The following is a 287171-nucleotide window of genomic DNA, read 5'->3' as shown; positions in this document are numbered from 1 at the left end:
TGGGTGGTTGTTTCCTGTTTTGTGCATGTTGCACCTGACAGGACTGTTTACGGTCGTTTTGTTGTTTTGGAGTTAAATAAAAGTGAATATGAGCACTTCACATGCCGCGTCTTGGTCCCCATTAGACGACAGTCGTTACAGAACCACCCACCATGACTGGATCAAGTGGCGTGCCCGGGCAGAGATGGACACCTGGTCGGTATTGGAGTGGATGGAGAAAAAAAAACTGGACTTGGGGGCAAGTCATTGAACGTTATCGGAGCCTACCAGGGAAGAATGAGAGGCAGCCCCCAGACATTTTTTTGGGGGGGGCACACGGGTAGTTTGGCTGGGCCAGGGGTGAGCCCTGAGAAAACTCCCCATGGTTATTGTGATGAGTATGTGCCTGCTTCTCGCACTCTCTCTTCGGTAAGCCTCCAAAATCCAGTACTTCCTGTTCCTGCTCCTCGCACTAGCCCTGAGGTGTGTGTTACTAGGCTGGCGCCTCGTAAGCCAGCCCCACACACCAGGCCTTTTTGTGCGCCTGCCCAGTCCAGAAGTCCTGTTGCTGCTCCTCACACTAGCCTTGAGGTGCGTGTCACCAGTCTGGCGCCTCCAAAGCCAGCCCCACGCACCAGGCCTTTAGTGCACCTGCCCAGTCCAGTACGTCCTGTTGCTGCTCCTCGCACTAGCATTGAGGTGCGTGTCACCAGTCTGGTACCTCCAGTGCCAGCCCCACGCACCAGGCCTCCAGTGCGTCAGCCCAGTCCAGTACATCCTGTTCCTGCTCCCCGCACTCATCCTCCAGTGCGCCAGCCCAGTCCAGTACGTCCTGTTCCTGCTCCCTGCACTCACCCTCCAGTGCGCCTTCATAACCCGGTACAGCCAGTGCCTGCTGTGAGCACTTGGCCTCCAGCGACACCCTCCAGTCCGAAGCTGCCAGAGTCGCCCTCCAGTCCGGAGCTGCCAGAGTCGCCCTCCAGTCCGGAGCTGCCAGAGTCGCCCGCCAGTCCGGCGCAGCCAGAGTCGCCCGCCAGTCCGGCGCAGCCAGAGTCGCCCGCCAGTCCGGCGCAGCCAGAGTCGCCTTGCAGCCTAGAGCCTACAGAGACGGCCAGCAATCCAGAATCTATTGCGGGGGTGGGCAGGTTAGGTTGGGGACTAGGCCCGGAACCAGAGCCACCTCCATAGTTGGAGGATTGGGGGGGGGGGGTGTAGCACATGCCGCATCTTGGTCCCCATTAGACGACAGTCGTTACATAAAGGTACAATAATTACTTATAGACAGCATTCTTGGGATTTCTATGGGTTTTCTATATGATACCAATTTGAAAATAATTATGTCTTAAATGTCTTATATTTTTATACTAAGAATTGTTCAGAGATAGATTTGGTTTAACACAGAATAAAACACATTTTAAAAAGATATGAGTCAATTATTGGCATCTCTCATTTCACTACTCCAGCACTACCTTTATGAGGATAACGACATTTAACCTTTTTCGAAAATGGTTTATAACAGTGGAGAACACATTTGGAGGGATCTTAGACCATTCTCCATACAGAATCCTTCCAGATCCTTGATATCCTTGTCTGCACATGAACTGCCCTCCTCAATTCAAACAACAGGTTTTCAATGGGGCTCAAGTCCGGAGACTGAGATGGCAATTGCAAAATGATGATTTTGTGGTAAATTAACCATTTCTTTGTGGATTTTGAGATGTGCTTTGGGTTATGGTCCTTCTGGAAGATCCACGTGCTGCCAAGTGTAATACACCTGGCAGCGGGAAACCAGGCTTGTGTGTAAAATGTCCTGGTGAAGTTCATGATGCCGTTGACCTTAACAAGGGCCCCAAGACCAGTGATTTACTTTTCTGCATATGCTTCACTAGTGCTGGATTTGGCGTAGAAAAACAGAAGCATATGTAAAAAGGTACTATCAGCCCACAGGATAAGACCCAGATGCAGACATTGCGAGATAACAAAAGTTTATTTACAAAACTAGGGACAGGCAAACGACAGGTCAAGGGCAGGCAGAGGTCAGTAATCCAGGACAGAGTCCGTAAGGTACAAAATGGCAGGCAGGCTCAGGGTCAGGGCAGGCAGAATGGTCAAAACCGGGAGAACTAGAAAACAGGAACTAACGAGAAACAGGAGTACGGGAAAACCGCTGGTAGGCTTGATGAGACGAACTGGCAACAGTGAAACAGAAAACACAGGTATAAATGCACAGGGGATAATGGGGAAGATGGGCGACACCTGGAGGGGGGTGAAGACAAGCACAAGACAGATGAAACAGATCAGGGTGTGACAGGTACCTCATACCAGTAGTGGATCTTTAATGTCAGGAGGCTATTTTGCTTCCACTGGCCCTGGGTCCCTTGTTTTTCATTAAGTAATAAACAAAACGTGAGCAACTGAATTAGCGTAAAAGAATATAATTTTGCAATTTTGTTGAGCATACAACATAGGCTATGCAATATTTTTATATATAATATATACAGTCTTGAGAATGACACAAATATTAATTTCCACAAAGTTTGCTGCTTCAGTGTCTTTAGATATTTTTGTCAGATGTTACTATGTGTCACGACACCTACGGAAGGTGGCGCCCCTCCTCGCCCGGGCGGCGCTCGGCAGTCGTCGTCGCCGGCCTATTAGCTGCCACCGATTTATGTTTCACGTTCTGTTAGTTAGGCCTAGGTTAGTTACGCACCTGTTTTGTGTTAATTGTTAGTGGGGAAGGGTATTTAGGCTAGCTAGTTAGGTTTGTGGTTTGTGCGGGATTGTTCGTCGTCAGGGTTGTTTGTTTGTTATGAAGTTTTGTGTTTTTCTCTCTCTGAGTTACGATGTATTATTTTTGGGCTGCGTCCCTGGTGAACGTTCTTTTAAGGGTGGTGCCTTTATTTTTGTACACCCTGCACTCCGTTCTTTGCATATTTTTCCGTGTGAATATTTCATTAACCTTTTAGGGCTAGGGGGCAGTATTGTCACTTTCGGATGAGATATGTGCCCATATTAAACTGCCTTCTACTCAAACTCAGAAGCTAGGATATGCATATTATTAGTAGATTTGGATAGAAAACACTCTAAAGTTTCCAAAACTGTTTGAATGATGTCTGTGAGTATAACAGAACTCATATGGCAGGCAAAACCCTGAGAGAAATCCAACGAGGAAATGAAAATCTGGTTCCTGTAGTTTTCTCAAGTCCTTGCCTTTCTGACACACAGTGAGTTAGGACTCAAATAGCACTTCCTAGATGTCAACAGTCTTATAAAGTAGTTTGAGCCTTTTGCGGTAAACACAGACCGGCATAAAAATTGTCTTTAAAATGCTGTAAAATAGTCATATGTTTGAGAAATTGAAGTAATAGCATTTCTAAGGTATTTGAATAACGCGCCACAGGATTCCACTGGCTGTTACGTAGGTGGGACGTTTTGGTGCCACCTACCCTAGAGAGGTTAATCTAACCACTCTGGGGTTTCCTCTGTTGACAGCATTGATTCAAGTGCCTGACGTTCTTCATCTGTATAAAACTCTGGCACCTGTCATCCTCTCCAGTAATTTCTTCATTGTGACATGTTGTGGTTTAGGGTGCCAGTGCACGTTGTCAAAGACATGAACCCGATTTCCAAACTCAAGTTTTGTCAATGAATCCACATCCTTGACAAATTCATTGATTGGTTTGTTGGCAATAAGGTCCTCACCATTTGTGAAAATAATTTGTTCTTAATTGACTCGCCTAGTTAAATAAAGGTTAAATGAAATAAAATAAATACAGGTAGGTTTCTAGTGACACCCAGGCTACAAGCAGGTGCCATTCTAAACAGTAATCTAATTTTATTATATTTTCTCTCTTTTCTGTAGGCTCTGATGAGTTGAAGATTGTGCTGCTGTGAAAAACTGAATTTGTAAAGAGCAGTACTGGAAATACCAATGCTTTGATGAGAGTTGTTTTGCAAAATCTCAAACGAATAAGTGTAATAAGAAGGAAAAAATTATTAATGAACAGGAAGTAACCATTATTGATACCTAATAGGTCTGAATAGGTCTGAAAAAGAGCTGAAAGAGAAGATAGTATGTCTCAAAGTATGAAATCCTGGACCTCATGCCTTTGTATTTATGCTGCAATAGTTTGGGTCGGGGGGCTAGGGTCAGTCTGGAGTATTTCTTCTGTCTTATCCAGTGTCCTGTGTGAATTTAAGTATGCTCTCTCTAATTCTCGCTCTTTTTCTTTCTTTCTTTCTTTCTTTCTTTCTTTCTTTCTTTCTTTCTTTCTTTCTTTCTTTCTTTCTCGGAGGACCTGAGCCCTAGGACCATGCCTCAGGACTACCTGGCCTGATGTCTCCTTGCTGTCCCCAGTCCACCTGGTCGTGCTGCTGCTCCAGTTTCAACTGTTCTGCCTGCGGCTATGGAACCCTGACCTGTTCACCGGACGTGCTACCTGTCCCAGACCTGCTGTTTTCAACTCTCTAGAGAGCAGGAGCGGTAGAGATACTCTGAATGATCGGCTATGAAAAGCCAACTGACATTTACTCCTGAGGTGCTGACCTGTTGCACCCTCTACAACCACTGTGATTATTATTATTTGACCCTGCTGGTCATCTATGAACATTTGAACATCTTGGCCATGTTCTGTTATAATCTCCACCCGGCACAGCCAGAAGAGGACTGGCCACCCCTCATAGCCTGGTTCCTCTCTAGGTTTCTTTCTAGGTTCTGGCTTTTCTAGGGTGTTTTTCCTAGCCACTGTGCTTCTACATCTGCATTGTTTGCTGTTTGGGGTTTTAGGCTGGGTTTCTGTACAGCACTTTGTGACATCAGCTGATGTAAGAAGGGCTTATAAATGCATTTGATTGATTGATTGATTGTCTTAGTGCTGAAGCTTTTGACATAACTACACAAACGACTAGGCAAAGATGCCCTGAAGCATACTGCGGTCGTTTTCACTGAAAAACCTATTTGAAGAATGTGGAAATCGTGTTCATGTCATTGATATCATGACCTGGCACCCAAAACCACAACATGCCAATAAGAAGTAATGACTGGATAAGATGAGACAGATGCCAGAGTTTTAAACAGATGAAGACCAATAGGCACTGGAATCAATGCTGTCAACAGAGGAAACCCCGGAGAAAACACTTTTGGAAAAGAAGGTGCAATATAGAACCATAGGATAACCCTTTGAATTACTATTTTTGCTTCAAGGTAGAACCCTATTTGGTTCCATGTAGAACCCTTTCCCAGAGGGTTCTACATGGAACCCAAAATAGTTCTACCTGGAACCAAAAAGGGTTCTCTGATGGGGACAGCCAAATAACTTTTCTAAGTGTGCAGAAGCAACAGCTTTCAGGTTGCAGAGCTCATAAAAACCCTAAACAACATCATGAGAGAGAAAGGAGGAGCCTACACAGATGAATCACTTATGGCAGTCGGAAATGCCATAGAAACAGAGGTGGAGAACAGGGAACAGTGTATCTCCCCACCTTCAGCACTAAGACAAAGGCATGAGGTCCAGGTGCACACTTTACGAGGCATGATACCATCTCCTCTTTCAGCTCTTTTTCAGATCTATTAGGGTCAAAGATTAAGATTCCCAGGGTATCAATAATGGTTGCTTCCTTTTCATTATTGATTTTTTTCCTTCCTATTGCACACATCGTTTGAGATTTTGCAGAACAACTCTCATCAAAGCATTTTTCTCCCAGTATGTCATTTCCAGCACTGCTCTTTCCAGATCCAGTTTTTCCCAGCAGCACAATCCTCACAATCCTGTTTGCTGTTTAGAATGGCACCTGCTTGTAGCCTGGGTGCCAGTCTGCACCCTTGCCAATCTCGTATGGGTCTCGCCCAAACTGATCTGGGACCAGGCTAATTAGCTTCTGCTTGTTAACCAAATTCACAACATCAAGATACTATTTAGAAATGATACTTATTTAGAAAGGATGATTTGCCTTATCCAAACAAAACACAGTCCTCCATGCTTTATTACTTTTGGTAGAACTAAATAAGTATTTGAAACATCCTCAGTATAACCCAGCTTTAAAATTCAGTTAAATTATCTGTCTTCCTAAGTAAATTATGCATCACATTTTTTTTATAACATTGAAAGCATTTAGGCATATGTCTGTTAGCGTCGAGACCTAAAATGAAGAATCATATTTTCCTGATTGTTTCTCTTAACAGATTTCATCTGACATTCCTCCAATAGAGGGGCACTTGGTCCGGCTATAAAATAGCTGGTCAAATCAAATCAAATCAAATTTATTTATATAGCCCTTCGTATATCAGCTGAAATCTCAAAGTGCTGTACAGAAACCCAGCCTAAAACCCCAAACAGCAAGCAAAGCATGTGAAAGAAGCATGGTGGCTAGGAAAAACTCCCTAGGAAAAACTCCCTAGAAAGGCCAAAAACCTAGGAAGAAACCTAGAGAGGAACCAGGCTATGAGGGGTGGCCAGTCCTCTTCTGGCTGTGCCGGGTGGATATTATAACAGAACATGGTCAAGATGTTAAAATGTTCATAAATGACCAGCATAGTCAAATAATAATAATCATAGTAGTTGTCGAGGGTGCAACAAGCACGTCCGGTGAACAGGTCAGGGTTCCGTAGCCGCAGGCAGAACAGTTGAAACTGGAGCAGCAGCATGGCCAGGTGGACTGGGGACAGCAAGGAGTCATCATGCCAGGTAGTCCCGAGGCATGGTCCTAGGGCTCAGGTCCTCCGAGAGAAAGAAAGAAAGAGAGAAAGAGAGAATTAGAGAGAGCATATTTAAATTCACACAGGACACCGGATAAGACAAGAGAATACTCCAGATGTAACAGACTGACCCTAGCCCCCCGACACATAAACTACTGCAGCATAAATACTGGAGGCTGAGACAGGAGGGATCAGAAGACACTGTGGCCCCATCCGATGATACCCCCGGACAGGGCCAAACAGGCAGGATATAACCCCACCCACTTTGCCAAAGCACAGCCCCCACACCACTGGAGGGATGTCTACAACCACCAACTTACCGTCCGAAGACAAGGCCGAGTATAGCCCACAAAATCTCCACCATGGCACAACCCAAGGGGGGGGCGCCAACCCAGACAGGAAGACCACGTCAGTGACTCAACCCACTCAAGTGACGCACCCCTCCCATGGACGGCATGGAAGAACACCAGTAAGTCAGTGACTCAGCCCCTGTAATAGGGTTAGAGGCAGAGAATCCCAGTGGAAAGAGGGGAACCGGCAAGGCAGAGACAGCAAGGGCGGTTCGTTGCTCCAGCCTTTCCGTTCACCTTCACACTCCTGGGCCAGACTATACTTAATCATAGGACCTACTGAAGAGATAAGTCTTCAGTAAAGACTTAAAGGTTGACACTGAGTCTGCGTCTCTCACATGGGTAGGCAGACCATTCCATAAAAATGGAGCTCTATAGGAGAAAGCCCTACCTCCAGCCGTTTGCTTAGAAATTCTAGGGACAATTAGGAGGCCTGCGTCTTGTGACCGTAGCGTACGTGCAGGTATGTACGGAAGGACCAAATCGGAAAGATAGGTAGGAGCAAGCCCATGTAATGCTTTGTAGGTTAGCAGTAAAACCTTGAAATCAGCCCTTGCCTTAACAGGAAGCCAGTGTAGGGAGGCTAGCACTGGAGTAATATGATCAAATTTTTTGGTTCTCGTCAGGATTCTAGCAGCCGTATTTAGCAAAAACTGAAGTTTGTTTAGTGCTTTATCCGGGTAGCCGGAAAGTAGAGCATTGCAGTAGTCCAGCCTAGAAGTAACAAAAGCATGGATTAATTTTTCTGCGTCATTTTTGGACAGAAAGTTTCTGATTTTTGCAATGTTACGTAGATGGAAAAAAGCTGTCCTTGAAACAGTCTTGATATGTTCTTCAAAAGAGAGATCAGGGTCCAGAGTAACGCCGAGGTCCTTCACAGTTTTATTTGAGACGACTGTACAACCATCCAGATTAATTGTCAGATTCAACAGAAGATCTCTTTGTTTCTTGGGACCTAGAACAAGCATCTCTGTTTTGTCCGAGTTTAAAAGCAGAAAGTTTGCAGCCATCCACTTCCTCATGTCTGAAACACAGGCTTCCAGCGAGGGCAATTTTGGGGCTTCACCATGTTTCATTGAAATGTACAGCTGTGTGTCATCCGCATAGCAGTGAAATTTAACATTATGTTTTCGAATGACATCCCCAAGAGGTAAAATATATAGTGAAAACAATAGTGGTCCTAAAACGGAACCTTGAGGAACACCGAAATTTACAATTGATTTGTCAGAGGACAAACCATTCACAGAGACAAACTGAAATCTTTCCGACAGATAAGATCTAAACCAGGCCAGAACTTGTCCATGTAGACCAATTTGGGTTTCCAATCTCTCCAAAAGAATGTGGTCCAATAAAGGTCCTCTCAGAAACTATAGGGTTGCTTGGTTTGATGATGAAACAAGAAGTGCCCAATCGCTTACAAATTAGTTTTGTACATTCCTCATTACATATGTGAGAATATTGATTAATTAAGAGACGGGAATACCCATGTGAAAAAAAGTATACTTAAAGCTACAGTCTGCGATTGGTATATACACTCTTAGAAAAAAATGTGCTATCTAGAACCTAAAAGGGTTTTTTGGCTGTCCCCATAGGATAACCCTTTGAAGAACCCCTTTTGGTTCCAGGTAGAACTATTTTTGGATCCATGTAGAACCCATTCCACAGAGGGTTCTACATGGAACCCAATATGGTTCTACCTGAAACAAAAAAGTGTTCTACCTGGAACCGTATGACATTATACTACATGAGGGTAGACTTTAGTCCTTGTCTGTGTTACGGCTTGGTAATCGTGGAGGAGGAATGAGGCGCAGGAAGCAGCGAACACAGGGTAGTGGTGTTTTTAATATACACTCACACAAAAAACAAATGTTCCCACACACAGGGAAGAAAATACATACGGCGTCAAACAACGTCGACACGAACATAAGCAGTCTGTCAAGAAACAATCATTAATCCCGCACGAACAGGAGCGGGCCAGCTAAACTAAATAGCCCCTCTAATGGCTAATTGACCACAGGTGTCACAAAATAAAAAAAGGGAAAAGCAAAAGGGAATCGGTGGCAGCTAATAGGCCAGTGACGACGACCGCCGAGCGCCACCCGAGCAGGAGGGGGCGCCACCGTCGGTGGGAATCGTGACAGTCTGTATTCACCTGTCACACAATCCTTTGTCTTGTAACGTCATTCCTTCTCATACAAAATCATTACGATGTTCATAATATCATCCTATGTTATATAGAGACATGTTTGATGATGAAGCTGCAATGTGTTCAGTAAATAATGCTTCATCAAGCGTTATAACAAAGATGTCAAGGTTAGGTAACATAAGACAGGTGGAGTCATAAGAGATCATTCAAGTTGGCAGGTAGCCTAGTGGTTAGAGCATTGGACTAGTTACCGAAAGGTTGCAAGATTGAGTCCCTGAGCTGACAAGGTGAAAATCTGTCGTTCTGCCCCTGAACAAGGCAGTTAACCCACTGTTACTAGGCTGTCATTGAAAATAAGAGTTTGTTCTTAAACTGACTTGCCTAGTTAAATAAAGGTAAAAAGGAATCTATATATCCATCACTACTGGCCCTGATTTTCACCTGGGTGTTTATATGTAAACTACTATGGGTGGAGGGGGTTCAGCCTAGGATCTCTTTACCCAGGACCTATTAGTTGTACAATACTTAGATTTTCTATATGATACCACTGTGCACCGTTATGTGGAAGTTTTATTCTGGATCACATGAGTTTCGGAAACAGGCTAGAGAGACAGTGAAAACAAAGATTTGTGGAGTATAGTGACAGGAGTGTTATTGTGGACACTGTTTGGAGTGCTAGTGGAACCTTTCATATTTATTGGTGGATTATTGGTTGACCTTTTACCAAAGAAGTAACAAAAGTAGAATTCATGTATTTCTTTTTTAATTTGGGGTAGCTGCTAGTGAAGTTGGGGCAGGAGTGAGTTTAACAGCAGTTGGGTTACTAACAGGGTAGTAGATAGTAGCAGAGGCTGCACTAGGAGCTGCTGGTCTAATAGGAGTAGCATTAGGAGTAGCTGGAGGAGTTCTTGCTGCTGGTGGAATAGTTGCAGGTGGAGTGACAGGAACCAAAGCTGCACGATCAGATAATCCAAATGAAGCAAATGAAATCAAATTGTTTTGGTCACATACACATATTAGCAGATGTTATTGTGGGTGTACAGTCTCTATACCCTAGGACACTGGCATGAGGATGAGCGACCTGGGGATGATGTATCCAAGCGGTCGGTCCTCACCGGAGCTGGGGAACTGGCGAGACAGTGCATCCGGCATCACGTTCTTAGACCCCGGACGGTAAGATAATGTGAATCTGAACCGAGTGAAGAAAATGTACAGCTTACATGCCCAGCTAAGCCGTTGGTGAGTGCTGTCAATGGCGCAGCCACCGAGCTAAACTCTCTCACAAATCCCCGGACTTGCTTGATAGTGCTGGGCCATGGCCAGTTGACCACCGCTTCTACTTTTTGGGAGTCCATCCATACACAGCCTTGAGACACAATGTACACCAGGAAGGAGATCTGAGGGACGTGAAACTCACTTTTCGGGCTTCACGAACAAGTGGTGAGAGAGGAGTCTTTGAAGGACCTGGCAAACATGTTGGACGTGTTCACCCATGGACCTGGAGAAGATGAGGAAGTCACCCAGGTATACAAACACAAACTGGCGAAGGAAGTCGTGCAGCACATCATTAACCAGGGTCTGGAAAACGGCTGGAGCATTAGTAAGTCCAAATGGCATGACCCAGTACTCATAATGTCCATTAGGGGTGTTGAATGCTGTCTTCCACTCGTCTCCCTGTCTGATGCGCACCAGATTGTACACGTTCTGTAAATCCAATTTTGATAAAACCGTAGCTCCCTGGAGTCTCACAAAAGCTGGTGACATAAGAGCCAGAGGGTAACGGTTCTTGATGGTAATGTTATTCAAACCCCGGTAATTGATACAGGGACGTAATCCCCCATCCCTCTTCCCAACAAAGAAAAACCCGCTCCTGCAGGTGACTTGGACGGCCGAATAAAATCAATCACCAGCACCTCCTTAGAGAATACAGGCCTCCTCTTGGAGGAGCAGGAGGTTGATGACACAATCGTAGGACCTGTGACGTGGCAGTTCGCTGGCCCTTTGTTTGCTGAAGACCTGACCCAGATCCCAGTAATCCCGAGGTATGCGGGAAAGATCAGGCTTGTCATCCACAGCTGGGGGAAAAGGAGCATCAGAAGCCTCCAGACGAGCAGGACCAGAACGATGAGGAGAGAGTTGCTGGCAGGTGAGCTGGCATGAAGGATTCCATCCCAGAACCCTTCCCGAGGGCTACTCAATTTGAGGATTATGGATAGAAAGCCATGGATGTCCAAGAACCAGGGGAAGCTGAATAAGCTCCGTATGGGAATCCAGAACTCTCGTAGCTTTGTAGGCATGGTGAGTTGCTTCAACTTCCCAGACCCTAGGAGTAGACCATCCAGCACAGTGACCGACAACGGAATGTCCAGCTTTGTGAGAGGCAGCCCCTGTTGGCGAGCTAATGTGTGATCCAGAAAACAGCCGGTAGCCCCAGAGTCTATGAAAGCAGGAATGTCCAACGGCCCATTGTCCCACCGCAGGTTGGCCGGAAGCAAGGTGCGTACCGTGTCGGCAGCTGAAGACTGTATATGACTCGCCAGTATTCTCCCGAGTTGGCGAGTCATCACGTTTCCCGTCCACTCAGGACATGAGGCACGGAAGTGTCCAGACTGTCCACAGTAAAGACAACGTTGCTCATTAATCCTGCGCCTTCTCTCCAGAGCGGAAAGTCTTGTGCGTCCCAACTGCATCGGCTCCACTGAAGGATATGAACGAGGTCCAGAACCGAATTGAGAACTCCAACGGGGTACAGAACCAGCAGACGCAGCATAAGGCAGTGGAACCAACAAAGAATCGATGCCTGCAGCCGCGCCTTATGGTGGCCAATCACAGTTCCTAGGTGGGTGAGGGCTGACCGTAAATGGTGGAGTTCGGCCTGTTCCTCGGACGACTGAGAAATCTCTGCTGGGTTCATTGTTGGCTTAGGTCTCCTGTTACAATGATGCTTGTAATAACTCAAACCCAGTCACAGAGAAACACAGCAAGCAGACGTAAGGGTAAATCCAGAACTTTACTTAACCTGTCTGGGCTAGGGGGCAGTATTTTCACAGCCGGATAAAAAACGTACCCGATTTAAACTGGTTACTACTCTTGCCCAGAAATGAGAATATGCATATAATTAGTATATTTGGATAGAAAACACTCTAAAGTTTCTAAAACTGTTTGAATGGTGTCTGTGAGTATAACAGAACTCATATGGCAGCCAAAAACCTGAGAAGATTACAAGAAGGAAGTGTCCTGTCTGACCATTTGTGGTCCTTCTGTTGCATCTCTATCAAAATTACAGTATCTCTGCTCTTACGTGACACTTTCTAAGGCTTCCATTGGCTCTCTGAAGGCGCCAGAAAGTGGATTGGGGCGTCTGCTGTCTCTGGGCAAGGTACAGGAACTCTGTTTGAGAGTGGTCTGCCTGGTGGCTCAGAGCCTGGAAATGCGCGGTCACGAGACTTGGCCATTTTTTTCTTCACCTGTTTGAATGAATACAAGGTTGTCCGGTTGGAATATTATCGCTATTTTACGAGGAAAATCGCATAAAAATTGATTTTAAACAGCGTTTGACATGCTTCTAAGTACGGTAAAGGAACATTTTGATTTTTTTTTGTCACGAAATACGCCCGCGCGTTACCCTTTGGATAGGGCGCGTTACCCCTATCCAAAGGGTAACGCGCAGGCGTATTTCGTGACAAAAAAAATCAAAATGTCTCCTGATGTACTGGCCTGTCTCCTGGTAGCGCCTCCATGCTCTGGACACTACGCTGACAGACACAGCAAACCTTCTTGCCACAGCTCGCATTGATGTGCCATCCTGGATGAGCTGCACTACCTGAGCCACTTGTGTGGGTTGTAGACTCCGTCTCATGCTACCACTAGAGTGAAAGCACCGCCAGTATTCAAAAGTGACCAAAACATCAGCCAGGAAGCATAGGAACTGAGAAGTGGTCTGTGGTCACCACCTGCAGAACCACTCCTTTATTGGGGGTGTCTTGCTAATTGCCTATAATTTCCACCTGTTGTCTATTCCATTTGCACAACAGCATGTGAAATGTATTGTCAATCAGTGTTGCTTCCTAAGTGGACAGTTTGATTTCACAGAAGTGTGATTGACTTGGAGTTACATTGTGTTGTTTAAGTTTTCCCTTTATTTTTTTGAGCAGTATATTTTACTTAGTTGATGATGGAAGTTATAGGCCTACTGCTGCATTGGCCTAAAGGCTATCTCTGAGTTCTATGCTCACATTTTTAAGCTGCCAATGAATCACAGTGTATCAATGTGTCCATATGGCAGAGGCTAATTTTTACTTGTATATGTTTTATCAATTTACTTCAGATTTTTATGATTAACCAAGTGACAATGATTTTGAGAAACGAAAACGTTATTATTGAAATGAATCAGTTCCATGAAAATGTGCAAATAAAAATAATCAGAACTGGCATGCAGATTAGTAGAAATGGTAACATAAATTGTAAGCTTCCCAAACTTGAAACTCACGAGCTGCCTATGGTCTTTACTATTACACCCATAAAAAAATGTGCTGGAAATGAAAGGCCCGTCCAACTGATTCTCTCTTTCTCTCTGCATTGAGTGGAGCTGGAGGGCAGGTCTGACCGAGCATCAGTCCAGTTGTTCAATGTGTGAGCAAGGGCTGAGAGACCCCGTCTCTTTTAACTGTGGACACAGAGTGTGCAGACATCGGCAGCTACAGGGACCAGCCTGGTCCATCAGGAGACCCTGGCTGCCCCCAGTGTGGAAAGAGATCCAGAACACATTCTGAACCAAACCTACTACAACAACATGCTATTAGACACCAAGAAAGTAAGACACCTTTTTGAAAATTAGGATTATTTTTCCAATTTATTTGTAGGAAAAAGAATCCTTGAAAAAGTGTAATAGATCAAAATGATTGACCAAGTACATTTGGATCTACATTATATCGTGCAATTAGAATGTTTGCCACCAATTTTCAAATCACTGTGCCAATGTTGTTCTGTTTGATTGTCAAATAACAGAAGACCAGCATGTTGAGGAGCATAGAGTAGCTTCTACCCCAACCTCCATTAGAGCTCAGGATGGAAGCACTATCATCGCCCCATTCATCTACAACTCTACTGTAAGAGACATCATCATCACTGTGCCAAAAACAGGTGAACACTTTATCATTCTCACACAGTTGATGTCTGTATGAACAGATACTGGTTTTAGTGAAACATCTCAGATCAGATGTTGTGTTGTGCAGACCTGGGATAACTATAATTTTAACTATGCATTGTGGAAAGTAACTATTTTCCCTGGGGAACAAACAGTTACTGTGGAGGTGACTACAACTATTTGAATATAGTATTTGGCAGCCATCAAAAAATTGTATATTGCATATATTCAAATACTTTGATATTTAATGATGATAATGATATTCTCAAGACATACAATGCAAGTCTGAGAAAGAAGTTTGCATTGGTGTTAGAAGGCACTGCAGTAGATCAAACTCCCCTTTTAATAGAATTTACACACAGCTCTACATCACACAGGGAGAGTGTGAAGGGGTTTCAATAAACAACATGAGGTTCGGCAGATTGAACATACATCCAGGAGAAAACCATCACCAGACACCCCTATTAATGTAATAACATTTTTAAACAATCACATGGAGAAGAGGAACACATAAGAACTGTGCTGACGAAGGGCATCGCTGAAATCGGAAAAACGGTCTCAGTGAAGAAATTCATCGTCGACTGGGCAGAAGGACAAGCCAATCAGGATGTGGATTTCATCTTTGTGCTTCCTTTCAGAGAGCTGAATCTGATGAAAAAACAATGCAGTCTTCATGGACTTTTAAATGGCTTTCACCCTGAACTTTCTGAGATAGGAGATGTAAAGAAGTACACTGACTGTGAAGTTCTGTTCATCTTTGATGGTCTGGATGAAAGCAGACTTCCCTTGGATTTCCAAAACAACGAGACACTGTTTGATATGACACAGATGTCATCAGTAGACGAGTTGCTGACTAACCTCATCAAGGGGACTCGGTCAGTCGGATTTCAGAAGGGGACTCGGTCAGTCGGATTTCAGAAGTACGAGGGTTCACTGACACGCAGAGAGAAGAATACTTCAAGAAGAGATTCGGTGAAGGGAAACTAGCCAACTAAATCATCTCACATGTAAAGACATCAAGGAGCCTCCACATCATGTGCCACATACCAGTCTTCTGTTGGATCACTGCAAAGGTTCTAGAGGACGTGTTTCGTAGACAGAGAAATGAGAGAGGAGAGATCCTTACAACTCTGACTGAGATGTACGCTCACCTCATGGTCATTCAGATAAATCTGGCAAATGAAAAGTATCAGGGGCAGAATGAGAGGGATAGACAGAAGATTTTGGCATAAAATAAAGTCTTAATTTTGAACCTGGCACAATTAGCATTTGAACAGCTGCAAGAGGGCAATATCATATTGGACGAGGAAGACCTGAGAAACTGTGGGATTGATGATAGTGAAGCCTCAACATACTCTGAGTTTTGCACAGAATTCCTGAAAGAAGAGTGTGGGTTGTATACAAAGGTGTACTGCTTTGTGCACCTGACCTTTCAGGAGTTCCTTGCTTAGGAAATACCTCAAGAATCCTGGTGCACATCATGTGTCACCTGAAAGGTATATGAACCTTTTCCTCTCTTTGACTGAGATGAAGGACAATTCAGTTCAGGAGAACATTTAGAAGTTCCTTGAGTCCAGAGAAGAACTGTCACCTGCTGACTGCTCAGCACTGGCCTACGTGCTTCTGATATCAGAGGAGGTGCAGGATGATTTTGACCTGGTGAAATACAACACATCAGAGGAGGGGCATGACAGACTGGTCCCAGCTGTAAGAAACTGCAAAAAGGCAATGTAAAAAAGGCAATGACTAAACTCACACATACCAGAAAACGATGAAATCTGAAAAATTCTAGTCCTCATTTTTCATAGTATGTATGTATGTATGTATGTATGCTGAGAGACCTAATACCCCTAACCATTTGTGTGTTTGCGTTCATTTCACTTATATATGTTTTTATCAGAACAACAGGTTGCATGAGATCAAGTTATTATGGACAGATCCTACTCAGCAGACACCGAATACAATAGGATTCAACAGTTTGCCATGGCCTGCACAACATCAGACTGAAATGATATGTTCTCTGTTTCTGCAGACTGTCTGGCTATACTCTTTCAAATCAGGTCTGTGACACACTGGCCTCTGTTCTCCAATCAGCATACTCACCTCTGAGAGAGTTGGACCTGAGGAACAGTGAGCTGTTTGATGATGGAGAGTTTATACTTTTTGCTGGACTGGAGGATCCACACTGTAAACTGGAGACACTGAGGTCCGTACATTTGGAGACATCTTTACATCACCAAATCAAATTGTATTTGGCACATGCGCCGAATACAACATGTGTAGACCTTACAGTGAAATGCTTACTTACAAGCCCTTAACCAACAATGCTTTAAGAAGTTTTAAGAAAACCAAAAACTGTAACATTGTTGGATAGTTTGTTAAAGACATAGTTTGGGACTTTATCTACTTCCCCAGAGTCAGATAAACTTGTGAATACCATTTGTATGACTGTGTACAGTATGAAGGAAGTTCGAGGCCAATGCTAACTAAAATAGCTAGAAAGCTAGTTAGCAAGCTAGTTAGTTAGCAAAGCTAGTTAGCAATTGCGCTAACGCAAATTGGCAACGTCCATCACACTGAACACAGAGACATAACAATGGGTTACACAAGTTCAACTGACTCTTGGGAAGTAGATAAAGGGCATCGTTGCCAAAATCCCAAACTATCTCTTTGAGGTTAATTTTCAGTCTAAGAGCAAGCTCTAATGCATTCTGTTTTCATTTATCATAATTAGCATTAAGATCCTCTTAAGTACACTGGTAGAAAATGGACGAACAATGATCTAATGTTAAAGATGATCTTTATGTTTTTGGGAAGTTCATCCCAGCCTGTTTCAATGGTATGTTCTCACATCTTTATAGACTTACTGGCTGTGGCATCACAGGGGAGTCTTGTGAAATATTGGTCTCTCTTAACGTATCTCTTATTGAGTTGGACCTGAGTTACAACAGACTGAAGGATTATGGAGTGAAGCTGTTTGCTGCTGGATTGTTGAGCCTACACTGTAAACTGGAGAAACTGAGGTCAGTCATTACTTTGTGATTTTCCTCTCTTTATGGCTACTTGTTGCCTAGTGTGTTATAATATTATTATTTCTCTCATTTAGGCTGAATCGATGTTGTCTGACAGAAGACTGTTGTGAAGAGTTGGCCTCAGCTCTCAGCTCAACCTCCTCTTACCTGAGAGAGCTAGACCCGAGTAACAATGACCAAAAGGATTCAGGAGTGAAGTTGCTCTCTGCTGGACTAGGGCATCAAAACTGTAGACTAGAGATACTGAGGTCAGTATTTATGAACATACTGTACATTTCTATGGCCTGGATTCAATCAGATCGAGCGTTAACCAGCGTTAGAGGTGTAACTGCGGTATGAGGTAACACATCGGTGAGCAGCTGCTCTTGTGTGTCACAAACCAGTCCCTTTCTTATTATTCCTACTGTGTTAGAAGTTCAAAATGGCGCTAGAAAGTGTAGGCTCTATCGATGTTAGAATTAATGACTCTCCAATGTCAAACCATTGATGTGAGGCTAATGCATGTTTTCATGTTCATTTGGATGGGGGGGATTTATGCATATCAGTCTAATTTGAGTGTTTGAACTTGTAACGCGGCTGCATGGGATTTGTCAGATTATAGTCGGGTGTGGTTTCGTTGTATCCAATGGCAGTGTCTGTGATCAGGTAACGCAACGAGCCGCTTGTGAATTTGACAGCTCTAACGCAGTTCCACCTGTGACACCGCCAAAACAATGCTATGCGGATGTCAATCTGATGGCATATAGCCCTAGATCATAAAAACACCTTACTGTCTTTCTTGCTCTAACACTTGTCTTCCCTCACTTGCTCTGATTTCTCTGATAGATGTTTTATTGAAGAAAGTTTGTACTTACAATGACTGTGATATGTGGTTCTCTTACCTACCCTATTGGAATGCACTGGCTGGATACCATGTAGATATAAATGCTTTAACAATAGTGTATCTCTGAAAAGATAGGTTCATATTTCAGCTCTCACCAGCCTCAGTCAAGCTATAAAACCCAGAATTGTTTTTCTCTGCAGGCTGTTATTCTGTAAAGTCACAGAGGAAGGCTGTGCTGTTCTGGCTTCAGCTCTGTGATCAAACCCCTCCCACCTGAGAGAGTTGGACCTGAGCTTCAATCACCCAGGAGACACAGGTGTGAAGCTGCTCTCTGCTAAACTGGATGAGGCCCATTGTAATCTCAAGTTAGTGCAGTAAATCTGTGCCAATCTTTTCATTTGCATCTTTTCGTATGCATATTTCTCTCCTATTTGAACCACGACATTGAATTCTGACCTTCAGTAATTCCAATGGCAACACTTTACTTGTTTCCTTGTCACTCACTCACTCACTCACTCACTCACTCACTCACTCACTCACTCACTCACTCACTCACTCACTCACTCACTCACTCTCTGTTCCTCTGCCACAGTGTGGACCATACTGAAGAGATCTGGATAGAACCACAGCTGCTTAAGAAGTGCATGTATGTTTGTTTTAACATCTCATCTATTTTGGTCAATGTACTAAAATAACCCATTTATTATTCCTGTAAATGTAGTGGAGGTAAGACACTTTAGTGATGAGATAGTTCAGATCCCACCCGTGACTTAAACACACGGACACGTTGGTTTGATCCATCTTATTTCCCCTCTGACCTCTCTTTTCATCCACAGATGCCTGTGAGCCCACTCTAGACCTAAACACAGTAAGCAGACTCCTATCTCTGTCTCAAGGAAACAGACAGGTGACAGGGGTTTGACAGCAGCAGCTGTATCCTGACCACCCCGAGAGATTTGACTGTCAACAGGTGCTGTGTACAGATGGTCTGAACGGGCACCATTACTGGCGGGCAGAGGGGAGTGGGCACTTGACTGTCATAGGAGTGGCATATAAAGGAATCAGCAGAAAAGGAAATGGTCGTGTCTGTAAGCTTGGATCCAATGACAATTCCTGGTGTCTTGCTCTAAGTACCATGACTCTGCCGACTACAATAATGAAACCACTAAAATAACCTCCCCCCAAAGCTATCTGAGCAAAACAAGAGAGTAGGAGTTTTTCTGGACCATCCTGCTAGAACTGTCTCCTTCTATGAGGTCTCCTCTGACACAATGACCCACCTTTACACTTTTCAGACCACATTCACTGAGCCCCTCTATCCAGCATTTGGAATCCAGAGTACAAACTTCTCAGTGTATTTTGGGGTTGCCAGTAATCCTGTAGAGGCTAAGAGGCCATCAGTGGAATAATTTCAAGAATTGGGTGGTATTTCCTTAATTGGAGGATTTCTTCATAAAGATCTTTTCCATTACAGAAACTGAAGAAGCACAAATGTTTCACTATTGCTAATTTGACACAATGATTGTGGTAGATGTTTCAATCGTAAGGTGACCCTGAAGAAATCACAACAGCATTCAAGAGAGGGAAAAATGTTTGCATTGTGAATTTGAATTTTAGTTTTCTTGCAAGTGCAAAAACAACAGCACTACAGCACAGAGAAAGAGGATAAAAACATGAAAGTCAACATGTGAAAATGTGTCGATTACAACAAGATTTAAGAGTACGTTAAACCTTACAGCTTTAGGAAAATACCACCTACGGCACATAGTAGCTATTGTAGGGCACAGCTGGATTGAATAGGCATAAGTTTCAGGTATAAATGACTTAATGCTAGAAGTAGAGGAATATTGTTGAGACCTAATTTCCAAGGGTATGTACAGTATTTACCTTCACCCACTGTTACTGGACGGAGCCACTATCCTCTGTTCTCTTCTGTTAAAGAATAAGGTTCCTTGTTTGGATATTAAAATATGTCCCATCTAGGCTACTTTAGCTGCATTTACACAGGCAGCCCAATTCTGATATTTTGACCAATCAGATCACTGCCAATAATTGGACAAAAGATTAGAATTGGACTGCCTTTGTAAACTTAGCCTAAGGCTCTGTGTTTTAAACTAGCTTAAATGTTGTTAGAAATTATGCTCTAATGATTTTCATGATTTATTAAAGCTCTTTATAAACATATCATTTTGTAAAACTTTATTTGCTTAGTATTCCTATTATTTCCCCAGATATCCTGCATAGGTAGAGATACAGGTAAATGCTGAAATAAAGGGAACACCAATGGCTTCAATGCACCTTGGCATAGATTCTACTGGAACTCTATTGGAGGGATGCAACACCATTCTTCCACAAGAAATTCCATCATTTGATGTTTTTTTTAATGATATATATTTTTTAGCCCTTTTCTCTCCCCAATTTCGTGGTAGTAGTTACAGTCTTGTCTCATCTCTGCAACTCCCGTACGGACTCGGGAGAGGCGAAGGTCGAGAGCCATGCGTCCTCCGAAACCAACCAAGCCAAGCCGCACTGCTTCTTGACACAATGCACATCCACCCTGGAAACCAGCCACACCAATGTGTCGAAGGAAACACCGTACACCTGGCGACCGTGTCAGTGTGCACTGCGCCCGGCCCGCCACAGGAGTCGATAGTGCGCGATGAAACAAGGACATCCCTGCCGGCCAAACCCGCCCTAACCAGGACGACGCTGGGCCAATTGTGCGCCGCCCCATGGGCCTCCCGGCTGCGACAGAGCCTGGGCTCGAACCCAGATTCTCTTCTGACACAGCTAGCACTGCGATGCAGTGCCTTAGACCACTGCGCCACCCGAGAGGCCCCTCATTTGATGTTTTGTTGATGGTGGTGGAAAACGCAGTCTCAATCTCCCATAACTGTTCAATTGGGTTGAGATCTGGTGACTAAAAAAGCCATGGCATATGGTTTAAATAATTTTCATGCTCATCAAACCATTCAGTGACCACTCATGCCCTGTGGATGGGAGCATTGTCATTCTATGGGGGCATAGCCATGGTAGCCAAAATAATGGCCTGCCCAGCATTTTTATACATGACCCTAAGCATGATGGGATGTTAATTGCTTAATTAACTCAGGAACCATACCTGTATGGAAGCACCTGCTTTCAATATACTTTGTATACCACATTTTCTCAATTATTTTCATTATTTTGGCAGTTACCGCTCTGCTGGCCCCTGGAAAATAAAGCATCGGCAAAATATTTATGTGTCACTTTTTATCTACAAATGCGCTTTTCACAATGAATGAATTAATGAGAAGGTTTCCTGTCCATTGGTCACATCCTCCATATCCCTGTTCACACTCAGGTCTGCACAACTGATATACAATGTCTTTGACACACACAATGGCTGTCATACAACTGATATTTTCTGCACACAAATGTTTACACAATCATTGTGCAGTGTTTCCACAATGCTTGTGTAATTAATGTTGTTCAGAAAGACATTGTGCCAAATGAGTTGTTCAACTTGAGTGTGCATAGGGTCAATGGCTTCAGAAGTGTTTGGTGTCAGAAAGATAGGTCTATCATTCCAGCCAGCCAGGGAGGGACGAAGAGTCCGAGGGTCCCCAGGATACACACCAAGATGAACAACCACAGAAAGATCCGGTCTAGGACCATAGCCACGTACTTCCACTCCTGCTTCACCTGAATAAAGACAGAAATCAGTTTTTAGTTACTTCGTACACAAAATGAATCACTGTTGAAATATTGAAATTGATAGAATTTGTGTTCCTACGGTTCAGGTTGTTCACCATTGAAGTACAGAATACAGCATTGCGCTCTGAAATATATGGCATTGTGCGGCAAATGCCAAGTCCCCTATCCACTGGCATTCCTAACTGTAAAGCCCGATTGAGTTTTGTGTCATGTATCTTTTTTGATATCTTTGAAATAATTATGGGTAGAAATAAACAATATGTATCTTCAGCATACAAATTGCTAAAACTGAGGGTGCCCTGACGCACAATATTCTCTATTTTCAGAGAGCAAATACTGTAGATAAACTGAAGGGGCCTGGGTCTGTGCTCATAGACCTGCCTCCTCAGTTTACATGTTAATGATGAGACCCTTGCTTACAGAGAAGTCGATATCCTCCGAACGGAGGTGGTCTGCGATGTACTGCACACCTTCCATGGCCATCTTCATGGACGGGGATAAGACGAGGAGCCGCTGGTCCTTGGTCATTGCTTTGGCTTCCTTGGCCAGGCCTGAGTGATACTTGCAGACAGCTGAGCAGCTCTGCTTCCTCTCCTCCATCAGGGACGGGTGCTGAGAGAGAGGCCGCTGCATGCCGTTACGCATGGAGGAGACCTCCTCATGCAGGCAGCAGTGCTGGATGCTGCGTGAGCGACAGCGGACACTGGTCTGGGGCTGCTCCCTCTCACCCAGGCCGTACTGTAAGCTGAGGGAGCGCATCTTGGGCCTGGCCATGTGGTGCTTGTCCCTGGGCGGGAAGAGAGGGTGGAGGAACAGAGGAGAGCAGCCTGGCTGGGACAAGGTGGTCGGCTCCTCCGGGAGGATAGAGTACTGGCTGGGGGATCTGTCCAGGGGCTGCTGCTGTTGCTGGGGAAACTTGGGGGGCAGGGAACCCTCCATGGGTCGGCCCATGGAGAGAGAAGGGGAGCGGGCCAGGATCTCCTGGACCTCCAGTGGGGTGGGTGGGAAGCTGGCCTCCAGCTCAGCCTCCATCTCACCCCATAGCGTGGCCCTCTTTTGCATGGCCTCCGCCAGCCTCTTGCTGTTGTCCTTGACCACGGCAGGCCGCCGGATGAACAGGAAGCCGGGGACGACGTCCAGGAAGACGTGGCGCACCCAGCGGGGCATGGTGTCTGTGCGCGGCGAGCGGTGGTGCACATTGAGCACGAATATAGTGATGCTGATGGAAAGGGTGACGAAGATCATGGTGAAGAGGAGGTACTCCCCGATGAGCGAGATGACCAGCGAGGTGGATGGGATGATCTCAGTAATAAGCAAGAGGAAGACGGTGAGAGACAGCAACACAGAGATACACAGGGTGATCTTCTCTCCACAGTCAGAGGGCAGATAGAACACCAGGACAGTCAGACAGGAGATCAGCAGACAGGGTACTATCAGATTAATGGTGTAGAACAGCGGTAGCCTTCGGATGATGAAGGAATAGGTGATGTCAGAGTAGACCTCGTGGCAGCACTCGTACTTCTTGATGTTGTAGTTGCCCACGGCGTCCACCAGCACCCACTCGCCACTTTCCCAGTAGTCCATCTGGTCCACATTGCCCGCCATGCTGATTAGGTCGATCTTGGTGCGGTCGTAGGTCCACGAGCCAAACTTCATGGTGCAGTTCTGCTGGTCGAAAGGGAAGAAGGTGACGTCGATGCTGCAGGAGGACTTGTAGATGGCCGGGGGAACCCACTTGATGCGCCCGTCGTGGAACAGGTGGGCCTTGGTCAGGTGGGTCACGGAGAAATCACCATCTGCACTAGAGATAAGAAGGGATGATAGAGATAGATTGTATGTTAAGGAAAGGCCTGACAGATTAGACAATAAAGATAAATTACCCGTCCACTCTCATTGTTTTTTGGTCATCAATGGTAGAAAAGAGTGGCTGTGGCTATATATACAAACATAAAGTGTGTATTGCAGCATGTCCTAGTGAAGTCGAATTGCAGTGGGGTCGCCACATACATTTTTTACAATTTTACTTAGATATACCAGGGGTACGACACTTAGACTCACAGTGGCGTGTATTCATGGATGCCAAGTGAAGCCAGGCTTCACCCAAAAATTGACATTGAAGTAAAGAAAAAAAGATACATAATAATATCTTTCATAATATCTCAGTATCTTTCGTCTCTCTGTGTTTCATACATTTCCTTCAATTCACAAGAGGCTGAATATATCTCACAGGAGAAAGCATCCAAGCGAATGAAACAGCGCTCCTCTGTCTCTGTATGAGTAGCCCATCTATGTCTGGTCAAAAAGAGTATGACATTGTTGCCGCCAGTAGCATAGATTGCAAGGGAAGCCAACGAGCATTTGGCCTCCCTTGAATTTGTTTTGTTATAAAATAATAGCCAATCAGCGTTGAGCTAAACTGAGCGAGTTCAGGTGTGAATGGTCCTTCTATCTTTTAGTCACTGAAGTAGACTAAGCATAGGTGATTAGATGATGTTGAAATGGTGCTGGAATAGTGGAGGCAGGGCTTGATTTCTTTGCAAGTTGTGGTTATCTAATCCAAGATGGCATAGCAGTCAGACGTCCTTTGTCCTCGTCTTGTCGTGTCCCGTGTATATATATATTTACATATTTTCTTTGCATATCTTTTTATATATTTTTTTCTTCTAAAAACTCAACTTCAAAACACTCTCCTGCAACCCGCCTCACCAATTTAAAAAAAGTATTATTTACCTAAAATCTGAAATCCACAACAGAAGCTAGCCAGAAGTTAGCCAGAAGTTAGCCAGCCATTTCTACCGCAAGCTCTGGATATTTACACCTGGATCTTGCAGCTAGCTAGCTGCTATCCGAGTGACTATTGGCTAACGTCGGTCCCGGAGCTAACATCAATTATTCCGGAGCTAGCCAGCTGAGGAGTTCCATCAGCCACTCCTGAGCTACAATCACCTATCTGGACCTGTTTTACTGCCGATGCGGAGCCCCATCGGGCCTTCATGACTGGACTACTGACGTTATCTGCCCGAGGGAGTTATCCAACTGGCCCCTCCGTCGCGACGTAACCTGAACGCCCATCGGAGGCCAGCTAATCGTTAACTGTCTTATCAGCTGCTATCTAAATAGGCCAATTATCTTGGGCCACTATAACTATTTTTGCCAATTGGATTGGTCCCCTCTACCACACGGAACCCCACTAATCTACCGACGGAAATGCACGAGGTAGCTAAAAACAGACCATCTTCTGCCAACTTGCTACCCATGGACCGGCTAGCTGTCTGAATCGCCGTAACCGTAACCGACCTCACTACTCACTGGACCCTTTTGATCACTTGGCTAAGCATGCCTCTCCTTAATGTCAATATGCCTTGTCCATTGCTGTTCTGGTTAGTGTTTATTGGCTTATTTCACTGTAGAGCCTCTAGCCCTGCTCATTATACCTTATCCAACCTCTCAGTTCCACCACCCACACATGCGATGACATCACCTGGTTTCAATAATGTTTCTAGAGACAATATCTCTCTCATCATCACTAAATGCCTAGGTTTACCTCCACTGTATTCACATCCTACCATACCTTTGTCTGTACATTATACCTTGAAACTATTTTATCGCCCCCAGAAACCTGCTCCATTTACTCTCTATTCCGGACGTCATAGACGACAAATTCTCATAGCTTTTAGCCGTACCCTTATCCTACTCCTCCTCTGTTCCTCTGGCGATGTAAAGGTGAATCCAGGCCCTGCAGTGCCTAGCTCCACTCCTATTCCCCAGGCGCTCTCTTTTGATGACTTCTGTAACCGTAATAGCCTTGGTTTCATGCATGTTAACATTAGAAGCCTCCTCCCTAAGTTTGTTTTATTCACTGCTTTACCACACTCTGCCAACCCGGATGTCCTAACCGTGTCTGAATCCTGGCTTAGGAAGACCACCAAAAACTCTGAAATCTCCATCCCTAACTACAACATTTTCAGACAAGATAGAACGGCCAAAGGGGGCGGTGTTGCAATCTACTACAGAGATAGCCTGCAGAGTTCTGTCCTACTATCCAGGTCTGTAACCAAACAATTTGAACTTCTACTTTTTAATCTTAACCAACTTGCCCTCTAAATACACCTCTGCTGTTTTCAACCAAGATCTCAGCGATCACTGCCTCATTGCCTGCACCCGTAATGGGTCAGCGGCTCTCCTTCCGTGGCCTCCAACTGCTTTTAAATACAAGTAAAACTAAATGCATGCTCATCAACCGATCGCTGCCTGCACCTGCCCGCCCGTCCAGCATCACTACTCTGGATGGTTCTGACTTAGAATATGTGGACAACTACAAATATCTAGGTGTCTGGTTAGACTGTAAACTCTCCTTCCAGACTCACATCAAACATCTCCAATCCAAAGTTAAATCTAGAATTGGCTTCCTATTTCGCAACAAAGCATCTTTCACTCATGCTGCCAAACATACCCTCGTAAAACTGACCATCCCACCAATCCTCGACTTCGGAGACGTCATTTACAAAATAGCCTCCAATACCCTTCTCAATAAATTGGATGCAGTCTATCACAGTGCCATCCGTTTTGTCACCAAAGCCCCATATACTACCCACCATTGCGACCTGTACGCTCTCGTTGGCTGGCCCTCACTTCATACTCGTCGCCAAACCCACTGGCTCCAGGTCATCTACAAGACCCTGCTAGGTAAAGTTCCCCCTTATCTCAGCTCGCTGGTCACCATAGCAGCACCCACCTGTAGCACGCGCTCCAGCAGGTATATCTCTCTGGTCACCCCCAAAGCCAATTCCTCCTTCGGCTGCCTCTCCTTCCAGTTCTCTGCTGCAAATGACTGGAACGAACTACAAAAATCTCTAAAACTGGAAACACTTATCTCCCTCACTAGCTTTAAGCACCAGCTGTCAGAGCAGCTCACAGATTACTGCACCTGTACATAGCCCATCTATAATTTAGCCCAAACAACTACCTCTTCCCCTACTGTATTTTTTATTTTTATTTTGCTCCTTTGCACCCAATTATTTCCATTTCTACTTTGCACTTTCTTCCACTGCAAATCTACAATTCCAGTGTTTTACTTGCTATATTGTATTTACTTCGCCACCATGGCCTTTTTTGCCTTTATCTCCCTTATCTCACCTCATTTGCTCACTTTGTATATAGACTTATTTTTCTACTATATTATTGACTGTAGGTTTGTTTTACTCCATGTGTAACTCTGTGTTGTTGTATGTGTCAAACTGCTTTGCTTTATCTTGGCCAGGTCGCAATTGTAAATGAGAACTTGTTCTCAACTTGCCTACCTGGTTAAATAAAGGTGAAATAAAATAAAAACTCTCCATGGTTCTAATCAATAGTTGTTTAGTAGTTTGAAAATGTCGGAAACATTAACTTACTTGAACATGCTGTTGTCATGTAACTGTTTGTTTTGGGGACTTCACCAGACAGATGTTTCTCTCTGGTTTTGTGATGAAACAAAGGTGTGGTTGAATTTATTCTGCCACTGTGTCTTGTTATTGTCTCGGCCTTAGGTCTTACATCATGGTTGCAAGGCATATGAATTAACAGGTTATAGAGCAAACAACAATTATCACGACACAGGTTGTAATCTGGAATGTTTCTTGCATGGCTTCTCCAGTGCTTTTACCCATGCAACGCTACTGTTGACTGGCACCGTTGATTGGGCAGGATGATCTTAGAGTGGACTGGGTCAATCAGGTCACTTTAGGGATTATTCTATTTCAGAAATAATGATCTACTGTGGTATTGCCGTATTATGTTTCCATGACTATGTTGGTGTAATAGTAAAATCTATCTGTATCTGTCACATCCTGACCATAGTACGATGTTATTTTCTATGGTAGAGTAGGTCAGGGCGTGACAGGGGGTGTTTTTCTATGTTTATATTTCTATGTTCATGTTCTAGTTTTGTATTTCTATGTTGGTTTTGTTTGGGATGATCTCCAATTAGAGGCAGCTGGTCCTCGTTGTCTGTAATTGGAGATCATACTTAAGTAGGGTATTTTTTCCACCTGGGTGTCATACGCGTCATAAAGGACAGACCAAGGCGCAGCGGGTATAGTGCTCATCTTCCTTTGTTTAGATTAAAGTGAACACTTAAACCAAAACTAACAAACAACAAAACAACAGTTCCGTGAGGTACAAAGACTATAACGGAAAACAACCACCCACAAACCCAAAGGAAAAAACAGGCTGCCTAAGTATGGCTTCCAACCAGAGACAACGAAAGACACCTGCCTCTGATTGGACCCCTTTACTGGTCAGGGCGTGACAGTACCCCCCCCCCTCAAAACAAAAAAAAAACACAAAACCAACCCCAAGCCTAAAGGGAGGGAAGGGTGGGTGGCCACCGTCAACGACGGTTCCTGTGCTACACCCCCCTTCGCCAATCCTCCCACTATGGAGGTGGCTCTGGCTCTGGGCGTAGCTCCCGTTCAGCAGACTCTGGGCTGAGAGAAGTCGCTGGAGGCCCCGGGCTGAGAGGCGTCGCTGGAGGCCCCGGGCTGAGAGGCGTCGCTGGAGGCCCCGGGCTGAGAGGCGTCGCTGGAGGCCCCGGGCTGAGAGGCGTCGCTGGAGGCCCCGCGCTGAGAGGCGTCGCTGGAGGCTCCTGACTGGGAAGCGTCGCTGGAGGCTCAAGGCTGAGGAGCGTCGCTGGAGGCTCCTGACTGGGGAGCGTCGCTGGAGGCTCCTGACTGGGGAGCGTCGCTGGAAGCTCCTGACTGGGGAGCATCGCTGGAGGCTCCGGGCTGAGGAGCGTCGCTGGAGGCTCCGGGCTGAGGAGCGTCGCTGGAGGCACCTGACTGAGGAGCGTCGCTGGAAGCTCCTGACTGGGGAGCGTCGCTGGAGGCTCCTGACTGGGGAGCGTCGCTGGAAGCTCCTGACTGGGGAGCGTCGCTGGAGGCTCCGGGCTGAGGAGGGTTGCTGGAGGCTCCGGGCTGAGGAGCGTCCCTGGAGGCACCTGACTGAGGAGCGTCGCTGGAGGCTCCGGGCAGAGGAGCGTCGCTGGAGGCTCCGTGCTGAGGAGCATCACTGGAGGCGCCACGCTGAAGAGCGTCTCCGTAGGTTCCAGACTGGGGACCTTCGCTGCAGGCTCCGTGCCATGGGTCATCACTACTGGTTCTGCGTCATGGATAATCACTGGAGGCTTTGTTCCAAGGATCATCACTGGAGGCTCCGGGCCCTGGGTTATCACTGGAGGCTTTGTGCCATGGATCATCCCTACAAGCTCCGGGCCATGGATCATCACTGGAGGCTTCATGCCATAGATTATCGCTGGAGACGTCGGACCATTGCCCATCATTAGAGGCTTCCTTCGGGGCGCTGGAACTGGTCTCACCGGACTGGGGAGACGTACTTCGGACCACGTGCTCACAGCAGGCACCGGCCTTACCGGGCTATGGTGGCGGACTGGAGGTCTGCTTCGTGGGGCTGGCATAGGAGGCGCCAGGCTAGTCACACACACCTTCAGGCTAGTGCGGGGAGCAGGAACAGGACGTACTGGGCTCTGGTGACGCACTGGAGGTCTGCTACGTGGGACTGGCATAGGAGGCGCCAGGCTAGTACCACATACCTTCGGGCTAGTGCGGGAAGCAGGAACAGGGTGTACTGGGCTATGGTGGCGCACTGAAGGTAGAGTGAGCGGAGCAAGAACAGGGTCCACTGGGTCTTGGAGGCACACTGGAGGTCTGGAGCGCACGGCCTGCACAACCCGCCCTGGCTGGATACTCAACTCCACTCGATCACTGCGGGGTGCGGGCACAGTTCGCACCGGCTTTTGTATGCGCCCTGACAACACAGTGCGAGTCACCGCAAAATATGGTGTCTGCTCCATCACTTGCTCCTCATAGTAAGCCCGGGAAGTTGTCTCAGGAATCCATCCTGACCCTGCCCAACTCCCCTTGTGCCCCCCCCCTAAAAAATGTTGGGTGCTGCCTCTCCGTCTTGCCTTTAGGTGCATTTAGAGCCTCCTCTCGTCACCGCTCTACTCTTGCTGCCTCAACTTCTTCCCATGGATCCCTTCTGGATCTCCTCCCATGTCCAGGATCCCTTGCCGTCCAATTTCTGCTCCCATGTCCATTCCTCCTGCTGCTCCTTCTTCCGCTGCTTGGTCCTTCTTCCTTCTTTGGTGGGTGGTTCTGTCATACGCGTCGTATAGGACAGACCAAAGCGCAGCGGGTATAGTGCTCCTCTTCCTTTATTTAGATTAAAGTGAACACTTAAACCAAAACTAACAAATGACAAAACGACAGTTCCGTAAGGTACAAAGAATATAACGGAAAACAACCACCCACAAACCCAAAGGAAAAAACAGGCTGCCTAAGTATGGCTTCCAATCAGAGACAACGAAAGACACCTGCCTCTGATGGGAAACCATACTCGGCCACACATAGAAAATGAACATAGAAAAAGAAAACTAGAACATATCCTCTGGAAACAAACAAACCCCAAAACACACAGAAACAACACCCCCCTGCCACGCCCTGACCATACTACAATGACAAATTACCCCTTTACTGGTCAGGACGTGACACTGGGTTTGTGGGAGATTGTAATTTTGAGTAGTGTATGTTTCACCTCTGCGTCACAGTTTGTTGTTTTTTTGTCATTCAGTTTATTTATATATTGCGTAGTTTCACAGTATAAATAAAATGTGGAACGACACACACTGCACTTTGGTCCGCTCATTCCTACGACAACCGTGACAGTATCTATCATCTAAGATCATAAGAGTTGGTATAAGAAAATATGAACTTTGAACTGTAAAATGGTTTGGTCCATTTCCTGTGAACTTGTTGCATTGCCCATTTTACTTCCTCTTTCCTTCTGCTCCTGTGAGAGGTTTACACTAGTTACCACAGTCACAAAGTCAAATCGTAATAAATCACAAAAACAAAAATGTGTTTTTTGGTCTTAATTAAAGTTAGGTTTAGGCATAAGGTTAGCAGTGTGGTAAAGGTTATGGTTAAGGTAAAAAATCGGATTTGGGGGAAATAGGTGGGATTTATGACTTGGTGTGGTAACTAGTGATGACCTTGTGAAAAGGTAACGTAAACTCACTCACTTTTGTACATCGCCTTGGTCCGTACAATTTACCTTATTTTAGCGCCCCAAGAACGTAATACTTCCAGATCAACTGTAATGTCAATACCATTGTAAAGCACAATTTCTCCCCTTTCCAACAAAAGTAATGACATGACCTCCAAGCTGCCCGTTTCTGCATAATTCAAGAAGGCAACGAGCTCCGTCGGGTCTTTTTAAAAATGGCGGGTGGGGAAGTGACACTAATGCGTGGTAGTGAGAAGAGGAGATGTGGGAAAACGGCTTTTTTTCACTCGATCTGTCCAACTTATCACCTTACCGCCTCTAAAATGTAAATAAAACACTATAAAGAGTTTACGTAATGTGTCATTACATACCTATTTGAAGGTTTGTGTCGAATTTGAATCGGGTTTTTAGGTCGGCGCTAAAGTTAGAAGACTAAGAAGACTCAGAAGTAAACAGCGGCTTTGAGAGTCATGATCGCTTACAGTGATGACGCAAAAAATGACTAAGTAAGTGCATTTCTTGTTTTTAAACGATGAGAGAAGTGCTACACCTGGTGGAGAGAGATTGTAAGAAAGAAATAGTTGCTTTATGCGTGCTGTACTTTACGGCATGACACTTCACGATGTAACGGAGGGTCAGTTTTTTAAACTTTTCTCCAATACTATAGAGCCATTACCATGTCGATCAACGCTTGAATAGAAACGTAGTTCACACCCCAGATTTTGAAGTCAACACAGTCGCTACAGACCCATTAGTTTTCTTTGCAGCCTCCTTTGAATGTCGCAGTTGCACACATTTTTACGGAATGGGGTGAGTTTACGTTATATGTTGTTTCTGCTCTGCTAATTCTGTCATTATATCTGCTAATTATGTCATTAAAAGAGTGACAATATCATTACATGTCCAGTAAAAGAAGTGAAATGTGTTGCCTGTAAACGTTATTCTTATATTTAGTCTGAATTTAGTTTGTTTCGAATTTTCTCTTTGTATGCAGTCATAACGGAATGTACACCGAGCACGAGCTGCTAGCTCTCTGTGTTGTTTTTAGCATTCTATGCTAGCTATACAGCCCAGCATGTTAGCATTGTGGCTATGCTGTTATTGCTTTTGGTCAAATGAAATGAGTATTCACATTCTCTATGGGCACTGAGTTATATTGTTTTAGGGGAGAGCCGGGGAAAAAGTAACGCGCCCATTTTCTCAGATAACACAGAAACTAGAATGACGTAGTGAAGTCAGCACATTCCTAATCTGGTGGAGGACCTCCCTGAAAAAAAACAGCCTAATCTGACCATGTTTCGCCGAGTTATAAACAAAACGTTTTGAGCGATGTAAGTAAAAAAACGGACCCAGAAGTGTTTTTGGTTGTAGAGTTGTGTTTAGTTGTTTAAGGTTCCAAACATATGTAAGTTTCTTAACCAATCTAGTGACTAAATGATACCATAGGTTTCAAAAATCATTCTAGCTAGTCTCTAGCCTCTCCTGTGTTGTCTTGGCTGTGTGCTTAGGGTCGTAGTCCTGTTGGAAAGTCACCCTTTGCCCCAGTCTGAGGTCCTTAACGCTCTGGAGCAGGTTTTCATCAAGGATCTCTCTGTACTTTGCTCCATTCATCTTTGCCTCGATCCTGACTATTCTCCCAGTCCCTGCCGCTGAAAAACATTCCCACAGCATGATACTGCCACCACCATGCTTCACGGTAGGGATGGTGCCAGGTTTTCTCCAGACGTGGCGCTTGGAATTCAGGCCAAAGAGTTCAATCTTGGTTTCATCAGACCAGAGAATCTTGTTTCTCATGGTCTGAAAGTCCTTTAGGTGCCTTTTGTCAAACTCCAAGCGGGATGTCATGTGCCTTTTACTGAGGAGTCGTTTCCATCTGTTGCAGAAATGGTTGTCCTTCTGTAAGGTTCTCCCATCTTCACAGAGGAACTCTAGAGCTCTGTCAGACTGACAATCAGGTTATTGGTCACCTCCCTGACCAAGGCCCTTCTCCCCCGATTGCTCAGTTTGGCACAGGTGGACTCCAATCAAGTTGTAGAAACATCTCAAGGATGATCAATGGAAACAGGATGCACCTGAGCTCAATTTTGAGTCTCATAGCAAAGGGTCTGAATACTTCTGTAAATAAGGTTTTCCTGTTTTTTATTTCAATACATTTTCCAAAAAATAAATAAACCTGTTTTCGCTTTGTCATTATGGGGTATTGTGTGTAGATTTCTGAATCATTTGTTTTATTTAATCAATTTTAGATTAAGTCTGTAACGTAACAAAATGTCGAAAAAGTCAGGGGGCCTGAATACTTTCCAAAGGCACTGTATATAAGCTGTTTGACATAACATATGGTGTCTGTAGCTCTATTGATCTGAGTAATTAGGGGGGGGGGTGTTACTTTCGTCCCGGTTCTCCCTTACTATTCATCAGGCGTGGATGCAGTTTAGACACATGAAACTAATGCCTGTTATTTCTATAAATAAAAACTAAAATCCTATAATAATAATCGACCCCTCTGGTACCGTAACAAAAACAGTCTGGTTGGGGAGGTTTAATTGGGTGATGGAGTCATGGCGTTCGTAAGTCATAGTGGCGGACGCGAACGGTGTGTTGACCAACCATCGGTTCCCTACCACCTCCACTTGTGTGGTGGTGGCCCCATCCCTGGCTGTTAGTTTGGCTCTACAGCGTTCTTCGCTGGTGATAGCTTTAATACCACAAAGACGCTCAGTGTTATCCCTGACAAATGGTTTGCTAGGACAAAGGTAGTGGACATCTTTGGTTAGAGTACACATTAGCAGGTTAGGGGTGAGATAGAAATCTGGGTTGTTTTCCTGGTAAGCTACAACTGGGGGCGTGGCAATCTTTACGTGGGTACTGTCGCGCCAAAATCCTACATTGAGAACCGTTTTCAATCTATAGATATTCTCCAGTTCAACAACCGGCAGCGTCAGTAGAAAACCCACTTCATTACGATCAACATCAACGTGTATTGGGATGGCCGACCCCAGACTATAGGCCAAATGTGATTGTAACGGCCTTAGTGTGGTTGAAGTAGCTGAGGTCAATATGTCGTGCACCATTGAGAGGGGCACTAGATATGAGGGGATTCTATTCATGGCCAAGTGGTCCATAGAAGAGCTAACTTCACGGAGAAAATCCTCCAGTAACAATCGAACCAATTGGACATGGGCATAGTCATGGTTCATGACCTCTGCTAGCTTTCCTACAGACAGGATAGTTTTGTTCAGGAGAGTAGCGTGTGTGTTGACCACCAGAATAGTGTCCTGGAGAGACTTTCCCACATGTTGCAACCTAAGGGCCTGTGCCTTCATCTGCTGCTGGATAAGTGGCATCTCTTCAGTAATCTCCCTAACATTCCTCTTGACTGTGGCTAGACTGACTGCGTTGACGGCAGTGGTACCTAGGGCAAATAGTGACCCTACGGCTGCCCCTATCGATAGTAGCGCCCCGGCGAATCGTTTTTCTCGCCTGGGCTCAGCTAGTTCTGACTGGGTTACTGTGAACTTTTGGAGTTGGGCCAACATATGGGCAGTGTCTAGCTGGGCGTGCTTAATTGCCTGGCTGGTCCAGTCAGCCCCGGCCCAACTCAAATGCGCCGCAGGTGGAATGTGTTGGCGGTACACATTCTCTGCATCTAGGCGGACATATACCCTCTGCGTGTGTACTCTGCAGTTAGTTATGAGGAGTCCTGGATCGTCGCGGAGAACGATTCCCGTAGGGGGTCCGTTCGTGATTACGTCTGCTGGGTTGGTTTTGACCAGGGCGCAGAGTGTCAGGATCATCCAAAGGAACTCCATCCTACAGAAACGCATAATCAGAGATTGTTGGAGTATTTCAGTTATTTGTATTCGTAAACAAAAATTGTTTTGACAACTATTTTTCTGTTTTTCTTATTTTTAATCAGTACGGCGCAGGACGATATCACTAGTGACAACAGATGTATATCTGGTAGCTGGGAAGAGAATAAAAGATATTAGGTGCAACGTACTGGTCTCCTGGAAGGGATCAGCTGAGGGTACTTAAGAATTTTCTTAGTACCTCTGGTTTTTTTGCTAGGGTTTTTATCTATTCGGTGCTGGCTAGCACCCCTTCTATTCCCATGGGGGGAGTGTACAACTTGATTTGGTTCCGGTGGACCCACTTTAATGTGGCGGTTTGTCGACCTTTGCTGATTTTGATCTGGTAAGCTACAGGTGATAGCTTCACCACAATCTCGTGTGGCCCCGTCCAGTGGGGCAGGAACTTTGTTGCGACGCCCGCGGGTTTGGTGTATATGTAGTACCACACCTTATCTCCGACCTCGAACACCTGGTGTGAGGCTTTTTTGTCGTAATAGGTCTTGTCACCTTCTGCACTTCTTTCCAATTGTCCTTGAGCGTACGCAAAGGTAGTCTGGAGATGGTTCCGCAAGTCGGTCACGTATTGGTGAGCCGTGTAGGCGGTGGCTGCGGCGACATCTCCCGGTTGGTACAGGAGATGCAGTGGAAGGGTCATTTGCCGGCCCGTCATCATCTCAAAGGGTGTCATTCCCGTAGACCTGTTGCGTGTGGCTCTGATTGCCATCAGTACCAATGGGAGTTTGAGGTCCCAATCTTTGTGGTTGGCTGCCACATATTTCCTCAAGATTCTGACAATTGATTGTTTGCTCTGGTCTACCCCCCCCGAGCTCCTAGGGTGGCACGCGATGTGGAGTTTAGCTTTGACTCCCAGGAGCTTCCACAGTTCGGTCATTACAGCTGCCGAAAAGTGGGTTCTTCTGTCGCTGTCCACGGTTTCTCCTGGCAGGCCGAAACAACTGAAAACGTGGTTTAGCCAAAGAACGGCAGTGGTTTCCGCTGTGTCATTGGTCGCCGGCAGGCACTCCACCCACTTTGTGAATGCGCAAGTCACTGTGAGGAGGTACTTGTTGCCTCTGGCAGACCTGGCAACTGGGCCGACCCAGTCGATCTGGATCGAGCTCCAGGGGTAAGACACACCCGTGCGTTGCAGGGGTGCTCTGTGAAGTGGCTTGGTGGGTTGAAACTGGCAGCAAACTAGACACCCCCTCACGTATCGTGCCACGTCTTGTTCCATGTGAGGCCAGTGGGCCACCTGTCGCAATGTTTCACATGTAGCCTTGACCCCCCTATGGCCTCCACATGGCTCGTCGTGGGCATGAGCTATCATTATCCCCCTCTGTGTTTTAGGAACCACCCACCTTCGAGCGGTGTCGGTTTCTGAAACATACACCAATAGGTCATCTACAAGTGTGAGGTGCTGTTTAGTTGCGTACAGCGAACGCAAGTCGTGTGAACCTGCCAAAGCCAGTTCGGACACTGGGTGGTTGACAGGATCCGACAGGAATGCCATCAAAGTGGCGAGGGACTCATCTTGGTGTTGCATTGCTACCAGGTCGCCATTTATGAATGAATGCGTTAGCGACACATTATGTTTGTGCGACGACGTTTTCCGTGGTGCTACATGGCTACGCGTTACCGCAGACACCATAGCTTCCTCAGTGGGTTTTTCGTCTCGAGCAGCAAACACCCAAGGGGTGCCGTGAATTGCACCAGATTTCGCCATGCTGTTAGCATGGTCGTTGCCAAGTTTGTCACGACCAGGTGATTTGGAGTGTCCCTTGACTTTCTTCCAATACACCTGTATGTCGTGTTTGGTGATGAGGTCATCACAAGCTAGAATGAGCTCTTTGTTTTTCACCTCTTTACCACTTGAAGTAGTCATGTGCTTTTGTTTCCAAAACGGCAAGTGGCATAAGAAGGTGAGTCTCGCGTAGTTTGAGTCGGTGCAGATCGCCAGTTCTGCCAATCCGTGTTTCACCGCTGTTTGCAGGGTGATCAGCACGCCAGCCACTTCTGCAAACTGGCTGGTCTTGTTGCCAAGCTGAAATTGAAGTGGTTTGCACGGAATGTCGTTGTGCCATACCAATCCCACCCCAGCTTGCAAGTGGTCTAGATGGCGGTAAGAACAGCCATCTACAAATGCCATCGGCATGTCGAGACACACGTTCTCTTCGAAATAGTGATGGTTTCGAAGGCAATGGCGGAGCGATGTCACGCGGGGGTGGTCCGGAGTCGGTTTCATCGTCACCACAGTGTTGACACACCGCCAAAGCACTGCCCAAAGGCAGGTTCTTTGCTTTTGCGTAGTTGATTACTACATCATGGCTCTGCAGCGTCATGAGCCAAGCCGCTATCCTGCTGTTGTGTACAGCACCCTCACGGATTCGTTGGCTTTTCAGAAAAGTCACAGGCTGGTGACATGTTTCTATGATCACCTTTTGTCCGCCGACATAACTGGTGAAGTGTTTGATCGCCCAGACTGTCGACAGCAGCGCTTTTTCGCAGTCTGAGTATTTGTGTTCGGCGGGGTTGAGTGTTTTGCTCGCGTAAGCAACCACACGTTTGTCTTGGTCGTATTTTTGGTACAACCCAGCGCTAAGGCAGTGCTCTGAGAAACCGACTTCCAAAAATAATGTCTTGTCTTTGTTGGGGTATACCAGGCAGGGTGCCTCGCAAAGCAGGTTTTTCAAGGAAGCCACCGCTTCGTTGTGAGTGACATCCCAAACGAATGGGGTGTCTTTCTGAAGAAGGTGAGTCAACGGTTTTGACAAGTCGGCGTAGTTTTCGATGAATTGACGGGAGTAATTACATACTCCCAAGAAGCTGCGCACCTCGTGAAGGTTTGTAGGTGTTTTGATGTTGCGGACTGCTTGGATTCGGTTAGACTGTGGCAGGATGCCCTCGGCACCCACCAGAAGCCCAACGTAGTTTACCTTGGTCCTGCACCATTGCCCTTTCATGATGGCCAACTTAGCCCCTGCAGTCCCGAGTTCGGTGAGAACGTGGTCCATTTCATTGAGGTGATGTGACCAAGTCTCACTTCTCATGAGAACGTCGTCCACGTAAATTATCGTCCCCCTAGAGGCTGCGTCTGGCATCGCCTTGTGCAGGAAGATGTTGAACTCTGAGGGGGAGTTCGCATACCCGAATGGGCAACGATTGAACGTGAAGAGCTTGTTCGAGAAAGAGAAAGCCAACTTGTGTTGGTCACGCGGGTCGACTGTCATGGTCCAGAAACCATTTGCCACGTCGACGGTGGAGAAGTACTTGGCGTTTGCCACCTTTGGCAACTCTTGGTCGAGCTGTGTCATTGGCCAACGAGACAACGGAACCAGTTTGTTGAGTTGTCTATAGTCAATGGTAAGACGCCATTTACCCGTTGTTTCAGAACGGGCCACACGGGAGCACTGTACGTACTGTTACATTCCCTGATTATCTGTTTAGCTAATAAGGAATCGATAATCTCTTGTACTGCTGCGTATGCTGCGAGCGGGATTTTGTATTGTCTAACGAACGTAGGAGTTGCTCCGGGTGGCGTAGGAATACGCACCACATGGATACCCGTAACCCCGCAATCCAGCGAGTCTGTCGACCAGATCTCACTGTGTTTGTTAAACAATTCTCTCAACTGATGGCGTTCAGTGTCATTGACAAGAGCATCAGCCTCCGACAGTAGTTGTATTACCTGTGCATGGAAACCAGGATATGGTTCGGCGACATTGTACAGGTCTTCATCGGGTGGTGACGGCATGTCACCTTTGGAAGAGTCATCGGTTGTTTTCTCACAAGAGTGTACTTCGCATGCAGGAGGAGACGCAAGATCATCCTCCGTGACGATGGAGTATATTAACAGGTTGCTGTCAGGATCGGCATCCAGCCGGAATGCCGATGTGTCGTCCAGTGGCAATACGGGAGTTAGTGCTATTGCTTTTGACTGACAAGTAAACAGCGTACCTCCCTCGCCATCTAGGTCTAGGGAGGACGGAAGAGGCCCAATCACAGGAACAACTAGTTCAAAATCATGGAAGGCGTAATCGATCAATGTTCCTAGCTGAGTGTGCCGAGGAATGGAAATATCCGCTTGAGTCAGATTTTGTACCAGGAGGTAAGTGGATCTAGCGGTTAGTTCCAACAGTGGGTTGCCATTGATAGTTAGCCCCAAGTCGAATAGTTTTGGAGAGGGTTGGAAGAAAGCAGTGGTGCCTTCCATCCGGTATCCGGGCGCCAGGTTCAGTCTTACAGAAACCTCTGTGGTTCTTGCCGGTATCAACATGGCGGACTCAGTTATCGTCTTGCAAGCTTCAGGAATAGTCTGCCCGGAAGCCATTCGCACCGGGTCGAAAGACAAGGCATGTTGGTTTGGCTGCGCCAAAGACCAAAGAACTTGGTGTATGGTATCAAGTTTAACACCCAATCTTACCAAAATGTCCGCTCCCACATAGACTGTATGTGGGAGGTCCGCGACAACCAGTAGGTAGTGGGATAATTCCTTGGTTCCAATGCGGATCGATAGCGCACACACCCCTATTGCGGTGAGTGTTGTCTGGGGAGTCGTTCCCAGTGGAAATCTAAACGTTTTCGGCACAAGGGGATGGCAGTTAGCCGTTTTCGAAATTTCGTTGAACATTTCCAAACTGATTGCTGATTTTTCTGACCAGGTGGCCAGCCTGGTATCCTCAGCCATAGTGCCGTTTAGGCACACGCCCCCTATCAGAGGAGGGCGGTAAGTGTCGGCTGGTGAATCACCCAAGCCGCACAAGAAAACCACATGTTCGGTTAAGTTCCGAGTCGAACTCACATTGTCCTTTGCCACAAATGGCGGGCTCATGGCCAAGTTCACAGGGTTTGCGTCAGATGCTGACGTCGGACCCACGTCGTTGCACAATGTAAGGCAGGTAGCCTTGGAAGAATGCGGCGAAGTCAACGGAGTAGGCATAGGTATTTGTGACCAGATTTGATTGGTTTTCCAATCCATTAGTGGTACCAAACGGTCAATTAAATCACTCCCAATCAGCATTCGTTCGATTTCGATGCTAGTCACATACACGGGGTGTATCAGTGACACGCTTTCGAAGTTGAGTTTAAGTAGGAGACGTTTGGTTAGGGGCGAGGTAGCTTGAGTGAAACCTCGAAGATTCGTATCGCAATGTTCCGTTTTCAACCAACGTTTTGTTGGGTCCACTGCCCTTTTTAGTTCATCCAGCAAGGTTTCGGATATGAGGGAAATTGTTGAACCCGAATCTATCAGAGCGTGACAGGTCACACAGTCCTCCAGGACTGTTCTAAGGTATGGCCTGTTCGAGTTGGTTTTTCTCGTCATATCCCCAACAAAATGGAGTGGGTTGGGAGAACGGAGCGGTTTGTAATCTGCGTCGATTTCCAAGACAGATAAGTTACCTACGTAACCCAGTGGGTCCTCTATCGGAATGGAGGAATCATCTGTTACAAAGCTGCTTATCTCGTGCATCTCCACCTCCGTGTCCAAGTCTGTAGACAAAACCTGCGGGCTTGTGTCTAGAACGGGCGGTACCTGGACAGGGATTCGAGTGGGGGCGGGGGTAATGGAAATGTTTGCGTCCTCTTGAATTGCATGAATTTTGGCGGACTCGGTTTCCAACGATTTTACGCCTAGTCATGAGGATTTATCCTTGTCCTCTTTCTCAAATTTCTTACGATGCAGTACATCTTTTATCAGAGCTTCTATATCATTTCGGTTAGCGTTTAAATCATTGTTGAACAATTTGTTGCCCTTGTTACGCTTATTACCCTTGTGTCCTGACCCTTTGTGAGAGGGGCATGTCGGCTAGGTTGATCTCTACGGGACCTGTTAGATTGGGGACGTTCATCGTAGCTATTGTTACGGCGGTGGTTGTCGGGGTGGTGGTTACTTGGTAGCCACCCCCTTTGATCGTCCTCTTTTACAGCATATGTCCCTGATGCAGCCCCTTCTAATTCGAGTGATGGTTCCCGCCTAAGCTCGAAAGTCGAGGTGTCCGGGCTCTTAGCCCGGCTTGCTTTTGATGCTTCAAAAGCGGTGCTTGCCAGCTCTCGGAGCGTCGAGATTGGCAACCCGACGTGGGCAGTAGGGCCCAAGTAGTTAATGAAGTTGGGAGACATGTTTGACAGAAAAAGTTGTTTGAACGGCAATAGGTCTTCCATTCCTGTTTCAGTGAGCATGCCAAAGTAAGCTGAACGAAGCCGGTGATAGTAGGCTTGTGGGTGTTCATTTCGAGCTTGTCTGATATTGTTAGCCAACGAACTATCGTGTTTGCGAGTCGCAGAACCACTGAATTCTATTTTCAAAACCGTGGCAAGTTTAGCATAGTCGTTTTGCACGTGTTGCTCTTGTAGACGGATGAACCTTGTCACGTGTCTGTTGGACGTTCGCTTCAAAAGATAGAGCCTGTCTGCATTCGTAGCGTTTGGGTAGCCATCCAAGGCGTCCTCTATGTCTGCTAAGAATGTCTCAGTGTCGTTTGGCTTTCCCGGAACGGGGTCGAAGAGGCGGAAGTTTTTGACGATTTTGTCAAGGCGATCCCCGCCAAGTGCGCGGGGAGCATCTGCACTCTCCCGTGGAGAATTGTCGGCCGAGAGGCCAAGAGGAAAAGTCAAGCTGTGGTTGTGTTGGCGAGGAGGCCCCAATTCACTGTGGGCCGAATGGCCAAGAGAAAGAGGCTGAAATCTCCTGTCATCTACATTCCCTCGTTCTCTTAGCTCCGGATGTGAGCTAGGTTGCTTGGTTTGGTTGTCCCGCGATAGCGCGTGACTGTTCTGGAGTTCCTCCAGATGATACCTAAGGGTGGTGTTATGCTGCATCGCAGAGTCCACCTGGGAGTTGAGGGTGTTTATTTTCGACACGTAGGTGTCGCCCTTTTTTCGCTCGGCCTCATACTTGTCTGTCATGGTTTGCAGGGAGAGGTCGCGAGTGTGGAGTGAGAGATCCAGTGATGCGATGTCCTCCTTTTGTTTAGAGGTCACATTTTCCAACTTTCTCACCTGGTCTTTCTCATCCTTCATTAAATCAGCGACTTCAATGAGTTCTGCTGTTTTGTCCTCCAACTTGGTCATTGTGTTCATTAACTGATCGTCTTTGGTCTGCAACTTTTGGAATAGAGCATTATTGCTTTGAGTGGTTTCATTCACAACTGTTTGTAGGGCATCAATTTGCTCGCCCCGTTTTCTAGCTAGCTCGTCCGATTCATCTAGTTTCGCGTGGACTTCATCGTATTTACTTTTGGCTAAGCCGAGTTGTTCTTTTAGAATACGGACTTGGTCAAGAGTTTGTTCGCGTTCTTTGTTATAAGTGTTAGACAGATCTTCCAATTTATCTGTTCTCACACACAGTTCCTCAGCTGGCAGTAGCTTATCTTTTTCGGCTTTCGATGCCAGCTCCCTGGTTCTCTCCACCTGTACCTTGAACTCCCCAGCTTCCTGCTCGTGCCTCTGCTGGGCACTGAGGTACTGGTGCACTGTCCATCTCTGCTGGTGGGCATAGTTGAGGGCTAAACTGGAGAGAACCTTCACAAGGCCTCCGCCTGATGGTCTATTTTGAAGAGCGTCTGTCGCAATGTCTGCATTTTTCTCGCTTATGGCATTGAAATCTAACATTTTCAGCCCCTCGGCATAGTTAGGATTTGCATCGTTGCTGAGGTCCGCGATCAATCTTTCCGTGGGTGAAGGTCCACTGATTAGAGGGGAAATGGGTGGAAACCCATCTGATGGATTGCTCATTATTATGATTGTCAGTTATTTCAATTTACGTAATGTTTGGGGTTTTTAGTTGGAGGCTGCAAACACGATTTAACTCAGTTTGTAAACGTCAATGAATCATCAAGACTGGGTCAGTAATGTGAGTTGGTTATTACTGAACTTGCCAAAACAGGTTTAATTGATTAAATCGATTTTAATGATAAATCTAACCTGTATCGGCTATTTGGGAATTTTAATTTTAATTCACCTGAAAGAGTTGCTATCTCTAAGTTAACGTTGAAAAGTTTAACTATGTCTCATTGGTTAGTACACATTAGTTTGCGTATTATTCCAATAACCAACCTGGACGGTAGTGTAGCAATTTAATGTATATTAAATTGAACGAGACAATGTTATCCAATCAGTTGCGACTGGTTAGATATCGTACAGCATAACCTGAATTATTTAAAAAATAATAATTACTGGTGATTCTTCACCACCGGAGGTCACTGTTAACACAAGCTAAAATCGACAGGGTACCAGTGAAAATAGAATTTTACAATACTGTTAAAAAGTCTACCTAAACACCATTAAGCTGGTAAAACAGCTTTAATCTATTAATCAATTTGAATGATTAGTCAACCCCGTATAGCTAAAGGAATTAGCTTTAATTAACCTGAAGTAATTGCTATATCTAAGTTAACATTGAAAAGTTTAACTATGTCTCATTGGTTAGAACACATTAGTTTGCGTATTATTCAAATAACCAACCTGGACGGTAGTGTAGCAATTTAATGTATATTAAATTGAGCGAGACAATGATATCCAATCAGTTGAGACCGGTTAGATATCGTACAGCATAACCTGAATTATTTAAAAATAATTACTGGTGATTCTTCACCACCGGAGGTCACTGTTAACACAAGCTAAAATCGACAGGGTATCAGTGAAAATAGAATTTTACAAAACTGTTAAAAAGTCTACCTAAACACCATTAAGCTGGTAAAACAGCTTTAATCTATTAATCAATTTGAATGATTAGTCAACCCCGTATAGGCTAAAGGAATTAGCTTTAATTAACCTGAAATAGTTGCTATATCTAAGTTAACGTGGAACAGTTTAACCATGTCTCATTGGTTATGGCACATTCGTGTGTGTATTATTCCCATAACCAACCTGGAGAGGTAGTGTATCAATTTAATGTATGTATAAAATTGAACAAGACAATGATATCTAATCAGTTAAGACTGGTTTGATATCCTACAGCGTAACCTGACTTATTTCACGAAAAATGACTGGCGATTCTTCGCCAGAGGTTACGGATAGCCCAAGCTGAGGTCACACAGGATTCCCGTCTAACGCGGGAATTCACTATGAACAAAGAGGAAAACAAAAATGGCGGCTCCCCTTTGTTAGCTTAGCATCTGGCGCAAGGCTCAGCTTTCCTTGCGCGGGGTTTCCCCCTCGCCGCACAAGGGATGTTCCCTCCAACAAGGGAACGGGTTTACTTGGTGACGTCTCACGTTCAACCCTTAACCTCTCCCCGTTACACAACGCGAGAGGTAGAGAGATAATAACTTCGCTTCGGTCAAACGAATATATCTACTCTAATTTCCGTAATGGCTGGCTCATATGTCCTCTGCTCTAGGAATTACTTATGACCGAGTCAGATCACTCCTGAAAGCGATCGACAGAAATAACACTACGTTAGGCCCAACTAGTATTATTTCTCAGAATGCCTGCATCGGCTGGTACATATGCCCTAGCTCGTAGCATTCAGTAGACCCCCTTCACACTGGCTTTGGTCAGATATACAACAGGGGTCGTTCTCTCCCGACCAGTATCTGGGTCAAATGGAACGACACACACACACTTCTCTCCCGCACTAGTCCTGCCTATAGCTATTAATGGAATGTATATATATTGCTACACAATTGATATGGAATAACACAACAGTGCGGCCTAGTCCTATCTTAGATTCCTCACAGGGGGCGCCATATGTCGTGACGTTGTATTGGTTAATGTGACGACTGTTGCTCATCGAATGATTAACGGTTTATAATTACGTGATTAAATGAATTAAGCAATGAATCAAGCAATTATTAACTCATTAACCTGGGGCACCATGGGAACATTGTTTTGATTGAGTTTCTATTTCCCAAATTAACTCAAAGGATATCAGAATATCGATTACAACAGTCGCTAAATTAATCAGTTTCCTCTACAGTCTCATAATCTGAAAATCGTATAATCCGGGAATCTGCACGGACCCGGGCTTTACCACTGAATTTACCACACCAATCTTAGTTGATTATTTATTTACTAGCAAGCTAAAATGATGATAAAAATGCACATACACAAAACACAGTCTAGCTATCGATTAGGACTTAGTATAACGGGCCAACACACTATGGCGCTTGTTACCCAAAATGGGGATTTTAAAGAGAGAGAAATAAAGGAAGTACACGAGAGAAATATACATTTGGGTTCATTTGTCAGCCATGCTTATTTAAAATTAGCCTTGCCCCGAACTGCCGCTCTTATGGGTCAGAATATAATGGTGTAATTACGTGTTGGAGTTCTCAGGTGGGAAGCTCCGCGTGGGTCGTTTAGGCTTCTAAATGACGAAGTTCTCCGGCGCAACTCTCTGGTTGTCCTCACGATGTCAGTGTCCTTCTTGGCTAAGTGGTCTGATCCTCACCCTTGATCGGAAAGGGGTCTTCTGAGGACAGACAGCTCTGTAGCTCAGAGCTCACAGCTTCGGCTCGAATGGTGTCGATACCACGATTCAATGGAGAGTGGAGGCTGGGTAGTTCGGCTTGAATTCACCCGCTTAGACACAGCTACTCGTCCGTAGCTCGTGTAGAAAAATATTTCTTTGTCTTCAACCTTGTGTTTCCTTTTGGGGTTCGTCGACTTTGTTAGACCTTGGCTGCAGCTTGGGGTCAATAGTCTACTATGTTAATTCTTCACTCTCCTGTCTTATACCCTCGGGTCAGAAGTGGGTGTGACAGCCTTTAGGGCGATTCTCTGGGCGGACCAAGTCAAAGGGGGCAAGGCTTAGATTTGGCTAAAAATCCGATTTTAGACACTAACTTCACATTTCATCTTTATCAAAACATTCTGTTTGATTTGGATATTTTCCAAACAGCGTACAATGTATAAACATCAGGCATATACTGGGAAAACTCTTAAAGGTACAATGTTTTCATAATAACGTCATCTCTTAACCTTTAAAAACCAATACAAAAGTTACATACATTTTAATATTCCACTTTTCGTCATAACCACCATTGTGGCTGACGGAAACCATTGTTCCAAAGTCCCTTTATTGCATGTTTAAGGTTCTGAGGCCAGTTCTCCATTGTTAGGACAAAGGAATTTCTCTGTATTATGGGCATGAGGTGTCATAAAACCCCCACATCTTCAGACCCCTAGATCTCTCCTCCTCTGTTGGGGGTTTGGGAGATAATCTGTAGGGTGGTGGTCTCCTGTACCCTGACCTGATCAGGACAGTCATGACAACACTTAGCATGCATACTTAGCATTAAAACGTTACATACTTGTTGTAAAGAACTATATCTGGTCTCCAGATTAGATGTGATGGGATGTGCATGGAGGTGACATTCTCATATTCCTTAGGATTCCAGGAGAGCTTGTAGTCATTCCACTCCTGGAGGAAACAGACCAATAGAAACTCAGTGTGACCAAATAACACCACAAATACAATAGATCATTCAGACACAGAAACGTGGTGTCATTTTGATTGGACTCACTTGTTTCACCCAGACATTGGTGATCATCATTTGATTTTTCTCATCCTGATTTTGAGAAAAGACAAACAGTATAAATATGGTTGATGATGGTATGCACCTACTCATTGTAGTATCTGCGTAGACAGGCTGGGATTCAGTGAACCCTGTCATAGCAATGTTTTCAAAGTGTGTTAGTCCTGACCATGCACTCAAACAGTACAGTCCAGAACCACTGGTAGATTTGATTTCATCTTAAGAAAAAGAGCTACTGTGTAAATGCAGATTTGACTGAATCGGACCATTAGAATTCTCCAAACACTAATTTGTAAATTAAAATCAACATTTTTGGCACTCAGGTGTATGCATTGCTTTGAAGGTATTTAAGTTTTATTTCCTCCTCACCACATCAATGAGCTGGGCAATGGACAACCCAAAGTGCACATACACCACATCAGAGACATTGGCCACAGGGCGTGCCAGTTTGTTGTAATGGCTGAACAGTGTCCTCAGTAGCCTGTCCTCTGCCTGAGCCCGCACCCTGGGGTGGCTACACACTGGAGGAGGAGGAAGAGGAGGAGGAGGAAGAGGAGGAGGAGGAGGAGGAGGAGGAAGAGGAGGAGGAGGTAGAGGAGGAGGAGGAGGAAGAGGAGGAGGAGGAAGTGGAGGAAGAGGAGGAGGAGGAAGAGGAGGAGGAGGAAGAGGAGGAGGAGGTAGAGGAGGAGGAGGAAGAGGAGGAGGAGGCAGAGGAGGAGGAGGAAGAGGAGGAGGAAGAGGAGGAGGAGGTAGAGGAGGAGGAGGAAGAGGAGGAGGAGGAAGAGGGGAAGGAGGAGGAGGAGGTAGAGGAGGAAGAGGGGAAGGAGGAGGAGGAAGAGGAGGAGGAGGAAGAGGAGGAGGAGGTAGAGGAGGAGGAGGAAGAGGAGGAGGAGGTAGAGGAGGAGGAGGAAGAGGAGGAGGAGGTAGAGGAGGAGGAGGAAGAGGAGGAGGAGGTAGAGGAGGAGGAGGTAGAGGAGGAGGAGGAAGAGGAGGAGGAGGTAGAGGAGGAGGAGGAAGAGGAGGAGGAGGAAGAGGAGGAGGAGGAAGAGGAGGAGGAGGTAGAGGAGGAGGAGGAAGAGGAGGAGGATGAAGAGGAGGAGGAGGAGGAGGAGGTAGAGGAGGAGGAGGAAGAAGAGGAGGAGGAGGAGGTAGAGGAGGAGGAGGAGGAGGAGGAAGAGGAGGAGGAGGAAGAGGAGGAGGAAGAGGAGGAGGAGGTAGAGGAGGAGGAGGAAGAGGAGGAGGAGGAAGAGGAGGAGGAGGAAGAGGGGAAGGAGGAAGAGGAGGAGGAAGAGGAGGAGGAGGAAGAGGAGGAGGAGGAAGAGGGGAAGGAAGGGGAGGAGGAAGTGTGGGGGGGAGAAAGTGGAGGACAGAATCATAGTTAACCTCAAATGTTCCCAAAGTATTACTGTTGTTTTCCACATTGGGCTATTTCCTATAAATATACCCATGTGCAGTACATATACCTTTTAAACAGGACACTAAAATGCTGATTCCATGTATGAGGAACCCAAAGTGTGACCAATCATTTTTTTTAAAATACTTAACTACAGATACTGTTATCATCAAATAAAATAACATTATTATTTTACTGAATTTAGATTATTAAATGTACTCTAAACTTCAAAATGTCATTAGCAGTGCTTACGATGTTCACTCTCCATTGTTCACAAAAGTAGATGCAGCCAACTATGTGGCAGCATCATTTCTTAAATTGTTATACAGTAAATCACCTGTATACTAAACACAAGACTGAAAGTTGAATCCACATGAATTAAAACTTTAAGTACTTTGTACAATATATTTGTGTGCATCACAATTATCATAAAGATATCAACAACACATTAGTTTAAAAGGGACTGACCTTGAAAGGGAAGAAGAGACATTAATATTCCTACAAGAGGATAACACTTGACCGAAGACATTTTCTTGACTATGTGAAATTCTTCTTCTACCCAGATTTGAAAACTCTTTCATCAGCTTGCGTCCACTGTTGTCATAAAACATTTACATGTTCACCTTCTGTGCTCTTTCTTCATTTTCATGATGCATTTAAATTATTCAATTGATATCTCTTTTCTCTCTCCACTCTTCGTAAAAAAAAGAGCAAAAAGTTGTTATGTCCCTTTTGTATGTTGATTTGTTTCTGACGACGTTCCTCTGGAATCCAACCTCCTCTTTAGCACAAAATCCTTGGCTGCAGGTTGCACAAAAAATGGACTTCCATCCTCTGTTTCCCTTTGTGTCACCACGCTGTCAGATGGTCCTGTCTCTCTCTGTCCTCTTTAGAAGCTACTGCCTTTCACTCAAACACAAGACAAATGCTGCCAGTCCCTGTCCTCTTTCAACCCAGGACACTTAACCCTAAGGCACTTACACTCTCACTTCAAATGGGTTGGTACATTGTACTGTATTGTATGCGTGCCATTATCTATTGAAAACGCATCCCTTAGAATGTGTTTTATCTCTCCATACAATACATATTCATATTTGAAAACATAGATTTTTTAAGTAGATGGAAAATTGTATATAAAAAAATAATAATATTAGATCATGTATTCAGCAAATGTATTTCCCAGGTCAAAATTGAACTTCAATATATTGTTTGGTCCATCTTTGCCATCGTGTACAAGATCATCGAGACTGAAAAATGTGCTACTGTACATCAACAATCAGTTATGGCACTAAGTTAAGGCATGTGATTTATTATCATGATAGGAGTCATGCATATACATTATTATAGTATACCAAGCCTTTCCCTCAGCAAAACAGTGGCATACTAAAGTATTTAATTCAGAGCTCTAGGTGAAAACATCACAGATGAATAAGGAAACCAGTTTTGTTTCTCTCAGAGAAGAGGAAGAATGACTAACACCTCCATTTTGTGACACTAGCTGCAGCCTGAGAGTGTGAAATGTCCTCTGGTTTCCCTGGTGATTCTTCACCTCTTGGGTTTGGACTAGAAAACAACACATCTGCACGCACCTACCAGTACGCTGCTCTGAAAGTGTGGGCGTTTTTTGTTTAAAAAAAGGAATTGTGTAAATCAGGCATGTATTATGAAAATGTTGATAATATTCAACATGTATTATTCTTAAATGTATTGAGAATACTTGGGATATTGCAAAACATATATACATAGAGTTGAAGTCGGAAGTTTACATACACCTTAGCCAAATACATTTAAACTCAGTTTTTCACAATTCCTGACATTTAATCCTAGTAAATATTCCCTGTCTTAGGTCAGTTAGGATCACCACTTTATTTTAAGAATTTGAAATGTCAGAGTAATAGTAGAGAGAATTACTTTTTTCAGCTTTTATTTCTTTTATCACATTCCCAGTGGGTCAGAAGTTTACATACACTCAATTAGTATTTGGTAGCATTGCCTTTAAATTGTTTAACTTGGGTCAAACATTTCGGGTAGCTTTCCACAAGCTTCCCACAATAAGTTGGATGAATTTTGGCCCATTGCTCCTGACAGAGCTGGTGTAACTGAGTCAGGTGTGTAGGCCTCCTTGCTCGCACACGCTTTTTCAGTTCTGCGCACAAATTTTCTATAGGATTGAAGTCTGGGCTTTGTGATGGCCACTCCAATACCTTGACTTTGTTGTCCTTAAACAATTTTGCAACAACTTTGGAAGTATGCTTGGGGTCATTGTCCATTTGGAAGACCCATTTACGACCAAGCTTCAACTTCCTGACTGACGTCTTGAGATGTTGCTTCAACGTATCCACATAATTTTCCTCCCTCATGATGCCATCTATTTTGTGAAGTGCACCAGTCCCTCCTGCAGAAAAGCACCCCCACAACATGATGCGGCCACCCCCGTTCTTCACAGTTGGGATGGTGTTCTTCGTCTTGCAAGCGTCCCTCTTTTTCCTCCAAACATAACGATGGTCATTATGGCCAACCAGTTCTATTTTTGTTTCATCAGACCAGAGGACATTTCTCCATAAAGTATGATCTTTGTCCCCATGTGCAGTTGCAAACCGTAGTCAGGCTTTTTATGGCGGTTTTGGAGCAGTGGCTTCATCCTTGCTAAGCGAACTTTCAGGTTATGTCGATATAGGACTCGTTTTACTGTGGATATAGATACTTTTGTACCTGTTTCCTCCAGCATCTTCACAATAACCTTTGCTGTATTTATGGGTTTGATTTGCATTTTTCGCACCAAAGTACGTTCATCTCTAGGAGACAGAACGCGTCTCCTTCCTGAGCGGTATGACGGCTGCGTGGTCCCATGGTGTTTTTACTTGCATACTATTATTTGTACAGATGAACGTGGCACCTTCAGGCATTTTGAAATTGCTCCCAAGGATGAACCAGACTTGTGGAGGTCTACAATTTTTTTCTGAGGTCTTGGATGATTTCTTTCGATTTTCCCATGATGTCAAGCAAAGAGGCACTGAGTTTGAAGGTAGGCCTTGAAATACATCCACATGTACACCTCCAATTGACTCAAATGATGTCAAATAGCCTATCAGAAGCTTCTAAAGCCATGACATCATTTTCTGGAATTTTCCAAGCTGTTTAAAGGCACAGTCAACTTAGTGTTTGTAAACTTCTGACCCACTGGAATTGTGATACAGTGAATTATAAATGAAATAATCTGTCTGTAAACAATAGTTTGAAAAATTACTTGTGTCATGCACAAAGTAGATGTCTTAACCGACTTGCCAAAACTATAGTTTGTTAACAAGAAATGTGTGGAGTGGTTAAAAAAACGAGTTTCAATGACTCCAACAAAACTGTATGGTAACTTCAGACTTCAACTGTATATCAATTGAACATGTAGTGTTTTTTAAGTTAACCAAACTGTCAATGCTAGCACTTGTACACTGTGGGTAGTCAAGCAGAACAATACCTGAGAGGGGGGGAAATACTTATTCTTAGAAGACTAGAACGCATTCCACCCATGGGATGTCAGAATTAGCAGAGCAGAAACAAAAATATCGATGAGTCCACTCTACCAAGGCATCTGGGGAGCAGCGGCGGTTTGACTTCCAAGGACACGCTAGAGTGCTTTTCGTCTAAGCTGTTCCACTCATAACAACTCCCACCCCACACCTACCCACACATATCGAGAAAAATTGAGCATTTGCTTTGCTGTATGTTGCAAGTGTGTCAAAGTGCACCATTTTCAGTTCAAAACAGACCATTAAGTTTAAGATGTGGGTTACTTTTGTGTCATATATATACTGCAAATGTGGCTTCCTACTGCATGTGACTGAAAGTCCTATTGTGGGATGGTATTTTTCAGAGTGGTCACAAGTGTTAAAAAAATAAAATTAAAGTGCATATACGTGTATACAGATGATTCATGTTGGTATGTCTTTGTTTTCCTACATCTTATTTACTCTCTGCCTCCTAATGGTCATTGGCTTAAGATGCTACATGGATGGCCACGTAGTTTTAGTCTATTCTGCATCACTGCACCACCGTGGATGTGTGTGGTGTGTGTGTGTGTGTGTGTGGGGGGGGGTTAACAAATCTAAAAAACAAGCTACTTGTGGTTGATGCAGAATGGTAATTTCTGCATAAAGTAATTCTGAGAATTGTTAATCATGTGACACAACACAGAATGCAATGTATTTGACAGAAAACAAATATTTGAAAGCAAGCCTGGTGACAGTGAAAGAATAGGCCTAGTTTTTTGTGTTATTGGGTGTTATTAATTTAGCAGAGTGAAAGTGAAAAGGTTTACAATTTTTTGCTAAATTTTGCTAATTAAATATAGAAATATCTAATTTACATACAGTACCAGTCAAACGTTTGGACACACCTACTCCTTCAAGGGGTTTTCTTTATTTTTACTATTTTCTAAATGGTAGAATAATAGTGAAGACATTAAAACTATAAAATAACACATACGGAATCACACAGTAACCAAAAAAGTGTTAAACAAGTCAAAATATATTTTATATCTGAGATTCTTCAAAGTAGCCACCCTTTGCCTTGATGACAGCTTTGCACACTCTTGGCATTATCTCAACCAGCTTCATGAGGTAGTCACCTGGAATGCATTTCGACAACCACTTTGAAGATGCAAATTCTTTTTTATTGTGAAACAAACAAGAAATAAGACAAAAAAACTGAAAACTTGAGTGTGTTTAACTATTCATCCACCCCCCAAAGTCAATACTTTGTAGAGCCATCTTTTGTAGAAATTACAGCTGCAAGTCTCTTGGGGTATGTCTCTATAAGCTTGGCTCATCTAGCCACTGGGATTTTTGCCCATTCTTCAAGGCAAAACTGCTCCAGCTCCTTCAAATTGGATGGGTTCTGCTGGTGTTCTGTACAGCAATTTTTAAGTCATACCACAGATTCTCAATTGGATTGAGGTCTGGGATTTGACTAGGTCATTCCAAGACATTTAAATGTTTCCCCTTCAACCACTTGAGTGTTGTTTAGCAGTATGCCTTGGGTCATTGTCCTGCGGGAAGGTGAACCTCCGTCCCAGTCTCAAATCTCAGGTTTCCTTCAAGAAGTTCCCTGTATTTAGCGACATCCATCATTCCTTCAATTCTGACCAGTTTCCCAGTCCCTGCCGATGAAAAACATCCCCACAGCATGATGCTGCCACCACCATGCTTCACTTTGGGGATGATATTCTCAGGGTGATGAGAGGTGTTGGGTTTGTGCCAGACATGGCGTTTTCCTTGACGGCCAAAAAGCAACATTTTAGTCTCATATGACCAGAGTACCTTCTTTCTTTAAGCAATGGCTTTTTCTGGACACTCTTCTGTAAAGCCCAGCTTTGTGGAGTGTACGGCTTAAAGTGGTCTTACGGACAGATACTCCAATCTCTGCTGTGGAGCTTTGCAGCTCCTTCAGGGTTATCTTTGGTCTCTTTGTTGCCTCTCTGATTAATGCCCTCCTTGCCTGGTCGTTGAGTTTTGGTGGGCGGCCCTCTCTTGGCAGGTTTGTTGTGGTGCCATATTTTTTCCATTTTTTAATAATGGATTTAATGGTGCCCCGTGGGATGTTCAAAGTTTCTGATATTTTTTTAGAACCCAACCCTGATCTGTACTTCTCCACAACTTTGTCCCTGACCTGTTTGGAGAGCTCCTTGGTATTCATGGTGCCGCTGGCTTGGTGGTGCCCCTTGCTTAGTGGTGTTGCAGACTCTGGGGCCTTTCAGAACAGGTGTATATATGAGATCTGAGATCATGTGACACTTAAATAAAATCCACCTGTGTGCAATCTAACTAATTATGTGACTTCTGAAGGTAATTGGTTGCACCAGATCTTATTTAGGGGCTTCATAGCAAAGGGGGTGAATACATACGCACGCACCCCTTTTTCATTTTTTATTCTTTAGAATTTTTTGAAATAAGTAATTTTTTACATTTCAATTCACCAATTTGGACTATTTTGTGTATGTCCATTACATGAAATCCAAATAAAAATCCATTTAAATGACAGGTTGTAATGCAACAAAATAGGAAAAACGCCAGGGGGATGAATACTTTTGCAAGGCACTGCATGGGTTACATTCAGATGACTCACGTGATACTTCCGGGGGTCGTAGAGCAAAACTAAGAACAGAGAGAGAGAGAGTTGTGAGAGTCTTTCCTTTCCATAGTGGGGTCATATTATACTGAACAAAATATAAACACAGCATGTAAAGTGTTGGTCCCCTGTTTCATGATCTGAAATAAAAGATCCCACACAAATTGCTTATTTCTCTCAAATTCTGTGCACAAATTTATTTACATCCCTGTAAGTGAGCATTTCTCTTTTGCCAAGATAATCCATCCACCTGACAGATGTGGCATATCAAGATTAAACAGCATGATATGTGTGTTATGCATTTTATGTGTTTTGTTTGGAGTTTTGTTTCCTGTTTGAATCCCAGTAAGAGTAGGTGTTGCTGATGCAGAGACTAATTGGGGATCCCAATAAATACAATAAATATATCCACTCCTCCCTCCTCAGCACAAGTCAGGTGATGTTAGACAGGTTATTTGCCGAACCTGGCGTAAATGCTGGAAAATGCCAGGGTGCCAGTTTTTACAAGACAAAATTTCAAACTAACGTCGTTTGACACTTTCGCCTTCTTAGCACCAGCTGAAAATAGAGCCCTAGGTTGAGGATAATAAAAATATGTGCCATCCAAACAGCTGAGATTCAGCAATGTAAGCATTTTTACACTCCCGTTGCTTATTAATGTGCTTCTCTGCCCTTTTGTGGTCTACTTGTTGTGTGTATGTACTGACATGTATGTCTAACTGATAGATGCACACACACACACACACAATACATGTTAATGTGTTTAAATGTATGTCAATTGTAAAGTATTTTGTCTCTAATATATTTTTCGTTAAGTGTCACAACCCAGTACGACTAGCTGTCGCCATTGGATTCGGCTAATGGTGATCCTAATAAATCAAATCAAAATGCATTTCCCGAAAGCTTTACAGCTAACGTCAAATAGTAGAGCTTAGCTAAGAATGAAGGAGAGGAAGAGAAGAGCTAGTGGTTGATGGTCTGATATCAATTAAGTCAACTCTGTTCCCTTTCGCAATAGTAAGGGAGGGTCAGACGTTGTGTAAGAGCTGTGATAGAGTACATAAGAACCCTTACAGGAACATAGCCAAAGACAGAGGGGCACTGAAGGATGAGAGATGGATGTGTACATGGTGTTTATAGGGCTCCTGGGAGTTCAGCAAGCTCAGGACTTCATTGAACCTTACATCCACTTTGGTTGCGAGGGAGGACAAGATACATTCAACATTTTGTGTATTGGGTGTGATAAATCTTCCTTTATTTTGAACAAGTCTCAACCAGAAGGCAACTACCTCCTAGTGAACTTTAAAGCTTATGGAACCTCTGTCTGAGGACCTGCAGGATCGATTTCAAATGAATTCTGTTGCTATTTTAAGAATCATCCATTAAGGCGGTCTGATGCAGGAATTCTACTGAGGAGCAAATGGATGATTAATTGATTGTGTCCCAATCCCAAAACATTTCTGCAAACTTTTTTGTAACAGCTGACAGTACAAACAAATGTGTCCATGGACCATCTCCCAGAAAGTGAGAAATGCATCAGTTATCCATATCTCAGATGTGTCCATGGAACATCTCCCAGAGAGTGAGAAATGCATCAGTTATCCATATCTCAGACATTCAAGCAGATGATGGAGGTCACTATTTTTGATTGCAAGCAATGCCTTGCTTTTAAAAGATCAGAGCTAAGAGTTTGTGTGACATGTCAGAACATCTTTTCAAGTTCGGGTGAGAAGTTAATTTTACCTTACTACACAAGACAACTGAATGGACAGTTTGCATGGCAGCTATTATGGGTTTATCAAATATTTTATAAAATATACCAAAATAATTTCACTTTCACCAACCTCCGCTCAGTCCAGAGGGAATAGCAGTGATATCCTGAACAGCACATATACTGTACTTGCTCAATGCCAGCTCCTCTTGGAATTACTCCCTGTTACGCACACCTCTTGGAGGAAGGAACGCAACACCCTGCCACTCTCAACTCCCCATGGAGTGAAAGAGGTATGGGATTGCAGGTGCGGGTAAGGATGACAAAGGCAGAGAATTTTACCGTTAATAGGGAATTTATTCCTTCACACAGTAATACGGGGAAAAGAGGCTGGACGGAACCAAAGCAAAGAAAGTAAAAGTTAAAGAATCCCCTCTCCTACCCACAACTTACCTAACGAGCACACTAACCAAAATACAGGGAATGGTCCATCCAGGTCTTACCTAGTGTGCATAGACAGAGTGCATACTACGGGTACATGTATGCACGCAGGCCTTTTGCCTAAGCACTCCCAAGGTGCCTTCCCACCGGGAACAAATGAAACAGAATAATACAAACAATTTCAATAATCAAAAACACTGCGTCCTATTGACACACACATACCTCAGAAGTATCGACTACAAAATACTTAACAAAACCTGTCTCTGAGCAACAACCAACACAGGCCATCCAAGACACTCTCCCTGAGCACCAACCAATACTGGGGCATACCCAGAAGCTCTCTCCCTGACCAAAGGAACACTGGCTTATATACAGCCGTAGAAGGAGTCTCTGACGAGAGGGCGGGGTCAACCCCAATTATCAAAGGGGCAGACCAATCAGCTGCTTGGGGGAATCCAGGAAGCCATTTCCTGAAATACATACACATACATACAAACACACAACAACACAGAAACTGGGGAACATAACAATCCCTAATTAACAACAAATCACTTGGGAAAACAAATGCATTTCAAGGATGTTAATAAGACAATATAACCTATTTGCCTGTGTTCAGCTGGACCCCATGCATCTGACATTCTCATGAGGTGACCGTGCTCTCTTGAAGTGTGATCCCAACAGAACAAATAACTACAGAGTGCAGTGGTATCAGAGAGGTCTGGAGGAGGAGGATAATGGTGACGGAGGGGATGGCTGCGGTTTTACGGACTCCTAACAAACTGTGTTATTTTGTGGTTTTTTTCACATTGTTTGTATCTTATTTTGTACATAATGTTGCTCCTACCGTCTCTTATGACCGAAAAGAGCTTCTGGATATCAGAACAGCGATTACTCACCTCAAACTGGACAACATTTTTTTCTGTAATGAGTCCGATGCGAAGGATATACTGCTTCTCCGAGACCAGGCCCAAATCCGCGAGTTACGTGGATTCACAACCTCACCTTGGAGGACAATTGTGCGTTCTGTTGCAGAGTTTGGGCCGATAGGAAAAACATGTATAGGAGAATACCTTCATAGTGCTGCGTCTCAAGAACAAACAGGCTTACTCCTGGTCTTACCTAAACACCGATCTCACCTAAAGACTGATCTCACCTAAAGACCGATCTCACCTAAACACCGATCTCACCTAAAGACTGATCTCACTTAAAGACCGATCTCACCTAAACACCGATCTCACCTAAACACCGATCTCACCTAAAGACCGATCTCACCTAAAGACCGATCTCACCTAAAGACCGATCTCACCTAAACACCGATCTCACCTAAACACCGATCTCACCTAAACACCGATCTCACCTAAACACCGATCTCACCTAAAGACTGATCTCACCTAAAGACTGATCTCACCTAAAGACTGATCTCACCTAAACACCGATCTCACCTAAAGACCGATCTCACCTAAAGACTTTTCCCATATTTACCTTTCCTATTCATTAGGAACACCTGCTCTTTCTATGACATAGACTGACCAAGTGAATCCAGTGTAGATGAAGGGGAGGAGACAGGTTAAATAAGGATTTTTAAGCCTTGAGACAATAGAGACATTAATTGTGTATGTGTACCATTCAGAGGGTGAATGGGCAAGACAAAATATTTAAGTGCCTTTGAACGGGGTATGGCAGTAGGTGCCACCCAAAAGATTGGATTACATTGGATTCAAAGCATTGGATTCAACATGGGCCAGCATCCCTGTGGAATGCTTTCGACAACTTGTAGAGTCAATATTAGGTATGTGTTCCTAAATGTTTTGTACACTCAGTATATATCAGTCTTTAAATGCATTGATAAACATTTTCAGGTTTTATTTTGCCAAATGTCAAATAATTGACTGTGTAAATTACTATTTAGGGAATAATGTGAAAAATATTACCAGCCTGCCACTATATCTCTTCCTTCAGCTCTAGATCTTAATGAGTTTTACATGATAAGTATGCAGTGATATAGAGAACAATATGGAAAGTAGTTGTAAGAGAAACCACTGGTATGGTAAATCTGGTAATATAAGATGAGTTTGTCCCAATATTAGTTTATGTCCTATATATCTAATTGGGTGCGCGTGGGTGTGTGTGTGTGTGTGTGTTTGTTTCTAGGAGAAAGGGGGGGTGAGACCACAAACACTTTTCAGCAATGTGTGTGTGTGTGTGTTTATGCAGTGCCTCTAGCATATGTGAGGACCTGGTGTCCTTCAGATCCTGTTAGAGAGATCAGAGAACACAGGCTCTTATATCAAACCCCCGAGGACACAGCACCAGCCACACCCCCGAGGACACAGCACCAGCCACACCCCCGAGGACACAGCACCAGCCACACCCCCGAGGACACAGCACTAGCCATACCCCCAAGGACACAGCACCAGCCATACCCCCAAGGACACAGCACCAGCCATACCCCCGAGGACACAGCACCAGCCATACCCCCAAGGACACAGCACCAGCCATACCCCCGAGGACACAGCACCAGCCATACCCCCGAGGACACAGCACCAGCCATACCCCCAAGGACACAGCACCAGCCATACCCCCGAGGACACAGCACCAGCCATACCCCCAAGGACACAGCACCAGCCATACCCCCGAGGACACAGCACCAGCTTAACCCCCGAGGACACAGCACCAGTTTAACCCCTGAGGACACAGCACCAGCTTAACCCCCGAGGACACAGCACCAGCTTAACCCCTGAGGACACAGCACCAGCTTAACCCCTGAGGACACAGCACCAGCTTAACCCCCGAAGACACAGCACCAGTGTTATAGGAATTTTATATCTTGATGATAATAATCAATAATCAATTCGCCTTGACTAATGCCCAAGGTTTGTAAGACAACGGGTTAAAATAATTAGGCAAGGACTCAGCTTTCTGCAAAAGGTTTCTGTAGCTTTATTCAGAGAACGTTCTGGCGTCAGGATAACAAAACAGTCATTATATAGTTCTTGCTTACTTACGCACATGCATTTACACACAATCCGTTGGTGACCTGCAACCCCCATAAACTTCTCACACTGTTTATCACCTTCTGGCTCAGCCTGTTCCTTTCCTTCAAGGTTAGGAACTCTCTGAGGTTTTACTCCCTTGACCATCTGGTTCTCTATCTCTCTATACTAATTGCATACACACATTTCTTTCCCTCTCCAGTGGTTCCTGGACTTTCCGGAACTAATCAGACTAATCGATCCCTACATTGATCATTACATTGATTATTCATTAAACCTGCTGTATGACTAATAATTCATCATGGTTTATTGATTCATTTACCTTTATTAGATCATTCTCTTATCAACCAGCCATACCCCCAAGGACACAGCACCAGCCATACCCCCGTTGACACAGCACCAGCTTAACCCCCGAGGACACAGCACCAGCTTAACACCCGAGGATACAGCACCAGCTTAACCCCTGAGGACACAGCACCAGCTTAACCCCCGAGGACACAGCACCAGCTTAACCCCCGAGGACAGAGCACCAGCTTAACCCCTGAGGACACAGCACCAGCTTAACCCCCGAAGACACAGCACCAGCTTAACCCCCGAGGACACAGCACCAGCTTAATGTAGCTCTCTCTCATTTAACCTATCCTACTCCTGACATCCCACCACAGCAGTCCCTCGAGCCAAAAACTGCTGTTTTACACAACTGTAGAGGCTGATAAAATGTGATTCTCCACAGCTTTTCAGTGAGAAAAGATATCTGATATGTAAAATCCTATAATGTATCAGAGCGCACCACACTGAACATCAGAAAATGTGCTCAATTACATATTTTATGAAATCCCTATTAGTGTACAGTGAGTTCAATGACCAGATACAATGCTATTTTACAGTAAACAAATTGACAACAGACTTTCAGCGCTCTTATAGGGAAGGACATTCAACAAGCACTTTAACAAATGACTGATGATTGGCTAAGAGAAATTGATAATAAAAGACTGTGGGGCTGTTGTTAGACTTCAGTGCGGCTTTTGACATTATCGATCATAGTCTGCTGCTGGAACGTATGTGTTATGGCTTTAGACCCCTGCTATATTGTGGATAAAGAGTTACCTGTCAGAACACAGAGGGTGTTCTTTAATGGAAGCCTCTCCGACATAATCCAGGTAGAATCAGGAATTCCCCAGGGCAGCTGTTTATGCCCCTTACTTTTTTCAATCTTTACTAACGAAATGCCACTCACTGAAGTTGAGTTAAGCCAGTCGGTCTATGTATGCGGGTGACGGAACATTATACACGTCAGCTACTACAGCGACTGAAATGACTGCAACACTTAACAAAGAGCTGCAGTTAGTTTCAGAGTGGGTGGCAAGGAATAAGATAGTCCTAAATAGTTCCAAAACTAAAAGCATTGTATTTGGGACAAATCATTCACTAAACCCTAAACCTCAACTAAATCTTGTAATGAATAATGTGGAAATTGAGCAATTTGAGGTGACTAAACTGATTGGAGTAACCATGGATTGTAAACTGTCATGGTCAAAACATATTGATACAACAGTAGCTAAGATGGGGAGAAGTCTGTCCATAACAAAGTGCTGCTCTGCCTTAACAACACCTTCAACAAGGCAGGTCCTACAGGCCCTAGTTTTGTCGCACCTGGACTACTGTTCAGTAGTGTGGTCAGGTGCCACAAAGAGGGACTTATGAAAATTTGAATTGTCTCAGAACAGGGCAGCACGGCTGACCCTTAAAAGTACACAGGATGCTAACATTAATGATATGCATGTCAATCTCTCATGTCTCAAACTGGAGGAGAGATTGACTTCATCACTACTTGTTTTTGTAAGAGGTGTTGACAAGCTCAATGTACCGAGCTGTCTGTTTAAACGACTAGCACACAGCTCGGACACCCATGCATACCCCACAAGACATGCCACCAAAAATCTCTTCACAATCCCCAAGTCCACAACAGACTATGGGAGGTGCACAGGACTACATAGAGCCATGACTACATGGAACTCTATTCCACATCAGGTAACTGATGCAAACAGTAAAATCTGATTTAAAAAACTGTAAAAATACACAGCGGAGACTGTGACAACACACACACACACACACACATTGTACTGTTTTATATGTAATGGAAGTGCCTTAATGTGTTTGGAACCCAGGAAGAGTAGCTTGGCAGCAGCTAATGGGGATCCCTAATAAATTCAAATGAGTGTTCAGTGCCCTCTTGTGGTTCAGCTCCACAAGTACATGGTTACATTCTATTCCAGTCAGTAGGACATCTTCAGGTCTTTTTTATTTAACTAGGCAAGTCAGTTAAGAAGAACAACAGATTTGTACCTTGTCAGCTCAGGGATTTGATCTTGCAACCTTTCGGTTACTAGTCCAACGCTCTAACCACTAGGCTACCCTGCCGCCCCATCTTACTCATGTATCTTACCTAATTCTGGGTTGTGGTGAAACTCACCTTCATGAGATGAATTTGGAACAACTTGTGTTCTGTGAAAAAACATTTATTTCCTTCTCTGCAACATGAAAATGAAGTCTGATTAGTTATATACTGAGCCATTCACTATATTCAGCCATTCTACACTCCCAACCACATTGATTGAATCAATGAAAACATAGTCTGAAACGCGTCTAAATCTTATGATAAAGTTTATTATACAGTTTCCGTATGTTCATGGATTTGAGTGTTACTACACGGTAATGCTACATAATAAATAAAATGTATATTCATGGCATACTGCGGTTCAAAACATGCCGGCAAGCAGTTTCCAAAAGATGGAGTTCTTCAGTAAACAAAACACACAAAAAACAATCATGGCTGAAACCATAGCGATGTAAACATAGTCAACATTTTCAGAACAGCTTTGGAAGGCTTACAGCATGTCACAAACTCCATGTGACTGTGAAATGAATACAATATGCTAAACAAAGCCAAGCGTATAGTGAGTAGGCTGAAATTGATATGCTGTAAACAAGAAGTACGATAAGTGCCACAAGGGGGGAAAAAAGTAAGGAGTGCAGGGATTGCAACATGCAAGTGCCATGAAATATTGTTCTGTCTGTAGTTCTCTGTACTCCTCCACAAACGTTGTCTTTCTAATTTACAAACGTTGTCTTTATAATACATTTCTGTTTTGCTCCAAATAGCTTACCTTTACGCATGCTGTGAGCTAACAGTGATGAGTATAGCTTGAGTGAGACATTCAAAAATACATTCACAAGCACATTTTGTGAGATCTGCACCGTTCAAATGTGGCCTGTAACAAAGGCTGGAACACCCCTCCCCCATAAAAGACATCCAAGGCATGTGAGAAGTATGTAACAAGCATTTAGGATATTTTAGCTGAGATGATAGTTGTTGAAAATTCGTATTCTTCTCCGCAGTAAATTGCGTTTTCAGTTGAACCTCAGAAATATAATTGTTTTGGGTCTTCTGAGTCTTTTCATTCAGTATGACAGGAGTACAGAAAATGTCACTAGGACATTAACAAGGCAATTCCTGAAAAGCTAATTTCACTCATTCATACGCCTTGTTAATGTTAATTTGACCTCATGCATCACTGCATTTAAAAGTGTTTGAAGGTTGCTATCTATTTGAGGATTCATTTAATAATTTTGTGGGGGAATAATTTCACAATATATATATATATTTTATCTCTGGATGAACCTATTTAAATCCAGTTGCAGACTATCTTTCAATCATTGTGCATGCACAACACCAAGTGTGAATGAAAAACATGTATTCCGTTAGTAGTTCATATGTGTGTACTTTTGCCCTCAATATTTGTCTAGATATCCTGATTGGCACTAGATGAAAATGGAGGGAAAACACCAGCAAGAATATTGGCAGCGCGAAGGGATGTTTTTGACAGAATGAATGTACAACGTTACACATACACTACCGGTCAAAAGTTTTAGAGCACCTACTCATTCAAGGGTTTTTCTTTATTTTTACTATTTTCTACATTGTAGAATACTAGTGAAGACATCAAAACAATGAAATAACACATATGGAATCATGTAGTAACCAAAAAAGTGTTAAACAAATCAAAATATATTTTGATTTGAAATTCTTCAAAGTAGCCACCCTTTGCCTTGATGACAGCTTTGCACACTCTTGGCATTCTCTCAACCAGCTTCATGAGGTAGTCACCTGGAATGCATTTCAATTAACAGGTGTGCCTTTTTAAAAGTTAGTTTGTGGAATTTCTTTCATTCTTAATGTGTTTGAGCCAATCAGTTGTGTTGTGACAAGGTAGGGGTGGTATACAGAAGATGGTCTTTTACCAAATAGGGCTAAGTCGATATTTTGGGAAGAACATCTCAAATAAGCAAAGACAAACAACAGTCCATCATTACTTTAAGACATGAAGGTCAGTCAATATGGAACATTTCAAGAACTTTGAACGTTTCTTTAAGTGCAGTCGCAAAAACCATCAAGCGCTATGATGAAACAGGCTCTCATGAGGACTGCCACAGGAATGGAAGACCCAGAGTTACCTCTGCTGCAGAGGATAAGTTCATTCAAGTTACCAGCCTCAGAAATTGCAAGCCAATTGCAGGCCAAATAAAGAGTTCAAGTAACAGACACATCTCAACATCAACTGTTCAGAGGAGACTGTGTGAATCAGGTCTTCATGGTTGAATTGTTGCAAAGAAACCACTACTAAAGAACACCAATAAGAAGAAGAGACTTGCTTGGGCCAAGAAACACAAGCAATGGACATTAGACCGATGGAAATGTGTCCTTTGGTCTGGAGTCCAAATTGTAGATTTTTGATTCCAACCGCCATGTCTTTGTGAGACGCGGTGGAGGTGAACGGATGTGGTTCCCACCGTGAAGCATGGAGGAGGAGGAGTGATCGTGTGGGGGTGCTTTGCTGGTGACACTGTCTGTGATTTATTTAGAATTCAAGGCACACTTAACCAGCATGGCTACCACAGCATTTTACAGCGATACGCCATCCCATCTGGTTTGGGCTTAGTGGGACTGTCATGACTTCCGCCAAAGTCGGTCCCTCTCCTTGTTCGGGCGGCGTTTGGCGGTCGACGTTACCAGGCTTCTAGCCATCGCTGATCCACCTTTCATTTTCCATTGGTTTTGTCTGTTTTCTACACACCTGGTTTTCATTCCCCGATTACATATTCATGTATTTAACCCTCTGTTTACCCCATGTTTTTTGTGCGTGATTGTTTTTATTATTCATGACAGTTCATGATGGCTGGTTTTTCACCCGTGTGTAATATTTTCCGTTTGTATTTGGCCAAGTGTATTTGTTACCTTGTGCCTTGATTTATGAGTAAAGTACGTTGCTCACTCATTTTTTCTCTCCTGCGCCTGACCTCATGCACCAGCTACACTCACCTTCTGACAGGGACTATCATTTGTTTTTCAACAGGACAACAACCCAACACACCTCCAGGCTGTGTAAGGGCTATTTTACCAAGAAGGAGAGTGATGGAGTGCTGCATCAGATGACCTGGCCTCCACAATCACCCGACCTCAAACCAATTGAGATGGTTTGGGATGAGTTGGACCGCAGAGTGAAGGAAAAGCTGGCAACAAGTGCTCAGCATATGTGGGAACTCCTTCAAGACTGTTGGAAAAGCATTCCAGGTGAAAATGGTTGAGAGAATGCCAAGAGTGTGCAAAGCTGTCATCAAGGCAAAGGGTGGCTATTTGAAGAATCTCAAATATTAAATATATTTTGATTTGTTTAACACTTTTTTGGATACTACATGATTCCATATGTGTTATTTCATAGTTGTTATGTCTTCACTATTATTTTACAATGTAGAAAATAGTAAAAATAGAGAAAAACCCTTGAATGAGTAGGTGTTCTAAAACTTTTGACCGGTAGTGTACGATCGTACATGATTTTTTCTTCGAAAATACAACAATGAAACATTACACAATGAATCCATTTTATACATAATTACCCAAATTATTGCAGCATTAATGGACCAAAGGCCTTTTCAAAGGCTGACACAGTTTGTTGAATGTCCCCATGTTGGCTCACATGAAATATCATGTCAAAGTGTGTTCAGCAGTGAGAAGCCTGTCCAGTGCAGCATTGGGAAGGAAGCCTGTCCTGTGTTCAGCAGTGGGAAGCCTGTCTTGTGTTCAACAGTGTGAATGAAGCCTGTCCTGTGTCCAGCAGTGAGAAGCCTGTCCTGTGTCCAGCAGTGAGAAGCCTGTCCTGTGTTCAGCAGTGTGATGTCTGTCCTGTGTGAAGCAGTGTGATGTCTGTCCTGTGTGAAGCAGTGTGAAGTCTGTCCTGTGTGAAGCAGTGTGAAGCCTATCCTGTGTTCAGCAGTGTGAAGTCTGTCCTGTGTTCAGCAGTGGGAAGTGAGGTAGGCCTGCCTGAATATTTCGTTACAATTTTTATCATCTTGAAATTATATTTTATACCAACAAAATATCAAACCTTCCATCTAACTGTAGCTGTTGTAATTGTATATTAGTGAACTATGTTAATGTTTCCAGTTGAGTGTTATGTCATTGATCTAGCTGTTAAGTGTTAGCGCATTTGAATAATTGATTCTTAGAAACACTTTTTTAGCAAAAATTAATAAAAAAAAAAAAATCAAGACAGCTGCAAGGCATTTGTGCCCAAGTTGCTTATATAATTCTTACAGGAAATGAATAAATAAATACACACATCTAAATGATTTGATATATACAAATCAATAAAATACATCTTTACAGATCATATAAAGACTAAACCAAATGTACCTCTACCCATAGAAAGCATCTTTGTGGATATCACAAATGCAATATTGTGGGTAGTGGGTATTGAATAGAATATGTACAATATCTTTAGTAAGTAGTGTGATGTAAATACCATCAGTGTTTTTGTACAACAACCACAACAGAATAGTGCACATAGAACTGGTTATAACGTCCCTTTATCCCATAGGGCTTATGGACACGAGTCATAATGTTGATAATATGACATTCTTTTGAAATATATGCATTTAGCTGATCAACCATAATGCAAAACATGTCCTCTGTTGTTCACTGTAAATAATAAGTCCTTTGGGATAGAAATACAATACATTACATTTTAGATGCAATTGGGAATCTCTTATGCCACGTATCAAAAACAAAGAGTATCAGCAAAAGAACATGAATGTCATAGTTTAGATCAAATTCTAGTATATTTTATAGAATTATTATTTAGGAGACACTCTTATCTAGAGCAACTTACAATAGTGAGTGCATACACTTCCATGTTCGTTCGTATTGATGCCCTGTGGGAATCGAACCCACAACCCTGGCATTGCAAGTGCTGCGCTCTACCAGCTGAGCCACACAGGACCTGTATCTCCTGTGTGATAACTCTTTAACCATCTCAATCATAATATAGAAGGTTGGCAATTAATCTGCATTCCAGGGTCAGATATTTTTTTTAAATCACTGGCAAACTTCACCTTGATGAGTGTGTGAATACATGAGAACAAATGTGTTTGCTCTTAGTCAAGTTGCTGCAAACCTTCCGAGTATGAAAAACTACAGGCGCTTTCTCAGTAAAAACTGCTGGAGTGTGGTCTGATAAACCCTTTTACTCACTCTACGTTGCAGTCATTTAAGAGGAGCTGGGTGACTCTGTTCTCACATGTACCATTGGTTGTAGCAGCAGCCTCACACCCAGCATATCGGACTCTCAGCTCTGAACTCCAAGGCAGAGTCACCATGGCCCCATTTATATGAGGTTCCAATTTTGGCCTACTTGGATCCTGACCACCCTCGGTCCCCGTAAGCGCCTTCCCCGGTGGCCGAGTTGGGTGAGGGGGCGCAGAGGTCGGAATCAGTGTCGGACTCACCTTCTGCGATGTAGGGCCTTACCTTGGCGCAGCGGGCTACGCCACTGAAATAGCTGTTGTTCAGGAAGTCCAGGTTCTCCTTGGACTGGGAGATGCTGAAGCCACTGAAGGAGCGCTCCAGCTCCTCGTGGTTCACTGAGGGGATAGAGATGGACGTGTCGCTGTCTGGCTTGCCCTCTCTATCCCCTTCGCCACTGCCTCCACCTCCTCCTCCACCACCTCCACTACCTCCTCCTCCACCACCGCTGTTGCGGTGGGATCCCCGATTGCTCCCGTTGTGGCCTCCAGAGGAGCGCTCGTGGGCCGGCGGAGGAGGGATACGGACCAAGGAGTGATCACCTACAGGAGAGGGTAAGTTGCCTTGGCTAGGCTGGTGGAACTCGCTGACGTTGTGCTGCTGCCAGGAGGTGGAGGGTGGGCAGTGGACCCCCGGGCCGGAGCAGGATGGCGGTGGGTCAAAGTTCTTCTGTCCGATAGAGCTGTTGGATCGGATGATCTTGGTGATGGAGCCACTCTTCTCCATGTGGTCCACAGGGCTGTGGTAGGGCGGTGCTGGTTCGGGCTCCTTGGACCCAAAGTAGGCGTCCGTCTCCGACTGTGAGATGCCCATGCGCTGGATGTAGATGTTCACCAAGAAGTCCAGCTTCCTTTCCATTGACATGACCTGCTCAGAAGGGAAGACACCATGGTGTGATGGACAGTTGGAAAGCCCAAGTGAAACAAAGGTATACAATGAATACTGCCATCACCAGATAACAGTATACCTTACCTGTTTCTCCATTTTCCCTAGGCGCCCCATCATGCTTGTGTCCTCTTCAACCCCACTGTCAGTGGTTCCTTTGGGACGGTCTTTATCTGTGATTGGAGTACCTCGACCAACAATCTGGTCAACTCTACCGATTCAAAACACAAACAGGTGACGTCCATCTAGTGTCAAGCCAATAGAGTTGAAGAAAACCTACTTGAAATTGACACCTTATATCACCTTAAAATGTATACCACAACAAAACAAAACACTTACAGTACTATATTATACTCTAAAATAATCGCTGACCTTCAACTCAGGTCCATGGTATAACAAGTGGAAGTGTATAACCTGACAATATCTGATCCTACTGCAAGAGGTAGAGGAGTGCAGGTGTTGAGAGGAGAGTGCCACACACTCGGGTACAGCTCTCACCTTTCTAGCGCTGAGCACAGTGGGAGTCAGACAGGCTCATGCATGGGATGGCATGGCATAACATGTATTACAGTGTGTTCAGACAACGGAGAGATGGAGGAGGAGGAGGAGGAGGAGGACCTAGGTAGGGCCTTGGAGGATGTTTTTTTTTTATTTCAACTACTCATCAGTGCCATTCATGGGCTCTTGAACCCCAGCAAGACAATATAGAAACACGTTACTTCAAGTTGAGAGGTTATAACAAAGGTCTTAAAAACTCTATGAAGCTTCTAGAGATGGTAGGTTGCCATACATGGTCTGCTTCATAACATTGTTAAGCCAGTTGTCAAAGTGTAAGGCAAGTTGTCATGACATGGGTTCTATGACTGCTATGACAAAGGTTCTGTAGATATATTGAAAGGTTCTGTAGGTATATTGAAAGGTTCTGTAGGCATTATGAGAGGTTTTGTAGGCATTATGAGAGGTTCTGTAGGCATTATGAGAGGTTCTGCAGGCATTATGAGAGGTTCTGCAGGCATTATGAGAGGTTCTGTAGGTATATTGAAAGGTTCTGTAGGCATTTTGAGAGGTTCTGTAGGCATTATGAGAGGTTCTGTAGGCATTATGAGAGGTTCTGCAGGCATTATGAGAGGTTCTGTAGGCATTATGAGAGGTTCTGCAGGCATTATGAAAGGTTCTGTTGGCATTATGAAAGGTTCTGTTGGCATTATGAAAGGTTCTGTAGGCATTATGAAAGGTTCTGTAGGCATTATGAAAGGTTCTGTAGTCATTATGAAAGGTTCTGTAGGCATTATTAAAAGTTCTGTAGGCATTATTAAAAGTTCTGTAGGCATTATGAAAGGTTCTGTAGGCATTATGAAAGGTTCTGTAGGCATTATGAAAGGTTCTGTTGGCATTATGAAAGGTTCTGTTGGCATTATGAAAGGTTCTGTAGTCATTATGAAAGGTTCTGTAGGCATTATTAAAAGTTCTGTAGGCATTATGAAAGGTTCTGTAGGCATTATGAAAGGTTCTGTAGACATTATGAAAGGTTCTGTAGGCATTATGAAAGGTTCTGTTGGCATTATGAAAGGTTCTGTTGGCATTATGAAAGGTTCTGTAGTCATTATGAAAGGTTCTGTAGGCATTATTAAAAGTTCTGTAGGCATTATGAAAGGTTCTGTAGACATTATGAAAGGTTCTGTAGACATTATGAAAGGTTCTGTAGGCATTATGAAAGGTTCTGTAGGCATTATGAAAGGTTCTGTAGGCATTATGAAAGGTTCTGTAGACATTATGAAAGGTTCTGTAGGCATTATGAAAGGTTCTGTAGGCATTATGAAAGGTTCTGTAGGCATTATGAGAGGTTCTATAGGCATTATGAAAGGTTCTGTAGGCATTATGAAAGGTTCTGTTGGCATTATGAAAGGTTCTGTAGGCATTATGAAAGGTTCTGTAGGCATTATGAAAGGTTCTGTAGACATTATGAAAGGTTCTGTAGGCATTATGAAAGGTTCTGTAGGCATTATGAAAGGTTCTGTAGGCATTATGAGAGGTTCTATAGGCATTATGAAAGGTTCTGTAGGCATTATGAAAGCTTCTGTAGGCATTATTAAAGGTTCTGTAGGCATTATGAAAGGTTCTGTAGGCATTATGAAAGGTTCTGTAGACATTATGAAAGGTTCTGTAGACATTATGAAAGGTTCTGTAGGCATTATGAAAGGTTCTGTAGGCATTATGAAAGGTTCTGTAGGCATTATGAGAGGTTCTATAGGCATTATGAAAGGTTCTATAGGCATTATGAAAGGTTCTGTAGGCATTATGAGAGGTTCTATAGGCATTATGAAAGGTTCTGTAGGCATTATGAGAGGTTCTATAGGCATTATGAAAGGTTCTATAGGCATTATGAAAGGTTCTGTAGGCATTATGAAAGGTTCTGTAGGCATTATGAAAGGTTCTGTAGGCATTATGAGAGGTTCTATAGGCATTATGAAAGGTTCTATAGGCATTATGAAAGGTTCTGCAGGCATTATGAGAGGTTCTGTAGGCATTATGAGAGGTTCTGTAGGCATTATGAAAGGTTCTGTAGGCATTATGAAAGGTTCTGTAGGCATTATGAAAGGTTCTGTAGGCATTATGAGAGGTTCTATAGGCATTATGAAAGGTTCTATAGGCATTATGAAAGGTTCTGTAGGCATTATGAGAGGTTCTATAGGCATTATGAAAGGTTCTATAGGCATTATGAAAGGTTCTGTAGGCATTATGAGAGGTTCTATAGGCATTATGAAAGGTTCTGTAGGCATTATGAAAGGTTCTGTAGGCATTATGAAAGGTTCTGTAGGCATTATGAAAGGTTCTGTAGACATTATGAAAGCTTTGAGTAAAGTGTTAATCAAATGTGGACACTAAAAGGGGAGGTTGATTCAAGAAGTGTCACTGAAAAAATAGCTTGGACACATTGGATCAGCTGAACTTATTGCCCTGAAGCACCATGAACCTTCTAACCACCATCCACAACATCTACACTAGATTTAACACTGACTGAGGCCTACTTATACAGATATAGGATCTTCATTTGATCACCTTGTTGCAGGATAACTTTTCTGCAATGCAGGATATTTAAAACTTGTATTGTTTTGAGGTTTAAAAAAGGTTCTGAGGTTTGTAATTTCCACTTGAAATGTCAGACTTGATTTTCCCTTAGGAAAAATGTATCAACCCCTACAAAAATGTCTAACTATAATCCACATAATAATTCACATTTGCTGTTGCTGTAGAATTATTTTCCTGCTGTAGCAAAGTCTCAAATTAAGATCTTACATCTGTAAGAGGGTTAGCAATGAACTACCATTTTAAACATCTGAATAAGAGAGAAAAATCCTCAGTATAAAAATATTATTCACAGAACTGCTTCATAGTCAGGTAAAACATGCTCACCAATTTCCCAACCATCCCAGGCAGCCAAGACTAGAAAACTATGCAAACTTCTGAAATGGACATTGTGCATCGTGTGGCATGCTTCAATACGCCTCATGCCAACATGCACCCAAAATCAGAGAACATACTATCCTGTTCATAGTCGCCTCATAGGTCATAGCCAGTAGCTGTATCTTATTATTTTGATGTATAAGCTCTTCATTGTCAACGTATTGCAGGCGATTCAGCTCAACACTTTTTTTGTTCGGCTACTTGACTTGACTACTTACCTACAGTATATGAGCTTCTCCTATGTCCTACGGGAGCATTTACCATATTCTTAACTATTGTATAAAACAAGTTATTCTTCTTTAACTTTTATTCTACTTTTATTCATTCTCTGGTAAAATCATTGCAGTATAGTGCAAGAAAAATGAGAAGAAACAAAATTGCACGTGTTATACTGTATGTGTATACAATGTATACACTATGTATTCAGCCGATTAGCACTCAGAGAGACAATATGAGTCAATGAGTTTCAGTAGTTATTTACTGAGAATAACTCATTAATTGCTGCTTGCAGTAAGATATTTGCCACTTTGATAAAGTCACAACTCTTTATAGACACAGCTAGTCACATGCTGTCACATACAGTAGGCCGAGCCAAAAAAAGGTTTCCGCTGCTTGTCAACAAAATGGATAAGGAACTCAGGAGAATCTCTTGATGAGAGAGAGGCAGTCTGGTGAGGGCTAACCTAGGAGAGTATTTTGGTGACACTTTGGGTCCGTCAGATGAATACTTCTTATGGCGTGGAGTTGAGGGTCCATGGGGACCAACAATCATATCTATCCTGGCAAAGTGAATAGAGAAGACAAATCCACAACGCAGGATGAAGACGCAACACGGAGCAGTCCGACAAGCGCACATGAAATGAACGAAACCAAAACAACAGAACCAGGAGACAAAAGACAAGGAAAAATATGTATTTTCCAAAACAAATTTTCCAAAGGGATGTTTTTTCATTTGGGAAAATAATCACAGACTATAGCTTTATGATATGACAGTGAAGCCATCATTTCAAAAAATAGTGAGGAGATTTTGATATGAAATGTTTTTCTGTTATAAGTAGGAATATATTTACATACATGTGGAACCCTAACTACTAGCACTACCTTTGCTACTTAATTGAGGAAGAATGTACGCACTATGACTGAGATATGTGGTTGTCTCACCTAGCCATCTGTAAGTCACTCTGGATAAGAGCCTCTGCTAAATGACTACAATGTAAACAATGTAAATGTTGTGTGATGCGTATAGACTCGGAAATCAGATTCAATGAACTCTGACCTTTAGGGGGAACAAACCTCACCATAACTCTATATTTGCAATGGCTGGTTGCACTTGGTAAGAACAACCTCACAGAAAATTCCCTTGTTCATGGATACCAGAGTTGTGTCTCTAGAAGTTGGACCCTTTATGAAGAACCTCTTAACATCATACCATGATTTCAGAATATGCCCCTTTGCTAGGAGCAGGTCAGGCCAAATGTTGATTGGCTTGATAAGAGTTGTATTAACATTCATACAGACTCACACTGCTGCTGCGCCCTTGCTGTCTCTGCCTTGTCGGTTCCCCTCTTCCCACTGGGATTCTCTGCCTCTAACCCTTTTACAGGGGCTGAGTCACTGACTTACTGGTGTTCTTCCATGCCGTCCATGGGAGGGGTGCGTCACTTGAGTAGGTTGAGCCACTGACGTGGTCTTCCTGTCTGGGTTGGCGCCCCCCCCTTGGGTTGTGCCGTGGCGGAGATCTTTGTGGGCTATACTCGGCCTTGTCTTCGGACGGTAAGTTGGTGGTTGTAGATATCCCTCCAGTGGTGTGGGGGCTGTGCTTTGGCAAAGTGGGTGGGGTTATATCCTGCCTGTTTGGCCCTGTCCGGGGGTATCATCGGATGGGGCCACAGTGTCTTCTGATCCCTCCTGTCTCAGCCTCCAGTATTTATGCTGCAGTAGTTTATGTGTCGGGGGGCTAGGGTCAGTCTGTTACATCTGGAGTATTCTCTTGTCTTATCCGGTGTCCTGTGTGAATGTAAATATGCTCTCTCTAATTCTCTCTTTCTCTCTTTCTTTCTTTCTCTCGGAGGACCTGAGCCCTAGGACCATGCCTCAGGACTACCTGGCATGATGACTCCTTGCTGTCCCCAGTCCACCTGGCCATGCTGCTGCTCCAGTTTCAACTGTTCTGCCTGCGGCTACGGAACCCTGACCTGTTCACCGGACGTGCTTGTTGCACCCTCGACAACTACTATGATTATTATTATTTGACCATGCTGGTCATTTACGAACATTTTAACATCTTGACCATGTTCTGTTATAATATCCACCCGGCACAGCCAGAAGAGGACTGGCCACCCCTCATAGCCTGGTTCCTCTCTAGGTTTCTTCCTAGGTTTTTGGCCTTTCTCAGGAGTTTTTCCTAGGGAGTTTTTCCCAGCCACCGTGCTTCTTTCACATGCATTGCTTGCTGTTTGGGGTTTTAGGCTGGGTTTCTGTACAGCACTTTGAGATTTCAGCTGATGTACGAAGGGCTATATAAATAAATTTGATTTGATTTGATTTGATTTAAAGAAGCAAACTACATTAATGTTTCATAAAAAGTCACTGATTGTCACTGATTCACTGAATTCGCTATCTTCTTTTGTTATTATTGGGGTACAGTAGCCTATACCGTGATGTTGGTGGGACTCGGGAATATCATGAATTGCCAAATCATCCTCTGATTCCAGAAATGTTCTCTTTAACCTACTTGGTTAAAAAAAAGGTAACAATATATATTCGCAAACACTACCAAACAAGATGGCCTCTAACACAGAAGGCAACATTATTTGACAGCGTACTGTAATCCCTTACATTGTGGAGTGACACACAGGTGAATGGTGTGTGAACACATCACCACAGAGAACAGACATCACTTGAGAGAACAGACATCACTACATATAACAGACATCACCACAGAGAACAGACATCACTTGAGAGAACAGACATCACTACATATAACAGACATCACTACAGAAAACAGACATCACTACATATAACAGACAACACTACATATAACAGACATCACTAGAGAGAATAGACATCACTACATATAACTGACATCACTACAGAAAACAGACATCACTACCTATAACAGACATCACTACATATAACAGACATCACTACAGAGAACAGACATCACTACATATAACTGACATCACTACAGAAAACAGACATCACTACAAAGAACAGACATCACTACAAAGAACAGACATCACTACAAAGAACAGACATCACTACAGAGAACAGACATCACTAGAGAACAGACATCACTAGAGAACAGACATCACTAGAGAGAATAGACATCACTACAGAGAACAGACATCACTACAGAGAACAGACATCACTACAGAACAGACATGACTATAGAGAACAGACATCACTATAGAGAACAGACATCACTACATATAACAGACATCACTACAGAGAACAGACATCACTACATATAACAGACATCACTACAGAACAGACATGACTATAGAGAACAGACATCACTAAAGAGAACAGACATCACTATAGAGAACAGACATCACTAGAGAGAACAGACATCACTACAGAACAGACATGACTATAGAGAACAGACATCACTAAAGAGAACAGACATCACTATAGAGAACAGACATCACTAAAGAGAACAGACATAGCTACAGAGAACAGACATCACTGCAGAACAGACATGACTATAGAGAACAGACATCACTAGAGAGAACAGACATCACTACAGAGAACAGACATCACTACAGAGAACAGACATCACTAGAGAGAACAGACATCACTACAGAACAGACATGACTATAGAGAACAGACATCACCACAGAGAACAGACATCACCACAGAGATCAGACATCACCGCAGAGAACAGACATCACTACAGAGAACAGACATCACTACAGAGATCAGACATCACCGCAGAGATCAGACATCACTAGAGAGAACAGACATCACTAGAGAGAACAGACATCACTACATATAACAGACATCACTACAGAGATAAGACATCACTACAGAGAACAGACATCACTACAGAGAACAGACATCACTACAGAGAACAGACATCACTACATATAACTGACATCACTACATATAACAGATATCACTACATATAACAGACATCACTACATATAACAGACATCACTAGAGAACAGACATCACTACATATAACAGACATCACTACAGAGAACAGACATCACTACAGAGAACAGACATCACTACATATAACAGACATCCCTACAGAGAACCGACATCACTAGAGAGAACAGGCATCACTAGAGAGAACAGGCATCACTACATATAACTGACATCACTACATATAACAGACATCACTACATATAACAGACATCCCTACAGAGAACCGACATCACTAGAGAGAACAGACATCACTAGAGAGAACAGACATTACTACATATAACAGACATCACTAGAGAACAGACATCCCTACATATAACAGACATCACTACATATAACAGACATCACTACATATAACAGACATTACTACAGAGAACAGACATCACTACATATAACAGACATCACTACATATAACAGACATCACTACATATAACAGACATCACTACAGAGAACAGACATCACTACATATAACAGACATCACTACATATAACAGACATCACTACATATAACAGACATCACTACATATAACAGACATCACTACAGAGAACAGACATCACTACATATAACAGACATCACTACATATAACAGACATCACTACATATAACAGACATCACTACAGAGAACAGACATCACTACATATAACAGACATCACTACATATAACAGACATCACTACAGAGAACAGACATCACCAGAGAGAACAGACATCACTACAGAGAACAGACATCACTAGAGAGAACAGACATCACTACATATAACAGACATCACTACATATAACAGACATCACTACATATAACAGACATCACTACATATAACAGACATCACTACATATAACAGACATCACTACATATAACAGACATCACTACATATAACAGACATCACTAGAGAGAACAGACATCACTACATATAACAGACATCACTACATATAACAGACATCACTACAGAGAACAGACATCACTACATATAACAGACATCACTACATATAACAGACATCACTACATATAACAGACATCACTACATATAACAGACATCACTAGAGAACAAACATCACTACAGAGAACAGACATCACTACAGAGAACAGGCATCACTACAGAGAACAGACATCACTACAGAGAACAGGCATCACTACATATAACAGACATCACTATAGAGAACAGACATCACTACATATAACAGACATCACTACAGAGAACAGACATCACTAGAGAACAGTATCACTAGAGAGAACAGGCATCACTACAGAGAACAGACATCACTACAGAGAACAGACATCACTAGAGAGAACAGACATCACTACAGAACAGACATGACTATAGAGAACAGACATCACTACAGAGAACAGACATCACTACAGAGATCAGACATCACCTCAGAGATCAGACATCAGTAGAGAGAACAGACATGACAACAGAGAACAGACATTACTAGAGAGAACAGGCATCACTATAGAGAACAGACATGACAACAGAGAACAGACATCACTAGAGAGAACAGACATCACTAGAGAGAACAGACATCACTACATATAACAGACATCACTACATATAACAGACATCACTACATATATCAGACATCACTAGAGAGAACAGACATCACTAGAGAGAACAGACATCACTACATATAACAGACATCACTAAAGAGAACAGACATCACTAAAGAGAACAGATATCACTAGAGAACAGATATCACCAGAGAACAGATATCACTAGAGAACAGACATCACTAGAGAACAGACATCACTAGAGAACAGACATCACTACAGAGAACAGACATCACTACTGAGAACAGACATCACTACTGAGAACAGATATCACGAGAGAGATCAGACATCACTACAGAGAACAGACATCACTACAGAGAACAGACATCACTACAGAGAACAGACATCACTAGAGAGATCAGGCATCACGAGAGAGATCAGACATCACTACAGAAAACAGACATCACTACAGAGAACAGACATCACTACAGAGAACAGACATCACTAGAGAGATCAGGCATCACGAGAGAGAACAGACATCACGAGAGAGAACAGACATCACTACAGAAAACAGACATTATGGACATCAAACACAGGAAGACACAACGAGGCATGCAATGTAATTGTAACCTCACGCTCTATTTGAGTGCTGTACCCAGGCATCTAAAAGTGTGGCAAAATGCCTGTTTCTTAGAGAGAGACTAAGAGCGAGAGAGAAGGAGAGAGGGAGGGTATCTTGCCTGGACTGGAGGTTTTTGATGCGGGCCAGCATGTCCAAGTGGCCGGCTGAATACTGCTCTATGACGTCCATCACGTCGTACGGCCGCAGGCTCTCTTTGAACTTCCTCTTGGAGACCATGAACCTCATAATGCTGAGGAAGAGAGAGATGTTTCCGATATGAACACAACCTCAAGGGGACATTTCGTAGATGTATGATCATTCTACTATGGTTGGGGGAATTTTGTGGGGCATGAGACATCTTATTTAACTTTATACATGTCTGTATAACAGCGTAAACCAATTTTCCCAAATTGAGTATTCTAGCGCTGGTCTGAATAATAATACAGATAAAATGAGAGATTGAGATTGTGACCTGACTAGGATTGTAAAATTACAGTAATGTCTGTAACTTTCCCCAAACTCCCAGAAATCCCAGTTGAAAGATTCCCAGAAATCCCAGTTGAAAGATTCCCAGAAATCCCAGTTGAAAGATTCCCAGAAATCCCAGTTGAAATATTACCAGAAATCCCAGTTGAAAGATTCCCAGAATCAGGAGTGAATAAGCTGGAAATATGGACCTGGGAATTTTGGAAAAGTTACAGACATTTTGCAGCACTAGATCTGAGCCAGACCCACTCTGAAAGACAACACTTGTCTTGGCTTACCAAATGGCCCTGATGGAGACCTTGAGTCCGGGAGTTAAGTCCTGAGGGACAAACTCACAGTGGCAGCTCTTATTGTCGTCCGCTATTTCCTCACCAGGGAGGCTGGCTTCTATGAAACACAACAAGCACATGACAGCTCCGGTGTTAGCGTGTTCCTGTGGGATGAAAACGCTGAGCTGTCATCTGCACTCTCATTCCATCTTTTAGGATGTCAGTCTGCATGGAACCAAGCGAAGGCAAGGCACGGCCATTAACTTGCACAGCCCAGGGTTACAGTGTGGGATTGGGAGCCGGGTCGAATCGAGGGCAGGTTAATGGCAGTGTCGGTTCATCTCATTGGCCAATGCAGGATAAGGTAAAGGAAAGGGGGGGACATAATGGTACCAGTTAGAGGTTAAGGGGTTAATCTTACTACTGTGGCCCAAAAATATAAATGTGTGGCGTGCCGTGCCGAAGCCAGTGTGCTCTTGTCTGAAGCTACGCTAGGAGCTAGCATCCTCAGCAGGACAGCCCTCTGTTGTGGACCACAGCCTAGTCAATCAGCAGTTTGAGACAGTCAAGTTCTAGGTGTACAGATGTAGGATCTCAATTTGATCACTTTTGTTGCTGAGAATTTTCCTGCACAGCAGGAAATGCACACTTGTAGTGTATTTGAGGTTTAAAAAGGCTTTGAAAGTTTGTAATTTCCACTTTAAAATATCTCTAATAAAAAATGTATCAACCCCTACAAAAAATGTCCATGAATTATAATTCCATTTCCTGTTGCTGCAGGATTATTTTCCTACCGTTGCAATCTGCCTCAAATGAAGATCCTACATCTGTAGGTCTATACAGAGAAAGTATTTAAGGTGTTTCAATCTGCAGAATGCGATATGACAGAAGGGTGGGATTATGTATCTACAGTACAAAACATGGATGCTCAATAAGCAGCTATATACAAGCTGTAGCAGGACAGCTAACTCTGTGATCAAATGATCTTGCTATATCTTGAAATAAACTAATAGTGAAAACAGTGCGACACTATAACATTGTAAACCGTCCGTACTGTATATCATTCATTATATTTAGCATAGAATATTTCTGATACTCCTTTCTGTATCAAACTTTTTATGTGCGGCCGAGTCACTACACTTACTGGTCTTTTGACTTGAAGTCGGAGGCAGAGGAGTGTGGATCTTTGCTTGTGCAGTCACACATTTCACTTTCAATTATTGTAATGGATTGGTTGTCTATTTTGGGGCTCTAAAAGGTCAGACTCAAGTTGGCAATTTGCCAAGGTTCAGACTGCACTTGTGAAAGGGCTGAGAAAATCTCTCCCTCTATAATTCATTGTTGGTGCTGTATTTGAGAGAGTATACAGTAGAATTCTCTCTTTTTAAGACCATAATGGTTTTATGATGTGTCAGTGGCTTTGTTATTCTTCGGAAAGTATTCAGACCCCTTGACTTTTTTCACATTTTGTTAAATTACATCCTTTATTCTAAAATGTATTAAATCCTCAGCAATCTACATTTCAATACCCCATAATGACAAAACGAAAACTGGTTTTTAGAAATTTTAGCAAATGTATAAAAATTTCAAAACAGAAATACCTTTTTCCACATAAGCATCCAGACCCTTTACTATGAGTCTCAAAATTCAGCTCAGGTGCATCCTGTTTCCATTGATCATCCCTGAGATGTTTCTACAACTTGATTGGAGTCCATTTGTGGTAAATGCAATTGATTGGACATGATTTGGAACAACACACATCTGTCTATATAAGGTCCCACAGTTGACAGTGCATGTCAGAGCAAAAACAAAGCCATGAGGTCGAAGGAATTGTCCATAGTTCTCTGAGACAGGATTGTGTCGAGGCACAGATCTGGGGAAGGGTACAAAAAAATTTATGCAGCATTGAAGGTCCCCAAGAACACAGTGGCCTCCATCATTCTTAAATGTAAGAAGTTTGAACCACCAAGACTGATCCTAGAGCTGACCGCCCAGCCAAACTGAGCAATCGGGGGAGAAGGGCCTTGGTCAGGGAGGTGAACAAGATCCCATTGGTCACTCTGACAAAGCTCTAGAGTTCCTCTGTGGAGATGTGAGAACCTTCCAGAAGGACAACCATCTCTGCAGCACTCCACCAATCAGGCCTTTATGGTAGTGGCTAGACGAAAGCCACTCAGTAAAAGGCACATGACAGCCGCTTGGGGTTTGCCAAAAGGTATCTAAAGACTCTGACTATGAGTAACAAGATTCTCTGGTCTGATGAAACCAAGATTGAACTCTTTGGCCTGAATGCCAAGTGTCACGTCTAGAGGAAACCTGGCACCATCCCTATGGTGAAGCATTATGGTGGCAGCATCATGCTGTGGGGATGTTTTCAGTGGCAGGGACTGGGAGACTAGTCAGGATCGAGGGAGAGATGAACTGGGCAAAGTACATAGAGATCCTTGATGAACACCCCAGTCAGAGGTCCTGAGCAGGTTAAGGTTCAACTTGCAACAGGACAACATCCCTAAGCACACACCCAAGACAATGCAGGAGTGGCTTCAGGACAAGTCTCTGAATGTCTTTGAGTGGCCCAGCCAGAGCCCGGACTTGAGCCCGATGGAACATCTCTGGAGAGACCTGAAAATAGCTGTGCAGCAACGCTCCCCATCCAACCTGATAGAGCTTGAGAGAATCTGCAGAAAAGAATGGGAGAAACTCCCAAAATTCAGGTGTGCGCAGTTTGCAGCATCATACCCAAGAAGATTCAATTCTGTAATCGCTGCTAAAGGTGCTTCAACAAAGTACTGAGTAAAGGGTCTGAATACTTATGTAAATGTAATATTTCAGTTTTTTATTTTAATAAATTAGCAAAATTGTCTAAAAACCTGTTTTCGCTTTGTCATTATGGGGTATTGTGTGTAATTTGATGATGAAAAAAATAAATGTAATCAATTTCAGAATAAGGCTGTAACCTAACAAATTGTGGAAAAAGTCAATGGGTCTGAGTACTTTCCAAAGGCACTGTATCTAGTATAATCAAGTACTATAAGTCTGTGTGAACTCAGAACTCAATAAATATAAAGCAGATATCTGTATTGACAAAAAAAGTGAGCTTGAACTTGCCTTTTGAAAGTGTGAATATTTTTTGGTCACAGCATTGACCTATCCCAGTTTCACTCCAACAGCCAAAAACATTGTGCTCGTAACGCCAACCAAACAGATCCATGAAAATGCAACACATCTTCCCCAACATGGCTTCCATTTTAAGGGGAGGGAGGGGAACAAGTGTCACTGTTCTGTAGTGCTGTGTTTAAGGGCGCTTAGTCCTTCATGCAGGTTGGAATGCAACAGCGCCAGCCATTTTGAGTTGAGTGCATGGCTTTGGGGCTGCTTGCTTCGAGTTGGAGTGGTCTATTATGGAAATGACGGGACCCGCCCATTACTGTGCTCATGGAATGGATCTAAGAGTTGGGCATGCATTCTATTGCTTATATCATATAAACAGTAGGTTCTATTGGTTTTGATCAGGTGGACATCCCCCCTAGCAGACACGGGGGGGTTCTTACTGATTAACCCCTCAATTGCTGCAAAGGAGGGGGAGAGGAGGAGGAAAAGACAATTCATTAAAGCTGGTTAAATAGTGTGTGTGGGGGGGATGAACAAAAACAGGCTTATTCGGAAATGAAATAGAATTTGATGATGTAAAAGAACCAGAGGGCAGTGGTGATATTCAGTTGTGTCAGTGGGGTATCTTGTCATGTATTACACAACCTCTCTGAAGGTACAATGCAGGACTGTTGGGGTATTTCCAGATCTGCATTGTGAAGAGGAGGCGTGATAAAGTAAACATGATGTGAATCCCTTAAATGTAGTTAAGTACAGTAGTTAGTGGAATTGACTGAAGAAGAAAGGACTGCAGCAACAAGAAGCTTGATTCCGCACTAGGACAGGGAGATTAGGAGATTTGGAAATAATTGAAATTGCAAATGCATGCTAGAAATATGTTTGGTAAAATACCTCCAAGCATGTGGATAATAAGAAGTTTTTACTCATAGTAACGTCTTAATTATTGTACATTGTTGCTGTATTGTACCTTCAGGACAAGAAAATACAATTTCCACTCAAATCCAGTATCTAGCTTCCCTGTGGCTCAGTTGGTAGAGCATGGTGTTTGCAATGCCAGCATGGTGTGTGCAACGCCAGGGTTGTGGGTTCAATTCCCACGGGGGGCCAGTACAAAAAAAAAAAAAAAATGCATAAAATGAAATGTATGCAGTCACTCTGGATAAGATTGTCTGCTAAATGACTAGAATGTAAAATGTCTAAATAGGGAGGCAAATTCCTGTCACCAAGTAAACGTACCATTCTGGTTAGTGCATTCAAATACCTTTACATATGTTTTAACTGTTCAACATTTACATTATTTATGCTTTAACATCAAGAAAAAAATACTATTTCAGGATCATGAGATCGGCCTGATTAAATGATCAATTTACAGTTCCCATATTGTGATGTCTTAATTAAGCAGTGGGCATAGACATTTACATAATTAGAATAGAGAGGAGCACTGCTTATCTACATAATATGTGGATATCAACCATTCAAAAAATGTATCAATTATTTGAGGGGGTTTATCTCTGATCTCTGAAAATGATAATTTGGCATCCATTGAACATTCAACATTATCCAACAACCAATCCCTTAAAAAGAGGATTCATAGAAAACATGCTTTTATGAATACTGAATATCTAAATTAAAATAATACAACTATTTTGGTACCAATTCCTACAAATAACCTCTTCATAACGCATTATAAGCACATCTATAGTGCCTATACGTCATAAGGGTTTAGAAATGCATTATGATGAATAGGGTATTCATAGAAAGTGTTACCAAGATTGTCATATTAGTTGCATTCACTTATTGTACTGCAAAGTTGTAAAAGGGCATGTTATGATAAAATGGTAATTTGACAGTAAAAAACTCTACACTGTCAAGCAGCAAACAGTGATACTGCTGTGGAAATCTGCATTGTATGTACAATAAGCTAGCTAGCAAACTCAATCAAAATGTCACTCTCTGAAAATCAGTTTAAGCTATGACTACACATGAGCATGGCCCAACTGATACAGTAGCAGAATGAAGCTAAAGCAGCAATTCTGGAAATCTGCTATCTTTTTCAGGACTATACGAATTGGTATATATCTGTTTGATTTTTAGCTCCTTCCATTGCTCACATGTGACAAGATGTGAGATATTGTACAATAGTCGAACTGTGCCAAAAAAGTAGATGAATGTCTTCCACCAAAGGATGGATCATTCTAATGTCACATACTTGAACATTTTATGTGCGTAGTGTTACAACCCTTCATATGAAAAATATTTTTGGTGATACATTTTGGTAGATAAGATCAAAAATAAATACTTTATCTCAAAACTGCACTATTTAACATGTAAGAATGTAGGATCTCTGGTTTAAAAAAAAGGATGCAAAATTAAAAACTGGGCAGTGGAAATCAGTAAATGCAGCATCATAGTGCCTTCATAAGGCTGCCATAGGAATGGCATAAGGCTGCCATAGGAACGGCATAAGGCTGCCATAGGAATGGCATAAGGCTGCCATAGGAACGGCATAAGGCTGCCATAGGAACGGCATAAGGCTGCCATAGGAACGGCATAGGGCTGCCATAGGAACGGCATAGGGCTGCCATAGGAACGGCATAGGGCTGCCATAGGAACGGCATATGGCTGCCATAGGAACGGCATAGGGCTGCCATAGGAACGGCATAGAGCTGCCATAGGAACGGCATATGGCTGCCATAGGAACGGCATAGGGCTGCCATAGGAACGGCATAGGGCTGCCATAGGAACGGCATAGGGCTGCCATAGGAACGGCATAGGGCTGCCATAGGAACGGCATATGGCTGCCATAGGAACGGCATATGGCTGCCATAGGAACGGCATAGGGCTGCCATAGGAACGGCATAGGGCTGCCATAGGAACGGCATATGGCTGCCATAGGAACGGCATATGGCTGCCATAGGAACGGCATAGGGCTGCCATAGGAACGGCATATGGCTGCCATATGAATGGCATAAGGCCTGCTACACTATACTGTGACATGCAAGCCACGTGGGCATTATGAAGTGGTGAAACTTACAATCAGATTTAAATGTCGTACAGTTCTTGCTTTGTAACAGTGTTATGTCACTTTGCGTAACCATAGTGACATATCATGACAGGTTTTATGTCATCATTTTATATCACTATGATTTATGTCATGATCATGCTATAGAGGCATTATGTCAAGTATTCTTTTTTGTTAGCCTGGGAATCCAAACTGAAGCTTGGGAATCCAAACTGAAGCTTGGGAATCCAAACTGAAGAGCTCTGTTTTCCCAGGCTAATAATTTGCATGACATAACAGACATATCAACAGACGTCGGTAACAGTCATCATCATAAACTGACGTAGATTGTTATAGCTTGTTACTGGGTTTAATATGATCTCTTAAGCATGCTATTAATTGATTGCTGCAATTGAGACCAATAATTTGGCCACAGTTATCATCTAATGGCATGAAACTGAAATCAATGAGAGACTGATATGCACACTAATTTTACTCCATTGAATTACTTTAGTAAATATTTTTAACCAAAATGTATATCAAATGTATTTTAAATATTGTCTGATTTTGACAGATTTACTAGAACTGATGTGTGAAATCAGATTTGGACCGGTTTCATCTCCAAATTATCTTAAAGTTACTTTTTTAAGCTACACAATCAATTTGACACCTTGGGATGATTTGAACAAGAAACTCGAGCAGGCATCTCATTAGTATTCAAAGTATATGTTTTTATGATGTTTAATGGTGAAAACAAAAGTCAATCAAACAGAAAACATGAAGGTGATGCCATTGCCAGCAAAAAATAAATCCATGTTATCTAACACTATACAGCATGTTTACCTCTTTACAGCTATTTACAAAATGGAACAATTCAAAATAATTTTTTTACAAAGATGAAGGGCTGGTTTCTCAGACACAGATTAAGCCTTGTTCTGGATTTTAAAACACTTTCAATTGATATTTTCCATTGAGCATGCTTTTTGGTCCAGGACTAGGCTTCTGTGTCTGGGGAATCAGCCCAAAAAGCATACCAAACCAAAAACTAAACATGATTGCATATCTGTACATTAGGCAATGAGTCCCTCTATATTTGCTTATCGGTGTGTTGACCATGGGTGGTGCAACAACCCTCTCCATTTGCCTGACCTGGGGAGCTCTTCTGTCTGAATTCTTCATCCTGCATCTCAATCAGCACTTTAGCACAGCGTCAAACAGAGAAACGAAAAGGAATCGATGAGGATTGCGTATTGCCAATCACGCATCAAATGCATATTTTCTGTCAAGGTACAGAGAAAACACCATCAAGAGCAACAACTGCATCAGTACAGACACACTACACAGACAGGATATGTTTAACATAAATACCTCATGTAGCTCAAACATATGCTGTCATGCTGTTAAGTTCATGGTAAATATCTACGATTAATTAGGAGTATCACTTCAACACCTAAATACTATTTAGAGGTGGTCACTATACCAATACTATATATTGAGTGTACAAAACATTAAGAACACCTGCTCTTTCCATGACATAGGCTGACCAGGTGAATCCAGGTGAAAGCTATGATCCTTTATTGATGTCACTTGTTAAATCCACTTCAATCAGTGTAGATGAAGGGGAGGAGACGTGTTAAAGAACAATTTTTATGCCTTGAGACAATTGAGACATGGATTGTGTATGTGTGCCATTTAGAGGGTGAATGGGCAAGACAAAATATTTAAGTGCCTTTGAACGGGGTATGGGTTGTATGAGCCAGGTGCACCGGTTTGAGTGTGTCAAGAACTGCAACGCTGCTGGGTCTTTCATCAATCCAACTTGTCACAACTGTGGAAAGCATTGGAGTCAAAATGGGCCTGCATCCTTGTGGATGCTTTCGACACCATGTAGATTCCATGCCCCGACGAATTGAGGCTGTTCTGAGGACAAAAAGGGGTGCAACTCAATATTAGGAAGGTGTTTCTAATGTTTTGTACACTCAGTGTATATACTGCAAATAGGATCGTTATAAGATATGTTATGAGCTCATGAGTTCGACATGAAACTGTTTTATAGAGCTATATCGAGGAAAGTGGTTATAGCGCTGTCATTGTTAGTTCAGATGTTTGTTACAACTTGCCATAGAGTCATGGTGCTAACGAAACCCTTATGTTAGCATTAAGTAGCATTATCACAATTGCTGTAACTGTGATGTCCCCTAAATTTATATAAATCAACTACATCAGCAGACAATAATCACCACACTGTGCCTTTCTCTAATTGTACTGTCCGAAGTTGGTTTCAAATGAACCAAACAGCAAGGAAACATAGATTCTACAGACAATAGAGAGCAAAGAATCACACCTGGGAAAAAAGAGGCACAATAGATACAGTACATAATACAACAGTAATACTCGTACCATCTGAACGCTCACATCACAACAAACCCATTTCCAGGATGGCCGGCTCGGATGACAATGCAACACTAAAGCAATGAAGAATAACACCTCATTCAAAAGCCAGACTGAACTCAACATATCAAGTACCTCAGAAACACATTGTGTAAAGACGGTAAGATACTCCTACCTTCTGAATTTTGGCGTGAGGCGGCTCCCTTGATGCGGAAGGCCTGACGCGCCCGGCTGCGTTCTCCGAAGCTCCAGCTCTTGGGCACTTTGCTAGGGCTGTCTTCGTTGCTGTTGTCCCCACTAGGGGACCGGCGGATGGGTTGGCCCTGACCCTGGCCCCCCTGACTCTGGCCCTGGCTGCCTTGTCCACTGGGGCCCTGGGGGGAACCTTTCCCTTTGTTCCCCGAACTCCGGGGACTGGAGAACACACGCTCCTTCAGGCTGACCTTCTGACTGGAAGGGGTCAGAGGGTCAAGAGATGTTGAAAGGAGTTATGTCCTATGATTACAACTTGAGCAGTACGAGTCTGTGTTTTTCTGTGTAATCATTCAAATCCTCATTTATCTAATTTACCTATATGCAGTTATGGTAAGCAGATACTATTGATGTCACAGTTGTAAGTGGTTAACTACCTGTTTACGATGTTTTGGTATTGCATCCAAGTGAATATTGTCAGTGGAGTATCATCACTACGCAGTAAATAATCAGTCAAACAACATTTTTCAATAACACTCCTCATTTTATTGAGCTTGCCTAAAACACTAACACAAACACATAATTCTGTGTGTTTCTCATACACGAGCTTAACATATCTGTGGCCATATGACTGAATCACCTAAGTAAGCACGTGCACAACCTATGAACACAGTCACGTGCACTACCTATGAGCACGTGCACTATCTATGAGAATGAACACATGCACGACCTATGAGAACGTGCACTACCTATGAACATGGCCAGGAGTCCATCAGAGGACAGGGTCAGGGCACATAAATGATGTTCTCATTGATGTCACGCCATCATGGATCATTAGTTAGTAATTAGACGGGTAAACATGAGTGTCAGTAGGTTGGCCTCTGCGTTGTTGTCTGTGACCTTGGTTGCATCCCAAATGGCACCCTATTCCCTATGTAGTACACTTTTAAGTAGTGCACTCTATAGGGAATAGGGTGCGTTTTGGGATGCATTCCATGTAGAGAAAGCAGTTGGTCACCTTGGTGGTAATAAGACATGGGCTGGTACTATCAACGTTGGTGACTGTTTTGAAACTGACCTTGGGGAGGGCTCCGGTTGGGATTCCTTTCTGTTTGGTCAGGAAACACAAAGTCACACACACACACACACACACACACACACACACACACACACACACACACACACACACACACACACACACACACACACACACACACAATTGTCAATAGTCTGTCAATCTCAAGCAAAACTCTGATAGCATTGATGCTATAATTTCCATAATGTTTCATATTATTATAAAGACACACTGCATCTTAGGAGGTGACGAATTCATATTGTTATAAAGACATATTGCATCTTAGGAGGTGATTAATTCATATTGTTTCTGACCTGAATGACAGTCCCGACTTGCTCTTCAGGTTTCTCAGGAGATCCAGTTGATTCAGCGGCGGGATCAGTCTACTTAGAAAAACAAGACTTGTCGTGTTACAGGGAAGAGAAAAAAAAGCGTACCACAGCTTCACTTCATAGATTGCAGTCAACATGGGCCAGGATCCATGTGGAACACTTTCCACACCTTGTAGAGTCCCATGCCCTGACGAATTTAGGCTAATCTGAGGGCAAAATAGGGGTGCAATTCAATATTAGGAAGGTGTTCCTAATATTGTATACACTCAGTATATATGATTCAGGGTGCAATCAGTGCCATCTATGGGTAGTAGGCTATATATTTCCTTCTTTATTTTGTGTGTCTCCCTCTCCTTACCAAAACCTTGAATTCTGGGAGGATGTTTTCAATTGCCTTGTAACCAAAACTAAGATGGCATTTTAATTTCATAGCTCGAATGCAGATAAGAGAATATGTGACACAATATAAAAAACTGCAATAACAATAACTATCCAATTCAGTAATCTTCAAACGTTTAATAATAGATGCTTGTCTTCCGTAATGTTCTGTTCAATTATAATTCACTGTTGACCTACAGCCTTTGCATCCAATTTGACCCCTCAACTTTCAAAGTAGCCTGTTGTTCCATATGAGGCATCACACAGCACACTTTAATTCATCTAAGACTTGCTGTATCCAATGGAAACCTTTTCTGCAGATGAAAAATAAAAGAAAAAAATGTCTCTTGGCCCTGAGCCCACCATGCGACAACCAGATATGGCCCGCCCCGTTTGCATTTATCCCTTCCTCTATCAATCAATACTCAATCTCAAGTCAGACATCTAAGTGTCACATCTGTCGGAAGGATTGGACCAAGGCGCAGCGTGTGGAGTGCTCATCTTCTTTTTTATTTATGTAAAGTGAACACTTAAACAAAAAATAAACAATACGACACACGACAGTTCCGTAAGGTACACGGACTATACGGAAAACAACCACCCACAAACCCACAGGAAAAAACAGGCTGCCAAAGTATGGCTTCCAATCAGAGACAACGAAAGACACCTGCCTCTGATTGGAAACCATACTCGGCCACACATAGAAAATGAACATAGAAAATGAAAACTAGAACAAATCCCCATGAAACAAACCAACCCCAAAACACACAGAAACAACATCCTCTGCCACGCCCTGACCAACTATAATGACAAATGACCCCTTTTACTGGTCAGGACGTGACACTAAGAGGTATACTACAAATCAGGATCAATGAGTTAGCCAGCTAACTTTGATAAACAACAAAAAATAGCTTCAGATTATCAGGTTCATTAAGAAAACTAAACTAACGTGTTTTGATTGTTGACTCAATTAGACCATGCCCATTTCAAGCTTATTTTTCAACAAAAAAAAAGTAATGTTATTTGAGAAGTTAGCTGGCTAACTCATTGATCCTGCTTTGTAGTATACCCGTCTGGCATAGTAAATTTACATAAATAATAACTCAACACAAACAGTATGCTTAGGCACGCATGTCAATGTCGCCAAATTGTTACAAACCAACAGAAATTGTGAACCATATCTCATCCAAATTGAACTTGTCACCCGATGTGTGTGTGTGTGTGTGTGTGTGTGTGTGTGTGTGTGTGTGTGTGTGTGTGTGTGTGTGTGTGTGTGTGTGTGTGTGTGTGTGTGTAGGTGTTATCGGACATTGAGTAGGGGTGAGAAGAAATGGAATATAATTTCACTGGCATGGTGTGGTGCGCTCCATAAAGTAAAGCTCTAGGTGTCATTTTTCCTCTCCGACATCAAAGCAGGAAAGGCCAGGCATCAATCAAACATTTTAGGTGGACATCAAACAGCTTGCATTGCCAGACCCTGACGACAGGAGAGAAATAATGACGGTAAAACCTGCTATAGCACCCAGCTAATACTGAGCAATGTGTTGGAGTCCAAGAGGGAACTGATACCCGTTTTACCCCGACATGGGTTTGGAGCTGTGGTTTCACATATTCCAAAGATGTCCGTCCAAATCTGCTAAAGTAGGTAAAATTTGCATCTCATAAATTAAACATTTTCACAATTTGCATTAAGACTAGAACGAAAAGCAAGTATGCAACAGTAAAATGTAGTAATATTTTTGATTATTGAGGATAAAACAGATTTATAATTAGTCTCAGATGGTCGGTGTTGATGTTTTCTGGGTCGTATTTTTGCAATAAAAACAAGAGTTTCAGGTAGTTCAGATAAACCGAAACTGGGAGAGACTGTATGAATCTTTTTGGTTCCTAGTGAGTACCCTAGTATTACAGCCAAGCAGGACTTTGGAAAACCACACCGTATAGGGGCTTACATAAAAATCCATATCTATAGCCATGAAGTGCTTTGAAAGGCTGGTCAGGCTCACATCAACACAATCATCCCAGAAACTCTAGACCCACTCCAATTTGCATGCCGCCCCAACATATCCACAGATGATGCAGTCTCTATTGCACTCCACACTGCCCTTTCCCACCTGGACAGAAAGAGCACCTATGTGAGAGTGCTATTCATTGACTACAGCTCAGCGTTCAGCACCATGGTGCCCTCAAAGCTAATCAATGAGCTAGGGACCCTGGGACTGAACACCTCCCTCTGCAACTGGATCCTGGACATCCTGACGGGCCGCCCCCAGGTGGTAAGGGTAGGTAACAACACATCCGCCACGCTGATCCTCAACACAGGGGCCCCTCAAGGGTGTGTGCTCGGCCGCCTCCTGTACTCCCTGTTCACTCATGACTGCACGGCCAATCACGACTCCAACACCATCATTAAATTTGCCGATGACACAACAGCCTGATGACCGACAACAACGGGACAGCCTATAGGGAGGAGGTCCGAGACCTGGCCATGTGGTGCCAGAATAACAACCTATCCTTCAATGTGATCAAGACAAAGGAGATGATTGTGGAATACAGGAAAAAGAGGACCGAGCACGCCCCCATTCTAATCGACGCGGCTACAGTGGAGCAGGTTGAGAGCTTCAAGTTCCTTGGTGTCCACATCATCAACAAACTAACATGGTCCAAGCACACCATGTCAGTCGTGAAGTGGGCACGACAAAACCTATTCATTCTCAGGAAACTGTAAAGATTTGTCATGGGTCCTCAGATCCTCAAAAGGTTTTACAGTTGCACCATCGAGAGCATCCTGACTGGTTGCATCACTGCCTGGTATGGCAATTGCTCGGCCTCCGACCGCAAGGCACTACAGAGGGTAGTGCGAAAGGCCCAGTACATCACTGGGGCCAAGCTTCCTGCCATCCAGGACCTCTATAAGAGGCGGTGTCAAAGGAAGGCCCTGAAAATTGTCAAAGACTCCAGCCACCCTAGTCATAGACTGTTCTCTCTGCTACCACACGGCAAGTGGTAGCGGAGCGCCAAGTTTTAGGTCCAAGAGGCTTCTAAACAGCTTCTACTCTCAACCCATAAGACTCCTGAACATCTAGTCAAATGGCTACCCAGACTATTCACATTGCCCCTCCCCTCTCCACACCACTGCCACTCTCTGTTGTCATCTATGCATAGTCACTTTAATTAACTCTACCTACATGTACATACTACCTCAACTAACCGGTGCCCCCGCACACTGACTCTGTACCAGTACCCCCCTGTATAAATGTTTTACTGCTCCTCTTTAATTACTTCTTACTTTTATCTCTTATTCTTAACTGTATTTTTTGAAACTGCACTGTCGGCTCGTAAGTAAGCATTTCACGGTAAGGTCTATTACACCTGTTGTATTAGGCGCATGTGACTAATCAAATTTGATGTTTGCTAATGACATCAGCATTATGCAATCCAACTCTGTCTGTCAACACATGATCTCGTGGGGTGAAGTGAGCTTGTGCAGTTTTTCCTCCCGAAGCAAATACAAAGACTAGACTACATTAAACCTTCACAGATCTCCTTCAGACCTACATCATATATTTCTATAATAACTATACCATCCTTTTAAACGAATCCACGTGGTAAAATGTAATGTCCTCTGTGCTTCCGTTGTTAGAGCACAGCGCCACGACACAAACAGCACTCGCTGTTGTTAGCCACTTAGGATAGAAAAGTATATGGCTTTTAATATTATAATGAAGTAAATGTCTATTGCTTAGACTAAGAATCCATCGGGCCTTTAGCCTCTATCAGGTTACTGCCAAAGTAAAGGAAACACTTGAGTAAACGAAGGATAGAAAGTATATTGAAACCAGGTGCTTCCACACAGGTGTGGCTCCTGAGTTAATTAAGCAATTAAAAAATATTATTTTGGTTACCATGGCTGAGAGAAGAGATCTCAGTGACTTTAAAAAAACAAAAACAATTTCACCTTTATTTAACCAGATAGGCCAGTTGAGAACAAGTTCTCATTTACAACTGCGACCTGGCCAAGAGAAAGCAAAGCAGTGTGATACAAAATATATATATATACAGTGTGTGCAAATGTAGTAAGATAAGGAAGGTAAGGCAATGAATAGGCCATAGTGGTGAAATAATTACAATTTAATAAAAAAAACATTAAAACGTAGGCCTAATGATAAAACAGATGCATTTGCCATTGGAAAGGAGATTGCTTAGGAGCATGACGTATAATATATTTATGTAACTTTTATTATAAGAGTCTAAATCTGAATCATATTGCAGGACATGTTTCTCCTTTTCTGATATGAAGGCAACATTTTATCCATCGCTCATTCAATAGCCACGCATGCTACCATTTATCCACCGCTCATTCAATAGCCACGCATGCTACAAGCATGCTACCATTTATCCATCGCTCATTCAATAGCCACATATGCTACCATTTATCCATCGCTCATTCATCCAAGATGGCGTAGCAGTCAGACGTCTTTGTCTTGTCTCGTCCCATATATATATCTTTTTATATTTTTTTTCTTTGCATTCTTTTTCATATTTTTCCTAAACCTCAACTTCAAAATACTCTCCTGCAACCCACCTCACCCAATGTTGTGTGGATCTGGGTTTTTTTCTAAAGTATTTCTATTTACCTCCGAACTGAAATCCCTAAAATGAAGCTAGCTAGCTAACTAGCTACCAGCTATCAGTCAGCTAACCACTGCTAGCAGTCATCAGCTAACCTTTAGCTTGGAAAGCTCTCGCCAGTTCGTACAACGCGTTTCAAACCAGAGCATACCGGACCTATTTTTCTCTCCATATCCCCAGATTCCTACCGCAAACTCTGAACCTTTTCATCTGGATCATCGCAGCTAGCTAACCGCAACCTGGGTTGACTACTCCTGGCTAACGTTTCCGTCCCGGAGCAAGCACCAACTAGCCTGGAGCTAGCCCATGCTAGACCCATCTCCCAGCTAGGGCTCCTGGGCTACTCCTGAAGCCCACTCCTCGGCTACAATATCCGGACCCCTTCTACTGCCGGTACGGGGCACGGAACCCCGCCGATCCTTCACGACTGGAATACCGACATAATCGGCCCGAGGATCCCAACAGGCCCCTCAGGCGCGACGTCCACTGAAGGCCCATTCTGCTAACCATGGCCTGCTAGCTATCTAGAGCATATTGGACTGTTAGCTGATCCATCGGCCAGTTTCTTGGACCACTATACCCATTTTGCCAATTGGACTTGGACCCCTCTGCTACTTGGAACCCTACTAATTCCACGACTGGTCTATCGACGTCACCGCACGAGGATGCAAAAACAGACTTTCCCCCATCGCGACCTCCCTCTAAGGCCCTTATGCTAGCTTGCTAGCCCCGGCCTGCTAACTGCTAGCCCCGGCCTGCTAACTGTCTAAATCGCCGTGTCCCCAGCCAGTCCAACTACTCACTGGACCCATACGATCACTTGGCTAAGCATGCCTCTCTCTAATATCAATATGCCTTGTCCATTACTGTCCTGGTTAGTGATTGCTGTTTTATTTCACTGTAGAGCCTCTAGTCCTGCTCAATATGCCTTAACCAACCATGTTGTTCCACCTCCCACATATGCGTTGACATCACCTGGTTTAAACGTCTCTAGAGACTATATCTCTCTCATCATTACTCAATGCCTGGGTTTGCCTCCAATGTACTCTCTTCCTACCATACCTTTGTCTGTACATTATGCCTTGAATCTATGCTATCGTGCCCAGAAATCTGCTCCCTTTACTCTCTGTTCCGAACGTGCTCGACGGCCAGTTCTTATAGCCTTTAGCCGTACCCTTATCCTACTTCTCCTCTGTTCCTCTGGTGATGTGGAGGTTAATCCAGGACCTGCAGTGCCTAGCTCCACTCCTACACCCCAGGTGCTCTCATTTGTTGACTTCTGTAACCATAAAAGCCTTGGTTTCATGCATGTTAACATTAGAAGCGTACTCCCTAAGTTTGCTTTATTCACTGCTTTAGCACATTCTGCCAACCTAGTTGTCTTAGCCGTGTCTGAATCCTGACTTAGGAAAACCACAAAAAACCTGAAATTTCCATCCCTAACTAAAACATTTTCCGCCAAGATAGAACTGCAAAAGGGGGCAGTGTTGCAATCTACTGCAGAGACTATCCAGGTCTGTACCAAAACAATTCAAGCTTCTACTTCTAAAAATTCACCTTTCCAGAAACAAGTCTCTCACCGTTGCCGCTTGCTGTAGACCACCCTCTGCCCCCAGCTGTGCCCTGGAGACCATATGTGAATTGATTGCCCCCCATCTATCTTCTGAGCTAATGGTGCTAAGTGACCTAAACTGGGACATGCTTAACACCCCGGCCATCCTACAATCTAAGCATTATGCCCTCAATCTCACACAAATGATCAATGAACCTACCAGGTACAACCCCAAATCCGTAAACACGGGCACCCTCATAGATATCATCCTAACTAACTCGCCCCCAAATACACCTCTGCTGTTTTCAACCAAGATCTCAGTGATCACTGCCTCATTGCCTGAATCCGTAAAGGGTCTGCGGTCAAACGACCACACCTCATCACTGTCAAACGCTCCCTAAAACACTTCAGCAAATAGGCCTTTCTAATCGACCTGGCCGGGGTATCCTGGAATGACATTGACCTCATCCTGTCAGTAGAGGATGCCTGGTTATTCTTTAAAAGTGCCTTCCTCACCGTCTTAAATAAGCATGCTCCATTCAAAAAATGTAGAACCAGGAATAGATATAGCCCTTGGTTCACTCCAGACCTGTCTGCCCTTGACCAGCACAAAAACATCCTGTGGCGTTCTGCATTAGCATCAAATAGCCCCCGTGATATGCAACTTTTCAGGGAAATTAGGAACCAATATACACAGGCAGTTAGGAAAGCTAAGGCTAGCTTTTTGAAACAGAAATTTGCATCCTGTAGTACAAACTCAAAAAAGTTCTGGGACACTAAAGTCCATGGAGAATAAGAGCACTTCCTCCCAGCTGCCCACTGCACTGAGGATAGGAAACACTGTCACTACCGATAAATCCACAATAATTGAGAATTTCAATAAGCATTTTTCTACAGCTGGCCATGCTTTCCACCTGGCTACCCCTACCCCGGACAATAGCCCTGCACCCCCCACAGCATTGCCTCGCCTGGTTCACCAACTACTTCTCCGATAGAGTTCAGTGTGTCAAATCAGAGGGCCTGTTGTCCGGACCTCTGGCAGTCTCTATGGGGGTGCCACAGGGTTCAATTCTCAGGCCGACTCTCTTGTCTGTTTACATCAATGACGTCGCTCTCACTGCTGATGATTCTCTGATCCACCTCTACGCAGACGACACCATTCTGTATACCTCTGGCCCTTCATTGGCCACTGTGTTAACTAACCTCCAGATGAGCTTCAATGCCATACAACTCTCCTTCCGTGGCCTCCAACTGCTCTTAAATGCAAGTAAATCTAAATGCATGCTCTTCAACCGATCGCTGCCCACACCTGCACGCCCGTCCAGCATCACTACTCTGGACGGTTGTGACTTAGAATATGTGGACAACTACAAATACCTAGGTGTCTGGTTAGACTGTAAACTCTCCTTCAAGACTCACATTAAACATCTCCAATACAAAATTAAATCTAGAATCGGCTTCCTACTTCGCAACAAAGCATCCTTCACTCATGCTGCCAAACATATCCTCGTAAAACTGACCATCCTACCGATCCTTGACTTCGGCGATGTCATTTACAAAATAGCCTCCAACACTCAACTCAGCAAATTGGATGCAGTCTATCACAGTGCCATCCATTTTGTCAGCAAAGCCCCATATACTACCCACCACTGCAACCTGTATGCTCTCGTTGGCTGGCCTTCACTTCATACTCGTCGCCAAACCCACTGGCTCCAGGTCATCTTCAAGTCTCTGCTAGGTAAAGCCCCGCCTTATCTCAGCTCACTGGTCACCATAGCAGCACCCACCTGTAGCACGTGCTCCAGCAGGTATATCTCTCTGGTCACCCCTAAAACCAATTCTTCCTTTGTCCGCCTCTCCTTCCAGCTCTCTTCTGCCAATAACTAGAACGAAATGTAAAAATCTCTGAAGCTGGAGACTCTTACCTCCCTCACTAGCTTTAAGCACCAGCTGTCAGAGCAGCTTACAGATCACTGCACCTGTACATAGCTCATCTGTAAATTGCCCATCAAATCTACCTCATCCCCATACTGTATTTATTTATCTTGCTCCTTTGCACCCCAGTATCTCTACTTGCACATTCATCTACTGCACATCCTACCATTCCAGTGTTTAATTGCTATATTGTAATTACTTCGCAACCATGGCCTATAATTTTTGCCTTACCTCTCTTATCCTACCTCATTTGCACATGCTGTATATAGATTTTTTTCTACTGTATTTTTGATTGTATGTTTGTTTATTCCATGTGTAACTCTGTGTTGTTGTATGTGTCGAACTGCTTTGCTTTATCTTGGCCAGGTCGCAGTTGCAAATGAGAACTTGTTCTCAACTAGCCTACCTGGTTCAATACAGGTGAAATAAAAAATAAATCAAATTCAATAGCTGAGCATGCTACCATTTATCCATTGCTCATTCAATAGCCACTCATGCTACTATTTATCCATCGCTCATTCAATAGCCACACATGCTACCATTTATCCATCGCTCATTCAATAGCCACTCATGCTACCATTTATCCATCGCTCATTCAATAGCCACGCATGCTACAAGCATGCTACCATTTATCCATCGCTCATTCAATAGCCACGCATGCTACAATCATGCTACCATTTATCCATCGCTCATTCAATAGCCACGCATGCTACAAGCATGCTACCATTTATCCATCGCTCATTCAATAGCCACGCATGCTACCATTTATCCATCGCTCATTCAATAGCCACACATGCTACCATTTATCCATCGCTCATTCAATAGCCACTCATGCTACCATTTATCCATCGCTCATTCAATAGCCACACATGCTACCATTTATCCATCGCTCATTCAATAGCCACTCATGCTACCATTTATCCATCGCTCATTCAATAGCCACGCATGCTACCATTTATCCATCGCTCATTCAATAGCCACGCATGCTACCATTTATCCATCGCTCATTCAATAGCCAACCATGCTACCATTTATCCATCGCTCATTCAATAGCCAACCATGCTACCATTTATCCATCGCTCATTCAATAGCCACGCATGCTACCATTTATCCATCGCTCATTCAATAGCCACGCATCCTACCATTTATCCATCGCTCATTCAATAGCCACGCATGCTACCATTTATCCATCGCTCATTCAATAGCCAACCATGCTACCATTTATCCATCGCTCATTCAATAGCCACGCATGCTACCATTTATCCATCGCTCATTCAATAGCCACGCATGCTACCATTTATCCATCGCTCATTCAATAGCCACGCATGCTACCATTTATCCATCGCTCATTCAATAGCCACGCATGCTACCATTTATCCATCGCTCATTCAATAGCCACGCATGCTACCATTTATCCATCACTCATTCAATAGCCACGCATGCTACCATTTATCCATCGCTCATTCAATAGCCACGCATGCTACCATTTATCCATCGCTCATTCAATAGCCACGCATGCTTGAAAGTAAATAGACTGGTAGCCTTGATAGTCTGTGACAGTCTGGATAGGCTACAGTATTGCTGTGCGATTGAAGCGAGACATCATGCCCTAGCCTATTTCATCTCAGAGCCTATACCGATGCATGAGATAGAAACATAATCATCTATTGCATAGAAGTGTGGGCTGTAGCATTTACTTTTAAATTGTTTGAAAAGACAATCTTTCAGAATGTGCAGCCAGTGTTTGGCACTCGCTAGGCGGCACACATTTTTCATTTGAAGAAGGCACTGTAACATTCTCCTACACCTCTACAAATGTTCCAACATCTCCAAATCATACAGCAAATGATAGCGTTTTTGTTACCATAAAAGGTGAATGGAGGATGTTTTTCCAGGTGGGTTTGTAGTCACAAATATAGTATGTATCTGATTTATCAATGAAAACATGCGTAGATGTTGCGTGCGACAGTTTGATAAATGCCAATAATTTGTGGCACACGCAAATCCTAGAATCTCTATGTATGCCAGAATTTAGTAAGAAATGTACACTTGTAGAATTTATACCAAGGTGCATTGAAGATGTTCGTGGTGGCCCAACGTTGTATTAAGACAATTCATGTTGGCGTTTATTTTATTTTGGCAGCTAATCGTGATTAGACATCTTCATTAACCTTCAGATTATTATTACTATAACTAAACATGTATTGGCTTGGACCAATAACAATCAATCAGGCCCGTAGCCTCTACATAGATACTGAATGGACATCTCCATTAACCTTCAGACTGAGGGGAAAGGAATGTGTAAAGGTCAGAGTGGTGGATCGATGGAGGCAGCGATGGCTAGATCTGTCTCAGCTGACACCGGAGAGGAACAGACGGGGCCAATTTAAATCTAGGCGCTGATTTACTATATAATCAATACCTGTACATCGGTGAGGATACGGTGCGTTCGTAATAATCCCACGTCGACTCCAGGTCTGGCCGGGTGAGATTAGTGGCGTAGAAGCGCCATGCGGCCTAAATATATATATATATATATATATAGAGAGAGAGAGAGAGTGAGAGAGTGAGATTAAATAAAGGAGAGAGCAGGATGAATAATAAATGGTCAGAGAGAAATAGAGAGAGTGAAAAAATAGAAATAGAGAGAGAAAGGGAGGTGCATGGTTTTAAAAGGAAGGTAATGAACACAACGTTTCCTTTATGTTTTCATACAAATCTTCGTGTGTACACTATATGTATTTCAAACAGTCAAGCAGGTATGACCAGCAAGCAGGGGATTACTAAGTGAGCCCTATTACTCATGTCTTGGCAGAGGCAACTCACACTCCAATATCTATCACTGTGTGTGTACCGTCTAAGCCGTCTAAGCTGACCAGGGAAACCAAACGAATACTGGCCAAAATTCATTCTAGTAGTTGACTGAGAAGTGGGTTCAGGATCCAGAACTAGAGTACCAGGTATTGTGACATGGAACGTTTTGCCTCATATAAACACGCTAGCATGGTGGCGTCATGTCGAATATTTGTCTTGGAAAGAGTACCCTGAAACTGTTCATTTCCATTCTTGTGGAAGCAAAAACTATTTTGTGAAATTCCCAGAAATGGTCTTTGGAACCCCACCAGGACACCATATCACCATGATACCATATCACCAGGATTTGAGTGAAAACGCTCCAAATGTTGTTTTTTAGAGTGGGTAAGCTCCTGCTTTATTTACCTGAATAAGTCCTGCCGCAGGATTCCGCCTCTTCTCGAAGTGTTTTTGTCGATGTTGCTCCTGGACCTTCAAGGCGAAGCCGGAGCCCAAGATACCCTTAGAGATACAGACAAGCTGTTAGTCACAACAACAAGCCTCTGGAAAATATGATCAATTCACAGTTACATAATGAACTCTTACTTCAGAGTAACACTTGACTATCAAATTGCAGATGCTTCGGGGCACTCATTTTCTGAGTTTCTTCAGTAGCCCTCCATTTCCTTGCATTAAGTGCACATTAATAAGTTACTTCAGTCATTTCTTTGGATAAAAGCATCTTACTGCTGGAAGTGCAAAAAAAGATACTCCAATCAAGGTGAAGGTTGCGGCAAGAAGACGTCCATTCCACGTTATGGGAAACTTGTCTCCGTACCCAATGGTAGTCAGGGTGATCTGAGAAGGCATTTGGCAGACATCTTGAATTACACCTTTGTTATCAATATTCAGGGTGCTTTTTCCATCTCACACGAAGCTGTTACAGGTAACAAGACAATCACTCTCCAAGGCTGTTATTCAGATGGTCTCTCATGAAGGGTGACATAAGAAGATACTACCGGTCATGCTAAGTCCCAAGGTTGAATTACATTCATCTCCTCTTTCTTTAGGGTGTTTTATAAGGACCTATAGAAATGATCCTGTTAACAAATGCTGAGTGTTTTGTGGGGACATACATTCTCCTATCAGTAACCGCTTAGTGTTTTGTGGGGACATACATTCTCCTATCAGTAACCGCTTAGTGTTTTGTGGGGACATACATTCTCCTATCAGTAACCGCTGAGTGTTTTGTGGGGACATACATTCTCCTATCAGTAACCGCTGAGTGTTTTGTGGGGACATACATTCTCCTATCAGTAACCGCTGAGTGTTTCGTGGGGACAGACATTCTCCTATTGGCAATCGCTGGGTAGGGTTTGGAAGGACATGTGGAATCAGACTGAGAGTGACTTACCAGGCCCCACCACAGTGCGTCTGCGTAGGTCTCAAACTGGTCGTTGTCCTCTTTTTCTGCCAGGTAGACCAGGAAAGACGCCAGGATGAGGCAGAGGAAGCCGATGTACCACGCCGTGATCAGCTCCTGCAAAAGTCAAAGATCAAAGTGTCAGAAAGAAATGAAAACTATACAGCCACTGCATATTCATTTCAAGATCAGAGTACCGAAGCAATATTACCTTTGAGAGAAAACTTGCTTTATTAAATGAATAGATGCCAGCTATTTATTTTATGACCAGAGTACAAAATCCACGCATGCTACCATTTATCCATCGCTCATTCAATAGCCAACCATGCTACCATTTATCCATCGCTCATTCAATAGCCACGCATGCTACCATTTATCCATCGCTCATTCAAAAGCCAACCATGCTACCATTTATCCATCACTCATTCAATAGCCACGCATGCTACCATTTATCCATCGCTCATTCAATAGCCACGCATGCTACCATTTATCCATCGCTCATTCAATAGCCACGCATGCTACCATTTATCCATCGCTCATTCAATAGCCAACCATGCTACCATTTATCCATCGCTCATTCAATAGCCAACCATGCTACCATTTATCCATCACTCATTCAATAGCCACACATGCTACCATTTATCCATCGCTCATTCAATAGCCACGCATGCTACCATTTATCCATCGCTCATTCAATAGCCACGCATGCTTGAAAGTAAATAGACTGGTAGCCTTGATAGTCTGTGACAGTCTGGATAGGCTACAGTATTGCTGTGCGATTAAAGCGAGACATCATGCCCTAGCCTATTTCATCTCAGAGCCTATACCGATGCATGAGATAGAAACATAATCATCTATTGCATAGAAGTGTGGGCTGTAGCATTTACTTTTAAATTGTTTGAAAAGACAATCTTTCAGAATGTGCAGCCAGTGTTTGGCACTCGCTAGGCGGCACACATTTTTCATTTGAAGAAGGCACTGTAACATTCTCCTACACCTCTACAAATGTTCCAACATCTCCAAATCATACAGCAAATGATAGCGTTTTTGTTACCATAAAAGGTGAATGGAGGATGTTTTTCCAGGTGGGTTTGTAGTCACAAATATAGTATGTATCTGATTTATCAATGAAAACATGCGTAGATGTTGCGTGCGACAGTTTGATAAATGCCAATAATTTGTGGCACACGCAAATCCTAGAATCTCTATGTATGCCAGAATTTAGTAAGAAATGTACACTTGTAGAATTTATACCAAGGTGCATTGAAGATGTTCGTGGTGGCCCAACGTTGTATTAAGACAATTCATGTTGGCGTTTATTTTATTTTGGCAGTTAAATCGTGATTAGACATCTTCATTAACCTTCAGATTATTATTACTATAACTAAAACTATAACTAAACAGCAATATTACCTTTGAGAGAAAACTTGCTTTATTAAATGAATAGATGCCAGCTATTTATTTTATGACCAGAGTACAAATAAAAAAGTATTGCATTTTTTTTTTACCTTTATTTAACTAGGCAAGTCTGTTAAGAACAAATTCTTATTTAGAATGGTGGCCTACTGCCTCCTCAACCCTCCTCTCCTCCCTTTCTGCATCCTTTGACTCTCTATGTCCCCTATCCTCCCGACCGTCTCGGTTCTTCCCTCCTGCTCCGTGGCTTGACGACTCATTGCAAGCTCACAGAACAGGGCTCCGGGCAGCCGAGTGGAAATGGAGGAAAACTACCCTCCCTGCGGACCTGGCATCTTTTCACTCCCTCCTCTCTACATTTTCCTCCTCTGTTTCTGCTGCTAAAGCCACTTTCTACCACTCTAACTTCCAAGCATCTGCCTCTAACCCTAGGAAGCTCTTTGCCACCTTCTCCTCCCTCCTGAATCCCCCCCCCCCCCCCCCCCCCCCGCGGATGACTTCGTCAACCATTTTGAAAAGAAGGTCGCCGACATCCGATCCTCGTTTGTTAAGTCAAACGACACCGCTGGTCCTGCTCACACTGCCCTACCCTATGCTTTGACCTCTTTCTCCCCTCTCTCTCCAGATGAAATCTCGCATCTTGTGACGGCCGGCCGCCCAACAACCTGCCCGCTTGACCCTATCCCCTCCTCTCTTCTCCAGACCATTTCCAGAGACCTTCTCCCTTACCTCACCTCGCTCATCAACTCATCCTTGACCGCTGGCTACGTCCCTTCCGTCTTCAAGAGAGTGAGAGTTGCACCCCTTCTGAAAAAACCTACACTCGATCCCTCCGATGTCAACAACTACAGACCAGTATCCCTTCTTTCTTTTCTCTCCAAAACTCTTGAACGTGCCGTCCTTGGCCAGCTCTCCTTCTATCTCTCTCAGAATGACCTTCTCGATCCAAATCAGTCAGGTTTCAAGATTGGTCATTCAACTGAGATTGCTCTTCTCTGTGTCACGGAGGCTCTCCGCACTGCTAAAGCTAACTCTCTCTCCTCTACTCTCAACCTTCTAGACCTATCTGCTGCCTTTGATACTGTGAACCATCAGATCCTCCTCTCCACCCTCTCCGAGTTGGGTATCTCCGGCGCGGCTCACTCTTGGATTGCGTCCTACCTGACAGGTCGCTCCTACCAGGGGGCGTGGCAAGAATCCATCTCCGCACCACGTGCTCTCACCACTGGTGTCCCCCAGGGCTCAGTTCTAGGCCCTCTCCTATTCTCGCAATACACCAAGTCACTTGGCTCTGTCATATCCTCACATGGTCTCTCCTATCATTGCAACGCAGACGACACACAATTCATCTTCTCCTTTCCCCCTTCTGATAACCAGGTGGTGAATCGCATATCTGCATGTCTGGCAGACATATCAGTGTGGATGACGGATCACCACCTCAAGCTGAACCTCGGCAAGACGGAGCTGCTCTTCCTCCTGGGGAAGGACTGCCCTTTCCATGATCTCGCCATCACGGTGGACAATTCCATTGTGTCCTCCTCCCAGAGTGCTAAGAGCCTCGGCATGACCCTGGACAACACCCTGTCGTTCTCCGCTAACATCAAGGCGGTGACCCGATCCTGTAGGTTCATGCTATACAACATTCGTAGAGTACGACCCTGCCTTACATAGGAAGCGGTGCAAGTCCTAATCCAGGCACTTGTCATCTCCCGTCTGGATTACTGCAACTCCCTGTTGGCGGGGCTCCCTGCCTGTGCCATTAAACCCCTACAACTCATCCAGAACGCCGCAGCCCGTCTGGTGTTCAACCTTCCCAAGTTCTCTCACGTCACCCCGCTCCTCCTCTCTCTCCACTGGCTTCCAGTTGAAGCTTGCATCTGCTACAAGACCATGGTGCTTGCCTACGGAGCTGTGAGGGGAACGGCACCTCCGTACCTTCAGGCTCTGATCAGGCCCTACACCCAAACAAGGGCACTGCATTCATCCACCTCTGGCCTGCTGGCCCCCCTACCTCTGCGGAAGCACAGTTCCCGCTCAGCCCAGTCAAAACTGTTCGCTGCTCTGGCACCCCAATGGTGGAACAAGCTCCCTCACGACACCAGGACAGCAGAGTCAATCACCACCTTCCGGAGACACCTGAAACCCCACCTCTTTAAGGAATACCTGGGATAGGATATAGTAATCCTTCTAACCCCCCCCCCAAAAAAAATATATAGATGTACTATTGTAAAGTGGTTGTTCCACTGGATATCATAAGGTGAATGCACCAATTTGTAACTCGCTCTGGATAAGAGCGTCTGCTAAATGACGTAAATGTAAATGTAAATGTACTGGGGAACAGTGGGTTAATTGCCTTGTTCAGGAGCAAAACGACAGATTTTTACCTTGTCAGCTCGAGGATTCAATCCAGCAACCTTTCGGTTACTGGCTCAATGCTCTAACCACTAGGCTACCTGCCACCCCAAAATTGGGCTCTCTAATGGGCAGATGCAAAAAGTATGAAACTAGAGGAGGTGAGTATGGTTACCAGTGTTAGAGAGTAGTGATATACATGTAATTCAACTAGTAATTTCAATACATTTTGCAGTAGCTTGGTGGTAGTTTAACTAAATTCAAATCTTGGTAGTGTTTTCAGTAGTTAATTACTTTACTATGAAGTGGTGTAGCTAACTACTGGAACTACACACTACTTTTTTTGCAAAAATAAAATATGTTTAGGCAATACTTGCCTTTCTTTTTCAGCATTAGACCTGCCCAATTCTCACTTGAATCGTAGTTTTTGTGTTTAATAGGTTAAATTACACATTCTGTTAACATCTGACTCCAGATCTGTTCTTGTAATTTGTAGTCTCTGACATTTCAGATTTAGATATGATAATTCTTCACCAAGTAGTTTGGATGAAGTGAACTACTTTTTCAAAGTAACTTTAGGTAACTCAACTATTACTGAACAAAAATATAAAAGCAACATGTCAATGATTTTACAGAGTTACAGTTCATTTAAGGAAATCAGTCAATTTAAATAAATAAATGAAGCCCTAATCTATTGATTTCACATGATTGGGCAGCGACGCAGCCATGGGTGGGCCTGGGAGGGCATAGTCCCATCTATGGGGGAGACAGTTTTTCTCCACAAAAGGGCTTTATTACAGACAGAAATATTCTGGATGGCTGGTCTCAGATGATCCCGCAGGTGAAGAAGCTGAATGTGAAGGTCCTGGGCTGGCGTGGTTACACGTGGTCTGCAGTTGTGAGGCCGATTGGACATACTGCCAAATTCATATTATCTACCATACAGTGCCTTCTGAAAGTATTCAGACCCCTTGACTTGTTCCACATGTTGTTAGGTTACAGCCTTATTCTAAAATTGATTAAATCGTTTTTTTTCTTCATCAATCTACACACAATACCACATAATGACTAAGTGAAAACAGGTTTTTAGAAATGTTTGCTAATTTATAAAAAATAAAAAAATAAAATATCACATTTACATAAGTATTCAGACCCTTTACTCAGTACTTTGTTGAAGCACCTTTGGCAGCGATTACAGCCTTGAGTCTTCTTGGGTATGACGCTACAAGCTTGGCACACCTGTATTTGGGGAGTTTCTCCCATTCTCTGCAGATCATCTCAAGCTCTGTCAGGTTGGATGGGGAGAGTCGCTGCACAGATATTTTCAGGTCTCTCCAGAGATGTTAGATTGGGTTCAAATCTGGGCTGGGCCACACGAGGACATTCAGAGACTTGTCCCGAAGCCACGTTGTCTTGGCTGTGTGCTTAGGGTCGTTGTCCTGTTGGAAGGTGAACCTTCATCCCAGTCAGAGGTCCTGTGCGCTCTGGTGCAGGTTTTCATCAAGGATCTCTCAGTTCTTTGCTCGGTTCATCTTTGCCTCGATCCTGATTAGTCTCACAGTCCCTGCCGCTGAAAAACATCCCCACAGCATGATGCTGCCACCACCATGCTTCACCATAGGGATGGTGCTATTTTTCTTCCAGATGTGACGCTTGGCATTCCAGCCAAAGGGTTCAATCTTGGTTTCATCGTAAGAGGGAATCTTGTTTCTCATGGTCTGAGAGTCTTTAGGTGCCTTTTGGCAAACTCCAAGCAGACTGTCGTGTGCCTTTTACTGAGGAGTGGCTTCCGTCTGGTCACTCTACCATAAAGGCCTGAATGGTGGAGTGCTGCAGAGATGGTTGTCCTTCTGGAAGGTTCTCCCATCTCCACAGAGGAACTCTAGAGCTTTGTCAGAGTGACCATTGGGTTCTTGGTCACCTCCCTGACCAAGGCCCTTCTCCCCCGATTGCTCAGTTTGGACAGGCAGCCAGTTCTAGGAAGTCTTGGTGTTTCCAAACTTCTTCCATTTAAGAATGATGGAGGCCACTGTGTTCTTGGGGACCAATGCTGCAGAAATTTTTTGGTACCCTTCCCCAGATCTGTGCCTCGCCACAATCCTGTCTCGGAGCTCTTCGGATAATTCCTTTGACCTCATGGCTTGGTTTTTGCTCTGACATGCACTGTCAACTGTGGGACCCTATGTAGACAGGTGTGTGTCTTTCCAAATCATGTCCAATCAATTGAATTTACGACAGGTGGATTCCAATCAAGTTGTAGAAACATCAAAGATGATCAATAGAAACAGGATGCATCTGAGTTCAATTTCGAGTCTCATAGCAAAGGGTCTGAATACTTATGTAAATAAGGTATTTCTGTTTTGAATTTTTTCAACATTTGCTAAAATGTAAAATCTGTTTTCACTTTGTCATTATGGGGTATTGTGTGTAGATTTTGATTTATTTAATCCATTTTAGAAGAAGGCTGTAACATAACTAAATGTGGAAAAAGTCAAGGGGTCTGAATACTTTCCGAAAGCACTGTATGCATTTAGTGTAAACAGAGCACCAGCACATTTTTACATTTACATTTGACATTTTAGTCATTTAGCAGACACTCTTATCTAGAGCAACTTACTATGACTAAGATTTTATTTGTATTTTTTATTTAACCTTTATTTAACTAGGCAAGTCAGTTAAGAACAAATTCTTATTTACAATAACGACCTACCAAAAGGCAAAAGGCCTCCTGCGGGGACGGGGGCCTGGGCTAATTTTTTTTTTAAAAGACAATATAAATATAGGACAAGAAGATGGTGGTTGTCCCACCTAGATATCTTATGATGAATGCACTGACTGCAAGTCAAATGTACCTAAATAAAGTCGCTTTCAGCAAAGTCAGTCAAGTAGAGTTAGAACCTCTTGCCTCAAAGAATTCTGTTCCATCCCAAGGCTCTGTTAAATATCAACATGCAGGAGAAAAACACTGCCTTTATCAGTGTTAATATATTGCAACACGACAAGGCTGCACATCTATCTAGCTGTTCCATCTCACAGGCAGGCAGAAGACAGGTAACGGTGTGTGCTAGCCAAATCCAATAAGAGTCGATAGTCCATGGCCGCTTTGGCCTCTGCACTGTCAGACTCAGGACCTGATCCATTTTGCCCTGACATACTTCTCTACCAGGAGATCTCATTAGACACTCCACCGCCCTCTGCTCTTCCTCTCCCCGGCTCTCTATGGGGACTGTGTTGCTATGCATCACTGGGAGACACTTAAGGAGCCACTCTGGGAACCACTGGGAGACACTCTTTTTCCCCATTGAGAGTGCTCCATTTATCAGACCATTGTGTGTTCCAAATGGAACCCTATTTCCTATATAGTGCACTACTTTTGACCAGAGCTCTATGGGCCCTGGTCAAAAGTAGTGCACTACATAGAGCATAGGGTGCCATTTGGGACGCAAGCCAAGCTTCGGGAGCCTTTGATAAATTGGAGGGTACATCTAGTTAGTTAAAGTGGATATGAGATTGGTCACAGCATGCCCTGTGGAGAGCTTGATGATGAGTTGTTTTCTGTACTGTGGGTGTATTAGATCAATCTGAGAGCTGTAATGTAATGTACCAAGAAGTTGTTATTCGGCAGATGGTTGTTTAAGTCGCCTGTCAATCAATCTGGTTAGAGGGTGGGGACAGTGTTAATTTCATACGGCTGGCTGTGTGATCAATGAACTTAGATCGATACATTTGACTTGTGGTATCAGTTGACTTAACTTGTCTGTGGAAGCTCAAATCTAGATATTGGATTTATAGAAACATGCTGCAATGCTGGCAAGGAGCCAGATTGGAGTGGCGAGGTACAAGCATCAGATCAATCAATCATACACAGTCCATCCAGCCCTGGTCTTTGATTACCTTGCTGTGAGCGTAGACGACAGATCCCAGGAGTTTCCAGGTGCCTCCACGGCGGTCCATCCGGATCATGCGCAGGATCTGCAGGAATCTCAAACTCCGGATGGCCGACGTAGCAAAGACATTCCCCTGGGTTCCCGCCGCCAGCACAGAGATGGACGCAATCAGCACCATGACGTCTTGGAAAGAAGGATATTTATCACAAATTTTCAAAATCGTTCAAAAAGTATATATTTAATTCCACACATTTATTTTATTTTTGTGCATGTACTGGACGTATATTTGTATGCGATATGTTTAAAAAAATACATATCACAGGACACGGTTGAATCTAGTTGATGATCCCTGGTTTATTGGATTCAAGTCACAGGAGGTTGGTGGCACCTTAATTGAGGAGAACGGGCTTGTGGTAATGGCTGGAGTGGAATCAGTGGAATGGTATTTCATTCCATGAGCTCCGTTCCAGACATTATTATGAGCCGTCCTCCCCTCAGCAGCCTGAGTTGAAGTACTGTAGGTTGCTGATGGATAAAAATGTTAGAGAGGTGCTAGCCATAGGTACTGTTGGGAAGGATTTGATGAAGCACCACCAACTACAGCCAGCAGCCACCTCGATAATACATGGTGGCCATTTTGTGCCAGCACAATCACTACAAATCTGTTTTGGGGGCGGAGAGGAAGGAAGAAGTGTGGGTATATTTGGCCTAAATTGAGCAGAAGATAAAACAGTCCATGGAACGAATGACCAAATGCAGGCCACTTAGGTGACTGCTGCCGGACAGTTTTATCTCACTGATGACAGTGACACAGAAAAGACCACAGGGGCAGTTGCAGTCGAACTCACCGATCACGCAGAAGGGCTTGCGGGCGAATTTCAGACGGCCTCTCCATCCTCTGTATCTGCAGCAGCATCCGGCGGCCCATATCCTCACTATGTACTCCACGCCGAACACCACGATGGTGACTATTTCCTGTTAAGGGACAAAGGCTTCCTGTTACATCACAGCGTTGCCAGTGGCATTCATAACACACATAATGCTGATATTATCATAATGGTTTTGCAAAGATAATATGGTTATATTGTGAAAGTTTGGTACTCCAATACTAAGGAAATTAGAATAAAATTATTAATATAGTATGTGTATATAGTCAGAACTGAGAGAGACAATTAGCAACTACTTTCTTACAGTATGAATTGGTTATATTATGAACAGCCAGCACATGCCGTGTTTCTACAGACCTAAAGCGTTATTCCACCACTTTTCAACCTCATATTCATTATCTCCAGCACAAAACCATTGTCTACATATGTGCAAATGGCATGCTACTGATATGCGTCGTGTAAGTGTGAACCAAAGTGCCTACCAGTATATACAAGGCATCTTCGGAACTCTTCTCATACTCCTTAATGGTGGAAAACACAGAGAGGACCAGACAGGAGAAGACCAGCACAAAACTGTGGATAACAGGATAAGAGATAACATGTTCAATTATAAACAGTTTCCTTCTCCACCGATAATCACTATAAGTACCCCCATATACCGCAGGCAAGACAATCGATCTGCAAGTAATTCCAATTTCACACACAGAGGTCTGCTGGGGTTTCAGTGGCTCCTTCACAAATTCAATTGATTAATCTGGAATTGCTGAGGTCCACTGACTATATCCCTCCCAAGCCATAAAGAGACATATGATATTTTGCAGGCCATGCAGGAAATTAGTCTGACTGTAGCTGCTTAGGAACCCAAGAGGGTTTCAGTCCAATATACTGTATCAGAGCTGGGGAGAAGGGGAAAAGGAAACTTATTAACAGATCTGTCCGATTTTTCACTCTTTGGTCAAATCAAAATTTATTGGTCACATACTGTACACATGGTTAGCAGATGTTAATGTGAGTGTAGCGAAACGCTTGGTTACACAGGTTGAAATGGTGCGTATTAGGCTTGACGTTATAGTAGACAGCGATGTTATAGTAGACAGATATGTTATAGTTGACAGAGATGTTATAGTAGACAGAGATGTTATAGTAGACAGAGATGTTATAGTAGACAGAGATGATATAGTAGACAGAGATGATATAGTAGACAGAGATGTTATAGTAGACAGAGATGTTATAGTAGACAGAGATGATATAGTAGACAGAGATGATATAGTAGACAGAGATGTTACAGTAGACAGATATGTTACAGTAGACAGAGATGTTATAGTTGACAGAGATGTTATAGTTGACAGATATGTTACAGTAGACAGCGATGATATAGTAGACAGAGATGTTATAGTAGACAGAGATGTTATAGTAGACAGAGATGTTATAGTAGACAGATATGTTATAGTAGACAGATATGTTATAGTAGACAGAGATGTTATAGTAGACAGAGATGTTATAGTAGACAGCGATGTTATAGTAGACAGAGATGTTATAGTAGCCAGAGATGATATAGTAGACAGAGATGTTACAGTAGACAGAGATGTTACAGTAGACAGATATGTTACAGTAGACAGAGATGTTATAGTAGACAGAGATTATATAGTAGACAGATATGTTATAGTAGACAGATATGATATAGCAGACAGAGATGTTATAGTAGACAGAGATGTTATAGTAGACAGAGATGTTATAGTAGACAGCGATGTCTTAGTAGACAGATATGTTATAGTAGACAGAGATGTTATAGTAGACAGAGATGTTATAGTAGACAGAGATGTTATAGTAGACAGATATGTTATAGTAGACAGCGATGTCTTAGTAGACAGATATGTTATAGTAGACAGAGATGTTATAGTAGACAGATATGATATAGTAGACAGCGATGTTATAGTAGACAGAGATGTTATAGTAGACAGAGATGTTATAGTAGACAGAGATGTTATAGCAGACAGATATGATATAGTAGACAGATATGATATAGTAGACAGCGATGTTATAGTAGACAGAGATGTTATAGTAGACAGATATGTTATAGTAGACAGAGATGTTATAGTAGACAGAGATGATATAGTAGACAGAGATGTTATAGTAGACAGAGATGTTATAGTAGACAGATATGTTATAGTAGACAGATATGTTATAGTAGACAGATATGTTATAGTAGACAGATATGTTATAGTAGACAGAGATGTTATAGTAGACAGATATTTTATAGTAGACAGAGATGTTATAGTAGACAGATATGATATAGTAGACAGATATGTTATAGTAGACATAGATGTTATAGTAGACAGAGATGTTACAGTAGACAGAGATGTTACAGCAGACATCTCCCTGTGGCTCAGTTGGTAGAGCATGGTGTTTGCAACGCCAGGGTTGTGGATTCGATTCCCACGGGGGGCCAGTACGGAAAAAAAAGGGGAAAAAAATGTATTAATTGAAATGTATGCATCCACTACTGTAAGTCACTCTGGACAAGAGCGTCTGCTAAATGACAAAAACAATTTTTAAAAAGTAAAAAAAAGTACAATATTATAGTAGACAGAGATGATATAGTAGACAGAGATGTTACATTAGACAGATGTTATAGTAGACAGAAGTGTTATCGCAGACAGATGTGCGAAGGTTGGAGTTGCGGAGAGGGGGAGATGAGGAAATTCTAGAACAGGAAGTGAGATAACAGGAAAAGGCGAAAGAAAATGAGAAAAAATGTATTGAAGACAGTATTGCTATTTCCAAAGTACTACACCACAGCATTGTGGTGTCTCCCGAAGGAAAGAGGTCTTCTGACTTCAAATCAAATAACATTTTATTGGTCACATGTTTAGCAGATGTTATTGCGGGTGTAGCAAAATGCTTGCGTTTCTAGCTCCAACAGTGCAGTAATATCTAACAAGTAATATCTAACAATTTCACAACAATACACACAAATTAAAAGAATGGAATTAAGAATGTATAAATATTTGGACCAGCAATGTGGGAGCGGCATAGACTAAAATACAGTAGAATAGAATAGAATACAGTATATACACATATGAGATGAGTAATGCAAAATATGTAAACATTATTTAAGTGACTAGTGTTCCATTATTAAAGTGGCCAGTGATTTCAAGTATATGTATATAGAGCAGCAGTCTTGGCTATTTAACAGTCTGATGGCCTTGAGATCGAAGCTGTTTTTCAGTCTCTCGGTCCCAGCTTTGATGCCCTTTTACTGACCTCACCTTCTGGATGATAGTGGAGTGAACAGGCAGTGGCTCGGGTGGTTGTTGTCCTTCAGGATCTTTTTGGCCTTCTTGTGACATTGGGTGCTGTAGGTGTCCTGGAAGGCAGGTAGTTTGCCCCCGGTGATGCGTTGGGCAGACCGCACCACCCTCTGGAGAGCCCTGCGGTGCGGGCGGTACAGTTGTCTTACTAGGCGGTGATACAGCCCGACAGGATGCTCTCAATTGTGCATCTGGAAAAGTTTGTGAGGGTTTTAGGTGTCAAGCCACATTTCTTCAGCCTCCTGACGTTGAAGAGGCGCTGTTGCGCCTTCTTCACCACACTGTCTGTGTGGGTGGACCATTTCAGTTCGTCAGTGATGTGTACGCCGAGGAACTCCACTGCGGTCCCATCGATATGGATAGGGGGGTGCTCCCTCTGCTGTTTTCTGAAGTCAATGAGACTTCGTGGTTAAACAAAGGTACCAAAAAGATACTTAAAGTGATAGTTCACAAAATCAAAGTTGGTCAGATGTTTTCAAACCTCAAAATTTGAAAAATGTCAAGACGCCTCCATGCTCAGACCATCTGTTGTGTAGATCCAAGTAAATTCCAAATTAATGACAAAGATATGCAGCAACTAATTTAAGAATTTTAAATTGCCTATCCAATTAATGGAGTGAAACTGTGAACAGATGGTGTGGGATGTGGACTCATCTCAAGATTAGAGCACTTTGCTGTTTCTCGCCTAAGAATGTCTCACGGCTTGATTTTGTCTGACAGTCTAGGGACTTATTTAAAGTGATAGTCTAAACATAAACGTTTCTCACTTTGAACATACCACATGCTTATTAAACCAAAATGGATCCAAAACCGAGGCCACCACCCCATTTTCCTTGACTGCATTCGCACTGCAGTTGCAATGATTGTGATATGCGGGTGTTTTATCCTCTTACAGGTTTCGGGCAATGAACTGATTGTAAATGGCCATGGTAGAGAGCGTCCACTAAATGACTCCATTATACACTACCGGTCAAAAGTTTTATAACACCTACTCATTCAATGTTTTTTTTTTTTTTTACTATTTTCTACATTGTAACTATGAAATAACACATATGGAATCATGTAGTAACCAAAAAAGTGTTAAACAAATCAAAATATATTTAATATTTGAGATTCTTCAAATAGCCACCCTTTGCCTTGATAACAGCTTTGCACACTCTTGGTATTCTCTCAACCAGCTTCACCTGGAATGCTTTTACAGCAGTCTTGAAGGAGTTCCCACATATGCTGAGCACTTGTTGCCAGCTTTTCCTTCACTCTGCGGTCCAACTCATCCCAAACCATCTCAATTGGGTTGAGGACGGGGATTGCGGAGGCCAGGTCATCTGATGCAGCACTCCATCACTCTCCTTCTTGGTAAAATAGCCCTTACACAGCCTGGAGGTGTGTTAGGTCATTGTCCTGTTGAAAAACAAATGATAGCCCACTAAGCCCAAACCAGATGGGATGGCATATCACTGTAGAATGCTGTGGCAGATATGCTGGTTAAGTGTACCTTGAATTCTAAATAAATCACAGACAGTGTCACCAGCAAAGCACCCCCACACCATAATACCTCCTCCTCCATGCTTCACGGTGGGAACCACACATGCGGAGATCATCCGTTCACCCACACCACGTCTCACAAAGACACAGCGGTTGGAATCAAAAATCTCCAATTTGGACTCCAGACCAAAGGACACATTTCCACCGGTCTAATGTCCATTGCTTGTGTTTCTTGGCCCAAGCAAGTCTCTTCTTCTTATTGGTGTTCTTTAGTAGTGATTTCTTTGCAGCAATTCGACCATGAAGACCTGATTCACACAGTCTCCTCTGAACAGTTGATGTTGGGATGTGTCTGTTACTTGAACTCTTTATTTGGCCTGCAATTGGCCTGCAATTTCTGAGGCTGGTAACTTGAATGAACTTATCCTCTGCAGCAGAGGTAACTCTGGGTCTTCCATTCTTGTGGCAGTCCTCATGAGAGCCTGTTTCATCGTAGCACTTGACGGTTTTTGCATCTGCACTGAAAGAAACGTTCAAAGTTCTTGAAATGTTCCATATTGACTGACCTTCATGTCTTAAAGTAATGATGGACTATTTGTTGTTTCTCTTTGCTTATTTGAGATGTTCTTTCCATAAAATGGACTTGGTCTTTTACCAAATAGGGCTATCTTCTGTATACCACCCCTACCTTGTCACAACACAACTGATTGGCACAAACGCATTAAGAATTAAATAAATTCCACAAATTAACTTTTAAGAAGGCACACCTGTTAATTGAAATGCATTCCAGGTGACTACCTCATGAAGCTGGTTGAGAGAATGCCAAGAGTGTGCAAAGTTGTTATCAAGGCAAAGGGTGGCTTTTGGCTTTGGCTTTGCCAAACACTTTTTTGGTTATTACATGATTCCATATGTGTTATTTCATCATGTAGATGTCTTCACTGTTATTCTACAATGTAGAAAATAGTCAAAATGAAGAAAAACCCTTGAAAGAATAGGTGCTCTAAAACTTTTGACCAGTAGTGTACATGTAAAATGTTGTATCGTTTCAAGGACAACTGAGGAAGACATCTGCTGTCTATTATGACTGACAATGCTTCCCCTGGCACATCAATGTGTGACGCATAACATTTCCAACAAGGGAAAATGGGTAGCGGCTCGTCACCAGGACAGCGGCTGAGTCACAAATGGCATGCTATTTCCGTTTAAAGTACATTGTTCACACTGTGGGTCTCGGTCAAAGGTAGTGCACTATGTAGGGGATAGGGTGCCATTTGTGGATGTAGACAGATAGTACAACCAGTGCTCTAGCACAGAGTCGCTGCAGACTCATTAGACTTCCCTACAGTTCCCTTCGACTACGTGGAAACAGTCCTAGTACGTAGATGAAACATCCCACGTCAGTGCGCTTAGAGCCATTTGAAGATATAAACTGATGAATCATTGGATGAACAGGGCTGTATCAAGGATGACTGGGGAGGATGTCCTACTACTTAAAACCTAGGTTATAAACCTTTTAACTTTTTAGAAGCATGTATGAACCTTAACAATGGATTGTAATAGGTATTATTATATGGTATTATGTTTCTGTATACCAACATTTAAACTGACTCAAAATTGATGTTTTTTAGTCATGACATTGCTTTTGGCTAATAAACTTGGGTCAATGGAACCTGCCTAACTATAAACAGATAATGTTGTAATAACAGATAATGCAAGCATGGCTGCAGGGAGTTTCCACCATATTCCTCACACCAGTCCATTCTTTTTTAAATCTATGAGGGATAGTGTATGAGTGCACACTTCAGGACAGGGTACAGAAGAGGAATATAGCCAAAAGCTCCATAGGTTGAGCTGGAGACATACAGGATGTAAACCAAACCATGCTCCATTTCATGTCTGGGCCTGCTCCTCTGTCTGGGCCTGCTCCTCTGTCTGGGCCTGCTCCTCTGTCTGGGCCTGCTCCTCTGTCTGGGCCTGCTCCTCTGTAGAGGATGAGCAGCAGGGTTGAAGGATTCCTTTTCCTTTTGTTTGCTTATCTCCCTCTTAAGGTATTAGTCAGGGTCCTAGAGAATGGTCTCTCTCCTCTCTCCATCGCTCTCTCTCTCAGATATCACCAGGCTCTGGTCATTGATAAACCCATTCCTCTGGCCATTTTTGCAATAGAAGGCTGCTCTTCTTCCCTCACAGTGTCAGTGGGGTGGGCTACAGTAAGCCGTCACTCCATATCGCCTCGAGCTCAGACAGATGCTGCCAGACAGGCTGGAAGAAATACAGCCCACTCAGCAGCAGCAATAGCAGCACAGGGAGTACAGAGAGCCAGAGGACAAGTCTGGCCTGTCTCAGACCTGCAGCACAGCATCTCTGCCAGCGCCGTGGAGGATAAGGGGGGAGAGAGGCAAGAGAAGGGGGAGAGCGCAAGAGAGGGAGAGAGAGAAAAAGGAGACGGTAGAAAGACAGAGAAGGTGAAAATGAAAGAGATAATGAGAGAGGGAATACAAAGAGAAAAGGACTGCATTCCAGACAAGCCCCCACAGTCAGCGGATCAAAAAAAATATTCAACTCAACGCACAAATAAAATAACAGACAGCAGAAAACCCATCACACCCTCAGTGGGAAGCCCTGCAGTAATGTCTCACTTGGGTGTGTATGTGTTTGTCTGTCTGTATATAGGCATGTTTGTTTTTAATTTCTCCCAGTGACACTGTCTGGAGTTAAGCAGCAATCAGCTAATGCAGCTACTATGTACTTTTATTTTGATTTATAACAACAACATAAAAATGTTACCCCGTTTTCTCCCCAATTTCGTGGTATCCAATTGGTAGTTACAGTCTTGTCTCATCTCTGCAACTCCCTTACAGATTCTGGAGTAGAGGTCGACCGATTAATCGGAATGGCCGATTAATTAGGGCCGATTTCAAGTTTTCATAACAATCGGTCATCTGTATTTTTGGCCACCGATTTGCCGATTAAAAAAATTATAATAATTTTTACCTTTATTTAACTAGGCAAGTCAGTTAAGAACACATTCTTATTTTCAATGACGGCCTAGGAACGGTGGGTTAACTGCCTTGTTCAGGGGCAGAACGACAGATTTTTACCTTGTCAGCTTGGGGATGCAACCTTACGTTAACTAGCCCAACGCTCTAACCACCTGCTTTACGTTGCCAAGGTAAGTTGCTAGCTAGAATTAAACTTATCTTATAAAAAAACAATCAATCATAAACACTAGTTAACTACACATGGTTGATGATATTACTAGTTTATCTAGCCTGTCCTGCTTTGCATATAATCGATTGTCTTTGCTCCGACGTGTACCTAACCGTAAACATCAATGTCTTTCTTAAAATCAATACACAAGTATATATTTTTAAACCTGCATATTTAGTTAATATTGCCTGCTAACATGAATTTCTTTTAACTAGGGAAAATGTGTCACTTCTCTTGCAAAACAGAGTCAGGGTATATGCAGCAGTTTGGGCCGCCTGGCTTGTTGTGAACTGTGAAGACTATTTCTTCCTAACAAAGACAGCAGACTTCGCCAAACGGGGGATGATTTAACAAAAGCGCATTTGCGAAAAAAAGCACAATCGTTGCACGACTGTACCTAACCATAAACATCAATGCCTTTCTTAAAATCAATACACAGAAGTGAATATTTTTAAACCTGCATATTTAGCTAAAAGAAATCCAGGTTAGCAGGCAATATTAACCAGGTGAAATTGTGTCAGTTCTCTTGCGTTCGTTGCACGCAGAATCAGGGTATACAGAATCTGGCTCGTTGCGAACTAATTTGCCAGAATTTTACGGAACTATGAAATAACATTGTAGGTTGTGCGATGTAACAGGAATATTTAGACTTATGGATGCCACCCGTTAGATAAAATACGGAACGGTTCCATATGTCACTGAAAGAATAATGTTTTCGAGATGATAGTTTCCGGATTTGACCATATTAATGACCTAAGGTTTATTATATTATAGTTAAGTCTATGATTTGATATTTGATAGAGCAGTCTGACTGAGCGGTGGTAGGCAGCAGCAGGCTCGTAATAGTCAAAGGTATATGGTTTAGAGAGAAATAGTCGACGCGTCATAATTCCTGTAATAACTTGCGGCTGAACTTGAAAGGGGTTCCTTTGTTATTTTACCGTTCATGTCTTCCATAGAGAATGTCTTGATCTACTTCAAATAAGGTCTGTGTTTTGTGCTTAAACCGCCTCGGCGTTTTGATACCCGTGTAAATCTCACTAGGTAACGTTTGTCAACATATTTTCATAAATCCACTCTACAAAAAAAATTATCTTCGCTTATATTGATCAGTTATATCCTATGGATATCTACACAGTTATAAAATTGGGAAGGTGTTGTAAGCCTAAACCAAACACAGACCTTATTTTAAGTTAATCTAAAAATATCCTATGGAATAAATGAAGGAACCGCTTTTCAGATTTTGCTAGAAGGTGTCATGGGAATTATGACTCGCACTTTGGTAGTCAATTCTTACCATGCCAATTATTAAAATAGGATTTCCTGCATATAGAAATTACAGTTTTTGTTTTCAGCATTCATTGCAGGTAATTTAAACTCTATTTTTATTATTCAAACAGTTGAGAGTATTTGTCTCCTAAGCAGACTCTTCAGTATCGTTGTCACTTCAGAGCTGTGTGTGTGTGTGTGTGTGTTTATATATATATACTGCTCAAAAAAATAAAGGGAACACTTAAACAACACATCCTAGATCTGAATGAAAGAAATAATCTTATTAAATACTTTTTTCTTTACATAGTTGAATGTGCTGACAACAAAATCACACAAAAATAATCAATGGAAATCCAATTTATCAACCCATGGAGGTCTGGATTTGGAGTCACACTCAAAATTAAAGTGGAAAACCACACTACAGGCTGATCCAACTTTGATGTAATGTCCTTAAAACAAGTCAAAATGAGGCTCAGTAGTGTATGTGGCCTCCACGTGCCTGTATGACCTCCCTACAACGCCTGGGCATGCTCCTGATGAGGTGGCGGATGGTCTCCTGAGGGATCTCCTCCCAGACCTGGACTAAAGCATCCGCCAACTTCTGGACAGTCTGTGGTGCAACGTGGCGTTGGTGGATGGAGCGAGGCATGATGTCCCAGATGTGCTCAATTGGATTCAGGTCTAGGGAACGGGCGGGCCAGTCCATAGCATCAATGCCTTCCTCTTGCAGGAACTGCTGACACACTCCAGCCACATGAGGTCTAGCATTGTCTTGCATTAGGAGGAACCCAGGGCCAACCGCACCAGCATATGGTCTCACAAGGGGTCTGAGGATCTCATCTCGGTACCTAATGGCAGTCAGGCTACCTCTGGCGAGCACATGGAGGGCTGTGCGGCCCCCCAAAGAAATGCCACCCCACACCATGACTGACCCACCGCCAAACCGGTCATGCTGGAGGATGTTGCAGGCAGCAGAACGTTCTCCATGGCGTCTCCAGACTCTGTCACGTCTGTCACGTGCTCAGTGTGAACCTGCTTTCATCTGTGAAGAGCACAGGGCGCCAGTGGCGAATTTGCCAATCTTGGTGTTCTCTGGCAAATGCCAAACGTCCTGCACGGTGTTGGGCTGTAAGCACAACCCCCACCTGTGGACGTCGGGCCCTCATACCACCCTCATGGAGTCTGTTTCTGACCGTTTGAGCAGACACATGCACATTTGTCATTTTGCAGGGCTCTGGCAGTGCTCCTCCTGCTCCTCCTTGCACAAAGGCGGAGGTAGCGGTCCTGCTGCTGGGTTGTTGCCCTGCTACGGCCTCCTCCACGTCTCCTGATGTACTGGCCTGTCTCCTGGTAGCGCCTCCATGCTCTGGACACTACGCTGACAGACACAGCAAACCTTCTTGCCACAGCTCGCATTGATGTGCCATCCTGGATGAGCTACACTACCTGAGCCACTTGTGTGGGTTGTAGACTCCGTCTCATGCTACCACTAGAGTGAAAGCACCGCCAGCATTCAAAAGTGACCAAAACATCAGCCAGGAAGCATAGGAACTGAGAAGTGGTCTGTGGTCCCCACCTGCAGAACCACTCCTTTATTGGGGGTGTCTTGCTAATTGCCTATAATTTCCACCTGTTGTCTATTCCATTTGCACAACAGCATGTGAAATTTATTGTCAATCAGTGTTGCTTCCTAAGTGGACAGTTTGATTTCACAGAAGTGTGATTGACTTGGAGTTACATTGTGTTGTTTAAGTGTTCCCTTTATTTTTTTGAGCAGTGTATATATATACACATATATATATACACACACATATATATATACACACACACACACATATACACACACACACACACACACACACACACACACACACACACACACACACACACACACACACACACACACACACACACACATATATATATACACACATATAAAAAAAAATCACAATAATAAATCGTCCGATTAATCGGTATCGCCTTTTTCGGCCCTCCAATAATCGGTATTGGTATCGGCGTTGAAAAATCATAATCGGTCGACCTCTATTCTGGAGAAGTGATGGTCGAGAGCCGTGTGTCCTCCGAAACTCAACTCAACCCAACCAAGCCGCACTGCTTCTTGACACAATGCCCACTTAACCCGGAAGCCAGCTGCACCAATGTATCAGAGGAAACACCGTACAACTGGCGACTGTGTCAGTGTGCATTGCGCCCGGCCCGCCACAGGAGTCGCTAGTGCGCGATGGGACAAGGACCTCACTGCTGGCCAAACCCTCCCCTAACCCGGACAATGCTGGGCCAATTGTACGCTGTCCCATGTGTCTCCCGGTCGAGGCCGGCTGCGGCAGAGCCTGGACTCGAATCCAGAATCTCTAGTGGCACAGCTGGCACTGCGACGCAGTGCCTTAGACCACCGCGCCACTCAGGAGGCAGCTACTATGTACTTTTAATGTAATCTCAACAGCACTCCACATCTTTTGGTTCTGCTGAAACACAGTGATAACATTAACTTAAGCTACATTCCCCTCAGCATACCCTGTATATCTCCGCCATGCAAATGAGTTCACGGAATACGAGGTTGAAGGTCAGCGCTCTCATCTGGGCCCAGTGACTTCGCTGAAACCTCCGGTTGGATTTGAGGAGACCGAGCTAATTGGTGCCACCACCACCAACTTTTCTGTCCGAAGTGTTTCTGTACATGTCAAACACAGCCCAGTTAAAAATGGAGGCCTGCTTTGAACTCAGAGAGTGATGCTCGCTGGAACGATCGATCGGTCAGTTTTCGGCCTGAGGTTGGAGTAGCATAAGCCTGAAGGAGCAAATTGAGAATATGATAGTGAACCATGTATTCTGATGGTCAATGACGAACATGGGAAGGATTCATGAAGCATGACAATTAAAAAAACAATCTACTTCGAATCGAAGGCTACTTGTACGATGGGATTGTTTTAGAAAGTGAAGCAGTATCAAGATGGTTTTGGTATACGGCACGGGAGGCTGGTAAGGGGAGGACAGGTCATAACAATGGCTGGAATGGTGTGAATGGAAAGATATCAAACAGATGGAAACCATGGAAACCATGTGTTTGATGTGTTTGATACCAATCCATTCATTCTGGTCCAGGCATTACTGTGAGCCAGCCCGTCCTTCCCAATTAAGGTGCCACCAGCCACCTGTGCTATACAGGTATGTAAGTTGAAACATGGGTTGATGCTGTCTGGCAGTCCCTAAGCTATGACCTTGATGAGGTGCTGCATATTTCAGGTGTGTGTGTGTGTGTACAGTATGTGTGTTTGCTCTCTCCTTGACACGACCACCTCTGAGGACAGAGGCATCGATTATGGCTCATAACAAGGCTGTGGTCAATATACTGTACAGGCCTTCAACAGATGACTTGACCCCTCAGACCATATTATATTCAAATCAACAACAAATATAGATTTACAGGCACCTGCCTGTAAAGGGAAACCAGTATGGCCAAGGTTCCAAATGGCACCCTACTCCCTATGTAGTGCACTACTCACCTTATTCCCTATGTAGTGCCCTACTCACCTTATTCCCTATGTAGTGCACTACTCACCTTATTCCCTATGTAGTGCACTACTCACCGTATTCACCTATGTAGTACACTACTCACCTTATTCCCTATGTAGTACACTACTCACCTTATTCCCTATGTAGTGCCCTACTCACCTTATTCCCTATGTAGTGCACTACTCACCTTATTCCCTATGTAGTACACTACTCACCGTATTCCCTATGTAGTACACTACTCACCTTATTCCCTATGTAGTACACTACTCACCTTATTCCCTATGTAGTGCACTACTCACCCTATTCCCTATGTAGTGCACTACTCACCCTATTCCCTATGTAGTACACTACTCACCTTATTCCCTATGTAGTACACTACTCACCTTATTCCCTATGTAGTGCACTACTCACCTTATTCCCTATGTAGTGCACTACTCACCTTATTCCCTATATAGTGCCCTACTCACCTTATTCCCTATGTAGTGCCCTACTCACCCTATTCCCTATGTAGTGCACTACTCACCTTATTCCCTATATAGTGCCCTACTCACCTTATTCCCTATGTAGTGCCCTACTCTCCCTATTCCCTATGTAGTGCATTACTCACCATATTCCCTATATAGTGCATTACTCACCATATTCCCTATATAGTGCATTACTCACCATATTCCCTATATAGTGCACTACTCGCCTTATTCCCTATATAGCGCCCTATTCCCTATATAGTGCCCTACTCACCCTATTCCCTATATAGTGCCCTACTCACCCTATTCCCTATGTCGGGCACTACTCACCCTACTACCTATATAGTGCATTACTCAACATATTTCTTATATAGTGCATTACTCATCCTATTCCCTATATAGTGCACTACTCACTCTATATAGTGCACCACTTTTGACCAGGGCCCATACGACTAAGACAATGGAGGAAAAAAGAGGAAAAGTTCTGAAAAGACCTCCATGAAAACGGAACCCGCTGTTAGAAACAGCTGTTTCGTGAAACCCAAATGGTTATGCAAAAAATAACAGCAGTGAAATTAATAATTTACTTAAATCAAATGATCGGGGGAAAAAGTTTGAATAATATCTGAAATCCCTGCTGTATCCATTTAATTTCCTAAGCATATAGCCTTCTTTAAATGGGCAATCTGCGGTTCAAACAACAAAGCGGTAACCGCTGTTTTGGTAAACAGCTGAGGGAAGGGGCTGGAGAAATCTAACCCCTCAAATTCATACAGAACCTTGGATGCAAGGACTGACCATCCATGAGATTAAATGTATTGTTTTAACAATGTTTTTTTTCTTAATTCCTCTCTGTGATAAACATGCCCATATTCAAAACTCATGCAAATACTAATTATTCAACAGTCCCTGAGCTTTCACACCTCCTTTCATCTGGAAGTGGTGGACTGGGGATTTTAAAGATGGCTTAAAGATGTGGCTCATTCTGAAGGTAAGAGAAGCCGGCTGTTTGCATATTTCGAGCATGCTGCAATATTTCTTGGGCACGTATCCACAAACACCTCAGATGTGCCTGGCCATGGAGTGTGATAGGTGCTGGGTCGACGCTGAGGTGTGTGTGTGTGCCATGCAGGGTGACATTTCTGGAGGTTTTCTGGTTTTGACAGAGCCGTCTCTAACCTTTGAACTAACCTTTGATGTAATGTACAGGAGGCAGGCTGACACCTGTCAGCTGCTGCAGCAAGTTGCAACATTGGGTCTGTTTGTCTCCATGTACTGTGTGTTAGCACATTGCAACGTAGACACAGACACAATTATGCAAACCCAAGCAGACACTGGTACAAATACTCAAATGTACGCACACACACTTAAAAATTGTGCCTGTCAAGCACTTTCAGCCAAAGGCTGTCACCTAAGTAATAACTGTCAACTCCGTAATGGCTTCTGTTTTGACACACTCGTCAAACACTTGAGCACACCTTTCTCCATACAAGTGGCTAATTGGTCACGTCTAATGCAGTGGTTTTCAACCAGTGTGCGCTGCACACTGGTGTGCCTTGAGGAACTCTCAGGTGTGTCACAAAACTTTTCCTAATCTTGATTAAAAAATTTTTGAAATGTGACCTGTGGAATGAATGTGGGATTTTGACTGGGGAACATCAGTGCCACTAGAAAGAATAGCAATCAGATAATACATTGAGTGGCACACATGGTTACATCTGGATTGTTGTTTCATGTCCGGTGCGCTGGAGCTGTTACATTTGTATAATTTGAGGGGCGCGCATCACAAGCAAAGTAATGTGTATAATTGGACTTTGCCTGTGAGAACCAATATCATAGGCAAGTCTGATGATGCTTAGCAGTACCGGTTGGATCTTTACAATGCAGACAACTGTCTCTAGATCTTTCCGTTCAAAAGTAGGGAAAGTGGAGTAAGTTGAGCCAAAGGGTTAAGTTTAGCCACCGTTGTTTCTAGGAAACCATACACAAAATGTAAAATTTGACCAAATATTTAGGAAGAGATCATAATTTATTGGAGTCTGTGAAGGAAGAAACCACATGGAAAAAGTGGGAAGCAAGTTAGGTAAAAAAAAAAAAAATTGGAGACGGAAGAGAGTTTCATGCGATCATGGCTCTGTATAAAACTGTGCATTGCTGTGAATTCATTTTTTTGGACTTGGGGACTGTGAAGAGACCCCTGGTGGCATGTCTTGTGGGGTATGTATGGGTGTCTGAGCTGAATGTTATTTGATTATGCAGACAATCTGGAATTTTCATCAAAGTAATATTTTGAATAAAAACTAGGAGAGAAGCAGTTCATCTCTCATCAACCCTCAACCAGGAAAGACTGGCATGCATGTTGTTGACGTTAGTTCTGTATGTGCAGTTAAGGGCAAGGCGTGCTGCTCTGTTTTGAGCCAGCTGCAGCTTTGCTAGGTCTTTCTTTGCTGCACTTGACCATATTACCAGATAGTAATAAAAATGGGACCAGACGAGAGCCTGAACAACGAGCACAGTTGATTGCTGTGTCACAAACACAAACTTTTAAATATATATTTTTATAAACAGACATACCCCTCCCCATCTTCACAACAACTTGCCATGATAATTGACCATGAAATGTTATACCTAGGAGTTTCGCTTCCTCAACTTGCTCATTGGTCACACTCTTTACATAGAACTTCAGTGGAGGTCTAGGTCTTAAAGAATGTTTTGAAACAAATACAATGCTTTTAGTTTTAGATGTATTTAAGACCAGTTCATTATTAATCACCCATTCTGATACTGACTGTAACTCCTTATTTAGAATTTCAGTGAGCTCACTGGCTTTGGGTGCTGACATGTAGTGTGGAATAATCCGCATACACAGTCATTCTAGATTCTCTTGTGTAAGACCAGTGGCAAATCATTTTTAAAAAATTAAGAAGAGTTACAGCCCAAGGCAACTGCCCTGAGGGATACCATACTGTACATATCTGATGTTAGAGAAGCTTCCATTGAAGAACACTCTCTGGGTTCTATTGGATAAATACCTCTCCAAACAAGCAATAGCAAGTGTATTTTTCTTTAAATAACAATTTATGAAAAAAAATCGCACACCTCTTCAAGGAACCCCCACTGGTGGTCTATAAGCGTGGTCGCAATATTGGAGATAGTTTGGTGAGATCTGACATTCCCCATGAACCCACTCAGACACTCTTGACACCTATCCCAAATGGGAACTACAAATGTGGCTCATGCGCACAGTGAAATAGCACTATAAAAACGTCTTTCTTCAGACACCTACATACAGGTCGAACGATCCCTGTTAGGGGTATCATCTCATGCAAGACCAAGGGGGAAATCTATCTCATCACCTGTTCATGTGGAAAAGCATACGTAGGACAAACAAAAAGACAATTAAAACAATGCATAGCTGAACACCGCAGCTTAATCAGGTGTAAGAACATTGATTATCCAGTAGCAGCTCACTTTGGTGAAGCTAACCATCCCATCTCCTCCCTCAAATACAAAGGCATTGAGCATGTTGTCCTACCAAGGAGAGGAGGTAACATTGAGATCCTACTATTACAAAGGGAGGCTTACTGGATATCCTATCTGAAAACATTGACACCTAGTGGTCTGAATATTGACTTTGATCTCAGGCCCTTCTTATGAACAAATTCTTCCTTTATGAACAAGTCTTATAAATTGACAAATTATTTTTACAGCATATTAGCGTACACCTAATATGTTCCCCCTGTTGATGACGTTCATTATATATTAAGGTTGAACCAAAAGATTATATGTAACAAAATGTAAATGAAATCATTTCATATTATGTGAATTAAATGAAACAATAATGTATGTTGATGCTAATATGATGTACAATATTCCATTATGTTTCTATATAACAATAGCGTAATATATTTAATATGCCATATACAATTTTTTAACCGTTTCACTAATTCATTTTAATTAACTTAATCATTATGACACACCCCTCGCTGCTGTCATTGGTTACACTAATTGCATTGTGTGTCTACATAACCTGGTTCAAGTATTCATGACATCACCCTGAAGAAAGCAGTGATGCTGAAACGTTGGTAAATACCCATTAAATTGCTGGGAGATTATACATGGAGTGTGCGACTTTCTTTATTTTGATAGTTTATAGTTTATTGGCCGTTAGTCAGCACCTCCACACAAACTATTATTCTGGGTGTGCACCAGCTCATGTTTTTTTATTTTATGAACAATAACATCAAATCTAACAATACAGCTCCAACTATCATTTTATTATCCATTTATTTTAACCAATCATCAGCCATCTCAGTTAGTGCAGTACAAGTTGAGTGCCCTTCTCTATATATGCATGCTGAAAGTCAGTAGTTAACTTATTCTCTGAAAAATAACATTGTATTTGGACAAACACAATCCTTTCCATCAGTTTACTAAGAACAGGCAGCGAACTGATTGGGCGGGTGTTACAGCCGGCAAAGGGTGCTTTACAATTTTTAGGCAGTGGGATTACTTTAGCTTCCTTCCACGCCATGGACACACACTCCTTAAAGCTTTGGTTAAAGATCTAGCAAATAGGGGTGGCAATACAGTCTGCTACCATTCTCAATAGTTTCCCATTAAAGTTGTCTTTACCTAGTGGCTTATCATTATTGATGGATAGCAATAGTTTTTCCACCTCTCCCATACTAATAAAATATAAATCCTTCTCTTTCATTATTTGATCTCTTATACAAAAATATAATGGTTCATTGTTCAATGTCATTTCACTTCTAAGTTTTTCCACTTTACTAGTAATTGAAATGACTGGCAATATCAAAAAGTTTTGTTATGCATTATCCTTCAACTTCAAAGAACGATGGAGATTAATTGGGTTTTCTGCCCATGATATCACTTAAGCTACTTTTTCCATTGCATTTTACAGTCATGTGAAAAAGTAAGTACACCCCCTGGAAAGTTCTCTTTTTTTAACATATTTGGACAGATGGATATGTAATCTTCACTTCAACACTATTGACAGATAAAGGTAATATAATTTAACAAATGACACTGGAAGATTATACTTTGCAATCATTTATTCATCCAAAATCAACAGAAATGGAATACCATAGTGCAGAAAATATAGGTACACCCCTAGCTTCAACAGCTGTGTTGCCCCCTTTGGGTTAAATGACTTGTAACTGTCTATCAGTCTCTTACATCGACTGGTGTAACGGGTGTCGTCGTAATGAGACCAAGGTGCAGCGGAGGATGTGTGTTCATCTTAGATATTTAATGAAAAAAGGGAACACTACAAAAAATAAACAAAAGACGACAGCAAAACAGTCCTGTTAGGAAAAACTCTCAACAGAAAACAATCACCCCAAAACCCAAAGGAAAAACAGGCTACTTATGTGTGACTCCCAATCAGCAACAACGAACTACAGCTGTGCCTGATTGGGAGCCACACATGGCCAAACCAAAGAAACCAGCCAACATAGAAAAATGAACATAGAATGCCCACCCAATGTAACACCCTGGCCTAACCAAAATAAAGAACAAAAAAACCCTCACTATGGCCAGGGCGTTACAACTGGGAGGAATTTTATAGTACCGCTTTAACTGTATCATGTTTGAGGGCTTTGTTGCATGCACGGCCCACTTCAAGTCCCCCCACAGCATTTCGATAGGCTTGAGATCTGGGCCATTCCATAACCCTCCATTTCTTATTTTTGAGCCATTCTGTCCTAGCTTTGCTTTTGTGTTTTGGATCAGTGTCCTGTTGCAAGATCCATGTTCGGTTCATCTTTAGCTTTTTGACAGATGGCCTCACATTCTCAAGAATTCTCTGGTACAATAGAAGTCATAGTTGACTCAATGATGGCAAGTTGGCCAGACCCTGAGGCAGCAAAGCAGTCCCAAACTATAATGCCACCGCCTCCATGCTTTACGGTTGGTATGAGGTTCTTCTGTTCAAAGGTAGTGTTCAATTTTTGCCAAACATGGGGTCTGGCATTGCGGCCAAACAACTCCACCTTTGACTCATCTGTCCAGAGCACATTGTTCCAGTAGTTTTGGTCTTCACTCAGGTGTCTTGACATTATTTTTTGAGAGCAGAGGCTTCTTCCTTCCAGACCTCCCATGTAGGCCACGTTTGTGCAGTCTCTTTCTGACATTTGACTCATACACTTTGATATTGATTGTGGTAAGAGAAGCCGGTAGATCCCTTGATGTTACCCTGGGGTTCTTAGAGACTTCTATGATCATCTTTCGGTCAGCTCTTGGGCTGAATTTGGTGGGATGACCTGTCCTAGGAAGATTGCCAGTGGTCTGCAATTTTCTCCATTTGTAGATGATCTGTTGGACAGTGGAATGATGTACTTCAAATTGCTTGGAAATGGATTTATAACCCCTCCCAGACTCATGGGCATCAATAATCTTTCTTCTGAGGGCCTCGGGTAGGTAATTTGATCTTGGCATGATGTGTACCACACACCCATATAGTTAAGACCAAACCAGACCAAGTTTATAATCTTTATGGAAGTTTATCTCTAATGATTTTCTAATAATTTGCACCTTTTTTTGGTGTACCTGATTCTAATTTTAGCCATTTTATGTAATGTTAGAGGTAGGTTTGTACTAACTTTTTTCACAAAAGGAAAATGCATTTTGGTTTATTTTAATTGCATAACATTTTCAAAGTAAAACATTTGTTGTGTGATTTGTTAAATTGGGTTACCTTTATCAATGAATGTTGTGTTCAAATGTATAAAAAAAAATACAAATAAAAACTTTCCAGGGATGTACTTTTCACGACTGTAGGTCATTAATCTTTGTTTGGTAATATAATTTATTGTTATTTTTGTTAAGATTAGTCATAATATTTCTCAATTTACATTATGTCAACCAATCAGCTGAGCAACCTGACTTGTTCGACAGTTTTTTTGCGTAATTTCTTAGAAGCATACCATGTTTCAATTCATCATCAACAGGTTCATGCTTGTCAAAACTTTGAAATAATAATTTTACAAATACTGCCAATGGTGCATCTGGATTCACTTTCCTCAAACACATCAGACCAACATACATGTTTTACATCTTCAACAAACTAATCCTGAGAAAACATTTTGTATGATCTCTTATAAATTACTTTAAGCCCAACCTTTGGCACTTTGGCTTTCCTTGTTATTGCCACAATGTTATGGTCACTACAGCCAATTGCAACTGATATTGCTTTGGAGCAAAGCTCTGCAGCATTAGTGAAGATATGATCAATACAAGTGGATGTCACAGATCTAACACTATTGGTATGCACTCTAGTTGGCTGAGTGATAACCTGGGTCATATTACAGGCATTAGTCACAGTTAGAAGCTTCCTCTTGAGAGGACAGCTAGTTGCTAACCAGTCAATGTTCAGGTCACCCAGAAAATAGACCTCTCAGTTCACATCACACACATTATCGAGCATTGCACACAAATTATCCAAATACTGACTGTTAGCCATTGGTGGACTATAGCAGCACAACCAAAATAATAGGCTTTAGATGAACTTGCAACCACAACACTTCAACAACATTTGACATAAGATCCTCTATAATTTACAGGATATTAGCTCTGAACATATTGTCACGCCCTGGCCATAGAGAGGGTTTTATTCTCTATTTTGGTTAGGCCAGGGTGTGACAAGGGTGGGCATTCTATGTCCTTTTTTCTATGCTTTGTATTTCTTTGTTTTGGCTGGGTATGGTTCTCAATCAGGGACAGCTGTATATCGTTGTCTCTGATAGGGAGCCATACTTAGGCAGCCTGTTTTCCTTTGGGTTTTGTGTGTGGTTAATTTCTGTTTAGTGTTGCTAACCTGACAGAACAGTTTGGCTGTCGTTTTCTTGTTTTGTTTAAAGTGTTCTATAATAAATACATGATGAGCACTCAACACACTGCGCCTTGGTCTACTCCCTGCAACAGCCGTTACAGAACCACCCACCAAAAGAAGACCAAGCAGCGTGGTATGGAGGAACAGAGGGTTATGGACTCCTGGACTTGGGAGATGATTTTGGATGGAAAGGGACCCTGGACAACGCCTGGGGAGTATCGCCGCCCGCAGTGGGAGATCGAGGCAGCGAAGGCGGAACGGCGATACTGGGAGGAACAGGCAAGTCAACTACAGGAGCCTGAGAGGCAGCCCCCAAAAAAATATTTTGGGGGGGGCACACAGCGAGATTGGCGGAGTCAAGCAATAGACCTGAGCCAACTCCCTGTGCTTACCGTGGGGAGCGGTTGATATGGAGAGCACCGTGCTATGCGGAAGTGCGCACGGTCTCGCCCATCCGCACGCACAGTCTGGTGCGGTCGATACCAACCCCCCTCAAGTGCTGTGCTAGAGTGGGCATCCAGCCAGGGAGAAGTGCGCCGGCGCAGCACATCTGGCCACCAGTGCGTCTCCTAGGTCCAGCCTACCCTGCGCCTGCTCTACGCACGGCAGCCCTCAATCTCCAGCACAGCCCAGTTCGCCCTGTGCCAGCGCTTCGCCCGTGCTGGGCTACAAAGACAACTCAGCCAGGACAGGTTGTGTAGGCCGTGCGCTCCAGACCTCCAGTGCGTCTCCAGGACCCGGTCTATCCGGTGCTTGCTCCCAGAGCTAGGCCTCCTGCAAGTCTCCCCAGCCTGGTGAGTCCTGTGCCTGCGTCCAGAGCCAGGCCTCCTGCATGTCTCCCCAGCCTGGTGAGTCCTGTGCCTGACGCCAGTCCGGAGCCGCCAGAGTCGCCCGCCAGTCCGGAGCCGCCAGAGTCGCCCGCCAGTCCGGAGCCGCCAGAGTCGCCCGCCAGTCCGGAGCCGCCAGAGTCGCCCGCCAGTCCAGAGCCGCCAGAGTCGCCCGCCAGTCCGGAGCCGCCAGAGTCGCCCGCCTGTCCGGGGCCCGCTGCGAGGGTCCCCACTCCAGAGGCGCCACCTAAGTGGGCCAAGCCGAAGGTGGAGCGGGGTCCATGTCCCGTACCAGAGTCGCCGCCATAAGGAAGCCCCACCCGGACCCTCCCCTTTAGAGTCAGGTTTTGCGGCCGGAGTCCGCACCTTTGGGGGGGGGGGGGGGTACTGTCACGCCCTGGCCATAGAGAGGGTTTTATTCTCTATTTTGGTTAGGCCAGGGTGTGACTAGGGTGGGCATTCTATGTCCTTTTTCTATGCTTTGTATTTCTTTGTTTTGGCCGGGTATGGTTCTCAATCAGGGACAGCTGTATACCGTTGTCTCTGATTGGGAGCCATACTTAGGCAGCCTGTGTTCTATAATAAATACATGATGAGCACTCAACACACTGCGCCTTGGTCTACTCCCTGCAACAGCCGTTACACATATACAGTAACAACACCTCCCCCATAGGCATTCCTGTCTCTTCCGTGATCGTATATCCCTATATTGCTACTGCTGTATCATCAAAGGAATAATCTAAGTAAGTTTCAGAGATGGACAGTATATGAATGTTATCCAATGTTAGCAAATTATTGATTTCATGACGCTTATAAGTTGAGAAAATGTAAATGTTTTCTTCCCAGGCGTAATGCAAGGCATTATCACTGGGATATGAGGTAACAACAGGGCCTGGCCTATGTTAAAAGTGTTTTAAAAAGTACAAAAGTTTTTTTTAGGTGTTACACATGTGTTAAAAGATTATTAAAATGATTAAGACAAAAAAGTGATTTTGATCGTGTTGAATTGCGTTAAGGAAATAAAGATAGTCATGGTTTTAATACCCAGGGTCAGTTGTGCCAAGGGAACACTTTCTTTTGGACAAGCTATGTTTCTAAAACTAACATTTACATGAATTCTGATTATTTCCAGGAATACACAACATCCTGAAATATATGTAAATATCTTTGTTAAAGGAAGAATACTATACTGAACAAAAATATAAACGCAACAAGGAAAGTGCTGGTCATGAGCTGAAATAAAAGATTCCAGAAATGTTCCATAGGTACAAAATGTGTTTACATCCCTTTTAGTGAATTATTTGCCAAGATAATCCATCCACCTGACAGGTGTGGCATATCAAGAAGCTGATTAAACAGCATAATCATTACACAGGTGCACCTTGTGCTGAGGGACAATAAAAGGCCACTCTAAAATGTGCAGGTTAGTCACACAACATAATGCCACAGATGTCTCAAGTTTTGAGATAGCGTGCAATTGGCATGCTGATTGCAGGAATGTCCACCAGAGCTGTTGCCAGAGAATGGACCATAAGCCATTTTAGAGAATTTGGCAGTATGTCCAACCGGCCTCACAACCGCAGACCACGTGTAACCACGCCAGCCCAACTGAGGAGTATTTCTGTCTGTAATAAAGCCCTTTTGTGAGGAAAAACTCATTCTGATTGGCTGGGCCTGACTCCCCAGTGGGTGGGCCTATGCTCTCCCAGGCCCACCCATGGCTGTGCCCCTGCCCAGTCATGTGAAATCCATAGATTAGAGCCTAATATATGTATTTCAATTGACTGATTTACTTATATGAACTGTAATTTAGCAAAATCATTGAAATTGTTGCATGTTGCGTTTACATTTTTGTTCAATATATAATTCCCTTGATGGAGTGATGCTGAATGTAAAAAATGTCTCAACTTAGCACACTGTCCTCTAAGACCTATTTTACCAGAACTATATATTTTTATTTCTATCAGAGATTTGCTGGACACTCTTTCACAGATAACATAATTTGTAAAATAATTTTCAGTATAGATCAGATGAAGGTCATTGCCACTAAATACATAAGGAAAGGTTTAGGTGTGCCACAGACTTTTTTAGCCCATCAAAGTGTACCACGGTTCAAAAAAGGTTAGGAACCACTGGTCTAGAGAATGAGTTGCAAGGCCAGACGTATTCTCGGAGGAAACAAGTCATGACGATTGAGCACTATCGTCACTATCATCACTTAATCAGAGTTATTTTTAGCCTGTTTTACATCAAGATGAGAGAACCACAAGTTTTGCCTGAATGCATCATGTAGTATTAGTCTCCAAATTGGCTGTAATTACACAGCCTATTTTAGCACAATCTGGCCTAGAATACATCCGCAGAAGACTTAAGGAAACAGCGGCATCTTGGACTAGCAAGGGACGACAAGGGTAGAAATCAAGGACTCCAAGGCCTGTAATCATAAAGTGTCTCAGAGTAGGACTGCTGATCTAGGATCTGTTATGCCTTTTAAAATCAGAATGAATAAGAAGGGGGACCTGACCCTAGTGACCCTAGATCAGTATAATGGCTTGACACTGGGAGTGGTAGCGTAGGCCTATTTTCAACTAATAACACATATTGGCGTACTCAATAATTTGCTATCAATTTTAAGACTTTCCTTCAAGCCTTCAATTTGAACACTCCATGTAAATGCAGTCAGGGTTACCATGGCACCTAACTACCACATTCCCAACCAGTGTAACACAAAACCCACCAAGTCAGCATAGGCTTATTCCACCTTTAGGGATTCTGAACTCTCTGAATGGTCTTATGAAACCGAACAGTAATGGGGGAAACTACTCAGAAGCCGGCCAACCTTTTCTCCATCACAGTCTCGCCTCGTCTAGCGTCTCGCCCTCGTCTAGCGTCTCGCCCTCGTCTAGCGTCTCGCCCTCGTCTAGCGTCTCGCCCTCGTCTAGCGTCTCGCCCTCGTCTAGCGTCTCGCCCTCGTCTAGCGTCTCGCCCTCGTCTAGCGGCGTCTCGCCCTCGTCTAGCGGCGTCTCGCCCTCGTCTAGCGTCTCGCCCTCGTCTAGCGTCTCGCCCTCGTCTAGCGTCGTCTCGCCCTCGTCTAGCGTCTCGCCCTCGTCTAGCGTCTCGCCCTCGTCTAGCGTCTTCTCGCCCTCGTCTAGCGTCTTCTCGCCCTCGTCTAGCGTCTTCTCGCCCTCGTCTAGCGTCTTCTCGCCCTCGTCTAGCGTCTCGCCCGTCTAGCGTCTTCTCGCCCGTCTAGCGTCTTCTCGCCCGTCTAGCGTCTCGCCCGCGTCTAGCGTCTCGCCCTCGTCTAGCGTCTCGCCCTCGTCTAGCGTCTCGCCCGTCTAGCGTCTCGCCCGTCTAGCGTCTCGCCCGTCTAGCGTCTCGCCCTCGTCTAGCGTCTCGCCCTCGTCTAGCGTCTCGCCCTCGTCTAGCGTCTCGCCCTCGTCTAGCGGCGTCTCGCCCTCGTCTAGCGGCGTCTCGCCCTCGTCTAGCGGCGTCTCGCCCTCGTCTAGCGTCGTCTCGCCCTCGTCTAGCGTCGTCTCGCCCTCGTCTAGCGTCTCGCCCTCGTCTAGCGTCGTCTCGCCCTCGTCTAGCGTCTCGCCCTCGTCTAGCGTCTCGCCCTCGTCTAGCGTCTCGCCCTCGTCTAGCGGCGTCTCGCCCTCGTCTAGCGTCGTCTAGCGTCTCGCCCTCGTCTAGCGTCTCGCCCTCGTCTAGCGTCTCGCCCTCGTCTAGCGTCTCGCCCTCGTCTAGCGTCGTCTCGCCCCCGTCTAGCGTCTCACCTCGTCTAGCGTCGTCTCGCCCTCGTCTAGCGTCGTCTCGCCCTCGTCTAGCGTCGTCTCGCCCTCGTCTAGCGTCGTCTCGCCCTCGTCTAGCGTCGTCTCGCCCTCGTCTAGCGTCGTCTCGCCCTCGTCTAGCGTCTCGCCCTCGTCTAGCGTCTCGCCCTCGTCTAGCGTCGTCTCGCCCTCGTCTAGTGTCGTCTCGCCCTCGTCTAGCGTCTCACCTCGTCTAGCGTCGTCTCGCCCTCGTCTAGCGTCTCGCCCTCGTCTAGCGTCTCGCCTCGTCTAGCGTCTCGCCTCGTCTAGCGTCTCGCCTCGTCTAGCGTCTCGCCTCGTCTAGCATCTCACCTCGTTAGCGGTGCATTTATCACACAACACTGGATAGGTTCCTCAATGGAACAATTGATGGCCTATCTGTGAGGAGTGACCGGCGGCTCTGAGGGGCGGACATGACGATGTCATTCGAGCAGGGCAGCGTGTCTTGGTTACACACAGCGTAGCCATAAACCTCCACCAAATTGACCAGTCCAAGCCACCGAACACACCTATGCAGTGCCAGGCACACAGACACATGTACTGTATGTCAGTACAGGTGCACACCGATAGATGTACAACTTCGTACATAGTTCAAACACACACAACTATAGAATAAAATATACTGTAAAACTACCAGTAGGACTTACTTAAGGCCTTTCAGCTATAATCCTTTATAACTTGTTATAAGCCGGCATGAGCCTTTATAATGTATTATAATTAGGCTTATAATATGTTGTGTCTCGCTATGTAGGACATTTTCAACTGACTCAAAATGGCCAATATATAGTCACGATCATTATCAGATCATAATAAGACATTATATTCTGGGTGGTTTGAGTCCTGAATGCTGATTGGCTGAAAGCCGTAGTATATCAGACCGTATACCATGGGTATGACAAAACATTAATTTTCACTGCTCTAATTACGTTGATAACCAGTTTAAACTAGCAATAAGGCACCTCAGGAGTTTGTGGTATATGGCCAATATACCACGACTAAGGGCTGTATCCAGGCACACAGTGTTGCTTCGTGCCTCAGAACAGCCCTTAGCCATGGTATATTGGCCATATACCACACCCCCTTGTGACTTGTCGCTTAATTAGAAAAGTGTCAATCATGTAAATGACAAGTCTGAAATACATTATACCGGTTGGCTTTCTGTAAAGTGTTGCTACACTACAACCCTCATTTGCCAAGTCAACAAACACATTACCGACCATTTTGAATCCCACCGCACCTTCTCCGCTATGCAATCTGGTTTCAGAGCTGGTCATGGGTGCACCTCAGCCACGCTCAAGGTCCTAAACAATATCGTAACCGCCATCGATAAGAAACAATACCGTGCTGTCGTATTCATTGACCTAATACGAATATGAAGTGAGGGCCAGCCAACGAGAGCATACAGTTTGCAGTGGTGGGTAGTATATGGGGCTTTGGTGACAAAACGGATGGCACCTTGATAGACTGCATCCAATTTGCTGAGTAGAGTGTTGGAGGCTATTTTGTAAATGACATCGTCGAAGTCAAGGATCGGTAGGATAGTCAGTTTTACGAGGGTATGTTTGGCAGCATGAGTGAAGGATGCTTTGTTGCAAAATAGGAAGCCGATTCTAGATTTCATTTTGGATTGGAGATGTTTGATGTGAGTCTGGAAGGAGAGTTTACAGTCTAACCAGACACCTTGGTATTTGTAGTTGTCCACATATTCTAGGTCAGAACTGTCCAGAGTAGTGATGCTAGTCGGGCGGGCAGGTGCGGGCAGTGATCGGTTGAAGAGCATGAATTTAGTTTTACTTGCATTTAAGAGCAGTTGGAGGCCACGAAAGGAGTGTTGTATGGCATTGAAGCTCGACTGGAGGTTAGTTAACACAGTGTCCAAAGAAGGGCCAGAAGTATACAAAATGGTGTTGTCTGGGTAGAGGTGGATCAGAGAATCATCAGCAGCAAGAGCAACATCATTGATGTATACAGAGAAAAGAGTCAGCCCGAGAATTGAACCCTGTGGCACCCCCATAGAGACTGCCAGAGGTCCGGACAACAGGCCCTCTGATTTGACACACTGAACTCTCTCTGAGAAGTAGTTGGTGAACCAGGCAAGGCAGTCATTTGAAAAACCAAGGCTGTTGAGTCTGCCGATAAGAATGCGGTGATTGACAGAGTCAAAAGCCTTGGCCAGGTCGATGAATATGGCTGCACAATATTGCCTTTTATCAATGGCGGTTAGGATATCGTTTAGGACCTTGAGCGTGGCTGAGGTGCACCCATGACCAGCTCAGAAACCAGAATGCATAGCGGAGAAGGTACGGTGGGATTCGAAGTTGTCGGTGATCTGTTTGTTAACTTGGCTTTCGAAGACCTTAGAAAGGCAGGGTAGGATATATATAGGTCTGTAACAGTTTGGGTCTAGGGTGTCTCCCCTTTTGAAGAGGGGGATGACCGCGGCAGCTGTTCAATCTTTGGGGATCTCAGATAATACGAAAGAGAGGTTGAACAGGCTAGTAATAGTGGTTGCAACAATTGCGGTGGATAATTTTAGAAGGAGAGGGTCCAGATTGTCTAGCCCAGCTGATTTGTAGGGGTCCAGATTTTGCAGCTCTTTCAGAACATCAGCTATCTGGATTTGGGTGAAGGAGAAATGGGGAGGTTTGGGCAAGTTGCTGTGGGGGGTGCAGGGCAGTTGACCGGGGTAGGGGTAGCCAGGTGGAAAGCATGGCCAGCCGTAGAAAAATGCTTATTGAAATTCTCAATTATCGTGGTTTTATCAGTGGTGACAGTGTTTCCTAGCCTCAGTGCAGCAGGCAGCTGGGAGGAAGTGCTCTTATTCTCCATGGACTTTACAGTGTCCCAGAACTTTTGGGAGTTTGTGCTACAGGATGCAAATTTCTGTTTGAAAAAGCAAGCCTTTGCTTTCCTAACTGCCTGTGTAAATTGGTTCTTAACTTCCCTGAAAAGTTGCATATCGCAAGGGCTATTTGATGCTAATGCAGAATGCCACAGGATGTTTTTGTGCTGGTCAAGGGCAGTCAGGTCTGGAGTGAATCTGTTCCTGGTTCTAAATTAAGGTATCTTTACTTTTACTCAAGTATGACAATTGGTTACTTTTTCCACCACTGTTCCCTTGTTAGCAGTGAGAGTGCCTGGAGGCTGTGCTCATCAGGCACTCCGGTCCAGGTGGTTGACTGGTTCTGATAGTACCTTAGCCAATGGGAGTCACTGTTTTTCAGCCTCATTAGGCAGACACTTGGCCCTCAGCCTTTTGCCAGACGGATGATGTTGACATCCTGTCTACACACTGCTAAAGCTGCGATTAGGCCTTCTCAATGTTACCTTCAGGTTCCAAAGAATATATATAATTTTTTACATTTTGGTCATTTTAGCAGATGCTCCTATCCAGAGCGGCTTACAGTCAGTGAGGGAAAAGGAGGTAAATGATCTGAAATGAATCAGACTTTCGTTACATTATAATGAGGTTTCCCAGTGACACTAAATCAGCCCTGGTCTCAGCCATGGAAACACAAAAGGCAGGATCTTTAGGCCAAGCACCGGTGTAAAGATTACATTGTTGGGTTGAGTGAGTCTCCATTAAAGATTTTAGAATCCTTATCGCTTTTGTGTGTTTTAAAAATAATAATACAAAAACATATAATGTATGAGTGCCTGGGCACAGATCTTTATATCACTCAAGGCTTTTATTGTGGATACCATTCTCCCTCTCAATACAATCTGGCATACTGAGACTGCAGTGAAACCTCCCATACCATCTTCCATAATGCTGCCAGACAATCCCTTCTCTCTTCCTCCTCTCTTTTTATCACTGTTCTTATGTTGAAGGAGGAATCCATTTGTCCCATTGTTACACCCAGGCGGGTGTTAATGTTCCAGGCAGTCAGATGTAATAGTCAGCCTGGCAGGCAGTGCCTGGGTCTTATCAGACCTACTCAGGTGAGGTCATCATCTTCCTCCCTAATGACTCAGGTTAATCAGTAGAGTGTGGAGGCACCACTAGCTCACACACAGCACAGCCCAGCCCAGGACAGCCTAGCGCAGCCCAGCATAGCCCAGTCCAACAAAGCCCAGCAAAGCGCAGCACAGCCCAGGACAGCCTAGCGCAGCACATCATAGCCCAGTCCAACAAAGCCCAGCAAAGCGCAGCACAGCCCAGGACAGCCTAGCACAGCCTAGTGCAGCCCAGCATAGCCCAGTCCAGCACAGCCCAGGACAGCCTAGCACAGTCTAGCACAGCCCAGGAAAGCCTAGCACAGCCTTGGACAGACTTCCAGGCCCCTTAGGACCATAGCAGTTTCCCGGCCAGCACTGTAAACTAAACCACACCTCGACATTGGGTTGGTTACACCCAGTACTCATACACCCACCCACCCACACCCACCCACAACCACACAGTACATAGGTGTTTATTTGGGCAACACAAAGGGGTAGGTCAGAGAAACAGGTGTTCGGTCTGTGTAACACCAGTTCAAGCTGCAACACAAAGTTCAAGGAAACAAAAAAACAGTTACGACTATTGTACATTCACAGTTATTGTTTTTGGAATAGATAGCGGTTTTATGCTAGATAAAGGCCTGTTGTTTGAAGTGTCTTGTCATGAGCTTGTCTGTTTAATAAAACTTCCATATTGACCATTTTACGCCTAGACAGGTCAGCCGGGTTCAAAATCTCGCCACTGGACAAAAATGCCAATGTATCTGAACCCACTAGCCTGTTTCCCACAGGATGCCTGTTTGCCAACTCTGCCAGTGTGAAAACGCCCATAGCAGTGACAAAACGTTTCATTTGTCTCTAATCAATGTTTTATGCATTCTCTGAATGATTCTGATGTGTTGGAAGTACTGCCCATTCATTTGCTAGGCCCAAGATAGTCGTCCATTTGCGGAAAATAATATGTTGATGAGCCTATTTCTGTGTTGGTTTATGAGGAGGAGAAAGAGAAACTGTACATTTCTTGATGAAAGTATAGTGTGTTGCTCTATGTGAAGAAGAAAGCGAGAGAAAAACAGCATTATTGGATACAAGTAGGCCTACTTGATAAAAGCATACCGTGTTCGTCTATGTGAAAGAGAGATTGAAACTGCTTGTGGATGTGAATTTCATGTTTCTGACTGAGTCCACAACGACATTTATAGAGAAAACAGGACGTACTGTAAGTGATGGGGAGAAGGAGAGACAGAGTGTATAAATTATATATTAGACGAACCAACATGAATACAATCTAGGTCTGCGAGGATCCGCTGCTTTCTCTTCCTTTAATGCTCAATGTTCAGAATTCTCCTTTGGTACAAAAATGATCCATACTCCATTGAAAAACAAATGAAAACAGTCAGAAATATTTTTTTTAAATAACACCGTGATGCAATCATTTGGTTCGTATGGTACCATAGGTCTAATGTAGGCTAGCTACATTGTATGTTTGCCTCAGAACAAATGCGGTAGTTATCGAGATAAATGCAGCAGCTATCGGAGCTGTCCAGCTGCTTTTGGTGCTGAATTGAGAAAAGCCATGAAAGGATTGCAGCAATACGCTCAATTAGCTCAGTCAGAATCACATTAAATCGACTGAGAGTAGCCTAATAAGTATGGTTAAAGGGGAAATCCTGTCGTGACCGTAAAGCGTTGAAAATTATACATCAGACATATCTGTGTAAATTAAGGAATTCACACCAACACATCATAGGCTTATGTTTTGATGTAAAAATGCACAGTCCACGTTGCTAAAAGCATGATCGCCTAGGTAGCCTATTGATTGCATTTTACATTGATAAAGTAAGCTATGTCAACAACATAAACGAACCTTCACTTGGAAAGAAGCAACTCGTGTTGATGTAATATTCGCTGTCAGACTCCAGGCAGGCAAGATGTTTTGAAATATCTGGAGTTTTGCATAATTTGAATAACATTCGTAAACCACACTATAATTTCGTGTAGGCTAGCCCTAGATTATATGCAGTGGCAGATTTCAATATGAAACTTCCGATATATTTATTTGACCTGATATGAAGCAGTTCTTGAGAATGATCTATTGAAATATTTTCAATTTATGAAGTCTGCGGTAACTTCTCGATGCCAAGTAGTGGAGAGTAGATTGTTATCGCATAATCTAATGAGAAAATAGCCTATACCACATCCCATATAAAGTATGTGTATGTCGTAGGCTACATACATGGTAAATTAACAGAAGATGACGATATCAACATGATTTATGTGCGCGTCAAAGCTAGATATTAATGCTGACTGATTGCACGCCCCACCAACATACCGCTACACCTCTGAATGAATCAGTCGTCTTGACATGTCTTCCCTGCCTATTTATAAAGAACAAAACAATACACAATGATTCAGACGCTTTTACGCTTCCCGAGACATGAGTGTTGGAGGCTTGCTTTCAACCCATTTAAACAAATAGCCTAAAACAAAAACTTACACGTATGCGTGGTAAATAAATGCCCATCCTCTTGGTCTCTCCAAAACATTATAAAGAAAATTCTGCACTCTTCTGTAGAATGCATTTCTCTTTGGAGGCTTCGGTTTGCCAGAGAGGCTGGATCTCTGTTTGCTAAGGATGCTGCCTCGCTTTGTTGCCTCGGCGTCGGCACCTGCTATGAGCAGCGCCCCATCTCTGTTTAAATCCGTACTAGCCCCAGCTTCTAGCCCGACAAAGCCGACTTTTAGCTTTTTCTCCACGGCTGGACCAGGGTAAACCCCGGCTGTGCAGGATTTCTTGACCATTCTGGCGAAATACTGTCATGGGGAGCTTGGAGTTGGAGATTTTTTTCGCCCTTTACCAGGTAGCAGCATTGCAGTGCTGGGCGTGTAGGATATGATCCTCAGAGCGCTCGCCCCTGCATGTGCGCGTGGCTGAGGCTACCCTGCTTCTGAGAAGCCAATTGAAATGCAGAGAAGAATCTGCAATGAACACAATTTTCCTACTTTAGCGTTTTCCGTCCACCTGACAACAGAAAAAAGGAAAATGTCCTACACATGTATTAGGGCATAAACTTGTGGAAAACAACACAATATATAAGCAATGTAAACACTGGCACTCCATTGTTTGATTTGCAGTGAGGCCATGGGCTACAAACAAAGAATGAACACTGACTGTGGATAACCTATGCTCATTTGCCACTTGCAGAGATCATTTTGATGGGATCATTTTGTACATCTTTAGTGGCTTTTCAATGTGCACATATTATTTCCTTATGTTTCCCTCACCATCTAAAAAAACCCAGAACAGAATGAAACCGGCTATATTCAAGCAATAAGGGCCAGGAGGTGTTGTATACAGTATGGCCAATATACCACGGTTAAGGACTGTTCTTTGCATGACAGGAGGCGGGATACAGCACTTAGCCATGGTATATTGGCCATATACCACAAATCCCCAAGGTGCCTAATTGCTACCAGTTGCTAATTGGTTACTGACGTAATTAGACCAGTAAAACGTTTTTTTTACATACCCATGTATACTGTCTGATATACCATGTCTTTCAGCCAATCAGCATTCAGAGATCGAACCACCCTGTTTATAATCAAGGACAAAACCTCTCATCACAACAAAATATGTTGTCTAATTTGCCCGAATCTCCAAACTAATGATATAAGCAAATACAACTTTTACATCATAGTGTTTAAATTACAGTCCTAGCCCCATATTCATAAAGTGTCTGTCTCAGAGTAGTGCTGATCTAGGATCAGGTCCCATGTTCATGTAATCTTATTCATCGTGATCGAAAAGGCAAATAATTATCCTGGACCAGCATTCTGGATTGCACAACCGTGTGTATTTGGAAAGTGAAGGTAAAATGTTAATGTGGCTATATAACCCAGTATTTTGGAATTAAAATCAAATGTTTCATATGAAGTAACAGTTCAGAATGTCACTTTTTGTTTGAGGGTATTTTCACACATACATGTTTAACCGTTTAAGTCCAAAATGATTGGCTCCCTTGATAAAGATGCGCAAAAAAAACTGTATACAGTTTATATACATAAAGTAAATACCACACTGAGCTATATTGTATGCTCAAAAACATTAGAAAACATTATTTTATACTAATACAATTGCTCAAAGAAATAGATTTTGTTTAACAAGTAATACTTTTTTCTATAGAAGATAGGGGTCAAAATTATTGGCACCTCTGTTTTCAATACCTTTCAATACCTCATCTTGCAAGGATAATGGCACTAAGCCTTTTTCTAAATGTTTTCTGAGGTTGGAGAACACATTGGGAGGGATCTTAGGCCATTCCTCCATACAGAATCTTTCCAGATCCTTGATATCATTTGTCTGTGGTTATAGACTACCCTGTTCAATTGAAACCACATGTTTTCCATGGGGTTCAAGTCCGGAGACTGAGATGACAATTCAAAATGTTGATTTATTGAATTATTTTCAGAAATTTGGGCCAAAAACCTAGTTGCCTTTGGCAGGAAGCTGAAACATAGCTGCAAGTGGATGTTCCAGCAAGACAATAACCCCAAGCACAAATCAAAAACCACAAAGTAATGGTTAATTGACAACAAATCAACATTTTTCAATGGCTATTTCAGTCTCTGGACTTGAACCCCATTGAAAACATGTGGTTTGAATTGAAGAGGCAGTCCATAAGCGCAGACAAAGGATATCAAGGATCTGGAAAGATTCTGTATGGAGGAATGGTCTATAATCCCTTCCAATGTGTTCTCCAACATCAGACAAATATTTTATAAAAAGACTCAGTGCCATTATCCTTGCCAGGTGAAGTATTGAAATGCATTGCAAACAGGGGTGCCAATAATTTTGACCCCTATCTTTTTAAGACCATTTTTTGAATTTACTTGTTGAACAATATATCCTTCTCTGAGCATTTGTATAAAATAATATAATTTTCAAATTTTTAGCATACAATATAGCTCAGTGATTGTATTATTTATTTTAGAGTCATTTTGCTCATCTTTATCAAGGATGCCAGTCATTTTGGATCCGACTACATCTAGTCCCCCCATTTGAAGAAGCCATACTTATTTGGTCAAATTCACCTACAGTTTATCAATGTAGTCAAAAGTTTAGTATTTGGTCACATATTCCTAGCACGCAATGATTACATCAAACTTGAGTCTAGTGACGAGCTGTCATGTTTACCCACTTGTTGGGAAAAGAAACAGTAAGCACTGTAGATGGTAGAGAAACACTGAGTAATGGTAGAGAAACGTTAAGTAATGGTAGAGAAACACTGAGTAATGGTAGAGAAACGTTAAGTAATGGTAGAGAAACACTGAGTAATGGTAAAGAACCATTGAGTAATGGTAGAGAAACGTTGAGTAATGGTAGAGAAACACTGAGTAATGGTAGAGAAACGTTCAGTAATGGTAGGGAAGCGTTAAGAATGGTAGAGAAATGTTAAGTAATGGTAGAGAAACATTAAGTAATGGTAGAGAAACGCTAAGTAATGGTAGAGAAACGCTAAGTAATGGTAGAGAAAAGTTAAGTAATGGTTGAGAAACGTTAAGTAATGGTAGAGAAATGAGTAATGGTAGAGAAATGTTGAGTAATGGTAGAGAAATGAGTAATGGTAGAGAAATGTTGAGTAATGGTAGAGAAATGAGTAATGGTAGAGAAATGTTGAGTAATGGTAGAGAAATGTTGAGTAATGTTAGGGAAGCATTAAGTAATGGTAGAGAAATGTTGAGTAATGGTAGAGAAATGAGTAATGGTAGAGAAGGGTTGAGTAATGGTAGATAAGGGTTGAGTAATGGTAGATAAGTCCAATAAGGGGCAAGTGGAAGAGGAGCTAGAGCTTGTCTGAGTACTAAATGACACCTTATTCCCTAAATAGTGCACTAGAATCAGAATAACTTTTGACCAGGACCCATAGGGTGCCATTTGGGACACAAACCCTTGCCTCCTCAGGGGGTTGACTGCTTTGAAATGAAGCACAAGGCACTAGAGATGCTGAGAACCGTGTACCTCTAGGAACAATATTAGTCTCCTTCACACACTCACTCCAAGTCCGTTAGCACTAATACACTGTAGACTGGTGGTTATTGAGGCTAAGAGTAAGCTAGTAGAAGCTATTTATTTATTTCATTTCTTATACATTTCTAATACTATTTGTTTTGGGTGGGGGATAGATCCCCAATAGGCAAAATAGTCCTCTATTATGATACAGTATCATAGGCTACACAATAAAAGACAAAGAAAGAAAGAAAGAAAGAAAGAAAGAAAGAAAGAAAGAAAGAAAGAAAGAAAGAAAGAAAGAGAGAAAGAAAGAAAGAGAGTCAACTCACCCTGGCTTTAAAGTTGAAGGTGCTGAGTTTGCTGGTTTTCCTCTGGTAAGGCAGCATTTCCATGACAACCAACCCTGCGGAACAATAAGGCCTCTTCCTCTCTTGTCCCTGGCGGCCAGAGTGGCGAGGTGAAGTGAAGCAGCGGTATCCATCTTATGACAAGAGCGAGACACTTCACCCACACTGTGGTGTCCATCTTGTCAATATAGATTCTATAGACTCACTATCTGCTTTCCGCAGATCGCCTTTCTAATACGACTGACAATACCAGCCAGACGTGTTAGTAAATCACACACTGAGCCCAGAAAATACAAAGAAATAAACAACTGAAGTAGGCCTAAACACACAGCCTGGTGAAAAGAGGTGTCTGCTCGTACAGATGTACAGTAGGATCTTAATTTGATCACCCTGTTGTTGCTGGAGAACTTTGCTGCAATGTAGGAACTTTAAAACTTAAAGGAAAGGAGGATACCTAGTCAGTTGTGCAACTGAATGCATTCAACTGAAATGTGTCTGAATCAGAGAGGTGTGGGGGGCTGCCTTAATCGACATACACATCATCAACGCCAGGGGAACAGTGCATTAACTGCCTTGCTTAGGGGCAGAACAACATATTTTTACCTTGTCAGCTCAGGAATTCAATACAGAAACCTTTTTGTTACCGGCCCAACGCTCCTACCAGCCATTTGCAGCTTTAAAAGGCTTTGAAGTTTGTAATTTCCACTTCGAAATTTCAGACTTGATTTTCACTCACGAAAAATGTATAAACCCCTACAAAAATGTCCATCAATTATAATCCACATAATTCAACAATTCGAATTTCCTGTTGCTGCAGTATTATTTTCCTGTTGTAGATAACTGGCTCAAATAAGATCCTACATCTGTATACTGTAGTCTTTTTTGTAAGAGAACGGTTGTGCTGATTCACTATCCAGTTGACCTGATCACAGGTATGTAGCCTACTCAGCCATCAGAGAATGAATGTCAAGATGATTTTATAGATTTTTACAATTTTTAGATTGGATACAAAAGCTGGTTGGGGATGGTAACCATGGAAACTGTCTTCAGGTAATGATAGTAAACTAGATTTGACCTTGGAGCTCGGACAGGTCTCGGAAAAATTGCTCAATCATGTATATGTGGACGTATAAGGACATTTCTGAATTAGACGTCTCTATGCCAAACATTCAGAACAGTTCAAGTAAACAAATATAAACACATCATTTATCTGTGATTAACATTATATAGAGTGAAAAAGTTAGTCTCATATTATTATAAAGATAACTAGGTTTCAGGGTTCATTCTACGATTGTCTATGATATTGTGCAGTAGGAAGACGGGTTTTAATTCATGAAGCTTAATTTCACACAATTAGCATTCTATTGATAAGTTGGCAAAATGGATCCAAACAATTTTTGCAGCTCAAGAGGAATATTGTTTTTGACTTCTCTCTGAAACCCAGTTACAGTACTGTAAATGATTTACTGTAGCTGGGTTTCAAATTGTTTCATTAAACAGAAACTCTTCATAAAAAACAAGGTTAATACCACCGTTTAGTTTGTATACTCTGGTTTCAGTGGCAGGTCGGCTTTGACTGGTGCCTCTGGCCTTCCTGCCTGACCAGAATCCTTTTGCCAGGACACCAGTCTGCTCCGCCGGATCAAAGCCTCGGTGCACCTGCTCAGAAAGGAGTGAAATAGACATGCTGTTCACACAGTAAAAAAACAAAGGCATTCTCACACTGGAACGGAATGCATGTGATCTGTGTGTGTCATGTGTCAAGCTATAATACATTCATGAGAAATGGTTGAACATAAACATTCAATGGCTTTGTTTTGAACAGGAGCTGAGTATTAAAGTCTTATGTCCAGCAAAAACAAAGACTCACACTTCAATTTTTATAGAACATTGTTAGATAGTAATATTCTAGCAATGGTACAATAATTGTTATAATGAACATAACAGGGAGAATATTATTACAGTAATTCATTCAGATAACTAAAACATCAGTGGATCTTCTTCACAGGGTCTGAGAGATTATTGGGCAGGCATGAAATCCATTGAACTTCTGTTTTTCTAACCGAATTAAACAGAGATGTAAAGGAAAAAATAGAGTTAGAAGCATACAAGCTCTGCCTTAATGAACCATACTGGCACAAAAAGACATACAGTAGGCCCCTTTAATGTACAGTGTGCAGGTAATATTGCGGTCGAATGCATTGTGAAACTTGTCATAAACACCTATGCCATTTTATTATCATCTCATTATAATCCCATCAATTAAGAAAGAGCTGCATAAAATGTTTTATCATACTAACATTATAATTTGATATTACAAAGGTTAATATTGATTATAACGTGTAATAATGCATTATAACCTATGACAGGAACGACATACAGCGCCATCTCCCTCTGTCCTGTTTTGATCAACCCTGAGGTCCCAGGAACCCTAGCATACCTCCACTTGTCGACCGTGCCCATGAAACTGCAAAGAGGGCATTTTCTCACCTCTCGCCCCCTTCCTAATGAAAAAATATGCCAAAACACCCTGTAAATCGTTGATATTGAGAAGAAAAGGTGTGATTTGGGGGTAGAGAAGTGCAGCATAAGGGGTTACAGCAGTGCTTCAGAGGGCTAAGATGGTGTGGCATGGAACTGACCCAGGCCTATGCAGACCTTGCCAAGATGCTTAACCCTCCCCCCACCAGCACTGCTGATGTTGCCAGGTTTGTGGGGCTGCATCGAGCCACCAAGGCCGACTGGATCGGGAGGAATGGGGATGTCATGGAGGGGTGAGGGGGGTACACATTCAGCAGGAGCATACAGTGGGGGGTAGGAGGGTGGAGGAGGAACGTAAATTACGATAACCTACTCCCCAGGAGAAAGACCATATCTTAGCAGTTTGACCTGCATGTCCTTTTGGCAAGATGGGTGTGCAGATTCAGAAAACTTTAATGTCCTTCAAAGAAGCAATTAATTAAGCAGCAGTCATAAAACATACAAATGAAATTATATATTAAAAGACAACAAATAGCAAAGGATATTTACAAGCAAGTAGGCTCGGTAAGTGCAATTTTGAAATAAAAATGTCAAAATGCCTAGTATAAAGGTTAAATAAATGTTTTTATAAAATGTTTAAAATGCAAGTACTAAGGTGGAATAAGTCCAACATTTGGCGAGGGGCTTTAGGTTGTCTGTACCTGCATCCAGAGGGGAGGGGCTTTAGGTTGTCTGTACCTGCAGCCAGAGGGGAGGGGCTTTAGGTTGTCTGTACCTGCAGCCAGAGGGGAGGGGCTTTAGTTTGTCTGTACCTGCATCCAGAGGGGAGGGGCTTTAGGTTGTCTGTACCTGCAGCCAGAGGGGAGGGGCTTTAGGTTGTCTGTACCTGCAGCCAGAGGGGAGGGGCTTTAGGTTGTCTGTACCTGCATCCAGAGGGGAGGGGCTTTAGGTTGTCTGTACCTACAGCCAGAGGGGAAGGGCTTTAGTTTGTCTGTACCTGCAGCCAGAGGGGAGGGGCTCTAGGTTGTCTGTACCTGCATCCAGAGGGGAGGGGCTCTAGGTTGTCTGTACCTGCAGCCAGAGGGGAGGGGCTCTAGGTTGTCTGTACCTGCAGCCAGAGGGGAGGGGGAGCTTTAGGTTGTCTGTACCTGCAGCCAGAGGGGAGGGGCTTTAGGTTTCTTGTACCTGCAGCCAGAGGGGAGGGGCTGGAAAGAGTCAAATGAAATGTTGTTGGCCTTCTGGGGCTCTGCCCAGGTGGAGAGAGGACAGCTCTTGCTGTTGCTCTCCCATGTTCCTAACTATCTTGCCCAATCTAAACTCAGCAAAAAAAGAAAGGTCCCTTTTTCAGGACCCTGTCTTTCAAAGATAATTGGTAAAAATCCAAATAACCACAGATCTTCATTGTAAAGGTTTTAAACACTGTTTCCCATGCTTGTTCAATGAACCACAAACAATTAATGAACATGCACCTGTGGAACGGTCGTTAAGACACAAACAGCTTACAGACGGCATGCAATTAAGGTCACAGTTATGAAAACCTAGGACAATAAAGAGGCCTTTCTACTGACTCTGGAAAACACCAAAATAAAGATTTCCAGGTTCCCTGCTCATCTAGGTGAACGTACCTTAGGCATGCTGCAAGGAGGCATGAGGACTGCAGATGTGGCCAGGGCAATAAATTGCAATGTCCGTACTGTGAGACGCCTAAGACAGTGCTACACGGAAACAGGACGGACAGCTGATCGTCCTCGCAGTGGCAGACCACGTGTAACAACACCTGCACAGGATTGGTACATGCGAATATCACACCTGCGGGACAGGTACAGGATGCCAACAACTGCCCGAGTTACACCAGGAATGCACAATCCTTCCATCAGTGCTCAGACTGTCCACAATATGCTGAGAGAGGCTGGACTGAGGGCTTGTAGGCCTGTTGTAAGGCAGGTCCTCACCAGACATCACCGGCAACAACGTCGCCTATGGGCACAAACCCACTGTTGCTGGACCAGACAGGACTGGCAAAAAGTGCTCTTCACTGACGAGTTGCGGTTTTGTCTCACCAGGGGTGATGTTCGGATTTGCGTTTATCGTCGAAGGAATGAGCGTTACACCGAGGCCTGTACTCTGGAGTGGGATCAATTTGGAGGTAGAGGGTCCGTCATGGTCTGGGGTGGTGTGTCACAGCATCATCGGACTGAGCTTGTTGTCATTGCAGGCGTTACAGGGAAGACATCCTCCTCCCTCATGTGGTACCCTTCCTGCAGGCTCATCCTGACATGATCCTCCAGCATGACAATGCCACCAGCCATACTACTCGTTCTGTGCGTGATTTCCTGCAATACAGGAATGTCAGTGTTCTGCCATGGCCAGCGAAGAGCCCGGATCTCAATCCCATTGAGCACATCTGGGACATGTTGGATCGCAGGGTGAGGGCTAGGGCCATTCCCCCCAGAAATGTCCGAGAACTTGCAGGTGCCTTGGTGGAAGAGTGGGGTAACATCTCACAGCAAGAACTGGCAAATCTGGTGCAGTCCATGAGGATGAGATGCACTGCAGTACTTAATGCAGCTGGTGGCCACACCAGATACTGACCCCCCTTTGTTCAGGGACACATTATTCAATTTCTGTTAGTCACACGTATGTGGAACTTGTTCAGTTTATGTCTCAGTTGTTGAATTTTATGTTCATACAAATATTTACACATGATAAGTTTGCTGAAAATAAACGCAGTTGACAGTGAGAGGACATTTTTTTTTTGCTGAGTTTATTTTTCTGTGAGACCTTGCCATTCCTAATCCAGCAGTTTCAAAGGTAGCCTAATAAGACACACACAAACATTTGTACGCATGCTGCACACCTGCCCCACACACCCAGTGACCCTAGTTGATAGTGCTTAACCTACATTGATCGTGTATTTGGATTTCAATCTGGATTTGGAGGTAAAGACTTGAATAGTCAAGTCTTCAGGTGGTTTTGTTCAATACAAAAATTGATCCTGAAAAGTAGGTGACGGGGTCTCTGAAGAACTGCAAACATTAGTACTGTACTGAATATGGCATTTATTGAGAACCTCTTCAGAGACAGTAGATAAACAAGGAATGTAGTTATGTGAAGGTTACCAGCTTAGTCACACCTATTTTAGGTGCTATGAGCTGCTGTGAGTGTGAATTAACACTTGAGCTGCATAGGGCTGTGTGAAGGCCACAGGGACCACTTTAAAACATGGAGAAGAGGAACATATGCTTTGGGTGCATTGTTTGGAGGACAACGCAGTGGTCCGTTGTTTAGATACATTGCAGTTATGGTGTTAACTATCAAGTCCTCATTGATAATTTTTTTATATGGAAAACACCTTTTTGTCACCCTAGAATACATCCGTAAATCAAAAGTATTTACAAAGCCCTTTTAATTTATTATTTTTTTTTTACATTGGCAGATGTCAGTGCTACAGTCACACAGATAGATGGGGCTCCAAGGTAATGTTTCCACTACGTACAGATCTAGGACCAGACTCTAGCATCACTTAACCATTAGTAGGGAAAAAGCTAAACTGACCCAGGAACAGTGTGCTACTCCGATAGGGCGGTAGTCTTGGGATGTGTCCAATGGAAACAGATGGATGCATGTATTCCATCTGGCCCATGGACTCTTATTGGCCTGCTGATATGAGAAAAATAAAAAGTTACAGCACCATTAATGTTTTACTATAAATCTACTGTAATTCTAGTTTTATGGGTGTCGACTCCCAGTCATGGTGTGTCAGTTCAGGTCAAACACAATAATTAGTCTTGGAAAGGTAAAACATTTGTTTAAGGATGATCGGTCAATTCTCAGAATGAGGCCACACAGAGACATATGAAATCATATGCATTCATCATTGTCCGTGTTTCAGCTCATCGAAAGTTCAGATTATTTACATTTCTTACATACATAAGTGTCAGAAACGGACAATTTAACTGCACCTAATTGTGTAAGAGAACCACACAGCATAAACATGACAATAAGTGAATCAAAATCTTTATTCATTACATTGTGTTACATTCAATATCCAATGAGTTTGTTTTCGACACGCATATAATAAGACCAATACAAACAAGCAGATTTTGTGCCTTTCCTAACGGAGGGACAGATGAACGAAATATACGTCACACCTTCAGTATGTACACATCTTCCAACAAGTTGATACCTTCAACCTCTACAGAATAAATGAGTGGTTTCTGAGGAACGAGATAAAAATCGAGTTCAATTCATGTGGCACCATCGAGATTGTAGAATATTTGCAGAGCACAATGGCAGGCTAGAGTATCGATTCATTTGAGAATTTAAATACATTGAGGCCATTTGAAAATCAGCAATAGGTTGGACATTCCATATTCAAAACAGTTAACACTAGTAAATTGACAGCAAAAGTCATGCCTGAAGTGACATTTTACTGGCCTGGTCGCAGATCAGGTTGTGCTGGAAAGCACAAACTCTTGAAGTTGCTAACAACCCTAGGAGTTGGCTATACAGCACAAACTGATCTGGGACCAGACTAACATTTTACTGCATTATTGATCCTCAAACACAGGACTTGTCAATTGCCAATAAGCAAGTAACCTGAAATGACAGTAATATTATTTTGGAGAAATATAAATAACTCAAGTGAGCCTTCAGCTTCCCCAGATACAGTAAGGTTTCAATAGTTTTTAGTACAATTAATATTTTCCTTAACAGTCAAGAAAATGGAAATCATTCCAAAATGAAAGACAAAATTAGCGATCTATGAAACGAAAGTGGAGGAAATCTTATTTCCTGAAAATATAAATGGCTCGGGTGGATCACCACGACAAATATCATGCAAAAGAAATATAGTTGTGGATTATTTTCCATATTGTAAATAATAATAACCGTATAAAATCTGTGTTTTAGACAGATCCAAAAACATACTAGGGGGGTATGAACAGGATGCCAGCTGTAGCCATCCAACCCTTAATAGAACATGTTTTAAATGACTAAATAAAACTACTGTTTCAGCCCTGTTATGTTGTCTGGAATAAAATCAAGCACAAATAAAGACACTAATTGGTGGGGAAAAAATAACATCACACTAGTGATTTAATGCTCTGAATTTGGTTTTAGGCTGGACATAAAACGACAATATTATGGACACAACATGGCGGTTTGTATCAGGTTCTCTAGTCTGCGATGTCACATCTGGAATGGGATGTTAAACACAGTACTCATGACAAATCATTTTTTAAATCACCAAAGACCATCATTTTTCCAACTGTGATTATCAAAGTGTAACTCACCCTTAATATCACCAATCAAAATGTATACATTTCTCTTTTTTATTTGATATGGAAAGAAACAAACCAAGTGATAGATTGTTTTTTTTTTATCCATAGCAAATGTTTGTTTTTTCCTGAAGTCTACCATCAGATCCAGTGAATGTGAAATGCCACAGGTTTAAAAGTGAATAATGCCTGAAACGAGGTCAGTTGGTTGGGAGTGCATTGAGTACAAGGACCACGGTCGCATTCATTAGGGCACATCGTAGCAAAACACTGTACAATGGAAAACAAAACAAACGTTTCTCATTGGACTGATTGGAAGTTCTGGTAGTCCCTCCCTTTTCATTCAGTTCGTTTAGTTAGCCTGTTTTGTAGCTTATGAACACAACGCAGATGCCAATGAGTATAAAAAAGGCTCAATCTACCTGAGATTTTAATTAAGTAAAAGTACATTTCCACACTCTTTCGCTAACTGGCACAAGTGTGCATGTGGGAAGAGAAAACCAAAATCACTAGGTAAGTCAAAAATGACCACTGACTGACGTGAGATTTGAGTTTTGTAAATAAAAAACGTAATGTCCTTTTTTAGATAAAAGTACATTTTTCTGATGTTTTGACCGGTCTATTTCGCTCCAGACCAACATAATAACAACAAAAAACATGACATTAGATATGGTAAAATGCAAAGACCAATGCGTTTCATAGAAAAGCAAACAGAAGAATTGGACTTCAAAAACCACAGTGATACGGCTGTGGGAACTAGTAACAGCCATAGAGTGGAAGCCATTTTGAGTGGCGACGGCAATCTCTTTGCCACGTCACAAGTCTAAAGTCACTGAGTATGTTCCCTCTGCTGACAGTCTGAAGCCTCGCAGCCAGGTGAGGTGAGTGCCACAACCACAACCCATCAAAGAGTCCTACAAGTTGTCGTGAGTCTAGCAGTGGAGGCTGCTGAGGGGAGGACGGCTCACAATAATGGCTGAAACGGCGCAAATGGAATGGCATCAAACACCTGGAAACCATGTGTTTGATATTTTTGATACCATTCCAGCTATTCCGCTCCAGTCATTACTACGAGCCCGTCCTCCCCAATTAAGATGACACCAACCTCCTGTGAAGTCTAGATAGAAATACAGTAAGTGGCAAATGAGCAGTGTTGTGGCGCGGGATGGGAAAACTAGGATGTTCGGGTGCCGTGGCGAGTCAGCATAGAAATAAAAAGAAATTGTCAACCTCAAGTTGAATCGCAACTTGCTGATAATATACATAAATAAAGAAAAAAATATTTGTTATATAGAATCTTTGCAGTCCTTGTGTCAGTCCCTCTCTGTGTGGGGGAATAGGGTGAAAGGTCAAAGTTCACCGGGGGTGGGTTCACGGGTTGAGGCTGCGCTCCTCAACCTCCTGGAAGAGGGCGGTGTAGAACTCGGGCTCCAGCTGCTTGTTGCGGTAGCGGTTCACTACCTCAGCGATCTTCTGTTTCCGACGCACGTGCGGCGGGTTGTACGAGTCACTCTCCAGCCGCTTCCGCCGGCACGCGTTGATCACCGTCTGTCTCACCAGGAACCCTTAGAGGAGAAAGAAAGGACCAATGGCTCAGCACTTTGGAGCTAGGTCAAGTGACTCACACACACACAAGACAGACACACAGTGCCACTCGTCACGAGTCATCGTGATGGCTAACACACGGACAAGCACCCCATCACTCCCACACTTTCTCTCTCACCTAGTGACCTTCTGCTGACCACCATGCCGTCCACCAGGGGGACAACCATGCTGAACTTGCCCAGGGCCCCGTGCAGGTGGATCCGGAACAGGCCAGTCCTCAGAGGGTGGATGAAGATCACCTGCACATCCTGACCTGATGATGTGGGCCTGAGAGTAGATGAGTAGATGGGTAGATGGATAGATGGATAGGAAGAGCAGAAAGGTAGAAGTAGAACAGAGCAGATATGAGACGCTGTCTCCGCTGCAGAGGAGCTATGAGCACCTCTTACCATTCTGCTTTATGGAGATCAGCCACCATCCAGCTGGCCTGGCTTTGTTCCTGTACCGTCTCTGGACAGGCACCATCCTGCTGGCCTGGCTTTGTTCCTGTAATGTCTGGCCCATCCATCATCCAGCTGGCCTGGCTTTGTGACTAACGTCTCTGTTGAGATACCATCCAACTGGCCTGGCTTTGATCCTGTACTGTCTCTAGCTCAACCGTGCATTGCCTTGCTCCTGTATTCTGTTCTATATGCTGCCCTGGCAAGACCTAGTCCCTGCCCTACACTGCTTTGTCTCCTCAGCTATATGAACATCACGGATAATCATACAGCCGGAAATAACTTTTGGATATCAGAGCGGTGGTAACTCAACAGCCATATGACCAGGAATACAACTTTCCCGAATTGGATCCTTTCTTCGTACCCCCCAGGGCAATTTAACTTATCCCAGAAGCTGCAACAAGACGCCGCCGGCGGAGGTATATCCGACTCAGGAGGCGTGCACACCATCCGCCACGTCAGAGTATATTACTCGCTAATGTTCACTCTCCGGACAATAAAGTAGACGAGCTCAGGGCGAGTATCTCCTTCCAGAGAGACATCAGGCACTGTAACATCCTCTGTTTCACGGAATCATAGCTCTCTCAGGATATACTGTCCCTGTCCATACAGCCAGCTAGGTTCTCAGTATATCGCGCAGACAAGAATACAGAACTCTCCCCGGAAAGAAGGCAGGCAGGGGTGTATGTTTCATGATTAACCAGTTGATTGTGATAACATACAGAAACAAAAGTCCTTTTGTTCACCTGACCTAGAATACCTCAATCAAATACCGACCGCATTACCTCCCAAGAGAGATTTCTTTGGTTATAGTCACAGCCATATATATTCCATGTATATTCCCTTGAAGCCGATACCACGGCAGCCCTCAAGGAACTTCACTGGACTTCATTTAAACCACATATCCTGATGCCGCATTTATTGTAGCTGGGGATTTTAACAAAGCAAATTTGAGGAAAACGCAACCGAAGTTCACACATTGACTGCAGCACTTGCTCTGGTAAAACACTTGACCACTGCTACTCCCCCTTTTGAAATGTCCATAAGGACCTCACGCAAATCAGATCACGACTCCATTTTGCTCCTCTCTTCCTATAGGCAGAAACAAACAGGAAGTACCCGTGCTAAGGTCTATTCAACGCTGGTCTGACCAATCGGAATCCATGCTTCAAGATTGTGTTGATCACGCGGACTGGGATATGTTCCAGGTAGCCTCTGGGAATAACATTGATGTATACACAGATACGGTGACTGAGTTCATCAGGAAGTGTATAGGGGATGTTGTTCCCACTGTGACTATTAAAACCTACCCAAACCACTAACGGTGAATAGATGGCAGCATTCGCACAAAACTGAAAGAGCAAACCACCGTATTTAACCATGGCAAGGAGACTGGTTATATGGTCGAATACAAACAATGTAGTTATTTCCTCTGTAAGGCAATCAAACAGGCAAAACGTCAGTATAGAGACAAAGTGGAGTCACAATTCAACGGCTCAAACACGAGACGTGTGTGGCAGGGTCTACAGACAATCACGGATTACAAAGGGAAACCAGCCACGTCGCGGACACCAACATCTTGCTCCCAGACCGCAGAGACAGCATCCCTAGCCGCAGACCAGCTGGCTGGAGTGTTTATGGACATTTTCAATCTCTCCCTATCTCAGTCTGCTGTCCCCACTTCCTTCAAGATGTCCACCATTGTTCCTGTACCCAAGAAAGCAAAAGGTAACCGAACTAAATGTCTATCACCCCGTAGCACTCACTTCTGCCATCATGAAGTGCTTTGAGAGATTAGTAAAGGATCATGTCACCTCCACCTTACCTGACACCCTAGAACCTTCTCAATTTGCTTACCGCCCTAATAGATCCACAGACGATGCAATCGCCATCGCACTGCACACTGCCCTATCCCATCTGGACAAGAGAAATACCTAAGTAAGAATGCTGTTAATTGACTATAGCTCAGCCTTCAACACCATAGTACCCTCTAAGCTCATCATTAAGCTTGGAGCCCTGGGTCTGAACCACGCCCCGTGCAACAACTGGGTCCTGGACTTCCTGACGGGCCGACCCCCAGGTGATGAAGGTAGGAAACAACACCTCCACTTCGCTGATCCTCAACACAGGGGCACCACAAGGGTGTGTGCTCAGCCACCTCCTGTACTCCCTGTTCTCCCATGACTATGTGGTCAAGCACACCTCCAACTCAAGGTGTGCTTGAAGACAAAAGTAGTAGGCTTGATTACCAACAACTACGAGACAGCCTAGAGGGAGGTGGTGAGGAAAATAACCTCACCCTCAACAAAACGAAGGAGGTGATCGTGGACTCCAGGAAACAGCAGAGGGAGCACAGCACGCCCCAATCCACATCGACAAAACCACAGTGGAGAAGGTGGAAAGCTTCAAGTTCCTCTGCGTATACATCACTGACAACCTGAAATGGTCCAACCACACAGACACTGTGGTGAAGAAGGCGCAACAGCACCTCTTCAACCTCAGGAGGCTGAAGAAACTCAGTTTGGACCATAAGACCCTCACAAATTTGACAGATGCACAATTGAGAGCATCCTGTCAGGCTGTATCACCGCCTGGTACGGCAACTGCACCGCCTACAACCGCAGGGCTCTCTAGAGGGTGGTGCAGTCGGGTGCTGTATTTGTCCTGGAGGGCAGGCAGTGTGCCCCCGGTGATGCGTTGGGCAGACTGCACCACCCTCTAGAGAGCCCTGCGGTTGTAGGCGGTGCAGTCTGCCCAACGCATCACCGGGGGCACACTGCCTGCCCTCCAGGACAAATACAGCACCCGATGTCACAGGAAGGCCAAAAAGATCATCAAGGACAACAACCACCCGAGCCACGGCCGGTTCACCCTGCTATCATCCAGAAGGTGAGGTCAGTACAGGTGCAATAAAGCTGGGACCGAGAGCCTGAAAAACAGCTTCTATCTCAAGGCCATCAGAGACTGTTAAATAGCCATCACAAGCCGGCTACCACACGGTTACTTAACCCTGCACCTGAGAGGCTTCTGCCCCATGTACGTAAACATGGAATCACTGGCCACTTTAATAATGGAACATTAGTCACTTTAATAATGTTTACATACTGCTTTACTCATCTCATGTATATACTGTATTCTATTCTACTGTATTTTAGTCAATGCCACTCCGATGTTGCTCGTCCTAATATTTACGTATTTCTTAATTCCAATCTTTTACTTTTAGATTTGTGTGTACTGTTGTGAATTGTTTGATATTACTGCACTGTTGGCGCTAGGAACACAAGCACTTCACTACACCCACAATAACATCTGCTAAATATGTGTATGTGAGCAATAAAATGCAGCCAACAAGTATGTAGGGTCACAAGCTTGATGTAGTCATTGGATGCTATGAATATGGGACCAAATACTAAACGTTTGATTACTTTAATACACTATAAGTGGATTTGTCCAAATAGTTATGACACATGGGGGCGGGGACTAAATACATAAAGCGCTTCATTTCTAAAAAGGTAAAACAGATATGTATGAAAATACCCTTGAATTGAAGGTCAGATTCTGTACTGTCGCATTATAGAAAACATTTGATCTCAAATCCAAAATGCTGGAGTATAGAGCTAAATGTAAAGTTTTAGCTTCACTGTCCAAATAAACTCAGAGTGTACTTTACCCTTGAGCCACACTGACCTTGCGGGCTCACATGAGACATTTATATATGACTGGAGTAAAGGACAACTGTCTGGTCTTGGTGGTGGCATACTCTGAGCTTCTACCTGGCAAGTCAGAAGAGGAAAGGGCTCCTTTAGGAGGTCTATTGAACTCTTTTCTAGGAGTTTTCCCTTGTCATTGTCGCCTTCGCTTGCTCTTTTGAGGGTTTAATCACCCATTTATATTGAACCCTTAAGTCCAGTTTCCCAGACACCTTGACTAAAATGCATGCTTAGAGGAGAATCTCCATTTAAAGTGTCATGTTTTATTATGTATTAGTATTGATAGGTAGGGAGTGATTTGAGACAGGCTGTCAGTGTTGAGTAGTGATGGATAGGGAGTGATTTGAGACAGGCTGTCAGCGTTGAGTAGTGATGGATAGGGAGTGATTTGAGACAGGCTGTCAGTATTGAGTAGTGATGGATAGGGAGCCGGCAGTGCAGAAACCTTGTGGATGTGCTACTGTTGGCCGTGGTCTCCACTCCAGTGCTGGTCTCTACCAGCAGGTCAGCCAGAGGAAAGTTATCTACAACACAGGAATTCGACATACATCGCAGTTCAAACTTTTAGTTGCACACAATTTATCAAGGTGCAATATGAAGACAATATGAAGACATTCCTCCAGAAAAATAAACATTTAACTCGTTAAGAGTTGTATCTGATAGTAAAATGTCTGTAAGGAATAAATTAGAGTTTCTACAGATCTGATACACTGTTTCTACCAATAGTACAAATATTTCATGACTAGATAAGAGTTTAGTTTTGCTGGATTTCATAAAGAACCAAAATGGCAGCCAAAAGAGGCCAGTTTCAGCGTGAAGCAGCAGGAAGGTAGCCTACCGATATCGTCGTATCGCTCCACCCAGACCACCAGTACTTTGGTCTCGGGGCCCATTGGAGGGATGGCCCTGCCAGGAGGCATCTTCTTAGACTTCACCGTGGGACTCTAAGGGACAGACAATAGTGGAAATCACATGAACAAGCTAGAACAAAGAAAACTACAGGCCAAATTCCTCCTTAAAGCAGCTTTAAGGCCTCAACACAGTTGTATTTAAACCTTTGCATAGCGATCACCATTCGCTAACCACATCCATGTAAATCTCGAGTCAGTGAAGGCAAGAATGAAAACCAGAAGTGCTTTAGCCCTCCAGATATGAATTAAAAATCCCCGGGGTAGGGTTTGGGTTTAGGTGGGATTTGGCCACTGATCAGGTCGGTCGGTCTGTCTGAGGAAAATAATACTAGTATACTGTTCACATGTAGACACCGGTATGGTGCTGGAGAGAACTCTAACGATGTTAAAGTGCTATAACAGTCTGCGGTATGTCTTACCCTCTGCCCAGGGGCCACGTTGTCGGAGTGGTTGGGGAAGAGGTCCAGTGTGAGGTTGGACTGTTTCAGCAGGCTGGGCAGCAGGTCCATCTGAGAGTCTGGCTCTCCCGTAGGGAAACTGTTCTCTGACGACTCCGCTACAGAAACAACACAAAGACAAGTCTGCATCCCAAACTGCACCCACTCCAGGCCACTCCTTAACATCTAGAACTAGTAGAAATGATAAAATAACCTATACTTTTTCAAATAACTGCACTTTTTCTGGCCTGCAAATTGCTTTTGACGAACAAATCGGTCCGAAAAGAAATCTGTGCAGCACTCTGCTGAATTTTTAAATCACAATGTGGCCCGCCTCGAGACAAGATGATGCCCACCCTGCCCTATGTAATGCAAGTTCCATAGCGTTTCTTATTAGACAGGTTCAGGTAGTCCCTCCGTGTATTAGTATGTTCTTGCTGTTAAGTGCCTAATAAATACCACCCTGCTTAATGGCTACCTAATGAATACCACCCTGCTTAATGGCTACCTAATGAATACCACGCTGCTTAATGGCTACCTAATGAATACCACGCTGCTTAATGGCTACCTAATGAATACCACGCTGCTTAATGGCTACCTAATGAATACCACGCTGCTTAATGGCTACCTAATGAATACCACGCTGCTTAATGGCTACCTAATGAATACCACGCTGCTTAATGGCTACCTAATGAATACCACGCTGCTTAATGGCTACCTAATGAATACCACCCTGCTTAATGGCTACCTAATGAATACCACCCTGCTTAATGGCTACCTAATGAATACCACGCTGCTTAATGGCTACCTAATGAATACCACGCTGCTTAATGGCTACCTAATGAATACCACGCTGCTTAATGGCTACCTAATGAATACCACGCTGCTTAATGGCTACCTAATGAATACCACGCTGCTTAATGACTACCTAATGAATACCACACTACTTAATGGCTACCTAATACAATTACAACGCTCCACAACACTATCTAATACAATTACAATGCTCTAGAAAATAAAGAAGATTTCTAGAACAAATTAGGGGAAATCCATAAAGACACACAGTGGGGATTTCCTTACGGAGAACAGCGGCTTTGGGATCCATGGCAAACAAAGAGAAAGAGATGAGGAGAGGAGAGAATAGAAGAAGTGAAGGCTTAAAAAGAGAGATGAAGAATGTACTGTAGAGAAAATAAGACAGGAGGATTGGAAACTGGGATGATGAGTGAGAGAAAAGTAATGAGAAGTGAAGATGGGAGAGGGATGAGGCCCACCGGACGACTCTGTGAGCGAGGGAACGACGAAGGCGATTTCGGTCAAGGCATCTGCATAGTACAGCACCCGCTTCTCTCCGTTGAACACGCCCCCACCCGTGTCTCCCAGGGTGACCATGTCATCTGTGGGGACAGAGAACAATTTCCTTACTACTGCAAAAAAAATATAATATTAATAAAAAATATATATATATATTTTTAATGATTTGGCACAATAATGTGAAAAAAAGTATAGAAGCCCTTGGGGGTAGGGCTGGTTGGGTGGGGTCTCCCTCCCACCTGGTGGGTTGCTGTCTACATTATTGTTGTTGTTCTTGTTGATGGACCAGCTGGTGTAGACACTGCCTGTCCAGCCCGGGTGCTGCCCCACCTCCACGGGCCAGCCCAGCGACAGCAGGAACTCCAGGAAGTGGTGCTGCACGTTGGAGCTAGACTCCACATTCCTCAGGATCTGGTATGGGACAGAGTGATAGAGACAGACAGAAATGGAAATGAATGGTCAAGTCATAAATTATTTTACAGGGTCCAAAACTATTTTTAACTGTTAAAGAAAAGCGTATTCTCCTCGAGACCGATTTTTTTTTTTCACTTTACAAAAACTACCAACTCAGCAGACAGACCCCCACCTTGACATATTCATATTTCTACACACTTGGCAAAACCAATAGATAATAAAATATGATATGAACTGGATAATATTAGTGACCATTTTGCTTCAGACTCTCTGTAATATCAGTGATAAATTCAGATAGTAACTCCCCTTTAACCCTGTTGATTGCCCTCCCCTTTAACCCTGTTGATTGCCCTCCCCTTTAACCCTGTTGACCAGTCACCTCCTGGCTGCTCTTCTGGCCAGCCTTCATGTAGAAGAGGAAGACTGTGTCACAGGGCCGGCAGGGCAGCAGGTCCAGGTAGCTCATGTCATCAAAGAAGCCCGGCAACCCAGAGTCCAGTGCAATCAGGTGTGGAGGTAGGCGACTGTTGCCGGGCTCCTGGAGGACAGGAAACAAAGTTAAATGTGACTGGCTGGTTTAATCAGCAGACGTAAGGGCCAGATTAACTGCTGTAGTTTGACTATATTTTGCTACCATATGATAACCCATGTCATCAAATGATCTATACAGGGTTTCAACTTAATTACATCTTGCAGGGTTGATTGCATGCTTTCCTGCTAATACTTTCAAGGATCCTTGAAGTAGTCACTGATCTAACAGGATTGGATAGGTGAAAGCAAAGGGTTCCACTACATGCATGTCACGTGCCTTTTCTGTTTCAATCCCTTCAAAACCGACCCATTCTTTCCTCTCCCCACCACTCCTCGCCCTCCTTTCCTCTCCCCACCACTCCTCACCCTCCTTTCCTCTCCCCACCACTCCTCACCCTCCTTTCCTCTCCCCACCACTCCTCACCCTCCTTTCCTCTCCCCACCACTCCTCACCCTCCTTTCCTCTCCCCACCACTCCTCACCCTCCTTTCCTCTCCCCACCACTCCTCACCCTCCTTTCCTCTCCCCACCACTCCTCACCCTCCTTTCCTCTCCCCACCACTCCTCGCCCTCCTTTCCTCTTCCCACCACTCCTCACCCTCCTTTCCTCTCCCCACCACTCCTCACCCTCCTTTCCTCTCCTCACCCTCCTTTCCTCTCCCCACCACTCCTCGCCCTCCTTTCCTCTCCCCACCACTCCTCACCCTCCTTTCCTCTCCCCACCACTCCTCACCCTCCTTTCCTCTCCCCACCACTCCTCACCCTCCTTTCCTCTCCCCACCACTCCTCACCCTCCTTTCCTCTCCCCACCACTCCTCACCCTCCTTTCCTCTCCCCACCACTCCTCACCCTCCTTTCCTCTTCCCACCACTCCTTTCCCCTCCACCCCTCCTCCTCCTCCCCACCTCCCTTACCTTGTTCCTCTCCACCCCTCCCTCCCCCGCTCTCCTTCCTCCCCCTCCACTCTTCCCCCTCTCCCTGTTCCCCTCCTTCCTCTCCTTTCCTACCTCTCACCCCCCCTCCCTTCCTTCTCTTCCCACAGTACCTTGAGAGCCTCCAGCGACAGGAAGCCAAAGTGCGACAGGAAAAGGCGGGCGGTCTGGAACTCTTGAGAGGGCGGTGGGGGCTTGCAGTCCGTCAGTGGGCCTGGGAAGCTCTTGTTGCACCAGCGCTCCTCGCTGCTGTGCTCCAGTGTTGTTTCATACTCAGTCTGCTTGGCCATCACACCACACAGCTTGTTGTGCTGCATCTCCAGCTGAGAAGGAAAGAGGGAGAGGTGCGGGGGCAGGATTATGTTGCCCATTGACATTGGAGAAGGTCAGTTTTGTTTATGTGTTCCCTCTCAAAATGGTGATTAGGAGAGGGTAAGCACTGATCCAAGATCTGTGTCAAAGGACATATGATCTGCCTGGAGTGGGATCCTGTGGCGTAGTTCATTCTGAACAAGAACTTATTGTAGCAGTAGAAAATAGTATTAGTCATGGTTGAAGGCCATACCATACTCCCAGGACAAATAAGGCATTTGAGTTGTGCTAGCGAGTCCCATTGCATGCATACATACATACAGACACCCAATCACATCAAACCCCACCCATAAACACACACCCAATCCCCTCATCAAAACTACCCCTGAAACACCTGACATGAACAAATCTTCACAAAACCCTCATACTCCCACAAAACCAATACAGTGCACACCCAATCCCTAGCCCCCAAACAACTAACATCAAAACCTTTCTTTCCCAGCATGAATTATAGGTATTAGTGAAACATGTCCCGTTTGTGTGAGGACAACTCCCGCCCAGATCACTGTACTTCAGTGTTGTACGTGTCACGAAGAGTTCGGCCTGTCAGTTGAGAAACATTGCATTCCACAAATCATTTTCAGATAGACACCGATTCATCGAAGTGGAGTTCACAGAGAATAACAGTCTAAAGTCAGCCTACATTTTACATTTAAAGTTATCCTACATTTTGTTTATCATTTATATGCTAGTTGTGCTTGTTGTACAAAGTGCCCCATCTGGGCCATATTCATTAAGCTGACCTTGGATACATTTTTTATTTATTCATTAATAACAGGATCCTGGATACGCACCCGTTTTGAGGCGCTTTGTAAATACAGACCCTGGCTGATGAGAACACTACCTCTACTCTGCAATACAATCCTCATTAGGGCAATGGAGACAATTATTCTAACATGGACGGACAACCGATGCTAACCTACCTCCTCATCTACAATATCGTGCAGGTCCGGAATGCTCAGGTCCGCTTTCACAAATGGAATTTTGTCCACTTCTTCAGGGAAGGGTCTGTGTTTGACGTTGAACCGGATCCCCACATCATTTTTGGGAGTGGGCCGGCTCTCTGGGACAAACACCTGCTACAGAGAGAAGAGAGGGGAAGAGAAAGGAGAGATGAGAGAGACTTCTTACGAGACACATACCCCTGAGAAAGGAGCTGGGAAGACTCAACAAGAAACATGAGCTGCCATCTGATCATTTAGCATGGTTAAAAGCTCTACAATGAATATCAATGCTCTGACGCAGACATGTTTTCACCAAACAGGTCTGGGACCAACATCAGGAATCATTGTTCATTTTGAATGAGAATATTGCACTACTTGACATTACTAGTGTCTCATTAAAGCCATGTGAAAAAAGCTGCTTTATAACAATGGAGTTGCTAGTTCAATTAGATGTCAATGGAGTTGCTAGTTAAATTAGATGTCAATGTAAACCTGGACACTAATAGAAATGTAGTGACCATATCACCATAATGAATCTAAAGGGTTATCTATTGTGTGTTACCTTGTGGCTGGCGCGGGCCTCCCTGGGCTGATGGAAGAGCTGCCTAATGAATCTAAAGGGTTATCTATTGTGTGTTACCTTGTGGCTGGCGCGGGCCTCCCTGGGCTGATGGAAGAGCTGCATGGTCCAGGCGTGTCTCCCAGACATCCCCCTGATCAACATGGTCACGGACGGACAGGGATCTGCTGACACAGACAGGGTAACCAGGTCAAAAGGGTCTCTCTCATTCGGCACCATACGGAAGACAGACAAACTGGGGGGAGTGGACTTTGTTTATTGTTGCTAAAAGTTTTTAAACATTTTTCCGTTGCATGCTCTAATGAAAACGACCCAAGACTATTCTTATTAGCTATCAGTCTGATATCAGTGAACATGTTGAGGACTGATAACATGTGGGAGGATAACAGATAGCATGTGGGAGGATAACAGATAGCATGTAGAGGATAACAGACAGCATGTTAGGGATAACAGACAGCATGTTAGGGATAACAGACAGCATGTTAGGGATAACAGACAGCATGTTAGGGATAACAGACAGCATGTTGAGGATAACTGACAGCATGTTGAGGATAACTGACAGCATGTTGAGGATAACTGACAGCATGTTAGGGATAACTGACAGCATGTTGAGGGATAACTGACAGCATGTTGAGGGATAACTGACAGCATGTTGAGGGATAACTGACAGCATGTTGAGGGATAACTGACAGCATGTTGAGGATAACTGACAGCATGTTGAGGATAACTGACAGCATTTTAAGGGATAACTGACAGCATTTTAAGGGATAACTGACAGCATGTTGAGGGATAACTGACAGCATGTTGAGGGATAACTGACAGCATGTTGAGGGATAACTGACAGCATGTTGAGGGATAACTGACAGCATGTTGAGGGATAACTGACAGCATGTTGAGGATAACTGACAGCATGTTGAGGATAACTGACAGCATGTTAAGGGATAACTGACAGCATGTTGAGGGATAACTGACAGCATGTTGAGGGATAACTGACAGCATGTTGAGGGATAACTGACAGCATGTTGAGGGATAACTGACAGCATGTTGAGGGATAACTGACAGCATGTTGAGGGATAACTGACAGCATGTTGAGGGATAACTGACAGCATGTTGAGGGATAACTGACAGCATGTTGAGGGATAACTGACAGCATGTTGAGGATAACTGACAGCATGTTGAGGATAACTGACAGCATGTTGAGGATAACTGACAGCATGTTAGGGATAACTGACAGCATGTTAGGGATAACTGACAGCATGTTAGGGATAACTGACAGCATGTTAGGGATAACTGACAGCATGTTAGGGATAACTGACAGCATGTTAGGGATAACTGACAGCATGTTAGGGATAACTGACAGCATGTTAGGGATAACTGACAGCATGTTAGGGATAACTGACAGCATGTTAGGGATAACTGACAGCATGTTAGGGATAACTGACAGCATGTTAGGGATAACTGACAGCATGTTAGGGATAACTGACAGCATGTTAGGGATAACTGACAGCATGTTAGGGATAACTGACAGCATGTTAGGGATAACTGACAGCATGTTAGGGATAACTGACAGCATGTTAGGGATAACTGACAGCATGTTAGGGATAACTGACAGCATGTTGAGGATAACTGACAGCATGTTAGGGATAACTGACAGCATGTTGAGGATAACTGACAGCATGTTGAGGATAACTGACAGCATGTTGAGGATAACTGACAGCATGTTGAGGATAACTGACAGCATGTTGAGGATAACTGACAGCATGTTGAGGATAACTGACTCTGTTCATTGCCCAGCGGCTGCTCCAGCATGGCCAGGATGACAGAGTTGTCCAGGACAAAGTAGCGGAAGTTCTTGTGACTGGTGGAGGTCAGCCTGGAGTACTTGATCAGGGTGTCCTCGTTCAGCAGGCTGCAGGGGGAGGCGGGGCCGCTAGGCGACGGGAACGCCCCCAGGACTTGCATTATACTGTCAGGGAGCGCAAAGAGAGGGTTTCCACTAGTTACCACAGCCACAAAGTAAAAATTGGCTTAATCATTAAAATGTAGAAAACAAAAATATGCTTTTTGGTCTTAATTTAAGGGTTAGGTGTAAGGTTAGCAGTGTGGTTAAGGTTAGGTTTAAAATCACATTAAGAGAAACTGTAGAAATAGGCGGGGTATAAGACTCTGTGGCGACCCAAAGAGTGGGCATGAGGAGTGACTCCAGAGGTACAGTGCCTGACAGGGAGAGTAAAGAGTGGGCATGAGGAGTGACTCCAGAGGTACAGTGCTGACAGGGAGAGTAAAGAGTGGGCATGAGGAGTGACTCCAGAGGTGCAGTGCCTGACAGGGAGAGTAAAGAGTGGGCATGAGGAGTGACTCCAGAGGTGCAGTGCTGACAGGGAGAGTAAAGAGAGGATGAGGAGTGACTCCAGAGGTGCAGTGCTGACAGGGAGAGTAAAGAGTGGGCATGAGGAGTGACTCCAGAGGTGCAGTGCCTGACAGGGAGAGTAAAGAGTGGGCATGAGGAGTGACTCCAGAGGTGCAGTGCTGACAGGGAGAGTAAAGAGAGGATGAGGAGTGACTCCAGAGGTGCAGTGCTGACAGGGAGAGTAAAGAGTGGGCATGACGAGTGACTCCAGAGGTGCAGTGCTGACAGGGAGAGTAAAGAGTGGGCATGAGGAGTGACTCCAGAGGCACAGTGCTGTCAGGGAGAGTAAAGAGTGGGCATGAGGAGTGACTTCAGAGCTACTGGGGGGAGGACGGCTCGTAATAAATGGCCAGAACAGAGCCAATGGAATGGCATCAAACACCTGGAAACCATGAGTTTGATGTATTTGATACTATTCCACGAATTCCACTCATTACCATGAGCCCGTTCTCCCCAATGAAGTTGCCACCAACCTCCTGTGTTCCAGAGGTACAGTGCATTGGAAAGATAGAAAGGATATACGAGGCAGAAATCCCCACTATAATACATTTCAAACACTGAAAAGTATATGAATAAACATGTAAACCCTGAATAAAGTGGATTAGTCAACATATTTTGAAATGATTAACTTCAGGTAAAATGGTTGCAAACAATTAAAAGCTACGGTCTGATTGGTACACACATTTTTGGACTTTTAAATGATTGATTGTCATTGATTGTGGGACAATACAACAAATAAATGCCTGGTGAGCTTAGTTCAACTCTTTTCGCTCAGCAGAACCCCAAAAATAAGGTTGTTTTACTCCATCATTTGCCAACAATGTATTTGTAAACGAACACGGTATAGCTTCTAAACATCTTATTTTCTTCAGTCCCATCCTTCAGCTGATTACCAAAACAAGTGGTAGGGTGACTGAATCCTTTAAAGAGAAAAAGAGAGACTTTAAAACGGAGTAAAAGGTTTCAATTTCCCATGTCCTTATAACACCTCATATCTTTAACCTTTGTTCTGTTACATCACACATAGTCCTTGGCGATGTTCTCAAAATGTTCCACTGGCCTGTTCCATGTATTGGTTCACCAAGACCAGTGTGTATATAAAGAAGGGGACTGAGCCCAGTAGACTACATTAGTTCTGAGGCATTGTCAGAATGAGGGATGCTGTAGCTCTGCTGGTGTTGTTGTACTGTCTGGGGAATGGAGAGAGTGGAGGGGTCAGAGAGAATGACATTACTCAACAGGGTCACAGTCAAGGGGGAGAGTGATGTTGAACAGTTGACCAACGAGCCGGACATCTGGACTGAGCTGAAGGAGCGGAGAGACATGGTGGTGGATCTGAGGAACACGGGGACGAGACTGATAGCCAGTGAGAGCCATGTGGAGGACCAGAGAGTGGAGCTGAGGGTCACTAAGAATGAACTGCAGGCCTTCCGAGTGGCGCAGTGGTCTAAGGCTGTGCCACTAGAGATCCTGGTTCGAGTCCAGGCTCTATCGCAGCCGGCCTCGACCGGAAGACCCATGTGGCGGCGTACAATTGGCCCAGCATCGTCCGGGTTAGGGGAGGGTTTGGCCGGCAGTGAGGTCCTTGTCCCATCGCGCACTAGCGACTCCTGTGGCGGGCCGGGCGCAATGCACACTGACAGTCGCCAGTTGTACGGTGTTTCCTCTGATACATTGGTGCAGCTGGCTTCCGGGTTAAGTGGGCATTGTGTCAAGAAGCAGTGCGGCTTGGTTGGGTTTCAGAGGACGCACAGCTCTCGACCTTGGCCTCTCCCGAATCTGTATGGGAGTTGCAGCTATGGGACAAGATTGTAACTACCAATTGGATACCACGAAATTGGGGAGAAAGGGTTAACAAATAAAATTATTCAACAACAAAAAAAACGAAGAAAAAAAACGAAGAAAAAGAAATCTACATGAACTGCAGTTCCACAAGAACAAGGTGGAGGAACTGGATAGAGAGAACACAGGTATAGTGAGGCAGCTACGTTCAATGACTTTAGTATTGTGATTTAAGATTAGGAAAACAGCGGTGTGTTGAATTGATGAAAACTGTTTAGCTCTGGAGGCCAGAGTGACAGCCAGGTGGAGGAACTCAAAGAGACACAATGCATGTATGAACAACACCTTGTAAAGCCTTTTAATCTATGAACTAGATTTTAACATCCAAATTCTATTTGTGATTAATATATTGTGATAGTAGTAATCGATGTCACTAATACTAGGTAGACCCAGAGGCAGTGGGTAGGCCTATGTAAATGTGTTGTGACTAGAATTATTTTATGATTTTAATTTTCCCAATGTAGCATATTTAAACAATGGTCAATATGGTTCTGTATCTTTCAACCTTAGGGGTAAGGTGGATAATCAATCAATCTGGTGTATAATGTGAAGGTACAGTGCATTTGGAAAGTATTCAGACCTCTTGACTTTTCCACATTTTGTTACATTACAGACTTATTCTAAAATGTATTAGCATTTTTTTTTTTCATCAATCTACACACAACACCCCATAATGACAAAACAGAAATACCTTATTCAGACAATTTTGCTATGAGACTCGAAATTGAGCAATCGGGGGAGAAGGTCATTGGTCAGGGAGGTGACCAAGAACCCGATGGTCACTCTGACAGAGCTCCAGAGTTTCTCTGTGGAGATGGGAGAACCTTCCAGAAGGACAACCATCTCTGCAGCACTCCACCAATCAGGCATTTATGGTAGAGTGGCCAGATGGAATCCACTCCTCAGTAAAAAGCACATGACAGCCCGCTTGGAGTTTGCCAAAAGGCACCTAAAGGACTCTCAGGCCATGAGAAACAAGATTCTCTGGTCTGATGAAACCAAGATTGAACTTTTTGGCCTGAATGCAAAGCATCACATCTGGAAGAAACCTGGCACTATCCCTACGGTGAAGCATGGTGGTGGCAGCATCATGCTGTGGGGATGTTTTTCAGCGGCAGGGACTGGGAGACTAGTCAGGATCGAGGGAAAGATGAACGGAGCAAAGTACAGAAAGATCATCGTTTTTTTTATTTAAAAAAAAGCTTGCTCCAGAGCGCGCAGGACCTCTGACTGGGGTGAAGGTTCACCTTCCAACAGGATAACAACCCTAAGCACACAGCCAAGACAACGCAGGAGTGGCTTCGGGACAAGTCGCTGAATGTCCTTGAGTGGCACAGCCAGAGCCCGGACATAAACTCGATCAAACATCTCTGGAGAGACCTGAAAATAGCTGTGCAGCGAAGCTTCTCATCCAACCTGACAGAGCTTGAGAGGATCTGCAGAGAAGAATGTGAGAAACTCCCCAAATACCGGTGTGACAAGCTTATAGCTTCATACCCATGAAGACGAGGCTGTCATCGCTGCCAAAGGTGTCCCAATAAAGTACTGAGTAAAGGGTGTGAATACTTATGTAAATATAATTTCAGTTTTGTTTTTATGAATTAGCAAACACTTCTAAAAACCTGTTGTTGCTTTGTCGTCATTATGGGGTAGGGTGTGTAGATTGAGGGGGGGGGGGGGGGGGGGGGGACAATGGATGCCACCTTTCCAACAAGTCAGTTTGTCAAATGTCTGCCCTGCTACAGCTGCCCCAGTCAACTGTAAGTGCTGTTATTGTGAAGTGGAAATGTCTAGGAGCAATAACGGCTTAGCCGCGAAGTGGTAGGCCACACATGCTCGCAGAACGGGACCGGCGAGTGCTGAAGCGTGTAGAAATCGTCTGTCCGTGGTTGCAATACTTACTACAGAGTTCCAAACTGCCTCTGGAAGCAACGTACCTCCAACTTTGTGGCAACACTTTGGGGAAGGCCCTTTCTTGTTACAACATGACAATGCCCCCGTGCACAAAGTAAGGTCCAAACAGAAATGGTTTGTTGCGATTGTGTGGAAAAGCTTGACTGGCATGCACAGAGCCCTGACCTCAATCCCATCAAACACCTTTGGGAAGACTTGGAACGCCGACTGCGAGCCAGGCCTAATCGCCCAACATCAGTGCCCGACCTCACTAATGCTTGAGCCTCAATGGAAGCAAGTCCCCGCAGCAACGTTCCAACATCTAGTGGAAAGCCTTAGAAGAGTGGAGGCTGTTATAGCGGCAAAGGGGGGACCAACACCATATTAATACCCATGATTTTGGAATGAGATATTTGACAAGCAGGTCTCCACATACTTTTGGTCATGTAGTGTGTGTGTGTGTGATAGGGCGCTCAGGACCTCAGACTGGGGCGGGCGGGAGTACATACATACGTATGTATGCATGTACGTACGCCCCAGTCTGAGGTCCTGAGCGCTCCACCACACACACACAATACCATTTTGGAGTGATGGAGAATATACCAGGGCAGTCAATGAATGCATTCAACTCAAATCCTAATTAAAAACATTTGTCAATACCTTCAAACCATAAACTGAATTTCAATGAATTCTCTGAACTGTGTTAAAATGGAATTGCCCTAAACCCCTCTACCGTGGATTGAATTGTGTTTTACCACCACCTGCTGGTGTACTATGGTATTACCATAAAGTCCCTCCAACGTGTTAACCTCCACCTTTGCATATGAATCCCTGATCACAGTCAATATCAAGGACTAGTAAATATGTATGGAACTCAGAGATGCAAAGCAGACTTCCTATTATGCTATGCATAATGCAAAGAACGAACATCTTCCAAATAAATGATTCTCAGGAGAAAGGACCTCGATCCTTCACTTGCCGTTTTGCACCTTTTCACTAAAGGTGCATCTTTCATATTTTATAGTGAGTGGATCAAATGTTTCACTGCATTACCAAGATATACAGGCTCTAATAGGTGTGATATCCAGGCTCCAATAGGTGTGGATACTGTATATAACCCAACAGGCTCCAATAGGTGTGGATACTGTATATAACCCAACAGGCTCTAATAGGTGTGGATACTGTATATAACCCAACATGCTCTAATAGGTGTGGATACTGTATATAACCCAACAGGCTCCAATAGGTGTGGATACTGTATATAACCCAACAGGCTCTAATAGGTGTGGATACTGTATATAACCCAACAGGCTCCAATAGGTGTGGATACTGTATATAACCCAACAGGCTCTAATAGGTGTGGATACTGTATATAACCCAACAGGCTCTAATAGGTGTGGATACTGTATATAACCCAACAGGCTCTAATAGGTGTGGATACTGTATATAACCCAACAGGCTCTAATAGGTGTGGATACTGTATATAACCCAACAGGCTCTAATAGGTGTGGATACTGTATATAACCCAACAGGCTCCAATAGGTGTGGATACTGTATATAACCCAACAGGCTCCAATAGGTGTGGATACTGTATATAACCCAACAGGCTCTAATAGGTGTGGATACTGTATATAACCCAACAGGCTCTAATAGGTGTGGATACTGTATATAACCCAACAGGCTCTAATAGGTGTGGATACTGTATATAACCCAACAGGCTCTAATAGGTGTGGATACTGAATACAGCCCAACAAGATGTAAATAGGCATAGATACTGCATACAGCCAGTGGTGTAAAGTACTTAAGTACTACTTAAGTTGTTTTTTGGGGTATCTGTACTTTACCATTTATATTTTTGACAACTTTTACTTCATAACATTCCTAGAGAAAATGTACTTTTTACTACATACATTTTTCCTGACACCCAAACGTACTCATTACATTTTGAATGCTTAGCAGGATAATAAAATTGCCTAATTCACAAACTTACCAAGAGAGCATCCCTGGTCATCCCTACTGCCTCTGATCTGGTGGACTCACTAAACACATGCTTAATTGGTAACTGATGTCTGAGTGTTGGAGTTTGCCCCTGGCTATCTGTAAATAAAATGTAAAAAAGCAAATCGTGCCATCTGGTTTGCCTAATAAAAGGAATTTGAAATTATATACATTTTTACTTTTGATGCTTAAGTATATTTGGGCATTTACATTTACACTTATGTTTAAAACCAAATACTTTTACTCAAGAAGTATTTTACTGGTACTGACTTTCACTTGAATCATTTTCTATTAAGGTATCTTTACTTTTACTCAAGTATGACAAGTGGGTACTTTTTCCACTAATGCATGATGCCCAACAAGGTACAAATAGGCGTGGTTACTGCATGAAGTAGGAACTGGCGTCAAACGCCTCAAAACTTGTAACATATATCATTAAGTCCAAAAATGGATGTACCAATCACAGATTACCCATTAAAGAGAGAACTAAAAGGTAATGCATCTTAATAATAATAATAATAATAATAATAATAATAATAATGTTTCCCTACAGAACCATTACTCCTCTCAGGTGGCCCTCACCATGACAAGGTGGCCTCAGCAGCATCCTTCACCCTCATGGAGGCCGGGTTGTGCTCCTTGTCCCCTTTGTAACGCACTTCCTGGTCACCCGTCTTGGACTTGCTGCCTGATATGCCCAGTTCCACAATCTCCAGGACCTCTATCAAACAGTCCTGCAACAAAACACTATGTCATTGCATGGCACAAAAGTCAACTGGTGAGTTAAGAGTGTTCATACAAGTCATAGAGAACAAAAAATTAAGATTAAATCACGCTATGATGTCAAACGAAGGATGTGACCATTTGAACAATGAATGATTCAAAAGGAAGATTTGACCTACACTTTTCAAAACTCAAGAAAAGGTTGATATTTGCTTCAATAGCGATAAACTGTGTGAAGTCCAAAAGGTGCCCGTGCATAAATATGGCAGCCTCCATGCACAATGCCTTGTTTTCTAAGTTTGCTGAATTGCAGCTTGCTCTCTGTTACTCTTTTGTATCTTCATTAGAACGTTATACATGATCCCAAGTGTAGTTCACAGACACAAGCAATTTCAAACAACTAAAAAGTAAATGGAGCTGATTCCTTCCATCTTTATGTACCTTGGTCATTCTTAAGATGGACAGAACAGTAGGAACACAGATTAAGCCTCGTCCTGGACCAAAACACACTCAAAATCAATAAAGAAGGAAATAGCAACCAGAGTAATTGTGGCTCAAATGCCTTTGAATCATTTGTCATTAAAATTGCTTTCTAGTTCAGCAGCCTACTAGGCTTAATCTGGGAGACCATGCACAGTAGTAGTCCAGAATGTGTTGTTGTGGTCCCTCTACCTTTTCATTGAGCATGTCAGGGTGTTCTGTCAGCCACACACACAGACACTGGAAGGCTGCCACGATCATAGAGTGGAGGTCTCTGGAGTGGAGGGGGGCAGGCCGGCTGCACTGGTACACGATGTAACCACATACCGAGCTGACCGCACGTTTACGGTCTGCAGACTCCACACTCGTCCTCACCTGAGGAGGGAGACCGAGCAGAGTTTAATGAACGACAACTGAAAGGTCTGTTGTAGAATCTCCTGGCTCTTACTCATCTCCATTGCAGTGTTCATTATCATAGCCTTTCCATAGTTGTCTGGCCACCTCATGTTTGTTGTTTCCATTACAATTACTTACATGGGAAAGGAAAGCCATGCTGGCTTTGTTGTCTACCGTCACCTTACAATGTAGGGTTTTAAATTTGCTTTAAATGGACAATGTAGGTATCGTTGATAGGACCCCAAGTGGGCATATGGAGCTAAAACGATGGGTTTAAAACGTTGCGTGCCTAATGAACAGGACCCTGGGGCTTTACCTTGGCCAGGCCGGCCAGCAGCTCCAGAGCGGCCAGGGAGATGCTCATGTCAGGCCTCCACTGGGAGTTGAGCCTCTGGGTGACAAGGTGGATGCTGCGGATCAGCAAGCCAGCCGCTGCATCTGTATGGAGAGCTAGGGATATGACCCCCCCAGAAGAAAACGCCATACCACGCCACGTCACACAACCACGAGCAGAGAAGGAGAGCTGGGGTTAGTAACTACTGGACCAGGCAGAGCACGTCCAATAAGCATCAGCTACACACACAAAGCAATCGGCATGACAACAGTACTATATGAGCAGTCCTTATGAGGTTGGATATTATGGATGTATTAGGTCAAATTCCATCTTCAATTCATTGAAAAATCCTCATTAGAAGACAATAGACATTTTTCAATTCATGAAATGGCCCCAGACATTTGTTGCCCATAGAATGGTAGCCAAAACTAGGACAAATTAACCAAACATGCATGTGTATCTCATGTTTAAAAAAATAAACCAACAATAGAGCTGTTTGTTTGTTTGTGTTTCAATTGTCTTTCAGAAACTTAGAGGTTGAAATTAAGATGAAGGAAAAGGCAACACTTCAAGTAAAAAACATGTTTCTGTTTGAAATGAACTTGTCTGAGAAAACCAAGAAATTGCAGTACAGTTGCTGCACACAAGTGGGAGCCTGCATTTAGTTGATGTTCAGCATAGCCATGCATTTGCCCAGCATGTAGTTATTATGAAAGACATTTGCAGCCAGTCAGTGGGTCTAACTTGTGGATGATCTCAATTGTATTCTCTCCTTGCCTCCTCCTCCACAAAACACATTGGAGAAGATCTGAGGGGAAGAATCTCAGATTTCTGCTCCAATGATCTTTGAGAAGGTGACATGGAAGGAGGACATGAGGAATCAAGGAAACAGAGATTCACTCCAGGTCTAGGCTCACATTCCAGCTTAAATAAAACATGCATAAGCTGTATACACTAATGCATGCAGTTAAGATATTTATGCACAAGTTGCACATGCGGTATAGCGAGAAGAGCTAGCAGGTGACAGACACACGACCGTCTGCATTCTGATAATATAAGTATCACTGAAATGACACAGCATCACTGCAAATATGAAAATAATAATGCCTTTTTGGGAATCACCTTTACCCAATGTCATACATGTCCACTATACTACTAAAGCATGACTGACAGGAATACAAAAATAAATGAAAAGACAGTCAACATTCAAAACTATTATAGAAACATTACTGTAAAAGTCTAGCTCAGGGGTATTCAACCTTGGGTCCGCGAAGGTACTGCATGGGGGTCCACAAAAATATAATCATATTTTTATGAATATCGCTAGCAGAAATCAGATTTTGAATTACATACCTACTAATACCTCCTTGTTTCTCAATTCATAATATTGAGCAAATTACACTAATTGGAGCTAATTACACACACTGGAGTATCTGACATAGGCTTTGAAAAAGCACCCGCAAATAGGCTACCACCAGCGCGGAAAATGGGGCTCCCGAGTGGTGCAGCGGTCTTACACACTGCATCTCAGTGCTAGAGGCGTCACTAGAATCCAGGCTGTATCACAACCGGCCATGATCGGGAGTCCCATAGGGTGGCACACAATTGTCCCAGCGATGTCTGTAGGCTGTCATCGTAAATAAGAATTTGTTCTTAACCGACTTGCCTAGTTAAATAAAAAGGTTACATTTAAATAGTTCTGCTGGTGAGGTTTGACTTGGACATACATGTTTGCCAACACATGGCTAAACTTTGTTTAACCAGCTAAACAGCAGCTCTTCTAGCTAATAGGCTATGTTAGAGTTACACTTCCTCTTCCTGTTATAATGTAGAGAGGTCAAAATAATGAAAAGCTGTCTACCAAATTGATTTTATTTTTATGTTGATTACTTTTTGTCAGTATCTTTAAACCATTAATTGGTTTTCAATTAATTAGCGGAACTGTGAGGAAATGGAATTGGCCTAAACCCCTCTACTGTGGATTGAATTGTGTGGAAGTGTTTTACCACCACCACCACTGTATTACCATAAAGTCCCCCCCATAACCCTGTTGACCTCCACCTTTGCATAGGATTCCCTGGTAACAGTCAGTGTGGGTATTCTATTCATGCCCCGGGCCTGCCCTGGATGAACCTGGTTAGCTTTGATTGCATTCGTTTTGGAACCAGGCTACCCACAGGGCATGAGCCAGGTGGCCCGTTTTGGCTGATGGTGAAGTCGGCTCAAAACAAAGGTGACGTAGGTTAAGCACATGAAGTAATGGGAGTAATGAGAAGGAGTCTGTTTTCACACGCAAAAGTGAGTTCTTTTGATAAAAAGACTTACTCTGCCTTCCCAATGAAAACTAGTTTGAAAAATCAAACATACAGTAAAAGTCAAAAGTTGACACACCTACTACTTTTTCTCTATTATTATTATGTTCTACATTGTAGAATAACAGTGAAGACATCCAAACTATGAAATAACACATGGAATCACGTACTAACCAAAAAAAATAAAAAAAATAAGTTAAATATATATTTCAGATTCTTCAAAGTAGTCACCCTTTGCCTTGATGACAGCTCTGCACACGCTTGGTATTCTCTCAACCAGCTTCATGAGGTAGTCACCTGGAATGCATTTCAATTAACCGGTGTGCCTTGTTCAAAGTGAATTTGGGGAATTTCTTTCCTTCTTAATGCGTTTGAGCCAATCAGTTGCATTGTGGCAAGGTAGGGGTGGTATACAGAATATAGCCCCATTTGGTAAAAGACCAAGTCCATATTACGGCAATAACAGCTCAAATAAGCAAAGAGAAACAACAGTCTATCATTACTTGAAGACATGAAGGTCAGTCAATGCGAAACATTTCAAGAACTTTTAAAAGTTTCTTCAAGTACAGTCGCAAAAACCATCAAGCGCTATGATGAAACTGGCTTTCATGCGGACCGCCACAGGAAAGGAAGAACCAGAGTTACCTCTACCGCAGAGGATACATTTCATTAGAGGTACCAGCCTCAGAAATTGCAGGCCAAATAAATGCTTCAGAGTTCAAGTAACAGACATCTCAATATTAACTGTTCAGAGAAGACTGCGTGAATCAGGCCTTCATGGTCAAATTGCTGCAAAGAAACCACTACTAAAAGGACACCAATAAGATGAAGAGGCTTGCTTAGGCAAAGAAACACGACCAATGGACATTAGATCGGTGGAAATCTGTCCTTGGTCTGATGAGTCCAAATTAGAGATTTTTGGTTCTAACCTCCATGTCTTTGTGAGACGCAGAGTAGGTGAACGGATGATCTCCACATGTGGTTCCCACCGTGAAGCATGGAGGTGGTGTGATGGTGCTTTGCTGGTAATACTGTCAGTGATTTATTTAGAATTCAAGGCACAATTACCCAGCATGGCTACCACAGCATTCTGTAGCAATATACCATCCCATCTGGTTTGTGCTTAGTGGGACTATCATTTGTTTTTTAACAGAACAATGACCCAAACACACCTCCAGGCTGTATAAGAGCTATTTGACCAAGAAGCAGAGTGAGGAGTGCTGCATCAGATGACCTGGCCTCCACAATCACCCGACCTCAACACAATTGAGATGGTTTGGGATGAGTTGGACCGCAGAGTGAAGGAAAAGCAGCCAACATGTGCTTAGCATATGTGGGAACTCCTTCAAGATTGTTGGAAAAGCATTCCAGGTGAAGCTGGTTGAGAGAATGCCAAGACTGTGCAAAGCTGTTATCAAGGCAAAGGGTGGCTACTTTGAAGAATCTAAAATAAAATATATTTTGATTTGTTTAACACTTTTTTGGTTACTACATGATTTCATGTGTTATTTCATAGTTGATGTCTTCACTATTATTCTACAATGTATAAAATAGTAAAAATAAAGAAAAACCCTTGAATGAGTAGGTGTGTCCAAACTTTTGACTGGTGCTGTATAATTTGTTTGACAAAATGACCATGCGACGCAGATCACTGTTGGATTTGAGAAAGGCGCTCCTCTACCCCACTTTTGCCCGTGCACGTCAAGGGCCATAGCCCTGGTGCACTTAACCAAACTCCCTCAATATCAAGGACTAGTAAATACTTCTGTTTTTTATTTTTAATACATTTGCAAAAATGTCTAAAAAAACAGTTTTCGCTTTGTCATTGAGGTATTGCGTGTAGATTAATGAGGGAAAAACATTTATTTAATCCATTTTAGAATAAGGCTGTAACGCAACACAATTTCAATACTTTCTGAATATATATATATATATAAAAATCCATTGTTGGACATAAGACTGTAAAAACACCAGGAAATCAGCTCCAAGTGATATACATTTTGGAAATCCGTTCCCATCGTATAGGTTTGAAATTATTATGTTTTAGTCAAATATTATCTGTTTGGGCTTCATGCGGTCAATTTGCAGTCAGCAGTTGATGACCGCTGGGCTCGGGTTTACTAAATAGGAAAGGCCTAGAGATCACTAACTGGGAAGGGCTAGAGGTCACTAACTAGGAAGGGCTAGAGGTCACTAACTAGGAAGGGCTAGAGGTCACTAACTAGGAAGGGCTAGGGGGTCACTAACTTGGAAGGGCTAGAGGTCACTAACTAGGAAGGGCTAGAGGTCACTAACTAGGAAGGGCTAGGGATCACTAACTAGGAAGGGCTAGGGATCACTAACTAGGAAGGGCTAGGGGGTCACTAACTAGGAAGGGCTAGGGGGTCACTAACTAGGAAGGGCTAGGGGGTCACTAACTAGGAAGGGCTAGTGGTCACTAACGAGGATGGCTAGAGGTCACTAACTAGGAAGGGCTAGGCTAAGTAACTAGGAAGGGCTAGGGGGTCACTAACTAGGAAGGGCTAGGGGTCACTAACTAGGAAGGGCTAGGGGTCACTAACTAGGAAGGGCTAGGGGGTCACTAACTAGGAAGGGCTAGGGGGTCACTAACTAGGAAGGGCTAGGGGGTCACTAACTAGGAAGGGCTAGGGGGTCACTAACTAGGAAGGGCTAGGGGGTCACTAACTAGGAAGGGCTAGGGGGTCACTAACTAGGAAGGGCTAGAGGGTCACTAACTAGGAAGGGCTAGAGGTCACTAACTAGGAAGGGCTAGGGGTCACTAACTAGGAAGGGCTAGGGATCACTAACTAGGAAGGGCTAGAGGTCACTAACTAGGAAGGGCTAGGCTAAGTAACTAGGAAGGGCTAGGGGGTCACTAACTAGGAAGGGCTAGGGGGTCACTAACTAGGAAGGGCTAGGGGGTCACTAACTAGGAAGGGCTAGGGGGTCACTAACTAGGAAGGGCTAGGGGGTCACTAACTAGGAAGGGCTAGGGGTCACTAACTAGGAAGGGCTAGGGGGTCACTAACTAGGAAGGGCTAGGGATCACTAACTAGGAAGGGCTAGGGATCACTAACTAGGAAGGGCTAGGGGGTCACTAACTAGGAAGGGCTAGGGGTCACTAACTAGGAAGGGCTAGGGGTCACTAACTAGGAAGGGCTAGAGGTCACTAACTAGGAAGGGCTAGGGGTCACTAACTAGGAAGGGCTAGAGGTCACTAACTAGGAAGGGCTAGGGGTCACTAACTAGGAAGGGCTAGGGGTCACTAACTAGGATGGGCTAGGGGTCACTAACTAGGAAGGGCTAGGGGGTCACTAACTAGGAAGGGCTAGGGGGTCACTAACTAGGAAGGGCTAGGGGTCACTAACTAGGAAGGGCTAGGGGTCACTAACTAGGAAGGGCTAGGGGTCACTAACTAGGAAGGGCTAGGGGTCACTAACTAGGAAGGGCTAGGGGTCACTAACTAGGAAGGGCTAGAGGTCACTAACTAGGAAGGGCTAGGGGTCACTAACTAGGAAGGGCTAGGCTAAGTAACTAGGAAGGGCTAGAGGTCACTAACTGGGAAGGGCTAGAGGTCACTAACTAGGAAGGGCTAGGGGTCACTAACTAGGAAGGGCTAGAGGTCACTAACTAGGAAGGGCTAGAGGTCACTAACTAGGAAGGGCTAGAGGTCACTAACTAGGAAGGGCTAGAGGTCACTAACTAGGAAGGGCTAGGGGTCACTAACTAGGAAGGGCTAGGGATCACTAACTAGGAAGGGCTAGAGGTCACTAACTAGGAAGGGCTAGAGGTCACTAACTAGGAAGGGCTAGGGATCACTAACTAGGAAGGGCTAGGGGTCACTAACTAGGAAGGGCTAGGGATCACTAACTAGGAAGGGCTAGGGATCACTAACTAGGAAGGGCTAGAGGTCACTAACTAGGAAGGGCTAGAGGTCACTAACTAGGAAGGGCTAGAGGTCACTAACTAGGAAGGGCTAGAGGTCACTAACTAGGAAGGGCTAGAGGTCACTAACTAGGAAGGGCTAGAGGTCACTAACTAGGAAGGGCTAGAGGTCACTAACTAGGAAGGGCTAGGGGGTCACTAACTAGGAAGGGCTAGGGGGTCACTAACTAGGAAGGGCTAGGCTAAGTAACTAGGAAGGGCTAGAGGTTGGTTGATTGATTTTGGCAGACATGGGTTCAAACAGTATTTATTTTATTTTAAAATACTTCAGCTGCCCTTGATTGAGCTTCCCTGGCACAATGGCGTCAACTGAATAGTCTCAAAAGTGCATACCCCGCCCACTTGGTACTCAGAGCATGCTCAATGAAACGCTCCAAGAAAGTAAATATTATTTGAACAAAAGTCTGGATTTTGGAACAGGGCTCATGAATGTGTTCTCCAAGGGGCTCACCGTAGTCTCTGAGGAGGGCCTGGGTGGGCCTCTCTCTGTCAGGGGTGGTGGCTTCAGAGCTGCCCCCGCTGGTGTTGCTGATGCCACTGTTGTTCCTGCTGTGGCTCTTGGCCAGTGCATTGCTGCCGTCCACAATGCCCTGTTGGGGTGGCATTGTCACAGTCTGCTCAGATCATTAAAGGGATATTTTACTCAAAAACAAAAACTGATTTTAGTATTTTGTTCATTAGTCTACATAAAACATCTTTGTGGACTAATGAACAAAATACATTTGAGTAAAATATCCTTCAAATACAACATTTATGGTGACCTCTTGCCAGGTTTCTAACCTCTTTCCTGGTTAAGTAAAAGGTTACATATTTGTTTTACAGATTTCTCTTAGCTACATGTTTTGTTCAGTTTATTTTCTTTCTGGTTGAGTGAGCGTTTCTACAGTGTGGAGAACAAAAGCATTGGTCTCACCCCCTCCGCTTGGGCACCAGTGGACTCCAGGAGAGCAGAGTCTTGGACAATGTTGAGCATTGCACCTGTACAGAGAAAAGGCTCTTCATTATTACATTCATTCCAGGGTGATTCTTCACTACGTAAAAGAGATAACTGTTTTGGCAGGTTGAAAGTACAAACACACATACGAGACACCCATATCAAAGCACGCCTCCAAGACACAAATCTGGTTCTCAGTCGCATTTCCTAATGAGGATTAAAACCGCGACTAAATCAGTAGTCAACCTTTTTTTTATGAACCTTTATTTAACTAGACAAGTCAGTTAAGAACAAATTCTTATTTACAATGACGGCCTAGCCCGGCCAAACCCAAACCTCGGACGACGCTGGTCCAATTGTGCGCTGCCCTATGGGACTCCCAATCACGGCCGGTTGTGATACAGCCTGGAATCGAACCAGGGTCTGTAGTGACGCCTCAAGCACTGAGATGCAGTGCCTTAGACCGCTGCCCTTATTATTACATTTACATTTTAGTCATTTAGCGGACGCTCTTATCCAGAGCGACTTACAGTAGTGAATGCATACATTTCATTTCCTCTACTTTTTTTTTGTACTGGCCCCCCGTGGGAATCGAACCCACAACCCTGGCGTTGCACACACCATACTGGCGTTGCAAACACCATGCTCTACCAACTGAGCTACAGGGAATTAAATAATAATACATTACATAACACACTTTTCATTGTAAAACAACCAAAGGTCAAATGAAAAAAATGGGTAGAGAAAGTGAAGATGAACTAACCCAGGATCATCTGTGTGTTGGTGGGGTCCGTCTCTGTCTGGAGCGCTCCTATTAGGATGTTGACCAATCGCAGTTTGAGGGAGACAAAGGAGACAGCCTTGTCGGGCAGAGAGTTGTCGTCGTTGCTGAACTTGCCCTCCAAGAGCACCTGGAACATACAAATTATACATGTGGTTGACTTTGCACTTAAACAACCGTCAAGAACTACAGGGCATTGCAACTGTTCACTAAAACAGACAGTTCAATAGAAATTCAGTACAACACAAAACGTTTAAATAAGTCCAAATCACCATCCATCGATTGTAACTATATGTAAACTATAAGATCCATCCATACCATGTCCTCATTTTATTTGGTGCAAATTTTTTCTATTCATTTAGGGAATAAAGCATATTAGCTGTGTCTACACAACTAATGGTGTGGGACTTGGAGCATCTTGAAGACATTTGAAAACATCTGACAAATGTTGGTTTTAGACTGATGTTCCTTTCATGACAAGTGAGTGTAACAGGTTTACCTCTGACTTGACGTTGCCAAAGTGGTGTGGCAGAGGCAGCATGGACATCAGGATGTTAATGGAGGCTCTCCTCAAGTCTGTGGGGTTCACATAGGTCTTAAACTTTGACAGCTCTCTGGAGAGTGGAAAGAACAAGTTACTTTAATTCAAATGAAACATTCAAAGGAGTTAGGCTCTGTTCAATGTTGGTCACTTTAGTTAACTCCTTTTGAATATTTGCTATTGGAGTTACACTTAACTAAAATGATAAACATTAAAAAGGAGACAACAGTCAGATATCCTATTTAACCAACAATCAATTGTCCACTGATAAGACTCCTCAAACTATTTCTTACATTGACATTTGAGTTTGTTTCAAGCGTATACAGTGAGTTTTGTTAAATGTTCATTTCTGGGCATTTCCCTTCTGTGACACTAACAGACAAACTTCACCCAAAGAACTAAACACACATATTTCTGTCAACACTGCATTCCTTATGCATGCAGATGTCCTTAACACAGACCATGACTAATTGTCTATCAAACATCATAAGACTTCAGCTGTGTAAAGCTGTAAAAGCAATTTCAGCACAGTAGAGTTTAGAACAACGAGATGTAGGGGGAATAACAATAGCAGCTATTCTTTCAGCAAGCAAACGTAAAAGCTGGAATGCGCATTTGGAGAAACACCACCACTGTTCATCCCCAGCACATTTGTTACTGTTTATAATAGATACTTTTCTGTTCTATCATGTGTGCAATGATTTCCAAGGGGGAAAAAAACATTGTTATCGGTTTGAGGTAATTTCTTGGTTTGTTTTTGTAATATCGGCAGCTTTAATATAGATGTAGCATTCGTCACCGGTCAGGGAGGATGTTCTCCAGAGCAGAAATGAAGTAGGGGACAACCACGTTGATGCCCTTCAGGTCGGAGCAGAAGAGGGCAGAAGAGTTGAGGATGATGCTGGCCAGGACCGGTCGGCAGATGTAGTCAGAGATCTGGAGGCCCTGGATCAGAACCATGTAGAACCTGGGGGGGGCGGAGACAGAGAAAGGTTTAGTCGGAGTAGAGCTTTTTAGACAGACCTAGAGTATGATGAACAGCCACATAACTCTGGTCCTGGGGACCCAAAGGGGTGCATATTCTTGTTTTTGCCCCAAATCAAGTTGATGAATTTAATCATGAGTGTTAAAGCTAGGGCAGAAAGTAAAATGTGCACCCTTTTAGGACCAGGACCAGGATTGGGAAACACTACGTAAAACATGTGGGTACCTGGACAGGTAAACGGGCAGGATCTCCTCGCCGGTCTTCTTGCTGCAGAAGATCCTGCAGAGGGTCCCACAGGCCTCGGCCCGGCCCGACTCATAGTTGTCGGGGAACTCATTGGCATCGAACATGGGGTTGGACACCATGGTCTCTGTGGACATCAGGGAGCCCTGCCTCCTTGGCTCCATGCCTGCCTGAGTGGCCAGGGCTGGGGGGGGGGGGGGGTAGAGGAGAGAAAGAGACAGAGAGAGAGAGAGAAACACAATGGGGAATGGTAAAGGATAGAGGGTGGGGGTAGAAAAGTGAGAGAAAGTGGAGGGATAGAGAAATTAGGTAGAATTAGAAAAAGAAGAGCGAGAGAGGACAGAGGAGATGTGTTGGGTCAAAGGTCAAAAGCAGAAGCCACTGACAATAAGTGGTTATAAAAAGTAGCTGCTTTAAAATAAAACGTCAAAAGGCAGGGGTCATTTTCCAAAGAGAGATTTTTCTGCCATTGAAAACCTTGGGCAGGCCGATTTTACAGGACGCCTCAGTCCAAACTGTGTAAAAAAATAATAAAAAAAAACCATCTAGAAATACATTTTCGGGATGGAAAAAAAAAATCTGTGTAAACTTAAAAAAACCACAAAAACCTCTAAAATTCAGCTGCGTCGACGGCCCGACTGCGCCCATTGCCACGCCCACAACCTAAACCCCTTTTTGATCAAGAAAATCCCTGAAAGATCAAAGACATCAGTGAGCTGAGAAAGCCCCTGACAGATCAAAGAAATCAGTGAGCTGAGAAAACCCCTGAAAAATGCCTCTAAGATCTCGATGAGCTGAGAAATGTTTTCAAACGTTGTGCTAATGGAACGGTACAAGAGAGGATATTTACTATCAAGTTTACTTACTTTAACCCGACTGCCTTTAAACTGAAAGCTCTACACCCTATTCCCTATAAAAAAAAGGTGCTATGGGCCCTGATCAAAAGTAGTGCACTACAGTCGGAAGTTTACATACACTTAGGTTGGAGTCATTAAAACTCGTTTTTCAACCACTCCACAAAATTTCTTGTTAACAAACTATAGTTTTGGCAAGTCGGTTAGGACATCTGCTTTGTGCATGAAACAAGTCATTTTTCCAACAATTGTTTACAGACAGATTATGTCACTTATAATTCACTGTATCACAATTCCAGTGGGTCAGAAGTTAACATAAACTAAGTTGACTGTGCCTTTAAACAGCTTGGAAAATTCCAGAAAATTATGTCATGGCTTTAGAAGCTTCTGATAGGCTGATTGACATCATTCGAGTCAATTGTAGATGTACCTGCGGATGTATTTCATGGCCTACCTTCAAACTCAGTGCCTCTTTGCTTGACATTGTGGGAAAATCAAAAGAAATCAGCCAAGACCTCAAAGAAAATTGTAGACCTCCACAAGTCTGATTCATCCTTGGGAGCAATTTCCAAACACCTGCAGGTACCACATTCATCTGTACAAACAATAGTACGCAAGTATAAACACCATGGGACCACGCAGCCGTCATACTGCTCAGGAAGGAGACGCGTTCTGTCTCCTAGAGATGAACGTACTTTGGTGCGAAAAGTGCAACTCAATCCCAGAACAGCAGCAAAGGACATTGTGAAGATGCTGGAGGAAACAGGTACAAAAGTATCTATATCCACAGTAACACGAGTCCTATATGGACATAACCTGAAAGGCCGCTCAGCAAGGAAGAAGCCACTGCTCCAAAACCGTCATAACAAAGCCAGACTACGATTTACAACTGCACATGGGCACAAAGATCGTACTTTTAGGAGAAATGTCCTCTGGTCTGATGATTCAAAAATAGAACAGTTTGGCCATAATGACCATCGTTATGTTTGGAGGAAAAAGGGGGAGGCTTGCAAGCCAAAGAACTACATCCCAACTGTTAAGCACGGGGGTGGCAACATCATGTTGTGGGGGTGCTTTGCTGCAGGGACTGGTGAACTTCACAAAATAGATGGCATCATTAGGAAGGAAAACTATGTGGATATATTGAAGCAACATCTCAAGACATTAGTCAGGAAGTTGAAGCTTGGTCGCAAATGTGTCTTCCAAAGGGAACCTTTACAACGCTTCAGTTTGGCATTTTGCTCTGCTGACAACACTTGATTTGGGTCACATGAAGTTCCATTGTATGAAGTAGCTTTGAGCTACTTCACACAATGGGTTTTTACATTGGGTTTTTCGTTATTTTTACATTGTAGAATAATAGTGAAGACATCAAAACCATGAAATAACACATATGGAATCATGAAGTAAGCAAAACAAGTGTTAAACAAATCAAAATATATTTTATATTTAAAGTAATCACCATTTGCCTTGACAGGCCGGGTGGCCATTTGATTAATTGTATAGGAGTCTTATGGCGTCGGGGTAGAAGCTGTTAAGGAGCCTCTTGGACCTAGACTTGGCGCTCCGGTACCGCTTGCCGTGCGGTAGCAGAGAGAACAGTCTATGACTAGGGTGGTTGGAGTCTTTGACAATTTTTTGGGTCTTCCTCTTACACCACCTGGTATAGAGGTCCTGGATGGCAGAAAGCTTGGCCCCAGTGATATACTGGACAGTACGCACTGCACTCTGTAGCGCCTTACGGTCGGATGCCGAGCAGTTTCTATATCAGGCAGTGATGCAACCGGTCGGGATGCTCTCGATGGTGCAGCTGTACTTTTTGATGATCTGAGGACGCAAGCGAAATCTTTCAGTCTCCTGAGGGGGAAAAGGTGTTGTCGTGCCCTCTTCACGACTGTCTTGGTGTGTTTAGACCATGATAGTTTGTTGGTGATGTGGACACCAAAGAACTTGAAACTCTCGACACGCTCCACTACAGCCCCGTCTATGTTAATGGGGGCCTGTTCGGACTACTTTTTCCTGTAGTCCACAATCATCTCCTTTGTCTTGAGCACATTGAGGGAGAGGTTGTGGTCCTGGCACCCTATAGGCTGTCTCATCATTGTCGGTGATCAGGCCTACCACATTGTGTCGTCAGCAAACTTGATGGTGTTGGAGTCGTGTTTGGCCACGCAGTCGTGGGTGAACAGGGAGTACAGAAGGGAACTAAGCACGCACCCGAGGGCGGCCCGTCAGGAAGTCCAGTTGCAGAAGGAAGTCTTTAGTCCCAGGGTCCTTAGCTTAGTGATGAGCTTTGAGGGCACTATGGTGTTGAACGCAGAGCTGTAGTCAACGTCCAGCATTCTCACATAAGTGTTCCTTTTGGCCAGGTGGGAAACGGCAGTGTGGAGTGCGATTGAGATTGCGTCATCTGTGGATCTGTGGGGACGATATGCAAATTGGAGTGGGTCTAGGATTTCTGGGATGATGGTGTTGATGTCAGGCATGACCAGCCTTTCTTGGCTACCGACGTGAGTGCTACGGGGCGGTAGTCATGTAGGCAGGTTACCTTCGTATTCTTGGTCACAGGGACTATGGTGGTCTGCTTGAAACGTGGGTATTACAGATTCGGTCAAGGAGACGTTGAAAATGTCAGTGAAGACATTTGCCAGTTGGTCCACGCATGCACCGAGTACACGCCCTGGTAATCCGTCTGGCCCCGCAGCCTTGTGAATATTGACCTGTTTTAAAGGTCTTGCTCACATCGGCTACGGAGAGCGTGATCAGTCGTCTGGAACAGCTGGTACTCTCATGCATGCTTCAGTGTTGCTTGCCTTCGAAGCGAGCATAAAAGGCATTTAACTCATCTGGTAGGCTGGCGTCACTGGGCAGCTCGCGGCAGGGTTTCCCTTTGTAGTCCGTAATAGTTTGCAAGCCCTGACACATTCGACGAGCATCAGAGCCAGTGTAGTAGGAATTGTTCTATGTATTATATTTCTATGATAATGTTTCTCAACATCCCTAGCCTGTTTTTTCACAGCTAAATAAGAGGAGATGATAAAGGAGAGCGGAAGCAATTTTAGACTATTGAGACGCAAACCAGTTTTTGACCCTTAACCTCCGACCCTGACCTTACCAGTCAAGCTGTTGTCTCGGCTCAGGCCCGTGTGGAGCTTGCAGTGCACCAGCGCGGCGTCAAACAGCCACTGGCCAAACAGATTGAGGACACTGTTGACCTTGGGCCTGGTGGGGGCGGGCAGCGGCCGGGGCTCAGAGCTGGTCAGGTTGGGGCTGGACAAGGGAGAGGTGGAGGACGGCTGGTAGGACACTTTGGGTTGGTGCGTCATACTTGCCTGGATGGGTAGGAGGGTGGGGGATAACCAGGAATGAATTAACTGTCAAATGGGCATAGTAAGAATATGAATATTCAGGGACATTAATATTTATTCCTATGATCGTCTGAGGCTTATTTGGCAAAGGGATGCTGTATTTCTCCCATTTTACTCTGATACAAATGGGCCATTTGAGGAAAAAACAACTCTGGTGTAGGAACTTACTGTGGAGGTTTTACTGGCCGTCTTGATGACCCCCGTGGGTTTGTTGCGGCGGCTGTGAGGGGGCGTGGTGTTGGTGGTGGTGGGTGGCGGCGGTACGCTCAGTCTGTTGACAGGGGTGGGTGGGGCACTGTCCGACCGGGGGCGGGAGATACCTGAGGGAGAAAGAGATCCGCATCAGAGGACATTCTGGTGTTTCAGGTGAAAACAGCGAGGACCAATGGAGTCCCATTTCCCCTCCTCCCATATTTTGGTTACAAGCGCCACTCGGATCAGGGAGGATGTTAGTAACGTCAACATTGGCAGCTCATCATCTTTGAGGTTCACCCTTCCTCCACAAGAGAGAAAGATACCAGATCAAAATGCACAAGCCATGTGATGTGGATATGTCTTCTTTGTAGGGGGATACTCACCACAGATAAGGAACAATGTAAAAAAAAAAACATAGAAATAAGTATACACATATTTTAAAAGAAAAATCCACACCACAATAGATCGAGCAAGTTTCCCAATGTCACATTTTCACTTCATAGCCTTGGGGCGGCTAGACGGCCAATTTTGATTGAAACACTACTTATTCAGAATCTTGGCTCAGTCTATCAAAAACAGATACATACATGCATATACTTACTGTCCACACTGACACAGTAAACTCAGGCATTGATTGGGTGAGTGCTTCACATTACCACATGGATCAGACCCTCTAAACCTATTACTGCAATTTTCAGTGAAGCCCAAAACAATTTATAGGTAAACTGCATTTCTGTATAGCACTTTGTGACATCTGCTGATGTAAAAAAGGCTTTATAAATAGATTTGATTGATTGGCACCTTTCACAGAATTCAGTGTTGATGATGCAACATGGTGCACTAAACTGCTGTAGATGCCAATTGGACTGTATGATCCGTTTAGTGGGTTTGCTAGCTAAGCTAACAAGGATATGTTTTTTAAAACAAGTCTTGAAGTAACTTGACATACACTGCCATGGTGATGCTGCCACACACACATTACACAATGTCTCTCCAAACAGGCCATGGAAGAGGACACCCTTTTCCCAACAAATTATCTCCAATATAAGTTTCAAAATTGATCAAATCTATTTTGTGGTTGATAAGGAATGATACGAGCAGGTTTGATTGTCATAAACAGTCCTACCTTGCTATATCATCCATTATGCAATTCTGTTGACAGAATCATGAAAGGCTGCTTCAATTCAAGTGTTACTAAAAGACTACAATAATAGTCAAAGCAAGGGTTATTACTAATAGGCCTATGCTGTAAAATGTGTAAGCTTTTCTACTACTAGCCTATATAGAAAGGCCCAAAATACAGGGGTAAGGAAGTGAGGTTTTCAGGATTGAGACAGTTTGTCACTGTTGTCCTGAAAGTGATTATGGATTCAATTGTTTGACACAGCAGCTTTAAAGGGCATTTCCACCACTTTTCAACCTCTTATTCATCATCTCCAGCACCAAACCAGTGTTCACATGTGATAACAGCACGTTTCTAAGTGATTAAAAAGATAAGGTCCAAAAAAAAAAAAAAAAGGTTCTGTGTCATCACAGTGTGATGTAAAATAATTGTGATTTTCAAAACCAGCAACAATTTTCTAGCCCAAGGGAGGGTGTTCACATCACCGTGAATTTCATCTTTTTTTTTGTTGTAACTTTATATTAGTTTCTACAGAAGCGCAATTTTCACATATGTTGACACTGGTATTGTGCTGGAGATAATGAAAATGAGGTTTAAAAGTGGTGGCGTTGCCCTTTAAGTGCATGCACCAGCTACTTTCACCACACAAATCAAATTTTTGCCAACCCCAGCAAATCCATCAAAACGTATTCAGCTCCCTTTATGATTGTTTGGAAGCAGACAACTACAGAGTACCATAGGAGGGAATGGAGTGAAGCCTTTCTCGGAAATTGTTCCTAGACACGGCGGCACCTGAGGGAAAGAAAGTGGTCAAAGTACAGCCTGGAATATCAGAACGCCGACAAACCAACCATGACAACATTCACCTGTTCTTTTTGGCAAGCGGACACGGCCATCGATCGAAATGAAGAATCAAAAACAGCTTTGGCAGTTTCTCATCCTGACACAGTGAATGTTTTTTTTCCTTCATAGATGTCTATGAGTATGTTGTTTTTCATGACTGGAAGTGTGGCACTTTGTCTTATGCCCAAACACCATCATAGGAAATCCTGTTTGTTATGTACATAGACCCCTGTGCAATGTTAATGATTGGATTTGATTGGGTTAGGTCCGGTTTAGTAGTGTACCTAGAGAGGGAAGTCTGTCACGTATATTGCTCCTAGGAGAAACTGTCACTCCTGAGGGGGAGAGACACACTAGCGCTGTTTCTGGGGAAGAAGAAGAAACTAGAACAATGTTTTTTTTTAAAGAACAGAAAAATTACAAAAAAGCTGAAACACAAAATGGAGGTTTAGTTGTTGGGCCAAATTATCGTATTTATTAAAGACATTCTGTGTTTGTGTACTGTAACACATAAATGTCCATATAGCTAATAAATGGTCTGATTTTCAAAATGAGCATCTACTACTATTAACCAAAATATATATTCGAAGTAGTGTTGCAAGCTAGAAACAATGTATGTGCTCCAGTTTCTTTAAACATGGGGATGTCAAGAGATTTAGGGAAGTATGTACCCTGCGTGACACAGTGCTTCGATAATGTATAGGGCCAAAATGCAGAGGTCTGCTTGATTTCAGAAATACAAACATGGTTGAAGTCTAAGACTGTTGGGAGGTGTAGACCAGAGCTCTCCAATCATGTTCCTGGAGAGATACCCTCCTCATTAGGGTTGAAATGAAAACCTACAGGACAGTAGCTCTCCAGGAACAGGGTTGGAGTGAAAACCTACAGCATGGTAGCTCTCCAGGAACAGGGTTGGAGAGCCCTGGTGTAGCACAATGGCAGTAGAGAAATGAAAGGAGAAAATTACAATAAAAGCTCTTTTCAATTGAAAATGGCTGGTTCTTGTTTAAAAGCCAGTAAACAAGATAGGACAAGGTGGTGGGTCAACCCATTTACAAAAGCCTTTAGTCGTTGCTGGTCATAAAATCAAGGTGTTACTAAGTCAAATGACATCTTTCCATGATCAACGTCAACAAAATCAGAGCCCTTCCACCCTTCATTTGAATAACAAAGACGCAGTTGATTAAGTACCATAACAGGGCAGTTTCTCTCGAATCTCTCTCTTTGCGACCCCGACACCTAGCAGGGGAGGAAATATGTACATGATCTCTTGGTCAGAAGTGCTCCAGCAATAACACGATAACTTGTGTAGATCTGAAGGGATTGGATCGGTGTAAGAAATATAGCAGAATCTCCAGCTAGCCTGTCAGCGAACAAGATGGAACAACTATCATACCTATACAATTTTTAAGGACCCATATTCAGAAATCGTCTCGGAGTAAGGAATGCTGATCTGGAAAGATGTCCCCCCCCTTCGATGTCATCTTACTATGATATATAAGGGAAAACCTGATCCTAGATCAGCACTCCTACTCTGAGACGCTTTGTGAATATGGGCTCAGATCTACAGTACATTAATTGCCAAAGTCAAATATAACAGTATGGAGAAAAAGCAACGGTAAGGTGAGATGAGGTAGTCTTACCCAGGAAGGCATCCACCAGGCAACTGACCCCCCTCATGGCCCTGAAAAAGATCTGGGGCAGCTGCTTGAGGCAGGGGTGATGCTGGATCACCTCCTGGGGCACGCCGGTCACCCCCAGCAGCTGCTCCTGGAACTTTGGCGTGGAGCTGACCGTCAAAGGGCTGCTGAGGTCCACCGGGTTACTGCAAGAGAAGGAGCAGGGACTTTTAACGTTGGGGTGCAAAAATGGGTCCTGAGCATGTTATTTCTCTCCACAACCCAGCCACGAGAGAGTAACAGTTAAATTGATATAGCCTAATAGATTATTCACCACAATATTTTCCCAGATCACTTAGATCATCTGGGGGCGCGGTCTAAAATAATTTTCTTATACTTTTCGATATTTGTATTTTTTTTAAAGTGTGAAGTCCATCCAGTGGTCAGGTAATAATTTGTTATTCTTATCTTTTACTTCTTTTTTTTTTGTTGGTATTTTCTTAAAAGTGCATTGTTGGTTAAGGGCTTGTAAGTAAGCGTTTCACTGTAAGGTCTACCTACACCTGTTGTATTCGGCAAGTGACGTTTGACGTTCTTCCCCGAAAGAGAACAAACAGTGTGATCTGTCTCGGCTGATGAGCCAAAAGTCATCCCAGTATTATTTTATTATACTAAAATGAGGTCATAGGGGAATATTTATACCAAATACAGTCCAGGTGTAACAGTAATAACTCCGATTCTGTGATACAGACCCAGAGAGCTAGCTGTGTGGAACTCACCTCAGCATGTGCAGAAAGCGGAACCAGGTCTGAGCCACACAGTCGTTGTCCATCTCAGTAGGGATGAGGTTGGCGTCCTCCTCTAGGACTTTGAATGGAGGGAAGGACGGACCGTAGGTGAACCGTAACAGTCTGTGCCAAAACAGAACATTTACGTTACACCTTCCATTTCTTATTTGAATATTAACACACATTTAAACTCTAGAAATGACTGCTGACAGAAAATGACTCCTGCCTGTAATCCAACTAGTATGTCCTACCTGAACTTGAGCACTCACATTTGTTTCAAAACGTTATGCCCTACTGAACGGGACCCATATGTTTGAGCGCTGCGCTTAAACAAAAGCCTGCAAACGCAGGGTTGGCGACCACTGTTCTCGTTGTGGTGTGGCTACCTGGAAGTGAGAGCAGCGATGACCTTGCTCCACTGATCCACCACGGGTGGGTGGTGCCTCCAGTTGGCCAGCATCTCCCTGGCCGTCTTCCAGTAGGGAGGCGTGGGGAAGCAGCGTGTGCAGGCCATGAACCACACCTCAAACAGAACGCTGATCAGCTTCTCAGCCAGCTTCTCCGCAATCCCACCTGAGAGAGTTGGGGGATGGGGGCCAGGGGTGAGTAACTTTGAATAGGAAGAATGGGTGAATGCTCATCATCCAAAATGTCTAGGTGTTCTGGGTGCATAAAATAGCATATGAGAAAGAACAACGCATCTTCATTTGGAACTAAATAGTCATGTTAGCAACAAAGTCAATTAACTTAGTCAAAGCCAAAATCATTATGGGACAAATACTAACATCTACCTATTAGTTATGCATTGATATCAAATGGGAGACCAAGTACAAATTTGACTTAATTGACGTGAGAAGTTCCCCACGAACCTACGAAAAGTATCAAAGGCTGCTTTCACAAAGGCAGCCCAATTCTGATATTTTTCCACTAATTGGTCTTCTGACCAATCAGATCAGATGTTGACAATAATTGGGCAAAAGATCAGAATTGGGCTGCCTGTGTAAAGGCAGCCTTATTGCATCTGTGCCGATGGACTGACCTCCGACGGTGGGCGGGGCTAGCAGAGTGTCATTGATGCGCAGCAGGAAGAGCAGCAACACCTCCCAGGTCTCCCGGGCCATGCCGCTGCCCGACTCCCTGGCCAGCTTCAACACTGCCGTCAGCACCTGTTGGCACAAGCGGAAGTGCATGGGGCTGTAGTGCTCCGGCCTGAGAGAGGGAGGTGGGAATAGAGTGAGTTAAAGACCACTTTTATAAAGAGAAGTCTGTAATAAACACTCCATTGACCATTCCCTCTTCCATACTCCCGTTCTCTCCAAGCCTTGCAGTTTGGTTTGATGAGCTAATGGAGGGAATCTGTCCCTATTTAGAATTACCATGTTGCATAAGCAATGTACTGCAACTTTTAGAGGTTGGAGCCTTAAGGTCAAGAAGTTGTAAATGTAGAACATTACATAAGATACCCCATAGCTAGCGGCTAGCTAGAGCGGAGACGCACAGCTAGCTAGAGCGGAGACGCACAGCTAGCTAGAGCGGAGACGCACAGCTAGCGGCTAGCTAGAGCGGAGACGCACAGCTAGCGGCTAGCTAGAGCGGAGACGCACAGCTAGCGGCTAGCTAGAGCGGAGACGCACAGCTAGCGGCTAGCTAGAGCGGAGACAGACAGTTAGCAGGTAGCTAGAGCGGAGACAGACAGTTAGCGGGTAGCTAGAGCGTAGACAACAGTTAGCCAGAAAGTGTAGACACACAGCTTGTACCTGGGCATGAAGAGGTTGTAGAGGTGTTTGAGGATGGTCTGCACGTAGAGGTTGGGCTCCTTGACGATGGGCTGGGGGATGGAGTCGCGAGGAGTGATCAGCGCCATGATCCAGTCGGTGTAGACGTCCACGCACAGCTTGACCGTGTCCCCGTCCAGAGGCAGAGTCAGGCCATAGCACAGCACCTCCATCGTCCACTTCACCTGTCAATCACATCACACAGAGAACTATGTTGTTAGAAAGAGGTGGATACATGGGGACACGCTGGACAGTCAGATGTCATGTCAGTGATTGCTGAATACATGGGGACAAGGTGGATGAATGTTTTAACACTTGAAAGTGAATCAAAATAAGATGGCCTATTTGTGCATTGAGATTAAAAGAAAAGTGTTTAGGCCTAATTATGATGATTGTCGGGAAATTAACTCATTTCAAACACAGGGGTAAAGGGATGGGTCATCTAACTTTGAAAGGTAGGTGAACTAGAGCCTGGTGGAACCAGCCTTGCTGCGCTCACCATTCTATATCACTTCACATGTCAAAAAAGGAAGGTGAACACAGCTATTTGGCTGGTTCCACCACGCAGTGTGAACTATCCATTTATTTACCAAATACAGTATTATCCTAAAATACTACCATCTGAAATATGGGATAGTTGTACAAAACACAAGCCCTATAAGCCATTACTGTGTGAGTTGCACTCACAGAGCCCAGTACTATGTTAAGAGAATTATCAGGCAAACTAAAACAAGCAGGAATGACAAGGAGGCACTTAGTAAGGGCATGCGTACATTCTTTGGCAGACGGCTTACATTTTTCCTTCGCCTGGCCCTATTACAATCAAGCCTTATCTAAATGGCTGCTGGGACAGGGACTGGCTCAAGGAGCCGTAGTCCACTGGGGTGAAGAAACAGTCAATAAAGATGCAGAGGTTGAATGCCCCAGGGGGACACACAGGAAATCCTCTGTGTTATCAGGCGAGCCCAGAGACCTGGGGCTGTCCGAGCTACAAGGCTAACATGAGGAGGAAGTGAGCAGCACAGACAAAAATGGGGACAAAGCCAAAGACTATTTTTGACCCAGCAACAAATCAGAGAGAGAATAGATTTGAAAACACAATGGAATGTAGAGGGGGAGGTGTGTGTTTCAATCAAGCGTGCAGTTATATATATTAAAAAAAAAAGATTTAAAAAAAAGTTTCCATTCGCCAGGAGGTAGTTGAGTCCTAATGTGCAGGTGACCGTTCAGCCTCCTTGGTTTTGTAAAAATAAGGGACTGAAAAAGCCTAGCCCATCAAGGGCGTGTTAGGGTCATGTAGCTTATGTTCTGCCTATTTCCTCAAAAACAATGTCAGAGGAACTTGGAGCTAAAGAGGGAAGAAACTTTTACTTTTTAATAGAATATTGAATGAAGTGGACCTTGACAATACCCTCCTCATATTTAGAGCAAAAAATATACTACCTTAGAAAGTTGTTGGTATTCTAACTTGACTTTATTTCCCCTTGAATGGAAAAACAACGCAACACTTGGGCCAAGTAAAGTCAAATCTCAGCCTACAGGGAGGAGGTCAATGACCTAACAGTGTGGTGCCAGAACAACAACATCTCTCAACGTCAGTAAGACCAAGGAGCTGATCATGGACTACAGGAAACACAGGGGGGCAAGCACACCCCCCATCCACATTCCTCGGTGTCCAAATCACTGAAGTAATTCAAATGGTCCAAACACGCGCACAGTAGTGAAGAAGGCATGACAGTGCCTATTCCACCCTCAGTAGGTTGAAAAAGTTTGGCATGGACCCTCAAATCTTTAAAAGGTTCTACAGCTGGACCATTGAGAGCATATTGACTGGCTGCATCACTGCCTGATACGGCGATAGCACCGTCTTTGATCACATGGCGCTAGAGAGTGTGGTGGGGACAGCCCAGTACATTACTGGGGCCGAACTCCCTGCCATCCAGGGCATCTATATCAGGTGGTGTGGTAGGAAGGCCCGGAAAATCATTAGACTCAACCACTCAAGTCAGACTATTCCCTCTGCTTCCGCACGGCAAGCGGTACCGGTGCATCAAGTCTGGCACCAACAGGCTCTTGAACAGCTTCTATCCCCAAGCAATAAGACTGATAAATAGTCTGTGTAGCTATTTTGTTAGCTATCTGAATCAATCTTGTATCCTCATTGACCTTTTCATTTTTGTCTCTACGCACACTCACAGGGCCCTACACACTCACACTCCATGATTTGCTCACTCACACAACATGCACGTACATTTATACTGACTCTACAAACACCCACCCACTCACATACAAGCTGCTGCTACTCTTTATCTTATATCCTGATGCGTAGTCCCCTTACCCCTACACATATCTACGTCCATCACTCCAGTATCCCTGCATTGTAAATATAGTATTGGAACTGTCCCTGTATATAGTACGCTTACTTACTTATTGTGTCCTTCATACCTCTTCTCATTTCTTGTGTTTTTTTCTAGTAACACATTGTTATTAATTATTGCATTGCTGGGTTTTGAGTTTGCAACAAAGGCATTTCACTGTACTAGTGCACGCATGAGACGTTAAAACTAACTCTTCACCCTTATGGCTTAGTTACACCTATCCGGTTCAGCTCTGCCAAAACACCTGGGTTGTTTTCAGCACAGGTTGCCTACCTCTTTGTCGGTCTTGAGCAGGCTGTCAGTGGACGGAGTGCCCAGGGTCACCCCCAGAGGTTTAACCACTGCATTGGCCACATCGCGCCCAACTGCCGGAGGGTACGAGTGAAGGACACTCAGGTGGCCCTGGTCGCTCTGCACTACCAGGTGCAGAGACCTCCACTCCGAGTACATGGTGGTGGCGTTCGCTTCTACTGGGTCCGATTGCTACCTGTGTATACAGAGAGGGGTTGAGTCAGAATAACTACAGAGCGGACTGATGGGTGGAGTCAGAATATAGGGAAACTACAGAGCGGACTGATGGGTGGAGTCAGAATATAGGGAAACTACAGAGCGGACTGATGGGTGGAGTCAGAATATAGGGAAACTACAGAGCGGACTGATGGGTGGAGTCAGAATATAGGGAAACTACAGAGCGAACTGATGGGTGGAGTCAGAATATAGGGAAACTACAGAGCGGACTGATGGGTGGAGTCAGAATATAGGGAAACTACAGAGCGGACTGATGGGTGGAGTCAGAATATAGGGAAACTACAGAGCAGACTGATGGGTGGAGTCAGAATATAGGGAAACTACAGAGCGAACTGATGGGTGGAGTCAGAATATAGGGAAACTACAGAGCGAACTGATGGCTCCCGCCTGAAGCAGACTTGGTTGTAGCTGTTTGTAATTTGAAAAAACACCCTTAACATATAAAGTGGACCCTGAATCAGTCTTCGTTGCAGGTGGTTGTAACTTGAATAAAACATCCATAACCATTACATATACTGAACAAAATATAAAACGCAACATGCAACTATTCCAAAGATTTTACTGAGTTACAGTTCATAAGGTAATCAGTCAATTGAAATAGATTCATTAAGCCCTAATCTATGGATTTCATATGATTGGGCAAGGGCGCAGCCATGGGTGGGTATACAGTGTATTCAGAAAGTAAAAAGGCACATGACAGCCCACTTGGAGTTTGCCAAAAGGCACCTTAAGACTCTCAGACCATGAGAAACAAGATTCTCTGGTCTGATGAAACCAGGATTGAACTCTTTGGCCTGAATGCCAAGCATCATGTCTGGAGGAAACCTGGCACCATCCCTACGGTGAAGCATGGTGGTGGCAGCATCATGCTGTGTGTATGGTCTTCAGTGGCAGGGACTGGGAGACTAGTCAGGATCGAGGAACAGAGCAAAGTACAGAGAGATCCTTGATGAAAACCTGCTCCAGAGTGCTCAGGACCTCAGACTGGGGTGAAGGTTCACCCTCCAACAGGACAACAACCATAAGCACACAGCCAAGACAATGCAGGAGTGGCTTCAGGAGAAGTCTCTGAATGTCCTTGAGTGGCCCAGCCAGAGCCCGGACGTGAACCCAATCGAACATCTCTGGAGAGACCTGAAAATATCTGTGCAGTGACGCTCCCCATCCAACCTGACAGAGCTTGAGATGATCTGCAGAGAATGGGAGAAACTCCCCAAATACAGGTGTGCCAAGCTTGTAGCATCATAACCAAGAAGACTTGAGGCGATAGTCTCTGCCAAGGGTGCTTCAACAAAGTACTGAGTAAAGGGTCTGAATACTTATACAAAATGTATATAAGTTTCCCAAAAATTACAAAAACCTGTTTTCACTTCATCATTATGGGGTATTGTGTGTAGATTGAGGGGGGGGAAACGATCTAATCCATTTTAGAATAAGGCTGTAACAAAATGTAGAAAATGTCAAGGGGTCTGAATACTTTCCGAATGACCTTTCATGTAGCTTGAAAAGTCAACATATGTCAAAGGCGAACTATGCATAAGGCACATTTGAAGTAGACTAACGCTGTGCATAGGCGCTAGATATATAACAAGTTAACATTGAACTGGAGAGAGCCTTGGACTGTTATTTCCAGAATGATCTGAATGGAAAGTTGACAGATTGGGCTTCACTGAGTGCCAAAAATAACACTTGAACTGACCACCTGCACTGACTCTCCACACCTTAGCACACATGGACTCACACAGATATACAGTACACTCATCCACACACACCACAACTGCTGCTATCAGACTCTTACGATATGCATTACTTAGCAATAATAATAAAACACTTGCCCTCCAATCCCCAAAACACATGAAAATGTGACTATAAATTTAGTTAAAAGCTTATGAGAAATTGTTTATTATATTCTACTATGCCATTTACTTTATGTTCGTATTCTTATCTATTATTATGGCATTGTTGAGAAGGAACCTGCGAGTAAGCATTTTATTGGAAGGTACCTTGTATTAGTGGTCTGTACAGGATACACAAGGGACATCAAACATTCAGGCTGTGCAGCAAATACGCTCTAGTCTAGAGCACTCGGTTAAACTGTGTTTGAGAGCATTTTTAAACACTAAATGGTTAAACTAAGAAAGAAAGATGTAATACACCATCATCTTAAATTGACATGTCAAACTATTTTGCCATATTCAGTTATTGTATATTGTGCTAATTTCCTTAATGTGGACAGTTTGTGTTACTACCTTACACAAGCTTGCATTTTCACCCCATAAAAATTGAGTGGAATTACACATGCTTTTTACCTCAGATTGCTGACGTTAGTATAAAGGTTTAGTCATCATGACATAACATGCTGACCAGACCGCACACGTGCGTTGATTTTGTTGCCCCACACCTGACGCGATCAGGACACACAGGTTGAAATATCAAAACAAACTCTGAACCAATTATATTAATTTGGGGACAGGTCGAAAAGCATTAAACATTTATGGCAATTTAGCTAGCTTGCTTGCTGTTGCTAGCTAATTTGTCCTGGGATATAAACATTGGGTTGTTATTTTACCTGACATGCACAATGTCCTCAACTCCGACAATTAATCCACACATAAAACGATCAACCGAGTTCGTTTCTAGTAATCTCTCCTCCTTCAGGCTTCTTCTTATTCATCTTTGGACTTTATATATGGTGGTTGGCAACCAACTTTAAGGTGCATTACCACAACCAACTGGCCTGGAGTGTAGACATCAGTTTCTTGCAATCACCCATGTGGGTATATGCTCCTAAAAACCAATGAGGAGAAGCATGACTTGCAGCGCATCGACTGTCACAAATAAAACCGCCAAACGGGGATGATTTAACAAAAGCGCATTTGCAAAAAAAATGCAATCGTTGCACGACTGTACCTAACCATAAACATCAATGCCTTTCTTAAAATCAATACACAGAAGTATATATTTTTACGTAATTATGACATAACATTGAAGGTTGTTCAATGTAACAGGAATATTTAGATTTAGGGATGCCACCAGTTAGATAAAATACGGAACGGTTCCGTATTGCACTGACAGGAAAAACGTTTGGGTTTTCGAGATGATAGTTTCTGGATTTGACCATATTAATGACCTAAGGCTCGTATTTCTGTGTGTTATTATGTTAGAACTAAGTCTATGATTTGATATAGCAGTCTGACTGAGCAGTGGTAGGCAGCAGCAGGCTCGTAAGCGTTCATTCAAACAGCACTTTTGTGCGTTTGCTAGCAGCCCTTCGCAATGCATTGCGCTGTTTATGACTTCAAGCCTGTCAACTCCCAAGATGAGGCTGGTGATGTGAAATGGCTAGCTAGTTAGCCAGGTGCGCGCTAATAGCGTTTCAAACGTCACTCGCTCTGAGACTTGGAGTAGTTGTTTCCCTTGCTCTGCATGGGTAACGCTGCTTCAAGGGTGGCTGTTGTCGATGCGTTCCTGGTTCAAGCCCAGATAGGAGCGAGGAGAGGGACGGAAGCTATACTGTTACACTGGCAATACTAAAGTGCCTATAAGAACATCCAATAGTCAAAGGTATATGAAATACAAATTGTATAGAGAGAAATAGTCCTATAATTCCTATAATAACTACAACCTAAAACTTCTTGCCTGGGAATATTGAAGACTCATGCTAAAAGGAACCACCAGCTTTGATATGTTCTCATGTTCTGAGCAAGGAACTTAAACGCTAGCTTTTTTTACATGGCACATAGTGCACTTTTACTTTCTTCTCCAACACTTTGTTTTTGCATTATTTAAACTAAATTGAACATGTTTCATTATTTATTTGAGGCTAAATTGATTTTATTGATGTATTATATTAAATTAAAATAAGTGTTCATTCAGTATTGTTGTAATTGTCATTATTACAAATAAATAAATCAAAAATAAAATAAATAAAGAAAATAAAAAAATACAAATCGGCATCGGCTTTTTTTGGTCCCCCAATAATCGGTGTTGAAAAATCATAAATCGGTCGACCTCTAGTATTTATACCCGTGTTCTCTGTCTGTTGCCAGTGCGTCTTGTCAGGTCTTACCAGCGTGCTTTCCGGTCTTCCTTTTTCTCAAGTTCTGTTTCCTAGTTGTTTTCCCGGTTCTGACTATTCTGCCTGCCCTGACCCCAAGCCTGCCTGCCATCCTGTACCTGCCTGATTCTGACCTGATTACGAACCTCTGCCTGCCCTGACCCCGAGCCTGCCTGCCATCCTGTACCTGCCTGATTCTGACCTGATTACGAACCTCTGCCTGCCCTGACCCCGAGCCTGCCTGCCGTCCTGTACCTGCCTGATTCTGACCTGATTACAAACCTCAGCCTGCCTGCTGTCCTGTACCTGCCTGATTCTGACCTGATTACGAACCTCTGCCTGCCCTGACCCCGAGCCTGCCTGCCATCCTGTACCTGCCTGATTCTGACCTGATTACGAACCTCTGCCTGCCCTGACCCCGAGCCTGTCTGCTGTCCTGTACCTGCCTCTGACGTGATAACGAACCCCTGCCTGTCCTCAACCTGCCCTTTGCCTGACCCGTGTTTACAATAAATATCTGAGAACTGTACTATCCCCCTCCTGTGTCTGCATATCCTGAGTCGTGATAATATAAGCCTTCTACAAGTTCTCATCTAACCAACCATGTATAGGTTATTCTAAGTTTCCGTGTGGCCTTTGAAAAGTGTTAAACAGCACTACACCCCAAACATCTGCCCCCTGTTCTATTGATGTCAGTGTAATATTGAAGGAAGTTATTAACAAAAGAATTGTTGCATTCACCTTACCATGTTGGCGAACCACTTGACTCAAAATGCCTTGTCAACAGGAAGCAGCGACAGCATCATTTTCAACTTAAGTTTTAAGAATATAAATTGGAATTTTCCACATTATTTAATGGGCCTTGCGAAGCAGAGTCCCCACTTCAAATCTTTGACAAATGCATTATTTGTATTATTAGGAACACGACTCCTCTTACACCATTTAAGCTAGAAATGCCATTTAAACATGTAGACTGGTCTGGATTGAGTTGCTTATATACCATTTTTTTTTTATATATACTTTTTAAACTAATAAAGTTGTCCACCTTCATCCACATTCATGGAACTTTTTTCAACATTCTAAATCTCCCTATTGTGACATCACTTCCAACATTCTATTCACTGTAAATGCAATTTTTGACACAAGTCAGCTGCTTTGACCACTTTGTCAACAACTTAGACAAAAGGTTAGAGGGTATGACATCTTGGTCTACTTCCCTTCTATTCAAATCTGAAATCGGAACAGAATTCTGGTACCAATTAAACATTAGTTGTTTTAGTAACCGCATCAACATTTTCTGTAACTTTTTAAACAAATCTGAAATCGGAACAGAATAGGTTGTTACCAATAAAATGTCACAATAAGGTACAGAGCACTCTTTTCCTACGGAACATCTGCTACGGCTCTAACGATACAGCTGTTTTATTAACTGCATTACTACCACCCCCACACACACAAACTGCCATTTTGACCACTATCCCAAAAAGTCAGAGACAAACTTAATGTATGGAAGCTTCCTCTACTTCTATGCCTTCCAAATCAGAAAGCCAAGCATGAATAGCTTCTACCAATCAAGAGTTAGAGCCGTTTTAGTAACCCATCAACTGCTTTCATTAAATGCAGTGTCAGAAGCTAGCAGATTCATTACAGACCAACAACAACCACAAATTACAATAAAACTACACCACATTTTGAAGTTCACTTTCCTTGCTTTGTCTAACACTATCATGAATCTAGAAAATAGGTTTTGTAGGTAAGACTACAGTATTTATTTATAGCACAAATGTTTGTTAGCATGTTTCTCACACTGGCTTTAGTCATGAGGGAACATGCCTGCCAAGGCAACTGCAGGGCGGTTGCCTAGCAACAAGTGACTCGGAGGGAGACAACTTCTTCATAGCAACAACTGTAGTTTAGACACTGACCACAACTACTTACCAAAACACAACCTACCAGTACTGGCCACAACCACAAAACTACTGACCACAACCACACAACTACTTAACACAGTTAATGAACCACACAGCTACTTATCAAAACTACTGACCACAACACCTACTTAGCAAAACTACTGACCACACAATTAATGACCACAATCACAACTATTGACCACAACACCTACTTATCAAAACTACTAACCACACAATTAATGACCACAATCACAACTATTTTACATTTACATTTAAGTCATTTAGCAGACGCTCTTATCCAGAGCGACTTACAAATTGGTTGACCACAACTACTAACCACAACCACAACTAATGAAACATCTTACCAAAACAACTGACCCACAAAACTAATGACCACAACAACTGACCACAACCATTGACCATGTCCATACGGTAGGGCCCAAAGAACCAGCAACACAACTACTGACCACAACTACTGCTCTGCACTAGCTCTGGTCCTGGTTGTAGCTAGCTAGCTCTGGTCTGCACTATAAATTAGAAAAACTTAAATATGCCTACATTTGCATATAATACAATTATTGTTGGAGGGTAACTCTTTAACCTTTCAAGAAATAAACACCAAACCAACTTTCACAGGCTATCCTATTCTATCAACCAACATTTTCATATACCTACTTTTTCAACTACAGCGAGTCACCACCATTACTACTGCAGACACTACCACTACTATAAGTTATTTAAAAACCATACAACCTTTAAAACAAGCTAGCAAGTACACCACATTTTCTCCAGAAAATTGACTTTTTAGTGATCCCTGTTAGCCTAAACAGTCTATTTATTAGATAGACCTACTGATAGCTATCAGTAGGTCTACATACGAAGCTATCCTCTATAGTTCTTCACCTACCACAAAAACACATTTAAAGAGCTGGCATCACTAGATGCACCATCATATGCATCTCCACAGATAATAACCTAAAACATTCTTATCACTACGTCATTGTTCAACTAAAATCAAACTTAATTTACCCAGAACGTTTTACAAAAGTAAATCGTGCATTTATTTATCTGAAACCCACAGAATGAAAAGTGTTGTCCACATAATCCTACTTTTTATTCCCATCTTGTGACAGATGGCTTTGTCCTATGCCTTCCTTCTTTCAGTTCACACGCAATAACCATAGCTTAGGCATTTTTGTGTTCTAACTGCCACACAATCCAAAGTAATAAGGTTGATATAGTAGTCTATTAAAGTATTGGGCCCAATTATTTTACTAAATTTAACGTTGACTATATGTAACTGCTTTGCTTTAAATAAACGTCTTCCATGACCACCAAAACACTTGTAAAGAGCTAAAAAACAAGCCCCGCAACTTTACTTGTAAAGTTACCATCTAGTTTCCAACGGTATTGTACTAAATCAGGTAAAAACGGCGGAATCAGTCAACAAACGTGCTGCGATTGATTTATTTTGATGATATACAAGAAATCACTAAAACGGGTTTGCCCTGCCTACTAATACAACTTTGCAAGCGCCAAGGAGTGGACTGGAGACACGTACTGTTCAGGTGAACAGCCGTAAAAGGTCGTCACGCAGTAAAAAGTATTATTGAAAAGCATAGAAGACATGCACAGCAATAACTTAGTGCACATTTACATCTAGAGATAGCTTGTTATTAGCCAGGTCAGCCTAAAAACTAACTAGTTGTAAGTAAAACATTAACTAGCCATCAGAATGTGTTATGACTCAAGGTTGTTGGCTAGCTAGTTAGGCAAAATGTAATTATCTCTATGTAAAAAAAACAAAAAAAAGGAAAAAAGCCTGACAACTGCATGATAAACTTCGAGAAATCAGTACCATATTGAATGAGCCACACACTGGCTGTTTTGTTCAACTACTAACGATAGCTAGCTAACGTTACTACTTGAAACGTTCTGGTTAGCCCTAACGTCGGACGCTGGCTAGCACACACATCAACGCAGAAAAATGGTCAGGTCAAACTAGCTCTGGTTCAGGCAGGAAAGTCCAGTCAGCTAGCTGGAAAGTGAAACAAACGTCTTCAACAGGCAGGAGTTACCTAGGTCTCCATGCAATGGAACATTAACGCGTTAGTTGGTTTACAAAATAAGCATTACTTATGGCATGTAGCTATCATAGTCGAAACTGCACAGAATGCATGGCTAACTTGGCTAGTATAGGCAACTTAGTACGCTGTCACAACCCGTAGACACAGGACAGCTGGCTAGTAAGCAAGTTTCAGCCAACTAGCTAAGCTAACGTTGTGTGAAGCGGTGTGAACTCGATTCCCCTGTCTCACTGTTATTGTAGGCCGCATTGGCTAGATAGTTGGCTAAGCTAGTTAATGAAAACAAGACCACGACAGCTGGCTATGTGTTGCTATTTACCTGTGTCAGAGGGAAAGACTGTCATATCAACCGTCCGTATTCTCAGCAAACTTTACAGTACAAACGAGGATATAGCAGAACCATATTTGAAGTAAATCAACATCCAGTGACAAGCATAGCTACATTTGCACCGACGTCATCCGGTCGACGGCTAGCCTGACCACTGAACTGTGTCGGTCACACATCTCATGACTTTAAAAAAAAAAAAAGCTGGGGTGAAAGGAAGGTTGTTGGAATAATAAAATACTTCTCAGAATGTGCACAATATTTTACACACAAAAAAATAAAGAAGCCTAGAATCGTCAGTTTAATAACGTTTCTCAAAACAGTTTAATTATGAGCTGTGTAGCCCTTTAAATGTACCCGTTCATAATATTATTCAGCTCAAATGTGCCCTCTATTGGATTTGACCAGTCCATGACGAAAAGGATCCAAGAAGTGAAATAAGGAAATATGCTATCGAAGAAGAAAAGGAAACTAGGGAATTAGGAAAGGAAGCACACAAAGGATATGAGGAAAGGAGGAACATTTGCTAGGAAATAACAGGAAAGGGAGCTAGAAAAGATAAGAGAAGTGTGAAAAGCTTGGAATCCTTGAAAACCCCAAAAAAGAATTAAGAAAAAAATTACTTAACAAATAAAAAAAGATTCTCTCAATGTTAGTTGTTTTACCATTGATGTCGGATGAAGTTTTTCGTAGAACACAGCGAGCGTTTTTTTGTGTTCCCATTAGCTCAGGAAGTGTCATAGTTCAGGTCAATGTTCAGTGCAAAACACCTCAGTGGGAATATGTGTTAAAACAGCGCACAGTAAGTGGATCTTTTGTATTTGTGAAATTCATTTGTGGTGATATGGAAGTATTTTTTCATAGGATTCCAAGACCATATTGCAGTTAGACAGAGCGTCGGGACAGTTGTAGCCTTCACATTGGCTGCGCTGTGGGCAATGGTTCAAACGAGAAGCCAATGGTTAACTACGCTACATGCCCAAAAGTATGTGGAGACCTGCTAGTAGAACATCTCATTCCAAAATCATGGGCATTAATATGGAGTTAGTCCCCTCTTTGCTGCTATAACAGCCTCCACTCTTCTGGGAAGTCTTTTCATTAGATGTTGGAACATTTCTGCTGGGACTTGCTTCCATTCAGCCACGAGCATTGCACTGATGTTGGGTGATTAGACCTGGCTCGCAGTCGGGGTTCGATGGGGTTGAGGTCAGGGCTCTATGCAGGCCAGTCAAGTTCTTCCACACTGATCTCGATAAATCATTTCTGTACCCTCTCTTATGACCGAAAAGAGCTCCTAGATATCAGGACTTACTAACCCCGTACTGGAAGAAGATTTTTCCTTTAACAAGTCAGACGCAAAGGATTTACTCCAGACACCCGACAAGGCCCTCATCCCCATCATTCGCAGGAGAAAGAGACGGAGATATCGGGGGCGTAGGTCTGGGTGCCTTGTGAGGATCTGACGTTGAATGGGTAATCTGCCTTTACCATAGGTCCTATTAGTCAATGTACAGTCTTTGGATAATAAAATAGATGAACTATGAGCACGTCAATCCTACCAACGGGAACCTCTTAAGGGATCGGGCCCTTTTTTTCAATTTTCGCCTAAAATGACTTACCCAAATCTAACTGCCTGTAGCTCAGGACCCGAAGCAAGGATATGCATATTCTTGATACCATTTGAAAGGAAACACTTTGAAGTTTGTGGAAATGTGAAACTAATGTAGGAGAATATAACACATTAGATCTAGTAAAAGATAATACAATAAAAAACATGCACTTTTTTTTCTCAATTTTTTGTTTCATCATCTTTGAAATGTAGGAGAAAGGCCACAATGCATTATTCCAGCTTAGGTGCAATTTGGAATGTGGCCACTAGATGGCAGCAGTATATCTGCAACGTTTTAGACTGATCCAATGAACCATTCGATTTCTGTTCAAAATGTTGTTTCAAGTCTGTCCAAATGTGCCTAATTGGTTCATTAATGCATTTTCAAGTTCATAACTGTGCACCCTCCTCAAACAATAGCATGGTATTATTTCACTGTAATAGCTACTGTAAATTGGACAGTGCAGTTCGATTAACAAGAATTTAAGCTTTCTGCCAATATCAGATATGTCTATGTCCTTGGAAATGTTCTTGTTACTTACAACCTCATGCTAATCACATTAGTGCACGTTAGCTCAACCGTCCCGCGGGGGGACACCGATCCTATAGAGTGTCACCCAGTTGTGTCTGAACGACGACATGAATAACATACAGCTGGTGGGTTTTACGCTTTTTCGTCAGGATAGAACAGCCGCCTCTTGTAAGACAAGGGGTGACGGTCTATGTATATTTGTAAACAACAGCTGGTGCACGAAATCTAAGGGAATCTCAAGGTTTTGCTCGCCTGAGTTAGAGTATCTCATGATAAGCTGTAGACAACACTATTTACCAAGATAGTTTTCATCTATATTCTTCGTAGCTGTCTATTTACCACAACAAACTGATGCTGGCACTAAGACCGCACTCAATGAGCTGTATACAGCCATAAGCAAACAGGAAAACGTTCATACAGAGGCGGTTCACCTAGGTGCCGGGGACTTTAATGCAGGGGAACTTAAATCCATTTTACCTAATTTCTACCACCATGTTAAATGTGCAATCAGAGGGAAAAAAACTCTAGACCACTTTTACTCCACACACAGAGACGCATACAAAGTTCTCCCCCGCCCTCCATTTGGCAAATCTGATCATAATTCTATAATCCTGATACCTGCTTACAAGCAAAAACGTGGTCAGATGAAGCGGATGCTAAGCTACAGGACTGTTTTGCTAGCACAGGTGGAATATGTTCCGGGATTCAGTCACTGGCTTCATCAATAAGTGCATCGATGACATCGTCCCCACAGTGATTGTACGTACATACCCCAACCAGAAGCAATGGATTACAGGCAACAGCCACACTGAGCTAAAGGGTGCAGCTACTGCTTTCAATGAGCGGGACTCTAACCCGGAAACCTATAAGAAATCCTGCTATGCCCTCCAAAGAACCATCAAGTAGGCAAAGCGTCAATACAGGACTAAGATTGAATCGTACTACACTGGCTCTGACGCTCGTCGGATGTGGCAGGGCTTGCAAACTATTACAGACTACGAAGGGAACCACAGCCGCGAGCTGCCCAGTGACACAAGCCTACCAGACAAGCTAAATTACTTCTATGCTCACTTTGAGACAAGTAACACTGAAACATGCATGAGAGCATCAGCTGTTCCGGACGACTGTGTGATCATGCTCTCCAAAACTGATGTGAGTTAAACATTTAAACAGGTCAAAATTCACAAGGCCACAGGGCCAGATAGATTACCAGGACATGTACCTCGAGCATGCTCTGACCAACTGACAAGTGTCTTCACTGACATTTTCAACCTGCCCCTGACTGAGTCTGTAATACCATCATGTTTCATGCAGACCACCATAGTCCCTGTGCCCAAGAACACTAAGGTAACCTGCCTAAATTACTACCGACCAAGTCTGTAGCCATGAAGTGCTTTGAAAGGCTGGCCATGGCTCACATCAGCAACATTATCCCAGAAACCCTAGACCCACCCCAATTTGCATATCACCCCTACAGATCCACAGATGATGCAATCTCTATTGCACTCCACACTACCCTTTCCCACCTGGACAAAAGGAACACCTATGTGAGAAGGCAATTCACTGACTACAGCTCAGCGTTCAACACCATGGGGCCCTCAAAGCTCATCACTAAGCTAAGAATCCTGGGAGTAAACACCTCCTTCTGCAACTGGATCTTGGACTTCCTGCAGGACGCCCCCAGGTGGTAAGAGTAAAAAAAATATTTAAAAAAACAACACATCCGCCACGCTGATCCGCAACATGGGGGCCCCTCAGGGGTGCGTGCTCAGTCCCCTCCTGTACTCCCTGTTCACTCATGACTGCATGGCCAGGCATGACTCCAACGCCATCATTAAGTTTGCTGATGACACAACAGTGGTAGGCCTGATCACCGACAACGATGAGACAGCCTACAGGGAGAAGGTCAGAGACCTGGCCGTGTGGTGCCAGGACAACAACCTCTCCCTCAATGTGATCAAGACAAAGGAGATTATTGTGGACTACAAAAAAAGGAGGACTGAGCACGTCCCCATTCTCATTGAAGGGGCTGTAGTGGAGCAGGTTGAGAGCTTCAAGTTCCTTGGTGTCCACATCACCAACAAACTATCATGGCCTAAACACACCAAGACAGTCATGAAGAGGGCACGACAAAGCCTATTCCCCCTCAGGAGACTGCAAAGATTTGGCATGGGTCCTCAGATGATCAAGAAGTTCTACAGTTGTACCATCGAGAGCATCCTGACTGGTTGCATCACAGCCTGGTATGGCAACTGTTTGGCCTCCGACCGCAAGGCACTACAGAGAGTACTACGTACGGCCCAGTACATCACTGGGGCCGAGCTTCCTGCAATCCAGGACCTCTATACCTGCTGGTGTCAGAGGAAGACCCTACCAATTGTCAAAGACTCCAGCTACCCAAGTCATAGACTGTTCTCTCTGCTACCGCACTGCAAGCGGTACCGGAGCGCCAAGTTTAGATCCAAAAGACTTCTTAACAGCTTCTACCCCCGACACCATAAGACTCCTGAACAGCTAATCAAATTAATACCCAGCCTATTTGCATTACCCCCTCCCCCCTTTACGCTGCTGCTACTCTTTGTTTATTATCTATGCATAGTCACTTTAACTCTACCTACATTTACGTATTACCTCAATTACCTCGACTAACCGGTGCCCCCCGCAGATTGACTCTGTACCGGTACACCTGTATCTAGCCTCGCTATTGTTATTTTACTGCTGCTCTTTAATTATTAGTCCATTTTAATTTAGGTTTTTTACTTATCTATTTTTTGCTTAACACTTCTTTTTCTTAAAACTGCGTTGTTGGTTAAGGGCTTGTAAGTAAGCAATTCACTGTAAGGTCTACTACACCTGGCTACACTTGGCTCATGTGACAAATACAATTTGGAAAGTGCCTTCCCCAAACTGTTGCCACAAAGTTGGAAGTACAGAGTCATCTAGAATGTAATTTTACGCTGTAGAATTAAGATTTTCCTTCACTAGAACTAAGTGGCCTAGCCCCAACCATGAAAAACAGCCCCAGACCATTATTCCTCCTTCACCAAACTTTACAGTTGACACTATGCATTTAGGCAGGTAGCGTTCTCCTGGCATCCACCAAACCAAGATCTGTCCGTCGGACTACCAGATGGTGAAGCGTGATTCATCACTCCAGAGAACACGTTTCCACTGCTCCAGTCCAATGGCGGCGAGCTTTACACCACACCAGCCGACGCTTGGCATTGCGCATTGCGGTCTTAGGCTTGTGTGCGGCTGCTCGGCCATGGAAACCCATTTCATGAAGCTCCTGACGAACAGTTCTTGTGCTGACGTTGCTTCCAGAGGTAGCTAGCTAGTCAACACTGCTAGCTAGCCAACTTCTACCGACTAGCAGCACTGTAGAAACTATTACATTACAACGGAACGACTTGATTAGTGTAGTGTTAGTGTTAGTTAGCTAGCTACATAGTTGTCTTTGCTGTCTTTGTATCTAAGATAATTGTGTAGTTTAGAGTAATTATCGAGGTTAGCTAGCCAGCCGCGGCCTCGACGCCTTGTCCAGACTCCAGACTTAGTCAACACACCTAGTCATCAAACCCACTGCTAGCTAGCCAACCGTTACCGACTAGCAGCGCTGTAGATACTAATACATTACAACGGAACGATTTGATTAGTGCAGTGTTAGCTAGCTAGCTACATAGTTGTCTTTGTCATAGCTTGATAATTGTGTAGTTTAGTAATTATCGAGGTTAGCTAGCCAGCTATTTCCGTCCCCCGCGACGCCATTTTTCCAAACCTAGCCAACTATTACCGACGAGCAGCATTGTAGAAACTAAATACATTACAAAGGCCCGTCTTGATTAGTGTTATGTTAGCTAGCTACAAAGTTGCTTTTGTATCATGACAAGGTGTAGTACTGAAACTATCGAGGTTACCTAGCCAGCTACACATTCAAACAAAGTCAACAACGCAGCCACTGCTAGCTAGCCTACTCCACCAGCCAGCAGTACTGTATCATTTTCGTCATTTTAGTCAATAAGATTTTCGCAACGTAAGCTTAACTTTCTGAACATTCGAGACGTGTAGTCCACTTGTCATTCCAATCTCCTTTGCATTAGCGTAGCCTCTTCTGTAGCTTGTCAACTATGTGTCTGTCTATCCCTGTTCTCTCCCCTCTGCACAGGCCATACAAACGCTTCACACCGCGTGGCCGCTGCCACTCTAACCTGGTGGTCCCAGCGCGCACGACCCACGTGGAGTTCCAGGTCTCCGGCAGCCTCTGGAACTGCCGGTCTGCGGCCAACAAGGCTGAGTTCATCTCAGCCTATGCTACCCTCCAGTCCCTAGACTTCCTGGCGCTGACGGAAACATGGATTACCACAGATAACACTGCTACTCCTACTGCTCTCTCCTCGTCTGCCCACGTGTTCTCGCATACCCCTAGAGCATCGAGCCAGCGGGGTGGTGGCACTGGAATCCTCATCTCTCCCAAGTGGACATTCTCTCTTTCTCCCCTGACCCATCTGTCTATCTCCTCATTTGAATTCCATGCTGTCACAGTTACCAGCCCTTTCAAGCTTAACATCCTTATCATTTATCGCCCTCCAGGTTCCCTTGGAGAGTTCATCAATGAGCTTGACGCCTTGATAAGTTCCTTTCCTGAGGATGGCTCACCTCTCACAGTTCTGGGTGACTTTAACCTCCCCACGTCGACCTTTGACGCATTCCTCTCTGCCTCCTTCTTTCCACTCCTCTCCTCTTTTGACCTCACCCTCTCACCTTCCCCCCCTACTCACAAGGCAGGCAATACGCTTGACTTGGCAATACGCTTTACTAGATGCTGTTCTTCCACTAATCTCATTGCAACTCCCCTCCAAGTCTCCGACCACTACCTTGTATCTTTTTCCCTCTCACTCTCATCCAACACTTCTCACTCTGCCCCTACTCGGATGGTATTGCGCCGTCCCAACCTTCGCTCTCTCTCTCCCGCTACTCTCTCCTCTTCCATCCTATCATCTCTTCCCTCTGCTCAAACCTGCTCAAACCTTCTCCAACCTATCTCCTGATTCTGCCTCCTCAACCCTCCTCTCATCCCTTTCTGCATCCTTTGATTTTCTCTGTCCCCTATCCTCCAGGCCGGCTCGGTCCTCCCCTCCTGCTCCGTGGCTCGACGACTCACTGCGAGCTCACAGAACAGGGCTCCGGGCAGCCGAGCGGAAATGGAGGAAAACTCGCCTCCCTGCGGACCTGGCATCCTTTCACTCCCTCCTCTCTACATTTTCCTCTTCTGTCTCTGCTGCTAAAGCCACTTTCTACCACTCTAAATTCCAAGCATCTGCCTCTAACCCTAGGAAGCTCTTTGCTACCTTCTCCTCCCTCCTGAATCCTCCTCCCCCTCCCCCCCCTCCTCCCTATCTGCGTATGACTTCGTCAACCATTTTGAAAAGAAGGTTGACGACATCCGATCCTCGTTTGCTAAGTCAAACGACACCGCTGGTCCTGCTCACACTGCCCTACCCTGTGCTTTGACCTCTTTCTCCCCTCTCTCTCCAGATGAAATCTCGCGTCTTGTGACGGCCGGCCGCCCAACAACCTGCCAACTTGACCCTATCCCCTCCTCTCTTCTCCAGACCATTTCCGGAGACCTTCTCCCCTACCTCACCTCGCTCATCAACTCATCCTTGACCGCTGGCTACGTCCCTTCCGTCTTCAAGAGAGCGAGAGTTGCACCCCTTCTGAAAAAACCTACACTCGATCCCTCCGATGTCAACAACTACAGACCAGTATCCCTTCTTTCTTTTCTCTACAAAACTCTTGAACGTGCCGTCCTTGGCCAGCTCTCCTGCTATCTCTCTCAGAATGACCTTCTTGATCCTAATCAGTCAGGTTTCAAGACTGGGCATTCAACTGAGACTGCTCTTCTCTGTGTCACGGAGGCTCTCCGCACTGCTAAAGCTAACTCTCTCTCCTCTGCTCTCATCCTTCTAGACCTATCTGCTGCCTTTGATACTGTGAACCATCAGATCCTCCTCTCCACCCTCTCCGAGCTGGGCATCTCCGGCGCGGCCCACGCTTGGATTGCGTCCTACCTGACAGGTCGCTCCTACCAGGTGGCGTGGCGAGAATCTGTCTCCGCACCACGTGCTCTCACCACTGGTGTCACCCAGGGCTCAGTTCTAGGCCCTCTCCTATTCTCACTATACACCAAGTCACTTGGCTCTGTCATATCCTCACATGGTCTCTCCTATCATTGCTATGCAGACGACACACAATTAATCTTGTCCTTTCCCCCTTCTGATAACCAGGTGGCGAATCGCATCTCTGCATGTCTGGCAGACATATCAGTGTGGATGATGGATCACCACCTCAAGCTGAACCTCGGCAAGACGGAGCTGCTCTTCCTCCCGGGGAAGGACTGCCCGTTCCATAATCTCGCCATCACGGTTGACAACTCCCTTGTGTCCTCCTCCCAGAGTGCTAAGAACCTAGGCGTGACCCTGGACAACACCCTGTCGTTCTCCACTAACATCAAGGCGGTGACCCGATCCTGTAGGTTCATGCTCTACAACATTCGCAGAGTACGACCCTGCCTCACACAGGAAGCGGCGCAGGTCCTAGGCAGGTCCAGGCACTTGTCATCTCCCGTCTGCATTACTGCAACTCGCTGTTGGCTGGGCTCCCTGCCTGTGCCATTAAACCCCTACAACTCATCCAGAACGCCGCAGCCCGTCTGGTGTTCAACCTTCCCAAGTTCTCTCACGTCACCCACTCCTCCGCTCTCTCCACTGGCTTCCAGTTGAAGCTCGCATCCGCTACAAGACCATGGTGCTTGCCTACGGAGCTGTGAGGGGAACGGCACCTCCGTACCTTCAGGCTCTGATCAGGCCCTACACCCAAACAAGGGCACTGCGTTCATCCACCTCTGGCCTGCTCGCCTCCCTACCTCTGAGGAAGCACAGTTCCCGCTCAGCCCAGTCAAAACTGTTCGCTGCTCTGGCACCCCAATGGTGGAACAAGCTCCCTCACGACGCCAGGACAGCGGAGTCAATCACCACCTTCCGGAGACACCTGAAACACCACCTCTTTAAGGAATACCTGGGATAGGATAAAGTAATCCTTCTAACCCCCCACCCCTTAAAAGATTTAGATGCACTATTGTAAAGTGGTTGTTCCACTGGATATCATAAGGTGAATGCACCAATTTGTAAGTCGCTCTGGATAAGAGCGTCTGCTAAATGACTTAAATGTAATGTAAATGTAGTTTGGAACTCGGTAGTGAGTGTTGCATCCGAGGACAGAAGATTTTTACACGCTACATGCTTCAGCACTCTGCTCCTAGATGTTTCCATTTCACAATAACAGCACTTACAGTTGAACGGGGCAGCTCCAGCAGGGCAGACATTTGACGAACTGACTTGTTGGAAAGGTGGCATCCTATTTCGGTGCCACGTTGAAAGTCACTGAGCTCTTCAGTAAGGACATTCTACTGGCAATGTTTGTCTATGGAGATTGCATGGCTGTATGCTAGATTTTATACACCTGTCAGAAATGGGTGTGGCTGAAATAGCCAAATCCACTGATTTGAAGAGGTGTCCACATACCTTTTGTATACATAGTGTATGTTCAGCAGCTAAGCAGTTCCGACCTCCTTCCATAATATCTTTACCTGTTTGGACTAACAGATGCAAGATCATGGGTTTGAGTCCCACTCTCAAGCTATTTCCTGCAGCGTTATTGTCAAAATAGGATGCCACCTGAACCTTCTGCAGGCCTAGTGATGACATGTTTTTATAAATGTTATAGTCAAATCATTAGCAGGATCTGGCTGCACATTCCACAGCGTGTCAGGTTCACTGTTTTAATGTAAACATTTTCATTTATTACGATCCCCATTAGCAGACGACAATGGTGACAGCTGGTCTTACTGGGAATCGACACATAACAAAAATGCATTACAGACAAAAGACTTGACAATTTACATACATTTAAAAGTGTGTGTGTGTGTGTACATCTATCAGTTACACATACATGTCAGTATGTACACACAACAAGTAATATACACACAATGTGATGCAATAACATAGAGATACAGTTAAAATAAGATCAAGACCATAAACTATGTTGGTTTCAACCCATATACAGGTAGCCTCGTATTACCAGACCGATTACCGCTGCAAAATGTAAGCCCACAAGACTTCTAGACGGTGGTAGAAGGTTACTATCGGGGTGTAATTCCCATGAATTTCATTCTACTGATGATACATGTTTTCATTATATTCTGATCTATGTTATAAAAAGTCAGGTATTGTAATTTGATTTGGCCTTTGTGGGGTATGGGAATATCAATAGATCAAAATGATCTTTAATTAGATACAGTATGTCAGAGTTCTATTTGCTGGGTGATGTCATCCTCCTTGTATAAACATTCTCATGGACATTCTCGGTTCTTTATTATCCTTCACTGTTTTAACCAAATAAAATGTTATAATACACATATTAGAAATCACCCTGTAAGACCATCTGTAACCAGGGGACGGCGCCGTGCACACACAAACCAATTTGTATTTTATTTTATTGAACCTTTATTTAACTAAGCAAGTCAGTTAAGAACACATTCTTATTTACAATGATGGCCTACCAAAAGGCAAAAGGCCTCCTTCGGGGATGCGGGCTGGGATAAAATAAAAATACAATTAAAATATAGCGCACAATACACATCAAACAACACACATCACCAATAGTCAAAAGGAGATGAGTGCTCACTGCAGGTGGAGACAACTGTTCATTATGGCTTGTCCACATCATAACATAAGACCACACAGTGCAGTTGTTTTGTTGGACAAATAAACCAGTGCTTAGTCAAGTTGTCTTGAAGTGGACTTTTGATGTGGTAAATAGCCTATCAACGTCTTGCGTATTTTCCAAAGATGGGATCTCAGTTACCTAATGTTGTTATCGATGGTGTAGCTCATGCAATAAGCAGGTCACCAAAGATCTAGATCTTGTCTACATAGACCATCCAACAAAATGCAATATCCCATACAACCCTGTTGACCTTGTGTTGTTGGTCCTTGTCCCCAAACAGGGACATAACAACATTTGATTTGTTGGAGCACATTGTAGTTGAACCCGTCAAAGACAGAGAATCAGATTTGGTCCTGTATGCCCTTGGGTGAATTCTGGTGATGGGCAGGCACGTGAAGGGTTAAAGGCTTGTCATATAAATCAAGTGGAATCACTTCAGAGGTGAAAAGATGCATGATGCTGACTGTCCAGGAGGCACAGTTTAAACCTTTAACACGGCAGTCAATGTCCATTGTTTTAAAGAAATACCCAAATGTTGCATTGAAACAATACTGCGCTCTGTATTACATTGTGTTGGGGTCACAGTAAACATAGAATAGAAGATTATTTTCCACATCAGTGAGCTGGAAATGGTGTCCCTTAGGAAGATTAATAATACATTGATCAATTATGACTGTGACACAATATAGCTGCATCCTCATTCAAATGCATTGTTGGGACGAACTCCAACACACAAATCAGTTTCAAAATGGCTTGTGTTATAGTTGGTTTCATTCAGTTGTTTCAGTTTATTTTTTATTTATCCCTTATTTTACCAGCTAAGTTGACTGAGAACACATTCTCATTTACAGCAACAACCTGGGGAATAGTTACAGGGGAGAGGAGGGGGATGAATGAGACAATTGTATTTAAAAAAAAAAAATATTACTAGGTAAGTCAGTTAAGAACAAATTCTTATTTACAATGACAGCCTACGCTGGCCAAACCTGGACAATTGTGCACCGCCTTATTGGGCCCCCAATAGACCGCTGCACCACTCGGGAGCTCAAAGCTGGGGATGATTAGGTGACCATGATGGTATGAGGGCCAGATTAGGAATTTAGCCAGGACACCCATACTCTTACAATAAGTGCCATGGGATCTTTAGTAACCACAGAGAGTCAGGACACCCGTTTAACGTCCCATCCAAAAGACAGCACCATACACAGGGCAATGTCCCCAATCACTGCCCTGGGGCAGTGGGATATTTTTGGGGGGACCAGTGGAAATGGGTGCCTCCTACTGGCCCTCCAACACCACTTCCAGCAGCATCTGGTTTCCCATCCAGGGACCAACCCTGCTTAATTTCAGAAGCATCAGTTGCATTTAGAATCATGATGAGAGAGACCTGTTTAGATTGCATTCAAAATTACAGTTATCGGAGTGGACGTGCAGATCAAAGGTTGGCAAAGAGAAAATCATCAAAATCAAAAGAGATTAAAAGAAATGATAAAAAATATGAGCTATTTTAAAGACATTAGTGGCCTTGATAAGCACAAAAGAGCCATGTCTCTCCTAAACCAATGCATGACTTCTACGTAGATGTTTTGATGACAAGTCATGACACAATATGTATCGTATCCTATTGGTTCGTTCACCAGTTCAATCTGTTTTTTTTATGTCAAATGTACTTTTCTGTGTTTTTCCAATTACTGTGTTCTTCATGTTCTATTTATATAGCTAGTCCCATCCCCTCCCCCCTCCCATTACGCATTTAAAAGCTTTTCTAATCATCCATAATTGATCAGTGTTTTCAATTATGCACTACTTTTCTCACTGTCATTATTACTTAAAGGGTTGCTCTTAAGGGTCAGCGCTGTTTTTCCATATTTCATTGTACTGTAAAAAGGCAGATCTGTCTTGCTGCACTGTAAAGAGGTAATTCCTTGGTATATTGTTTTTTTTATGTTCAAGGCTCCTATTTGTCTATTTTCCTCATTTGGTGATTTAGCAAGTTATCCAAAGTGATGTATATTGAGGAACTTGACCTAGTTATGCTGTTGCCTAACCTCAATAAGCCAATGTTGGTACAATTCAACTGGTACAATTCAACAACAATTAAAATCATCTCTATTATTCTATACTTAGTATACTTCTATACTATACAGAATGAAAAATACTGGATCAACCAACATTCTGTGGAAAGCATTGACTGACATGCCTAAGTAATGTAATATCAATGTACCTTTATATCCTTGGGTGCATTACAATGTTCATTGAATATGCACTCTCAGCCATGAAGCCATGCATTTAGTGGTCTTTCATTGCTGATGGAAACTTTATGAAACTGGTTCTTGTCTCCCACACCATAGTTCTGTGTGAGTTTATATTGCTTGTCTCTAAGAGGGGACACTCCCTCCCCAAACCATTTCTCTCAACACACCTCATTTTCAGAATATCCTCACTCTTTTTTTCCTCAGTAAGAGCTCTTAAACTACATCTGAAACCTATGGTGGTATAGAGAAATGACTTCCTCCATGACAGATAGTCATAATAGCCATGAAACCTAGCGGTCAAACAGGGAAATGGTCCCAATTATTTTTCCACCATTCATTTTTCCATAGGGGATTTTAGAATTAATTCAATAAAGGTATGTGATTCGTGTAAGCTTACCCTGGCTTGATAACCATGTAAATCTCTCTCGGACAAGGTAACTTTTATAAATACACAGTGAGGGAAAATAGTATTTGATCCCCTGCTGATTTTGTACATTTGCCCACTGACAAAGAAATGATCAGTCTATAATTTTAATGGTAGGTTTATTTGAACAGTGAGAGACAGAATAACAACAAAAAAATCCAGAAAAACACATGTCAAAAATGATATAAAATTATTAGCATTTTAATGAGGGAAATAAGTATTTGACCCCTCTGCAAAACATGACTTAGTACTTGGTGGCAAAACCCTTGTTGGCAATCACAGAGGTCAGACGTTTCTTGTAGTTGGCCACCAGGTTTGCACACATCTCAGGAGGGATTTTGTCCCACTCCTCTTTGCAGATCTTCTCCAAGTCATTAAAGTTTCGAGGCTGACGTTTGGCAACTCGAACCTTCAGCTCCCTCCACAGATTTTCTATGGGATTAAGGTCTGGAGACTGGCTAGACCACTCCAGGACCTTAATGTGCTTCTTCTTGAGCCACTCCTTTGTTGCCTTGGCCGTGTGTTTTGGATCATTGTCATGCTGGAATACCCATCCACGACCCATTTTCAATGCTCTGGCTGAGGGAAGGAGGTTCTCACCCAACATTTGACGGTACATGGCCCCGTCCATCGTCCCTTTGATGCGGTGAAGTTGTTCTGTCCCCTTAGCAGAAAAACACCCTCAAAGCATAATGTTTCCACCTCCATGTTTGACGGTGGAGATGGTGTTCTTGGGGTTCTAGGCAGCATTCCTCTTCCTCCAAACACGGCGAGTTGAGTTGATGCCAAAGAGCTCCATTTTGGTCTCATCTGACCACAACACTTTCACCCAGTTGTCCTCTGAATCATTCAGATGTTCATTGGCAAACTTCAGACGGGCATGTATATGTGCTTTCTTGAGCAGGGGGACCTTGCGGGCGCTACAGGATTTCAGTCCTTCACGGCGTAGTGTGTTACCAATTTCTTGGTGACTATGGTCCCAGCTGCCTTGAGATCATTGACAATATCCTCCCGTGTAGTTCTGGGCTGATTCCTCACCATTCTCATGATCATTGCAACTCCACGAGGTGAGATCTTGCATGGAGCCCCAGGCCGAGGGAGATTGACAGTTCTTTTGTGTTTCTTCCATTTGCGAATAATCGCACCAACTGTTGTCACCTTCTCACCAAGCTGCTTGGCGATGGTCTTGTAGCCCATTCCAGCCTTGTGTAGGTCTACAATCTTGTCCCTGACATCCTTGGAGAGCTCTTTGGTCTTGGCCATGGTGGAGAGTTTGGAATCTGATTGATTGATTGCTTCTGTGGACAGGTGTCTTTTATCCAGGTAACAAACTGAGATTAGGAGCACTCCCTTTAAGAGTGTGCTCCTAATCTCAGCTCGTTACCTGTATAAAAGACACCTGGGAGCCAGAAATCTTTCTGATTGAGAGGGGGTCAAATACTAATTTCCCTCATTAAAATGCAAATCAATTTATAAAATTTTTGACATGTGTTTTTCTGGATTTTTTGTTGTTGTTATTCTGTCTCTCACGGTTCAAATAAACCTACCATTAAAATTATAGACTGATCATTTCTTTGTCAGTGGGCAAACATACAAAATCTGCAGGGGATCAAATACTTTTTTCCCTCACTGTATTTGCCTGTAATCTCCCCCAACATAGGCTAGCATAGTGAGCTAGTCTTTAGTGAGCTAGCCAGCTAGTTAACATTAGGTCACATGGTGATATGCTAGCTAGCGTTATCCCACCAGGGAAGGGATATTTAGCTAGCGAGTTAATGTTAACTCACCATTCATGTAGTCATACTTTCTAGCTAACGTTAGGCAGGCACCTTGGAAAGGATAGTTGGTAGCTAGCATGTCTGACTACATCAACGATGAGCTAATGTTAACTAGCTAGCTAGGTAAATAGTTAGGCACCTTGGTTGGCTAGGTAGCTACATTAGCTAAAGTTAGCTAGCTTGCTAGCCAGCTCACAAAGGACTTGTGGGCTCAGTGTTTTCCTCATATAAAACACAGAAGCGGTTTTGTTCCACAAGTGCATCTGTTATACCTGACCAATCAAGTGACCTTTGAAGTCAATTATACATGTCAGCAGTGATGGAAATTAAGCTAGCCCGAGGCTAGTGCTTTTCAGACTGAGCTAGAAGACAATGTGCCAACCTAGCCTGCCACAGCAGTGAAATGGTTAATAGAAAATGTGCCAAACTAGCCGGACACAGCAGTGGAAATTTTGCCTTTATGTCCCCTTTTCCCCTAGTTTTAGACATGAGGCTTGACATGCGGAACATCGCGCTCACCCCACAAAAAGCAGTGCATGATCAACACCACCCTCAGCCAGGAGATCTGCTGGAAGTGATGGCTCTCCCATCCTTAGATGTACTCTCTCTCTCTCTAGTTAACCTTTGTGTGGTGTTCATGTTTTTGTTATTCACCCAATGTTCCCGGGTCTGATGGACCCACAACATTATTGGGTTTTTAAACAATACAGCCATAACAATTTAAGTGAAAATACTTCATACTTAGATGTTGAGTTATATCAATTACAAGCAATAGACAGCATACATGGTTAATATTTGCCATTTACCTCTGCTAGATCACATTTATCAATAAAAGCGCTATTCATTTTATTTAATAAAATGTGATTTTAAAAAAATAAGAAAGACATGGGTGGAGTAAATCATGTTTATCTTGAATAGATATAAATTAAACAAGGTTTTCATCACTATTGATGTTTATTGCTTTGAACTGAACAAATTGGAATGTCAAATTTGACATACAGTATTAAAGGGAAATGATAAATGAGCCCCATTGAACACAAATGAAGGCCGGCCTACACACCACATGAGGGACAGAGTTTTACTGTGTGTGTTGCAAATGTATTTCTTGCACTTGATGCATGTATACTGTCGTCCTGTCCTACTTGGGTCCACACACATTCCAGTGCTTCTTCTTGTTGCTAATGGCTGCATTCTAGAATGATAAAATCACTTAGTTCAGGAATTTTACTAACATCTCACTCACATATATAGTTACAGCCAAGGTAGGAGAGTCACACACACACACACATGCAACAACATAACTCACACTTACTTCCGGTATTGGAGTTCTGTGGGTCGGGTGGATGGTGCACTAGCAATCTCCTCCTGATTCCTCCTCACGATGGCTGCAGAAGCTGGGGTCCTTGGAATATGTTGCCTCCTCTGGATTTGAGGTCTTACCAATGCCTTTCCCAGCTCCTCGAGAAAGAGCTGTATCCTCTGGAGCTTCCCTCTGGAGCTTCCCTCTGGAGCTTCCCTCTGGAGCTTCCCTCTGGAGCTTCCCTCTGGAGCTTCCCTCTGGGAGCTTCCCTCTGGGAGCTTCCCTCTGTTCCAATCTGGGTTCAATGCCATCCAGATGACAAACCCGTTGTACGCAGAGATCTCCTAGATGTTGAAGAATATCACAAGTGGCCAGCGCAGGGTTCTTCTTTTGCAGCTGTAACCAGTCAACAGCTTGTCTAAATTGTCTACACCTCCTTTTGTATTATTGGAATCCATTACGATTTCTGGTTTTTGATGTTCCCGGACACAGATTCTCCCATCCCTACCACAGTTTTGCCTTTCTTTAGCACGTAGGACACTAAATCAAATCAAATTTATTTATATAGCCCTTCGTACATCAGCTGAAATCTCAAAGTGCTGTACAGAAACCCAGCCTAAAACCCCAAACAGCAAGCAATGCATGTGAAAGAAGCACGGTGGCTGGGAAAAACTCCCATGGGAAAAACTCCTGAGAAAGGCCAAAAACCTAGGAAGAAACCTAGAGAGGAACCAGGCTATGAGGGGTGGCCAGTCCTCTTCTGGCTGTGCCGGGTGGATATTATAACAGAACATGGTCAAGATGTTAAAATGTTTGTAAATGACCAGCATGGTCAAATAATAATAATCATAGTAATTGTCGAGGGTGCAACAAGCACGTCCGGTGAACAGGTCAGGGTTCCGTAGCCGCAGGCAGAACAGTTGAAACTGGAGCAGCAGCATGGCCAGGTGGACTGGGGACAGCAAGGAGTCATCATGCCAGGTAGTCCTGAGGCATGGTCCTAGGGCTCAGGTCCTCCGAGAGAAAGAAAGAAAGAAAGAAAGAAAGAAAGAAAGAAAGAGAGAAAGAGAGAATTAGAGAGAGCATATTTACATTCACACAGGACACCGGATAAGACAAGAGAATACTCCAGATGTAACAGACTGACCCTAGCCCATAAACTACTGCAGCATAAATACTGGAGGCTGAGACACTAGGGACGTATCGGCCGCCAACACAAACTTGATAGGCCTGCTCCATGTATTCAACAGCTGAGGTAGGAGCTCTGGCTTGTTTTTTTGTACTGTTCCTACCATCGTCAGCTTCCTCTTGAGGAGCTCCTGTCCCAGCTTGTGTGAAGTAAAAAAGTTATTACATGTGATGCTGCAGTCACGGAGTCCCTGAGTCACGTCCAGGACACGTCCCTTGGTTCTTTTCAGGGGCTCCTCCATCTGGCTTCCCCGTATACACTTGCAAGTTCCACGCATATGATGAAGCAGCATCACAGAGAGCCCAGATCTTGATTCCGTATGTTGCGGGTTTAGACGGTATGTACTGCCTGAAGGGGCAGCGGCCCCTAAATGGCATAATCTGCTCAACAACAGTAACATTGGGCCCAGGGTTGTAAAAAGGGGAAGGCAGACCACCCACTTCTCCCACACTGACCTGATTGCAGCTAGCTTGTCTCTCTGCCGCCAAGCTGGTCTGGTGTCTCGGTTATCGAACCGGACAATCCTGGACAATCCTGTGGATTCCCCATCGGATCTGAAAACACCAGCAAGAATAAGAATCCCAAAGTATGCATGTAAATGAGTTTGGTCCATCTCTCCAAAAACACTCCTTCCCTCCAAATTAATGCAGTCCAGAATGATTTTCTGGATGGTGTCTGGGATGAACAGTTCAAAAGAAGACTTTATGTCCTGCACATGAGTAACCGCCATCTGCGTCGGCCCTGGTTGCATCCTTATCACATTGGCAGCCATTCTGGGTGGCTCAATCCTTGGTCAAGAAGACCATTAAATTTCACAATTTTTTTACATTCATATTTCTCCTCCTGCAGGCTGCTGATGAGCTGGTTGCTGACGGGCTGGTTCTGGGGCTGGCTGCTGACGGGCTGGTCCCAGGGCTGGTTGAGGTTCAATCTCATCCTCTTCTTCCAACTCACTGTCAGACTCCGAATTGACAGAGACATGATCCTCATATTTGGAAAATGCTTAATCTTCCAAAGTAACATTGTGCAGGTTCCTGCAAGACATTGTGTAGTTTCACACACTACCAAGGGTAAAGAATGCGATAAAAGCGGGAGGCAGGGAGACAGACAGGTTCTTGGTGCTATGTTGAAACAGCAGGACTAGGGAGGAGGAAGACAAAGTGAAGGCAAACAGCAAACCTTTTTTGTTTTATTTTTACTTGTTTTCACCTACACACACACTTTTACACAATTTTATTACCCTTGGGTCCAGTGGACCCGAACACCACATATGTAATAAAAATGTGTAGGGGGTTGCACAGTGTGCACTTAATGAAAATGTGAATTTTACATGTTCTTAACAGAAAATGAGTCTCAAGTTGAAAAAAATAATTCATTATATCATTTTTATTTGAGTAAACATTGAAAATGTGTCCCACAGACCCGAAAACCACACAAGGCTTAAGCATTCCAGATGATTTTTGTAGTCTGTGTCCTAACCAACTCTACTTACTTATTTGGAGTTGAATGGAAACATTGAAGTTCCAGGCACGAGGGATGATGCCAGATGCTGGAATAGCAGGTAGCCTTTTGCTTTGATGTTGCTTTGCTTTGATGTTGGCACTTAATATGAAATATTGTCAGTTAAATGTAAATATTGTCAGTTAATAATTCTAGTTAAACTGGCTGGCTAGTTAGCTGACAAACTAACACACTGTGCAGAGATGAATTACAGTGGCTCCTTAGAGCAAAGCTTGAATGTAATATAATCTATTCTAGGAGGTTATTGTTTGTGTATGATCTTTATTCATTGTTCACTTGTTTTTCAACAATGCCACGTACAGGCAGGGATGACTGGGGCCTTCAGCAGGTAAGATGTGTAGTAAGAAATGATTTGAACGTCACAGATATAAATTCCCACTGTGCCCATGATAAAGTTAACTACATTACTTTAGTTGGCTGCTTTGAGCATAAATTGTATGTAATATAACCTATTCTGGGAGAATAGTGTGTGTGTGAATTAACTGTGTGCAATATTTCTGGACCATTGGGACTGACAGGAGGCTTGACAAGAACGCTGATCCAGTGCCCCCCTAATAAACTGATTGGAATAAAACTGATAACTGATTTATGTGCATAAACTATTTATAAGATATTTACAAATGTTCACTGTTGCAGTGCCAACTTTGGGAGCATGTGGTCCTTGAAAAACTCCTCAACTCAAGCAATATGAGTCTGCCAGAGGTTATCACGCTGGACGGGGATGGTGATGGAGGCTTTGGTGGTCCACACAATGAAGAAGCATCAATGAAGTGTCCCTTCCAGTGATGTTGAGCTGCCCTTGGACCTGGTGCCAGTAACGATGGTCTTCATGGAGGCGGTAGGATCCTCCCTCCCCCTGGATATAGAAACCCTTCAATGCCTTTTCAATGATAAGATCCCTTGCACCATAGGGACACTTGACCTCCACCAATGCTGTGGTGCCCACCAGACCATCCGGTGAGGCACCCAGGATCCCAGACCCTGTGACCCAAAGCCCTGACTCCTGCACATCCATCCCTGTAACCATTTTGAATGCCTTGATGACCTCCTCTTCGTTATCTGTCCCCCACTTTACAGACAACACCCCATTCAACGACTGTGACCTGAGGACCCTATTTAGCAGCGACAGAGTAACGCACTTGGCCTTAACCACTGCTCCAAAATTGCTGGTCGTCAACCTCCCTCTCCTCAATGTGTGCCAGTTGGGGTTGGTGCGCTGTCCAACTTGCCTGCCGTATAGCCTCCTGCTGCTCCACCGACAGCGCTATGCCAGCCACGATGCCTGCATGCCCCAGGTCCCCTTGTTTTTAACAATGTCCAGTACAGACAGGGATGACAGGAAGGGTAGCAGTTGTTCTGGCTCAGGTTCAAGGAGACATGCCATTCCACTGAACCTGCCCCAGAGACGGTTCCTTACCCACTGAACATCCTCCTCTGTGGACTCTAGGGACAGAGGGTTGTAGTCTTCGGCCGGGTACAGGTCCTCCACTGACTGCACCTGGTTGGGCACGGCTGGCTTCCTCCACTCGCATTCCACACCCTTACAGACGATATTGTGCAGCTGCATGGCTCCACTGATGAGCTCCACGGGGCATCCACATGTGGTAGAGAGAAGCCCTGGTCACCTATAGAGAAACATTGTGCCTTTGAAGATTTGTCAATGGTCATGCAACTACAATACAGGCTGGATTAGTGTTGAATATTTTCATACCTGAATATTTTTTTACTTTACAAATGTTCCATCCCGAGAATAAATCAATTTTCTCCCCGGTAACCCGGTATTTCTCGCACAAACCGTAAGTGTCATGCGAAAGCATTATAAAGCATTTAAATAGGCATATGCCTGGATTTGATTAGAGATTTGATTGAAAATTCAAGCCTGATGCTATCTGAGCCTGATGAGCTATACATGAAATCCATTTTATGAGCCCTACATTAAATACATTTTATGAGCCCTACATGTCACAAGAAAAACACTTACCATTATGTGATGATAGGTCTTCATGCATTGTGAACTGCGCTCCATACTGAGATGGGCTGTATGTACACACCCTGAGTATTGATGATTGGACAGGCAGAGAGCAGAGAGAAGGCCACAGACAAGCCAGATTTAGACATTGCATATAATTTACATTTCACTTTATGCACTTCATATAAATGTTTTCCTGAATTGTATCCTTTGTTCGTACACCCCAGGGCAATTTAACTTATTTCAGAGGCTGCTCCAAGATGCCGGCGGAGAAGAAGTATTCGGAGTGGACTTCTAGTCCGACTCAGAAGGCGTGCACACCATCCACCACTTCCGAGTATATTACTCACTAATGTTCAGCCTCTGGACAATAAAGTAGACAAGCTCAGGGTGAGGATCTCCTTACAGAGAGACATCAGGCACTATAACATTCTCTGTTTTACGGAATCATGAATCTCTCTGGGTATATTCTGTCCCCGTCCATACAGCCAGCTGGGTTCTCAGTACAGACAGGAATAAAGAACTCTCCGGGAAGAAGAAAGGTGATGATTAACTACTGAACAGAAACGCAAGTCCCTTTGTTCACCGACCTAGAATACCTCACAATCAAATGCAGACTGTATTACCTCCCAAGAGAATTATCTTTGTTTATAGTCACAGTCGTGTATATTCCCCCTCAAGCCGAACCACGACGGCCCTCAAGGAACTACACTGGACTTTGTGCAAACTGGAAACCACATATCCTGAGGCCGCATTTATTGTAGCTGGGGATTTTAACAAAACTAATTTGAGGAAAACAGTACCGAAGTCAATAAATCATATTTATTTATAAAGCCCTTCTTACATCAGCTGATGTCACAAAGTGCTGTACAGAAACCAAGTCTAAAACCCCAAACAGCAAGCAATGCAGGTGTAGAAGCACGGTGGCTAGGACAAACTCCCTAGAAAGGCCGGAACCTTGGAAGAAACCTAGAGAGGAACCAGGCTATGAGGGGTGGCGAGTCCTCTTCTGGCTGTGCCGGGTGGAGTTCTATCAACACATTGACTGTAGTACTCGCGCTGCAAAAACACTCGACCACTCTTACTTCCCCTTCCAAGATGGCTACAAGACCCTTCCCCGCCCTCCCTTTGGCAAATCAGATCACGACTCCATTTTTCTCCTCCCTTCCTATAGGCAGCGCTGGTCTGACCTATCGGAATCCATGCTTCAAGATTGCTTTGATCACGCGGACTGGGATATGTTCCAGGTAGCCTCTGAGAATAACATTGATGTGTACACGGACACGGTGACTGAGTTCATCAGGAAGTGTATAGGGGATGTTGTTCCCACTGTGACTATTTAAACCTACCCAAACCACAAACCGTGGTTGATGGCAGCTTTCGCACAAAACTGAAAGCGCGAACAACCTCATTTCACCATGGCAAGGTGACTGGGAATATGGTTGAATACAAAGAGTGTAGTTATTCCCTCTGTAAGGCAATCAAACAGGCAAAACATCAGTATAGAGACAAAGTGGAGTCGCAATTCAATGGCTCAGACACGAGACGTATGTGGCAAGGTCTACAGACAATCACAGATTATAAAGGGAAAACCAGCCACGTCGCGTACACCAAAGTATTACTCCCGGACAAGCTAAAAACTTTCTTCACCCGCTTCGCCCGCATCAAAGCTGGAACAGAGAGACTGAAAAACAGCTTCTATCTCAAGGCCATCAGACTGTTAAATAGCCATCACTAGCCGGCTACCACCCGGTTACTCAACCCTGCACCTTAGAGACTGCTGCTCTATGTACATAGACATGGAATCTCTGGTCACATTAATAATGTTTACATATTGCTTTACTCATCTCATATGTACAGTATATTCTGTTTTCAACTCTAGTATTTTACTCAATGCCACTCTGACGTTGCTCGTCCTAATATTTATATATTTCTTAATTCCATTCTTTACTTTTAGATTTGTGCATATTGTTGTGAATTGTTAGATATTACTGCACTGTTGGAGATAGGAACACAAGTGTCGTGTCTTTGGCTATGCCGGATTAAGTGATATGACATGCTAATTTATAAATTTATTTCTCTGTAATTGATATTACCTGATTAAGCTAATCATGTAAATGTAATTAACTAGAAAGTCGGGGCACCACAGAAGAACGTTTATAGAGCTGTTATCTTCCGAATAAACTCTTAAAATACTTAGTAATATTTTACATCGATAGCAGTCAATATTAACCCTTATCTTATTTTCAGTCTCATAATGAAAGTTGTCAATTCTTGGTTATCTTCACGAACCCTGGCTAACAAGTTGAATCAGCAATACAAAATTGGGTTTAATTATTTATTTACTAAATACCTAACTAATCACACAGAATTACAAATACACAGAATACAATGATGTCATACAGAAAACGTCCTGGTGGACGGAGCCTGTATCATGGCTGGTTACACAAAGGAAGTGGGGGTTGGGCTTGAATGAAAGGGCGGGAAGATTTAGGAACACAGAAACAGCAGCTATGCTATCGTAAATACATTATCTTATGCATTCTAAATTACCGCCCATTTGGAAAAGGAAAATGCAATAAATATTTACTCTGAGCTGCGCTTCGGTAGGTTGGTCGTAGATGCTGGCCGGGTTGGCCAACAGATCTTCCTGTAGTGGAAGAATGTCAATGGTGGCAAATTGGATACGTGGTGGTATCTTCGTCTGGTTGTTAGACTGGATCCGTCGTCCGTCCTTTCCTAGCCCACGTTAGCAGCGGCTAACTCAACGGCTAGGAAGTATCACTTCTGTAGTGAATAAGCTCAAAGTTCATACCATTCGCCATCAAAGCTCACGCCAAGGTTGGCTTAGTTCTGTCCTTGATATGTGTCTGTCCTTCTAACGTAGAGGCTGCAGACCTCACGTACTGGAACACTGGTTATCTTTTCGTCAAAGACTTATATAGTGGAGAGGGGGAAAGGAGGTGTTTCATCGTTTATAACCCCATGTCTCTTCACAGGGTTGGCCACTGATCGGGCAGGGCACTTTCCTTATGAAAACCCAATTCTCTCATTTGGAAGCTAAAATTACATTTAATCTCCTAACAAACAATTTCAATATCAAACATTTCAATTGCATAACAATTCCATGTGACTCTGATAACTAGAGGGTGTATACTTTCTCAGGTACAGTTTATGTCGTCCTGTCATCAATCATAATGTTTCAGATTACAATGAACTGACATACATACTCATTACGTTATCAAGCATATTTCCAACTGCTTTTATTATCAAAAGATGGTTCCTTTTCCCCATTTGTTTGATGTTCCCAGACTCTCTATATTTAACACAGGCTATTCAAGTCGTTCAGTAGGGTCAGAGAGAGAGGGGAAGGGAGAAAGGTATTTATGGGGGGGTCATAAACCTTACCCACAGGCCAACGTCATGACACAAGCATTTCACTATACCCGCAATAACCTCTGCTAAATATGTGTATGTGACCAATAAAATCTGATTTCATTTGGTTTTGGGTGGTAAATCTTGGTAAATCCCGGTAACCAAGTGTGCTTCCATTCAACCCAAAGCTGGATTTCTGAACAAAGTCAATAATTCTGAATGTCAATAGATTTTTTTTAAATTCATTATCATCAATGACAACAGTCACTCATTTAAGTCTGGTATCTGGGGTAATCTGGTTAATTATTATATCATTTTATAAGTGTCTCTTTACTTGTAGAATGTTGACAGTTGTATAGAAAACATTGTAATGCTAAGATGCTCAAACTTAACTTAATAGCTAGACTCACTGACACAGGATAAACTTTCTCCCTCATGCTGGCCCTGACCAAACCTGTAGGTTTCCCCTCACTGTAGCTGCACTTCTCCACATGGCTAGACTTACAGTGCATTTGGAAAGTATTCAGACCCCTTAACTTTTTCCACATTTTGTTACATTACAGCCTTATTCTAAATTTGATTAAATCATTTTTTTCCTCATCAATCTACACACAATACCCCATAATGACAAAGACAGGTTTTTATACATTTTATAAAATGTATTAAAAATAAAAAACGTAAAAATATCCTTTACTCAGGACTTTGTTTAAGCAGCTTTGGCAGAAATTACAGCCTTGAGTCTTCTTGAGTATGACGCTACAAGTTTGTCACACCTGTATTTGGGGAGTTTCTCCCATTCTTCTCTGCAGATCCTCTCAAGCGCCGTCAGGTTGGATAGGGGGCGTTGCTGCACAGCTATTTTCAGGTTTCTCCAGAGATATTCGTTCTGCCACTAAAGGACATTCAGAGACTTGTCCCGATGCCACTCCTGCATTGTCTTGGCTGTGTGCTTTGGGTCATTGTCATGTTGGAAGGTGATCCTTTGTCTCAGTCTGAGGTCCTGAGCACTCTGGAGGAGGTTTTCATCAAGGATCTCTCTGTACTTTTCTCCGTTCATCTTTCCCTCGATCCTGAAAAGTCTCCCAGTCCCTGCAGCTGAAAAACATACCCAAAGCATGATGCTGCCACCACCGTGCTTCACCTTAGGGATGGTGCCAGGTTTCCTCCAGACGTGACGCTTGGCATTGAGGCCAAAGAGTTCAAGCTTGGTTTCATCAGACCAGAGAATCTTGTTTCTCATGGTCTGAGAGTCCTTTAGGTGCCTTTTGGCAAACTCCAAGCGGCCTGTAATATGCCTTTTACTGAGGAGTGGCTTCCGCCTGGCCGCTCTACCATAAAGATTTGAATGGTGGAGTGCTGCAGAGATGGTTGTCATTCTGGAAGGTTCTACCATCTCACAGAGGAACTCTGGAGCTCTGTCAGAGTGACCATTGGGTTCTTGGTCACCTCCCTGACCAAGGCCCTTCTCCCCTGATTGCTCAGTTTGGCTGGGTGGCCAGCTCTAGGAAGAGTCTTGGGGGTTCCAAACTTCTTCTAATTAAGAATTATGGAGGTCACTCTATTCTTGGCAACCGTCAATGCTGCAGAAATGTTTTGGTACCCCTTCCTCAGATCTGTGCCTCGACACAATCCGGAGCTCTACGGACAATTCCTTTGACCTCATGGCTTGGTTTTTGATCTGACATACACTGTCAACTGTGGGACCTTATATAGACAGGTGTGTGCCTTTCCAAATCATGTCCAATCAATTTAATTTACCACAGGTGGACCCCAATCAAGTTGTAAAAACATTTCAAGGATGGTCAGTGGAAACAGGATGCACCTGAGCTCAATTTCGGGTCTCATAGCAAAGGGTCTGAATACTTATGTATATAAGGTATTTCTGTTATTTGTAATAAATTAGTAAAAATGTCCAAAAACCATTTTGTCATTATGGGGTATTGTGTTTAGATTGATGAGGATTTTCTTTATTTATTCCTTTTTAGAATAAAGCTGTAACGTAACAAAATTTGGAAAAATGGGGTCTTCTCCCCTTTTAATGCTCTTATGCTCATCAAAATTCCATAAGGTCTGAAATAGACAACAAAGTTGACATACTGTACAAACAATTATCTAGGCTAAGTAAAACAAAATAATTGTTTTGATCTACTGCTCTGCTAACTGGCTAGCCAAAGTATAGTCAGTGGCTAGCTAAAACAGAGAAAAGTGATGTAAGAAGAGTCAATACTTTATTAATTTCAATACAGCACATCGATTCATCATGGATTGGGCACAGAAGGTCTATGATTGCACTGGTGAACGGTAGCTGTCAGCAGGGGCACATCATTCATTGGGGATAGGGGGATATGACCGCACGTTCTGAAAGTTCTTTAGAACCGTGCGGGATACCTCAGAGCGGTCGGGTAGGTTATTTGGCGGTATCAGATGGCATGATTTAGGACCGAGCAGACACCACAGAGCGTGTGAACAGAGGCAGCTGTTGTCTGTGTGTGGTGTGCTTTTTCTCTGAGTTGTAAAAGCAAGCATAGCAGAAACTGGCTACTCTTTATTTGACAAACTGGTGTTTGAAAAATAGAATATTCCTAGTGCTGAGTTAGAAATGCAACTGACATTTAAATTAAGCTAATGCATTACATGTTCCATCCCCTCTCAACTGAAGTTCTGTCTGAACTGAATGAACTAGCTAGCTAGTATTTACCACAGCCATTTCAGCTTTAGCTGAAAGGCAGCAGTATCTAACAATTGTTGTGTGTATGAAAATGTGTTTAGCTTGTTTTGTCGTGTTTCAACAGAAGTAAATGAACTTGGCTAGTTTTTGCCAGTTTATGTACCATTAGAGCTAGCCAAAAGTTGGCTAACATTAGCTATAGTTAGTGTGTTAACTAGCTAGCTATTGGTTTTGCCTCAATCACACTAGACCTGAATGAAACAATGAAACCAGTGGCCAAACGATTGAAGACTGATACTCTGATGTTTTTGACAGCGCAATGTCAGTTTTTATTAAAGTCAGTATAGCAATGTAACGTTGTTGATCTGTTAGTTTCCCTAGCTAATTCCCTACTTTTGACACTGACACGGTTGGTATAAACAGCTCTACAGGCTTCACTGTCATGGTGCACAGTCAGTACACAGCACTATGCTTATCATGTCTTAGCAGGTGACAGGTGTCCCAGCAGGGTCAGACAGCCAGGAAAGACCAGTCTACGGAGTTCAGGTGAATTTTGCAGTATATTATAACAACCAATAAATGGATACAACATTCCATCTTGAGTTGATGGAATGGATGGTGACAGGGTCTCGGCAGGGTCAAGCAACCAGGGAAGACCAGTCTGTGACAGTGCTGAGGTGAACTTTTGCAGATGCAACACTTTATTCTCTGTGCAGCAAACACTGGACAAGCCAGAAGCTTTAAAGATTGAAACTTTTTAAGGCAGTCTGACAAACCTCTAAAGTTGATTTCTAAAGTTGATAGAGGCTTTTCCCGATGACACAAAACATGTAAAACAAAAATGTGAGGAAGACCTGGGAAATGCTATTGATGATGATGAATGGATACAGATATGTTTGAATGCCCAGTCATGTTCATATCTCAGACAGGTAGCCTAGTGGTTAAGAGCCAATAACTGAACTGGTTCAAATCCCGAGTCGACTATGTGAAAACTCTGTCTGTGCCCTTGAGCACTTAACCCTAATTTATTCTGTAAGTTGCTCTGGATAAGCGCATCTGCTAAGTAACAAAAATATACAAATAAATGACTGCAGTTTTAAAACCATCCATAGAATATACTATATGCCAGTGAAACTGAATATCATGTACTCAGAAATGTAATTCTTCTGCTGGAGGTGTAAAACACAAAAAGGGACATTTGTGAAGGCTGGCTGAATTATTATTTTTTTCATCTCAGCATGTCTACAGATTGTCCCTTCTCCCTGTTTTTTGTTTGCTTGGAAAAGTTGATATGGGAGACTGTTGTCAGAAGAAACGGTGTAACCTAGAATGTATAGTAGCAAAGAAATGGATTGCCATTAATTGTAAGGTTGTTTGTCTTCCCACAATGTCACAATGGATGGCAGAAATGTCAAGTTATGTATCACTAGATTTCATTTATTACAAGACTAAAGGTATACTCTGCAACTTTTATAAGGTCTGGATGACTTATATGGAATATTGTACGACAAAAGGAGTCAGTATTGAAAACATGACCACGTCAGGGAGATACCTATTTATGCCATCCCTAGCTGCTGGGCTGCTCAGTCCTGGCCCTGGGGGTCTGCCGTACTGTTGGTTGTCCCTCTGGCCTTGGCCTAACACACCTGAAACCAATAATTCATGTTTCACTAAGACCCTAAAGCTAAATGGGCTGTGTTGGGTTGGGGCGCTGCAGGGCGGTGGACCGCTAGGGGCAGGATTGGGCGATCCAGCTATATTGTGTGCAAGTAAAAAGAGCTCATCAGTACTATTAGGCCTATGATATGAATTACAGTGCCCTGTAATTATTGGGACAGTGAAGCATTTTTATCTTCTTTAGGCTCTATACTTCAAGTTTGTATTTGAAATCAAACAATGAAAATGAAGTTAAAGTGCATACTCTTAGTGTCAAGGGTGCGTACTGGCGGCAGAGAAGTCAGGCGCAGGAGTGCAAAAACGGTGTTCCAACGGAGCAGTAATAATAAAAACCCACCGTAAAATAGAACAAACAAACAATTGGTAACAAAACCCGTCACACACCAGCATACGTGCACAAGCACTTACAATAAACAATTCCGGACAAGGACATGGGGGGAACAGAGGGTTAAATACACAACATGTAATGATGGAATTGAAACCAGGTGTGTGGGAAAACAAAAGGAAAATGAAAAGTAGATCGATGATGGCTAGAAGACCGGAGAAGCCGACCGCCGAACGTCGCCCAAACAAGGAGAGGCATCGACTTCAGCGGAAGTCGTGACAGTACCCCCCCCCTTGACGCGCGGCTCCAGCAGCGCGCCGACACCGGCCTTGGGGACGACACGCAGGGCGAGACAGTGGAACTCCCACAGCAGTGAAGGGTTCAACACGTCCTCTACCAGAACCCAGCACCCCCCCCCCCCTGACCATACCCCTCCCAGTCCACGAGGTACTGAAGGCCCCTCGCCCGATGCCTCGAATCCAGTATGGAACCAACGGAGTACGCCAGGGCCCCCTCGATGTCCAGAGGAACCTCCCGCACCTCAGACTCCTGGAGCAGGCCAGCCACCACCGGCCTGAGGAGAGACACATTGAACGAGGGGTTAATACGGTAATTGGGGGGAAGCTGTAACCTGTAACTCACCTCGTTCAGTCTCCTCAAGACTTTAAATGGCCACACAAACCGCGGACCCAGCTTCTGGCAGGGCAGGCAGAGGGGCAGGTTTCGGGTTGAGAGCCAGACCCGGTACCCCGGTGCGAACACCGGGGCCTCACTGCAGTGACGGTCTGCACCAACTTTCTGGCGCAGCACGGCGTGCTGAAGGTGAACATGGGCGGCGTCCCATGTTTCCTCCGCGCGCCGGAACGAGTCGTCCACCGCAGGAGCCTCGGTCTGACTCTGATGCCAAGGAGCCAGAACCAGCTGATACCCAATACACACTGGAAGGGGGAGAGGTTAGTGGAGGAGTGGCGGAGTGGCGGAGCGAGTTCTGGGCCATCTCTGCCCAGGGCACGAACACTGCCCACTCCCCCGGCCGGTCCTGGCAATAGGACCTCAGAAACCTACCCACATCCTGGTTAACTCTCTCCACCTGCCCGTTACTCTTGGGGTGAAAACCCGAGGAAAGGCTGGTCGAGACCCCCAGACGTTCCATGAACGCCCTCCAGACCCTTGAAGTGAACTGGGGACCCCGATCAGACACTATATCCTCAGGCACCCCATAGTGCCGGATGACGTGCGTAAACAAGGCTTCCGCAGTCTGTAGGGCCGTAGGGAGACCGGGCAGAGGAAGGAGACGGCAGGACTTAGAGAAATGATCCACAACAACCAGGATCGTAGTGTTTCCCTGTGATGGGGGAAGATCGGTCAAGAAATCGATCGACAAGTGTGACCATGGCCGTTGTGGAATGGGTAAGGTGTGTAGCTTACCTCTGGGCAGGTGCCTAGGAGCCTTACACTGGGCGCACACCGAGCAGGAGGAAAGATAAACCCTCACGTCCTTAGCCAAAGTGGGCCACCAGTACCTCCCAGTCAGACAGCGCACCGTCTGACCGATGCCTGGATGACCAGAGGAGGGTGACGTGTGGGCCCAATAGATCAACTGGTCCCGAACAGCAGACGGGATGTACAGACGCCCAGCGGGACACTGGACGGGAGTGGGCTCTGCACGTAACGCCTGCTAAATGTCCGCGTCCAGCTCCCACACTACTGGCGCCACCAGGCAGGTGGCGGGGAGTATGGGAGTGGGATCCATGGGCCGCTCCTCTGTGTCATACAGCCGGGACAGTGTGTCTGCCTTCACATTCTGGGAGCCTGGTCTGTAGGAAAGGGTGAACACAAAACGGGTGAAAAACATGGCCCACCTGGCCTGGCGAGGGTTCAGTCTCCTCGCTGCCCGGATGTACTCCAGATTGCGGTGGTTAGTCCAGATGAGAAAAGGGTGTTTAGCACCCTCAAGCAAATGTCTCCACGCCTTCAAGGCTTTGACGACAGCCAACAGCTCCTGGTCCCCCACGTCATAGTTTCACTCCGCCGGGCTGAGCTTCTTCAAGAAGAAGGCACAGGGGCGGAGCTTCGGTGGCGTACCCGAGTGCTGAGAGAGCACAGCTCCTATCCCAGCCTCGGACGCATCCACCTCCACTATGAATGCCAAAGAGGAATCCGGATGGGCCAGCACGGGAGCCAAGGTAAACAGAGCCCTCAGGTGACCAAAAGCCCTGTCCGCCACAGCCGACCACTGCAAACGTACCGGGCCCCCCTTCAGCAGTGAGGTAATGGGAGCTGCTATCTGACCAAAACCCTGGATAAACCTCCGGTAGTAATTGGCAAACCCTAATAACCGCTGCACCTCCTTTACCGTGGTGGGAGTCGGCCTATTACGCATGGCTGACATGCGGTCACTCTCCATCTCCACCCCTGAGGTGGAAATGCGGTACCCTAGGAAGGAGACGGACTGCTGGAAGAACAGGCATTTCTCAGCCTTGACGTACAGGTCATGCTCCAACAGGCGACCAAGCACTCTGCGCACCCAGGACACATGCTCATTGCTTGTAGCGGAGTATACCATAATGTCATCAATATACACCACTACACCCTGCCCGTGCAAGTCCCTGAAAATCTCATCTACAAAGGCTTGGAAGACTGATGGCGCATTCATCAACCCATACGGCATGACGAGGTACTCAGTGCCCTGAGGTGGTACTGAAAGCTGTCTTCCACTCGTGTCCCTCCCGGATACGCACCAGGTTGTAAGCGCTCCTGAGATCTGGTTTGGTGAAGAAGCGCGGGCACAAACCTCCCTCCTTCTTCTTCACAAAAAATAAACTTGAGGAGGCGGGTGAGGTGGAGGGCCGAATGTACCCCTGACGCAGGGATTCGGAGACATATGTTTCCATAGCCTCCGTCTCCGCCTGTGAGAGGGGATACACGTGACTCCTGGGAAGTGCAGCGTCTACCAGGAGATTTATTGCACAATCGCCCCGTCGATGGGGTGGTAATTGAGTCGCACTCTTTTTGGAGAAGGCCTGGAGACCTGGTCTGGACTTTCCACCGTAGTAGCGCCAACGGAAACCCCTAACCACCTCCCCGAGCACTCTCGCGACCACCCCGTGAGAGCCCTCTGTTGCCAAGAAACAGTGGGGTCATGACAAGCTAACCAGGGTAGGCCTATCACCACGGGAAATGCAGGAGATTCAATTAGGAAGAGACTAATTCTCTCCTTGTGACCCCCTTGCGTCACCATGCCCAGGGTGGTCGACTATCATACCCTAATGGTCGACTATCTAAGGCGTGAACGGGGAAGGGCACAGCCACGTGAACAATGGGGATCCCTAAACTATGAGTGAACGATCTATCTAGAAAATTCCCAGCCGCGCCTGAATCGACAAGCGCCTTATGCTGGGAATGCGGGGGAAACTCAGGAAAGTGACATACAAAAACATATGTGCAACAGAGGGCTCTGGGTGAGAATGGTGCCGGCTCACCTGGGGTGACGCCAGAGCGCCCTGCCTTCTGCCTCGATACCCAGAGGAACCAACCCGGCACCGACCGGCAGTGTGACCTCTGCGGCCACAGATGGTGCACGAGCTGGAAACCCCTCCGATCTCCCTGCGCACCGCCCCTCCCAGCTACATGGGTATTGGAGATGGGGTGCGGGGGGATGGAACCAACAGACCCCGATCTGAACGTCTGCGGGTAGCCAGCAGGTTATCCAGCCGGATGGACAGGTCCACCAGCTGGTCGAATGTGAGGGTGGTGTCTCTGCAGGCCAACTCCTGAAGGACGTCCTGGCGCAGACTGCAGCGATAATGGTCGTTCAGGGCCCTGTCGTTCCATCCCGCGCCGGCAGCCAGGGAAACTCCAGGGCGAACTCCTGGGCACTCCTCGTCCCCTGCCTCAGATGGAAGAGGCGCTCACCCGCCGCTCTACCCTCAGGCGGGTGGTCGAAGACTGCCTGGAAGCGGCGGATGAACTCCTCAAACTGGTCCAACGCCGCATCTCCCTCTCTCCACGGTTGCCAGGTATACGGTTGCCAGGTATAGGTCTAGCTGCAACAGGAACCCCTGGCAGTTCGCAGCCGTCCCATCGTATTCCTGGGGAAGGGAGAGACAAATCCCACTGGGACCAGGAGAAGGAGGGGCGCGTAATGGAGACCCTGGTTGTGCTGGTGGAGTCGCTGGTAGAACTCCCTGTCTCTCCCAGCGGTCCATTGTCTGGACAACGCGGTCCATGGCGGTGCCAAGATGGTGGAGCATTGCTACGTGCTCCCGGACGCGCTCCTCCACCCCTATACCCGGGGTACCTGCTCCTACTGACTCCATATAGTTGGTCCGGAATTCTGTCAAGGGTGCGTACTGGCGGCAGAGAAGTCAGGCGCAGGAGAGCAAAAACTGTGTTCCAACGGAGCAGTTTAATAATAAAAACCACCGTAAAATAGAACAAACAAACAATGGGTAACAAAACCCGTCACACACCAGCATACGTGCACAAGCACTTACAATAAACAATTCTGGACAAGGACATGGGGGGAACAGAGGGTTAAATACACAACATGTAATGATGGAATTGAAACCAGGTGTGTGGGAAGACAAGACAAAACAAATGGAAAATGAAAAGTAGATCGATGATGGCTAGAAGACCAGTGACGCCGACCGCCGAATGCCGCCCGAACAAGGAGAGGCATCGACTTCAGCGGAAATCGTGACACTTAGCTTTAATTTGAGGCTGTTTTCAACCATTTAGAATTTACAGCACTTTTGTACATAGTCCCCCCATTTTATGGAGCAAAAGTATTGGAACCAATTCACTTATATGTGTATTAAAGTAATAAAAAAAAGTATTTGGTCCCACATTCATAGCACGCAGTGACTACATCAAGGTTGTGACTCTACAAATTTGCTGTTTGTTTTGGTTGTGTTTTAGATTATTTTGTGCCCAATAGAAATGAATAGTAAATAATGTATTGTGTTATTTTGGAGTCACTTTTTTATTGTAAATAAGAATATAATATGTTTCCAAACACTTCTACATTGTGGATGCTACCATGATTACGGATAATCCAGATGAATTGTGAATAATGATGAGTGAGAAAATTAGACATACAAATATCATACCCCCAAAACATGATAACCCCTAAGCCCTCCACCAGGTTATGTGCCCCACACTTCTAAAACCAAAGTTGCGGCCCTGGATGACAGTGTCGGCTAAAGATGAAGCACAAATTTGTTGTCTTGCTGAGGTCTTTTCTGTTACTAATTAGCATTTAAATATTTTTGGGGTAAATTGAGGTGAATATACTGATAAAACTCACCTTGTCCAAGAGAGAATTACACAGTTATCAAAACGTCACACCAAGGTAAGACTACACCAAACACATACTTCATTTGAAGTGTTTGTAAAATTCAGTATGTGCAAAATGAATGATGGAAAGACGATTGGAACCATTTCCGTGTTTGACCGCTAGGTTTTTGAGGTATTATGACAAGTCCACTATGGTGGACTATGCTTTGAATGAATTAACATAAAAAGTGTTTTGTTTTTGTGTAGACTGTGTTCAAATGAAGCTGGCAAAACATTTTTTGTTTCATATGCACTGAGTTAATCTAGGTTCATGTATAGCAATTATATTATGACTTAGTTTAATGTATTTGATGATAGTATAGTACGTAAAGTATGTAAAGTTATACAGAACTAGTGTGCACTCTTTCTCCTTTTTAGTCCCCTTCACGATATTAGAACATCTACACTACAGCATAAAACGCACATTGAAATCTTGGTAGCTGTCAAACGGTGGGTGTAGCTGGTGCATGGAAGTCAGGCGCAGGAGAGCAGAGATGAGTGGACAAAGCACTTTACTGAGGCATTATTTAGAAAAGAACGCAACCGCGTCACAAAAACAAATGCCCAAAGAACAAGTGAGGCAGCACAATAGTACAATAACCAAGTACAAAGTACCGGCTGCCACAAAGCCTGGGTATAAAACAAAACCTGGCGCACACCAGCCGGAAGCGTGCCCACCTGACAAATAAACAATAGCCCACACAGACATGGAGGGAACAGAGGGCTAAATACACATAGTAATTAAGAGGAGATGTAAACCAGGTGTGCAGGAAAACAAGACAAAACAAATGGAAAATGAAAGGTGGATCGGCGATGGCTAGAAGACCGGTGACGTCGACCACCGAACGCCGCCGAACAAGGAGAGGAACCGACGTCGGCGGAAGTCGTGACAGTAGCGAAAAAGCTCAAATCTATTTTTTTTAACCCAAATATGAAATTCAGGAGCAAAACAATAAATGTAGAAGTATGAGACATTCCATCTTCTCACTGTGCATTCTCATTTTACACTAGCACAGTCAACAGTATGCATACAATGGAGGTGGCATGGATGAATAATACATGTCAATGTACCTTAGTGCCAAAGTTGGGACTCTCTCTGCAACTACAGCAAGAATACAATTTTGGTGACAATGAAATTTCCGAGCTATAGGAAAAACCGATGAGAAACATGATCGCGCCAGATCGTCACGTTTGACAGCTTGAGATGTGTCACATTTATAAGATGTTAAACAACCATGGTTAGGCTAACTGTAAACAGCAGTGGAATTATAGAGCTTTTAGGTATGCTAAAGGGAAGGGGGTCCCTGTTCCATCAAAAGCATGGAGTTTCAACATGATACTAATGGGGTATAATGTTTATACACTGTGTTCTATTGATTGGATAAACTATTCCAACATTAATTCTTACAGCTCAGGAAGAAATTCTTTAATCACCACCGCAGGTTCTGCATACAAATGTTGATTGAATAATGTTTAGTGAATTGTTGGCAAAATAGAAACCTTCTTCAGTAAAACAAATTATAACATTTCACAATAAAGTATTTTTAAGTCACTGGCTGAAGTCACTGGTAAGAAGAAAATGGCATGGCTTTGGTCGAACCATGTTGACATACCTAGTCAAATTAAGGCCTAAAAGCATGTGAAACAACATGACAAAACATTGGTCCATGGTTTCAGCCTCAATCCCATTTAATGGCCTTATATGGCAATTAACTGATAACCTTTATGAGATGATTTCACAAAATGACTCATGACTATCTCATTTTAGAATCCATTAGGCTCTTGAAGAAGACAATTAAATAACTTCTAAACCAAAATGACAAGGATGGAGGACAGAGTTTGGGCAGGCTGTTTGGGGGAAAAATGGCCCCTTTTCCTGTGGCGTAGTTACGAAACTCATGTCAAAATATAAACATTATGGCTGGTGTGTTAACTTTGTGTAAACAGGGGCTAGTTTTTACAACATGAGGAAATACAAGGTGGACACAAACTCACCACTTACTTGATGACCAATTTATTGAAAGGCTAAAAGTTTATCTTCAAGCTAGAGATACCATGAGCTGGTTTTCTGGACACTGATTAAACCTAATTGAGATTAAACCATTGAGCATTTTCTTAGTCCAGGACTAGCTTTAATTTGTGTCTGGGAAAACTAGACTTTTAACATTTTGTTACTAATGCATGAGGGTGGCAAAACTATGATTAACAATATACAAAGTTCATCATTTGTCATTACTGGATAGTTGCCTGTCGCAGGAAATTTTAACCAAGTTTGTTTCTCAACAGTTTGTTTGACCTTTACCAGTAGAATGGGATGGGTTTGTGTCATACAGAGTACTCAGAGCAGATTAACACAGTATTTCCTGCCTTCACTATCAATGATCGTTACCTATCCGATGATATTTGTGGCTGGCTGCAAATTCAGACATTACGACCTTCTTGATTGTCCGTGACAACAGGAAAGTAGTACGTTATCCCAACTGACATGTTTCATAATGATTTCATAAGAGGACTCGGGACGACGGCAATGACTCTTTTAATAGAAACCAGAATCACAGTTGGACAGTTCAAGATTGAGTCAAACTTCTTTGTTTACATTATATGTCACCATTTTGACATATTCTAATGACACAATGTTGTAAACGTTGTGTGAGCCTTTTGGGGGTTCAGTTTGGGGGTTGTTGATTGTGGCATGTCAACAGCTGGTCTCCTGCTTTCTGCAAATGTAAAATGTTGACAAGCAACCTCAAAGTGCGTGCCTATTGTCATTCTGCTTTCAGACCATTTCATTGGTGGACTATTTAATATAAAATATGCCATTATTCCGATGCTTTTATCAAATGTGACTTAGAGTTATGCACGCATGCATACATTTTCATATGGGTGGCCCCAGCGGAAATGAACCCACAACCTTGGCGTCGCAAGCTCCATGCTCTACTGACTTAGCCACACACAACCATGTCGTCCCCCCCCCAAAAGACTATAAATACAGTATGGGATGATTTAATGAAAACTTATTTCAAGGTCTTCCTATGCAAAGTTTCACAAATCACCTAAAGAAAAGGAGGTTGATAGAATGGTAATGTGGTCTACATATCGAATGACCCTCAGGTATGAGGCTGGATGAAAGGTTTGAGAAACATGCACCAGCTAATTAGACGAGGATGGGAAAATAACGGCCCCTAGTCAGCAGGTCACTGGTTGGAGTTGTACTGGAAGGGTGTGACCTCTGAACTCCATAACTGTTCATAAGGAATACATAGACACTTACGAATGTAAATAGATCTTTATTGTCCCGAAGGGCAATTCTTATGCTGCGTAAAATACGTATTCAAAGGCTACATAACTTCCACACAGCAAATATACAGTGAGGAGATACAAAAACAACATGAACAAGCATACTACATTGTATACATTATAGCATTATTTATTTAATCTTTATTTAACTAGGCAAGTCAGTTAAGAACAAATTCTTATTTACAATGACAGCCTACCAAACCCTAACCCGTACGACGCTGGGACAATTGTGCGCCGCCCTATGTCAAGTCAACCAGTGGAATGCACATCCCTGATAGTGTGCTTATGTAGCTAGTGTTAGTTATAAAGAGTGTGTTGGTGTCTCTCTATGTCAGTTGCTTTACCATGTTGAATTACCCTGAATAATACACAAATCCACTGCAGTTGGGTGTTTGTTGACTGTATGAAATGTATGCATTCACTACTGTAAGTCGCTCTGGATAAGAGCGTCTGCTAAATGTCTAAAATGTAAAATGTAAATGCCTGGGTGATGTCAGAAATGTTGCCCTGCAATGACTTCTAGACATTTTATCAAACAATATTATATTATTATGAGTGTCCTCACTGTCCTGATATGACCTTCTGAACTACATGTATATCTAACAATATCTGAGATCATGAGTGTCCTCACTGTCCTGATATGACCTTCCAACCTATATCCAACAATAGAGATTATAAATGACCCTAATCCACTGAAATTACTTCTAGAAATATATTTTATAACAACCGATTATGAGTGGCCTGGAAAGACTTCTAGAACTAGAATCAAACAACAGATTGTGAATGACTCAGAGTAACTTCTAGAGCGATCTACAGTATCTAACAATATAGATTATGGATGAACCAGAGTAAGGGCGGCAGGTAGCCTATTGGTTAAGAGCGTTGGGCCAGTAACCGAAAGGTTGCTAGTTCAAATCCTCAAGTTGGCTATCTGAGAACCTGTTGTTGTGCCATTGTCCAAGGGACTTAATGTTAATTGTTCTGGATGAGAGTGTCTGCTAAATAACTAAAATGTAAATGTAACTTCTAGAGCTATCTACAGTATCTAACATCATTGGAAGATTATGAGTGTCCCAGAACAACTTTTAGAACTATCTAGAAATGTTGGGCTCTCCTCTATAGCTAACATTTAGCCTCGAGCGGCACCACCCTTTTAAAAACAGGAAATGGGGACCACAGAAACTAATAGACAAGTTATCCTTCAAAAAAAATGAAGATGCCGTCTTTGAAGTGTTTTTTCCTGTGCACATTTTATGATTCTCTGTAGCAGTGTTTCCAAATTCCTCTCCATCTGTGCGAACGTGATACCTCTCTTTAGTACAATGAACTGGAAATGCAGGCTGTGTTTTATATAATCCCCAAATCCAACCAACTCTCACATCCTATCATGCAAATGGGGTACAGTTTGAAGAAAATCCGACTCCAACCATATGCCTTAGCCGTGTAAGATACAACCATTTATTATGCATGCATTGCACCAGGCTTATGGTAATAAGCTATTAAATTAGTGCTGGACATCATTGTCTCCTCTATATCCTTTCTGCTCAAGAGATTTTCATACAAGTCAGATAAAGCAAAAAGGTGCAGATTGTAACCCAGATGAGCTGTGTTGCCCGTGCTTTTCCGGTAATATTTGATCATTCAGATCACTGTCAGGGAGTTTATGATCAAATATCTCCCAGAGACAAGCTCTGAACTGAGTGTGAATTCAATTACTCTGATATTGGCTGGATTAAATTGGTCCCCAATAAGACTATTTGTCCAACATAGCTACCACTCAGTTTAGCAAATGAAATGAGTGCTTTTGTGTTAAAACTCCTCTGTTGAAAAAATAATATACCTTTACCTCGGGATATATTAACTTTACTCAACAATGTATGCCTGATTCACAAATATTCATTGAGGGTTAACATTGGGGTGAATCTAAATGTGAACAAAATAAAACAACAAAGGACTTATTTCAAGTAAAATTTAAACCACACACAGTCCCATACACAGTAAAATGTTCTATAATCATATATACATATATATATATATATACTGTATATATACTGTATATATCTAATTAAACTAGCTATAGATGTATAGTGCAAATGTTTGGTTGTGAAGCTAGTTTCATTGAAAAGCTGCATGGGACTTGTATTCCATGGCCCATTTTCTTCAATATTTCAATGACAAAGTCACAATGACAACACCCGGAAATCCTCTAATCCACCTATTGTGATCATAGCCAAGCAAACATGCTCATTATAAAACTAGCTTCCTGAGCAGATTGTGTTTATGATGTGGAAATATTTTTTTTGTATTTTATGTTTCCCTCTCACAGTGGGTCCCTTGGGGTGAAGCGAAAGCTTTTATTCGCAGAGGTCTTCTGTACAGAGTCCATTTTGTCCTGAGGGGAGGGGGAATGAGGGTCGAGAGGAGAGACAGAGAAAGAGACAGAGAGTGAGAGAGATGGAAAATAAGAAAGTGAGGAAAGGAGAGAGAGACAGACAAACAGAAAGAGAGGGAAAGAGAGAGATGGAAAGAGAGAGGGAAAGAGAGAGAGGGAAAGAGAGGAAGAGTGAGAGATGGAAAAGGAGAGAGAGGTTCACAGCAATCTGAAGCCCCAGCAACAAAACACTGTATATTTCAACCAGTGAGCTTCAAAACATACTAACATCAAACTGATGAAGCGCTACTGTACTTACTCTGGACAAGCATCGGATCATCCATAGGTCAAATAATAAATTCATAGGAACTCATTAACGTAATTCAGTTAGAGTTTAATCTCAGACTGGCTATAGTGTTATGGTATCCACCCAGCTTCCTTTGTTGTGTCACTGCATTACGAGTGTGAACAATGTGAAAGAACATCTACATATCTGCTACCCAAATGGCACCCTATTACCTAGGTCTATAGAGTGCACTACTTTTGACTAGGGCCCATTGGGAAGTAGTGCACTATGTAGAGAATAGGGTGCCATTTTGGATTTGAGACAGATGCATTTCCCCTCCCTTGTTATGTGAAAGTCTGTTTCAGCCACCATTACCTAGCATACTATTACTACCATGATGAAACATACAGCACTGGTAGGAACAGTAATGTTATTACACACAGATACTACCACTACAAGTCCTGTTTGCCAGACTGCCATCAACTGCACTGCTACTGTTGTTTATTCTCTGATGTCGCAGCCGTGTACTGTATGCTCACACAGGCATCAATAATTTACAGGATTCGTGTGTATAAATCATATAATCTGTGTAGAGTGGATTCATCAATCAAGAGGGGAATGTTTATGTTGCAACTGATGCCTTTGGTGATGGATAAAGCAGGCATTTCTCAAAGGGTGACTTTGGTACTGGAGGTGGGGCTGTGTGTGTGTGTCCGTGTGTGAGTGTGTGTACTTGTGTGTGTACTTGTGCGTGTATGTACTTGTGTGTGTACATTTGTGCGTGTGTGTGTGTGTACACTTGTGAATGTATGTGAGTGTGTGTGTACACGTGTGTGTGTGTGTGTGTTCCTCAGGGAAGGTTATTGTGGGGGAGATGAATCACAGTGTAACCAGTGACACTCATTATTTCCATGTCTGCCCAGGATTATTGAACACGTCACATATTCACACTATTTTCTTCTTCATCTCATTTTATTTGGGGGGGGGGTATTAAATCCAAAACATTAATAAACATTTTTCATGACTAATTCATGTTTGCACCTTGCCAAGAATCGCTTTCTTCCTCCACTAATTCTAATTGGTCCAATTAATCATGCAAATGGTAATTAGTCTGATGTGAAGTAAAGCTACTTATGGCCTTCTGGGATTCCAGGCTTTGCTTCTCGATCCCCCCCCATATAAAATCAGTGAAGGGTTGATGCTGAGGCGCATCGCACATAACAGCAATGACTCTGTTCCATTGTGACAGTTTATGTGAGAATGACAGCCGCATTTATAATTCACACACCACCACAGGTAGATGTACATTGAAGTCTCAGTTCAGTGAAGAGGATGGGTGGCTTAGTACAATCCACACAACTGGAAGCCTTCAGAGAGCAGAGGGTGGGAGAGAGAGAGAGAGAGGAAGAGAGGAAGACATTGCTCCTCAGTTTTGATTTTCTATGGCTCCAATGGTAATCTCTTTGTATAGCCATCAACTGGACTGTCAGTGAATAATATCATTGTCCGATGTCTGACTGCAACAGCCAGCTACAGTAGCTAGCGAATTTTACAGCGGAGCATTTCATAGGGCCTGCACCCTAGTGACATTCTAAGGCATGGGCCATCTATGGGGTTCTGAGAGAAGGGACGTCGCCAGTGGCCCCTCTGCTGTTGTGCCTTAGTTAACATTTCACAGGCTTTCATGTGTCAATGCAGCGAAGCCAAAGCGGGTTGCAATGAGGAAGTGATGCAACCACAATGCCATGTGAGCGAACGTTGACACCAAAGGTCGGAGGAAGTCTAAAACAGTGAGGTACTTGTAGAAGAAAATAAAGAACGAGAACGAGAGACAGAGTGAGAGAGAGAAAAAAATGATGAAGTTACTCAGGTGGTCAGGGGGGCTAAATGTCAAAGTGCAGAAACAAAAAGTTGAATGTCAAACTTTACCGCATTTTCCAGGCTTGGACGGTTTGGTTAGCTTAGCGCTGAATTCTTTTTTTTTAGCATCATCATTTCTTACACTCAAGTCGAAACACCAGTTGAACATGTTAAGGACAAACTTAGAATTTAAGCTCATTAATGATTTAGGACATAGGCAGTGCCATGAAAAACACAACTAAATAATATTCTAATAACATTGACATTGTAAAATAATGCATTTAGATACAAGCCCATAGCAGGTCATTGTACTGCATGAGAACATAAAGTATATCCCTTTTTTGTTAGAGGGAGAGTGAGTGAGAGAGAGAGAAACAACATCTTCTCCCTTTAACTTCTCCCAGGGGTACACAATTGGTAGTGAAGGCAATTTAAACAGTGATGTATTGATCAAGCTGTTGGAAGCCAAACCTGACAGTCTCTTATCCCCCATGCTGCCACACTACAACATCTTTAGACAATACAAATTATGTTCTTAAGCTATCCAGCACTGACTTAGTAATAACAACAATAATGTTCTTCTTATGTCCAGACATATAGGGGTGGTTTCCCGGACACAGATGAATCCTAATCCTGGATTTATAACTATTTCCGATGCATATTCATTGAGCATGGTGTTTTGTCCAGGACTAGGTCTAGGTTTAATCTGGGAAACCGCCCCATATCGTTGAAGTGTTACTTAAAATGTAAATGTTGTGCAAGATAACTACTCTCATAAATGTATTATCAATTTAAGAGTAGATGAGAGAAGCTGGTGAAGATATCTACATGGGTTGCAAAATTGCAGTAACTTTCCCTAAATTCCCAGGTTTTCCAGAAATCCTGTTTGGAGGATTCCAAATGTCCTGCCTATTCCCTACTGATGCCAGGAATTATCCAAGCAGGATTTCTGAAAAACCTAGGGATTTTGTGAAAGTTACCAGAAACTTGAAACCACATCATGACATCTGCTATTGTTTCTCAAGAGATATTCATGTTAAAAGATGTCCATGTGAGTGTAATCCTATTCTGTTGAAAAAAATAAATAAAATGTGTTGTTGAATTCTAATTCATAATCTGGCTACAGATAATTGGCATACTTTCACAGTTTCTCATCACACAGGGCACGTTGAAGCAAAATTGGAGAGGAAAATCAAATGATCTCATTCCAAGATAAAACAAAACAATAGCACTCCGCCACAAAGCATTAATTGGAGAGAAAAAAAAGGCCCTTCTATTTCTACTTTGTAAACATTGTCAACCTAAATATTTGATATTAAGCAAATTAGATCTGTAGCTAAAAACATTTCTGTAAATAAAATGTTATCTGCAAATCAATGCCATTAGGAGCTCCAGTCAGAGTTGCCTCCGGGGCTGTAATTAACTCTAGTCAAGCGCGGCTAAACATTTTTGACATTTTTCCTAGTCCAGAATGAACTGTCACAGTAGAGAGAGAAAGTAACCCTCTTGTCACATTGAGTTTATTTAGGGGTTGTGGAAAGCTCTGTCTGCTCTGTTTCTCCCATCTCCGGATCTCATTGCCGTAATGTTTCATGATGAGTGAGACGATGGAAAATATGACAAAGAGAGAGTCGACCTGCTGGTATGTTGTAAAGGGAGGGAAGGCTGAGGAGTTTGTTCGTGGAGCTATACATTACTGGGCTGATGTACAGTATATACACTGCATACTGTATGGGGTATTGCACTTTATGTGGTTCAACTTCAACATGGCCCAGATACATCTGCTTAGAAATATGTCATTTTAGCCGTAGTAGTTATGTCACTTTAGGTTACTATAATGATGTACTATAAGGTATTATGCTTTATGTGATTGAATTCCAGCATGGCCAACTTTACATCTAGCGTTGAGGGTCAAATCAACAACCGTATGCTCTCCTTCATAGGCCTACTCTACAGCACATGTACTACGCATACAGCAGCTATTCAGCCAATCCAGTGGCATGAATTCATCAGTCAGACACACAGATGTCTTCCCCGGACCATCTGGGTGAAGCAGGAGGCTCACCTTGGATTGGTTTAGCCGAGAGCAAGAGGAATGATCTGGCTTATGTGAATAGAAAGGCCCAAGTGGCATAAATGTATAGTGACAACAACATGGAACCGGGAACGGCTGTTTCCAGTAAAGAAATGGGTTTGTAACTGCACAGATGGAGTTAGTGTCGACATATATTGCAAGCAGGAAGAAAAAATGACAGGTTACTATAATGACTAGTTACTATATGGGGCTGATGATTAGCAAAATGTAAGTTATTATGTACCATATACTGTATGTCAAATGTATTTGTCAAATGGTTGGGAATCTGAGATACATTTTTATTTTACTGTTGCTAATGTCGCCAACACATCCCGACAAGGCCGTATCTCAGCAAATGTATAATTGTAACTGATGTGAATTAGAATGAAGCCAATTCCTTGAGAAACTTGTTTCAGAGCATGTACCAACTGGGTAAAGCTAAATAACGGTAACTAATAGGCTAAGTAATACCTGTAGAGAAGCTACAGTACGAGGTATGACTGAGTAACTCAATGGCTAGTGTTGCCGACAAGCTCATTATCTTGACAACCACAATAAGCAACCCAGGATCCAAAGATGACACTTACATTACTGAATTCCCAGGCACTCTAACTGCCTTTTGATGGTTGCAGGCCAAAGACCTCCTACACATCATTTAAATGAATGACTCAATTAATGCCACAGAATCATTTCAGTTGGGTTTCATTTATCGAGAAATACACATTTCCACTTCTTCAATCATCTAGATTCTAGAAACAACTATTTGAGAAACATTTTTTGGGGTGGTCATGGAAGTCAAGCCTCAAGGTTTGACTTATGCTTCGACATAAGGTTTGACTAGAACCAAAATTGCCAAAAATGGACTGGATATGATGTACCTCTAGTTGACATTAAACACAGGAAGTTAGACATTTCCACTCAGGCTAGTATTTAGTCTGTAATTACAACACATACAGTATATTATTACAAAAATTACTGCAAAGTGAAAGAATGACAATTACGGTCCTTTTACTCTGGCTCTAACTACTGACACTGTGGCACTGATGCTTTCATAAAAGTACAGGATTAAATTACCCAAGGAAAGCACTCACTTTTTATTTGACAGCCCCTGACGCATCCCTCAGTGCTGAATTCCCCCACCACCAGAAAATCTTTCTGAGATGTCTGCAGTGAGGATAGTAAGGACAGTGGGGCCAGATGATGGCTGCAGATCCTTTAGCCTCAGATGCTTTTAGGTTCCTGGTCTGTTACTTTAGTGGTTGTTTACTGTCCAGCCATCTTGGTTCATCTGATATAGACAGTAGGTCTAATGACATGTTGGTTACTGTTACCTTTCACTTGTAAAATGCAGTTTGAGAGGATGGGACAATTCTAGTCTTTAAAAAGCAACTCATGTCATGTATTTTATATGTTGCTTTTATTCAGTCACAGTGTAGGCAATGCATGCACATATAATTTATGTCGGTTTAGGTGACATATAACTACTTCTACATATTAGTCATTTAGTAGGCGCTCTTATCCAGTGAGTGAATACACAATCTCACAACATGAAATGAGTACTTATACATAATGTCACAACATGTTATGCATACCCATACAAAATCTCACAACATGTTATGCATACCTCTTACATAATCTACCAACATAACAACATGTTATGTAAACTCATAAAAAATCTCACAACATGTTATGCATTCTCACACATACTCTCACAACATGTTATGCATACTCATACATACTCTCACAACATGTTATGCATACTCATACATCATTTCACAACATGTTCTGCATACTCATACATAATCTCACAACATGTTATGCACAGTCATACAAAATCTCACAACAAGTTATGCATACTCATACATGATCTCACAACATGTTATGCATACTCATACATCATCTCAAAACATGTTATGCATACTCATACATAATCTCACAACATGTTATGCATATCCGTACATAATCTCACAACATGTTATGCACACTCATACATAATCTCACAACATGGTATGCATACCTCTTTCATAATCTCACAACATGTTATGTATACTCCTACATAATCTCACATGTTCCAACATTGTATTTGTTATTTGAACTACATTATTTTGCTGTGAAATCCCAGTAGCAACTTATTTACTAAAATTTGAACCAACTGCTTGTTTTAAGGCCTATAGGAATAACCACAGTCCTCCCACTCACTCAAATAACACAGAACACTCCTTTTAATCTATATAGAAGTGGCCACACGTACTGTAGGTGAAACCGAGTGGCATCCTGGATGAACTGTATGGTAAATAGGTGTAACAGTGTAGGTTCCGTCCCTCTCTTCGCCCCAACCCGGGCTCGAACCAGGGACCCTTGCACACATCAACAACTGACACCCCACGAAGCATCGTTACCCATCGCGCCACAAGAGCCACGGCCCTTGCAACACAAGGGGAAACCCTACTTCAAGTCTCAGAGCGAGTGATGTCACTGATTGAAATGCTATTAGCGCGCACCACCGCTAACTAACTAGCCATTTCACATCGGTTACATAGGCCCAGGCCAATCTGTCTTTATCCCAAATGGCACCCTATTCCCTACTTAGTGCACTCCTTATGCATAACAGGCAGTGTATGATAAAATGAAACCATTCAAACCACAGTGAAGCAAATGGAGAGTATAAGACCAATGGTTTTCTTTCTCTCTTTCATCGAATGGATGCATGTTGGGAAAATATCCAGAAAATTCCCTTTCGTTTTTGTGTACTGAAAAGTCTGTGGACACTGGAATGCGAGAAGAGAATTCTGGGAAGACAGGGCTAGACTTACAGAGGCCTTCTGACAAGGTGGTGAGAAAAAAAATCCCCATCTGTCAATCATATCCCTCCACTGTCAATGAATGGTTAATCCTCTGGTGAAAGATGTTTCTGCAGACAGAGGTTCTGTCCCAAGTGGCATCCTATTCTCTACATAGTGCACTACTTTTGCTCAGGGGCATTTTGAATAGAGCCCTATGGGTCCCTCTTCCCTATGGGTCCTGGTCAAAAGTAGTGCACTAAGTAGGGAATAGGATGCCCTATGAGCCCTGGTCAAAAGGAGTCCACTAAGTAGGGAATAGGGTGCCATTTGGGATAAAGACAGATTGTGACAACTTCTACATGGACACAGTCCTCCTTTGGTGCATATTTGGCTGAACGGTAAATATTAACCTAAACAAGCCGAACCAACCTAACCAACTAACCTAACTACAACACTAACTAACCTTACCTAACCAACCTAACCAACTAACCTAACTACAACACTAACTAACCTTACCTAACCAACCTAACCAACTAACCTAACTACAACACTAACTAACCTTACCTAACCAACCTAACCAACTAACCTAACTACAACACTAACTAACCTTACCTAACCAACTTTACCAACTAACCTAACTACAACACTAACTAACCTTACCTAACCAACCTAACCAACTAACCTAACTACAACACTAACTAACCTTACCTAACCAACCTAACCAACTAACCTAACTACAACACTAACTAACCTTACCTAACCAACCTAACCAACTAACCTAACTACAACACTAACTAACCTTACCTAACCAACCTTACCAACTAACCTAACTACAACACTAACTAACCTTACCTAACCAACTAACCTAACTACAACTAACCTACCTACCACTAACACTAACCTAACTAACCTTACCTAACCAACCTAACCAACTAACCTAACTACAACACTAACTAACCTTACCTAACCAACCTAACCAACTAACCTAACTACAACACTAACTAACCTTACCTAACCAACCTAACCAACTAACCTAACTACAACACTAACTAACCTTACCTAACCAACCTAACCAACTAACCTAACTACAACACTAACTAACCTTACCTAACCAACTTTACCAACTAACCTAACTACAACACTAACTAACCTTACCTAACCAACCTAACCAACTAACCTAACTACAACACTAACTAACCTTACCTAACCAACCTAACCAACTAACCTAACTACAACACTAACTAACCTTACCTAACCAACCTAACCAACTAACCTAACTACAACACTAACTAACCTTACCTAACCAACCTTACCAACTAACCTAACTACAACACTAACTAACCTTACCTAACCAACCTTACCAACTAACCTAACTACAACACTAACTAACCTTACCTAACCAACCTAACCAACTAACCTAACTACAACACTAACTAACCTTACCTAACCAACCTAACCAACTAACCTAACTACAACACTAACTAACCTTACCTAACCAACCTAACCAACTAACCTAACTACAACACTAACTAACCTTACCTAACCAACCTAACCAACTAACCTAACTACAACACTAACTAACCTTACCTAACCAACCTAACCAACTACCTAACTACAACACTAACTAACCTTACCTAACCAACCTTACCAACTAACCTAACTACAACACTAACTAACCTTACCTAACCAACCTTACCAACTAACCTAACTACAACACTAACTAACCTTACCTAACCAACCTAACCAACTAACCTAACTACAACACTAACTAACCTTACCTAACCAACCTAACCAACTAACCTAACTACAACACTAAACTAACCTTACCTAACAACCTAACCACTAACCTAACTACAACACTAACTAACCTTACCTAACCAACCTAACCAACTAACCTAACTACAACACTAACTAACCTTACCTAACCAACCTAACCAACTAACCTAACTACAACACTAACTAACCTTACCTAACCAACCTAACCAACTAACCTAACTACAAACACTAACTAACCTTACCTAACCAACCTAACCACTAACCTAACTACAACACTAACTAACCTTACCTAACCAACCTTACCAACTAACCTAACTACAACACTAACTAACCTTACCTAACCAACCTAACCAACTAACCTAACTACAACACTAACTAACCTTACCTAACCAACCTAACCAACTAACCTAACTACAACACTAACTAACCTTACCTAACCAACCTACCAACTAACCTAACTACAACACTAACTAACCTTACCTAACCAACTAACCTAACTACAACACTAACTAACCTTACCTAACCAACTAACCTAACTACAACACTAACTAACCTTACCTAACCAACCTAACCAACTAACCTAACTACAACACTAACTAACCTTACCTAACCAACCTAACCAACTAACCTAACTACAACACTAACTAACCTTACCTAACCAACCTAACCAACTAACCTAACTACAACACTAACTAACCTTACCTAACCAACCTAACCAACTACCTAACTACAACACTAACTAACCTTACCTAACCAACCTAACCAACTAACCTAACTACAACACTAACTAACCTTACCTAACCAACCTTACCAACTAACCTAACTACAACACTAACTAACCTTACCTACCTAACCAACCTTAACCAACTAACCTAACTACAACACTAACTAACCTTACCTAACCAACCTAACCAACTAACCTAACTACAACACTAACTAACCTTACCTAACCAACCTAACCAACTAACCTAACTACAACACTAACTAACCTTACCTAACCAACCTAACCAACTAACCTAACTACAACACTAACTAACCTTACCTAACCACCTAACCACTAACCTAACTACAACACTAACTAACCTTACCTAATCAACTAACCCTAACGACAAAACTAACTAACCTTACCTAACCAACTTACAAACTAACTAACTACAACACTAACTTAACCTTACCTAACCAACCTAACCAACTAACCTAACTACAACACTAACTAACCTTAACTAACCAACCTAACCAACTAACCTAACGACAACAGACTAAACTCAACCGTAACCTAACCAACTAACCTAACTACAACAATAACTAAACCTTACCTAAACCAACCTTAACCACTAACCTAACTACAAACAGCTAACTAACCTTACTAACGCAACCATAACCAACTAACTAACTTACAAACTAACTAACCTTACCATAACCACCTTAACCAACTAACCTAAATACAACACTAAACTACCTTACCTAACCAAGCTAACCTAACTACAACACATAACTTAACCTTACCTAACCAAACCGAACCAACTAACCTCACTACAAACACTAACTAACCTTACCTAACCAACCTAACCAACTAACCTAACTACAACACTAACTAACCTTACCTAACCAACCTTACCAACTAACCCACACTACAACACTAACAACTACCTAACCAACTAACCTAACTACAACACTAACTAACCTTACCTAACCAACCTTACCAACTAACCTAACTACAACACTAACTAACCTTACCTAACCAACTAACCTAACTACAACACTAACTAACCTTACCTAACCAACCTAACCAACTAACCTCACTACAACACTAACTAACCTTACCTAACCAACCTAACCAACTAACCTAACTACAACACTAACTAACCTTACCTAACCAACCTTACCAACTAACCTAACTACAACACTAACTAACCTTACCTAACCAACCTAACCACTAACCTAACTACAACACTAACTAACCTTACCTAACCAACCTAACCAACTAACCTAACTACAACACTAACTAACCTTACCTAACCAACCTTAACCAACTAACCTAACTACAACACTAACTAACCTTACCTAACCCAACCTTAACCAACTAACCTAACTACAACACTAACTAACCTTTACCCTAACCAACCTAACCAAACGACCTCCTAACTACAACACTGAACTAACCTTACCACCATAACCAACCCTTAACCAACTAACCTAACTACAACACTAAACTAACCTTACCTATAACCCACCTAACCACTAACCTAACTACAACTACTAACCTTAACCTACCACTTAATACCAACTAAACCTAACTCAAACCCTAACCTAACCTTTACCTAAACCACCTACCAACTACCTAACTACAACCCTAACTACCTTACCTAAACCAACCTTAACCAACTAACCTACCTACAACACTAACTAACCTTACCTAACCTAACCTAACCTAACCTACTAACCTAAACTACAACACCTAACTAACCTTACCTAAAACCAACCTACCACTAACCTAACTACAAACACTACTAACCTTACCTAACCACCTACCCAACTAACCTAACTACAACACTAACTTAACCTTACCTAAACCAACCTAACCAACTAACACCTAACTACAACACTAACTAACCTCCTTACCTAACCACTAACCTAACTAACTAACCTAACCTACAACACTAACTAACCTACCTAACCTAACTAACCTACTAACCAACCTAACACTAACCTAACTACAACACTACTACCTACCAACCTAACCAACTAACCTAACTAACAACACTAACTAACCTTACCTACCAACCTAACCAACTAACCTAACTACAACACTAACTAACCTTACCTAACCAACCTAACCAACTAACCTAACTACAACACTAACTAACCTTACCTAACCAACCTAACCAACTAACCTAACTACAACACTAACTAACCTTACCTAACCAACCTTACCAACTAACCTAACTACAACACTAACTAACCTTACCTAACCAACCTAACCAACTAACCTAACTACAACACTAACTAACCTTACCTAACCAACCTACCAACTAACCTAACTACAACACTAACTAACCTTACCTAACCAACCTAACCAACTAACCTAACTACAACACTAACTAACCTTACCTAACCAACCTAACCAACTAACCTAACTACAACACTAACTAACCTTACCTAACCAACCTAACCAACTAACCTAACTACAACACTAACTAACCTTACCTAACCAACCTAACCAACTAACCTAACTACAACACTAACTACCCTTACCTAACCAACCTAACCAACTAACCTCACTACAACACTAACTACATACCTTAACTAACCAACCTAACCAACTAACCTAACTACAACACTAACTAACCTTACCTAAACCAACCTACAAACTAACCTAACTACAACACTAACTAACCTTACCTAACCAACCTAACCAACTAACCTAACTACAACACTAACTAACCTTACCTAACCAACCTTACCAACTAACCTAACTACAACACTAACTAACCTTACCTAACCAACTAACCTAACTACAACACTAACTAACCTAACCTAACCAACCTTACCAACTAACCTAACTACAACACTAACTAACCTTACCTAACCAACCTACAACTAACCTAACTACAACACTAACTAACCTTACCTAACCAACCTTACCAACTAACCTAACTACAACACTAACTAACCTTACCATAACCACCTAACCATAACCTAACTACTACAACACTAACTAACCTTACCTAACCAACCTAACCAACTAACCTAACTACAACACTAACTAACCTTACCTAACCAACCTAACCAACTAACCTAACTACAACACTAACTAACCTTACCTAACCAACCTTACCAACTAACCTAACTACAACACTAACTACACCTTACCTAACCAACCTTACCAACTAACCTAACTACAACACTAACTAACCTTACCTAACCAACCTAACCAACTAACCTAACTACAACACTAACTAACCTTACCTAACCAACCTTACCAACTAACCTAACTACAACACTAACTAACCTTACCTAACCAACCTAACCAACTAACCTAACTACAACACTAACTAACCTTACCTAACCAACCTAACCAACTAACCTAACTACAACACTAACTAACCTTACCTAACCAACCTAACCAACTAACCTAACTACAACACTAACTAACCTTACCTAACCACCTTACCAACTAACCTAACTACAACACTAACTAACCTTACCTAACCAACCTTACCAACTAACCTAACTACAACACTAACTAACCTTACCTAACCAACCTTACCAACTAACCTAACTACAACACTAACTAACCTTACCTAACCAACCTTACCAACTAACCTAACTACAACACTAACTAACCTTACCTAACCAACCTAACCAACTAACCTAACTACAACACTAACTAACCTTACCTAACCAACCTAACCAACTAACCTAACTACAACACTAACTAACCTTACCTAACCAACCTAACCAACTAACCTAACTACAACACTAACTAACCTTACCTAACCAACCTAACCAACTAACCTAACTACAACACTAACTAACCTTACCTAACCAACCTAACCAACTAACCTAACTACAACACTAACTAACCTTACCTAACCAACCTAACCAACCTAACCTACTAACCTAACTACAACACTAACTAACCTTACCTAACCAACCTAACCAACTAACCTAACTACAACACTAACTAACCTTACCTAACCAACCTAACCAACTAACCTAACTACAACACTAACTAACCTTACCTAACCAACCTTACCAACTAACCTAACTACAACACTAACTAACCTTACCTAACCAACCTAACCAACTAACCTAACTACAACACTAACTAACCTTAACTAACCAACCTTACCAACTAACCTAACTACAACACTAACTAACCTTACCTAACCAACCTAACCAACTAACCTAACTACAACACTAACTAACCTTACCTAACCAACCTAACCAACTAACCTAACTACAACACTAACTAACCTTACCTAACCAACCTAACCAACTAACCTAACTACAACACTAACTAACCTTACCTAACCTTACCTAACCAACTAACCTAACTACAACACTAACTAACCTTACCTAACCAACCTTACCAACTAACCTAACTACAACACTAACTAACCTTACCTAACCAACCTAACCAACTAACCTAACTACAACACTAACTAACCTTACCTAACCAACCTTACCAACTAACCTCACTACAACACTAACTAACCTTACCTAACCAACCTAACCAACTAACCTAACTACAACACTAACTAACCTTACCTAACCAACCTAACCAACTAACCTAACTACAACACTAACTAACCTTACCTAACCAACCTAACCAACTAACCTAACTACAACACTAACTAACCTTACCTAACCAACCTTACCAACTAACCTCACTACAACACTAACTAACCTTACCTAACCAACCTAACCAACTACCTAACTACAACACTAACTAACCTTACCTAACCAACCTTACCAACTAACCTAACTACAACACTAACTAACCTTACCTAACCAACCTAACCAACTAACCTAACTACAACACTAACTAACCTTACCTAACCAACCTAACCAACTAACCTAACTACAACACTAACTAACCTTACCTAACCAACCTAACCAACTAACCTAACTACAACACTAACTAACCTTACCTAACCAACCTTACCAACTAACCTCACTACAACACTAACTAACCTTACCTAACCAACCTAACCAACTAACCTAACTACAACACTAACTAACCTTACCTAACCAACCTAACCAACTAACCTCACTACAACACTAAGTAACCTTACCTAACCAACCTAACCAACTAACCTAACTACAACACTAACTAACCTTACCTAACCAACCTTACCAACTAACCTAACTACAACACTAACTAACCTTACCTAACCAACCTAACCAACTAACCTAACTACAACACTAACTAACCTTACCTAACCAACCTACCAACTAACCTAACTACAACACTAACTAACCTTACCTAACCAACCTAACCAACTAACCTAACTACAACACTAACTAACCTTACCTAACCAACCTAACCAACTAACCTAACTACACACTAACTAACCTTACCTAACCAACCTAACCAACTAACCTAACTACAACACCTAACTAACCTTACCTAACCAACCTAACCACTAACCTAACTACAACACTAACTAACCTTACCTAGACCAACCTAACCAACTAACCTACTACACACTAACTAACCTTACCTAACCAACCTTACCAACTAACCTAACTACAAACACTAACTAACCTTACTTAACCAACCTTACCCAACATACCTAACTTACTACAACACTAACAACCTTACTACCTACCTAACCAACCTAAACCTAACTAACCTAACTTAACCTACTAACCTAACCTACACTAAACCTAAACCTTAACTAACAACTAACCTAACTACAACACTAACTAACCTTACCTAACCAACCTAGAACCAACTAACATAACTACAACTACTAACTACCTTACCTAACCAACCTAACCAACTAACCTAACTACAACACTACATAACCCTTACCTACCCAAACCTTAACCCAATAACCTCACTACAACACTAACTAACCTTACCTAACCCACCTACCACCGTACCTAACTACAACACTAACCTAACCTTACCTAACCAAACCTACCAACTACCTAACTCCAACACTCACTACCTTACCTAACCAAACCGGTAACCAACTAACCTAACTACAACACTAACTAACCTTACCTAACCAACCTAACCAACTAACCTAACTACAACACTAACTAACCTTACCTAACCAACCTAACCAACTAACCTAACTACAACACTAACTAACCTTACCTAACCAACCCTACCAACTAACCTAACTACAACACTAACTAACCTTACCTAACCAACCTAACCAACTAACCTAACTACAACACTAACTAACCTTACTAACCAACCTTACCAACTAACCTAACTACAAACACTAACTAACCTTACCTAACCAACCTAACCAACTAACCTAACTACAACACCTAACTAACCTTACCTAAACCAACCTACCAACTAACCTACTACAACACTAACTAACCTTACCTAACCAACACCTTACCAACTAACCTAACTACAACACTAACTAACCTTACCTAACCAACCTAACCAACTAACCTAACTAACAAACACTAACTACCTTACCTAACAACCCTAACCAACTAACCTAACTACAACACTAACTAACCTTACCTAACCAACCTTACCAACTAACCCTAACTACAACACTAACTAACCTTACCTAACCAACCCTACCAACTAACCCTAACTACAACACTAACTTACCTTACCTAACCAAACCTACCAACTAACCTAACTACAACACTAACTAACCTTACCTAACCAACCTAACCACTAACCTAACTACAACACTAACTAACCTTACCTAACCAACCTACCACTAACCTAACTACAACACTAACTAACCTTACCTAACCAACCTAACCAACTAACCTAACTACAACACTAACTAACCTTACCTAACCAACCTTACCTAACCAACCTAACCAACTAACCTAACTACAACACTAACTAACCTTACCTAACCAACCTTACCAACAACCTAACTACAACACTAACTAACCTTACCTACCAACTAACCAACTAACCTAACTACAACACTAACTAACCTTACCTAACCAACCTAACCAAACTAACCTAACTACCACACTAACTAACCTTACCTAACCAACCTAACCAACTAACCTAACTACAACACTAACTAACCTTACCTAACCAACCTAACCAACTAACCTAACTACAACACTAACTAACCTTACCTAACCAACCTAACCAACTAACCTAACTACAACACTAACTAACCTTACCTAACCAACTAACCTAACTACAACACTAACTAACCTTACCTAACCAACCTAACCAACTAACCTAACTACAACACTAACTAACCTTACCTAACCAACCTAACCAACTAACCTAACTACAACACTAACTAACCTTACCTAACCAACCTACCAACTAACCTAACTACAACACTAACTAACCTTACCTAAACAACCTAACAACTAACCTACATACCACCTAACTAACTACCTAACAACCTACCAACTACCTAACTACACACTAACTACCTTACCTAACCAACCTACCAACTAACCTAACTACAACACTAACTAACCTTACCTAACCAACCTAACCAACTAACCTAACTACCAACACTAACTAACCTTACCTAACCAACCTAAACCAACTAACCTAACTACAACACTAACTAACCTTACCTAACCAACCTAACCAACTAACCTAACTACAACACTAACTAACCTTACCTAACCAACCTAACCAACTAACCTAACTACAACACTAACTAACCTTACCTACCAACCTAACCAACTAACCTAACTACAACACTAACTAACCTTACCTAACCAACCTAACCAACTAACCTAACTACAACACTAACTAACCTTACCTAACCAACCTTACCAACTAACCTAACTACAACACTAACTAACCTACCTAACCAACCTAACCAACTAACCTAACTACAACACTAACTAACCTTACCTAACCAACCTAACCAACTAACCTAACTACAACACTAACTAACCTTACCTAACCAACCTAACCAACTAACCTAACTACAACACTAACTAACCTTACCTAACCAACCTTACCAACTAACCTAACTACAACACTAACTAACCTTACCTAACCAACCTTACCAACTAACCTAACTACAACACTAACTAACCTTACCTAACCAACCTAACCAACTAACCTAACTACAACACTAACTAACCTTACCTAACCAACCTAACCAACCTAACCAACCTAACCAACTAACCTAACTACAACACTAACTAACCTTACCTAACCAACCTAACCAACCTAACCAATGGTCCTAACCATTTCAGCACATCATTCCTTTTTTGTAAAATACAACTTCTGTATACCAGTGGAATGCTGATGTTCATTGCAAGCCAACCTCTTACTAAAATACACTTAATTATTGTATCACCTGTTACCCAGACATTTTATTTTACTGTAAAACACAAGGCACTGTCAAGTGTCAGTGTGCAGCGGGTAGGTCGGAGTCAGGCGCAGGACACAGAACTGAGTAAAAAAAACGTGCCGTGCTTTACTCGAATAAACCAACAAAAAGAATTCCACGCAGGGAAAATACTCCAGCTCACAGAAATAACGAACACTTAACAACAAACAAACACGCACAAAACCATGTGGGAACCAGAGGGTTAAATAGGGAATAAATTATAACGTAATGGAAACCAGGTGTGTACAATAAAGACAAAACAAATGGACAATGACACGTAGATCGTTGGCAGCTAGAAAGCCGGTGACGTCGACCGCCGAACGCCACCCGAACAAGGAGAGGCACCAACTTTGGTGGAAGTCGTGACAGGCACTGTGTTGTATCAATACAAATACCCTCTGTGTGGCTAGAAACAAACCCAAATGAAACAAGGACAATGAAAACATGCAAGCTCCTTTTGAACCAGACTTGGTTTCAGGCTCAAATAAGTACATCATCTCCATGACAACAGTTGTACCGGTAACATGGAAACATATTCATGTAAAACCATGGCAACGTTTTCCATTTGAATTAAGCTGCACCTGTGCACATTATAGAAGACAGGGAGATAAAAGATTTAAAAAAAATAGACTGTCTGTTGCTGTCTGAACAGCTGTGTCTGACTGGTTTCCTATTACCTTTATTTCTTCTAAATTGACAGTATAAATGCATTTCTCCAAAACAGACAAATACGAGAGGACTCAATGTTTTATCAATGCTTAATGTCTGTCCAGTATCGATTGATTGATGTATTGCGTTTAAGTGGATATGTATTTTAATTATTGTTTCACTATTATTTCATTAGGTTATTGTTATTTACTTAACATACCATTACTGTAAATAATGGTCTGACTAACTACCATTTTGAGTAATAGAGAAAAAGGGGAAAGTAATAGAGAGAGTGGATATTCATAGAGAGAGAGGATAGTAATAGAGAGGGGGATATTCATAGAGAGAGAGGATAGTAATAGAGAGAGAGGATAGTAATGGAGAGAGAGGATAGTAATAGAGAGAGAGGATAGTAATAGAGAGAGAGGGGATAGTAATAGAGAGAGTGGATATTCATAGAGAGAGAGGATAGTAATGGAGAGAGAGGGATAGTAATAGAGAGAGAGGATAGTAATGGAGAGAGAGGATAGTAATAGAGAGAGAGGATAGTAATAGAGAGAGAGGGGATAGTAATAGAGAGAGTGGATATTCATAGAGAGAGAGGATAGTAATAGAGAGGGGGATAGTAATAGAGAGAGAGGATAGTAATAGAGAGAGAGGGATAGTAATAGAGAGAGAGGATAGTAATAGAGAGAGAGGGGATGGTAATAGAGAGAGAGGGATAGTAATAGAGAGAGAGGGGATAGTAATAGAGAGAGTGTATATTCATAGAGAGAGAGGATAGTAATAGAGAGGGGGATAGTAATAGAGAGAGAGGGATAGTAATAGAGAGAGAGGATAGTAATGGAGAGAGAGGATATTAATGGAGAGAGGGGGATAGTAATGGAGAGAGAGGGATAGTAATAGAGAAAGAGGGGATAGTAATAGAGAGAGAGGGGATAGTAATAGAGAAAGAGGGATATTCATAGAGAGAGTGGATATCCATAGAGAGAGAGGGGGACAGTAATAGAGAGAGCGGGATATTCATAGAGAGAGAGGGGGATAGTAATAGAGAGGGGGATAGTAATAGAGAGAGAGGGATATTAATAGAGAGAGAGGGGGATAGTAATAGAGAGAGAGGGATAGTAATAGAGAGGGGGAGAGTAATAGAGAGAGAGGGGGGTAGTAATAGAGAGGGGGTAGTAATAGAGAGGGGGATAGTAATAGAGAGGGGGATAGTAATAGAGAGAGAGGGATATTCATAGAGAGAGAGGGGGATAGTAATAGAGAGGGGGATAGTAATAGAGAGAGAGGGATAGTAATAGAGAGGGGGATAGTAATAGAGAGGGGGATAGTAATAGAGAGAGAGGGATATTAATAGAGAGAGAGGATAGTAATAGAGAGAGAGGGATATTATTAGAGAGAGAGGGGGATAGTAATAGAGAGGGGGGTAGTAATAGAGAGGGGGATAGTAATAGAGAGAGAGGGATATTCATAGAGAGAGAGGATAGTAATAGAGAGAGAGAGGGATAGTCATAGAGAGAGAGGGATAGAAATAGAGAGAGAGGGATAGTAATAGAGAGAGAGGGATATTCACAGAGAGAGAGGATAGTAATAGAGAGAGAGGGGGATAGTAATAGAGAGAGAGGGATATTAATAGAGAGGGGGATAGTAATAGAGAGGGGGACAGTAATAGAGAGGGGGATAGTAATAGAGAGAGAGGGGGATAGTAATAGAGAGAGAGGGGGATAGTAATAGAGAGAGAGGGATATACATAGAGAGAGAGGGAAGTAATAGAGAGAGAGGGATAGTCATAGAGAGAGAGGGATATTAATAGAGAGGGGGATAGTAATAGAGAGGGGGATAGTAATAGAGAGGGGGATAGTAATAGAGAGGGGGATAGTAATAGAGAGAGAGGGATATTCATAGAGAGAGAGGATAGTAATAGAGAGAGAGGGATAGTCATAGAGAGAGAGGGATAGTAATAGAGAGAGAGGGGGATAGTAATAGAGAGGGGGTAGTAATAGAGAGAGAGGGATAGTAATAGAGAGAGAGGGATAGTAATAGAGAGAGAGGGGGATAGTAATAGAGAGGGGGGTAGTAATAGAGAGGGGATAGTAATAGAGAGAGAGGGATATTAATAGAGAGAGAGGGATAGTAATAGAGAGAGAGGGATAGTAATAGAGAGGGGGATAGTAATAGAGAGAGAGGGATATTAATAGAGAAGGGGATAGTAATAGAGAGGGGGATAGTAATAGAGAGAGAGGATAGTAATAGAGAGAGAGGGGGATAGTAATAGAGAGGGGGATAGTAATAGAGAGGGGATAGTAATAGAGAGAGAGGGGATAGTAATAGAGAGAGAGGGATAGTAATAGAGAGAGAGGGATATTAATAGGGAGAGAGGGGATAGTAATAGAGAGAGAGGGATAGTAATAGAGAGAGAGGGATATTAATAGAGAGAGAGGGATAGTAATAGAGAGAGAGGGATATTCATAGAGAAAGAGGGGGATAGTAATAGAGAGAGAGGGATAGTAATAGAGAGAGAGGGATATTAATAGAGAGAGAGGGATAGTAATAGAGAGAGAGGGATATTCATAGAGAAAGAGGGGGATAGTAATAGAGAGAGAGGGATAGTAATAGAGAGAGAGGATAGTAATAGAGAGAGAGGGATAGTAATAAAGAGAGAGGGGGATAGTAATAGAGAGGGGGATAGTAATAGAGAGAGAGGGATATTCATAGAGAGAGTGGATATTCATAGAGAGAGAGGGATAGTAATAGAGAGGGGGGTAGTAATAGAGAGGGGGATAGTAATAGAGAGAGAGGGATATTCATAGAGAGAGAAGGGGATAGTAATAGAGAGGGGGATAGTAATAGAGAGAGAGGGATATTCATAGAGAGAGTGGATATTCATAGAGAGAGAGGGGGATAGTAATAGAGAGGGGGGTAGTAATAGAGAGGGGGATAGTAATAGAGAGGGGGATAGTAATAGAGAGGGGGTAGTAATAGAGAGGTAGATAGTAATAGAGAGAGAGTGATAGTAATAGAGAGAGGGATAGTAATAGAGAGAGAGGGGATAGTAATAGAGAGAGAGGGGATAGTAATAGAGAGAGAGGGATAGTAATAGAGAGAAAGGGATAGTAATAGAGAGAGAGGGATAATAATAGAGAGAGAGGGATAGTAATAGAGAGAGGGATAGTAATAGAGAGAGAGGGGATAGTAATAGAGAGAGAGGGGATAGTAATAGAGAGAGAGGGGATAGTAATAGAGAGAGGGATATTCATAGAGAGAAGGATAGTAATGGAGAGAGGGGATAGTAATAGAGAGAGGGGATAGTAATAGAGAGGGGGATAGTAATAGAGAGAGAGGGATATTCATAGAGAGAGTGGAAGTAATAGAGAGAGAGGGGATAGTAATAGAGAGAGAGGGATATTCATAGAGAGAAGGAGAGTAATGTAGAGAGGGGGATAGTAATGGAGAGAGGGGATAGTAATAGAGAGAGAGGGGATAGTAATACATTTACATTTTACATTTTAGTCATTTATCAGACGCTCTTATCCAGAGCGACTTACAGTAGTGAATTCATTTCAAGCATTTTTTGTAATTTTTTTTTTTTTTTTTTTTCATACTGGTCCCCCGTGGGAATCGAACCCACAACCCTGGCGTTGCACACACCATGCTGGCATAGCAAACACCATGCTCTACCAACTGAGCCACAGGGAAGGGTAATAGAGAGAGAGATAGCAATAGAGAAAGAGAGGGATAGTAATAGAGAGAGAGGTGGGATAGTAATAAAGAGATAGGGATAGTAATAGAGAGAGAGGGATATTCATAGAGAGAGAGGGATAATAATAGAGAGAGAGGGATATTCATAGAGAGAGAGGGATAATAATAGAGAGAGAGGGATATTCATAGACAGAGAGGGATAATAATAGAGAGAGAGGGATATTCATAGAGAGAGAGGGATAGCAATAGGGAGAGAGGGATAATAATAGAGAGAGAGGATAGTAATAGAGAGAGACTGGGGATAGTAATAGAGAGAGAGGGATAGTAATAGAGAGAGAGGGATATTCATAGAGAGAGAGGCTAGTAATAGAGAGAGAGGGATAGTAATAGAGAGAGGGATAGTAATAGAGAGAGACTGGGGATAGTAATAGAGAGAGAGGGATATTCATAGAGAGAGAGGCTAGTAATAGAGAGAGAGGGATAGTAATAGAGAGAGGGATAGTAATAGAGAGAGACTGGGGATAGTAATAGAGAGAGAGGGATAGTAATAGAGAGAGAGGGATAGTAATAGAGAGGAGGGATGTAATAGAGAGAGAGGGGATAGTAATAGAGAGAGAGGGGATAGTAATAAGAGCGAGGGATAGTAATAGAGAGAGATGGGGATAGTAATAAGAGAGAGAGGGATAGTAATAGAGAGAGAGGGATAGTAATAGAGAGAGAGGGATAGTAATAGAGAGAGGGGATAGTAATAGAGAGAGAGGGATAGTAATAAAGAGAGAGGGATAGTAATAGAGAGAGAGGGATAGTAATAGAGAGAGAGGGATAGTAATAAGAGAGAGGGCTAGAATAGAGAGGGGATAGTAATAGAGAGAGAGGGATAGTAATAGAGAGAGAGGGATAGTAATATAGAGAGAGGGATAGTAATAGAGAGAGAGGGATAGTAATAGAGAGAGAGGGATAGTAATAGAGAGAGAGGGATAGTAATAGAGAGAGGGGATAGTAATAGAGAGAGAGGGGATAGTAATAGAGAGAGAGGGATAGTAATAGAGAGAGAGGGATAGTAATAGAGAGAGGGATAGTAATGTAGAGAGAGGGATAGTAATAGAGAGAGAGGGATAGTAATAGAGAGAGAGTGGTAGTAATAGTGAGAGAGGTGGGAGAGTAATAAAGAGACAGGGATAGTAATAGAGAGAGAGGGATAGTAATAAAGAGAGAGGGATAGTAATAGAGAGAGAGGGATAGTAATAGAGAGAGAGGGATAGTAATAGAGAGAGAGGGGATAGTAATAGAGAGAGAGGGATAGTAATAGAGAGACAGGGATAGTAATACAGAGGTAGGGTGATAGTAATAGAGAGAGAGAGAGAGAGAGAGAGAGAGAGAGAGAGAGAGAAAGATAGTAATATATAGAGAGTGGGAGATAGTAATAGAGAGAGAGGGATAGTAATAGAAAGAGAGGGACAGTAATAGAGAGAGAGGGATAGTAATAAGGAGAGAGGGATAGTAATAGAGAGAGAGGGATAGTAATAGAGAGATAGATTTAGTAATAGAGAGTGATATTTATAAAAGGAGAGGGATAGTAATAGAGAGAGAGGGATAGTAATAGAGAGAGAGGGATAGTAATAGAGAGAGGGATAGTAATAGAGAGAGAGGGATAGTAATAGAGAGAGAGGGATAGTAATAGAGAGAGAGGGATAGTAATAGAGAGAGAGGGATAGTAATAGAGAGAGAGGGATAGTAATAGAGAGAGAGGGATAGTAATAGAGAGAGGGATAGTAATGTAGAGAGAGGGATAGTAATAGTGAGAGAGGGATAGTAATAGAGAGAGAGGGATAGTAATAGAGAGAGGGATAGTAATGTAGAGAGAGGGATAGTAATAGAGAGAGAGGGGATAGTAATAGAGAGAGAGGGGATAGTAATAGAGAGAGAGGGGATAGTAATAGAGAGAGAGGGATAGTAATAGAGAGAGAGTGATAGTAATAGTGAGAGAGGTGGGAGAGTAATAAAGAGACAGGGATAGTAATAGAGAGAGAGGGATAGTAATAGAGAGAGCGGGATAGTAATAGAGAGAGAGGGGATAGTAATAGAGAGAGAGTGATAGTAATAGTGAGAGAGGTGGGAGAGTAATAAAGAGACAGGGATAGTAATAGAGATAGAGGGATAGTAATAGAGAGACAGGGATAGTAATACAGAGGTAGGGTGATAGTAATAGAGAGAGAGAGAGAGAGAGAGAGAGAGAGAGAGAGAGAAAGATAGTAATATATAGAGAGTGGGAGATAGTAATAGAGAGAGAGGGATAGTAATAGAAAGAGAGGGACAGTAATAGAGAGAGAGATAGTAATAGAGAGAGAGGGATAGTAATAAGGAGAGAGGGATAGTTATAGAGGGAGAGGGATAGTAATAGAGAGAGGGATAGTAACAGAGAGAGAGGGATAGTAATAGAGAGAGAGATAGTAATAGAGAGAGAGGGATAGTAATAGAGAGAGGGATAGTAATAGAGAGAGAGGGATAGTAATAGAGAGAGAGGATAGTAATAGAGAGAGAGGGATAGTAATAGAGAGAGAGGGATAGTAATAGAGCGAGAGGGATATTCATAGAGAGAGAGCAATAGTTATAGAGGGAAAGGGATAGTAATGTTGAGAGGGGATAGTAATAGAGAGAGAGGGATAGTAATAGAGAGACAGGATAGTAATAGAAAGAGAGAGAGAGAGAGGTGGGATAGTAATAAATCAAATTCAAAATCAAATCAAATTTATTTATATAGCCCTTCGTACATCAGCTGAAATCTCAAAGTGCTGTACAGAAACCCAGCCTAAAACCCCAAACAGCAAGCAATGCTGAGAGAGGTAGGGTGATAGTAATAGAGAGAGAGAGAGATAGTAATATATAGAGAGTGGGAGATAGTAATAGAGAGAGTGGGGATAGTAATAGAGAGAGAGAGATAGTAATAGAGAGAGATAGAAAGGGGGATAGTAATAGAGAGACAGATAGTAATATACAGTGGGGAGAACAAGTATTTGATACACTGCCGGTTTTTCAGGTTTTCCTACTTACAAAGCATGTAGAGGTCTGTAATTTTTATCATAGGTACACTTCAACTGTGAGAGACGGAATCTAAAACAAAAATCCAGAAAATCACATTGCATGATTTTTAAGTAATTAATTTGCATTTTATTGCATGACGTAAGTATTTGATCACCTACCAACCAGTAAGAATTCCGGCTCTCACAGACCTGTTAGTTTTTCTTTAAGAAGCCCTCCTGTTCTCCACTCATTACCTGTATTAACTGCACCTGTTTGAACTCGTTACCTGTATAAAAGACACCTGTCCACACACTCAATCAAACAGACTCCAACCTCTCCACAATGGCCAAGACCAGAGAGCTATGTAAGGACATCAGGGATAAAATTGTAGACCTGCACAAGGCTGGGATGGGCTACAGGACAATAGGCAAGCAGCTTGGTGAGAAGGCAACAACTGTTGGCGCAATTATTAGAAAATGGAAGAAGTTCAAGATGACGGTCAATCACCCTCGGTCTGGGGCTCCATGCAAGACCTCACCTCGTGGGGCATCAATGATCATGAGGAAGGTGAGGGATCAGCCCAGAACTACACGGCAGGACCTGGTCAATGACCTGAAGAGAGCTGGGACCACAGTCTCAAAGAAAACCATTAGTAACACACTACGCCGTCATGGATTAAAATCCTGCAGCGCACGCAAGGTCCCCCTGCTCAAGCCAGCGCATGTCCAGGCCCGTCTGAAGTTTGCCAATGACCATCTGGATGATCCAGAGGAGGAATGGGAGAAGGTCATGTGGTCTGATGAGACAAAAATAGCTTTTTGGTCTAAACTACACTCGCCATGTTTGGAGGAAGAAGAAGGATGAGTACAACCCCAAGAACACCATCCCAACCGTGAAGCATGGAGGTGGAAACATAATTCTTTGGGGATGTTTTTCTGCAAAGGGGACAGGACGACTGCACCGTATTGAGGGGAGGATGGATGGGGCCATTAACATGAGATCTTGGCCAACAACCTCCTTCCCTCAGTAAGAGCATTGAAGATGGGTCGTGGCTGGGTCTTCCAGCATGACAACGACCTGAAACACACAGCCAGGGCAACTAAGGAGTGGCTCCGTAAGAAGCATCTCAAGGTCCTGGAGTGGCCTAGCCAGTCTCCAGACCTGAACCCAATAGAAAATCTTTGGAGGGAGCTGAAAGTCCGTATTGCCCAGCGACAGCCCCGAAACCTGAAGGATCTGGAGAAGGTCTGTATGGAGGAGTGGGTCAAAATCCCTGCTGCAGTGTGTGCAAACCTGGTCAAGAACTACAGGAAACGTATGATCTCTGTAATTGCAAACAAAGGTTTCTGTACCAAATATTAAGTTCTGCTTTTCTGATGTATCAAATACTTATGTCATGCAATAAAATGCAAATTAATTACTTAAAAATCATACAATGTGATTTTCTGGATTTTTGTTTTAGATTCCGTCTCTCGCAGTTGAAGTGTACCTATGATAAAAAATTACAGACCTCTACATGCTTTGTAAGTAGGAAAACCTGCAAAATCGGCAGTGTATCAAATATTGTTCTCCCCACTGTATATAGAGAGGGGGATAGTAATAGAGAGCGCATATAGTAATCAAATCAAATCAAGCTTTATTTATACAGCACATTTCAGACAAGAATTCAACTGAATGCGCTTCACAGGAAAAAAAAACTGAAATATAAAACAATGAAAATTAAAACAGAAATATTTACAACACAAAAAAAACTGAAAAACAAAATCAAATATGAAAGACTAAAAAAACACTGTAAGGAAACCAACAATAAAAAGGGGTGTTTTCAGATCTCTTTTAAATATGTCCACAGTTTTAGCCACCCTCAGGTTCTCTGGCAAGCTATTCTGGAGGATGAGGGCATAATAACAAAAAGCTGCCTCTCCACGCCTCTTGGTCCTAGACTACTGTGTACATAACTCAAAAGCATGTCTGATATGTATTGTGTTGGACAATCGTGGATTGATTTGAAAACCAATAGAATAATATTAAATTCTACCTCTTTCCAAGATTGCAGTGTGTAAAGTCAGAACATTTGCTGTCTCAGCCAATGCCTGTCACCAACGGAGTACCCCAAGGCTCGATCCTAGTCCCCACACTCATCTCAATTTACATCAACAACATAGCTCAGGCAGTAGGAAGCTCTCTCATCCATTTATATGTAATGATACATTCTTATACTCAGCTGGCCTCTCCCCGGATTTTGTTTTAAATGCTCTACAATAAAGCTTTCTTAGTGTCCAACAAGCCTTCTCTGCCCTTAACCTTGTTCTGTACACCTCCAAAACAAAGGTCATGTGGTTAGGTAAGAAGAATGTGTCATGTTTGTACTGATGCCACATGTAGCTACCATGTTGTTGTCATGTTGTGTTGCTACCATGCTGTGTTGTCATGCGTTGCTACCATGATGTGTTGTTGTCTTAGGTTTATCTTTATGTAGTGTTGTGGCGTCACTCTTGTGGTGATGTGTGTTTTGTCCTATATTTAAAAATGTTATCCCAGCCCCCATCCCCGCAGGAGGCCTTTTGCCTCTTGGTAGGCTGTCATTGTAAGTAAGACTTTGTTCTTATGTGAGTTGCCTAGTTAAATACAAAAAATTATAATAATTCTGTCTGGTCTTGGTCAGTACCCGTGCTGCAACATTCCGTATGTTTTGCAGTTGACCAATGGCTTTCTTGGGTAGATCAGACAGGAGAGCACTACAGTAGTCAAGCCTGCTTGTAATTAAAGCATGGATGAGTCTCTATCAGCCTGAGAGAAAAACGTCCGCACCTTGGCAATGTTCCTCAAGCGGTAAAAAGCTATTTTGATCACATTCCTAATGTGTGATTTGAAATTGAGTTCAGAATCTAAAATGACATCTAGGTTTTTTACCTGGTGTTTTATCTTTATTGCCCGTGAATTTAAATGTGCGGCCAGATTCTCTCCTGTGCTTTGGCTCCAATAATAAGTACCTCCGTTTTGATTTACCTAGAGGAAGTTGTGAGCCATCCAAGTATTTAAATCACTGTACAGTCTAATAAATGATCTCTGGAGCTAAAATCCTCTGGTGATGCAGAAATGTAAAGTTTTGTATTGTCTGCGAAGCAGTGAAAATCAATGCTGTGCGTTCTGATAAAGCTGCCAAGGGGTAACATACACTGCTCAAAAAAATAAATGGAACACTTAAACAACACAATGTAACTCCAAGTCAATCACAATTCTGTGAAATCAAACTGTCCACTTAGGAAGTAACACTGATTGACAATAAATTTCACATGCTGTTGTGCAAATGGAATAGACAACAGGTGGAAATTATAGGCAATTAGCAAGACACCCCCAATAAAGGAGTGGTACGGCAGGTGGTGACCACAGACCACTTCTCAGTTCTTATGCTTCCTGGCTGATGTTTTGGTCACTTTTGAATGCTGGCGGTGCTTTCACTCTAGTGGTAGCATGAGACAGTGTCTACAACCCACACAAGTGGCTCAGGTAGTGCAGCTCATCCAGGATGGCACATCAATGCGAGCTGTGGCAAGAAGGTTTGCTGTGTCTGTCAGCGTAGTGTCCAGAGCATGGAGGCGCTACCAGGAGACAGGCCAGTACATCAGGAGACGTGGAGGAGGCCGTAGGAGGGTAACAATCCAGCAGCAGGACCGCTACCTCCGCCTTTGTGCAAGGAGGAGCAGGAGGAGCACTGCCAGAGCCCTGCATAATGACCTCCAGCAGGCCACAAATGTGCATGTGTCTGCTCAAACGGTCAGAAACCGACTCCATGAGGGTGGTATGAGGGCCCGACGTCCACAGGTGGGGGTTGTGCTTACAGCCCAACACCGTGCAGGACGTTTGGCATTTGCCAGAGAACACCAAGATTGGCAAATTTGCCACTGGCGCACTGTGCTCTTCACAGATGAAGCAGGTTCACACTGAGCACATGTGACAGACGTGACCGAGTCTGGAGACGCCGTGGAGAACGTTCTGCTGCCTGCAACATCCTCCAGCATGACCGGTTTGGCGGTGGGTCAGTCATGGTATGGGGTGGCATTTCTTTGGGGGGCCGCACAGCCCTCATGTGCTCGCCAGAGGTAGCCTGACTGCCATTAGGTACCGAGATGAGATCCTCAGACCCCTTGTGAGACCATATGCTGGTGCGGGTGGCCCTGGGTTCCTCCTAGTGCAAGACAATGCTAGACCTCATGTGGCTGGAGTGTGTCAGCAGTTCCTGCAAGAGGAAGGCATTGATGCTATGGACTGGCCCGCCCGTTCCCCAGACCTGAATCCAACTGAGCACATCTGGGACATCATGTCTCGCTCCATCCACCAACGCCACGTTGCACCACAGACTGTCCAGGAGTTGGCAGATGTTTTAGTCCAGGTCTGGGAGGAGATCCCTCAGGAGGCCATCCACCACCTCATCAGGAGCATGCCCAGGCGTTGTAGGGAGGTCATAGAGGCACGTGGAGGCCACACACACTACTGAGCCTCATTTTGACTTGTTTTAAGGACATTACATCAAAGTTGGATCAGCCTGTAGTGTGGTTTTCCACTTTAATTTTGAGTGTGACTCCAAATCCAGACCTCCATGGGTTGATAAATTGGATTTCCATTGATTATTTTTGTGTGGTTTTGTTGTCAGCACATTCAACTATGTAAAGAAAAAAGTATTTAATAAGATTATTTCATTCATTCAGATCTAGGATGTGTTATTTTAGTGTTCCCATAATTTTTTTGAGCAGTGTATATAAACTGAACAGGACCCAAAATGGAACCATGTGGAATGCCACATGTGGTGTCTAATTTCTCTGAGTTACATTCAGCCAGGGTGACAAAAAAATCTCTTGACCGGTTAAAACCTCTCTAGGGTAGGTGGGACAAAATCGTCCCGCACTATTCAACAGCCAGTGACACATCAGAGCTCCAAATTTAAAACCACAAAATGTCATAATTCAAAGTTCTCAAACATAGGACTATTTTACACCATTTGAAAGATAAGACTCTCGTTAATCTAACCACATTGTCCAATTTCAAAAAGGCTTTACAGCGAAAGCAAAACATTAGATTATGTTAGGAGAGTACATAGCCAGAAATAACCACACAGCCATTTTTCAAGCAAGCATATATGTCACAAAAACCAAAAACACAGCTAAATGCAGCACTAACCTTTGATGATCTTCATCAGATGACACTTCTAGGACATTATGTTATACAATACATGCATGTTTTGTTCAATCAAGTTCATATTTACATCAAAAACTAGCTTTTTACATTAGCATGTGATGTTCAGAACTAGCAACTAGCATACACACCGCAAAATTCCGGTGAATTTACTTAATTACTCAGCATAAAACCTTCACAAAATACATAACAATTATTTTAAGAATTAGAGATACAGAACTCCTTTATGCAATCGCGGTGTCAGATTTTAAAATAGCTTTTCGGCGAAAGCACATTTTGCAATATTCTGAGTAAATAGCCCGGCCATCACGGCTAGCTAATTTGACACCCACCACGTTTGGCCCTCACCAAACTCAGATTTACTATAAGAAAAATTGGATTACCTTTGCTGTTCTTCGTCAGAATGCACTCCCAGGACTTCTACTTCAACAACAAATGTTGTTTTGGTTCGAAATAATCCATAGTTATATTGAAATAGCTCCGTTTTGTTCATGCGTTCAGGTCACAATCCGAAGGGTGACGCGCGAGCGCATTTCGTGACAAAAAAAAATCAAAATATTCCATTACCGTACTTCGAAGCATGTCAAACGCTGTTTAAAATAATTTTTATGCAATTTTTCTCGTAAAATAGCGATAATATTCCAACCGGGCGACGTTGTATTCATTCAAAGACTGAAAGAACAAAATGAAGAATTCACATGAACGCGCATCTCCAGTGTCACTGTCCCCAGGCAGGCCAGTAACAAACTCTGCTGCTGTTCTTTGCCCAGAGACTGCAGACATCTCATTACACTTTCTGGCGCCTTCTGAGAGCCAATGGAAGCCTTAGAAAATGTCACGTTACAGCACAGATGCTGTATTTTCGATAGAGAGGCTACAGAAGGACAATAAATTGTCAGACAGGGCATTTCCTGTATGGAATCTTCTTAGGTTTTGGCCTGCCATATGAGTTCTGTTATACTCACAGACACCATTCAAACAGTTTTAGAAACTTTAGAGTGTTTTCTATCCAAATCTACTAATTCTATGCATATTCTCATTTCTGGGCAAGAGTAGTAACCAGTTTAAATCGGGTACGTTTTTTATCCGGCCGTGCAAATACTGCCCCCTAGCCCCAACAGGTTAAATTGGTCCTAAACCAATTTAGAACTGGACCCGAGAGGCCCAACCTACCTCTCCAGTCTGTCTAGAAGGACATCATGGTCAACAGTGTCAAATGCAGCACTTAAATCTAAGAATACAAGGACAGAGAGCTGTTTGGCATCTGTGTTGGCTCTAAGATCATTTACCACATTATCTAAGGCTGTTCTCTGTGCTGTGGTGGACACAAAAGAACAGATTGCAATTTTTCCAAAATGCACTTAAAAAATGATTTTGCTTTTTGAAAACCAATTTCTCAAAATGTTGCTTAAAAATGGAAGGTTGATTTGTATAAGGTGGTGGGGATAGGATCGAGAAGGCAGGTAGATGGCTTAAGTTGTGATTTCACATTCCTGTCTGTGCCAACCAAAGAATATAACTCCATAATGCCTTTGAGGGGTAGGCTAGGGCACATATCATCAGATCTTGCTTGACTGATACACAGCCTAATGTTTGCTATCTTCTCTCGGGAATTATGCCGCAAACTCATCACATTTAGATGTGGAGGAAAACTCAGAAAGGGACAGAAGTAGAGAGGGGGGGTAGTAATACTAATAACATGATCTATTATTCATACTAGGAATTCTCTCTAATTGTCACCCTGTTACATTCCAGATGAGTGATTAGAAAACCAACTCTCCTTGTGTTGATTCAACATCAGAAACAAACCAAGTTTCTAGAAGAAACCATTATTACATGTAGAGGAATGTATGGTCTGCATCGTCAAACCAATAGAAATCAAGGGACTTGTCTCAACCATTTCTACTTAACCATGAAACCAAACAATCTTTTTTAAGAAATAATTAATCACTAGCAGTAGTAAAGCAGAATATGATGTAGTGAGACTTTGCTGAACTGGCCTGTTTAATTACAAAATGTTATGCCAGCACTGTCAATACATTTTCTCAGAAAGAAAACGACCTTACTGTTATGAATATTTATGATGAATACATCTATCTGTGATAAATATGTAATACTACCTTATCCAGGGGGCTGCTTACAGGAACGGTACAGTAAGGAACTACATGACTGAATGTTTTCCATCAGTTGTTTGAGCTAAGAATCAATCACGTCATTCTTTTAAAAACTGCCATCATTATTGAATTATCACCCAGTTAAATATTCCATAAGGGGGCTTCCCTTTCATGGTTAGTGAAATTACTATATAACATATTGCAAAGTATATGAATAATATAGCTATGATGTATATACATATACTTAAATGAGGTGTATATTTAAATCCCAATGCTGTGATATGAGTCATGCTGACTGGTGACTGGAGTATCTGGGTGAGGGTGGTGGGGTTCTAGCTAGCAACCAAGCTAGGGGATTCACTATCCCTTCTAACTATGCAGACTATGACTGTTACTGTACAGTACCTTTTGACGCACAGGACCATTACTGTAAAAGAGATTACTGTACAAGAGATGTTGTCTCTGTGAATGGTTCGTCCTCTGACAAATCAATTGTAAATTTCGGTGTTCCTCAAGGTTCCGTTCTAGGACCACTATTGTTTTCACTATATATTTTACCTCTTGGGGATGTCATTCGAAAACATAATGTTAAATTTCACTGCTATGCGGACGACACACAGCTGTACATTTCAATGAAACATGGTAAAGCCCCAAAATTGCCCTCGCTAGAAGCCTGTGTTTCAGACATAAGGAAGTGGATGGCTGCAAATTTTCTACTTTTAAACTCGGACAAAACAGAGATGCTTGTCCTAGGTCCCAAGAAACAAAGAGATCTTCTGTTGAATCTGACAATTAATCTGGATGGTTGTACAGTCGTCTCAAATAAAACTGTGAAGGACCTCGGCGTTACTCTGGACCCTGATCTCTCTTTTGAAGAACATATCAAGACTGCTTCAAGGACAGCTTTTTTCCATCTACGTAACATTGCAAAAATCAGAAACTTTCTGTCCAAAAATGACGCAGAAAAATTAATCCATGCTTTTGTTACTTCTAGGCTCGACTACTGCAATGCTCTACTTTCCGGCTACCCGGATAAAGCACTAAACAAACTTCAGTTAGTGCTAAATACGGCTGCTAGAATCCTGACTAGAACCAAAAAATTTGATCATATTACTCCAGTGCTAGCCTCCCTACACTGGCTTCCTGTTAAGGCAAGGGCTGATTTCAAGGTTTTACTGCTAACCTACAAAGCATTACATGGGCTTGCTCCTACCTATCTTTCCGATTTGGTCCTGCCGTAAATACCTACACGTACGCTACGGTCACAAGACGCAGGCCTCCTAATTGTCCCTAGAATTTCTAAGCAAACGGCTGGAGGTAGGGCTTTCTCCTATAGAGCTCCATTTTTATGGAATGGTCTGCCTACCCATGTGAGAGACGCAGACTCAGTCTCAACCTTTAAGTCTTTACTGAAGACTTATCTCTTCAGTAGGTCCTATGATTAAGTATAGTCTGGCCCAGGAGTGTGAAGGTGAACGGAAAGGCTGGAGCAACGAACCGCCCTTGCTGTCTCTGCCTTGTCGGTTCCCCTCTTCCCACTGGGATTCTCTGCCTCTAACCCTTTTACAGGGGCTGAGTCACTGACTTACTGGTGTTCTTCCATGCCGTCCATGGGAGGGGTGCGTCACTTGAGTAGGTTGAGCCACTGACGTGGTCTTCCTGTCTGGGTTGGCGCCCCCCCCTTGGGTTGTGCCGTGGCGGAGATCTTTGTGGGCTATACTCGGCCTTGTCTTCGGACGGTAAGTTGGTGGTTGTAGATATCCCTCTAGTGGTGTGGGGGCTGTGCTTTGGCAAAGTGGGTGGGGTTATATCCTGCCTGTTTGGCCCTGTCCGGGGGTATCATCGGATGGGGCCACAGTGTCTTCTGATCCCTCCTGTCTCAGCCTCCAGTATTTATGCTGCAGTAGTTTATGTGTCGGGGGGCTAGGGTCAGTCTGTTACATCTGGAGTATTCTCTTGTCTTTTCCGGTGTCCTGTGTGAATGTAAATATGCTCTCTCTAATTCTCTCTTTCTCTCTTTCTTTCTTTCTCTCGGAGGACCTGAGCCCTAGGACCATGCCTCAGGACTACCTGGCATGATGACTCCTTGCTGTCCCCAGTCCACCTGGCCATGCTGCTGCTCCAGTTTCAACTGTTCTGCCTGCGGCTACGGAACCCTGACCTGTTCACCGGACGTGCTTGTTGCACCCTCGACAATTACTATGATTATTATTATTTGACCATGCTGGTCATTTACGAACATTTTAACATCTTGACCATGTTCTGTTATAATATCCACCCGGCACAGCCAGAAGAGGACTCGCCACCCCTCATAGCCTGGTTCCTCTCTAGGTTTCTTCCTAGGTTTTTGGCCTTTCTCAGGAGTTTTTCCTAGGGAGTTTTTCCCAGCCACCGTGCTTCTTTCACATGCATTGCTTGCTGTTTGGGGTTTTAGGCTGGGTTTCTGTACAGCACTTTGAGATTTCAGCTGATGTACGAAGGGCTATATAAATAAATTTGATTTGATTTGATTTGAAAAGAAAGGTATGCAGTATATACATTATGTAGCGACAGGGAATGTTACATACGTACAGTACCAGTCAACAGTTTGGACACACCTACAGTGTGTGCAAAGCTGTCATCAAGGCAAAGGGTGGCTACTTTGAAGAATCTCAAATATAAAATATATTTTGATTTGTTTAACACTTTTTTGGTTATTACATGATTCCATATGTGTTATTTCATATTTTTGATGTCTTCACTATCATTCTACAATGTAGAAAACAATAAAAATAAAGAAAAACCCTTCAATGTGTAGGTGTGTCCAAACTGTTGACTGGTACTGTATATCATTACTCATATTATCTGCCTGTAGTTTGAGCCATTACTGGGTGTCAGAGAGAGAATTCTCTTGGTGCCGGCAATCAGTTTGTAGATACGCACGGCTTGCAGGAAATGTGCATGGACAGCATAAAATGTTGATCAGCTAATTGATAACTTTAATGAGATCCAAGAATGAGGATTACTCTGGGAATGTGGAGGCATTGCTTTGGCTGGTATCTTACATTGGCTGGTACCAAATGGGTATTTTTGAGCCCAACTGCAATTATTTTTGGCGTAACAATATTATTTATTACGATATTAAAAGGATTTTTAAGAACTGAGGGGACAGATCATGTACAGCTTTTACCTAATGCTATTCCTTAACAGCTTATTAAAGGAACACCAGCAGAATATAACAATAATAACTGATGGTAATGATATAAAGGACAGATAGATGGGAAAAACAAGTAGTGGATAAAGTGACTGAAGAAGTGTCCTGTGTTGTATCTTGATCTGTAAAAAGGCAAGTGATGTAGCGACGGTGGCTGATCTAGAACCTGTAATGTATAAGGGCAGAGGAGAGCAACAGCAAAACAATTATTCGGATTTAAAAAAGCCATGTTTCTGTTCAAATATTAATCAGTCCATGAAAGGCTTTACACATACGCTAGCCATTCTTTATTTATAAGCAGGCAGAGTTATACATAATAGTGAAAAATAACACCCCCCTCTCTTTTCCAACAGTGCTCACAGCCCTGTACTGCCCTGTGTCCCAAATGGCAGCCTATTTCCTATATAGTGCACTACTTTTGACCAGATCTCCATGGGTCCTGGACAAAAGTAGTGCATCAAAGAGGAAATAGTGTGGCGTTTGATATGGAGCCCTGTCCTGCTGTTCACTGTGTTGGAACATTACTGCTGTGTGTGGGGTTGGGACTTATTTTTCACTTTTCCCTAACTTCCTGTGAGTCATCAGTGCGGGGGAAACACTTCCTTCTTTTAATGTGAAAACAGCGGCTTAATGCATGTCAAGAACAAAAGGAGGAATCTGGTACAATGTTTTGCTTCACTTGTAAATTCCTGTGCACCTACTTAGGTGGAGTTGCCATAACCTTTGCTTAATTAAGTCTGTCATGAGCCTAGAGTGGGTTATGTAATTTTCCAAGATGGTGTAAATTTGTAGATCCCTCTTTCGTGTGTCTAAAATTCAAGATACATCTTTTGTGTGGACGGAATTTACCTCAGAGAATATGTGTCCTTGATTATCAAGCATGAGATTAGTTCTACCAAAGTGGGGGATGTCAGACAAATCTTTTAGCACAATTAATGGAATGCAGCCTAAGCGGCAAATGAAGTCTGTGGTATTACGATCAGTCGTGGGAGTGGGGAAACAGTCGAAAGATTTAAGAAATTGTGCTCTCATCTAAAGTGACTAATGGCTGTCATGATACCTCAAATATGAAAGCGTTTGTTTGTCAGAAGCTCAATGTCCCCAGACTATTTTATCCTCCAAAATACTAGGGCAAACGGCAGCTGGTGTGATGGGGAATAGGAGTTAATCAAATGTAGTTTCCAAACATGGCCACTTGTCTGGGGAACAAACAATGATACAGTCAAGATAAACCTGTCACTATAAATACTTCTGGATGAGTGGCTGGAATGTTGCCGGGGCGTTACATAACCAAAATGCCATTGGCTCAAACTAGAACTCCAAGGGGAAAGAGATCATTTTCCTGTCTATTGTGATGTCAGATGAGGATTCTTTCTTTAAACTAAAATACTAAAGCGTAAATATAAAGTAGTAGGTATATTTGCCCTCCAGGATAATTGATCTTCATACAACAGTATAAGCATTGGTCAACATTTTTCTAAGCAGGAGTGTGTATACTTAGTACTATCCTAACCGGCAAAAACTGGTTTCAACAACGTCATTCTTCTGTATTTTATAACATCATGATAAGGTATCATACTGGCTATATGATGACGTTTGTTAATGTATTTTTAACAACAAGATAAATATGTCTTTATCCGGTTGTAATCTGACCAGGTAACAACCAAATATGATGTCTTTCCCCAGGGGCACAACTTTGGTTTTAGAAGTGGGGGGGACATAACTTGGCGGGGGGTCTGGGGGTCCTCCGATTTTTGGGGGCATCTAAAGCACATTTCCTTATTTTCTACAAAATCTAATATGACCCATGGCCCTTCTAGCCATCTCTATTTAGAACAAAAAGTCAGCAGAAATGCCCACAGTCATCAAGCTAGGTAAGAGATTTTTAAATATGTTTAAGTGATTGATAAGACTGAACTACACCAATGCTATTTCAATAATCAATATTGTGTTGCACCTTTAACCAATAGCCTAACAAATTAATAACTCTTATAAATACAGTACAAAGACTCAACTTTGATGGTCCTCTATATCAAATTTCAGCCAGACCGCCCAGCCAGCCCGAGCCACCTACATGCCCGACCCCCACCAGTCTAGTCAATAACTCAACTCTCTCCCCAACACAACTTCCTTCTCATCTTTTTTTTAATGTCTCCAAGAGAAAGGTTTGGAAAACAAAAGTTTAATGAAAACAACATACACATTAGCACACAGAAAATTACCTCGACCAACGTGTAACCCCGCACATTGACTCGGTACCAGTATCCCCTGTATAAAGCCTCGTTATTGTTATGTAAATATCTTGTGTTACTTTTTAATTTAACTTTTTACTTTAGTTTATTTAGCAAATATCAACTCAAGATGGAACTTTATATCCATTCACTGATTGTTGTAATATACTGCAAAATTCACCTGAACTCCGTAGACTGGTCTTTCCTGGCTGTCTGACCCTGCTGGGACACCTGTCACCTGCTAAGACATGATGACCATAGTGTTGTGTACTGACTGTGCACCATGACAGTGAAGCCTGTAGAGCTGTTTATACAATGTCAGTGTGAAAAGTAAGGAATTAGCTAGGGAAACTGACAGATCAATAACATTACATTGCTATACTCAAATCAAATCAAATGTATTTATATAGCCCTTCGTATATCAGCTGAAATCTCAAAGTGCTGTACAGAAACCCAGCCTAAAACCCCAAACAGCAAGCAATGCATGTGAAAGAAGCATGGTGGCTAGGAAAAACTCCCCAGGAAAAACTCCCTAGAAAGGCCAAAAACCTAGGAAGAAACCTAGAGAGGAACCAGGCTATGAGCGGTGGCCAGTCCTCTTCTGGCTGTGCCGGGTGGATATTATAACAGAACATGGTCAAGATGTTAAAATGTTCATAAATGAAAATAATAAATAATAATAATCATAGTAGTTGTCGAGGGTGCAACAAGCACGTCCGGTGAACAGGTCAGGGTTCCGTAGCCGCAGGCAGAACAGTTGAAACTGGAGCAGCAGCATGGCAAGGTGGACTGGGGACAGCAAGGAGTCATCATGCCAGGTAGTCCCAAGGCATGGTCCTAGGGCTCAGGTCCTCCGAGAGAAAGAAAGAAAGAGAGAAAGAGAGAATTAGAGAGAGCATATTTAAATTCACACAGGACACCGGATAAGACAAGAGAATACTCCAGATGTAACAGACTGACCCTAGCCCCCGACACATAAACTACTGCAGCATAAATACTGGAGGCTGAGACAGGAGGGATCAGAAGACACTGTGGCCCCATCCGATGATACCCCCGGACAGGGCCAAACAGGCAGGATATAACCCCACCCACTTTGCCAAAGCACAGCCCCCACACCACTAGAGGGATGTCTACAACCACCAACTTACCGTCCGAAGACAAGGCCGAGTATAGCCCACAAAGATCTCCGCCATGGCACAACCCAAGGGGGGCGCCAACCCAGACAGGAAGACCACGCCAGTGACTCAACCCACTCAAGTGATGCACCCCTCCCATGGACGGCATGGAAGAACACCAGTAAGTCAGTGACTCAGACCCTGTAATAGGGTTAGAGGCAGAGAATCCCAGTGGAAAGAGGGGAACCGGCAAGGCAGAGACAGCAAGGGCGGTTCGTTGCTCCAGCCTTTCCGTTCACCTTCACACTCCTGGGCCAGACTATACTTAATCATAGGACCTACTGAAGAGATAAGTCTTCAGTAAAGACTTAAAGGTTGAGACTGAGTCTGCGTCTCTCACATGGGTAGGCAGACCATTCCATAAAAATGGAGCTCTATAGCAGAAAGCCCTACCTTCAGCCGTTTGCTTAGAAATTCTAGGGACAATTAGGAGGCCTGTGTCTTGTGACCGTAGCGTACGTGTAGGTATGTACGGCAGGACCAAATCGGAAAGATAGGTAGGAGCAAGCCCATGTAATGCTTTGTAGGTTAGCAGTAAAACCTTGAAATCAGCCCTTGCCTTAACAGGAAGCCAGTGTAGAGAGGCTAGCACTGGAGTAATATGATCAATTTTTTTGGTTCTAGTCAGGATTCTAGCAGCCGTATTTAGCACTAACTGAAGTTTGTTTAGTGCTTTATCCGGGTAGCCGGAAAGTAGAGCATTGCAGTAGTCCAGCC

General features: G+C 43.3%; 3 protein-coding genes across 16 annotated transcripts; all 3 read right to left on the bottom strand.

Moving 5' to 3' along the window:
• Positions 1-21719: 21719 nt before the first annotated feature.
• On the bottom strand, positions 21720-46293 carry LOC115151171 (neuronal acetylcholine receptor subunit alpha-4-like). The gene is made up of 4 exons (XM_029695182.1): positions 46249-46293; positions 46036-46145; positions 22290-23670; positions 21720-21857 (listed from the first exon to the last, which is right to left on the bottom strand). Exons 1-4 carry the CDS (start codon positions 46276-46278, stop codon positions 21720-21722), a joined length of 1659 nt encoding a protein of 552 aa, XP_029551042.1. The 5' UTR covers positions 46279-46293.
• Positions 46294-64790: 18497 nt separating this feature from the next.
• Positions 64791-141848, bottom strand: LOC115150118 (potassium voltage-gated channel subfamily KQT member 2). Of its 5 annotated transcripts, XM_029693070.1 has the most exons (16): positions 141467-141848; positions 109752-109842; positions 109231-109357; positions 108390-108565; positions 100719-100844; positions 100052-100162; positions 99731-99826; positions 98934-99028; positions 87997-88065; positions 87686-87715; positions 86591-86865; positions 77922-78030; positions 77276-77407; positions 71591-71686; positions 67530-67653; positions 64791-67424 (listed from the first exon to the last, which is right to left on the bottom strand). In XM_029693070.1, the coding sequence occupies exons 1-16, from the start codon at positions 141769-141771 to the stop codon at positions 66663-66665; spliced, it is 2724 nt and encodes a 907-aa protein (XP_029548930.1). In that variant the 5' UTR covers positions 141772-141848; the 3' UTR covers positions 64791-66662. The 5 variants fall into 5 exon arrangements, with proteins under 5 accessions (XP_029548930.1, XP_029548926.1, XP_029548927.1 ...); XM_029693066.1 differs by lacking the exon at positions 71591-71686 and having other exon boundaries at positions 87997-88068; XM_029693067.1 differs by lacking the exon at positions 71591-71686 and having other exon boundaries at positions 141467-141771.
• A 9959-nt stretch (positions 141849-151807) lies between these two features.
• Positions 151808-207369, bottom strand: LOC115150116 (ral GTPase-activating protein subunit beta). Of its 10 annotated transcripts, none has more exons than XM_029693058.1 (33): positions 206938-207358; positions 198310-198523; positions 195641-195843; positions 194923-195092; positions 194270-194456; positions 193875-194006; positions 193120-193301; positions 192668-192715; positions 191761-191841; positions 191369-191425; positions 189484-189635; positions 189063-189279; positions 185076-185277; positions 184665-184832; positions 183824-183938; positions 183307-183454; positions 182523-182587; positions 182061-182199; positions 175335-175468; positions 174815-174997; positions 174002-174153; positions 167055-167242; positions 165337-165440; positions 164676-164828; positions 163494-163703; positions 162297-162455; positions 161743-161914; positions 161464-161586; positions 160172-160308; positions 159680-159785; positions 159287-159365; positions 154810-154958; positions 151808-154651 (listed from the first exon to the last, which is right to left on the bottom strand). In XM_029693058.1, exons 2-33 carry the CDS (start codon positions 198484-198486, stop codon positions 154458-154460), a joined length of 4686 nt encoding a protein of 1561 aa, XP_029548918.1. In that variant the 5' UTR covers positions 198487-198523; positions 206938-207358; the 3' UTR covers positions 151808-154457. The 10 variants fall into 10 exon arrangements, 9 of the variants coding, with proteins under 9 accessions (XP_029548918.1, XP_029548920.1, XP_029548919.1 ...); XM_029693060.1 differs by having other exon boundaries at positions 164676-164831; positions 175335-175456; XM_029693059.1 differs by having other exon boundaries at positions 164676-164831; positions 182526-182587.
• Positions 207370-287171: the final 79802 nt, after the last annotated feature.

This window comes from Salmo trutta, chromosome 16, assembly GCF_901001165.1.
Source record: "Salmo trutta chromosome 16, fSalTru1.1, whole genome shotgun sequence".
Lineage (NCBI taxonomy): Eukaryota > Metazoa > Chordata > Actinopteri > Salmoniformes > Salmonidae > Salmo > Salmo trutta.
Note: the sequence above shows the minus strand (reverse complement) of the source record. Positions and strands in the feature narration are given on the sequence as shown.

Bases quoted from the DNA above. Each gene is read 5' to 3' on its own strand.
- LOC115150118 (XM_029693070.1), bottom strand. From the start codon at position 141,771: ATGGTCAAGAAATCCTGCACAGCCGGGGTTTACCCTGGTCCAGCCGTG. The intron at 77,408-77,921 runs GTAAGCCAAGAC...TCTCTTCCTCAG, and splicing joins GTCTCCATCAGGGCCATTTG to CATTATGAGGTTCATGGTCT. The intron at 67,654-71,590 runs GTTAGCCCTCAC...TTGAATCGGTAG, and splicing joins TCACCAAAATACTCTCCTAG to AGTTGACCAGATTGTTGGTC.
- LOC115150116 (XM_029693057.1), bottom strand. From the start codon at position 198,486: ATGTACTCGGAGTGGAGGTCTCTGCACCTGGTAGTGCAGAGCGACCAG. The intron at 189,280-189,483 runs GTAAGTTCCTAC...CTACCCATCCAG, and splicing joins CGGCCAGTAAAACCTCCACA to GCAAGTATGACGCACCAACC. The intron at 174,998-175,334 runs GTAAAGCCCCAG...CTCCCTCCTCAG, and splicing joins TGCTGGCCGGCCTGGCCAAG to GTGAGGACGAGTGTGGAGTC.
- LOC115151171 (XM_029695182.1), bottom strand. From the start codon at position 46,278: ATGATGATCACCAATGTCTGGGTGAAACAA. The intron at 23,671-46,035 runs GTATGTAACGTT...TCTTATCTCTAG, and splicing joins GATATAGTTCTTTACAACAA to TGCAGATGGTGATTTCTCCG. The intron at 21,858-22,289 runs GTAAGCAAGGGT...GTCTTTATTCAG, and splicing joins CGGAGGATATCGACTTCTCT to GTGAAGCAGGAGTGGAAGTA.